The sequence below is a fragment of the Balaenoptera acutorostrata genome, chromosome 16 (genome assembly GCF_949987535.1).
Source record: "Balaenoptera acutorostrata chromosome 16, mBalAcu1.1, whole genome shotgun sequence".
In the NCBI taxonomy this organism is placed as follows: domain Eukaryota; kingdom Metazoa; phylum Chordata; class Mammalia; order Artiodactyla; family Balaenopteridae; genus Balaenoptera; species Balaenoptera acutorostrata.
Genome location: NC_080079.1, coordinates 76199732 through 76472959, shown reverse-complemented (window position 1 = coordinate 76472959; position 273228 = coordinate 76199732). Strand labels below are relative to the sequence as shown.

At 40.4% G+C, this 273228-nt stretch overlaps 5 protein-coding genes, 1 long non-coding RNA gene and 1 other non-coding gene across 29 annotated transcripts in view; 4 read left to right on the top strand and 3 right to left on the bottom strand.

The window, feature by feature from the left end:
• TBCE (tubulin folding cofactor E) overlaps nt 1-24585 on the bottom strand; it is a 121243-nt gene extending 96658 nt beyond the window's left edge. For all 3 annotated transcript variants that reach the window (XR_009005744.1, XM_057531607.1, XM_007170767.2), the window contains exon 1: nt 24510-24585. The gene's annotated coding sequence lies outside the window, so the exon portion shown is untranslated. The remainder of the gene's footprint in view (nt 1-24509) is intronic.
• An 11201-nt stretch (nt 24586-35786) lies between these two features.
• On the bottom strand, nt 35787-49682 carry GGPS1 (geranylgeranyl diphosphate synthase 1). 10 transcript variants are annotated; one of them, XR_009005720.1, is made up of 6 exons: nt 49449-49655; nt 46065-46157; nt 41697-41767; nt 40745-41080; nt 39146-39240; nt 37541-37862 (listed from the first exon to the last, which is right to left on the bottom strand). XR_009005720.1 is itself a non-coding variant. In XM_007170765.2 (5 exons), the coding sequence occupies exons 2-5, from the start codon at nt 46132-46134 to the stop codon at nt 37851-37853; spliced, it is 489 nt and encodes a 162-aa protein (XP_007170827.2). In that variant the 5' UTR covers nt 46135-46157; nt 49449-49655; the 3' UTR covers nt 37541-37850. The 10 variants fall into 10 exon arrangements, 7 of the variants coding, with proteins under 7 accessions (XP_007170827.2, XP_057387359.1, XP_007170826.2 ...); XR_003622339.2 differs by lacking the exon at nt 37541-37862 and adding an exon at nt 35787-36792 and having other exon boundaries at nt 39146-41080; XR_003622340.2 differs by having other exon boundaries at nt 39146-41080.
• Nucleotides 49683-50039: 357 nt separating this feature from the next.
• ARID4B (AT-rich interaction domain 4B) lies at nt 50040-182597 on the top strand. 6 transcript variants are annotated; one of them, XM_057531041.1, is made up of 24 exons: nt 50040-50292; nt 51290-51344; nt 99782-99892; nt 102453-102518; nt 107270-107360; nt 109777-109856; nt 114799-114890; nt 124555-124693; nt 128425-128504; nt 130229-130305; nt 131472-131626; nt 137578-137650; nt 139354-139448; nt 140488-140585; nt 141341-141584; nt 141889-142064; nt 146290-146541; nt 161479-161563; nt 164410-164608; nt 169516-170730; nt 174060-174173; nt 176388-176603; nt 177650-177796; nt 180836-182597. In XM_057531041.1, exons 2-24 carry the CDS (start codon nt 51339-51341, stop codon nt 180961-180963), a joined length of 3939 nt encoding a protein of 1312 aa, XP_057387024.1. In that variant the 5' UTR covers nt 50040-50292; nt 51290-51338; the 3' UTR covers nt 180964-182597. The 6 variants fall into 6 exon arrangements, with proteins under 6 accessions (XP_057387024.1, XP_057387025.1, XP_057387023.1 ...); XM_057531042.1 differs by having other exon boundaries at nt 50040-50458; nt 146290-146433; XM_057531040.1 differs by having other exon boundaries at nt 50040-50458.
• A 3184-nt stretch (nt 182598-185781) lies between these two features.
• RBM34 (RNA binding motif protein 34) lies at nt 185782-199704 on the top strand. 3 transcript variants are annotated; one of them, XM_007170755.3, is made up of 11 exons: nt 185782-185908; nt 186019-186193; nt 186416-186552; nt 189450-189678; nt 191256-191315; nt 194520-194563; nt 195945-196028; nt 196179-196242; nt 197553-197592; nt 197820-197938; nt 199364-199704. In XM_007170755.3, the coding sequence occupies exons 1-11, from the start codon at nt 185790-185792 to the stop codon at nt 199640-199642; spliced, it is 1350 nt and encodes a 449-aa protein (XP_007170817.2). In that variant the 5' UTR covers nt 185782-185789; the 3' UTR covers nt 199643-199704. The 3 variants fall into 3 exon arrangements, with proteins under 3 accessions (XP_007170817.2, XP_057386409.1, XP_007170818.2); XM_057530426.1 differs by lacking the exon at nt 199364-199704 and adding an exon at nt 199134-199356; XM_007170756.2 differs by lacking the exon at nt 191256-191315.
• Nucleotides 194817-204142, bottom strand: LOC130705007 (uncharacterized). Its single transcript, XR_009005596.1, has 3 exons — nt 203951-204142; nt 197739-198043; nt 194817-195105 (listed from the first exon to the last, which is right to left on the bottom strand). It is a non-coding gene; the product is annotated as an uncharacterized LOC130705007 (long non-coding RNA).
• Nucleotides 204143-204155: 13 nt separating this feature from the next.
• TOMM20 (translocase of outer mitochondrial membrane 20) lies at nt 204156-217635 on the top strand. 5 transcript variants are annotated; one of them, XM_057530427.1, is made up of 6 exons: nt 204156-204505; nt 205481-205537; nt 208893-208939; nt 211016-211097; nt 214477-214619; nt 216392-217635. In XM_057530427.1, exons 1-6 carry the CDS (start codon nt 204385-204387, stop codon nt 216434-216436), a joined length of 495 nt encoding a protein of 164 aa, XP_057386410.1. In that variant the 5' UTR covers nt 204156-204384; the 3' UTR covers nt 216437-217635. The 5 variants fall into 5 exon arrangements, 3 of the variants coding, with proteins under 3 accessions (XP_057386410.1, XP_057386411.1, XP_007170816.1); XM_057530428.1 differs by lacking the exon at nt 216392-217635 and adding an exon at nt 212184-212262 and having other exon boundaries at nt 214477-214609; XM_007170754.3 differs by lacking the exon at nt 205481-205537.
• On the top strand, nt 204943-205078 carry LOC114236367 (small nucleolar RNA SNORA14). The gene has a single exon (XR_003622347.1). It is a non-coding gene; the product is annotated as a small nucleolar RNA SNORA14 (small nucleolar RNA).
• Nucleotides 217636-273228: the final 55593 nt, after the last annotated feature.

The following is a 273228-nucleotide window of genomic DNA, read 5'->3' as shown; positions in this document are numbered from 1 at the left end:
CCCCACTTAATAAGGGAAGAAAAAAAAATCATATGCTGAGGTTGCTAAGATCTACAGTAAGAAAAAAACCTATCCGTGAAACTGTGAAGAAGGAAGTAGAAATTCACACTAGTTTTGCTGTCATACTTCAAACTGCAAAAGTTATGGCCACGTGCATAATTGGAAAAGGGATTGAATTTGTACAGTAAGATATTTTAAGACTGAAAAACCACATTCACATAACTTTTATTACTTTTATATGATAATTGTTCTATTTTATTATTAGTTATTGTTAATCTCTTACTGTGCCTAATTTATAATTTATAAAGTTTAGGAAAAAACAGAATAATTAGGGCTTGGTACTATCTGCAGTTTCAGGGATCCACCGGGGGTCTTGGAACATAACCCCCAAAGATAAGGAGGACTACTTATTTTTCTCTCTTTTATGTTTAAAAATGCTTAGGATTTAAAGTTAAAACAAATATATTACTAAAAGATGAAAAAAAGAGAAGAAAAGAAAAGAAAGAGGGGGCTTCCCTGGTGGCGCAGTGGTTGGGAATCCACCTGCCAATGCAGGGGACACGGGTTCCAGCCCTGGTCTGGGAGAGTCCCACATGCTGCGGAGCAACTAGGCCCGTGCGCCACAGCTGCTGAGCCTGTGCTCTAGAGCCCACGTGCTGCGACTGCTGAGGCCCGCACGCCTAGAGCCCGTGCTCTGCAACGGGAGAGGCCACTGTGGGGAAGGGTGGCCTCTGCTCCCCGCAGCTGGAGGGGGCCCGCGCGCAGCAACAAAGACCCAATGCAGCCAAAAATAAATAAATAAAATAAATAAATTTATTTTAAAAAAACAAAAAGAAGGAAGGAAGGGAAGGAAGGAAGAAAGAAGGAAAGACAAGAAAGAAATGTATTATTATACCCAAGGAGTAGGCCTTCTTACACTACTTTTTAGTCTAAATCAATCCTAAAGGCTTTTTTTCCTTGTCTTCACGTTTTTTCACAAGTTGACTTTGAGGTTCAACCTTACTGATATTTTCTTAAGAGGTTTGTTCAAGGGTCTAAAAGTCATTGGTTTGAGACTGTCTTTCCATTTTTAGTAAACCCCTTTGCATTTTTCTATGCATATCTTTTTCACCTAATTTTTGAATGGATGATACTTCAAAGTACAAAAAGGAACACACTGAAAGTCTCCCTTCCACTCCAGCCAGTCATTCTCCCTTCCCACTGACAACAGCTTTATTCGTATCTTATAGATACTTCCATACATATTTTATGCATATACAAGCAAATATATTCTTTTCTTTCTTTACACCAATGATGGCATACTATGTATGTGATTCTACTCCTTATATCTGCATTCAATAATACATGCTAGAAATTTATCCACAGCCATGTCAGGAGCTTTTAAATATTTTATGGCTGCATAAGACTTGTATACACATAACAATTTATATAACTAGTCCTCAAACTGATTGACATTTAGGTTACTCCTAAGTTTTTGCAACTGCAAACAATACTGCAAGGATTAATCCTGCACATTTATCTTTTACACTTGTGCAAAAATATCTGTAGGAAACATTCTCAAAATGGGCATTGCTAAGTCAAAGGGTACATGCATTTCTAATTTTGATGAGTAATGACAAATGCCCCTTTCTAGTGGCTGAACCAATTTACAATTCCATTAGCTGTGTATAAGCCCCCATATCATCACAACCTTGCCCTTCACAGAATATTAACACACTTTTAGTTACCTGTCTGTCTGACAAGTGAAATACGTATTTTATTTGCAGTTCCTTTTATGAGGGAAGCTAAGCATCTATTCACTTTGATCTCCTTTTCTGTGAACTGCCTGTTCAGAATCCTTTGTCCATTTCCTATTGGTTTATTGATTTTTTTCTTAATTTGTTTTTAAAATCTAAACTGTTTCCTGTATGGTCTTAATGATGAGATGCTACATAATTCCTCAAATAAAATAATCTGAAAAGAATTGAAAGGAGGGACTCTAGCAGATATTTGCACACCCACGTTCACGGCAGTATTATTCACAACAGCCAAAAGGTGGGAACAACTCAAATGTCCACTGATGGATGAATGGATAAACCAAATGCAGTATATACACACAATGGATCATTCACCCTTAAAAATGAAGGGAATTCTGCTGCATGATACGTGAATGAATATCAAAAATATTATGCTAAGTGAAATAAGCCAGTCACAAAAGGACAAATATTGGGGAATTCCCTGGTGGTCCAGTGGTTAGGACTCCACGCTTTCACTGCCAAGGGCCAAGGTTCAATCCCCAGTCGGGGAACTAAGATCCCACAAGCCACCTGGCATGGCTCAAAAAAAGAAAAGGACAAATATTGTATGATTCCACTTAAAAGAGGTACCTAGAATAGTCAACTTCAGAGAGAAAGCAGAATGGTGGTTGCCAGTGGCTGCAGCAAGGGGGAAACGGGGAGTTGTTTAATGGTGACAGTTTCAGTTTTGCAAAATTAAGAGAGCTCTGGAGACAGATGGTGCTGATGGTTGACCAATAATATAAATGTACTTAACACTACTAAACTGTACATTTAAAAATGGTTAAGATGGTATATTTTGGACTTCCCTGGTAGCGCAGTGGATAAGACTCTGCACTGCCAATGCAGGGGGCCCAGGTTCCATCCCTGGTCAGGGAACTACATCTCACATGCATGCCACAACTAAGACCCAGAGCAACCAAAACAAAGAACAAAAAACAAACAAAAAAGATGGTAAATTTTATATTACCTGTATTTTACTACAATTTAAAAAATAATTTGAAATTTAATTCCCCAAATTTTAGGTTTCATGTAACTTTGATTCAGCTTTAACTGGGACACTGAATCTTAAAAGTATGGTAATTCTCTATTTTTCAAAACATACTTTCCTGATACCCAAGGAAGCAATTTGATTATATTCAACATTTTATTTGTTTAGGGAGACTCTCAAAAATAGTAGAGTTTCGGGATTCCCTGGTGGCGCAGTGGTTAAGAATCCACCTGCCAACGCAGGGGACCGGGTTCGAGCCCTGGGCCAGGAAGATCCCACATGCCGCGGAGCAACTAAGCCTGTGCACGACAACTACTGAGCCTGAGCTCTAGATACTGGGAGCCACAACTACTGAGCCCCTGTGCCACAACTACTGAAGCCCGCAGGCCTAGAGCCCATGCTCTGAAACAAAAGAAGCCACCACAATGAGAAGCGTGTGCCTGCAACGAAGAGTAGCCCCCACTCGCCACAACTAGAGAAAGCCCATGTGCAGCAACGAAAGACCCAACACAGACAAAAATAAATTAATTAAAAAAAAATAGCAGAGTTTCTTTTCCCACAATATTTCAGGATCTTCTACTTCACCTGTTTCTTCCTCCTTGTTAATGAGATTTCAAACCAAAGTAATCTTTCCTCTCATTTTGTTTCTTCCAAGGAATTTAAATGGTCAGGAAAAAAGAAAATCAGATCTTGTCCCTAGAAAGGAATGGGCCTCTAGCAGAACTTAAGATAGTTGAAATCTTCCATCACAACTCTGTCTTATTTTTGTGCCACTTGTTTGTCTGTTTTAATATTTGTTTATTAGCACAGTAACAAATGCAGACTTAAGTAGTCCACGACACAGAACCAATCCAGTGAGCAGCTCCTATTCCACGCCTTACAGTTAACAGCTTAAGGTATTTTACTACAGGTTTTCACAAGTCCTGATTCAAACCTCTATCTTTTCACAATAAAGTAGATTTGCATATAAAATAAAATACATAAATACTCATTTCCTATATGATGTCTTATAGCCACGTGTCCATTTTAATATATGAGATGAAAGTCTCTAGAAGCGGTTAAGTATTGGGACTTCCCTGGCGGTCCAGTGGTTAATACTCTGCGCTTCCACTGCAGGGGGCACGGGTTCGATCCCTGGTCAGGGAACTAAGATCCCACATGCTGCATGGAGCCAGCCAAAAAAAAGCTGTTAAATATCAATGTTCCCTTCCAAGAAGGGAAAACAAGTTCCAATTTTTTAAAACAAAAAACTGTGTAGTCTTGGAAAGACTTTACGTAAAAGGCCATGTGGGTAACCTATACAAAATTAAGCTGTTTTAAATTTACAGACAAGAAACTGAACCCAAATGTCTATTCTTCTCTGTACTGCATTTCAGCTAATATTGCAGAGCTAATGACAGTTTTAATAGTTATTACCAGTTCTATCTACTGTAGCAAGATACCTTAAGTTACAACAAAATCTTAGGAAATAACACTGAATAATATCTGTTATAGAAATACCCTACTCTTTACCAACTCCCACCCTCCCCCACCCCTTCAAAATCATAAGCAGCTCTGTGACAGACAAATAATGTAAAGAGTTGTGAAAACCGGGACTTCCCTCGTGGTCCAGTGGGTAAGACTCCATGCTCCCAATGCAGGGGGCCCCAGTTCGAACCCAGGTCAGGGAACTACATCCTGCATGCATGCCGCAACTAAAAGTTCGCATGCCACAACTATGAAGTCCGCATGCTGCAACTAAAAGATCCTACATGTTGCAACTAAGAGTCCGCATGCTGCAACTAAAGATCCCGCATGCTGCAACAAAGATCCTAGGTGCCGCAAATAAGACCCAGCACAGCCTAAATAAATAAATAAATATTTTTTTTTAAAAAAGAGTTGTGAAAACCCAATTTATGTAGTGTATCTCTTGGCCCACTGTCTGGCCATTCTTTCATGTTCTGCTCTGTTGGTCATATACTGAGAGGCAATACTTCCCACCAAGGGGTCGGCAGGATTACAGTCTGTAAGAGGTGAGCAGATAGAAAGGACTTCAGAAACAGCTAGTGCTAGACTCCAATTATCTTTCAATATGTCCAAGCAAATAACTCCTTGGCTGTTAATATTACAGTTCTGTGCCACTTTTATAATCTGTATTAGGGGAGCAACAACCTTATTCTCCTTCTTACCAAATGATCTATAGCATGATCCATAGATCTCTTCTACTTCTTTCTCCTTTTGTCATTCATGTTTTCCACTCTAATGCCCAAACTCTTGGCTCCAAACAAGTATATGTATATTCCTGATATCCACTATCATTCTCACAAATCTTACACTGGATTGTTTTGAACAAAGACATATATTTCCATTCAAATAATGAGCCTGTCCCAGCAAATTTTAGTGATATTCACAGTACTGCATATATCTTCCTAGCAAGGACCACTGAAATCACAAGTTCAGTCACTGTGCTTTTGCCACAATATCTCTTCCTAAATAAAAATTTGGGGCTATTTCTTCCAGGGCTTTGGTTATCTATCACACTCTCTCTTCCCAACAGCGTCTAATTCAATGTTTCATGAGCAACTTTTTCCCTCTCCATAAAATGTTAGCATCCATTCTTCTCAATCAAGTTTTCTTGATTCTTATTGAAAACTATTTTTCCCAGTGCCTCTGAGAGGCAGAATGAAGCTGATCATTATCTAGGAAGACAAGAAAGGAGAAGAGAGGTCAGGATCTGAGTTACTATACATGTTTATTAGGAATAAAATGTGGGAGGGAATATATCTCAGTGGTTAAGTCATGACCACCAGAAATTCAGATTGGAGGGGGGTCAAGGTTAATTATCTGGCTTCAATGGATTCAAGAAAACATAGATGACTCTCCCCAAGAGTGGGGAGAGCACAATAATAGACAGTCCAGGTGGATGATTCTCAGAAACCCAAAGCCTGTCTCTAGGAAGGCTGGTCAAAGAAACATAATATAAGTCATGAGACTGGGGATCAGAGGCAACTATTAAGAGCAAAGTGGGACCAGGAAGTTGGAGTGCCAGGCTGATTACGCATACAGAGCCTAAGCAACGTGTTCGCTACCTGAGGTCCATAGACTCTCAAGGTATCTCCAAACTGAAGATTTTTCACTAACTTCTAACTGAAATTTAGCATTTCCTAAATTATAAAAATAAGAAAAAAAAATCAGGTGGATTAGCAGCACCGGTGATCACAAGTATTTATGTAACACTACAGCCGTTACATATATCTCAAAATAAACGTTCCATTCATCACCACTTCAAAATTACAATGTTTATTAGACCTGCCACTCGACTGTTATTCAACATTAATAAAGAAACACACACCATTTAAAAAAAAAAAAAAAGGACTTCCCTGGTAGTCCAATGGTTAAGACTCCATGCTTCTACTGCAGGGGCATGGGTTCAATCCCTGGTTGGGGAACTAAGATCCTGCATGCCATGCAGTGTGGCCAAAAAAAAAAAAGAAGGAAAGAAACTCACATATTATTATATTACAATTTTAAAAGTATTTTGTTAACTTTATTCCACGTAAATGATTTCATTTGAAATCCTGTTTTTCTGTATTTGAAAACATTCTAAGGAGTTCACAGGCTTCATTAGACTGCTAAGAGGTCTCTATTCTAAATAAAGAGTCAATTAAGAAAACTGGAGGACATGAGAGGAATTTAGTGGAGAGTCTCCAGCATCAATAACAAAGCATATGATTGAAAATAAATTACAGCACTGTACAAAGTACTTTCATTTTATCTTAATTGCACAATATTTATTCAAAATTTTAATAATTTCTCAAATATAACTGTGGGGTTTTTTTAAAGGTAAGATTATTTTCTTTTCATAAATTTATTTACTTTATTTTTATTTCTGGCTGTGTTGGGTCTTCGTTGCTGCGCGTGGGCTTTCTCTAGTTGGGGTGAGCGGGCTTCTCATTGCAGTGGCTTCTCTTGTTGCGCAGCACGGGCTCTAGGTGCGCGGGCTTCAGTAGTTGTGGCTCATGGGCTCTAGAGTGCAGGCTCAGTAGTTGTGGCGCACGGGCTTAGCTGCTCCGCGGCATGTGGGATCTTCCAGGACCAGGGCTTGAACCCATGTCCCCTGCATTGGCAGGCGGATTCTTTTTTTTTTTTTTTTAATTTATTTATTTATTTTTATATTTATGGCTGTGTTGGGTCTTCGTTTCTGTGCGAGGGCTTTCTCCAGTTGCAGCAAGTGGGGGCCACTCTTCATCGCGGTGCGCGGGCCTCTCACTGTCGCGGCCTCTCTTGTTGCGGAGCACGGGCTCCAGACGCGCAGGCTCAGTAATTGTGGCTCACGGGCCCAGTTGCTCCGCGGCATGTGGGATCTTCCCAGACCAGGGCTCGAACCCGTGTCCCCTGCATTGGCAGGCGGATTCTTAACCACTGTGCCACCAGGAAAGCCCCTACTGTTTTATTTTTTAAGAGTGGAAGAATCTTAACTTGGGAAAGACAAGTAAACAAAGAGCAAGAGTTGCCCCTATGCTGCCAAAATGCTTCTCCCTACTTTCTGCACCTTTCAGCCCAGCATCATCCCCTTTTGGGAAGTGCACCTTCTCTGTCCAGTGGGCTACCATTCCCCCACTACAGGAGTAGACACATGACCCAGGATGGCCAATGTGATGACTCTTCAACCCCGTTTCCTTGCATCCAGCAACTGGTCCATGTGTGAAGATCCTAACCAGGCCAATCTTTTAGGAAATGACAATGAAAAAACTTAATAAACAGAAACATCAGTTAAATAGTCAGGAGACCAGAAAGGGGGAGCTCTCATGCCCTGCAACCCTAGCAGAGCCCAAGAGGAGGAAAGACTCCTTTCCCTGAAAGTCCGCAGCCAATGGAAAACCATGGACACTTTGTTTACTTAGCCCTCCCAACTTCCTTTTCTCTCTATAAAAGCCTTCTCCTTCCCTTGCCATGTGGAGACTTGCACGTGGCCCACCATGGCTGCAAACCTGAACTGCAATTCTCTGCTGATCCCAAATAAACCCATCTTTGCTGGAGAGATAACTGGCAGTCCACTTGTTTTAGGTCAACAACATGGACCCTTGAAGAGAGGTCTTTCTCTTTCCTGAAATCTTAAAACAAAAGGACCACTTAAACCTAGAATAGCTGAGGAACACCTTTGTCACTATGTGTGTTTTTTATTTTCAGAAAAAACTTGTCAAGGCCAAATAGAAAAGCAGAGTTGACCCAGCTATGCCTAAAGCCTTTCATTAGCCCAGTTAATTGAAACATGAAATTCCTTCTTTTGTTTACATCAGTTTGACCTGGGATTCTTTCAACTGCAACTAAAAGAACTCTGAAAAATAAGTAAGAATTTAGGTCATATTTTTTCCTATTTAATGTTATATGGACATTATATGCAGCCAGTGGTCTGGAGAGAAATTCAACCTCTCCAACTACATGCTAGCTATGGGAGACTGGACAACTTAACCTCTGTCTACGTTTCCCCATCTGTAAAATGTAGATAATATTAAGACCACAGGGCTGTTGTAGGAATTAAATGAGTTACTATACATAGAATTGTTCAACATAGAGTAAACATGTTAGTCATATAAGATCATAACTCAGACTCCACATTTTTTTTATGTTGTTTTATTGTGGTAAAAGTCACATAACATAAAACATACTACTTTAACCATATTTAACTGTACAGTTCAGTGGCACTAAGTACATTCACACTGTTGTGCAACTCTCATCATCATCCATATCCCGAATTCTTCACCTTCCTAAACTGAAACTCTATCCCCATTAAACACTAATTCCCCATTTCCCCTCCCCACCCCCCAGCCTCTGGCATCTACCAGTGTACTTTCTGAGTCTATGAATTTGACTATTCTAGGTACCTCATATAAGTGGTCAGATTCTATATTTAAATAAAGGAAAAGATTCCACAAATCAAAAGAAATACAAGTTCAAAATAACAGTAGCTGAGGTTGAAAACAAGATGGTGGAGTAAAAGAACCTGAGCCCACCTTGTCTCACGAAAACACCAAAATGACAACTAACTGCTGAACAACCACTGACAAAAAAAGACTTGAACCTAACAAAAAAATACTCTACACCCAAGTACAAAGAAGAAGCCACAACGAGACGGTAGAAGGGGCACTTTCAAAATATAATCAAAATCCCATACCTGCCGGGTGGGCGATCCACAGACTGGAAAATAATATATCACAGAAGTTGTCCCACAGGAGTGAGAGTTCTGAACCCCATGTCAAGCTCTCCAGCCTGGGGGTCAGGCATCAAGAGGAGGAGACCCCAGAGCATTTTGCTTTGAAGGCCAGAGGGGCTTTACTGCAGGAGCTCCACAGGACTGGGGGAAACAGAGACTCCACTCTTGTAAGGCACATACAAATTTTCACATGCACTGGGACCCAGGGCAAAGCAGTGACTCCAGAGAAGCTTAGGCCAGACCTACCTCTGGGTCTTGCAGGGCCTCCTGGGGAGGCGAGGGTGGCTGTGGTTCACTGTGGGGGCAAGGGCACTGGCCACTGATGCCCAGGGAATACTCACCAGCCAGCATGAGCTCTCCCAGAGGTCACCATTTTCGCCCTGAGACCTGGCCCCACCCATAAGTCTGCAGGCTCCAGTGCTGGGACACCTCAGGACAAACAACCAACAAGGTGGGAACAAAGCCCCACACATCAGCAGACAGGCTGCCTGAAGTTGACCTGAGCCAACAGCCGCCTATAAACACACCACTTGAGACGGCCCTACCCACCGCAGGGACAAGACCCAGCTCCACCCACCACTGGGCAAACGCAAGTCCCTCCCACCAGGAAGCCTGCACAAGCCCCTGGACCAACTTCACTCACAAGGAGGCAGACACCAGAACCAAGAAGAATTATGATCCTGCAGCCTGAGGAACAGAGACAACAAACACAGAAAGGCAGACAAAATGAGAAAGCAGAGAAATATGTTCCAGACGAAGGAACAAAATAAAACCCCAGAAGAACAACTAAGTGAAGAGGAGAAAGGCAACCTACGTGAAAAAGAATTCAGTGTACTGATAGTAAAGATGATCCAAGATCTCGGAAAAAGACTCGGGGCACAGACTGAGAGGATACAAGAAATGTTTAATAAAGAGCTAAAAACTTTAAAGAACAAACAGAGATGAACAGTAAAATGACTGAAATGAAAAATACACCAGAGGGAATCAATAGCAGAAAAAATGAGACAGAAGAACAAGTAAGTGACCTGGAAGACAGATCGCTGGAAATCACTGCCACGGAACAGAATAAAGAAAAAAGAATAAGGGACTCCCTTGGTGGTCCAGTGGTTAAGACTCCATGCTCCCAATGCAGGGGCCCCAGGTTCAATCCCTGGTCAGGGAACTAGATCCTGCATGCTGCAACGAAGAGCTGGCATGCCACAACTAAAGACCCCGCAAGCAACAATGAAGATCCCACGTGCTGCAACTGAAAAACCAAAAACACTCCACATGCCACAACTAAAAAGATCCCTCATGCCACAACAAAGACCCCACGTGCTACAACTAAGAACCTGCATGCCGCAACTAAGACCCAGCGCAGCCAAATAAATAAATAAATATTTTTTTAAAAAAAGAAAAGGAAAAGGAATGAAAAGAAATGAGGACAGTCTAAGAGACCTCTGGGACAACATTAAATGCACCAACATTCACATCATAGGAGTCCCAGGAGGAGAAGAGAGACAGAAAGGGTCTGAGAAAATATTTGAAGAGGTAATAGCTGAAAAATTCCCTAATGTGGGAAAGGAAACATTCACTCAATTCCAGGAAACATGAAGAGTCCCATACAGGATTAACCCAAGGAGGAACACACTGAGACACGCATTAATCAAATTAACAAAAATTAAAGACAAAGAGAAAATATTAAAAGCAACAAGGGAAAAACAACAAATAACATACAGGGGAATCCCCGTAAGGTTATCAGCTGATTTTTCAGCAGAAACTCTGCATGCCAGAAGGGAGTTGCACAATATATTTAAAGTGATAAAAGGGAAAAACCTACAACCAAGAATACTCTACCCAGCAAGGCTCTTGTTCAGGTTTGACAGAGAAATCAAAAGCTTTACAGACAAGCAAAAGCTAGAGAATTCAGCACAACCAAACCAGCTTTACAACAAACGCTAAAGGAACTTCTCCAGAAGGAAAACAAAATGCCACAACCAGAAACAAGAAAATTACAAATAGGAAAGTTCACCAGTAAAAGCAAACCTACAGAAAATGTAGGAAATCATCCACACACAAACATGATATCAAAACCAGCAACAGTGAGAAGACTACAAATGCATAATACTGGAAACACATTTGAAATTAAGAGACCACAACTTAAAACAATCTTGTATATGTATATACTACTATATCAAAACCTCATGGTGGGAATTCACTGGTGGTCCAGTGGTTAGTACTATGCGCTTCCACTGTAGAGGGCCCAGGTTTGATCCCTGGTCAGGGAACTAAGATCCCACAAGCCATGCGGTGTGGCCAAAGAAAACCAAAACCAAAACAAAAAAACCTCATGGTAACCACAATCTGAAATTTTACAATAAATACACACAAAGAAGAAAAAGGAGGACTTCCCTGATGGTCCAGTGGTTAAGACTCTGTGATCCACTGCAGGGGGTGTGGGTTCGATCCCTGGTCCGGGAACTAAGATCCCACATGCTGCATGGCACAGGCAAAAAAATAAAATAAATAAAATAAAGCTACTGCCAAAATTTAAAAAAAAAACAAAAAGATTAAGAAAAAGGAATCCAAACACAACTCTAAAGTTAGTCATCAAATCACAAAAGAAGAAAAGAGGAAGAAAAAAGACCTACAAAAACAAATCCAAAACAATGAACAAAATGGCAATAAGAATATATGTATCAATAATCAACGAAAATGTAAACGGATTAAATGCTCCAACCAAAAGACATAGAGTGGCTGAATGAATACAAAAACAAGACCCTTATATATGCTGTCTACAAGACACCCACTTCAGACCTAGGGACACATACAAACAAAGTGAGGAGATGGAAAAAGATTTTCCATGTAAATGGAAATCAAAAGAAAGCTGGAGTAGCAATACTCGTATCAGACAAAATAAACTTTAAAATAAAGACTATTACAAGAGACAAAGAAGGACACTACATAATGATCAATGGGTCAATCTAGGAACAAAATATAACAATTATAAGTATATATGCACCCAACACAGGAGCACCTCAATACATAAGGCAAATACTAACAGCCATAAAAGGAGAAATCAACCATAACACAATAATAGTCAGGGACTTTAACACCCCACTTACATCAATAGACAGATCATCCAGACAGAAAAGCAATAAGTAAACACAGGCCTTAAATGACACATCTGACCAGATGGACTTAAATGATATTTATAGAGCATTCCATCCCAAAGCAGCAGAATACACATTCAAGTGCACTCGGAACATTCTCCAGGATTGATCACATGCTGGGCCACAATGCAAGCCTTGGTAAATTTAAGAAAATTGAAATCGTATCAAGCATCTTTTCCAACCACAATGCTATGAGATTAGAAATCAACTACAAGAAAAAAAACAACTGTAAAACACACAAACACATTGAAGCTAAACAATATGCTACTAAACAACCAATGGATCACTGAAGAAATCAAAGAGGAAATCAAAAAATACCTAGAGACACATGAAAACAAAACCCCAATGATCCAAAACCTATGGGATACACCTAAAGCAACTAGAGAAAGAAAAAACAAAACGTAAAATTAGTAGAAGGAAAGAAACCCTAAAGATCTGAGCAGAAATAAATGAAATAGGGATAAGGAAAACAACAGAAAAGATAAATGACACTAAAAGCTAGTTCTTTGAAAAGATAAACAAAATTGAGACCCTTTAGCCAGACTCATCAGGAAAAAAAGAGAGAGGGCTCAAATCAATAAAATTAGAAATGAAAATGGAGAAATAACAGCTGACACCACAGAAATACAAAGGATCATGACAGACTACTACAAGCAACTATATGCCAATAAAATGGACAACTAAGAAGAAATGGACAAAATCTTAGGAAGGTACAATCTTCCAAGACTGAACCAGTAAAAAATAGAAAATATGAACAGACCTATCACAAGTACTGAAATTAAAACTGTGATTTAAAAACTTCCAACAGACAAAAGTCCAGGGCCAGATGGTTTCACAGACAAATTGTATCAAACATTTAGAGAAGAGTTAACACCTATCTTCTGAAATTCTTTCAAAAAACTGCAGAAGAAGGAATACTTCCAAACTCATTCTATGAGGCACCATTACCCTGATACCAAAACCAGACAAAGATACCACAAAAAAAGAAAATTAGAGGCCAACATCACTGATGAACGTAGACGCAAATATCCTCAACAAAATACTGGCAAACTGAACCCAACAATTCATTAAAAGGATCATACACCATGATCAAGTGGGATTTATCCCAGAGGTGCAAGGATTTTTCAACATCCGCAAATCAGGGTAATACACCACATTAACAAATTGAAGAATAAAAAACATACGATAGTCTCAATAGATGCAGAAAAACTTTCTGACAAAATTCAAAACCTATTTATGATGAAAAATCTACAGAAAGTGAACACAGAGGGAAACTACCTCAACATAATAAAGGCCATATATGACAAACCCACAGCAAACATCATTCTCAATGGTGAAAAACTGAAAGCATTTCCTCTAAGATTAGGAACAAGACAAGGATACCCATTCTCTCCACTTTTAGCCAACATAGTTTTCAAAGTCCTAGCCATGGCAATCAGAGAAGAAAAAGAAATAAAAGGAATCCAAATTGGAAAAGAGAAGTAAAACTGTCACTCTTTGCAGATGACATGATACTATACATAGAAAATCCTAAAGATGCTACCAGAAAACTACTAGAGCTAATCAATGAATTTGGTAAAGTTGCAGGATACAAAATTAATACACAAAGGGACTTCCCTGGTGCTCCAGTGGTTAAGATGCCGCACTTCCACTGCTGGGGGCACGGGTTCAATCCCTAGTCAGGGAAGCTAAGATCCTGCAGGGTGTACACCATGCCCCCCCCCCAAAAAAAAAAAAGAAACTAACTTAATACACAGAAATCTGTTGCATTTCTACACACTAACAACGAAAGAGGAGAAAGAGAAATTAAGGAAACCATCCAATTTACCAATGCACCAAAAAGAATAAAATACCTAGGAATAAGCCTACCTGAGGAGACAAAAGACCTGCACTCCAAAAATTACAAGATGGTGATGAAAGAAACTGAAGATGAGGGGGGGGAAAAAAAGAAATTAAAGATGACACAAACAGATAAAAAAATATACCATGTTCTTGGACTGGAAGAATCAATATTGTCAAAATGACTACACTACCCAAGGGAATCTACAGATTCAATGCCATTCCTATCAAATTACCAATGGCACCGTTCACAGAACTAGAACAAAAAATTTTGAAATTCGTATGGAAACACAATAGACTCCGAACAGCCAAAGCAATCCTGAGAAAGAAAAGAGGAGCTGGAAGAATCAGGCTCCCTGACTTCAGACTATGCTACAAAGCTACAGTAATCAAAACAGTATGGTACTGGCACAAAGACAGAAATATAGAACAACAGAACAGCATAGAAAGCCCAGAAATAAACCCACAAACCTATGGTCAATTAATCTATTACGACAATACAACGAAGGAGGCAAGAATATACAATGGAGAAAACACAGTCTCTTCAATAAGTGGTACTGGGAAAACTGTACAGCTACATGCAAAAGAATGAAACTAGAACATTCTCTAACACCATACACAAAAATAAACTCAAAATGGATTAAAGGTCTAAATATAAGACTGGATACTATAAAACTCTTAGAGGAAAACATAGGCAGAACACTGTGACATAAATCACAGAAGTATCTTTTTGGAATCACCTCCTAGAGTAATGAAAATAAAAACAAAAATAAACAAATGGGACCTAATGAAACTTAAAACCTTCTGCACAACAAAGGAAACCATAAACAAAACGAAAAGACAACCCACAGAATGGGAGAAAATATTTGCAAACAAAGCAACCAACAAGGGATTGATCTCCAAAACATACGAACAGTTCATGCAGCTCAGTATCAAAAAAAGGGAACAACCCAATCAAAAACTGGGCAGAAGATCTAAATAGACATTTCTCCAAAGAAGACATACAGATGGCCAAGAAGCACATGAAAAGATGCTCAACATCTCTAATTATTAGAGAAATGCAAATCAAAACTACAATGAGGTTATCACCTCACAGAAATCAGAATGGCCATCAGCAAAAAGTCTACAAACAGTAAATGTTGGACAGGGTGTGAAGAGAAGGGAATACCCCTACACTGTTGGTGGGAATGTAAATTGGTACAGCCACTATAGAGAACAGGATGGAGGTTCCTTAAAAAACTAAAAATAGAGGCATCATACGATGCAGCTATCCTACTCCTGGGCATATACCCGGAGAAGACCATAATTCGAAACGATACATGCACCCCAATGTTCACTGCAGCACTATTTACAACAGCCGAGGCATGGACGCAATCTAAAAATCCATCGACAAAGGAATGGATAAAGAGAATATGGTACATAAAGACAATGGAATATTACTCAGCCACAAAAAAAAATGAAGTAATGCCACTTGCAGCAACATGGATGGACCTAGATATCACCATACTAAGTGAAGTCAGACAGAGAAAGAGAAATATCACATGATATCACTTACATGTGGAATCTAAAAAAATAAAAATGATACAAGTGAACTTATTTACAAAACAGAAACAAACTTACAGACTCTAAAAATAAATTTATGGTTACCAGAGGGGAAGGCAGAGGGAGGGATAAATTGGGAGATCGGGATTAACATATACACACTACTATATATAAAATAGATAAACAACAACGACCTACTGTATAGCATAGAGAACACTACTTAAAATTCTGTAACAGCTATATGGGAAAAGAATCTGAAAAAGAATAGATATATGTATATGTATAACTGAATCACTTTGCTGTACACCTGAAGCTAATACAACATTGTAAATCAACTATAATATAAAATAAAAAATTAAATTAAAAAAAAATGGTAGCTGACATGGGGAAGTTTAAACCCAGTGAGCCTAAACCAACAGTAGGTACAGATTCAGTTACCATGTCTCCTACTTTGTTTAGCCACCAAGGGATCCAAGGGATCAAAAAAGATGTGTGATGCACAACAGAAAAGTTGAAAACACTGGCATTTTGTGAATTAATTTTAGAAAAAAGTCTTCCAGCTTTACAGACAAGCAAAAGCTAAGAGAATTCAGCACCACCAAACCAGCTCTACAACAAATGCTAAAGTAACTTCTCTAAGTCAGAAACACAAGAGAAGAAAAGAACCTACAAACACAAACCCAAAACAATTAAGAAAATGGTAATAGGAACATACATATTGATAATTACCTTAAACGTGAAAGGATTAAATGCTCCAATCAAAAGACATGAGCTCGCTGAATGGATACAAAAACAAGACCCATATATGTGCTGTCTACAAGAGGCCCACTTCAGACCTAGGGACACATACAGACTGAAAGCGAGGGGCTGGAAAAAGATATTCCATGCAAATGGAAATCAAAAGAAAGCTGGAGTACCAATACTCATATCAGATAAAGTAGACTTTAAAATAAAGACTATTACAAGAGACAAGGAAGGACACTACAAAATGATCAAGGGATCAATCCAAGAACAAGATATAACAATTATAAATATATATGCACCCAACATAGGAGCACCTCAATACATAAGGCAACTGCTAACAGCTATAAAAGAGGAAATCGACAGTAACACAATAATAGTGGGGGACTTTAACACCTCACACCAATGGATAGATCACCCAAACAGAATATTAATAAGGAAACATAAGCTTTAAGTGACATAACAGACCAGACAGATTTAATTGATATTTATAGGACATTCCATCCAAAAACAGCAGTTTACACTTTCTTCTCAAGTGCACATGGAACATTCTCCAGGAGAGATCACATCTTGGATCACAAATGAGGCCTCAGTAAATTTAAGAAAGTTGAAGTCATATCAAGCATCTGTTCTGACCACAATGCTATGTGATTAAAATTCAATTACAAGGGAAAAACAAGTAAAAAACACAAATACATGGAGGCTAAACAATACATTACTAAATAACCAAGAGATCACTGAAGAAATCAAAGAGGAAATAAAAAAATACCTAGAGACAAATGATAATGAAAACACGACGATCCAAAACCTATGGGATGCTGCAAAAGCAGTTCTAAGGGGGAAGTTTACAGCAATACAAGCCTACGTCAAGAAACAAGAAAAATCTCAAATAAACAACCTAACCTCACACCTAAAGGAACTAGAGAAAGAAGAACAAACAAAACCCAAAGTTAGCAGAAGGAAAGAAATCATAAAGATCAGAGCAGAAATAAATGAAATGGAAACTAAGAAAACAACAGCAAAGATCAATAGAACTAAAAGCTGGTTCTTTGAAAAGATAAACAAAATTGATAAACCATTAGCCAAACTCATCAAGAAAAAGAGGGAGAGGACTCAAATCAATAAAATTAGAAATGAAAAAGGAGAAGCTACAACACACACCGCAAAAATACAAAGCATCCTAAGAGACTACTACAAGCAACTCTATGCCAATAAAATGGACAACCTGGAAGAAATGGACAAATTCCTAGAAAGGTATAAACTGCCAAGACTGAACCAGGAAGAAACAGAAAATATGAACAGACCAATCACAAGTAATGAAATTGAAACTGTGATTAAAAATCTTCCAACAAACAAGAGTCCAGGACCAGATGGCTTCACAGGTGAATTCTATCAAACATTCAGACAAGAGCTAACACCCATCCTTCTCAAACTCTTCCAAAAAATTGCAGAGGAAGGAACACTCCCAAACTCATTCTATGAGGCCACCATCACCCCGATACCAAAACCAGACAAAGATACTACAAAAAATGAAAATTACAAACCAACATCACTGATGAATATAGATGCAAAAATCCTCAACAAAATACTAGCAAACAGAATCCAACAACACATTAAAAGGATCATACACCACGATCAGGTGGGATTTATCCCAGGGATGCAAGGATTCTTCAATATACGCAAATCAATCAATGTGATACACCATATTAACAAATTGAAGGAGAAAAACCATATGACCATTTCAATAGATGCAGAAAAAGCTTTTGACAAAATTCAACACCCATTTATGATAAAAACCCTCTAGAAGGTGGGCATAGAGGGAACCTACCTCAACATAATAAAGGCCATATATAACAAACCCACAGCAAACATCATTCTCAATGGTGAAAAACTGAAAGCATTTCCTCTAAATCAGGAACAAGACAAGGATGTCCACTCTCACCACTATTATTCAACAAAGTTTGGGAAGTCCTAGCCATGGCAATCAGAGAAGAAAAAGAAATAAAAGAAATATAAATTGGAAAAGAAGAAGTTAAACAGTCATTGTTTGCAGATGACAAGATACTATACATCGAGAATCCTAAGGATGCCACCAGAAAACTACTAGAGCTAATCAAAGAATTTGGTAAAGTTGCAGAATACAAAATTAATGCACAGAAATCTCTTGCATTCCTATACATTAATGATGAAAAATCTGATAGAGAAATTAAGGAAACACTCCTATTTACCACTGCAACAAAAAGAATAAAATACCTAAGAATAAACCTACCTAGGGAGACAAAAGACCTGTAGGCAGAAAACTATAAGACACTGATGAAAGAAATTAAAGATGATACCAACAGATGGAGAGATATACCATGTTCTTGGATTGGAAAAATCAATATTGTGAAAATGACTATATTACCCAAAGTAATCTACAGATTCAGGGCAATCCCTATCAAATTACCAATGGCATTTTTTACAAAACTAGAACAAAAATCTTAAAATTTGTATGGAGACACAAAAGACCCCGAATAGCCAAAGCAGTCTTTAAGGATAAAAACAGAGCTGGAGGAATCAGACTCCATGGCTTCAGACTATACTACAAAGCTACAGTCATCAAGACAATATAGTACTGGCACAAAAACAGAAATACAGATCAATGGAACAGGATAGAAAACCCAGAGATAATCCCACGCTCCTATGGCCAACTAATCTATGACACAGGAGGCAAGGATATACAATGGAGAAAAGACAGTCTCTTCAATAAGTGGTGCTGGGAAAACTGGACAGCTACAAGTAAAAGAATGAAATTAGAACACTCCCTAACATCATAAACAAAAATAAACTTAAAATGGATTAGAGACCTAAATGAAGACCGGACAGTCTAAAACCCTTAGAGGAAAACATAGGAAGAACACTCTTTGACATAAATCAAAGAAAGATCTTTTTTGATCCACCTCTTCGAGTAATGGAAATAAAAACAAAAATAAAGAAATGGGACCTAGGGGCTTCCCTGGTGGCGCAGTGGTTGAGAATCTGCCTGCTAATGCAGGGGACACGGGTTCGAGCCCTGGTCTGGGAAGATCCCACATGCCACGGAGCAACTGGGCCCGTGAGCCACAACTGCTGAGCCTGCGCGTCTGGAGCCTGTGCTCCGCAACAAGAGAGGCCGCGATAGTGAGAGGCCCGCGCACCGCGATGAAGAGTGGCCCCCGCTCGCTGCAACTAGAGAAAGCCCTCGCACGAAACGAAGACCCAACGAAGCTAAAATAAATAAAAATAAATAAATAAATAAAGTAGCTATTAATTTAAAAAAAAAAAAAAAAAAAAAAAGAAATGGGACCTAATGAAACTTAAAAGTTTTTGCAAACAAAGGCAATTACAAACAAGACGAAAAGATAACCTTCAGAATGGGAGAAAATATTTGTAAACGAATCAACGGACAAAGGATTAATCTCCAAAATATATAAACAGCCCATGCAGCTCAATAATAAAAAAACAAACAACCCAATCCAAAAATGGGCAGAAGACCTAAATAGACATTTCTCCAAAGAAGACATACAGATGGCCAACAGGCACATGAAAAGCTGCTCAACATCACTAATTATTAGAGAAATGCAAATCAAAACTACACTGAGGTATCACCTCACACCAGTTAGAATGGGCATCATCAGAAAATTTACAAACAACAAATGCTGGAGAGGGTGTGGAGAAAAGGGAACCCTCTTGCACTGTTGGTGGGAATGTAAACTGATACAGCCACTATGGAGAACAGTATGGAGGTTCCTTAAAAAACTAAAAATAGAATTACCATATGACCCAGCAATCCCACTACTGGGCATATACCCAGAGAAAACCATAATTCAAAAAGAGACATGCACCCCAATGTTCATTGCAGCACTATTTACAATAGCCAGGTCATGGAAGCAACCTAAATGCCTATCGACAGACGAACAGATAAAGAAGATGTGGTACACATATACAATGGAATATTACTAAGCCATAAAAAGGAATGAAATTGGGTCATTTGTAGAGACGTGGATGGATACAGAGACTGTCATACAGAGTGAAGTAAGTCAGAAAGAGAAAAACAAATATTGTATATTAACGCATATATGTGGAACCTGGAAAATGGTACAGATGAACTGGTTTGCAGGGCAGAAATAGAGACACAGTTGTAGAGAACAAACATATGGACACCAAAGCGGGAAAGGGGAGGGTGGGATGAATTGGGAGATTGGGATTGACATACATACACTAATATGTATAAAATGGTTAACTAATAAGAACCTGCTGTATAAAAAAATTAAAATGTATTTTGCTTAATCTTTTCTGATATTTGTTCTAAATTGTACCAAAATAACTGGCATGAGGTCTGAATTGTCATTCACAGACTGACACCTGTCAAGTAGAAAACTCAACATCAACAGGAAACAGGCTTCACTGAGATTAGGAACTGTAGTCAGTAATCCTGGCGCAGGAATTTACAAGCAGTGAATCCTGACATTCGTTAACCTTTCTCTGTCGTGAAGAACATAAGCAAGTAGAAGACATGCACTTATAAGGAAATCAGAGTTTAATTAGAAGAGATAACTAACAGCAAACAATTAAGACCTATAATTAGTAATGTAAGGATCAAATTCAGTGATGAAGAAGAAACAGGTGGGTTAAGAGTGAGGAGGACTCCATGTGGAAACCATTCCCTGGTTAAGCTGATAGAAATGAGCAGCAGAAATTAAGAGAACAAGCTTTCCAGGTAGGGAAATGTAAGAGGGTTTCACTGACGTTTTGGAGGTTCATGATGGGAGACTAAAGAAAGCGAAAATAGGGGCTTCCCTGGTGGCGCAGTGGTTGAGAATCTGCCTGCCAATGCAGGGGACACGGGTTCGAGCCCTGGTCTGGGAAGATCCCACATGCCACGGAGCAACTGGGCCCGTGAGCCACAATTACTGAGCCTGCGTGTCTGGAGCCCGTGCTCCACAACAAGAGAGGCCGCGACAGTGAGAGGCCCGCGCACCGCGATGAAGAGTGGTCCCCACTTGCCGCAACTACAGAAAGCCCTCACACAGAAACGAAGACCCAACACAGCCATAAATAAATAAATAAATAAATAAACATTAAAAAAAAAAAAAGCGAAAATATAAGGGCAAAAAATGTCATTTGCTTTTAAATGACCACCTAAAATGTAACAACTTCTGAGTATTTAATAGCCCAATTTTAAAGAATCCCACCTGCCGTCCTTTTTAAAAAGAAATTTGTCATAAAATACACATTCCATAAAATTTATCACCTTAACCATTTTTAAGTGTACAGTTCAGTGGCATTAGATACATTCACACTGTTGTGCAATCAATCACCAAAACTTTTCCGTCTTGCAAAACTGAAAGTCTCTACCCATGAAACAACTCCTCATAGCCTCCTCTCCCAGACCCCACCCTCCATTTCTATTAACCGGACTGCTCCAAATATCTCACAGAAGTGGAAGCACACAGTATTTCTCTTTGGTGACCGGCTTACTTCACTTAGCATAATATCCTGCTGTCCTCCATGCATGTCATAGCTAATGTCAAAGCCTGTGTCCGAGTTCTACTACATCCTCACAGTAGTTCCTTGGCCCTCACACACTGAATTGTCTCATCATTTTAAGCAGCTCCTCCAAAAAGCCTTAGGCTTTCTGAAGAGGCTGTAGACATGTCTTCTCTCTCAAACACCAATGACTGAAATCCACACCAAACCCACAATTTTTATGATACAACTATATGAAGCAGAAATAATAAAATTAATGAACCAATCAGTGCCTTCTCTCTACACACTTTCAAATACCACCAAATCTTCCCAAATCACTCCTCCACAAATTCATTCCAGCTGCTCCTAATAACCAGCAAACTGTTAAATTCCCTCTTTTCTGGTAGCCTCTACCTATTTTCTGGGCAATATTCATTTCACACTTAATAATGTCTATCATATTATTTTCTAATGGACTCTTTTGCACATTTCCCAGCAAAATGCTAAGGTAGGGAAAGTATCATATACTTTTAAAAAAATAAACTTTGGAGTGCTAAGTATACAGTAAATATTCTATTAAGCTGTATGATAAATTTACTTTAATAAACCAAAAAGGAAAAACATCAACACCACCAGAAAATAGTAACAACTACTAGTTTTATTGTTGAACATTTACATCTTATGAAAATAAGTACTGAGATGATCCAGGAAGCCTGTTACAATCAGTAGCTTACAGGTAAAGACAATATTGTTCTGCAAGGTTAAGATTCTGATTAGATAAATTAAAAGGTTAACCACTATAAGAACAGAAGTAACTTATATAGAGTAACGTATCTTCCAAACAAGTAGAAGGGAAAAAGTGAAGAGAGAAAACAAGACAAAACCTCAATTCAAAAAAAGGCAAGAAAAGAGAAAGAAAAAGCACAGAAAGTACAAACTATCAGATGGCAAAAAAAAAAAAAAAAAAAAGGCCAAATCCATTTTTTCAACAATTATATTATGGAGAGCTCACTAAAAGCCAAATATTGTTTTAGGCACTAGAGATACAGCTGTAAACAAAACACAGAAAAATAGCGGCTCTCATGAAACTTCTATCCCAGTGGGGTAAACAGTAATGGACCAGAAAAAAGAATAAATCACACGGCACGTCATATGGTGATAAGTGCAAGGGCAACGAGTACAGCGGAAATGTGAGGGAAGGCTGTGTCAGGGAAGACCTCACTGAGAAGGTAATATTCAAAAAAAAAAAAAGGAGGGAGGTAAGGGATTAAAACCATGTGGACATTTTGACAAAGGAACTGCAAGTGTAAACATCCTGAGGTCAGGATGTGCCCGAGGCAACAACATAGAGCAAAGGGGGAGAGTAGCCAGAGATGAGATCAGAGGGAAAGCAAGGGCCAGGTCATACAGAACCTTGACGGCCACTCTAAAGAATCTGGATTTTAATCTTAGTCAAATGGGTAGTCCGTGGAGGATTTTTTGAGAGAAGGGAGATAATCTGATTTTTTTTAAAAAAAAGAATCACTCTACATGCGATGGAAAGACTGAAAAAAGAAAAAGCAGACTGTTTTAAGTGGCTACTGCAGAAATCCAGGCGAGAGATGACTGTAATTTGAATAAGGGAAGGTGCTGAGAAGGGCTTAGGAGTCTGGATAGACTCTGAAGGCCGAGTTCTTGGATCTGCTGATAGATTACATGTGTGGTGAGAACGAAATGGGTCAAGGATGACGCCGAAGGTTTTACAGGCCTCAACAAATATCTCAGTAATGACAGTGAATGTAACTGCAATCAGCCTGCCAGTCAAAAGGCAGAGACTGTCCGCTTGGTTTAAAAAAAAAAAAAAATTCCCCATCAATATGCTAGTTACAAAAGCATACGTAAAGAGACTTCCCTGGTGGCGCAGTGGTTAAGAATCCACCTACTAATGCAGGGGACACGGATTCAAGCCCTGGTCCGGGAAGATCCCACATGCCGCGGAGCAACTAAGCCCCGTGCGTCACAACTACTGAGCCTGTGCTCTAGAGCCCGCGAGCCACAACTACTGAGCCCACGTGCCGCAACTACTTAAGCCCGCGCGCCTCGAGCTCGTGCTCCGCAACAAGCCACCGCAATGAGAAGCCCGTGCTCCACAAAGAGTAGCCCCCGCTCGCTGCAACTAGAGAAAGCCCGCGCACAGCAACAAAGACCCAACGCAGCCAAAAAAAAAAAAAAAAAAAAAAATTATTTACAAAAAAAACCTAAAAAGATGAAAACAGTTGAGCCAAGTATCAAATGACAATGGCCATGGATATATTAACTTCAGACAAAAGAGAAGTCTGTTCTCACCCACAACCTAGAACAGTCCCCGGTTGGTAGTGAGTAATATATAAAACCTGTAAACGTTCTCCACCTACTTAACGTTATTTCTCCTGCATCACAAATGTTAAAGGATTTGGACGGTCAGGGCTGTTTCTCTAACCTGACACCAAGTCGTGGGTCGCCTGTGCCAGTTTCACCTCTTGCAGAGTGACAAGTCAGTACGGCTTTTCTGTGAAGTGCAATGCGGGGCTACCACTCCCGCTCGCCCACCGCGGGCCCCGGCCCGGGACACCGCTCGCCCTCACGGACGCCTCCTCTGGACCCGGCACAGCTGGGTTCGCTCAAAGCCCCAGGAAGCAGGCAACGCCCGGCCACCTAGGAAGTTTCTAAAGGCAAAACAGCCCGAGAGCCTCGCAGGCCTGCACCGGTCACGAGCCAGCCAGGAACGCACGGCTCCCTCCGCTCCCCAGACCCCGAAGAAGCTCACCTACCTGCGGTCCGCCAGGGTGGTCTGAGCGGCAGCCCCCGTCTCGCGTCTTGCCCCAGGGCAGCTTCCGGCTCTGGGCGGAAGTGCTTCTTTAGGAAGAGAGGAAGTCCCGCCCCCTCGGGAAGGAGCGGCGGCAGCTGGAGCTCAGTGGTAATTATCAGCTAGGGTCTGGGGAGCGGAAGGTGTGGTCAGAGCGCCCAAACCCAGCGGAGCTCGCCGCTCCTGTGCTGCTCAAGCGATTCCCCGAAACCCGGGATGACAGAACGACGCAAGGGACGCGCAGGTTCCAGTTTACTTGTTATCACGGAAGCGAGTTACAAGTCCTGTATGAGATTCAGTTCCACGTTCATTGAGAATCTACCACGTAGGAAGCCTATGGTGTTCACAGAGAAGAATGTAGGGTTGATTCCACAAAAACTAGGGGAAGAAAATTAACTCGCTGAATCGCAAAGCAGGATGAAAGTAAATGCAGTAATAGAAAAAGCAAATTCCGTAGGCATGTTAATTTCTAAGAGTTTTCTCGTATCTCAAGAGTTGTGAGGATCAAATGAGATGATGCATAAATAAACGTTTAGCTGTGGAGCCTGGTACATGATTAAAGCATATAACACCCATAGTATTGTTATCGTTGGTGAAAATAAAAGAGGCCTTTAACCCAACCAAAGGGAAATTGAATAACACTTCAGGGAGGTAGCCTTCCAGCTGAATGTTAAATTTAATCAGAATTTCAGCACATAGAGATACCAATTATGAAGCTGTAAAAACTGCTTTTGTTGATTAATGAAACGGCATAGGCTAAAAAAACTTGTTCCAAAAAACAAACTTTCAGAAGCTTTATTGTTTGAAATCATATGAGTAATAATGGAACATCCCAAGTCTGCCTGGCAGACCTGAGTCCTGGGGATCATTTTGACACTTTGCCAGCCCAGGCATAGTGCTTCAAATAAGAAATTTTCAGATATAACATTCCACATTTATTTTAACTTTATGGTTTTCAAGGATACATGACCTTGGAGTCGGCTTCACAGCTCAGGCCTGAGCCTGCTTAATTCTTATCTATTAATACACTCCACCAAATCCTATGCTATGTCTCCCTCTTCCTTTTTGTTTTTTTTTTCTTCCAGTTAAACTCCCCCAGTTCCTTTGGTGGGTGGTTTTCCTTGTTTCAGCAACTTAATAAATTTTGTTAGACTACAGGTTTGACTCAGATGGCTTTATCAGATGGGCTTTATCACTATTTATTTTGATCAAGTCTCCTGTACTCATGAAGGTTGGAGGACAACTTTGGCCCCAACTTAGACAAAAACTGAAGCAGAATAAAGGTAAGTTATTTACTGACATTCAGCTGTGTCCTGAGAAGAGCTGTGCACTTTCTAACTGGAGAGTTTTAAATTATCTTCCGGCAGAGAATGGCCACACTTTTTGAAGATTATTGGCATCCACCAAATTCAGACCAGCCCCACAACAGACATAGGACGCATGCACCTTCCTTTTCTTTGTAAAATATTTTCCTGTCTCCACTGAGTTGTGACAGTACTTGCCTGGTTTTGCCTGGAGTGAAAGAATGATCCCTCTGTGCCTTCTGTCCTTTTCTTGAGACATTGATCCTGTGCACTGCTGCCTCAACCATGTTATCTCCTTGAAGTGCTTTCTCTGCTAAAGTTTTTCCCTAAAAGAGATCTACATACCCTGTCTCTCATTCCTCACCCTCCTCTCACTTTAATCTTTTTCAGTCTGGCCTTCTGGCTTCTCTCTTCCCTCCAGTTCTTCCACAATTATCTTTCAAATATCACCACTGACTTCAGATCACCAAGGTGGTTTCTTAGTCCTCATATCCCTTGATTTCTCTATAGCATAGGTTGATAGGGTTACTTATCCGCCTTTGTTGTAAAGATCATATTTAAAGCACTGTCTCAAAAAAGTGCAAACTTGGGGCTTCCCTGGTGGCGCAGTGGTTGAGGATCTGCCTGCCAATGCAGGGGATACGGGTTCGAGCCCTGGTCTGGGAGGATCCCGCATGCCGCGGAGCAACTAGGCCCGTGAGCCACCATTACTGAGCCTGCGCGTCTGAAGCCTGTGCTCCGCAACAAGAGAGGCCGCGATAGTGAGAGGCCCGCGCACCGCGATGAAGAGTGGCCCCTGCTTGCCGCAACTGGAGAAAGCCCTCGCACAGAAACGAAAACCCAACACAGCCATAAATAAATAAATAAATAATTTTTTTAAAAAAAAGTGCAAACTTAAAATATCAAATATTTGCAATGCAATTCATTTTAAGTCTCATCATTCATGCATCAGGTAAATAAGTGCCAGCTCTGCACCAAACACTATTTTTAGGCACTGGAGATCTAGCAGAGAAAAAGAGATGCAATGTTCCAGTTCTAGACAAATGTATATCTTAATGGTATGCGACAGATGATATATAAATAAAATGAATAAGATAATTTCAGATTATGTGAGGTGCACTAAAGGAAACAGATGGTTCTGTGATAATATGTTACAAACTGAAAGTAGGAAGTAAGTAAGGGGAGGATAACTTTCAAGGTGACATTTGAACTGACAGCTGCAAGATAAGAAGGATCAAGCAGTGTAAAAAAAAGAAAAAAAAACTGGAGGAAGATCTTTCTAGTTCTATAGGTAAACAGGAGTGGGAAGCAGGGCTGAGGGAGGATTAAGAGGGTCACTTACAGTGAATTCCCTGGTGGTCTGTGGTTAGGACTTGGCACTTTCACTGCCAAGGGGCCTGGGTTCCATCCCTGGTCGGTGAGCTAAGATCAGCAAGCCGAGTGGCCAAAAAAAAAAAAAAAAAAAAAAGAGGGGTCACTTATGAGCTATTGTAGTCATTTCATCTGGGGCACAAAAGGAAATGGTGGCGGGCTTCCCTGGTGGCGCAGTGGTTGAGAATCTGCCTGCCAATGCAGGGGACACGGGTTCGAGTCCTGGTCTGGGAAGATCCCACATGCCGCAGAGCAACTAAGCCCGTGAGCCACAACTACTGAGCCTGCGCGTCTGGAGCCTGTGCTCCGCAACAAGAGAGGCCGCGATAGTGAGAGACCCGCACACCGCGATGAAGAGTGGCCCCCGCTCGCCGCAACTAGAGAGAGCCCTCGCACAGAAACGAAGACCCAACACAGCCATAAATAAATTAAAAAAAAAAGGTCTGGGTTATTTAAAAAAAAAAAAAAAAAAAAAGGAAATGGTGGCTTAAACCAGAGAGGTTGGAGCAAAACTGGAAGACTGTGGGGTCACCGCTGCTGAGAAGTCAAGCTAGATGAGAAGAGAGAACCATTCGCTAGATTTCACAAAATAAATGTCAGTGTCGCTGACTAGAGCAGTTTTGGTAGAGTAGCAGCCTCAGGAGCCAGACTGCAGTGAGCTGAAGTGGAAAGGAGGTTGAGGGAGCACAGCTAAATGACTCTTCAAAGAAGAGACCTTCTAATTGCCTTACTGATTGAACATTTTTCAGTCAATATTCTATTGGGTATCTCTACTGCATTACACTTGAATGGTTCACTCCTTGAAACCACATGCTTTCTTTCCAGTGATTATTTTTTGGTTTTGCTTTTCTTTTCTTTTTTCTTTGTTGTGGTCGTTGTCATTGACCGGGAGTTAAAAAATAACTTTGGAAATCTGATGACAGCTATCCACATACATGCAAATTTCACAGATAATTTCAAGGAGTTAATTAATCCTTTGAAGACAGTTAATGGGCCCCAGAGATGTCCATGGATCACAGATTAAGAACCTTCTCTCTTTTCAATTAGCTGGTCTCTTCCTTCGTGGTTTCCTTATTCCTTTAATGGTTCCCACCTTGATAACTGTCCTTGATGACTGCTCTTCTTGGGCTACATCCTCTCTCAGTGACTACATCTACTTTCTTGATTTTTGTCACTGGGACCATGACACCTATTTTACTTTTTTTAAAAAATTTGTTTTATTGAAGTAAGGTTGATTTACAATGTTATGTTAATTTCTGCTGTACAGCAAAGTGATTCAGTTATACATATGCATACATTCTTTTTCATATTCTTTTCCATTATGGTTTATCACAGGATATTTAACATAGTTCCCTGTGCTGTAGGACCTTATTGTTTATCCATTCTCTTTTTTTTTTTAATAAATTTATTCATTTATTTATTTATTTTTGGCTGTGTTGGGTCTTCATTGCTGCACGTGGGGTCTTCTTTAGTTGCAGCAAGTGGGGGCTACTCTTCGTTGCGGTGCACGGGTCTCTCATTGTGGTGGCTTCTCTTGCTGCGGAGCACAGGGGCTCTAGGTGTGTGGGCTTCAGTAGCTGTGGCATGCAGGCTCAGTAGTTGTGGCTCGTGGGCTCTAGAGCACAGGCTCAGTAGTTGTGGCGCACAGACTTAGTTGCTCTGCGGCATGTGGGATCTTCCCGGAGCAGGGATCGAACCCGTGTCCCCCGCATTGGCAGGTGGATTCTTAACCACTATGCCACCAGGGAAATCCTGTTTATCCATTCTATATATAATAGTTTGCATGTGCTAATCCCAGACTCCCAATCCAGTCCTCCCCCATCCCCCGCCTTTGGCAACCACAAGTCTGTTCTCTATGTCTGTGAATCTGTTTTGTAGAAAAGTTCATTTGTGTCATTTTATATTCCACATATAAGTGATATCATATGGTATTTGTCTTTCTCTTTCTGACTTACTTCACTTAGTATGATAGTCTCTAGGTCCATTCATGTTGCTGCAAATCCATGTTTCATTCTTTTTATGGCTGAGTAGTATTCCATTGTGTATATATACCACATCTTCTTTGTTCATTCATCTGTTGATTGACATTTAGGTTGCTTCCATGTCTTGGCTATTGTAAATAGTGCTGCTATGAACACTGGGTGCATGTATCTTTTTTGTTTGTTTGTTTTGGGTTTTTTTGGCTGCACTGCATGTCTTACGGGATCTTAGTTCCCTGACCAGGGATTGAACCTGGGCCAAGGCAGTGAAAGTGCTGAGTCTTAACCACTGTTTGCCAGGGAATTCCCAACTATTTTTAGTTTTTTGAGGAACCTCCATACTGTTCTCCATAGTGGCTGCACCAATTTACATTCCCACCAGCAGTGCAGGAGGGTTCCCCTTTCTCCACACCCTCTGCAGCATTTGTTTTTTGTAGACTTTAATGATGGCCGTCCTGACCAGTGTGAGGTGGTACCTGACTGTAGTTTTGATTTGCATTTCTCTAATAATTAGAGATGTTGAACATCTTTTCATGTGCCTGCTGGCCATCTCTGTGCATGATGCCTACTTTAGTACACAAGCCCTTTGGAGTTGTAGGGTAATGTCAAAGAAAATCAAGATCAGTTAAACCCATTCAATTTCCGGAGATTTATTTGATTTCACAGTGTCTTACCAGACACCATAGGAGTTGAGGCTATGAATAATTGTTCATAAGGACATCCTGAAAAAGATTTATATAAGAAAAAAAATCAAAAGCTAATTCTTTTATTGTAACATTTTACAATCTTCTTCCATATCTGTCCTCCTCACAGCTCCATCCCAAGGAGGAGTCAGCCTTCCACAGGGGACTTCACAGTGGCAGAGGTTTATCATACCAAGTTCTCTCCAGCCTTCTTCTAAGGAACTTTTGGTACCTTCTGATGTGCAACTTTTCATCTTGGCATGTGGTTGTGAAGGTTAATTTTATGTGTCAACTTGGCTAGGCCATTGTACCCAGATATTTGGTCAACACCAGTCTCAATGTTGCTGTGAAGGTATGTTTTAGATGAGATCAACATTTAAACCAGCAGACTTTTGGGCTTCCCTGGTGGCGCAGTGGTTAAGAATCCGCCTGCCAATGCAGGGGACACGGGTTCGAGCCCTGGTCTGGGAAGATCCCACATGCCGCGGAGCAACTGGGCCCGTGAGCCACAACTACTGAGCCTGCGCGTCTGGAGCCTGTGCTCCGCAACAAGAGAGGCCGTGATAGTGAAGAGGCCCACGCATCGTGATGAAGAGTGGCCCCCGCTTGCCGCAACTAGAGAAAGCCCTCGCACAGAAATGAAGACCCAACACAGCCATAAATAAAAATAAATAAATAAATAATTTAAAAAAAAAGAGCTACACTTTAAAAAAAAAAAATCAGCAGACTTTGAGTCAAGCAGATTGCCCTCCATTATGTGGGTGAGCCTCACCTAACTGGTTGAAGGCCTTAAGTGACAAAGACTAAGGTCCCCCGAGGAAGAGATAATTCTGTTTTTCCTGAAACACATGGCCATGCAACATGGGGAAAATATCAAGTTTCTTTTCATGAAGTAGAAGTGAGGGATGACTGTTAGGAAGATAAACAACAACAGCTGCCATAGATTCAATTCAATATCTCCTCAGATCTCTCCAGTGATACTACTTACAGATTATGGTTTGTCTTATTTTAAGGTGTTCTCTGTTTTTTCTGTTTCCTCTAATTTGAGTTTTTCTATATTTTTCTTGTTTCATTTTGTTTTTGCTTTTTTCTTTTTACCTTGGTCTTTCTCTGTCATACTGCAGGTATTCTATAAATGTGTGGGAGTTTCTGGTTGTCCATTTGTGTTTAAGACAGAATGAGGCATGAGAAATGCTAAATGTGAGCTAACGGGAGCTCAGCTTATGCAAGCAGGGCTGGCTGGCTGACTGGTAAGTTTCAATGTCATGTGATTGGGAAGGGAGCAGCCATGATGCTCCAGGAAGGCTCCCTGATGCCAGAACAGAAGAATGTAGCTCTTTGACACCAATACCTTTCCTATTTGCTCAAATTCTTCCCAGAAACTCACTTCTACTTCTCTAAAAAGATGTCTTACTCTTTTGCTTGAGGGTAAAATATCTGGCAGTGATGATTTAGTTTGCCCATTGGGGTGTAAGGAAGAGGTAGCGTGGGGAGATGTACCCTTCCATTTACAGACTATCAATTAATTTCTGTTTTCATCCACATTTATCTCTCCAGTCCTCTTTGTTGACAAGTATAGAGCTGTTCCAGTTAGTTTCCTATTACCACAAACTTAGTGGCTTAAACAACATATATTTATTATATAGAGTTCTGTAGAAGTCCAACACTTCTCAAGGTATCAGCAGGGCTGTGTTCCCTTCTGGAGACTCCAGGGGAGAATCTGTTTCCTTGTCTTTATAGTTTCTAGAAGCCACCTGCATTCTGTGGCTTGTGGTCCCCTTCCTCCATGTTCAAAGGCAGAAACGGTGGGTTGAGTCCTTCTCATCACACCACTCTGACTTTGGTTCCAATGTCACATCTCATTCTGACTCTCCCCTTCTGCCTCCTTCTTCTCCTTTGAGGAAGCTTGTAGTTACCGGTGGGTCCACCTGGATAATGCAGGATAATCTCCCTATTCTGAGATCATCGATTAGCAACCATAATTTCTCTTCAACCTTAATTCCCCTTTCCCATGTAATCTAATCTATTCACCAGCTCTGAGGATGAGGACGTGGACATCGCTGGGGGTCCATTATTCTGCCAAGTACTTTCAGTTCTCCTGAGCCTGCTGGGTCCCGTTTCAGCCACAACCCCTTCTCTACATAGCCTTAGCTCTGGCCATATCCCCACTGCTTACATCAATCAGCAGTCTTTCTGCTTTCTGTATTCCAGACATTTTTTGGAATTTCTCATCCACTAATAAAGCCCTTCCAATTCTCAAGGTTATTTTGATATTTTAGCCTTTTTATTCTTTTTCTTTCCTTTCAGTATTCTCTCAAGAGGGAGAAAAGATAAACACGTACTCAGTCCAGCATCTTGAAAAGGACGAATGTTCTTTTTTCACTCCCTTCTTGCAGGGCTAGCAGAAAATTTAATCTCAGTCAGTGTTAGGGCCTCCTTACCTCTCAACTGCAGGCATCAGACTCCATTGACAGGTTTATTATTGAAGCCAACAGTGATCCCTCAAAGCCTGGCACTTTTCTGCTTCCCTGTCTCAGGAAGAGAGCGGGAATGTTACTGTCTAGTCCATCCTCCATGAAGTCTTGCTCGCCTCCTACAGTACTACCAACAACCATGGGAACTTCTGGCTTTTGTTCCCTTCCCAGGAATCTCTCCTCTCTCCTCTGTTCTGTTTGCCCTTAAAGTCACTGCTCCTTTTCTCTGTGTCTCCCTTCCAGTACACCTAGCCTGATCTCTTCAACAGGCTCAGGTTGTAGGAAAATTAATTCAGAAAGGAAGTGTTTTAAAAGAGCCTTCTTTTAGCTTTATCATCATAATACTTCCCTGAGGCAAGAAAGTACAAAATGGACTGGGTACCTTTCTGTAACTAAAGGTGGAAAAAATAGAGGGAAAAGAACACGAATATATAAAAATTATCTTGCTACTATATATTGTACGTATAGTATACAGATAGTTTTGCCGCATTAAATCACTGAACTGTGACTTAATCAATTCATATTGATGAACATTTGTTACTTTTTTTCTATTACAAATAATGCTGCAGGGACTTCCCTGGTGGTTCAGTGGAGATCCCACGTGCCTCCCGGGCAAAAAACCAAAACATAAAACAAAAGCAATATTGTAACAAATTCAATAAAGACTTTAAAAATGGTCCACATCAAAAAAAAAATCTTAGAAAAAAACAAGTACTGCTGCAATGAATATACTTTTATGTACATTTCTGTACAACTAAGGGAGTATATCTTAAGAATATACTCCCTCTTCAAAATGTAAAACAAAGGTACCATATGACTCATCTAGGTATTTAACTTTCTTAGTTGGCTTGGGCTGCTGTAATAAAATACCACAAATCGAGTGGTTTATACAACAGAAATTTATTTGCTCACAGTACTGGAGGCTGGAAGTCCAAGATTAAGGTGCCAGCTGATTTGATTCCTGGTGAGGGCTCTCTTCCTGGTTTGCAGGTGGCCACCTTCTTACTGTGTCCTCACATGGTGTAAAGAGAGAAAAGGGCTCTCTTGGGTCTTTTTTTTTTGGCCCCACGGCATGTGGGATCCTAATCCCCCAACCAGGGATTGAACCTGTGCCCCCTGCATTGGAAGCACAGAGTCTCAACCACTGGACCTCCAGGGAAGTCCCCTTGGGTCTCTTCTTGTAAGGAAATTAATCCTATTGGATCAGATTCCCACCCTTATGACCTCATTTAACCTTAATTACTTCCATAAAGATCCATCTCCAAATACAGAGATACTGGAGCTTGAGGCTTCAACATATAAATTTTGGAGGGACACAAACATTCAGTCCATAATATTACCCAAGAGAAATGAAAATATATAGCCACAGAAAAACCTGGACACAAATGTTCATAGCAGCATTATTCATAAAAGCCAAAAAGTAGGAACAATCCAAATGTCCATCAACCGATGACTGGATAAACAAAATGTGGTATTTTCATATAATGGACTATTATTCAGACTTAAAAATTATTGAAGTTATGATATAAGTAGTATGGATGAACCTCGAAAACATTATGCTAAGTGAAAGAAGCCAGTCACAAAAGACCACGTAGTACATGATTCCACTTATATGAAACAACCAGAATAGGCAAGTCTATAAATACAGAGAGTAGGTTAGTGACTGCCTCGGGTGGGGGTTAGGGGTGGAGTGGGGGAAATGGGAGTCAGTGCTAATAGTGATGGTGGTTTCTTTCAGGGGAAGCAAAAATGTTATCAAATTAGATTGTGGTGATGATTGCATAACCCCATGAATATACTAAAACCCACTGAATTGTATCCTTTAAAAGAATTATGTGGTGTGTGAGTCAATAAAGCTGTTTCTAAAAAATTATATATAAGTATAAATATATATACATATATATGTGTGTATATATAAGATGAGAAGCAGATTACAGGGAGCTTTGACTGTGAAGCTAAAGTGTTTGTCCTAAAAGGAAATGATTTGTGAATAGAGGCTTAAAGTGAAAGCAAATTAATTAAGATTAGTTTGGCAGTTCTGTGCAACATGGGCTGAAGGAAGAGAAGGGATTCCAGTAAAACAAGTTAGGTGACATTAATTATCCATATATGCTATGATGTACTCCAAGGCAGGAGGAAATGATTGGTTTGATCTTTTGTTTGTTGCAGCAGTTACTAGCTAAATGATACTCCTGAGCCATAATGTAACACAGTAAACTGCAATAAATTCTCCCAACAACTTCCTCATTAAAGTGATAGTCATGGGACTTCCCTGGTGGTCCAGTGGTGAAGACTCCGTGCCTCCAATGCAGGCGGCGCAGGTTCGATCCCTGGTTGGGGAACTAAGATCCCACAGGCCGTGCAGCGTGGCCAAAAAAATAAAATGAAATAAATTGATAGTCATAGGTGACTTGTGGTCTCAATGAACTGAAAATTTCTCCTAATATTAATGACATTCTTTTGCTGAATCCTCTCCTGGTTTCCTCTGAACTACCAGGAATTATATTCAAAATTTTTCTAAGCCTTATAATAGTGTCTAAAATTATATATTTTATATCTTTAGTGCTAAGTTATTTAGTGAATGCTGTCATTTTATTTTTGTTCTTCTTCGATCCAGAGCTTGACAAACTTAAATTGGCCAGGTTTCAAGATTCAATAAATTGAACAAACTTAAAAAAAATTATGCTTTCATGTCTGTTATCAAACCACAAATGCACTTTCATAAACCGTATTAGAAAATCTATTAGTTTGCCTCTTAGAATAGCTACTTTGTTTTGTTTCAAAGGGCTTATCATTATTTGTTTGAATAACCTTCTGCTTCATTTTCAGTTTTCTTTAGTTTAATTGACTTTTTGACTTTATCTGTCCACTTTAATAAATCATTTCTTTCTTGTAAAATATGGACAGCTGTTAGAATATAATTTACTAAAGCTAAATCTTTTTAAATTTTTTACTTTTCAAATATTTAACTATTCCCATTTTGCAATTTCTATTATGTGACTTTACAAGTTTTGGTGAGATTTACAAATTACTTTTGTAGCTTACCATTAGTACTGCTTTGCCCATTGAGGTCTAAATAGCTTCCATTATCCACTATACCAATTTTCAATTCTTCAGATATATTTTTCTTTCTGTACAGTAACAAATATAATTCAAAGAAAATAAATGGGTCATTCTCCTTAAGCATAGAGTGCTTTATAAACAACGTGCATGACAAGGCAGGTAGTGCTGCAAATGTTTCCCAGATATCTCTATGACAAGATGCCCATTAAACATTCTACACAATTAACTTTAACTAATGGGTTAATATGAAAATTTGTATTACTGATTTTTGCTTACTGCATGTACTATTATAATCTTTACCAAGAGTATAGTAAAATTATGCCATACAACTGTAAGGTCCAATATAGTCAATCACATAAAAGCTGAGGTTGCATCATTACAAGATTTAATGAAATATCCAAAGCAAGTATGCAGTTAGCCAACTGGAGGTGGTGGGAGGTTGAGGAGCCAAATGCCAATTGCATTCTATCTGAGTTCATATTATTGTAGGGTTCATTATCATGAGTCCTTTTCTGTATTCCATCCACCAAGTATCAGCCCTGCATGTATGGCAATAAAGGCTGTTCTAAGTGCCATAGTGAAAATGAAAAGGAAGTGAAAATGGAAAGTAAGGGACAGATAAGAGACATCTCAAAGGACAAGTCTATAGGACTTGGGAGGACTGGATAGGAGGCAAGGGTAAGAAATAAAGACATTCCTGAATCACTTTAAGAATGACAATGGTGATAGAAGAGGCGGGGGTAGAAGTGGTTTCATTCCATTATTTGGCTTGGTAAAGGGATAGGGAGGGAGGTATAAGTTGGTTTTAAATATGTTGACTTCAAGCTGATAACAGAAAACTCAGATGAACAGTTAAAATATAGGATTTCAATATGAGGAGGTCAGGGTTTTGATACAATGGTAATTATGGACAAAATTGAAAGTAAACAGTCTAAGAATGCTTTCAGAAGGGAAAACATTAAGAATCATTAGAGAAAGAATTAGAGGTAGAAGAACCACATTAACATAAAAGCTAACACTTGAAGTTTATGATATCTTTTCACATACATTATATTTAATGGAACCCCTGAGAGGTGGGAGATTAGTTTCAAGTAGATTTATTCATTCACAAGTATTTATTAAGTGCTACTGAGACGAGGAGGGTAAGTCGCAGTCCTTGCCCTTAATGAGTTTCTAATCCAATCGGAGAAGCAGGCATGTAAACAAGAAATTAGGGGCCCTGATTACAGCACTAACAATACTGTTTAATAATTGGCTACTTACTTCCCAGTCTCCATTACAGGAAAATCACATAAGGCTAAGAGACAGTGTCTATCACTCTTCTATCTCCAAAGCCCAGCAAAGGATTTAGCTTATAGGCACTGAAGAAGTATTCTAAATGAAATGAATGAAAAACAGAATAGTGTCTCAGCAATGACAAACATTATTTTCTGGCAGAGTATAACGTGTGTGGGGAGAGTAAAATATTAGGAAATATGGTTGAAGTCGTTTGGAGATCAGATTTTGGAAAGCCTTATATACTCTGCCAAGGAATTTACAGGTGGCAGTATTGAGGATTCTGAGAATTTAAAACATGGGAATGACATAATCAGATTTGCTCTTTGGAAAGACAACTTTGGTTGGAGTGTGAAGGATAGACTGGAGTGGGTAGAGATTATAGGAGGGAAGCTGCTTAGTACATTATTACAATAGACCAGTGCTTTCTAAACTTTTAAACATATTTAAGTGTGCATTTAGAATGGGAGGCCAACAGTACAGAAGAGCAAAGTGCTCTGACCTGTATTCAAGGTCCTGGCTCTGCTCAGTAAATGCCTGAAGAAAAAAACATAAAACAGGTGGTACCTAATAGGTCCTTCACAAATGTACATTTTCTTCCCTCTTTTCTTCCTCTCAGTGTACTGATTAAAACAGAGCCCATGGATAAATCTTGAGGATATAAGGCAGGGAATGAAATAAGACCCTCAAGAGGCAGAAAGAGAGGGAATCAAAAACAGGCGAGCTTGTTTGGTCTAGGGCAGGAGGACAACTTTTCTTGAGATGAAAGGCAGACCTAAATAAGCATAGGGGAGGAAGGTTAGAAGAGTTTACATTTAACAGGAGAAGAACGGAGGAGGGGTAATGCTAGATTGACAAATTTCATTTATTTTAAATTTTTTTGTAAATTTATTTATTTTTGGCTGTGTCGGGTCTTCGTTGCTGTGCGTGGGCTTTCTCTAGTTGCGGCGAGAGGGGGCTACTCTTTGTCGCGGTGCGCGGGCTTCTCATCGCAGTGGCTTCTCTTGTTGCGGAGCACAGGCTCTAAGCGCACGGGCTTCAGTAGTTGTGGTGCACGGGCTTAGGTGCTCCGCAGCATGTGGGATCTTCCAGGAGCAGAGATTGAGATTGAACCCGTGTCCCCTGCATTGGCAGGCGGAGTGTCAACAACTGCGCCATCAGGGAAGTCCCTAGATTGACACATTTTAAACCTCCATCAGGATTAGATGAAAAATAAAAGGGCTATTGAGGTTTTAATACATTAATTTGCAATGGCTACAGCAGTTGTGAAAACGTTCCCCAGCAGCACTTGGCAACGTGGGAGGAGCAAAGCACGTGGACCCTTGGATTCATGCAGGATTGGGAACTGGCAGGATGAGAGGGGCCTAAGGAAAGGAGGAAAGTGATCTGAGAAAGCTCTTGAAAGGCTCCCTGAAGTGAAAGACTATAGGTTATAGGTTAAGAAGAGAAGGAAGTCAAGTAAGGAAGTTGACAGAGTGGAATAAGAGAAGAGCTGATGTATTTAAAATCTTGCTGAGGTCTGAAAGTCATTTATAGCAACATAACTAGCCTTCATTCTTTTGATTTTGCCAACAAAGAAAATCAATTTGATTTTCTTCTGTATTAACCATCATGACTACGGTTCAAGTGAAAATAGATTTTTGATGATTTAATACATAACTCTTTTTATAAGTCCCCAATTCAATGACAAGCATTTCTGTCACTGAAAGGCAAGATAAAAATGACAAAAGAGGGCTTCCCTGGTGGCACAGTGGATAAGAATCTGCCTGCCAATGCAGGGGGCATGGGTTCGATCCCTGGTCTGGGAAGATCCCACATGCCGCGGAGCAACTAAGCCTGTGTGCCACAACTACTGAGCCTGCGCTCTAGAGCCCGCAAGCCACAACTACTGAAGCCCACGTGTGCCTGGAGCCAGAGGCTACTGCAATGAGAAGCCCGCATACTGCAACGAAGAGTAGCCCCCGCTTGCCGCAACTAGAGAAAGCCCGCATGCAGCAACAAAGACCCAACACAGCCAAAAATAAATTAAAAAAAAATAATAAATGAGAAAAGAATCATGAGTAGCACCAGGCCAAAATTAATTTGATTAGGTAAGAAATAATCTATTTAAGCAATCATTATACTTATAGGTAAATAACTTCATTTCTGTCTATATAGTTAGCATTAGATCTTTTTTAATATCAAGTTTGTTATAGGTTCATAAAAACAAAGTTCAAATATCCATAGTGTAACACAAATATGTATGATTTTCAGAAGAGCTTTCCTTGGATCAATTAAAATGGAAGATTCAAATTATTCTAAAAGTTAGTAAAGGCAATACCCAACTTTTCAAAAAAGATTTAGGTTGAGTGCTTTGGTGAGAATTTCTCATACAAAAATATGGTGGTTTGATCTAAGATAACACACTGTACAACCAATCAAGCAAAATGTAATGCTACTGAGAAGTACATACTTTCATTTTGGGATGTCAGTGACACTTCTCATACAGAAATCAAGGTCTCTTTTTTCATACCTCTTGTGCCGTAAGACCTAAGACAGCTCCAGGGGCTGAGGGTTTAAAATGAAACAAAAGGGATAGTCAGGGTTAAGGCACTATAAAGCTAACTGTGCCTGATAGTGTAGCCTTTGGCTAATTTTCAGTCAGGCACTAGCTCTCAGGTTAACACTTTTCTTTCCTTTAATCATGGAGATTAAAGATGCCTACTTCCTTTTCCATTCAAGCACCAACTGCCTACAGTGGGGTTAACAATGCGGGTGGGAAGGAAAAGGACAGTTCCCCCAGCTTTTGTACTTGTGAGCAAACAGCTCTTTTATGATTTTTACTACTAATGATAAGACAGTATAAAAAGGTTTAAAGGCTCCTTCCTAAAATACTTTTTCCATGTACCTTTTTCCCCCCCACAAATGGAAAGATACTGCTGTACCCAGATACTAATTAGTTTTGAGGCACAAGTTACATTAGAAGGAAAAAGAATTTGGGCTAGTGCGTAAATTTCATCCAGTGGAGACTCCTTGGTTAAATAAACAGCAGAATTTGCTGGGTTGGGAGGAAGGAAAAGAGGCCCAGAATGCTTACTGCTTGTCACTGTCAGCTTTCTCATGGAAGACTTTACTAAGGGAGTTTCCAGGGAGAAGAATGAGCTATTCTAAGCAACGACATTTAGGAAGAAAGAGGAGTTCCTGTGGTCTTTGGGCCAGCTAGCTATAGAAACTGGTCCCAAGTAGTCAATGGCTTGGAAATGGGGTAGATGAATTGTGAACTGCCCGTATAGTACAGTTAGGAAGTACGTGGATAAAAATTCCTGGAGCTGAAGTCTTCTTTATTGACAGAATCAACAGAACATGCATGGCAGAGTTGGCCACAACGTCCCAACACAGCACATTCTGACATTCAAATTAGACTCATTTAAACGTGGCTCCTTTTGATTGCTTCAACTTGGTACTATGATTATCTGTACGCGGGGATTCTATACTGAAACAACCTCACTCACGTCACCACTATCACTCAGTTTTTGGAGACTAACAGCTTGGTCCAAATTCTAAAAAAGGTAATAGGCTAAAAGACAAAAAAAAAAAAAAAAAAAAGTCAACTAGGCTATCAGGCCTAATCAAGAATGGCTTAATATTATTCATTCTCTTCTTTGAACATTTTACTCAAGTGTTTTACTAGAGCTACTAGCTCAGGGTTCCCACCACATGCATCGATTTGTTCATAGGCTTTAGATTCAAGCTCTTTAAGAGTATTCCGAGTGTATTCAAAAGAACCTACGTTCTCAAGATAATGTACACAGTATTTTTTAACATCTACATTTTCGGTTCTCTGGCGCAAGATATTCTGCACCTGGGTGCTTTCAGGCCTTGACCAAATAGCATGAATAGTAGGGAATGAGAACTTTCCCTCTGTTAGATCTTCACAAAAGCTTTTGTTTTCACTATATTCTTTGGAGTGTAGATTAGCATAATCATCCCTGATTTGGAAAAAGAGCCCAAGTGTATTCAGTAGTGGCTTTAAATCTTCTTTGTAATCAGAGAACAACTGCATGAGACCTACTGCTAATCCAAATAGTCCTCCTGTCTTCTGCAGCACCATTGCTTTATATTCTTCTTCAGTGGGGCAAGTGTAATTATCCCTCCAGTAGATATCCAGGCCTTGTCCCTGATGGAGTTCTAAAAGCTGGCGGGTAAAAAGCTTTACTGCATCTGGGTGATCAAGGGTTAAGACTTTCTCTAGGCCAAGAAAATATACATAATTGGCAGAATTGATGACAGACGGAATTCCATAGATGCTGTGTGCCACTGGAAAGCCACGACGGAGTTTTGAGTTGTCTTCAATATCATCGATGAGTAAACTGGCATTATGCAACATTTCCGTCACTTCAATGATAATCTAACAAGAAATACAATTGAAAAATTTCATTTTATTTGAAATTCAAAAGAGCTTATAAATACTTATTGTATATTAACAGATTATCAAAGTGTCAGGTGCCTTAGTTTTTACAACTAATTATTACCTAGCGACCTCAATGTAAGATATTGTATGATCATTAAGCTGAATTAAGAGCTAGGAGTATTTTTATATGATATCTATTAATTTCTTGGAGATTAAGAATAAGGTTAGGACTTCCCTGGTGGCGCAGTGGTTAAGAATCTGCCTGCCAATGCAGGGGACAAGGGTTCGAGCCCTGGTTGGGGAAGATCCCACATGCTGCAGAGGAACTGCACCCGTGCGCCACAACTGCTGAGCCTGTGCTCTAGAGCCCATGAGCCACAACTACTGAGCCCATGTGCCACAACTACTGAAGCCCACAAGCCTGGAGCCTGTGCTCCACAAGACAAGCCACTGCCATGAGAAGATTGCGCACCACAACGAAGAGTAGCCCCCGCTCGCTGCAACTAGAAAAAGCCCGTGCACAGCAACAAAGACCCAACACAGCCAAAAATAAATAAACGTATTTATTAAAAAAAAGAAAAAAAAAAGAATAAGGTTAGAATTGCCTAAATACCTGCAGCTTGTCTTCTGGAACTCTCAGCCAATGATTAAACGCCTGTGAAAGTTTGGTTCTCACTTGTTTACCTGCATTTAAAGAATAAAATTTGTCAATAAATTAATATTTTTAATTACAAGAAACACATTCAGAAACTTCCTGTGAAAGTAGTAAAACTTGACAAATCCAGCCCCACCAATCCATTATCTACTGTAGAGCTTGTCTTCCACTGCTGGGCCCTACTACCTCCCTCCGCCAAAACTCATATCCTAAAATGCACAACCTTTTAAAATTAGGGCAGGCAAAAGAGAGTTCTAGGACTCCAGGGACCCATCAGTAAGCTCACTCCTTTCATCTTAACTTATATCAACAGTTTTGGAATGGAATGTGTTTTTTGTTTTTTTTTAACATCTTTATTGGAGTATAATTGCTTTACAATGTTGTATTAGTTTCTGCTGTATAACAAAGTGAATCAGCTATATGCATACGTATATCCCCATATTCCCTCCCTCTTGCATCTCCCTCCCACCCTCCCTATCCCACCCCTCTAGGTGGTCACAAAGCACCGAGCTGATCTCCCTGTGCTATGCGGCTGCTTCCCACTAGCTATGTTTCACATTAGGTAGTGTATATATGTCAATGCCACTCTCTCACTTCTTCCCACCTTACCCTTCCCCCTCCCCGTGTCCTTTATTCCTGTCCTGCTCCTAGGTTCTTCAGAACCATTTTTTTTTTTTAAGAGTCCATATATATGTGTTAGCATACGGCATTTGTTTTCCTCTTTCTGACTTGCTCCACTCTGTATGACAGACTCTAGGTCCATCCACCTCACTACAAATAACTCAATTTCGTTTCTTTTTATGGCTGAGTAATATGGAATGTGCTTTTAAGGAATTATGATCTAATTCATTCCTTTTTTTGAAAAGGGAGCCAGTCTAGTTAGTGGCAGTTAATTAGCACCATCCACTTCAGAGGCTATAAGTATTTTTTTTTTTATTGACATGTAGTTGATATTCAATGTTGTGTTAATTTCTGCTGTACAGCAAAGTGATTCATATATGTATACATATATATACATTCTCTTTTAAAATATTCTTTTCCATTATGGTTTATCATAGGATACTGAATACTGAATATGGTTCTCTGTGCTATACAGTAGGACCTCGTTGTTTATCCATTCCATATATAACTACAGGTATTTTTAAGTAAATGTACTTCGCTATTGAACTACCTTATAGAATTACCTCTTAAAATTATCTACCATTCCTTTATACTAAGATTTTAGAGACTGGACAGCTCTGCTTCTTTCCTATCAAAAAGTGAATTACCACTCCACGAAGTATTCCCTTTTAACATCCTGAATTTAGTCAAAAGTTAATCTCTTTATTTTGACTAGGGCCCTTAGTTTTTCAATATTATCTTTTTCTTACACAGAAAGCTCAAGAGAGGTCTTTGGGTAGTAGTCACCATTAGAAGTCATTTTAGCCCAAATATAAAGGAATGGTAGATAAAAACCACAACCAGTTCATTTAATAAAAATGTTCTTTCTATGAGCTTCCTGCTAAAGCGAATGCACAGTAACACCCTAATTTCAGATTAGGTTTCAGGAAAATAGTTACATAAAGTTTCAGTAAACAAAAACAGTACTTTCTGAGTCCTGTGTTTTCTCTGCACCAATCAGCCAAACAAATGAATACACACACCATTGTCACATACCCAAATGGAACAAAGTTTCACTTTCTGTGAGAAGTCTAAAAGGGAAGGATCTCTTAGGGTTCTGGAAGCAGTATCCTCTGTCTACTAACCCTTAGAATGTGGTCTGAGTAGCAATTATATCCTTTATCCTTCTGATTTACTTTCCAGTTTGACAAAGGTCAATCTGGGCTATACTGAGAAGGCACAACTGTGCAAAGTAATCCTATCACCTTAAAAAAGAAGTTAAGAAGATGAAGAACAAAGAATCAATGTGCAGGCACGTTTTCCCCTTCACTTCAGAATGTATTTAGAAAACAGTACAATAAATGGCTTAACTTACACGTACTCAGGTATGTATGTATGTATGTATCTATGTATTTATTTATTTATTTATGGCTGCATTGGGTCTTCGTTGCTTCATGGTCTTTCTCTAGTAGCGGTGAGCGGGGGCTACTGTTCATTGCGGTGTGTGGGCTTCTCATTGCGGTGGCTTCTCTTGTTGCGGAGCACGGGCTCTAGGTGCAAGGACTTCAGTAGTTGTGGCTCGCAGGCTCTAGAGTGCCGGCTCAGTAGTTGTGGCGCGTGGGCTTAGTTGCTCCGCGGCATGTGGGATCTTCCCGCACCAGGGCTCGAACCCGTGTCCCCTGCATTAGCAGGCGGATTCTTAACCATTGTGCCACCAGGGAAGTCCCCTCAGGTTTTGTTTTAATATTACAGTAATTACTGTTTCCTCTTTAAGACCTTAACGTTACTGACTCCCTTTCTGCAGTCCCTCTTCTTCCTCCATTTCAAAACCCACCCTCCACCTCCCACTGCAAAGGCCTGGGGACCTACACTTCTACACTAGGGTAAATAAAGAAACATAAATAAAAGTCATTCTACTTCACTAATTTCAGAATATCCTAATATCAACAATTATTATAACCTCTTTTCAGCAAGAGTAACTTTACAACAGAATAAATGGTCTGGCCCATCTTTAAGTCACTTTAGTAACTCTGAAGCTCTCTGTGAAAAGTACTTTATGCATAACACAGTTTCCTCTTTCTTTAGGAAACTCTTTTGAGGTTATATTCTATCATGGGTGCAAGAGTATATTTGATTTGAAAAATAAAAAGATGGGATACCTAATGAGAGTCTTAAATATGTTATCTAATGGCCTAAAACATTACTTCCAAATAATGAGGATTAAAAAAAATGTTACAGAAGTAGTTCATTACACACAGGTAAGCATTACTGTTAAAATGTAACTACAGGCAGTCCTTGCTCTGCACAGTAGCGGAGCAGAGACACTGGGTGGTGCTAGTTGGACACTTGTCATCACTGGTAACTGGCATATTTTATGGTAGCCCAGTTCCAACCAGTGTTTGCCAGCGTGTAACAAAATAAGTCCAGCAATAGGTGGGAAGAGTACAGGAGAAATAGTGCTACCTTTCTCAATGGGAGACTCTAAAATAAGTAAAGTTACTGGCTGCTGAATAAATGTCACTCAAAAGCAGTCTCTTGGCTTTTTCTTAAACAGTAGGCAACTTTTCCCTTGCATCTCTGCTTCTGTCTCTCCTCCATTCTTTTGAAGCATTGACATTAACACGTATGTCTCCATGAGGGTCTGCCAGAATAGAAATGACACTAACCGTGATGGTTTCCAAGGTGCAGGTAGGGAGCTATCACTCTTCCGGCTTCAGACAACAGTACTTATCCTCCCCAGACTCATGAAGAATAGAAATGCCACTGAGGAGTGCTCATCAAGAAAAGTGTGCACTTTAGAACAGAAATGAAAAACTTTTTATTGTGATTGAGTTGAGATCATCACTACAGTTGAGCCACACTATGGGCTAAATAGGTTTCTACGGTTGTCAACTTATCACCTTACTTTTTTTTTTTTTTTTTGGGCCATGCTGCACAGCTTGTGGAATCTTAGTTCCCTGACCAGGGATTGAACCTGGGCCCTCAGCAGTGAAAGTGCAGAGTCCTAACCACCGGACTGCCAGGGAAGTCCCAACTTATCACCTTTTAGTAACTGGTTTATACATGAAGTTGCATTACAAGAAGCCACACTTATCACATGCATGAGTTTTTCCTTGCTACTATCATTTCCCAGAAAAGCTTAAAAAAAAAAAAAAAAGCAAAATAAAACAAGCGCATACATATGATTAGGCAGATGTTTCTTTAGGAAGCCATGTCCAAGTGACTCATCTTTATATAGGAATAATGTGGGCTATGCTTCCAAGTAATGTGCTTTGGATGCTTTACTATTTGTCTCTTAAAGGAACTAGTAGTATAAGAAATGCAGTGTATGTGATAATGGAAAACCTGAACAGGGAAGTTAAGTGAAGCTTCTTCTTATTTCACAAATTGGCAGAACATCCCCTAATATCTAAAGAGTAGGGAATAGGAATGTGTGGCATCCATAAAGAATAAAACTTCTAATGAGATACTCAAATGTTTTAAGTGTTTTTATTTTTTTAGTTATGTTATAAAATTGGATATTTTTAAAGGGGTGCCTCAAAAACGTGCCTTTTAAGAACAAAAAGTTGTAAAAGTTTATTATTATTTTCCTCATATGTATCTTCTTACAAAATAGAAAATAGAAACTCTCAAGAGTTGGCAATTCTAACCTTTTCTGTATGCTAATATTTAAATGACCATTACTTTATATAGATGACCCTATATGTACTATAACTAAACTGTTACCTGGTAACTGAAGTAAGTACTTGTAAGGTTCTAGAAGAATTCTTTGGGCTGTTTCTTGGGTCTTCTCCATTGTTTTTTAATTTCAAAGCTGATCTGTAAAAAAGGAGAAACATAAAGATGATGTAGTTAACTAAATTATCTGAGTATCAAAGTGCAAAGGAATTTGTATTTGTATTTCAAGGTGTTTTAGTAAAGGTAAACTTTCAGTTTGGTTTTAAATGAAAATTCTACACCTATGAAATCTTGAAAACATTATGCTAAGTGAAGGAAGATGGTCACAAAAGGTCACATATTATATGATTCCATTTATATGAAATGTTCAGAACAGGCCAATCTATAGAGACAGAAAGCAGACTAATGATTGCATAGGGCTGGGGACATCAACATCAAGAGAAAACCACAAAATTAGATACTTCTATACTTGACTGATCACATAAATTAATAAACATACTTTTTTTTTCTAAGAGCATTAAAATAAGTATGTTTTATACATTTGACCCTTACAACAACAGTGGGGTTAGGGGCACCAACACCCCCCCTCCGCACACACACACACAGCTGAAAATCTTCTGCAGCCACAGATTCAACCAAGTGCAAATCATGTTAATACTGTAGTATGTATTTATTAAAAAAAAAATCCATGTATAAGTGGAGCCCAGCAGTTCCCACTCACGTTGTTCAGGGTCAACTGTGTATTTAAAATATAAGGAGAAAATCCTATTCTGCATTTTCTTCACAATCAATCCACTTTAGACATTCTGACTAAGATATGCATTTACTTGAGTGCAATTATATTATTAAAAATATTCCCCTGTAGTGAGTTATTATTCTGAATTTTATATTTACTTCAATATTTTCCAGAACATCACTCAGTTTTCCTAGAATCCCCCTTTACTATTGAATCTCTACTATTTCTTTGTAAATATCTATTGCTATTTTTGTTTGTCCTCCTATTAGGAGTCTTCATTTCTGTTTCTGTTGTTTTTTCTCTTTTTTGGGGGATGGGAGGGAGTTTTCATTTCTAATTGGCACATTTTAGAAGGTTTCTCACCTTTGTCTACTTTCTTTTACTTCTTGGGACAATGATTTGGTCTCTAGGATCATGAGCCTAAAAGATTGAAAAGTGTATTTTCTGTAGTCTACTCTTGAGTATCTAGGTGAAACAATCATAAAAAATCAGCACTTCCCAAAGGAAATCTTTTCAGCAATACGAATCCTAAGAGAAACCTTTCATATAGGAAACTTCTACATCTGCCTTGACCAACAATTAATGTTAAGTATGTTGCAAGGGAAAAAAGTTCAGAAAATATTTCGAAATAATCCAAATACCAGTTTAGTAACCTATTACCTATACTGTTTAAAGTTTGACACAGATTATCTTATTCTTAAGAGATTAAAGAAAGAAAAGAAGATGATGCGCAGGAAGAATAATCACTTAGGTTAAAAGATTATTGAACAGAATTAAAAGTAGAATTTTAAAAAAGTATCTCTTATATACTATTCTATTTAAACCAGTTAGTAGCCATCTCTTCCCAACTAGGTTGAGAACAAAAATTATGTTTATCTTTTTCACAGCCTCCAGAACACATCTGACTTAATTTAAAAATCAGTAAGACCAACTTTCAATAATTCTCTTTTGTGTCTGTATCAGTAACAACAATACGCTGCTGGACAGATTTTCAGCGCTATTCTGTTTCAATTCTTAGGGCTTAGCTGGTTGATGTTTTGTTCGACTGAAAATATTAGTTACGAACTTTAAAAAATCATTCTTTCCTTTGCTCACTCCGATAAGTTTAAGAATACTCACTTAACAAATAAGTCAATTAATGTTCCTTCCCCAGAGAATGTTTGTATGCAAGTATTCTCAGCAGTGGGAAAACACAGAAGCATCAATTTTGCTAGGTACTGAAAACTAAAGTTTCCTGTCTTCTAAAGAGTCTAAGGGTTTCTACATTACCGTGGCATATACTCTGATTTGGCTCTTTTTCTTTTCTTCTTTTTTAACCCAAAAGACTCCAATTTGTAACACCTAGAAATTTCAGCTATCACATACTGGACCCGAGTATAAAGAGGCATTAATGTGTTACATGAACTCTACTAATTTACTTTTTTAAAAGTAATTAATTTTTAAACTATTTTACCGAAGTATAGTTGATTTACAATGTTGTGTCTAATCTACTTTTAGAACGAACCACCACAGGATGCCTCTGTGAGTCTGAAACTACTCATTTTCAAAACTGGGAAACTGCCTTACATTTGTTCAAACAACGGATGATGAATATTAATTAACACAAAATCAGATTCTCTCCTCCGTGTGGACTACTGAAGCAATATCCCCCTGGTCCTCTACTCTTCAGCCAGTGACCTTTTCGAAATTCAAATCTGGTCCTATCTCCCTTCTGATTGGCAACCCTACGAAGTTATCCCATGGCTCTTAGATAAGAACAAAACTCCCTAACATAGCGTATCAGGTTAGGACAGCCAAGCGCCCGCCCAGCCGCTCCTCATGCTTTAAAAAGCTCCCTCCTGGAAGAAGGCTTTCCAACGTGATGTTCTTTCTCTCTGGAATGTTCTTTCCGTAGTTAACTCCCGCTAACCCTTCCACTCTCGGCTCGATCCTCACTGCCTCGGGAAAGCCTTCCCTCATCTCCCTAAGGTAAACTCCCTATTTCCAATTCTCTTATCACCACGAAACTCTCCTTCGTGGCACTCACACCTGTTGCAATATCACACTGATTTGTGTGACCACCCTGCCTGTCTCACTAGGCTCAGGCTCACGAAGGCAGGGACCACACCAGGCGGTGGCGTTCAAATGTGGGAAAGACGAAATGAACGAAGGGACGTACGGCGAGTACCTTCCAATGCGTTAGAGGACGAAATCCGGGCACACGCACAGAAAAAGTGAAAATATCGTGCGAAGTAATTTTTTAAAAAGGGATGGGTCTGGTTTCAGAATTGCTAAATCGACAAAGTGTAAGCGCGGCTGTGAAGCGCGGAATGCATCCTTCCACTCGAACTCCGGGAGACGATGGATGGGTGTGAAGAAAATTGCCAGAGAGGTACATGAAGGGAATTTAAATAACTTCGAGGCATATTTTCCACAGAGTCTTGGCAAAAGGGCTTCCAACGCCGACTCCGTCTAGCAGAGCCCGCAGGGTCGGTGAGTTTCCTGCTTCCTCTCCGCCCCGAGGCCCCCTTCCGCTCCGCGGGGTCCCCTACCGCTCCTCCCCTTCTCCAGCGAGAGGATGGAAAATTCGGACACAATCCGGTTCAGCATCCGGGTCCTCACCCTCCTTTCTTTCTTTCCTCTCAGCTCCGCCTCCCAACCTCCCCCACCCTCACTTCCCATCCGGGTTCCCCCCAGCCGCCACCACAGCCACTCACGGTTCAAGGATGATATCACAACTTTCACGCCGGGGGTCCGGGAGTAGCAGTACCCAGCATCAACTTCCTACCTTATAGTTCAGAACAAGGCTCCCCCGGATGCCTACATGAATCCCTCCCCTCACTTCACGATAGCACTCTCCACCCTCCTCACCCGCCAGCGACACCGCATTGCTCAGTGCAAGAAAATGCGCCATCCCGCTCACACTGCGCAGGCGTCGTTGCCACCTCCCCTTTGCTTTGTCGCCCCGCCCCCTTTCCCTCCCCCCACCTCCTCGTCTTACGTAGGCGCGGGGCGTTGCGGGTCTTGCAGTTCTCAGGGGCAAGGCCTCGCGCATTGGCCCCAGAGGCTGGACTACATTTCCCGGGGAGCTTTGAGGCGTAACTTTCTGTTTCCATAGAACTGGTGGGAAAATGGCGTCGTTGTTTGTATCGCGGGGACCAATAGGAACAGGGTGTGGGCGGGTTCTAAAGAAGTCTAACCAATCCGAGGTCGTCTAAGAGGCCATCCGGGAAAGAGGTAGGGGTGGGGAAAAAAGTCTAGGGGAGGGGAGAAAGGAGGGAAAGGGGGGGAATTGGGGTGGGGGGGGGGAAGCGATGTTTGCCCGTCAGTCGAGTCCGGAGTGAGGAGCTTAGGCGCCGGAGCGGAGGGAGACTCTTGCGCTTAAGCTTGCAGCCGCCACGGCCACCGCCTGGACCTTTGCCCGGAGGGAGTCGCAGAGGGTCTGTCGCCGCCGTCCTCTACAGGGCAGCGCGACTGGGGGCCCGGACCTCCAGTCCAGGAGGGATTTTTCGTCGTCCCCCCTCCCCCCAGCGAGGGAGCCCGAGCGGCCGCCAAACAAAGGTACCAGTCGCCGCCGCGGGAGGAGGAGGAGCCGGAGCTTCAGCTTCAGCAACCGCTGGACCCGCCGCCCTTCTTCCCCCATCTCTCCCCCGGGCCTGCTGGTTTTGGGGGGGAGCAGGGGAGGGGACTCTGGACGTGCCAGGGTCGGAGCTTGCCTCCGAGGAAGGTAGGGGCATTTTCTGGGGCTTTCGCGGTCTCGTATGGGGGTCTTCGGGGGAGTCACTGGGCCCGGCCGGGGAGCCGGGGAAGATCGCTGGGATGGTGTCCCCCGGCGCCCCAATTCGGGGCCTCGGCCTCCGAGGAACTCGCGCCGCCCCCCTCCCCCCCGCAGTTGCCGAGTCCGAGTCGCCCCCCACCCTGGCGGCCGCACACTTGGCGCTTTAGTGCCCCTCGGCCGCGGTGGGGGGCCCCGACCGGTGGGGGGGCTCTGCCGCCGCCCGGCCCCTCGGCGCTCTCGCCGTCCCCGCGGCCGGCAGACGTGGATCCCGCTCGCACTTGTCGGTGTCCGCCCCGGAGCGGGACGTGGGCTGAGGCTCTGCGGCGGGTCGGTGTAGCCCGCGGCCCTCCGGCCGGTCCGCCGCCCCCGCCGTGCTCCCCGAGGCCCGGCCCGCGCCCGCTCGGACGCGGGGTGCGCAGCCTTTCCGAGGGGGAGCGGCCGGGCCGGCGCGCAGGCCCGCGGGCAGGAGGGCGGCCGACCCCGCGCCGGCCCCCGGGCTTGTAGTGAGTTTCTTCTCTGACAGAAATGGCGTCATTGTCGGAGACGGGAAACTCCGTCGGGTCCCGACAATGGGGACGGGAAGCTGTCGAGCTGTGTAGGTGGTCGGGTTTGCGGGGATGGCGGGTACAGAGGGGGCCCCGGCTCGGCGTTTGGTGGTTCGGGGAGTGACGCCTCCTTCGGCTCCTTGTCGGGGTGCAGGCTTCGCACGGTTCCCTCCGCCTCCGCCGGTGCAGAGGGGTGCCCGTGGTGTTGACGGGGTGTCTTTTGTTTCGCCTCCAGGTGCAGGTGAATCTGGTGTTTTCGAGGGGATCGCGGCCCCAGGATCATCATGAAGGTAAGATCGCCTCCAGAAAGCCAGCCTCGGGGGCTAGAGGATCCAGGAAGTGGGGGGGTTTGATCGGGGTCGGGTGAGCGACCCCCGAGTTTTGCCGAGGAAGGTGTGTGGGGTGGCTTGGGGCCCGAGCTCGTCCCCAGGGACGACGGGGGTCAGCTGCTATGGATCTCGGTGGGCTTTGCTGTGGACTTGGAGCCGGTTATAGGATATCTCGCTGAGGATGATTTTTTTCCCCCGTATAGATCCTCTCTTTTTGCAGGGCATGAATGATAGGAATAACTGCGTGAATTTAAGTGTTTTAAAAGCAGGTCAAGTAATCTGACTCTAGAAACTGGACCGTACTGTGGTTCTATCGGTTACGCCGATGAAAGAACATCTCATTTATTGTGCGAACAGTACTGTGAATTTTTAGTAGAAGACCTATTAGATTAGCGAAATCAAATATAATCTTAATCGAAAGATTTTTCAGGAAAATGTTTGTGATCTTTAGAAAACTCAGAGATAGCAGTTGTTCCTCGGATTTCCGGGGATTTAGGATTATATGGTATGTTTTCCTCTACTGATCCATTTGGTCTCTAAATTATCAGATGCTCTGTTGCATTGTGATAAAACCGATGGGGAAAACCGATGGTCAGGTTTCTTTTAAATGTAAACATGTTAACTGAATGTAGGATGTTGTCTAAAAAGTACAATCTACTTAAATGCTGGAAGAAATTATAAAAGGACAAGGTTTTTTTTCACTTTAGAGAATATGTAATTGAATGCTGTCATATTTTTTTAACGCACTTGAGGATGAAAAGCCTTAGATATCTGAAATGTCTAGATTCAACTGGTGGAACTTAGAGACTAGCAGATATTTTTCATCCATTACAAATTCACAAGTGCTTGAAAGGAGTACAGGGTTTTCACAAGGATAGAAATGCAACAGTTAGTATGTTAAAATGTGGATGTCATCTACTTTTGATAGTTCCTTTGAATTTTTTTTTTAAAATTTATTTCTCTTCAGAATCAGGACCGCTTTCATAGTACTGCATTCAGATTAAGATTTGCAATACTTGTGTTTATGGTAGAAAGTGAAAGCTGTGGCCAGTTAAATATTTATCAGTTACACAAAGTAATTAAATTTCATCCAGTTTTTTTGTTTTTTTTGTTTTTTTTTTTTAGGTTTTTTTATTCTTGAGTTTGGGGTGCTGTAAACTCCTACCTGAAACAGTTTATATCTGCTGAATTACTATTTCACCTTCATGTAAATGAAAAAACAGTGATGTTTCAGACATGAATCCCTTTTGTTAATCACAGATGCTAGCTACACCTTCTGTGACCTGTATAAATCAGTGACGAGTAAATTTATCAGGGAAAACTATGTATCTTCCTTGGTGTTGGACAACAATTTCTTAAGAAAAGTGTTGGGTTGAATAATATGTAATAAGTTCAGAAGCTGATTAATACAGGATGTAGTTTGGAATAAGTGTCGTAATCTGTCACAGTTTCCAGTGTAGTGCCTGGCACGTCTCGAGCCCTCTGTTAATGTTTGGTTAACAGAAATGTAGTAAGTTGAAGGTCTTTTAGATTTTAGATTTTCTTACCTTTTCTTTCTTCCTTTCATTTCCTTTTTTTTTTTTTTTTTTCTTCAACTTATCTGTTTAAAAAAATGAAAGTACGTTGGAAGCTTCAGCCCTGAAAGTTTCACGGTATTAGGCAAATGCAAATATTTTGGTATCATTTCAGAACTACTCATTTTAAGGGCTCAGCATTTCCATTATTACTGGCTTATAAAAAAAGTTACTAGTAATGTTAAAAGGAAAGAATTGTTAAAGTAATCTTGTAATTTTATGAAAGAAGAACTTCTGTTATTGTCAGTATAGTAAGTCCTCTCTTTGGGAATCTGCTAGTAATCAGAAGTCCTACAGATGTAGCTTATTTCTTTCAACTTAATTTTTTATGTTGTGAAAGCTGAGAGGCTGCCCATGATTGGTATTTTGCTTTAACAAAATTGCAATTCAAAAAGTATGTAGTATTGATTATATTAGGCTTAGATTTTCTTGTTTGTGTGTTCCCAGTTTCTATATTGTAATGACAACTGAGCTGTAGAAGGATTTATGCCAATTATCGGATCTTCTCTAACAGATTTGTACTTGTAGCAAGCTTTTAAATTTGTAGTATGTGTCCTACTAGTCACAGAATTAAATTTTATTAAGTGATAGTGTATTGAGGTAATTGAAAGTGTGTAGGAGTACACTTTTTTGGTTGTTGCTTTAAAGTCCCAAAACAAGGAAAAATATATGTAGCATTTTTTTTTTTTAGAGACTTTTTTTTTTTTAATTAATTAATTTATTTATTTATTTTTGGCTGTGTTGGGTCTTCGTTTCTGTGCGAGGGCTTTCTCTAGTTGCGGCAAGCGGGGGCACTCTTCATCGCGGTGCGCGGGCCCCTCACCATCGCGGCCTCTCCCGTTGCGGAACACAGGCTCCAGACGCGCAGGCTCAGTAGTCGTGGCCCACGGGCCCAGCCGCTCCGCGGCATGTGGGATCTTCCCAGACCAGGGCTCGAACCCGTGTCCCCTGCATTAGCAGGCAGACTCCCAACCACCGCGCCACCAGGGAAGCCCATATGTAGCATTTTAAGTGCTATATGTTTTAGAAGCAATTTTCCTGTCAGAATTTACTTAAATAAATAAATAAATAAGGCCTCTTTACTGACGAATATACTGTTATCTCATGGTATTTTTGCCCAGTGTGTTTTTGAGACATATGACTATAACGTAAAAGCAATTTTGTGCTTTAACATAGATCATGATGTTGGTGTTATGTTCAGTTTATTTTTCATCTTTTTGGTAAACCTTTCAATGTCACTGATAGCACATTATCAGGAAATGATAGATTACTGAAGTTTATAAATAATTCTAAGACTTAATTATGTCAGATACATTTCCTACTTTTTTCTAAAACTTTTTTTTTTTTTTTTTGCTTTTCTGTTGCGCAGGTTATTAACATCTCTCATTACACTGCAGTAAATTTTGAAGTGGAAATGGGCTGGATAGAGTAGACATTTCAGAATCTTTAGGGGATACGTGATTTAGGTGGTTGTACTTAGGATCTGGGGAGATGGGCTTTTTCAGATATACCATTCTCTCCTCAGTAATCACTGCCTGAGACCCCATAAAAATAATGGATTGATTACAAGTGCCTTTTTTAATGTCCTTTGCTTGTGTGAGTATTCTCAGTCCCTTTCCCCTTCCTCCCCCCCCCCTTCCTTTTCCCTTTCCTCTCTCTGGATCCCTCTCTCCCTCCCTCTTTCTCTTCTACCTTTCCTTCCTCTCTTCCTCCTTATTCTTTCCTCCCTCCCTCTCTCCATCTCCCTTCCTTTCTCCCTCCCCCTTTTATAAATCATTCATTTAACAACAACCCCTTCCATGTGTCAGGCAGTGTGGCATGAAGGTAAATATGCTCTCAGACCTGCTGTCAAGGAGCTCACAATTTAGTTGAAGACGCAGAAAAATAAAGCAAACAGTGCATGTTGAATTATAAGAGTATTTTTTGCAATATACAGTATTTGTGATAAGTGCAATGGGAGGACATAAGAGGACACTTAAAGCAGAGAGCCATTGAAAGTTCTCTGGTGGAACTGGCATCTAAGCTGAGGGTTAAAGCTTTTGCTAGGCAAGAAGAGTAGAAGACAGTGTTTCAGATAGGGAACAACATATTGGAAAATAAAGGAAAGAACAAGATGAGGTATCTGGAAACTGTAAGTAGTTCACTATGGCTGGATTAACTTAAAGCGTGATGTATTTGGGGTGGGAATAGGAGGGCAGTGATGGGAGACGAAGTTAAGTTAGGGAGTTGAAAATTTTCTGGAAAGCTACATGGAACCGCTGAAGGTAAAGACACTGGTTTGTACTGTAGAGAGATCACTTTGGTAGTACTGTAGTGAATACGTCAGAAGGGAGATCTGAATGGAAAGTCTGGAGATTCCAGGTGATAAGTCAAAGTGAGAAGTGAATGAGGACCTGAACTCATGTGGTGGGAGTGGAACAGAGGGAATAGATCTGAAATACCTAGGACGTAGAATTCAGGACTAATAACTCACCCTGGGGTGGGAGAAGATGGAGGTTTCTCTCTTGGGGCATGAGATAGATGTTACCGTCATTTGAATCATGCTGTCACTGGAGTAAACATGAATAAGGTTCTGAGTATTTAAGGGACTTGTAGGAGGTCCACATCCAGGTGGACTTACTAATTAAGATGTTAACGGTAAGAGCAGGTCGAGTGAAGAGAAAGGAGAGGCTTGCTTAATTCAGTGTGAATGTTAACCTGTAGTTAATATTCATAATATTTCAAGGGATTTAGACCCATAATATGGCAAATGTATTTTGTGCTGTAAATTTGTGGTCATTTTGATGAACAGGTAATTTTATGAAATACTGACTTGTTTTCTGTCCAAATTTCTAATCCTTTGCTTATTGTAATTTTAAAAAGTATGCTAGACGAGTACACATTACACTGAAGAGTGTGATTTTGCTAACTTAGCTTGTAAATTCAGTCACTGAAGAGGTATCGTGTGCCTTCTTTGTACCAGACATGGTTGTAGGTATTGAGGATACAGCGGTAAACAAAATATGAATTCTTGTGGAGTTTACTGTCTACAGTCGACCCTAGAACTGCACTTATATGTGGATTTTTGATAAATACAAATATGCAGTGTAAATGTATTTTCTCTTTCTTACGATCTTAATATTTTCTTTTCTCTAGCTTACTTTACTGTAAAATACATATAACACTCAAAATATGTGTTAATCGACTTTATATTTTACTGGTAAGGCTTTAGTTAACACTGGATTAGTAATAGTTCAGTTTGGGGGAAGTCAGAAGTTATACATGGATTTTCCACTGCATGGGGGTAGTGGCGCCCCTAACTCTTACATTGTTCAAGGGTCGACTGTATTAGGGTAGACAGACACCAAACCAGAAAAAAAGAAGTGATAAGTGGTATGAAGGGAAGTGATGCAGAATCAGGATAAGAGGGTAGAGTGACCAAGAGTGTTGCTTTAGATTAGATTGTTTGACCTTGAGATGTTTAAGGAACAGGAAGGTGGCCTTTAGGGCTGGAGTGGGAGGAGATGAGGCTTGAGAGGTCACAAGGGCCAGAACAATGTAGGCCACAGTAAGGACTTCGAGTAAAATCTGAGTGTGCTAGGAAGTCACTGCAGAGTCTGGAGCAAGAGAGTGAAGCGGTTGTGTAGAGAATAGGCTGTAGGGAGCAAGAGCGGAAGCAGGGAGATGAGTTGCATGTCAGTTCTGGTGAGTTGCACGTCAGTTCTGGTGAGAGAGATGGTGGTGGACCAGGTGTGGGAAATGGTTGTATTGAAGGTGGGGACATAGAGTTCTAATGGATTGGGTGTGAGGGAAAGGTTCTGCTTGCTGCTACTTACACATGACTAACCCTCCCATCCCTGGCCCCTTTAAATAATCAAGAAAATCTTTTTGCTGTGATTAGGTGGTGGATGGGATTCTTGGAACTGAGTATAGCCAAGAAGCCGTTGCCAACTGTTAGCCTTCCCTTACTGGTGAGCAGTGAACACTGAGCTGAGCAGTCCTTTGTTTTTGTTTTTTTGTTTTTGTTTTGAATTTTAGGAATTGAGGTAAAATTCACCCTTTAAAGTGTGCAATTCAGTTATTTCTTAGTCTTTTCACAAGATCGTGTATCCATCACTACTGTCTGACTCCAGAACATTCTCACCTTCCCCCAAAGAGTTCTCTCTTCCCTTTACCCCTCCCCTGGCGATCACTAATCTACTTTCTGTCTCCAAGAATTTGCCTATTCTGGACATTTCCTAGCAGCGGAATCATACAGTATTCCTTTTGTGTCTGACTTCTTTCACGTAGCATAATATTTTTAAGGTTCATTCATTTTTGTAGCATATGTCAGTATTTCATTCTTTTTTATTGCTGAATAATATTCCATTTTCTGGATGTACCACATTTTGTTAATCTGTTTATTAGTTGTTGAACATGTGGATTATTTCTCCTTTTTGCCTATTATGAATAATGCTGCTGTGAACATTATTTACAAGCTTTTGTGTGGACATGTATTTTCAGTTTTGGGGGGCATCCTAGGAGTGGACGTCTCAGTTTTCAGGGTGGTGATACTACCTGTGGTAACCCTGTTGAGAGCTGAGTGTTGGACTTCAGATGTTTTGTGTTGCTGTGGCAAATGGCCACCAAGAAGTTGGACATTTAAAAAATTCACTTGGGGCTTCCCTGGCGGTCCAGTGTTTAAGACTCCGCACTTCAACTGCCAGGGGCACGGGTTCATCCCCACTGCTTCTTAGTGTGGCAAAAGAAAAAATTCGCTCAGCATTTACTGAACGCTTACGTGCGAGTCTCTGATCTAGCCATTTAGGATATATCAGGGAACAGGACAGGTAGAAAGTCCTGGCCCTGTGGATGTTACCTTTTAAGGTGGGGAGGTGGGCAGACAAATCAGAATAAACATAGTAAGTAGATTATCTAATCCGTTAGGCGGTCAGCAGTAGGGAAGTAAGCGGGGAGCTCGGTAAGGAGGATTGGGACTGTGGAGTGGGCAGGTTGTACCACTAAGTGAGGTGGTCAGGTAGGGTTCACTGAGAAGACATTTGTGCAGATGCGTGACGGAAGGATGTAAGGGAGCGAGTCATGTGGCTTCAGAGGCATCTGGACGTGTTCAGTGAAGTGCACAGAGGCCAGGGTGGCTGGAGTGGAGGAAGGAAGGAAGGAAGGAAGAGATCGGGAGTGGATGGGGTCAGACAGGTAAGGGGGATGCAGGCTGGGGGTGGAGCAGATCAGATCACATCACCTGGGACCTTGCAGGCTTTTGTGAGGATTTTGGCTTTCACTCTGATAGAAATGGGGAACAGTTGTGGGTTTGGAACAGAGGAGTGATGCAGTCTCATTACAGAGTGGCAGATTTTCATTATATTTTTAAAGGATCACTGACTGCTGTGTTACAAACAGGCTGTAGGCAAGTCTACAGGATAGAACCTGACCAGTTAAGAAGGTGTAGTTATAAGGGATGGTGGCTGGCTGCCACCGTGAGGGAGGTGTGGAATGGTCAGATTCTAGATGTGGTTTGAGGGTAGAGCCAAAAGGAGTTCTTGTCAGATTGAATGCAGAGGAAAGGCAAGGAGAATACCAAGATGTTTTGGCTGAATAACTGGAAAATTGGGATTTTATGACGAAGTTAAGGCTGCGTAATTTTTGGAAGTAAACATTTATATTTAATAAATTTATAAGTATATTTTATATTTGTGAAGCATGCTGACTGGTATATTGCTCTGTGAAATGTGGCTGTAAACAAAATGTAGATATGCTATACAGTGGACCCTTGAACAGCATGGGTTTCAACCGCTTGGGTCCACTTGGACGAGAATTCTTTGCAGTGAATACTACAGTCGTACTACACAGTGTGTGGCTGGCTGAATCTGAGAATGTGGAACTGCAGATACGGAAGGCCAGCTGTAAAGTTACAGCGGGATTTTCAGCTGCGCCCCTAACCCCGGTGTTGTTCAACAGTCAGCTGTGTTAGCTTTTTAGTAACAGACGTTTAGAGGCATTGGAGCCTTTCATTCTTGTTGAATTGTTTAAAAGCAGGACTGCTACTGCCGCCTTCATTTTGGTGTCACAGAACAAGGATGTTTCTACATTCATGAGACGCATGCACTAGTATTTTGTGTAAGATGACACCCACAGTCATCTGTGGGTCAAAAAGGATCAAAATCTTTTTGATATTTAAATGTTGCAGATTCTAGAAGGTGTGGATTTTGATAAGGCATATACTGCAAGTAGAATTATTTAAAATTTGTATTGATTACCTAAGTGCAAAGCATCACTTTTAGCTTGTAACTTAATTTGAATATGAAAGACAAAATATTAAAAAAACAAACGTCACTATTTTTCAGTTGGGCCTTCTTTAAACCTAGTGGACATTGAATGAAACATGAGCTATAAATAATGAGCTTTTGTTCCCAAGATGATTGAACTTTTTCATTTATTTACTTTACATCAAAATAAGGCAGTATATTTGTTACCTCTTAAACTGCTAATCATTATGTTTAACTTAATTTTAAGAAAGAGCTTTTGTTATAAAAATTATTACATTTCTCTTCTTTTAGGAGTGCAGAAAATCTTGACATTCGAGTTTTCCATGGAAGATAATGTGTTTTTAGAAATCTGATAATTTTCATACTAAGATTGGAGACAGCATTCAAGTTTGGGGAGGAAAAATGAGTTTTAAAAAGTATGTAAACAGTTTCCCAGAAGATAAAAGGATCTGCTAGGGTCAGTTTACAAAGACAGAGAAACCAAACTTCATGTTCACCTTGTATACCAACAGTCATGTTTTAGGCTGGTTAATAGGACTAAAGGGACAAAATAAAAGAGGCAGTAAAGCAAGTTTTAAAACAACACTTGTCTTACTCTGAGGATAATATCCAACTGTGAATAACTAGATGTACTGAGCTTTAGGGCAGTTGGAGATAAGTATACAATTCTACTGACTGCCTGGTGTGTCTTCCCAGCTTAACATTGGTGCTGGCAGTCAGGTGGTAGACAGCCTGATTCTCTGGGCCATTATTATGATTTGAAGGAAGAAAATCTTTACAGAAAGTAATGTATCACCTTTAAGTTATAAATTTAGCTATTAATTAAGAGAATAATAATTCTGTACGTAGTCTTTTACTATTCAAATGTGTCAGATTACAGTCCATATGGGACAATGGAATGGATACTTTACCTAGACTTTCCTTATTTAAGCCATTTTTTCTAATTAATAGATGAATTTTTGGCAGTGTGACTTAACTCTAGGATATCTAAAGTCCTATGTCAAGGTTTTGACAAGTAACAGACTGCTGTCTCCTAATTTGATAATCTTGCAGGGCGTAATTGCTTATGAGAGTATAGTCATTGATAACTGTTTAATAAGTTTCATTTAAAGTCACACTAATTTTTTATCATTTTCTTTAATAGCAGAAATGAAGATAATAAACTGCCAAACCTTTGATCAAATGGTACTTAAAGAAAAAACTCATACTGATGGTCAAAGTTATACTTGAAAATGGCTATAAAAACCACTTTGTTTAGTTAAAGTACTCAGTAAATAGTGTAGCTTAGTGATTAAGAGCACATGGTTGGGAAAGAGAGAGGTCTTGTCGCCACTCCTGTCTTTCTGTGTTCTTTACTTGGCTGTTGACGTTTAGGTAAAGTTATTTATTTTTGAATTGAACGTAAACATCAGTTTCATTTTTTGCAAAGTGGGGTAATAATAGTTACATCACAGGGCTGTGTAAGTACTAAATGAAATTACATTTGACGTACGCTGTGCTCGGCATTGTTCTGAGCGGTCAGTACATGGTAGCTGCATTATTCTGGTAAAAGCCTGTCGTTTCTGTTTTAAATGGATAGAGTGAGGATTCTTTCATCAAGACTGCTTGGGATTGAATTGGGACTCTTGTGCTACCAAGTTGTGGGCAGTTTTCTTAAACTCTTTAGGAGGGCTGGTGTCCTTGTCTAAGATGAGGAATGGTGGTAGCACTTACCTCATGGGGCTGTTGGGATGACTAAGTGTAATAACAAGACCTACTCCATGATAAGTTATTACTTATTATGTAAAATTGTAGCTATTATTATTAGTTCATGGAAAGAATGTGTAAACTCTTGTGAATTTAAATAGGCTTTTGGGGTGATGCAGTGACTCCAGTCTCTTAAAGTTTGATTTGGAAGTTGGGGGAAGAAGTTGCAATTTTGCGATTGAGATTAAAGCCTGTTATTGCTGTCTTTATGAAATCCTTAAAAACAGAGTGTTCAGTGGAAGGTGAAAACCAGATTTCTTTATTCTAAGAACTCTTTGCTCCCATTTCAGACCTTTATTTATTCTAGCCCTTCCTGATGCAGAAGCTTCTCTTAGTAAATACAATACTTGTTCTCTCTTCTCATTTGCTGCTGGCTTGCCTAGATGGGATTCTTTGAAGGGAAAAGTAAATTTTACTTCCAAGCCTAGAGGGTGGTTATTGCATTAAGTGAGCTGCAGGAGATCTTCACTTTCTAAGTGGGCATCGACCCCCAGACTTGCTTGTGTGGGGACATTTTTTTTCTTCTCAGGGTCAGATCACTGTTGTGATGTGGCAGTTAGTCACCTGAAGCTGCTCTAGCGTGGCGAGCCTGTGGGGATGGGGCGAACGCGTGCTGGGGCCCTGCCAAGCCTGCGTCTCTACTCGAGAGTAAAAGGAAAACCGAACAGGCTTGACGACAGACAGCTACTGTCGCTGTCAAAATTTAAATGAGGCAGCTTGGCTTACACCTATTTGGGAGTTTTTAAAACATTTAGCTTTTTATATTTTCAGTTTTATCTTGGTAAGTATAGCTCATCCGAGGTCCCATTTCAATTTTTTATCTGAATATCCTTGTTGAAAGTTGTTCATTGATTTTTTTTTTTTTTTGGCTGCACCCCACGGCTTGTGGGATCTTAGTTCCCCGACCAGGGATCGAACCTGGGCCCCCTGCAGTGGAGGCATGGAGTCCTAGCCACTGGACCACCAGGAAAGTCCCATGTTCAGTGATTTTTACAAAAAAGTGGTTCAGTGTCGGAGGGCTCTTGACACTCAGTAAGTCACCTAATTTTGCTTTGCCCCAACTTGGAGAAATACTTTTCTAAACTAGTTCTATTCCTAGCAAAATTAAAGTTTTCTTTTTTTAATTATAAAAGCAATACAGTTTGCTGTAAATATTGAAAATTACAGAAATGTAATGTATACAGTGAATAGTAAAAGTCATTACCTTCCCCGGTCTCACTTCCTGTTGGCAGTTTGATTTGAAAGTTTGGGGTGTATTCTTCCATACGTTTTTCCTTGCACATATAAACGGACATCTGAGTATTTTTTGATATGCTTGGTTTTACAAAAATGGGCTTATACTATGCATATTGTTCTGTGGCTGTTTTTACATCTTTCTATATCAGTATATAACAGATATGTGTCATTCTTTTTTGATGCCTTCAGCAAGGTTTTATTTGCATTTAGTGTGCTATCTTCTCTACCACCAAATGATTTATTTAAGGCACCACTGTGTTTCTTTAGCTTTACGTTATGGCAGATATGTATAGGGCTCACTTAGCAGTGTTTAGCATTCAGTAGATATTCAGTAAGTATTATTAATGTATTTGAATATCTAGTATACTAGGTGGTGAATAGTCCCAGTCATCTGTAACATTTATAATCGTCTCTCATAACCCTATAGATTATTATTACAGCTACTATTAATTAAATCTGATTGCATGAGATTGCTTTTTAAAAATGTTTATTTATTTATTTATTTATTTATTTATTTATTTATTTATTTATGGCTGCATTGGGTCTTCGTTGCTGCGCATGGGTTTTCTCTAGTTGCGGCGAGCGGGAGCTACTCTTCGTTGCGGTGCGCGGGCTTCTCATTGCGGTGGCTTCTCTTGTTGCAGAGCACGGGCTCTAGGTGCGCGGGCTTCAGTAGTTGCGGCACACGGGCTCTAGAGCGCAGGCTCAGTAGTTGTGGCTCGCAGGCTCTAGAGTGCACGCTCAGTAGTTGTGGCGCACGGCCGTAGTTGCTCCACGGCATGTGGGATCTTCCCGAACCAGGGCTCGAACCCGTGTCCCCTGCATTGGCAGGTGGATTCTTAACCACTGCGCCACCAGGGAAGTCCCGAGATTGCTTTTAAAAGGTAAGCTGTGAGAGGTAGTGAGGGAACATCCCATGCTGTATGGCTGCTTCTAAAGAAGCTAATGTTGTTCTTGGGCTCTTATTAGAAAGGTTAATTTGGGACAGACCACTGTAGGCAGTGACCCCAGCAGATGTTTAGAGTCAGAATATGTGGTTTGTAAGGATTTTGTAACACTACAGTTAGGTTTTTAAATGGCACATTATGTTTGTAAAGTTTTGTAATCATTAATTATTTCTTATAACATCCCTTTGAGGCAGGTCAGCAGCATTTTTCCTCTTTTATGGTTGAAGAAGCAGATGCAAAGATGTTGAGTGATTTGCCCACAGGCACACATTAAACTGATGGCAGCATCTGTTCTCCTGTTAGTAAACTGAACCATGCTGCCTCTGCTAGTTATAAGAGAGTAATAAAGGTGTTGCCATTTAGTGACCTTTTGATGGCTTTATGGAATAGTTTAGAAACCTTTTACCTACTTTTATTGAAAGGAACAGTTTTAAAGCTAGGATTTATTTGCATTATAGTATTAAATATTTTAGGGAAATCTGTCCTATTCTCTTATAAAACAGAAAAAATTATATGAAAATATATTAAAATGAACTGCAGTGGACTTAGTTTTCCTGGGAGAACCTATACTGGCTTGAAAATTAGTATCGTAAATTAGAGGAAAACAGTACAAGGCTTTGAAGATATTTTAAATAGGAGAAAAATGAATTGTCAGGGTATATTTCCGCAAGTAATTTTGAGTTGAAACACTGTGGCTCATAGAGCCAGAAGAGACTTGCAAAGAATATTTGAACCTGTGGATTTAGACCCCAACTGTTCCGCCATGTAACAACATGGAAGGTTATCTAGACTAAAAAACTTCCTACAATCTTGGTGACATTCCTTAAGTTATAAGTTTAGTTGTGTGAATCATTCTCTATTTACTTGTTAGGACTTGATTCTATTATTCCATAAATTGCTGTCATATTTTAAAAGAATATTTTAAAATTCAGGGTTAATTCCTGTGTAATTGTTTTTTAGAAGTCAGGAAACTATTATGTCAGTATGCAAGTTGAATTTTGAGGCATTGAATGGGACAGAGGTTTCTTTTTTTTTTTTAATTTTATTTATTTATTTATTTATTTTTTGGGCTGTGTTGGGTCTTCATTTCTGTGCGAGGGCTTTCTCTAGTTGCGGTGAGCGGGGGCCACTCTTCATCGCGGTGCGCGGGCCTCTCATTGTCGCGGCCTCTCTTGTTGTGGAGCACAGGCTCCAGACGCGCAGGCTCAGTAATTGTGGCTCACGGGCTCAGTTGCTCCGCGGCATGTGGGATCTTCCCAGACCAGGGCTCGAACCCATGTCCCCTGCATTGGCAGGCAGATTCTCAACCACTGCGCCACCAGGGAAGCCGGGACAGAGGTTTTTATAAGCAAATCATGGCTAAATTTTACTGCTTACTACCTATGTTCTTCACAAAACTGTTTAGCAAATTCTTGTAGAATGGTGACAGATTTAGGCTTTATTTGTTTCATATTGCTGCTGTAACAAGTTGCCACATATTTAGTGGCTTAAAACAACACAAACTTTTTATTTTACAGTTCTGGATGTCAGAAGTCTGAAATGGGTCTCACTGAACTGAATTCCTTGTGTGGGCTCTAGAGGAGATTGTTCCTTGCCTTTTCCAGCCTCCAGAGGCTGTGCACATTCCGTTGCTTGTGTTCTCACCTCTGTCTTCAAAGCCAGCAGCTTAGTATCTTCAGATCTCTCTGGCTTTGACACTACCTCTTCTGCCTCCCTCTTTCACTTATGTTAGGACCCTTGTGATTTCTTTGGGCCCATCCAAATAATCCAGGATAATCTTCCCATTTCAACGTCAGTTGACTAGTAACCTTAATTCCATGTACAATCTTAATTCCCCCTTGCTGTTTAACAACAATTTCACAGATTCTGGGAATTAGGATACAGATATCTTTGGGGAGGCCATTATTATGCCTACCACAGACTCTTTAGTTCAGCAAAATCTATTTAACCTTTCAGGCTTTTCTGTAAAATGAGATTAATATTACTGTTTACTACAAAGGAATTTAATGAAAATGGCAATTATATGCCCATGCAGACAGACCATGCATAGAATACGCTCAGAAATATTAACTGATGCTTTCTGAGTTAGGTGGATGCTTGCGGATAGGTAGTCTCCAAGGTAACCAGTGAGTGGGCTTGGTAAACTCCAGTCTGAATATCTGGAGTTAAGCTTGGCCTCTGGAAGCAGAACAAGATGTCAGTGAATCAAACGCTTTCCAGAGAATGAGGCTTCACTACTGTTGATTACTCTTCATTTGACTCTTATAAAGGCAGGTTTTTGTTTTAGTATTCAGCTTTTCCAGACCTTTGCGTGTTGAGGACAGTGATAATTTATAGCATAGTGTTGAAAAAAATAGACCAATGCTTAACCGTAATTTGTTTTATGGTTGGAATCTGTTTTAGTCTCAAAGATACAACACATTTTTTAAGCAGTAGGCTTTTCTACTTGCTAGGATTTTTCAAAGAACTACTATGACAATAATTAATGGAGAGGCCTTGAGTAAGTGAAGTTTTAAATCTCAATTGCTTATGATTGATTGTTTTGTATGTGCCAAGTTGGTATTCCTTTTTGAAGTTAAACTTGGAGACTTGCTGTGTTTAATGTGATTTCCTAATTTTTCTTTGTGAGTCTTTCAACTCTCACAACTGTGGTGTTGTGAGGCAAGATTCACAGGGTGAAGCAGTAGATAGTGAAAATGGCTGTTAGAAAACCCTGCCGAAGCGAATTGTAGGGGTAGATATGTCTTCTTTGTTACTTCTATATCCACGTTAAAATTTGAGTTACGTAGCTCTAGAATAAATTTAGCAGAACATTTCCGTGTGGTCATTCACTGGGTTACCTTGTAAATAGTATAGATGGAAAGAAATCCACTAATTCTGTTTTATTACAGACCTGTTTCAAGTAAGTGATTGAAATTTTCTCAGTTCTGTGGTTGGAAAAAGTTGTTTTTTTCTATGTTGCATTATCATGTATTTCTTTGCACACATAACTGCTGATTGAATATGGTTTAAGTTAGAATGTGTCTAAAGATTGAGTTGTAACCAGTCATTTGGTTCTTGTAGCATGACAGGGTCCTTTGACTCTGATTCTAACCCTTCTCTCCTTTGTCCTATCACTATACACATATTTCTAGCAGTGCCTCCATAACACTCTAATGACAGGCAGTAAATACTGGACAACTGTTTATTTGCATCCATGCATCAGTACACAAAATAAGTTTCACAAAGTTCTGTCTGCCTGAGTTGTAAATTTATGCTCTCAAAGTTTCTGTTTTACATATATCAAATATTTTGTCTAGTGTTTCTTAGAATATATATATATGAATGATTTGAGTTTGATAGTACATATGGTACTCTCTTCAAATTATCTAACTTTTTAAAAATTAGATCTCAGTACCTCATTTTAATGGAGGTGATAAATTCAAGCACCACCCTTCATTGTCAGACTTCATCACAGGTGTATTAGAAGCAAAAGAGCCTGTGTTTCAGGATGTGCTGTTGCTTGCCTCATCACCCTGATGGTAGAGAAATAGTGGATTGAAGTTGTTAGGTTTAAATCCTGCTCTGCCCCTTAACTAGTTGCAGACCCTTAGGCAGTTATGGAAAATGGGGAGAATAATATTTATTCTGGATACGTCATACATTTAAAAAGACTGTCAGGGACTCTAAAGGCTTCTGCTGCTCCTAAAAGAAGCATTAGAATCCTTTGCAAACTAATGCTTTAGGCAGCTGCCACCCATGGATAAGAACTATGAATTCAAACTGGTGTGGGCCAGCCTCTTTGCTTGGATCTCTTGACTCATAATCCAGTGTTCCTGTCCATCATACCGCAGAGAACTGCTCTACTTCTAAACCAGCGCCAGGATTCAGATCTCTTCAGATGGCAAGGTTCAATAGTGATAGGCAGGAAGTGTTTTTGTTTTTGTTCTTGTTTTGTATGAGAAAATAACTCCTTGATGTATTAGTGTCTGGTGTTAATTTTTTGACCGAGGCTGAACTCTCAGGATTTGTTATTGTTATTAGGATATTAAGCTTTTGGATAATTTTAAAAACACAGTTTATCCCCTAGAAAAACACTAAAAGCTTCTTACGTATATGAGCTTGGATTAGGTTCAGACTTTAAGATGGCTCTAGAAAGTACAGTGAGAGACTTATAAGACTGCAGTTTTTAATGAATGAAATGCCTCTGTGTATGGATCGAAGCCGGCTTTTATGGCAAGCATTAACAATGTGGTTTAGTTCCCCATCTCCATGTCCCTCCAGTTATAACTTAAATTGCCTTGATTGCATATTAGCTGTGATTAAGTGTTAATGAAACAAATATAGGGTCCTAATTAAGCACAATGAAGATCTCAAATAAAGTGAAGCAGTATTTAACTAAGCACCAATCTGCTAAACAAATATTTAACCAGTCTAGTGGATAGGCACAGTGACTGTTTATAATACAGGTAGTAATTTATATATGTGTTTAATATGATGTAGTAATTGGCTTTAGATTAATATAAACATATTAATTGAAACAAAGTTTTTTTAATTTTTGGGAAATTCAATGATATTCAAATCTGGGGACTCAAAGTAATAAAAATAGATGGTCAGAGATGAATACACTGGAGGGTAACAAACATGCTGGTGATACACAGCTTTAAAACTTTATTATGGAAATTTAAAACATACTAAAATGAAGTTCAGCTAATTTTCCCATACTTATCACCTAGCTTTAGCCGTTGTCCACATTTTGCCATTCTTGTTTTATCCGTTTCACTCTGCTGCTCCTTGTCTCCCCTCCCCGCTCACCATGTAGCATTTTAAAGCAAATTCCAAGTATCATTTCATTGATATCTTTATCTAAAACATAAGCACAATGCTATTGTCTCAGCTAATAATATTAACAATTCCCGAATGCTATCCTATAGTTAGAAATTTTCAAATTTCTCTGTCTCAAAAATACTGATTGGATTATTTACATCAGGATCCAAATAAAGTCCTCGTGTTGCAACTGAAGGATATGTCTCTTAAGCTGAGTCTTTTATTCTGTAAAGTCTCCTCCCTTTTCATGCTATTTATTTGATGAAGGAACCATGTCATTTAACCCATAGAATTTCCCACATTCTGTGTTTGGCTCATTGCATGTTTTTGATTTTGTTTAACCCCTGAATTTCCTGTAAGCTGGTAATTCTAAAGGCTTTGGTTTTATAATTATATCACTCCTACTATATTTGTTCGCTGAAATTCTTCTATGTTTGATAACTCTACAATACAGAAATGCAGGATGAATGATCGATTATTTTCCCCCTCACTTTGCTGGTTTTTAGATTATGTAATGGGTTGGTGCTCTAGGAACCTCCTAAAACGACCAATGAAGTGTTTTTGCTTTTAGTTGTTTTAGTATCATGGATTTTTATGTACTCTTTGTGTCTTAATCCATTGTGGTTGCTGTTTTTGATATTTTAATTGCCTCATCTTTGGCCATTTGGAGTCCCTTCAAATGGATTCCTGTATTCTTTTGAGTATGATCTGCTTAGTTTTTGATAACTTCCTTACTTTCTGGCACAAGAAATCTCAGGTTCATCTTGTACATTTCTTGCCCCAGACCTGGAATCAGATATTTCTTCAAGGAGCCCTGGTTTCCTCAAGAGGGAAATGGTTTTTAGAAATCACAATCAGGGTATTAGGGGTATTAATTGCTACTGGTTTCGTTATTGCTTCTAGGTTTTTTTTCAGTGTGTAGACCGAGGAAATAAGATTGTTTTTTGTTTGTTTGTTTTTATAGGTTTTTTTTTAAATTTTTAAATTTATTTTTGGCTGTGTTGGGTCTGTTGCTGTGCGTGGGCTTTCTCTAGTTGCGGCGAGCGGGGGCTACTCTTCGTTGCGGTGTGTGGGCTTCTCATTGCGGTGGCCTCTCGTTGCAGAGCATGGGCTCTAGGCGCATGGGCTTCAGTAGTTGTGGCACACGGGCTCAGTAGTTGTGGCTCGCAGGCTCTAGAGCACAGGCTCAGTCGTTGTGGTGCACGGGCTTAGTTGCTCCGCGGCACGTGGGATCTTCCCGTACCAGGGCTCAAACCCATGTCCCCTGCATTGGCAGGCGGATTTTTAACCACTGCGCCACCAGGGAAGCCCCCAAATATCTGTTTTTTAATTTAATTTTTCAAATGGTTAAAACACTTATATGGCTGAAAAGATTTTACAAAAATACATAAAGTAATATAGTAAAAAAAACCTTTCATCCCACCTTTTTCCTCCATTTGTTGCATTTCCTTCTTTCTGCACAGATAACCACCACTGTTTCTCGTGTATCATTCCTGTGTTACTTATGTGTAGAAAAGCAAACGCAAATTTTCCTTCTTATTCCTCTTTTTTACCTTCAGTTTTTAAATCATACATACTATTTTGCACTTTTCAGTTTTGTCACTTAGCACATCTGGGAAATGTTTCTATACCAGTGCATGGAGAGTGCCCTCATTTGTGTGTTCTTTTAACAGCTTTTTTGAGGCGTAATTTTTGACAGCAAAAAATTAAACCATTATAAGTATAAAAGCCAGTGTTTTTAAAATAAATGTGTAGGGTTGCACATTCATCACCACAATCCAGTTTTGGAAATTTTTATCCCCCCTAGAAAGTTACCTCCTGCCCATCTGCAGTCAATGCTCACTCCCATCTTTAGCCCCACGCAACCCTAGATCTCCTCATTTGTTTCTGCAGTTCTGTGCTAGTCAGTTTTATGGATGTAATGTAGTTTATTTAACTACTCCCCTATTTTTGGATGTTTGTGTTGTCGTTGACCTTTGGCTTTTACCAACAGTTCTGAGATGAGGTAACTTTGTACATATATTATTTCATACCTATGCAAGAGTATAGGATAAATTTGCAGGAGTAGGGTTACTTGTTTAAAGGGTATATATACCTTTTAGATTTTGATAATTATTGCCAGTTTTTCCCCATGTAGGTTATACAATTTACATTCTCCCCAGCAGCATGATTGCTTATTTTCCCAAACCTTACCAGCCAAGTATGTTACCAGATTTCTGAACTTCTGCCAGTCTGCTAGTGGAAAATGGTATCTTGGAGTAGTTTTATTTGCATGTCTCTTATGAGTGAGTTGAACATCTTTTTATATGTTTAAGAGTCACTCGTATTTATTTTTATGTCAACTGCGTCTTATAATATGTTCATTTTTCTGTTAAGTGGTTAGTCTTTTTAAAAATTATTAATTTCTAGGTGTTCTTTATATATGGGAGGTTAGCTCTTTGTAGCGATATGGATTACAATCCTTTTAGATTACAGTTTGTCATTTGTGTTTCAATTTGCTTGCTTTGTATAGTTTTTGTTTGCTGTGTAGAGTTCTTTATTGCTAAATTTATCAATATTTCCTTTTATAACTTCTGAACTTTGAGTTTCTTTACTATTTAAAGTAAGGCCTGTGTTGAATATCCTTTCTGAGTTTATCTACTATTTAAAGTAAGGCCTATGTTAAATATCCTTCCAAGGTCATTAACTCATCATCACTTTGAATTAAGTTAGAGATTTAGCCGGATCTACTGACTTGCATCTGTGATGAATACCTTTGAACATATGTTATCTCACACATATACAAGCATATCTGTTAGATAAATGTTGGTATATATTCTTGGGGCTGTGGATATATGTGTTTTAAAAATTTTGACAGTTACCATCACACTGAATACATCTTTTTTCCAAGACTATTAAGATATTGCATTGTTAATAACTGGTGAGGAAATTAATGGTGATTTGTGTTCAAGGTGCCAGATTGTTAAACTCCTCCAGTACTACTAGAAAAACTTTGGTTGAAAATAGAATACTTAGCTGTAAATAAGAATCTTCTTTTTTCATTTTGTGTTGGTCTTCAAGGCACCAGAATTATATTTTAGAAATTCTTGAAATTTTTCCATTATCTCTTAAAATAAAAAAAGTGCCTATTATGCATTCTCCTTCTTGACATCTGCCCTAGAGCAACACTTGTACATGTGCACAAGGAAGCATGTACTAATATGTTTATTGCAGCCTGTTTGTAGTAGTGAAAAACTGGACGCCACTTATTAGTAGAGGAGATGTTAAACCGTGGTAAATTCCTACAATGATTGTTATCACAAAAGTAATTTGACAGTGTTTAGTGATCAGAAAGATCTCCGAAACATTTTTTCCGTGAAAAAGCAAAGTTGAAAGGCAGTGTGTTAAAATAGTACCAAGTATGAAAAATGTATTCACAGAAATACTATATCTGGACACATATACGTGTATATAAATGGAAAAGTCTGGAAAAAAATCTAGAAGGACATATCCCGAAATGATAAAAGTGATTACCAATGGGAAGTGGTTGGGATTGGGTATGGTAATTTAGGACTAACTTTAATGTTTTATTATTTATACAGGGATAAGATATTCATAGATTGTGTAACTAAAAGCTAATTTTACACATACTTTGGCAGTAAAAGTATGCTGTTTGTGCATATGTCCCTATAAATGCAGAGAAAGAAGACTGGAAGGATATCCTGAAGAGGTGACAGTAGTTGTATTGATGAGGGATGTGAGAAGAGAAGATGAAGAGAGACAACGCGTACTTTTGTATACATCTGTATTTCTCTATTTTCATAAAGCAAATGAATTCATTAGTAATGTGTATGATGCAAAAAAGACTAAAATCTTTGAGACCAAGAAGTCATATGAGGATATGATCTCATTTTGTCAGGCTCATTTAACAGTTCTTAATGAAAATACTAGCTGCCAGTTGAATCACTAGGTAGAGAATTAAGATATATTTTACTGATTTGCTGATTAATTTACTTGATGTGATGCATTTTCATCACTTTAGGGCAAATACAAGAATAAAAATAAGTAGATCTTTTCCCGTATACCATCATGAATACTAGTCGTTTCTAAAATCATGCAAGATGGTAAACATAGAGCTGTTCTCTTCCCCTGTATCCTCATCTGGAATTTTCTCTTGTTCTCCCCTTTGCTTCTACAACCTCTCCTGCAGTCTGGATCTCTCTCTAGTTCAGTTTTCTTAGTTTACCGGCCCAGGATCAGATCTGCTCTTATGAAATGGGAATCGGCAGTGAGAGAAAAAAAAGATAAAATTCTTCTTCATCCCTTTGTTCAGTGAGTCACTGCACATAAAGATGTTTCCGGTCAGTCCTTCTGTCTCTATCCCTACCTTATATCTCGTTCTAGATTATGGCAAGAGATTCCTAACTGGTCTCTCTGATTCTGCCTTGTATTCTTCTAGTCTGTTTTTCACATGGCAGCCACAGTGATCTAAGACATACATCGGATTATGTCACTCCTCTGCATAAAATGTTGTAATGGTTCTCCTGTTGCTGTCAGGCCCTGCTTCCCCCTTGGCCATCAGAATGCTTCTCGATATGATCATGAATAATTACAGCCTTCTGTGTTGCCACCTTCCCCGTGCACTCCAGTTCTCCAGACTGTATTTCTCATTGCAGGTCGTTAAACATCTTGATTGTTTTTCCTTGACTACCAGCTGTCCTTCCCTGATACCCTGAGACTGATTTATGTCCCCCTTTGTGCTCCCCGTATACAGAACTTGATCACAGTAGTGACCTCTGTGTTGCAATTGCTCACTTGTTTAACTGACTCCTCCACTAGACTTCTTGGAAACAAAGACTAGGCCTTAGGCTATATCCCCATTTCCTAACTAGTCCCTGTATGTTCTAGGCTTTAGGTCAGATGTGCGAATCAGTGAATGGTTAATCTTATCATGCGCCCAACCTCTCAGCTGTTTTCCTCTCTTACCCTTCTTTCTCATGTTCTTTCTCCACCTAATGATAGAGGGAGTGGAAGAAATAGGGAAAAGGGTAGAGGAAAAAGGAGACTGAAGAAGAATGCAAGGAAAGTTTGCTGCTCGGTTCTTAGTATTCTATGTCTAATTCCCTTTTTCCCCCCCCTCATACTCCAAGGATAAAGTAATTTATTATCATTATTACAAAGAACGGACAGATGCTCTTTCAATTTCAGATTTTTGGGCAAGTGATACGGTTTTTAGTTTAAAAACTAAAAAGACAATATGCTGAAGTATTAAGGGAAAGTGTACAGATGTCTGCCATTTACTTGAGATTCCCTGTCTGAGAGTTCCAGCATCTGCCATAGCTGAGTCTGGTCCTGATACATGGTCTCCTTCTTCCAACCGTGTTAGCATGCCTTGTAATTTTTTATTGAAGGCTGGACATGTACTGGGTAAAAGGAACTGAGGCCTTTAATATGAGGGTTTATGTTTATCGTCTAGGAGTTAGGCTGTGTTTACTGTTTGTTGTAGCTGTAGGTGTCAGAGGCTAAAATTTCCTTTGGTGTCCTTGTTTTGTCTTTGCGTTTTCCTAGAGATTTCTTAAGTAAGGTCTGGTATATGCAGTTCTTTCACTTGTAATCCGCTGTTACTCTGCAGGAGTTCTATGGATATGATGTCAAGGTGTGGGGGGATGCGAACCACCCTGTAGTCCTATGATCAGGTCTCATTCTTGAGTGCGCTGGTGTCCCTGGGATGTGACCCTCGCAGGTGCTTCTCCTCTTTAGATGAGACGGGAAGGCTTGAGGGGGCTGGCGTTGGGTATTGTACTTCCCCAGGTCAGTTAGGCTCTGGAAAAACCCCAGTAGGTTAGGCTCTGATAGCATAATTTCTCTTGAGGGCAGGCCTTGTTAAGGAAAACAGAATGCTCCGGGCATATTTCAAAATGGTGAAAAGGTTCTCTCTCTCGCTGCCAGAGCCTGAGGGGGATTTTGCCCCTATCTTCTCTGTGAGAACCTGTGTTCCCATTTCACGAGGGTGGAGACTGCCTTACTACTGAGTCCCCTTGGCGTTTTTAACTCTCAAGCTGTCCACGCAGAGGCTCCAGCACGTCATCCCCTACACCTGACCGGCTCCGGCAGAGGTTTCTGCTCCTGCACTGCTGCTTCTCTGATAAACTGTGGTTTTCCGTATTCGCCTGTTCCTCTCTCCAGTTTGGGGGGCAGTGGTTTGTTCTGTGACCTTAGTTCTGTGCTGGATCTAAGAAGAGTTATTGATGTTCAGTTTGGTTTTTTTTTCTTGTTGTGGGGCTGGGAGTGATGACTTCCCATCTCCTTACAGGTTAGGTGGGAAACTGGAAGTCTCTGGCCATTTACTTTAAATATGAATGGTTCACAGCTCGGTAGAGGGGTGGTGGAAAGATGTGTCGTGAAGTAAGTAGAGTGTGGTAGAATGTGTGTGCTCTGACCAACAAAAGGTAAGACAAACAGAGACGTTGTCTGGAAACTGAGGAAGGGCTTTATATTTAAGCAGAACTTTGGCGAATGGAAAAACTTGGGGGAGGGACAGATGGCACTGTGGCCGAAGGCCCTCTGTGCTGGGAGAATTTAAAGTGGTGAAAGCCTGGCATGGCTGGAGCATAGAGCCTGTTCCTGCCCGATTCTCACCTCTGAATATTTGACTAGAATGACACTTTACAATGCCCGTACCTCTCTCGTTCCGTGCTTCAGGGCCAGTGCTTGGAGTTAGAGGGCTCATCTGTTACTTTGGCCTTAACCCTCATTTAAAAAAAAAAAAAAAAAAAAAGGCACTCCAGGGGTAATATAATACAGTATAAAAAGTCTTTCTTTCAAACTTTTTTTGAGCACAGATTTTGTTTAACAACCCAATATGTGTACACCCACAGACAACGGAAACACAAATTTCCCAAAATAATAATTCTGCCATGTTCATTTCACTCTGATATTTTCTGATCTTTTCTATTTCATTTTTTAAAATGCTGGTCAGGACCCATCAAATTACATTTACAATCCGTTAAGAGGTTGTGACTCACAGTTTGAAAACCACTTGTGTAAGGGAAACTTGGTATCAGTTAGTACTCTCAGAATGAGAGAGAGTACTTTCATCTTCTGCCAGAATTATCCCCAAGTATTTAGTAATTTTTTATTCTATTGTAAATGGTATTGTTTTAAATTTTCAATTTCTCATCGTTCTGTGTATAGGAAAACAATTGATTTACCTATATTGATTATGAATCCTGTGATCTTGCTAAAACCACTTATTATTAGTTCCACAGGTTTTTTTGTAGATTATTATTACTGCTTTAAATGTTTCATAGAATTCACCAGTGAAGCTCTTTGGGCCTCGTTTTCTTTGTGGGAAAGTTTTAAACTGCAGATTCGATTTTTAAAATAGATAGAGGTCTGTTCTCAGTTATCGTTTCTTGTTGAATGTGCTGTTGTAGTTTCTGTCTTTCAAGAGAGTTGTCCATTTTATCTTATTCGTTGAATTTATTGGCATGGAGTTGTTCATAATACTCCCTTGTTATCCTTTTAATATTTGTATACTCTGTAGTGATATCACTTCCTTCATTCCTGATAATGATAACTTGAACCTTTCCTCTCTTTTTCATGATCTGTCTAGATTAGCAATTTTATTGATCTCAGCAAGTCAGATTTTGTTTATTGATTTTTCTCTATTTTTGTTTTCTATTTCATTGATATTCATGTTAATTTTTATTATTTCCTGTCTTCTACTTACTTCAGGTTTCATTTGTTTTTCCTAGTTTCTTTTTTTTTAAAAACATTTTAAAAATTTAATTATTTATTTAAGATTTTTATTTTGGCTGTGTCGGGTCTTAGTTGCAGCATGTGGGATCTTTGTTGAGGCATGCAGGATCTTTCCTTGCAGCACACAGGCTCTTTGTTGCAGCGCGCAGGCTTCTCTCTAGTTGTGGCCTGCGGGGTTTTTCTCTTCTTTAGTTGTGGCGCGCAGGCTCCAGGGTGCGTGGGCTCCGTAGTTGTGGTGCGCAGGCTTAGCTGCCCCATGGCATGTGAGAACATAGTTCTCCAACCAGGGATCGAACCTGTGTCCCCCGCATTGGAAGGCAGATTCTTTACCACTGGACCACCAGGGAAGTCCTTCTTCCTAGTTTCTTAAGGTGCAGGTTGAGGTCATTGATTTGAGAACTTCCTTCTTTTTTTATGTACATGTTTAGTGCAATAAGTATATGCCTAAGTACTGCTTTAACAACATCCCACACATTCTGATATGTTGTATTTTTGTTTTCATTCTTTTCAGAATACTTTTTAATTTTCCTTCTGATTTCTTCTTTTACCCTTGGGTTATTTTGACATGTGTTACTAAACTTCCAAATATTTGTAGACTTTTCAGAGATCTTTCTGTTACTGATTTCTACATTAATTCCATTGTGGTCATACTTTGTGTAATTTAAATGCTTTCAAACTTATAGATACTTGATTTGCGGCTCAGAATATGTTCTTGGTAAATGTTTTGTGTGCGTTTGAAGAGAATGTATATTCTGTTCGTGTTGGGTGGACTGTTATAGATGTAAATCAGGTTGCGTTTGTTGATAGTGTTATTTACCGTCAGTGGTTGGGATTTGTTGAACTTCTTGGATCCCTAGGTTTATAGTTTTCATCTAGTTTGGAAACAATTTGGCTATAATTTCTTCAAAAATTTTATAGTTTTTTCTTCTTCTTCTTTGGGGACTCCAACTGCATGTATGTTAGGCTATTGAAAGTTGTGCCGAACCTTCCTCATGCTCTTCTCATTTTTTGCCGGGGGCGGGGGTTCTTTTTCTTCTTGTTTTATTTTGGATAGTTTCTATTACTGTGTCTTCAAGTTCACTAATCTTTTCCTCATCTAGTGGGTTTTCATCTCAGACATCGTAGTTTTTTTTCTTACTGATTTTTTAAAAGTAATTTTATTTATTTATTTATTTATTTATTGGCTGCGTTGGGTCTTCTTTGCTGCATGTGGGCTTTCTCTCTAGTTGTGATAAGTAGGGGCTACTCTTCGTTGCGGTGCGGGGGCTTCTCATTGCGGTGGCTTCTGTTGTTGCAGAGCACGGGCTTTAGGCACGCAGGCTTCGGTAGTTGTGGTGCACGGGCTCAGTAGTTGTGGCTCACAGGCTCTAGAGCACAGGCTCGGCAGTTGTGGTGCACGGGCTTAGCTGCTCCACAGCATGTGGGATCTTCCCGGACCAGGGCTCGAACCCGTGTCCCCTGCATTGGCAGGCGGTTTCTTAACCACTGCACCACCAGGCAAGTCCCGTAGTTTTCATATCTAGAAGTTTGAGTCCTTTAAAAATATTTTCCATGTCTCTATTTGACTTTCTGAACATATGGAATACACTTACAAGTAATTGATGTCCTTAGGTGCTAATTCTAACATTTGTGACAGTTCTGGATCAGTTTTGAGTGATCGATTATTCTCATTATGGATCATATTTTCCTACCTCTTTGCATGCCTTTTTTTTTTTTTTTCCACTTCTTAAAACTTCATTTTGGAAAAAAAAAGACAATAAAAGTGACCTCAGAAAAGATAATTTTTAAAAAGTGGCTGCAGATCCAGTGCAGCTAAGTAGTTTGATATATGAATTGTTACCCCTCCTCTTCACTCCAACCCCACCAAAAATCTGGAAATAAATTCAGAGGGATAATGGCTTAACACTAAATCATTCAAATTCAGCCTTTTTCACCTGAAAGTCACAAAATTTTAAATCTGTTCATCAAATAATTTAATCTTTTAATCTTTGATTGGATGCCAGACATTGTGAATTTTGCCATGTTGGGTGCTGGATATTTCTGTAGTCCTATAAATCTTCCTGGGCTTTTTCTTAGTATGTAGTTAAGTTACTTGGAAACAGTTTGATCTTATCAGGTCTTGCTTTTAAAATTTGTTAGACAGGTCAGGAGCTTAGACAAGGGCTAATTATTCTCCACTACTAAGACAAGACCTTCCTGAGTACACTACCCAATGTCCCATAAATTATGAGTCTTTCTAGTCTGGCTGGCGGGAACAAACGCTTTTTTTTTTGGCTCCATGTGAACACCAGGCACTGTTTCCTCTAATCCTTTCTGATGGTTCTTTCCATGGCCTTGGTTGGTTTCCTCACATGCATGTGCTGGTAAGTCCTCTGCTGAATTCTTGAAGGGGACCCTTTGCCCATCTCCAGAGTTCTCTTTCTCTGCAGCCTTCTCCTCCCTGGTAGTCTGTTGTATGAATTCTGGCTACTTTGGCCTCTCGAGACTCTTACCCCTGCTTCTTCAAAGGAGTCTTACGGATTTTGCCTCAGTTCCCTCTTATTGTTCCATGGCCTGATAACGCTCAAGGCAGTAAACTTGGGCAATTCTAGGACTCACCTCATTTGTTTTGTTTTTAGGAGAATCTGTCCTGTTTTGCATGGTGTTCAGTGACTTGAAAACCATTGTTTAAAGAATTTTATCTGTTTTTTGTTTTAGGCTGGATAGTGAGTCTGGTTGCTTGTTACTCCATTTTGGCTGAAGGAGGAGACTAATCATTTCTTTAGAAGAAAATATCGTACACATTTAAAAAAAAAATCAATAAGTCATGATTCCAGAAACACAGAAATGGTGCATCAAAATTTATGCCTAGTGTCTGGTGAACAAATGATCAGTTTAGTTCACTATATTCATGGGATTTGGGCTGATAATATTTAAGTTTGTGAATTAGACAGAAGGTCAGGTTGTCATTAAGAGTTTCATTCCTTTATCAATCTATTTATTCCTCTGTTTACTTGTACCTTCTTTTACATTATCTCACTGAGACTGTGGAAGCATTTTGGTTAGTGTCATAAATGTTACTTTAAGATTTCATGCTGATTATAGTTAATAGAAGGTTTGCATTTTTTTGGTAATATTTGAATAGTTATATTACTTGAGGATGCTATAAAACTTAGGTTTGGGGGAACCTTCGGGAAAAAGTGAGTCACTTCTAGATACTGAGTACAATTTATACCTTTTTCTAACGTTAAGCCTTAAAATTTTTGAATGGAATTCTTATAAAATGTCTTGGTATTTCATATTGTCTAAAAGGTTGTTTTAAACTTAATTTAACCCTATTCTTGATGGTAGTGACTGTATTATTGATAAACCTTAGTGCCCCCTTAAATCTGAGGTATAAAATAGAGTAAATACCGTAGTATTTATATGTTGTGTTCTCTGGTTAACCAAATATAATATTTTAACCTTGTGGAAGAAGCATAATTACTTCTTTTTGAAAACCATGGAAATGACAATAGGGCCAGTTATGCAGAAAATAGGGAAATTTTGGCAAAGTTAAAATAAAAACCAAGCTGAGGTGAAAATGTATATCATTTACAATTAAATCACTTAATATTTAGTTGAAATAATAGGCCATAATCACATTGTATTTTAAAGGTATGCTTATCATATAAGTACAAACAGATGAAAGCCAGTGAAATAAATGTAATGAAATTTCTCTATCAGATCAGTTTATCACATGGCATCTTAAGATGACTTTACAGTGTACTTGGAGAGCAGGCAATGTTAGGCCTTATAGAATTAATGGAGATTCATTTAAAATATAGGATGGATTTCATTTCCTTAGAATCTAAGTTAATTTTTTTTTAAGTAATTTATTTATTTTTGGCTGTGTTGGGTCTTCATTGCTGCGCGCGGGCTTTCTCTAGTTGCGGCGAGCGGGGGCTCCTCTTTGTTGCGGTGTGCGGGGGCTTCTCACTGCGGTGGCTTCTCTTGTTGCAGAGCACCGGCTCTAGGCATGCGGGCTTCAGAAGTTGCAGCACACGGGCTCAGTAGGTGTGGCTCTCAGGCTCTAGGGTGCAGGCTCAGTAGTTGTGGCTCGTGGGCTCTAGAGCGCAGGCTCAGCAGTTGTGGCTCACGGGCTTAGTTGCTCCAAGGCATGTGGGATTTTCCCGGACCAAGGCTCGGATTCTTAACCAGTGCGCCACCAGAGAAGTCCCGTGAGTTAATTTCTTTTTTTTTAGAAAGAAAAGTACAGTCTTGGCAAGAAACCTCATAACTGACAGCCTTTAAGTAAATATTAAATACTAATGTTTCATATTAATAACTTCATAATAAAAATAAGCATTTTATTTGGTTTCTGGTTATAAAAAACTCATAGAAAATATGGAAAAAATAGAAAAGTAGACAGGAAAAAGATTACCCATAATTCAGTCATTGCAGAGATAACTGCTGTTAACATTTATTATATCCTTTTACGTCTTTACCTCTGTGTGTGAGTGTGTGTGTGCGTGTGTGTGTGTGTGTGTGTATTTAGAGTAGTTGTTAATAATAATTTTTCTTTTAACCATTTTTAACATTGGCTCCTAAATGGGTAGATCAGTTTAATTTATATATTCGTTATAGATAAATTTTAAAATGTTGATAGGTTGTTACTACCTGATAGGCAGCATGGAATAACATTGAGCAGAAATCTGGGTTTCAGCTCTTTTCCTGCCTCTGATTAGTTGTGACCTTAAAACCACTTAAAGTTCTGTCTCTCTTTGTAAAATAAATTACCAGTGGGCAATAATAGTACCTTTCCTATTGCCTACAGAGGTTTTGTTTTTGTTTTTTTGGATAGAAATGATTGTGCCTTGTTTTTCTCTTTCTGACTTAGGACTTCACTCTGTATGATAGTCTCTAGGTCCATCCACGTCTCTACAAATGACCCAAAACAAATATTGTATATTAATGCATATATGTGGAATCTAGAAAAATGGTACAGATGAACTGGTTTGCAAGGCAGAAATAGAGACACAGATGTAGAGAACAAACGTATGGACACCAAGGGGAGAAAGCGCCGTGTGGGGTGGTGGTGGTGGGATGAATTGGGAGATTGAGATTGACATGTATACACTAATATGTATAAAGTAGATAACTAATAAGAACCTGCTGGATAAATAATAAAAAAATGAAATTAAATTAAAAAAAAAAATGGGCTTCCCTGGTGGTGCAGTGGTTGAGCTTCTGCCTGCCAGTGCAGGGGACACGGGTTCGAGCCCTGGTCTGGGAGGATCCCACATGCCGCGGAGCAACTGGGCCCGTGAGCCACAACTGCTGAGCCTGCGCGTCTAGAGCCTGTGCTCCCAACAAGAGAGGCCACGATAGTGAGAGGCCCGCGCACCGCGATGAAGTGGCCCCTGCTCACCACAACTAGAGAAAGCCCTCGCACAGAAACAAAGACCCAACACGGCCAAAAATAAATAAATAAATAAATAAATTAAAAAAAAAAAATGACTATATTACCCCAAAAAACCCAAAACAAGAACAGCAACAAAAAAGAAATGAATGTGCCTTGAAAGATGTGGTGTCAAATGTATTATTTTGTAATAATATTAAATAATATCTAAGGTAGTAAATATTTCCATGTCTGGTTAAATCTGATTAATTTCAAAGCTTTCTTGTTCTCTCCCTTTTTCCCATTTTAATTAGGTAACCTTTATGAAAAGCCATTCTGCAGTAGAAATTCTTAGACTTTTTTGGGTCTGTTGAAAGCACAAGCTTTATTGTATTTGTACATATAATCTTTAAAAATTCTGTCTTTAATGGCCGGGTCTTCAGAGACCTACAGAAACACTTTTATGACTTACAGGATGACTATGCCTGTATATAAAGTAGTCTTCATCCATTGTTCACAGCACCTTAGTTCACCTACTTGTGCTTCCAAAGTCTGACACACCCATGGAACTAATTTTTGTTTTGACTAAATTTACAAACTGTTATCCCAAAGTCTACCAAACAGAAGGTTGCCTTTAGCTGGTTGTGTTCTCTGGAGTAATCTAGAGGAAAATATTACCTTCTATGAATTAGAGGCAGCAGTGAGGGATAAAATCAGTGCAGTGCTAAAGTAAGGTCTTGGGTTTACTAGACCATGTAAAAAACTTCGCCTGTTGAGGATATGAGTAGGTAAAGTCAAGGCTGTAAACAGTTTCATATGATGTCGCAGTGTTAAGGGCCGACCATTATTAGGCACCATTATGCTTTATGTAGTGATTGCATTTTTGATGATTTTAATTCCTCCAAATATGCCACTAAATTCTAGTATTTCAGTGTTTGTCTTTATTCCATACTAGATTCCCCCGTTTCCTGAATCATGGTATATATCCCTAGGCCAATATTTTACCCCAAATAGGAAAGTTTTAAAGACCATTTTGGTGCCTGAAAATTATTCCATTATTGATAATATTGATATCTAACAAGATTAGTAATACATTACTTTCTCTTCGTTTGTCTATCTCTAATATTTCTAGCATTTCTCTTTGGTCTTTTAAATGGTGTAAAGAATAGAGTTTTGTTAGATATTACCCAGCCTCCCTAGAGTTGCCGACCACTGAGTTAAATAATAATAACTCCTGCTTACCTGGCGGCATGCTGTGTAGAGATGCCTTGGTGAGAAGTAGTATGATGGCAAGTCATCCCTTCAATCTGTAGAGTCTGTGACTTTATTTTGGGCTCACGTTTGAAACCACTTTGTTTTTTTTCTGTTTTTATGTCTTAACATATAAACTAACAACTAGAAGTTACTCAGGGCTTTTTGTAACTTAGTTTGAACTTTGAGAGGTCATAACTGTCCTCCTTGAGGTGCTTTCCCAATATCCTTGAAGTAAATTTTGTGTTTGCCAAGGAGCCTGATTTCAGTGGTCATCCTTCATTTGGTAACAGCATGCCACTTTCCCTTAATGGACTGTCAGTGTAGATGCCCTGCCCTTCACTGGCCAAGGACTGAGCATGTAATTCAAGGTACACTTACTAGATATGTTAAAAAGAATAAGAAAATGAACGGATCAAGTAAGAATAGTATAAACGTCAGATTTGGTGGGCTTGTCAGTGTTTTTAACCCTGTTATGTGACTGTCAAAGAGCTCATGATTGAAGTAAGACAGTGTGTCAGGAGTCCTCAAGGCCCCTCCCACCCCCCAGGTTTGGTAATTGGCTGAGAGAACAAACAGGACTCGGTGTATAGTTGCACTTAGGCTGTGACTTTTTACAACAAAAAGGATACCAAGCGTAATCAGCAAAAGGAAAAGATGCTTGGGGTGAAGTCTTGGGGAAACCAGGTGCAAGCTTCCAGAGTCTTTGCTCAGTAGTTACACAGGGCATGCTTAATTCTTCTAGAAATGAATTGTGACAACATTTCGCAACTGTTGCCAACAGGAAAGCATGTTAGAGACACAGCACCCAGGGTTTTTACTTGGGGCTAGTCACATAGAAGCCCCACACCGGGCACATATCCAAATTCTGCACTCTGGGAATCAAAGCGGATGTTCAGCATAAACTGTATTATTTGTATATACAGTTAAGGCGCAGTGAGCCACTCTTATCAATTAATTGTGGGAACCCTCCCGAAATTCAAGTTCCCATAACTTCCCAGATGCCATCCAAGGGCCAATCTTGCAAGTAGGCCAAAAATAGCAGTCAGGCCTGCTGTGTTAACTCTTTTCTGTAGAGAAGTTTTAGCTTTCACTTTTCTTAGTTTTTACTTTTTGCATTGATAGTTTAATCTCAGATTCTGATTTATTTGCTAGAACCTTCTTAAGCCACTTTATTATATTATTTTTATTTATTTATTTATTTTTATTTTTAAATTTTTTGGCTGCGCCACGTGGCATATAGAATCTTAGTTCCCTGACCAGGATCGAACCCGCACCCCCTGCATTGGAAGTGTGGAGTCTTAACCTCTGGACCGCCAGGGAAGTCCCGATATTATACTATTTTAAATGAGTCTGCTTTCATTGTATTATTTCATTCTGTGTGTATGTTATCTGTTTTTTTCATAATCACCATCCTGGCATCTCTCAAGTCTTTAAATGGTAGCCATAATTCCCCAAATTGCTTTTACTTTGGCCGTTCCTACCATAATACCCCATACTATATTGGTCAGGAAACCAAGCAGAGAGTCTGTTAGTTGCTGAATATATCTATTACAAGTTCCTAGAGAAGTAACCTCTAGGTCATTGGTTTTCAAACTGTGGGGTGCATCAGAGTTCTCTGGAAGACTTGTTAAAACACAGATTGCTGATTCCCTCCCCCGGAGTTTATAATTCAAGATGCCTGGAGTGGGGCCTGAGAATTTGAATTTCTAACAAGTTCCCAGGTGACGTTGATGCCGTTGTTCCTGGGGACACACTTTAAAAACCTCTTTTCTAGTTTATAACATAATCCACAAATTCATGTAAACAAGCATAATGTAATCTGTAGAATTTACATGTGTGAGCATACCTAACACAATATGCTGAAAGTGAGTGAACAGGTGATGGCACTATTGTCAACTCCTGTGTGTTGTGCACCTGCTACTTTTCTCTCAGGACGTTCATAGGACACACAGGCTCATGTATATCAACATAAGAAATGGTATTAGAAAAGCCTACTTTATTATCTTTTTTTAAAAATTAATTAATTAAATTTGTTTTTGGCTGCGTTGGGTCTTCGTTGCTGCACGCAGGCTTTCTCTAGTTGCGGCGAGCGGGGGCTACTCTTTGTTGTGGTGCGCGGGCTTTTCATTGCGGTGGCTTCTCTTGTTGTGGAGCACGGGCTCTAGGCATGCGGGCTTCAGTAGTTGTGGCACGCGGGCTCAGTAGTTGTGGCTCGCAGGCTCCAGAGCGCAGGCTCAGTAGTTGTGGCGCACGGGCTTAGTTGCTCCGCGGCATGTGGGATCTTCCCAGACCAGGGCTCGAACCCATGTCCCCTGCATTGGCAGGCGGATTCTTAACCACTGCGCCACCAGGGAAGTCCATCTTTTTAAGGGAAATAAAAGATTTCTTATGTTTTGTGTGCTCAGTGAATCTTCCCCACACCACTTGGAATTTATCATGTCACCGGGGTAATCACAGTCCAGTGGATTCTCTCTTTAATATTTTCTTGGGGAAAATGGATTAGCAAGCGAAATGCTAGAATTTAAGGTCTTTATTGGCTTTTCTTTCCAGCTGGGACTGCTTTATGGAAGGGAATGCCATTGAAATATGTTTCATGACTTCAGTGGAGTCAGAGAATCATAAGTTGGCAGAGTTTATAGCTGGTGGCAAGGTGGGCATGGTCATCACACAAGATGGCAGGGCGGGTTTGATAATGAAATTCTGAGAATGTTCTCATCTACCTGGGATCCCTAGGTTGATAAGCAACCTAGTAACTCGCTTGGTATAGTTTTTTTTAAAATCCAGGTTTAATAATGAAAATCTGATGTAAGCTATCCTGTTATAGTGCCTTGAGATTGAGTCTGTTGAAAGAAGGCAAGAGCCTCAGAGCCCATTGAAAAAAGGCAAGATTGAGTACCCTGGAGGGCCTGTTGTATATCCCTGTATGTAGTGTGACCCCCTCCTACCTTCCTTCACTAATGATACCTTGTGTTCATTTACTTTCAATAGCTGTGCTGTGGGGAAGGGGAAATACTCAGTTCTTAAAATGTGGGAGGAACTATTGGATATTGGCTCTAGTGGAATGATAATTTCTGGTGACCCAGAAGACTGCCAGTGTGATCTAGCAGTAAGACTAGGTGCCTGTGGAGAGTCAGGAGATAGAGTTTTGACCTAAGTATATGTCTCTACACCTATTTCTCTACACCTAGAGAAAATTGTTTCTCTAGGTGCTAAGTGAATAGATATCCTCAGCAACTAACAGAATCTCCGTTTAGCGTGATAGAGTATGGCAGAAGTAGCTAACCAAGTAAAGCCATTTGATGCCGCCATTAAAAACTTGAAAGATGCTGGGATGATGATCAGGAGAAAAACCCAAAACAAAACAAAACAAATCTCTAAAATATTCACACATTAAATATAAGGTATTTAAAAAGTCTCACTTATGTTAGTATCACTGTTTATCTTGTGTTGTAGACTAATAACCTGTAATAAAAGAATTCTTTTGATGAGATGTATTGGAAAGTTCTTTCCAGTTTTAGTGATAGTTTTAATACAAATTGAGACTCGGTGCTCAGTATAAGGAATTATTAGCCACATGCAAATTCAAATTCAAAAAGGTTTCAGCTCACACCAGTCATGACCATCAGCAAAAAGTCTACAAACTATCAATGCTGAAGGGGTTTTAGAGAACTGTGTACCTTCTAGCTGCTGGTGGGATGGAAAGTGGTAACAGCACTAACGCAAACTGAATGGAGCTGCTTGAAAAGGTAAAAATTGAGCTACCATATGATGCGGCAGGGCACCTTTCGGGCCTATAACCTGAGACCACCAGAATCGGAAAGACAGAGGCAGGCAAATGTGCACTGCAGCAATACTGAAATAGCCAAGACATGGAAGCAAACAAAAGGTCCATAAACGGACGAGTGGACAAAGAAGAAGTTATATATGGACAGAATGGAATAGTAGACTCCATAGGAGGCAAGGACCATAATATATATCATATATTATGATTTCATTCTTTAAATAAATGTACTGTTTTCCTAGAGCAGTTTCAAGTATCTAACTTTGTATTATAATGAAATATATACACTATGGTTAACAAGAACTTAGATAAATTATTCAATAAGTATTCAGTTCAGTAAGAAAAGAATAGTTAGTAGATTAATAGACTAGGAATTAATTTTTTCGTATTGCAATCTTTCAGAATTGTGGATCAAATTAGTTTTGTGGTTTCTGAGATTTTTTTTTTTTACCATCTTTATTGGAGTATAATTGCTTTACAATGGTGTGTTAGTTTCTGCTTTATAACAAAGTGAATCAGTTATACATATACATATGTTCCCATTTCTCTTCCCTCTTGCGTCTCCCACCCTCCCACCCTCCCTATTCCACCCCTCTAGGTGGTCACAAAGCACCGAGCTGATCTCCCTGTGCTATGCTGCTGCTTCCCACTAGCTATCTATTTTACGTTTGGTAGTGTATATATGTCCATGCCACTCTCTCACCCTGTCACATCTTACCCCTCCCCCTCCCCATATCCTCAAGTCCATTCTCTAGTAAGTCTGTGTCTTTATTCTCGTCTTGCCACTAGGTTCTTCATGACCTTTTTTTTTTTTTTCCCTTAGATTCCATATATATGTGTTAGCATACTGTATTTGTTTTTCTCTTTCTGACTTACTTCACTCTGTATGACAGACTCTAACTCCATCCACCTCACTACAAATACCTCCATTTCATTTCTTTTTATGGCTGAGTAATATTCTATTGTATATATGTGCCACATCTTCTTTATCCATTCATCTGATGATGGACACTTAGGTTGCTGAGATTTTAATTTCAAAGGCTTTGGCAACTCCCCAGCCCCAATCCAAATCATGCTAGCTGGAATATACAGTATTAAATGTGTCCAATTAAGTGTCCTCAGTGTCGCAGACCTTGAAGAATTACTTAAAAAAAAATTCTTTTTGACAGTATGGCTGAACTTGTAGGGCATTATGCTAAATCAAATAAACCAGACAAAGACAAATACTGCATATTATCACTTATAAATGGAATATAAAAAAACAAGTGAATAAATAAATAGATTAATTTGAACTTGTAGGGGGAAAATTCTTTTATCTTTAAACATTGATTTGGTTTTTTTTGCTCATTTTCTTCAACTAGATAATGACTTTTTGAAGACAGGAAAACTTTTGTTTTTTGTATATTCTGGAGACCTAGCCAGGAACTGCCTACTGGCAGTTCAGTTTTGATTTGGTTTGATTGATTGATTCATTCGTTCGTTCATTCACTTAGTATTTTCTTGAGCAATTATTATTCCTGCCTTTTTTTTTTTCTTTTGGGCTGTGCCTCCAGGCTTGCGGGAACTTAGCTCCCCGACCAGGGATAAAACCGGGGCGCCGACAGTGAAAGCACCGAGTCCTAACTGTTGGACTGCCAGGGAATTCCCTATTCCTGCTTTCTTCCTGGTTAATGCTCTGTTTTTTTCTTCTGATTTGGTAAGATACTTCTAAGTTTTGAAAAATATGTGTGGAAAAAGGAGAAGAGTCTGTTGAAAACAGAAACTTAAGTATAAATATATTTTTAATAAGCTGATAAGAGTGTAGGGCCAGACCTATATAGAAAAGGCTTATAAGTTGATTTTTAAAAATTGAGAACCAGAGGTTGTTTTTTTACTGCTGTCTTTTGATGCTACTAATGCTGTAATAGTGACCTGATGACCTTGAATAGCTTTTTTAAAAATCTGGTTTTTCCATGGGAAGGGTAACCAAAATGTACAGAATAATGGTTTCCTCTGTGGAGGAAGCAGGGTCAGTGGTGTTGGGAGTTTTACAGTTGGCAGTAATCTCAAGAATGCTTTATTATGATGTTTCTTTCACATCTTAAACATTCATTACAAATACTTCTGTATTAAATAATAAAGTTTGAATTGCCATAAGAAATCTCTTTTTACTTTGTAGGTCCATATTTCATTATTCCTTATTGATCTTCTAGGATTTTGTATATTGTGACAATTTAGCTTAAAATTTTAAACTGGAATTGGTTTAATATTTGTATGAATAGGATCTAAGTCCTAAATATCCCAGGACATTGTGGATGTTCAGTAAATGTTTGTAGAATTGCAATTACATTTTATGTCTTCTTAGATACGTTTCTGATGGATTTTAATTAAGGCTCTTTTGGTTACAGGTAATAGCAACCACCTCAGATTATCGAAAGCAGAAAAGAGAATTTATTTTATGGATACTGAATACCCACAAGCAGAAAGTCCAGTCAGGTTTGAGGAGAGATTTAAGTTTTGGAAAGCTAACAGGAGCTAAGGCTAGCGGTTCTCTCAGTCACTCAAAGGACACAGTCTCGCATGTGTCCCTTTTTTTCTCTGCATGTTTGTTTGTTCTTTTTATCGCTCTTCCTCTCTCTCGTTACAGACCGGTTTTCTCTCCTTCTCCCTACGCATGCCAGAAAATGGCTAACACAGGCTGTATCACCTTGCTCTACTAACAATTTGATTAGCATTTCAGCTTTGAATTTTTAGGAGAGAGAACTGCTTTGGCACAGTTTGGATCAGATAGATGGCTGGCGATCTGTATAGTCCACTTCTTGTCAGCAAAGTGTATTGCCGGAACATAGCTCTTTGTTAAGAGAAATAATCTAGTAGTGGGGGCTTGTCACAACTTATTCTTTATGAGACTATATGGACTTTTTTTCACTGTAAAAATTTGGTCATCTGATAAGTTATAAAGCGCATTTTAGATATATCAGCATATGACATTTTATGTATAACAAGGTCACAACTTTATTATATGTTTATATTATATAATTTATTTATGATATATATAAATACATATTATATGTTTATTATATTACTGTTATCAACCCCACTTTACAAATGTGAAGCTAGGCTCAGAGAAGTTAAAGACCATGTCCCAAAGGTCACCTAGCTAGTACATCACAGATGTGGAGTTTGAACCCAGATACTCTGATTCCAGAGCTCATGCTTTTGAATTCTCAATATATAAGATGCCTCCCAATATAAGGTGTTTTTGAAATATAAATAATTTTTACCTTAAGAGAAATCTCATTTAGCAGGGCTTAACTAATGCCTGACTTTTTCAGTTCAGTAAATGATTCCTGAATTCCTCCTATATGTAGGTGCAATTCTAAGACCAGGACATCCAAAGATAAATAAGGATGCTATTTCTGCCTTAAGTTGCTCAATCCAGGAGAGACGACAGATAGAAATCACTGAAATGCCGTGTGAAACTTTTACCTTTACAGAATGTTTGTATCCATTTGGGACAAGCAAAGCCAGTATATAGCATGGCAATGAGTATTGTAGCATTGGTTACTAAAGGGGTTAATACATGAGGGCTCTGAAATTAGAGTGAATTCTGTGACTTAGAATATTTATTACCTACATACTCCACAGGTCAATTTCTTTTGGTCACTAGACAAAGAATGGATAGATTTTCAAACAATTGGAGGTTACTGTTTCCTTTTGATGGCTTCTTTCAAGGTCATACTCTTTTTTTTTCTTTTTGGCGGCATGGCTTGTGAAAGCATGGAGCCCCAACCACTGGACTGCCAGGGAATTCCCAAGGTCATATTCTTGAGAATATAAAACTGAACAAAAGCTTGGTTGGTGGACCACACAGCCATCAAGTGGGAAAATAGCCATAGCTCCATTAGTGGTATAAGGGGTCCAGATCTCTGTGTGAGGCCTAGTCCTCTGGCCACAGGAGGAAATATACATAGGTGGAGTCCTGTGAGCTACAGAGTGATTGGTGGTGCAAAGCTGTGTCTTGCTCATGGGCAGTAGAGCAGGAGCAGAGTCTGAGCAGATTGTGGAACAGGACTTTTATGTTTCTTGGGTGTTGGTCTGTCGTTTCCCACCTGCTTGAAAGAAATGGAGAAAATCAGTATGAGATTGAACCGAATATAAAATTGCCAATATTTGACCTTTTTTTGATTCATGAAAAATAGCAATTTCATGTGGTTTAATCTAATGTTTGCCGAGTGTTTACTCAGGACCTGTCAGTCTCCTAAAGATTCTAAATATGCTACCTAATTTAATTTAAAACTTGCAAGCACCTTGCAAGATCAGTCTACAGAGAAGAAGCCAAAAACCAAACTGGTGGGGTGACATACCCAAAGACAGATAGTTATTAAGTACATGAATTGCAGTCTCTCTGGTTCCAAGGTCTCCAAATTTGCCAGGGTCTCTGGTTCCAAATTTGCCAGGGTCTCAATCTGTACCTTGAGCAGTTCAAGTAGACAGCAACCATTCTGAAATCATGTAACAAATAGGAGATGGCTTGTATCCGGAGAGCCAGTGAACCAAGACCCAAACCGCAAGTCCACATGGCCAGATATAAATCATAACAGTGCCAGTTTATGGTTTTTCTTTGTGCTTCTGATTTTTGAACTGGCTGCACCACTAATTTCCAGATTATTAAAGTTTAAATATTATAAATAAGCAAGGTAGGTTCTGAGAATGATGTTATGCTAATGCAGATTCATTTGAATAAGGTTTTTTTTTTAAATAAATTTATTTATTTATTTAGTTTTGGCTGTGTTGGGTCTTCGTTGCTGCACGCGGGTTTTCTCTAGTTGCGGCGAGCGGGGGCTACTCTTCATTGCGGTGCGCGGGCTTCTCATTGCAGTGGCTTCTCTTGTTGCGGAGCACGGGCTCTAGGCGCGCGGGCTTCAGTAGTTATGGCGCACGGGCTTCAGTAGTTGTGGCGCACGGGCTTAGTTGCTCCGTGGCATGTGGGATCTTCCCGGACCAGGGCTCAAACCCGGGTCCCCTGCATTGGCAGGCGGGTTCTTAACCACTGCGCCACCAGGGAAGTCCCTTGAATAAGGTTTTCTGATCTCACTAGCAAGATTACAAATAAGTTTAACCTCTTTTGAGGACAAAATAAATTGACTACCTTTGTGTTAAAAGTGCCTTTGCTTTTTTGGCACATAGAAAAATGTTTTAAATACAAGAGGCACTTAATAAATGTCTTTCCCAATATACTTCTCTCTTACCTCTTTGCTGATGATGAACATTCTAGTTAAAATGTCTTTTGTGAGTTATTTAAGTTTCCAGGAATATGCAGCCACTCCTCTGTTAATATCTGTGAATATGTAGGTATCTCTCTGGTTAATAGATGTGGGTCTAAAATTTACTTATAAATAATTAGTAGTTGCATCCCCCAAAGTGACTTAAATTTTAGGAAGAAAACTAAGAAATATGTGTACCATCCAGAGAAGATTTTTGTGTTTAGGGGAAAGGGTTGATTTTTTTTTTTTTTTAATATGCAAGAGCTTTTATAATCCAGTTTAAAAAAAATTAGTAACTCAGACAGGTAAAGAACATAAATGAGCAATTCATAGAAAAAATATGCACATGCCTAATAAATATACACTATTTAAAAATTATTTTCATGTAATTTCAAATTTACAGTACAAAGAATTCATATAATCTATGTATGTATACAGATATATGTACCTGTTCTTATTATCTTCAGACTTTTTTAAGAGCAAGCTGAAGACATGATGTCCTGTCATCCCTAAATACTCCAGAATGTAATCCCCAACAAAAAGGACACTATTCTACCTATTCTGCATTCACCCGTCTAAATCAGGAAATCAGCATTGGTATGACACTACCATCCTATTCTCAGGCCCCTTTTAAATTTCACCAACTCTCCTAATGTCTCTTTTTCCTTTCTGACCTATGCTCAATCCAGGAATACACGTTGCATTTGATTATCACGTCTCTTCAGACTGCTTCAGTTTGAAACTCCCAGTTTTCCCTATATTTCATGTCCTTTGGAGTTTTAAGGAATACAGACCTTACATTCTGTAGATCTAATTTTTCTCATTGTCAAAGTTATTCTTGCCAGGTATACCACAAAAACGATGTGCTTTTGTCCTCAGTGCATCACATCATTCCATCACTGATAATTGAATAGTATTCCAGGAATATGCCAGTATCCTGTTCTTCATCAAACCTTCACTCATCAGTTTAGGATCTGTTGAGAACTCCGTGAAATCAGTCACCTTCATGATGGCTGCCGAAAAGATGATTCTCTGTTTCCATCATTCCTGCTATATTTATTAACATTTTACTGTAAGGAAGAGCTTTCTTCCTTCTGCATTTTCCTTTTTCTGCATTTATTTATTTATTCATCATTCATTCATGTGTTTGTCAATATGGACTCAGATGCGAGTTTTACTGAATGGGTTATAATTTATTATATAAATTATATAATTTATTATATAAATTACAGTAGAATACACACATCTTGAGTCATTCAGTTGTTTTTTTTTAAAATTCATTTATTTATTTTTGGCTGTGTTGGGTGTTCGTTTCTGTGCAAGGGCTTTCTCCAGTTGCGGCGAGCGGGGGCCACTCTTCATCGCGGTGCGCGGGCCTCTCACTGTCACGGCCTCTCCCGTTGCGGAGCACAGGCTCCAGACGCGCAGGCTCAGTAGTTGTGGCTCACGGGCCTAGCTGCTCCGCGGCATGTGGGATCTTCCCGGACCGGGGCACGAACCCGTGTCCCCTGCATTGGCAGGCGGATTCCCAACCACTGCGCCACCAGGGAAGCCCCGAGTCATTCAGTTTTGACATACACATACATCCCTAACAGGATATCAGGACAACCAATATTTTTTTTTTGATGCTCAAACTTTCCCCCCTTTTGGCCAGTAGTAGCCCTTCAAGGTGGCTCCTGTGTCCCTTTGAAATGTCTGCATTATTTTTTGAGCATTTCCTTACTTTCTGGCACAAGATATTTTACATTCTTCTTGTACTTTCCCTGCCCAACTTTGAAATTAGCCATTTCTCCAAGGATTCCTGGTTCCTTTTAATGTAGGATGGGTTTTAGAAATCAGGATATACGCCACTGATAATGCTTTTTGTTTTTTTTGTTTTTCAACTTCTGACATTTTCATTTAACACATTGATTCTGTTTCCATGTCAGAGGAATCAAATGCCGCCAGGGAAGTGGTAGAGTGGCTCTTGTTTCCCACTTGGGGAGCCTGAAAATCAAAGAAGTAAGAGTAGTCAGAGTTGAGCTGTCAGTTGTTCTTAGTGGAGAGAGTTAGGAAAATATATGGATGTATATATGCACACACACAGACATACAAATATATATGCACATACACATATACATCTATAACTACGTGTTCATTTTTGTGTGTGTATATAATACATATGTATATATATAATATCTATGTTGTATATATGTAATACAGCCATGAATTCATATTTCTAATTCCATTCCAATACCTTAGACTTCTTTTTAGCCTTGCCCCTGCCTTTTAAATTTCTTTGTCAGTGAGAAAAATGGCCCCAACTATCCTCAATATATTTACTTACTTGATCATTCAGTTTACTTACTTGGCCACTGTAACAAATCTTCCAACCCTGCTGCTCATTTCCTCCGTCCCTGCTTAGCTCCCAGAATGTTCTCAGCCACAGAGCCTGCCTGTGCTTCCACGTGGCTCCCCCAGCCTCCTCCTCACCACCTTGTATACTCAGCATCTGTCCCTTAGCTCCTGTCCCCAGTACTCACCCCTCACTACCCCATGTCCTTAAAGCGACATGAAAAGGAGGAGAGGGAATGGCTCCAGAGAAGATTTTAAAGTTAGATTGCACAGTTTTCTTATTTTCCTCAATGTACTCGTTTTTTGGTATGTCCTAAAAAATTACGTGTTTTAGTTTTAAGCGTAGTTTTAAAATGATGTACCCTTTGGTATATACATGCGTTTTTCATTCATTCATCTGTTGGAATTATCTGCATGATTGTTTTAATGCCTCCTTGGGATTGTCATAAACAAAAAGATTGTTTTCATAGCTTTGTTGTCACACTGTGAGTTTAAATACATTTATTTAGTGAGGATTTTAGCATCAAATTTAATATCTTGCGTTCTGATTCTCTTGGCTGCATTGGCACTGCCTTAGTAACCAATTTGAATGCTTACTGTTTTTAAAAACCTACCTCAATAAAATGTCATCTAGCATGTTTTGCTTTTTAAAAAATAGATCTTGAATAACTGAATATTTCTTAGGCAGTGTCAACATTAGCCATTTGAAGCATTCATTCAACTGTTATCTTTCTGAAACTTGTATATTTGGTGTACTGTAGCCCAAGGCACATTAGAGATTACTGTTGATTCATTTGGGTACTTATATATTTCCATGGCATTTTGGCTTCTTGAAGGATTATTATCCATCAATATCTAATTTAAAAATTGCTTACACTTTTAGTGTTTCCATGGAATTCAATGGTTTTTAGGTGCCAGTTAGGACATTTGGTAGATTGACTAGAAAAATAATTGTTTAAGCAATGCTGGGATAAGTATGAGGTAATTGTTGCCTTGACAACTGGAAAACTGTTATGTTTGCTAAACAAAGGGATGGTAATATAGTAGTTTAATTTCTTTTTTGGCATGGAGGTGCTATATAAAAACATTTTATTTTAGCCTCTGAGATGGTCTGTATTTTTGACCAAAATCAGAAAAGCAGAACAAAGAGAAGGTAAGAGTTTTGTTTTATTTTTTTTCCCCTGGTGATATACATGTACATACACCTAACAGGGTTGGTGTTGGTCAAAGCAATCTTGGTAAACCTGCTGGCATGATTCTTTGTATATCTCTGCACTGGCTCACAGTACAGTAGCCTCAGAATAGGTGTGTATAGTCTTGACTTTGTCTTTCTGCCACACTAAAAGACTGTGATAGACTTTGTGGAGCAGCCCCACAAACACTTCACCTCTCTTGCTACTAGAATTCAACTTGATTACTTTATTTCGGAATTGAATAGGGGGATAATATTTTAAACACCCGTCCCCCCATATACACAATTATACTGGCATCTGTTCTGTTTATGTGGGATCTCTTTGGTGTAGGACTCAAATTTTTTTTAAACTCACAATTGTACCCCAGATTATTGAGTAATAATAACAGCCTTTATTTGGTATTGTATGCTGGGGTCTGTTCTAATAAGCACTTTACATGTAGCAAGCATTTCAGTCTTCATCCCTGTGAGATAGTCACTATTTATTATATCTAGAGGCAAGGTCATCTGGCTACTAAGTGGTAGATTTGAACCTAAGCATCTAATTCAAGAACCTGTGCTCTTAATTACTGTATTATACTGACTCTCATTAATAGAGTCATTCCAAGTGCACTGGAGAATATAGACAAGTATTAATACGAACGTTCAAAAAAACCCATAATCCCATACTTTGAGTATTATAATTGAGTTGATAATTGTGGGAGTCACATTATGAGTATATAGGGGAGTTACTGTACAGTTCTGTCTTCTTTTTTATAAGTTTGAAATGTTTCTTAGTATACATTTTAAAAAGCAAAGGCTACATGCCAATTGTAAAAAACAAAAAGGAACCTTTTTTTTTTAGAAAAAAACAGGAAGACATACTTCAGATAAAATGTTTTTATATACATACCCCTCCTTTCCACTCCCTTTCTCATAGGTTAATCCCCCTTTAACAGTTGTTTTTATCTTTAATATGTATGTTTTTTCTATATGTATAGTATAATGTATATATTTTTATTTCTGCATTTCTAGAAGTAGAAAAAGTATAATACTTTAAAGACATATACATAGTACCAATTATCCTGTATTATGTTCTCATTAGATTTAATGCTAAAAAATATTGTATTCTGAGGAGTATTGACATTAGTTGAAAAAGTGAGAAAAGTGGTTTAACTTTCTTTTTACACTGACTTATGGTGAGCAATCATTTAAAATGAGGTTTTGCCTTTCCCATTTTAAAAAGGAAAAAAGGAGGAGGTGCCAATTCTGAATTTACATTGGTTTAATGACTTATTTGCCCACATTCAGTGTTTCATAATAGTAATTGTGAATAGTTAAATACTTCTGTACTTTCTAATACTGGCCCCATTTTCCTGTTGTGGAAACTGAAGTTTAGGGAGGTTCAGTAGCCTATGAAGACTCATGTAGTTAGCATAAGTAATAGAGCTGGGATTAGGACCTTGTCTTTTGCTTTGAAAAACTGTGCTATATTAGTCTCACATTACACTAATGATAGAGTGATAATTTATGGTCTGCTAAAATTACATATACAAATATGACCATGTAGGTTGTGAGTTTCATTTGTTTTTTCTGTAGAAATTCATACTTTGGTTAGCATAGTTTCACTTCTAGACAATTACGTGTCTCAGAGTATCCTATTCTGACCATCTTTGTAATAACCTTAGTCCTTTGACATAGGCATGTTAAACAAATGTATACAGAGTTCAGATTATTTTATTCATCTAATGATGAGAAATTAGGGACAGAAAAGTAACTTACCTAAGATGATACCAAAAAAAAAATACAGGCAGAAATTAAGATCAGAACATAGACCTTTGCTTTTCCTATGCTCTTTTTGAGAAATTAACCCTGCTCTAACAATGTATTTAGCAGGTTTTTGTTAGACTTTGGCTTCCCTTTGCAAGTATTTTTGTAACAGACACTTTCTTTATATACCTTGCTGATTCCTTTTCATGTGTTCTAGCTTGAAGGAAGGAAAATATTACCCTTCAAAAATAATAATTTGCCCTCATGATATTTGAGCTAATTATTACTCTTTTCTGTCAACATGGATTTTCATGTTAGTAAGGATGTAGGATGGGGCTTAGTTTTGGAGGAAAAGTTCCCTTTCTCAAATTCAAGATGAATAAGTCTGTTCGTTAAGCATGTTTATAGTTTGCTAGGGTTGGAATGTTGCCAGTGTTTGTTGAATATTAAATGAAAAGAAAACATAAATGGGTTTCTGTATACTAGTAGTCTAAATATATTACTATCCTATTCCCCCCGCCCCTTTTTGGTTCAAAATTCTTTATAATAAAAGTACCTAAAAAGCTTATCACTTCTTTTTTTTTTTTTTTTTAATCACTTCTTAAATATTTATTTGTTCCTGAGTAGGCACAAACATGCACTTTTAGATGATCTCTTTTTCTCTTCTACATTTCAGAATTTCTGGTTCTACATTTCAGAATTTTACTGGCTAATAAGACAGGAAGTGTTAATGGGAGAGGTTGCAAGTTGTGGAGGGTAATGAACCTTATGGTCATGATGAGTGCCCCTCCATTTGGGCTTGTCTAGCAGTAACACACAATACCAATTGAACCACAAAGTGGATTGGTATCTTTTGGAAATTTTCCTAAAATTTCTGGGTGAAGTGCTGTGAGTCCCTTTCATATTCTTGCTAAAATAAAGCCACTAGCTTGTCTGGAATTTATTCAAAATTTTGACCTGGGAAGATGATATTTTAAGAGGGCTAATCTGTAAAGTAGAAATGCATTTATTAACTTTAGGTGCAAGAGCAGTACAAAGTTATCAAATCGTAGTTAATTAATGATATCAACAGATTTTAAAAGTAATAATGCAGAAATGATTACCTTTCTATGAGGGTACACTTCTGTTATGGCATAAATAAATTGAAATATAGGCATTTTCCTAAGTAGATTTAAGAAATCATATACTTGATATGTTCTGAGGTTTTTTTTTTTTTTTAAATACTGTTCATGAAATACATAGAATGTGAGGCAAATGGCCATTAAGGAGGGTGACCTGATACTTCTAGTTGTTGCACCCTTGTTTTGGTTTGTGATACCTCCCCACCTTTCAAAAAGTTATTAAAATTGTTTGATATATTTATGGTCACTTTTGTTATAGCATTAGAATTCTTTTTTTGAGATAAATCTCTTCTAGGTGTATTAACCACAACTATTAGGGATGAATTTATTTTAAGATCCAAATGAAATTGATGTATTCATTATTTATTGCTGTATAACAGCATTTTCCACCTTACGGTCTGTGGAATTTCTGCAGGATGTTAATAGATGTTAATTTAAGAAAGGTTCTTTGGGGGCTTCCCTGGTGGCGCAGGGGTTAGGAGTCTGCCTGCTGATGCAGGGGACACGGGTTTGATTCCTGGTCCGGGAGGATTCCACATGCCACGGAGCAACTAAGCCTGTGCGCCACAACTACTGAGCCTGTGCTCTAGAGCCTGCGAGCCACAACTGCTGAAGCCCACATGCCACAACTACTGAAGCCCGTGCACCTAGAGCCGTGCTCCGCAACAGGAGAAGCCATCACAATGAGAGGCCCGTGCACCACAGCGAAGAGTAGCCCCCGCTAGCTGCAACTAGAGAAAGCCTGCATGCAGCAACGAAGACCCAATGCAGCCATAAATAAATAAATAAAATCTATTAAAAAAATTTTAAAAATTAAAACGGTTCTTTGGACAAATAGATTGGGAAATGATGAGGCAGAGTAGGAATTCATTCAATGAACTGATTTTCCCAAACTCCCAACTCTGTTTCTTTCTGGTGGAGCATCTTGGAATATTAATATTTCTTGTAAAACACTTTGGGAAAAGTTACTTACATAATCTTTCTTTGGCTGTAGAATTGATTAATATAAGTAGAACTCTTTAGAAATAGATCCTGTGCAGAAAAGTACCTGATTATAAAAAGAGCAGCTAGATTAGGACTATTAAAAATTAAATCACAAGTGAGGAAACTTAAAATAATATTTATTGTAGACAGGAAGTGAACAGTGAACTCATGCCAAAGCAGTTGAGACATTTTGGCTGATTTTTTACTTCAGATTTTTCAGACTGGATTTCTTCATGTCGTTTTCATCAGTAGTTTGAATGCATATGGGTTTCCCCCACCCCTTTTATGCTGTTCTACCTTAGCATTGTCTAGATAGGTATATAACAAAGCTATTCTGAATTTGGGTGGCTGCCAAGATATAGCCTAAATATTAAAAGAAATTTTCTTAGACTGTGTTTTAAGGATCTGCCTTTTCTTTCAGTGGTCATTTAATAAAAAGTTTTGAATGAATGGGTGGTTGGAGGGGTGGATGGAATGATATACTTGGACCATATGTATTTTATATAGAGAAAAAAGGTGGCTTTATCTTTTATAGATGTACATTTTAGTACATTTAAATAGGCTTTATGATATGTATTTTACTTTTTTTTTTTAAAGGAACCATTTTGAGATATGTCAGAGCACACGTTCCTTTTTTTTTTTTTAATTTTATTTATTTATGGCTGTGTTGGGTCTTCATTTCTGTTCGAAGGCTTTCTCTAGTTGTGGCAAGCAGGGGCCACTCTTCTTTGCAGTGCACGGGCCTCTCACTATTGCGGCCTCTCTTGTTGCGGAGCACAGGCTCCAGACACGCAGGCTCAGTAATTGTGGCTCACGGGCCCAGTTGCTCCGTGGCATGTGGGATCTTCCCGGACCAGGGCTCAAACCCGTGTCCCCTGCATTGGCAGGCAGATTCGCAACCACTGCGCCACCAGGGAAGCCCTTACTTATTTTTAAGTTAGAGTATTTTATAGATTGTTTTTGTTAACAATACATTCATTTATTACAACTTTTATAGCTGGAACAGGATTAGATCTGCCATTCTGAGGTCTGATTTTGGGAAAGAACTAGGAAGTTTAAATCTAATTATATTTGTTTGCATTTTTAGGCCCTTGATGAACCTCCCTACTTGACAGTGGGCACTGATGTGAGTGCTAAATACAGAGGAGCCTTTTGTGAAGCCAAGATCAAGACAGCAAAAAGACTTGTCAAAGTCAAGGTACAGTATATGTAGATTTTCTAAATTATATGTTTAGTATTTGATGCTTAAACTTTTACTGGTAAGTATATTTAAGAATTTTTTTTTTCTGCAAGATGAGTTTTTAGTTTCTAGGAGTAATGATTGTAAAAATACCTGAAAACAAAGCATTACTTGTGATTTTATTCCAATTGGAATGAAGTTAGATGATCACAGTTGGTATTTTGAACGCCATTTCGCTACAGACTTGGTATTGTTTGTATTGTTAGCCTTTCAGAACTGGAAAGGACCTTAGAAGTCATGTAGTTTAATTCCTTAATTTTATTGTAAGAAAAATGAGGCTCAGTAAAGGGTTAGTGATTTCTCCAAGGCCATTATGGCAAGTTAGTGGCAGAATGGGAATTACCATAGTACATCAGTTTTAAGACTCGCTCCCCATTTTAACCATGAAATTGAGATGTGATTTATAATTGATGATGGTAGATCTAGTTGTTGGTTCCTTATCCTCTACTTTTCTTGAAAAATCTTCCTAATAATTGTTAATTATTTATTGAGTGGCAAACTGCAGGAGGGAAGGAGGATGGGGATATGAGAATAACCCGATCTCTATTTTCAAGGGGTTTATAATCCACATTAGCAGATACCCCATAAAATACTGGTTTGAACATCACTGGTTAAACCGGCCGTAGAGATTTTGTACCTCAGGGGAGCGTGTCAGAGTCTCTTCGGGAGCTTCTTCCATGCTTGTATGCTTAGGTTCCTTCCTTATGCATGGACATGTTGAAAAAAGCTTCCTGGGTGGTTCTAATTTACACTGCCAGTTAAGAACCATTGTGATAAGGCCTTTAAATTAAACATAAGCCTGTAGGATGCTATTCTTAGCCCCCCACCCTGTCTTTAGTTTTCGCATGCTTGGTGCGCATGAGCTCTTACAGTGGCCTTTCCTATTCCCGACTTCGTATAGTGGTGTTCCCTGAGCACTCATTTTTTGCCATTACTATCTTAGAGATGAAGAGAAAGCTTTTTATCAGTTTTCTCACTCTTTCAGACAGAGCTACTGCTAGCACATGTAACACCTTAACATGAATTAGACAAAAATCTCTCCCTGCTGGTAGAGACCCTCCTTAGCAGAGCTTGGCCTACAGATGACACTTTTGTGCTGGTTAGAAATGGTGTTCCTTTGGGCAGGAGCAGTCTTACTCCAGGACCCATGCTTCACTGGATTTTAGCTGCGATTTATAATCTCAGCTGGGTGTCTCTGTAATGAATGAACCAGCAAAATGACACATAGCAGTCCTGCCATTTCTTGCTGTCATTGAAAGGAAGAAAACAGTCTATACTGCTTCTGCTGATCGCACAGAGTGCCAGCCAGTACCTTGTGCCTTGTGTCTTGTAAGTAGTGGCTATGTAAAATTTGTTGTTAGTTTTTTGGGCTGCTCTAAAAATCTGTTTATAATTCAAAGCTAATGATTTTCTCAACAGATAAGGTAGTGTATTTCTATATCAGTTTAGTTAGTTTATGATTCAGAGTTAATACATTTTTCTGGGGAAGAAGAACAACACTTCTTCCCCATCAGTTTTCATTTATTGAGCGTTTACTACATGCCAAGCACTATATCAGGTATTGAAACTCTAATATTAAGACTTGGTCTCCATTCTTAAGTGGCTTACAGCCTAGTGAATGACGCAGATACCTAAACACATAATTTAAATAAAGTGTAGTAGTGTGTTGTGTGAGACAGAAATACCTGGGATGCTGTGAGTACAGGACATCTCCTTTCATAGCTGGTTTTTGACCCTGTTACCTAAATTGATCACCACACATATCAGATAAGACCACATTAATGGTTCAATCCCTGTAAGAACTCTTGCTTCGTATAAGGAAAACAACCTTTTCTATACAGAGTACTGGAAGCTATTTTGTTTTTTACCAACTAATTAAATATTTAAACTTGATCCCTTTATTTTAACTTACCTCACATCTGGTTTCCCATTCTCTGATTTCTGTGCTGATACAGAGGGAGAGTACAGTAAAGTTCTGGATCTAGTTGGCCTGAGTTTGCATCTCAGCTCCACCATGGTACTAGTTCTGTGATCTTGGACCAGTTACTTACACTTTCTGTTCCTCAGTTTTCTTATCAACAAAATGGGAATAATCATACCTACCTAATATGGTTGTTGTGAAGATTATATGTTTGATGCTTGAGCCTGATACTTGGCTGTCAGTAAGTGTTTTTTGCTACTGCTTATTATTAAGCAAGGCCTTCACAAAATGGTAGAGTACCTAATAGTCTAAGATCACCACCTCTTTTTTCCTTATTTTTAGGAAAAGAAATTATACAATTAAACTCACAACTAATAGTATTGAATAAAATATGATATGTAAATCGTCAAGTAAATTAGTCTGGGAAGTTTCTGTTAAATAATAAATTTTTCAGTTAATCTATGCAGGGACTGAAATATTGTATAAACTAGGCAGCCGTTTGTTTAGATTAGTCATAATAAAAATGAATTCATGCATTAACGAGCTTGTGTTGCTTTTTTTTCTTTTTTGGTGGCTAATTAAATTTATAATCTTTAGGTAACATTTAGACATGATTCTTCAACAGTGGAAGTTCAGGATGACCACATAAAGGGCCCACTAAAGGTAATTCATTTATTCATTATTATTTCTAATGCTTCAGTGGGAAACAGTAATTATCTCAGTCTTTTAAAAAATTCATTGGTTACTCTGTTACTGGGTTGATAAATATGTAATTCTCTCTGAATAGACTAATAGAAAAAAAGTAGACTTAGTGTTCAATAAAACCTATATGACGGTAAAACCTGTGTTCAGAAGTGAAATGAACATCAAGGAAAAACTGATTGCTTTTTATTTACTCATCTGTTTTGATCTCACCATGTTTCATTTATTAAAAGGGTACAATTTCCAGAAGTAATAGGTGGTGAACTAGGGATCAAGTGATGTAAGTTCCATGATGATGTGAAAATTGAGAAAACAAAACAAATCCTCAGAGCTTTTAATTCTTTGAAGCAACTACTGGCATATGACATTGTTAAAGGGTCATCAGGCAGTTATAAGTGATAAATATGTTCATATATACAGATAGTTTCATTTCTTTGCATTAGTTTTTCTTCATTGGCCAGTGAAATTAGTGCTGCTTTACTTTCCACTAGTGAGCAAGCTAAAGGGAATGTGCGGGTAGCCACTGTGTGCTGTTTGGTCCTATAGAATGTCTGAAATGGACATTGGCCTAGCTGGGTGAATTTTAAGAAATGCTAACAGAATTGAAGAGACATTTGTAGATGCAAGAAAAATCCTTTCATAATGAAGCTGTACTTTTCAGAGAACTAGATAGATGTGTGTATCCGCCAGTTTTTGCTGGTGGTTGATTTAAAAACTTTTAATTGGATCCCCAGGGCATTAGTACCTTGCATATATAGTAGGCACTATGGAGGACTAAAACTTGTAATTTTTTTTGATCTTGCCTTGTGAAAATTATTTTCCACCCTTTCTGTTTTATAGGTGCCATTTTTTTCAAATTTATTTATTTTATTTTCGGCTGCGTTGGGTCTTCGTTGCTGCGTGCAGGCTTTCTCTAATTGCGGCGAGCGGGGGCTACTCCTCATTGCAGTGCGCGGGCTTCTCTTTGCGGTGGCTTCTTTTGTTGCGGAGCATGGGCTCTAGGCATGCAGGCTTCAGTAGTTGTGGCTTATGAGCTCTAGAGCGCGGGCTCAGTAGTTGTGGCACCCGGGCTTAGTTGCTCCGCGGCATGTGGGATCTTCCCGGACCAGGGCTCGAACCCGTGTCCCCTGCATTGGCAGGCAGATTCTTGACCACTGCGCCACCAGGGAAGTCCCTATAGGTGCCATCTTTAATTTTACGTGCACGTGTATATCACTTGTAGGGACAAAAGGACAAAAACATGCACATGTATAATTTGATGTTAACCGCCATTTATTTAGCACTTATTAGTACATGCTATGCTAGTACTGTGCCAAGTCCTCTGCACATATTATCTTATGTAATCTTCATAAATAACTCTTTACAGAAGAGGAAACTGTGAAGGGAGGTGGGAGGTAAAGTACTCTGGCCAAAGTCTTACAGCCAGTACTGGCAGCCCAAGTTCTGATGGCCTCACAGCCTGTCACTGAAGCGTTGTGCCCCCTGGATGATCAGAACACACACATCTCCATGCCTTATTTGTGTTTTGCCTCATAAGCATACCAGCGTAGCTCTTTGCTGCCTGACTACCCGGTTCACCTGGCACAGGCTAGCTGGTGCCAACTACAAAAAATGTTCAGTGTTGCTGCAAGGGATAGGAGAGACAATTACTTTGTATCCTCAAGCCATCTTTCTCTCCTATTGCTCCAGCCTCTCTGATTGTGGCATAGTTGGTTTATTTTGCTTGTTTGGTTTTTCTTATTTATTAAAATTTTCTTTGTTTTTGATTAGGGCTTAGGACCATTTTGATTTTGATGTATGTAAGTGTATTAAATTTCGGTCTCAAAATTGTTAAAATATTTCTCTTGCCTATGGAGTTTTTTTTTGTATATAGATTTTGAATTGTTCCCTAATGTACTTTGTGGCTTTCCATCAGCTGATAGAAAGTATTAGCATTTATGTTTCTCCTAGAGGAAATAAACTTCCCATAGTGATGGTCATTTGATCTCAATATATCTTCAGTGAGTTCACATGAAAATAATACTAGACCACTTGAGTATTAAATTTAAAAAAATGTACTATGTATTTATTGACAGTAGTCCCTGGTGGTCCAGTTGTTCAGACTCTGCGCTTCCACTGCAGGGGTCCTGGGTTCGATCCCTGGTCGGGGAACTAGGATCCCGCATGCTGCACGACACGGCCAAGAAAAAAAAAAAAAAAGAAAGTTCTGTTAATTCTTCAGCATTTCCTTCCCTCTTTTGGGCATTGTGTGGGGCTGACAGTCTCTTCTGTGAACAAGTTTATTTTTGTTATCACTGCAAAGACCATATACATTTTATTTTATTTTATTTTATTTTATTTTTTTTAAACTTTGGGTTTATTTATTTATTTATTTATTTATTTATTTATTTATTTATTTTTGGCTGTGTTAGGTCTTCGTTTCTGTGCGAGGGCTTTCTCTAGTTGCAGCAAGTGGGGGCCGCTCTTCATCGCGGTGCGCGGGCCTCTCATTATCGCGGCCTCTCTTGTTGCGGAGCACAGGCTCCAGAAGCGCAGGCTCAGTAATTGTGGCTCACGGGCCCAATTGCTCCGCGGCATGTGGGATCTTCCCAGGCCAGGGCTTGAACCCGTGTCCCCTGCATTGGCAGGCAGATTCTCAACCACTGCGCCACCAGGGAAGCCCACATTTTATTTTTAATTGAGGTGTAATTGACATATAACTTTATTATTAGTTTCAGGTATACAACGTAATAGTTCAATATTTGTATGCATTGCAGAAGGATCACCACATTAAGTCTAGTTAACATCCATCACCATACATGGTTGTAAACAAATTTTTTTTCTTGTGACGAGGATTTTAAGACTTACCCTGTACTTTCAGACATGCAATACAGTGTTCTTGACTATAGTCACCATGCTGTACATTACATCTCCATGACTTATTTATTTTATAACTGGAAGTTTGTAGCTTTTGACCCCCTTCATCCCTTTTGTCCACCTGCACTTCCTTCCCAGCTCTGGCAACCACCAATCTGTTCTCTGTGTCTATGAGCTTGGTTTTTTGTTTGTTTTGTTTTTTAGATCCATGTATATGTGATATTGTATGGTATTTGTCTTTTTCTTACTGATTTATTTCACTGAGCATAATGCCCTCAAGGTCCACCCATGTTGTTGCAAATGGCAAGATTTCATTCTTCTTTATGGCTGAATTATACGCACGTGCACTTGCATGCACACACACACACATATCTTTATCCATTCACCCATCGATGGATACTTAGATTGTTTTCATATCTTTGCTATTGTAAATAATGCTGCAGTGAACTTGGGGGTGCATATATCCTTTCAAATCAGTGTTTTCATTTCCTTTGGATAAATACCCAGAAGTGAAATTGCTGGATCATACGGTAGTTCTATTTTTAATTTTTTGAAGACCTTCCATACTGTTTTCCATAGTGGCTGCACCAATTTACATTCCCGCCAGCAGTGCACGAGGGTTTCCTTTTCTCCAGCATCCTGACCAACACTTTTACTTCTTGTCTTTTTGATAATAAGCCATTCTCATTAGGTGTCAGGAGATATCTCATTGTGGGTTTGATTTGCATTTCTCTGATGATTAGTGATATTGAGCATTTTTCCATGTACCTGTTTGCCGTCTGTATGATTTCTTTGGAAAAATGTCTATTCAGGTCTTCTGCCCATTTTTTAAATTGGACTTTTTGCTTTTTTGATATTAATTTTGGAGCTGTTAATATATTTTGGATATTAACACCTTGTCAGTCGCATCATTTGCAAATATTTCTTCCATTCGGTAGGTTCTCTTTTCGTTTTGTTGATGGTTTCCTTTGCTGTGCAAAAGCTTTTAAGTTTAGTTAATTAAGTCCCATTTGTTTATTTTTGCTTTTGTTTCCTTTGCCTTAGGAGACAGATCCAAAAAAACATTGCTGCGATTTATGTCAAAGAGTGTTCTGCCTGTGTTTTCTTCTAGGAGTTTTACGGTTTCTGGTTTTTAATCCATTTTGAGTTTATTTTTGTATATGGTGTGAGAACCTCTGCCCGTTTCTCAATTGGATTGTTTGATTCTTTTCTAGCTGTTGCATTGTATGAGTTCTTTATATCTTTTGGTTTTTAACCCCTTATCAGATATGTGATTTGTGGATACATTTTCTCCCATTCGTTAGGTTGCTTTTTCAAATTTTTGATGATTTCCTTTGCTGTACAGAAGCGTTTTAGTTTGATGTACTTATAAAAACCATATAAATTTATAAGCTATATAAATTATCAGCATTTTCTTGATGAGATGAAAATATTTCAGATGATTGTCACTATTGGTACATTATAACTCATAAGGAGAACCTCAAAGTTATTTGTTAATTTTTCCCCAGCCTTCTTCAAAGAAGAGTCGTAATATGGGGCAAAGATAGTCAGTTTCACAGACAGGGACCCCCAGACCTGTGAGGGTTCCCAAGACCCTTTCAGGGAGATTGTAAGGGCAAAACTATTTTCATAGTAATACTTAGATATTATTTACCTTTTTCACTATGTTGACATTTTCACTGATGGTGCAGAAACAGTGGTGAGTAAAATTGCTGGCACCTTAACACAAATCAAATCAGTAGTGATTTTATTCTTCACCATCATGCACTCAATTAGTTTAAAAAAAGAAAGCCAGTTTTTAGTTTGTTCATTTATCTTCTTAAAGTTTTCCTAACTTTTTTTTTTTAATACTTTAGGTCGGAGCTATTGTAGAAGTGAAGAATCTTGATGGTGCATATCAAGAAGCTGTAATCAATAAATTAACAGATGCGAGTTGGTACACTGTAGGTAAGGGAATACATCTTCTTTTTAAAATATATTTTCAATGATAGTACAAATAAAGCAGATTTTTCTTGATTTACTTCCTCCCCTAGTTGCCGTACATGTTATTACTGTTAATGTTTTTTTATCTTTCCAGATCTTTAAAAAATTTATTTCATAAATATGTACATAACATATAGTTTGAAATTAGTGTATATATTATACAATTGGATTTCTAGCTTTTTTCACTTCAGAGTATATCTTACAGAAATTTTTTTTCATCTTAACCATTTTTAAGTGTGCATTTCAGTAGTGTTCAGTATATTCATGTTGTTGTGCAACAGATAAATTTTTTAAACTGCAATATTATGTTTCATAGCATTGGATGTACCATAGTTTATTTTCTCTTACTGATGATGTTGCCAGTTTTCTTGCTGTTGTAATAAATGCTGGATTGAATGTCTTTTGTACATGGACATTATTCTAATATTTCCCTAGTGTGTACATTGAGAACTAGGCATAGATTGAAGGGAAATGTCCTTTTAAAGCTGTAGTAGGTTATGAAAACTGCTTTTCTAAAAGACTGTTAATTTACACTTCCATAAACAGTATATAAGTGTGGTTGTCGTCCTAACCCTTGTCAAATGTGATGGTAGTAGTATTTTAAAATTAGTGCCCATCTGGACACAAAATAGTATCTCAGTTTTGTTTTAATATGCTCCTCCCATGATTAGTAATGAGATTGGACATATTTTCATATGTTTATTGAAAGGAACATTATTTCATTTGTATTTTCTCTCGTTTGAATTGCCAATTTATATAGTGTCTTCCCAGTCCGCTCCTTTTCTTCTTGGGAAAGTTATTGTTTTCTTATTTTCAGGGTATGAGTTTATATATTTAAATGTATAAAGGGAATGTTAACCTTTGCCACTTCAGTTGCCAGTGTTCTTCTGTTGCTTTACTCTTATCTCTGCTATCAGTTTTCAAATCATAGTCAATTTTCCTGTGGTCACCTTTTCCTTTGTCATTTTAGTTTGAGTCTTGTTTAAGAAGGCTTTCCTTCCATCAGTGTTGTAAATTTGTTTTCCAATGTATTCTTCAATTTAAAGTTCTATTTTTTGTTTTACAAAGAGCTTTTTATTTCACCCACAGTTTTTTTGAACATTCTGAAATATGATCAAATACTATTTTTTTCCAAATTGATGACAGAGTAATTATCCCAGTATTATTTATTGAATGGTAAAAATTCTTACTGTGTAATGATCTCAGAGATGAGAGTAAACATCTAGTAAAATGTCTTTGGTGATGTCAGAATTTGATGGAGCTTTCAAATAGTACTGATGAGTTTTGTGGTATGAGAAAAAAAACCTAGTGGAGAGGGAAAATTTGATTTTGAAGCGTAAGGATATATTTGCATTTGTGTAGGTTACAAGACTGAGCAGTTCTGTGTAGTTAAGTCTGTTTGATAATTAGGCGTGATAGTCTTATAAATGTGGCACTTTTATCATTGACTATTTTAGTTACTACATTTTAAAAAAGTACGAAGCGTTATTTATCCAGTCTCATGTGATGTAAAAGCTCACATTATATATAAGAACTTAATTTTGTTTTTTTTGGCAAAAACCTCTGTTTATAAAATCAAGGCCTGGTAACTTTATTTAAAATAGAGGTACTCTCTTCCCGTGATTTGTGAGGAATGTAGTATATGCTAAAATTATATCATAAAGTATACATCTATTCTGTGTATATATAAACTTACAACAAATTTGCTGGGACATTTTAGTACTTTAAATAAGTAGTTTTCAAGTGAGAGCAAATTGGCCACCCAGGGAACATTTGACGATATCTGGAGACGTTTTTGGTTGTCACAACTGGGAAGGGGGTGCTGCTGGCATCTCGTGGCTGGAGGCCAGGGATGCTGTTAAATATCTCACAGTGCACAGGTCCCCATGACAGGCCCCGTCTGGTCCAAAATGTTAGTAGTGCTGAGGTTGAGAAACACTGCTTTAAATAATAAAAATAGGGTAAGTTTTGGGGGCAGTCTGAATATATAAACTTGTACTGTTATTTTTTGTTTCTTAGGTAGATTTGTCAGTATTTACCAATAGGAAAATTTGCTTTTTCTTTACCATATTGAGAAGGATTAATCAGCATTTAAAAGGTTTCTTTCTGAAATGCTAACTTCTTATTTTCATTTGATGTTTTCTGTTCCAGGGAAGGTGTTTTCATTACAGGTATATTATTTTTTTTCCCCTAGAAATTGGAAAACATACTCTACACTTGAAGTTGTTTGTTACAAAACTTAAAATGTGTACTGAATTTCAGATCTAATCTTTTAAAACAATAGCTCTGTTTGCACTGATAAAGTTAAATGATAATTTATGTCATTTTGTTAATCTTTGAAAAACCCTTCAGTAGTTGCCATTTCTACCTCTTCTCACAGTTTTTGATGATGGAGATGAGAAGACACTGAGACGGTCTTCACTGTGCCTGAAGGGAGAGAGGCATTTTGCCGAAAGTGAAGTAAGTAATCACTTAACGAATGAACACGTCCTAGTATTTAGTATCGGGGGCAGTAAAGTTTTGCTTTCTCAACTCAAGCAGCTTACTTGTTAATCAAGAAAATTCGTTAATACATAACAGCATGAGAGTGTAGTCTGTGAAACCTGTTTAAGGCCTTGTGTTTGAGTACCAGGTTCTCTGTGGGTTTTTTTGTCTAAAAAAAAATGTATTTTAACATTTGTCCATGAAGAAAGAAACAACGGGATTGTTTATTACCCTTAGGCAACTTTTTTATAGAGTCCTTTAATTTGTAAATAATTGTAGAAAAGAGATGTCTCATTTGTAATCTACTTGAACCCCATCATCATTAAAGGCTATGTAGATACTGCAAGCCATCCCTAACTACTACTGCTGCCAGCCACTGACATTTACTATAGCCTCTCCTTGAAGAAGGCTTGCCTGACTGCCCTTTCTAAAATACTCCCTTCCATTCCTCATAACTCTTTAAGGTTGGTTTAGTTTTCTTTATAGCCCAGATCATTCTCACCACCAAAATATGTATATGTGCTTAATTATTTATTGTCTGACTTCCTCACTAGAATGTGTCTCAGTGGCAGAGATTTTGTGTGTCTTCTTCACCACTTTGTTCCCAGTTCCTAGAACAGTGCCTGGCACAGAGTAGGAACTGAATAAACATTAGCTGGATGAATAAATGAAGTGTTCATATTTGCCAGGGACTTTGCTTAGTGCTTTACGTACATCCTTGCATTTACAACATTATGAGGGAGATACAATGCTTATCTCCAACTCAGAGTTGATGAAAGTGATGCTCAGAACTGGTTCTCAAACCAGCACTTTCTAGCACCAAAATCATGCTCTAAAATTGAAAGATGTTATTAAGTTACTAAGAGTGGAGGGTTCACAAAGTTTTGTAAATCAGTAACTTGCAATTCCGAATTTTAAAAATGGACATATTTGTTGCAAATAGTGTTATGTTCTCTAGTCCAGCCTGTGAATATTAATTAATGCACAGTGTGGCCAAACCAAGATTTCTTTTTTCTAGTAACTATTTAGAACAGTGTTTTTGTGGGGAATTTTAATATTTCTTTTAAATTATTAGACTTTCTTTGTTATTTTCCCTTTTTTGTTTTTTTGTTATTTTCCCTTCCTGTAAATGATTGAATTCCCATTTCAACTCAGAATTTGGGACAGATTCTCTGTATTATGATTCTGGCCTATCTTTTCAGTCTCATACTCTGCTATTTCCCTGTGTACTTCTGACTTATAAGACTACTTCGTGTTTCCAGATTATGGCTCATACTTTCTTTTCTTGGTTTCTGCTGAGCCCTGCTCTTTTCAAGGCCATGAAAAATGCTTCCTCCTTCATGACTGTCTTTCATGAGCTCTCTAACCAAATTTGATCTCTATATCCTTTGATGCTTTTCCACTTCTCTTATTTTTATTTTATGGTCTTTTTGGTTACTTTTATCATTTTTTCTATAAAATTGTAAGCTGTTTTGGCGGAATAGCCACGTTTTTGTCATCTTGATGGGCTTTCCTTTTCCCAGTAGTGTTTTCTACACAAAAGCCTTCAGTAAATATTTAATGAATTAATTGTGAAAGTTTAAATATAGGAAATAGATATAGCTTTGGACAAGTACAGTGAATTTGGCTTCTTACACTGATGAAGTAACAGAATTCTTTCTGAGTTTATGTAATTCTTAGAAATAATTTCATTTCCCTTAGTTAGAACATGTGATAATTATGGTAGGTTAATGAATATGGGGACTTGAAGACTTGATTTTTTTTCACCTAAGTGAAGGTATATGTCTTATGTATTTAATCCAGAGAAATATCGAAGATACTAATTTTGTATTTGCCAGGAGAATTGTAAGTTGGAATTGTTCATAAGACAGTTGTAGTATAAAGGCTGAAGCAATAAGAGCAAGTAGCTCAATGTATCCTTTTTAACTTCAGGAAGGATCGGTTTTACTGTGTGTGGCTGTATGTGTTGAACTTCATGTTTTGCTAGAGGGTATTGGAATACTGGTGTATTATTCCTTACCCATTGCCATATGCCACATGCTATGCTAGGTACTGGGGGTACATGGGTAAGCTAAGTAGATGTGGAATTTTTCCTTGGGTAACTTATTTTTGCTTCTGAAGGAGACAAAGCATTAATTAATCAAAAATATAAAATTAATCAAAAATATAAAAATATAAAAATTTAAGGGTACTAGGCGCTCTGGAGACTTGGCGGTAGTTAATCTACCATCTATGTACATTCTTTCCCTTATTTGATATTTCTGCTATTTTCAAAAAACAGTTTCAATTTTTTGGAAGTTTGCTCAGAGAATTGTTATTATTACTAATAACTTTGGCCTTTGAGTGAAAAGCCACGTCACACTTGGCAGTATTTGGGGTCACTAATCCCATTAATAAGCTGCATACCTAAACAAAGACTTAAATTCAAGATTTTCACAGTAAGAGATCACAATAAGCGGGTCAGTCAGTTTGAATTCCCACACCAAAATCACTGGTCCTAGCAATAACCAGCTTAGTGAGGGTGTTGCCTATTTCCTGACATCTGTTGGAGTGTTTGGGTATTTCTATAGAGCATTCATAATTTGAATATTATCCAAAAGTAGTTTTATCAGCTGATATTCTCTCTGTGCGTTTACTACATGCAGTTGAAAACTCTGAAGAAAATTTAGATGAACTCCCAGCTCCATATTTCCTGCAGCCCATTTTAGGTAACAGGGCTATCGGCGTGTTTCCACCAGGCCTGTGGAATTTTCTTTGAGCCTTTGATATAGCCAGGAGTCTCTGGCTTTGCTTTGTTGGTTTGAGACAAGACAAAGTCTACCCTTACTCTTTTCTTACCTACCTTACCTACTCTTACTCTTTTCTGTCATGTGTAATAAAGGTGTTCCTGCTTTCCAGGATTGGGGCCAGGGACAGGGATATTGCTTCCTATTGTTCTAATTCTTTTTTACATACTAGGGAGAGATTGTAGTTTATTTGAGAATTCCTATATGTGATTCCTAGGTAACTCTTCAGAAATCCTGGATATTTTCTTTCCTAAATCAAGTGAAATGACTAGCAGATACTGAAAATAGAAATCACAGTACTTAATAGAAATCTCTGCTTTCAAGAGAGCAGCCTTAATTTTAGGGGAGGGGCATTTAATTCTTTTGTTAGCTTTACAGAAAGTGAAGCCAAATTAATTTATTTTTCCTGTTTACCAAATACAGTACTTTGAAATTTTCACCCTTGGGAAGCATAATTAGGAGTTAATGACAGGTCATTTCTGAAGAGGTTTTGTCTGGCATATTATTGTATTTGGGCCAGCTTTTGCCTCCACATATTTTTTAAATGCCCGACTTACAAACTAAATTTGAAAGGTTAGATTTTCAGCCCTATAAAAGTTACGATTTTTGTCTGTCATTACTGCCTTTTTCTTATACTGTATTCTTTGTTGTTGGATATCTATATGTACCTTAAATATATTTACATATATTCTAACAAATTATGCAAAATAGATTAATATGCTTCCCCCTTTCATGTTTTAGTTCATTGTTGTTTCAACAAAATTATCTCAGTTTTAAAAATAAAAGTTAAAATTTTTCTTTTAAATATTAACATTAGTTTGTATTTAGATATTTGATCTTTAAGTTGATGGACACCCTTTTATATAACATTCTTGTTTGTAACTTTGAGAAGTCTTTGTCCTAAGTAGTTCCTCACCCTCACTTCCACTCTGACAGTTTTCCTGGGCTCTTTAGTTCCCCTTGTGTTCATAAAAGTATCTGCAATAGCAAAGGTTCTGATGGAGGGATAAAAGGAATAGTAACTGTGGAAAATCATTAAGATGCAGAAAAAGTAAGAATATTACCAACATTGATATTCAGAGAATTAGTTGGGATAGCATCTTCAGATTGATACCTTAACTTTTTAGATATATAAACCTTTTCAGGAAATAGTGGCACAAAAAATCCAAGAAGTCTCTGATATGGAGAAATGAAGGGATTTCAGAATCCCTTTTTCTTCCTTCTGCTTTTAACCAACAACCAATTCCTTCCCTGGAAATCATTATTTTTGAATGGGGTGAGGGACAAAAGGGTTGACATGAATTACCAGTTGATAGCAAGAAAGAAGTGTTCATTTGTTGATTATTATCTTCATACCAAGCACAGTATTGGATGTTGCAGATTAAAAAGGAAGGGAAAATAAAATATTAACTGTAGAAAAACTGATTTTTACATTTTCTTCAAAGAAGGTTTCTTACAGGAAATTCCCAGGCTGTCTAGTGGTTAGGTGCTTTCACTGCTGGGGCCCGGGTTTGATCCCTGGTTGGGGAGCTAAGATCCCGCAAGCCACAAGGGGTGGGGGTGGCAGGGTCAGGGGTTGGGGGAGAAAGGTTTACTGCAGAAAATGTTTGCAAAGTCATAATATAGGGTATCTGAAGCCCTTTTTTCAAGCAGTTGATGCTTATCCTGGTAATTTCGTTTCTGTTACTTATTAAGAATTCTGTCTTGTGGATTGGGATTCCCTATATGCAAAGAAAAATTTGAGCTGCAGTTGGCCCAACCTAGGGGTTAGGTACTTGCACATAGGTTTCCTATCTCCCAAATCTGTTGTTTCCACTGAGTTTTATTTGTTTTGTTTTATATTTTAATCATTCTTAGAAGTCTGTCAATCCTCCAATAGATAATGAAATTATCTGGAGAGAACAACTAAATTTCTTTTCACTTTTTTTTTTCCAGCCATGGGCTCATTCATCTTTATTCTAATATCTTTGAAATGAGAGTTTTCTATCTTTAGGAAAGTTGTATTTTTGTCTCCCTCAGGGGAAGTTTTAAATCTCAAAATCTAAGCATATTCTTAAACTGATTTGGTTTAAAAAGAAAAAAAATAACTTGCAACGTAATAACTTTTGATGGGTTTATGTTCCTACCCACAGACATTAGACCAGCTCCCACTCACCAACCCTGAACATTTTGGCACTCCAGTCATAGGAAAGAAAACAAATAGAGGAAGAAGATCTAATCATATGTAAGTCCATTTTCATAACTGTTAGTTGAACCTGAATTCATTTCTCCTTCCAGTATTGTTTTAGTAGTTATTAATTTTAAATTGTAACTTGCAAAATGCTAACTGAATGGAAGAGTACTTTCAGACTCTTTGGCATGGGTGCTTGAGGTTCTCCATGCTCAGTCAACTTTAACAGCTATATTATTTATCTGCCTGCCATTTCTCCTTACATGTATCTTGATGTCATTGTCAAAATGGAATTAGTCAATATTTCCTGAATGATACATCCTCTGTTTTCCTGATACCATGTTTTTTATTCATGCTGTTTTTTTCTGTCTTAAATGCCACCCTTCCATGCCACCAGCTCACTCATTATTCAGTTCTTAACCAGAAATGCTCCCACATTTATGTGAGCCATTTTATGCCTCCCCACTCTTTCCTTAAAAACAGACATGTTTTTTTCTCCTCTGAGCCCTCTAAATCCTTTGCATTTATCTAATGTCATAGACAATATTTCACCTGTTACTATCATTGTCGTGTTTGTTTTCCCTTCCTAGTAATTTAAATCTTCCTGACAGCTGAACTATCTTATTTTTATGTCTTCTTACAGTTGTGACACATGTTCTACATGTTTAACAAATTACTGTCAATGAAATGTGCTTAGGCTCCAAAAGGCTTTAAATTAAAAAGGATTACAGGATCAAAGAGTCATGAAATTTCAGGTCATCAGAGAGAAAGAAACAATCTTCAAACAGTTCCAGGAAGAAAAAATAATTTATTGCAAAGGAGTGAGAAGCAGAATGGCATCAGACTTCTCAATAGTAACACTAGATGCTAGTGGTCAGTAGAATGCAGAATGGAGGAATGGAAGTTTCTATTAAAGGGAGGACTTGTTATCTAGTATGATGGAACATTGGGGGGAAATTAAAGATATGATGATAACAAATAGAGAAAAAAACAGTAAAGGCATTTAGTTACTCCCCTCAAAATTATATAAGAAAAGAACACTATATTAGTAGGATGGAGGATAGAGAGGTTGCTTAAATGTAAAAGTTAAGTCCTTAAAACAACAGGAAGTCAATACAGTAACGTCTAAAATGTATAAATATAGAAATAGCGGTGTAGGAATATTACTTAGAGATAAGGTATTAACTGTCAGAGCTGAAAAAGTTAAAAGCAGTTGCCTCCACAGAGCAGAAGAAAATGGGAGAGGATGGGGCAAGAGAATGTAGTTTTTTTTTTTTTAAAGATTACTCTTTTTTTTAAATTTTTAATTAATTAATTTATTTATTTATGGCTGTGTTGGGTCTTCGTTTCTGTGCGAGGGCTTTCTCTAGTTGCGGCAAGCGGGGGCCACTCTTCATCGCGGTGCGCGGGCCTCTCACTATCGCGGCCTCTCTTGTTGCGGAGCACAGGCTCCAGATGCGCAGGCTCAGTAATTGTGGCTCACAGGCCTAGTTGCTCCGCGGTATGTGGGATCTTCCCAGACCAGGGCCCGAACCCGTGTCCAAGAATGTAGTTTTTAATTTATTCTGTTGGAGGATAAATTGTTTAAAAACGATTTTGAATATTTTACTCAGATAAAATTTTTAAAAATTTAATGTGCCTGAGCCAAATATTGTCAGAGTAGCTATTAAAAATATTGAATTGAATTATTGAAACTTGTAATATAAGTGAATGTTTTCATTCAAAGTAATAGAGTCAGGTATTAAATCTAATAGGGGCTAAGCTTTGGAGATAAAAATTGGGTAAGCTCTATCTCTCATATAGCTTAGTTTCAGCCTTACAGCGAACTCATGAAGGTAGGTATTATTTTTATCCCTATTAAAAATTGGGGAAATTGGCCTCAGAGACAGCAACTAATCCAAGGAACACAGGAAGGAAGCGACCAGGACTTGAACTCACCCATGTTCCATAGGCCTTTTCCCATTCAATTGATTGACTCTGTTTTGTTTAGAGTACTACAGTTACTTTCCAAATGAGTTTTAACAGGAAATAAATAATGACTCATTTGAGGGAGGAAATTAAAAGACTAATCCTTGCATTGAAAAAATATTTAATATTACTTATTTCCCTACTAGTGATTTGGGCCATGCATTTCTTTTTCTCACATAACTCCGAATATTTTAGAAAATGTTTTTCTCAATTAATAGGTGAAAAATGTCTCTCACTTGCAGTGTAACTTGCTGGTGACTTGATTATTTTTAGGATACTGAGGTTGTAACTATTATTTACTCTTCTTCGTATAACTTTGAAAATATGAGTCTTCTAGCCAGAAAGGAAAATAAATGAAAAATGTGTAATGGCATTCTTAGTATGAAAGAGTCCTCTTGTGATTACTAGATGTTATTGTGATCTAATATTGTTTTCAGTTTTTTCAGAGGGCTATTATATTGCCATAAAATACTCACTGAAGCACTTATAGGTTAAATCTTTTGACATCTCTTTGAAAATTAATAACTTCAATTGTGAATTAAAATTTTATCTACCGTTGATCATTAGGGTCTTCCTGTAGCTTTATAGTCAACTCTTTTTTTTTATAAATTTATTTATAAATAAATTTATTTATTTACTGTTTTTGGCTGCATTGAGTCTTTGTCTCTGCGCGTGGGCTTTCTCTGGTTGCGGCGAGCGGGGGCTACTCTTCGTTGCGGTGCGCGGGCTTCTCACTGTGGTGGCTTCTCGTTGTGGAGCATGGGCTCTAGGTGTGCGGGCTTCAGTAATTGTGGCAGGCGGGCTCAGTAGTTGTGGCTCACGGGCTCTAGAGTGCAGGCTCAGTAGTTGTGGTGCACGGGCTTAGTTGCTCCGCGGCATGTGGGATCTTCCCGGACCAGGGCTTGAACCCGTGTCCCCTGCCTTGGCAGGCAGAGTCTTAACCACTGAGCCACCAGGGAAGCCCCTAGTCAACTTAATTAACTATGATTGATGATGTCAGAACAGTGAGGTGTGGGTGTATTTAATGTAAAATTATTTCATTGGCAAAGATTTTCCATTTCTCTAGCTCTTGAGAGCGGAAGTGTGGCTGAGTTAAGAGTGTGCACAGTAGGGACTTCCCTGGTGGTCCAGTGGTTAAGACTCTGTGCTTCCGCTGCAGGGGGCATGGGTTCGATCCCTGGTCGGGGAACTAAGGTCCAGAATGCCGCATGACCCCCCGCCCCCCGAAATAAAAGAGTGTGAACAGTGGAGCAAGATGGCATGGGTTTGACGCCTGCCTCTGCCACTTCTTTGCTGTGTAACCTTGGGCAGGATGCTTAGTCTTTTCATGCCTCAATTTTCTCATCTGTAAAATTGAGATAATAGTATTCCCTGTCTCTCAGAGTTGTTGCAAAGGTGAAATGAATTCTGTCCTTTAAAGGGTTTAAGTAGTAATCACTATGCAAGTACTGGATATCATCATCATGTATTGAATGAAAAAACTTTAATGAAATACTAGTATGTAACATGATTTCGTTTACATGTAAAAATGTGTTTATATGTGAGTATGTAAAAATTCTGCTTACTAGTGCTTATGTCCAACAGGAAGGACTGTTTTTGGCTATATTTTATGAATTTAAAAACAGTATTCCTGTATTGTGTATTATATACATATTATAGGGAAAACAGTTTTTGAATCAAGAATTCTTTTAATTTTGAAAAAAATTGCATCTAATATTTAGACATATTTTCCCTTTCTACAAATGTCATCCAGAAGTGTAAAAAAATTTTTTAAATAAGATAATTTATGGAATATCACATAGAATGGTCTACAAAAAGGACCAAACGGGAATTCCCTGGCGGTCCAGTGGTTAGGACTCCGTGCTTTCAATGCCAAGGGCCCAGGTTCAGTTCCTCGTCGGGAAACTAAGATCCCACAAGCCGTGCAGTGTGGCTCCCCAAAAAAAAGACCAAAAATTATAGTCTATTAAAATGTCTGCTATGTTCCTTAGCTGAGGTCTCCCTGTCTTGTATATGAGAAGAAAGCATGCATTTGTCACTGAGCAAGTTTATCTTTGCTTTCTAAAGACTCTAGCATTCTGAGTTAGTGATTTTCCTGTTGAGAATCTGTGTGTAATGAAAGATTTGCTGTTGGGATCGTGCTGTACATGTGCAAAGTATGAAGGCAGGCAAAAGGTTGAGAATTACTAGTGTTGGAAATGAAGCGCAGCCCATGTGCAATCTTACTTTGCTTGCTGTTCCTTCCGCCTCACTACTGTGGTCTTTCGCACTGCCAAGAGACGTCATGATGTTCATGCTTAGTGCTTTAAGCCTTGGTGTGTAAGTGCCACAGGCAAGTACCACAGTTTAAAGTGCCCATCTCCTTAAATTACGCTTCCTCAAAGTTCTTTCTCCCCTTTCTTCAGAGTGATTTTCTGCAACAAAGTCTGGAACCTGGATCTTAAGGTCATTTATCTGACCTTCATTTCCTCTTCCATTACTCAACTCAAAAAGGTCTTCATTATGGTTCTCTGATTGCCATTTAAAATTTGTACAAAGATAAATAAGGTTATCTCTTCCCAGGATTCCCCGGACTCCACTGTTGCAATGCTTTATCACTACCTCTGTTTTCTTTTAAGAACTGTTAATCCACATACCAGTTAATCTGCCTCCAGCTATTCCAAAATTATTTTTGATACCTTCCTTTAATTGTTTTATTTATACTCTGCTTTTAATCCTAATATATTCAGATATTTTATTTTTTAAAGATTATCATCCTCTAGCTTAATATTTTAAAGCAAGTTATTGATCCTTTTGATTATGTATAACTTGAGTGAATTTTGCCCTTATAATTTACATTGTATGCAGAGGTTTTCTTTGATTCTACCTAAAGAATAGAATTCTGAAATTATAGAAGTTTTTTCCAATAACCTGGCAAAAGTATATATGCAACTGCTATTGTAGGAAAGCAGTCTACTTGCTGTTATCCTTCAGAAAAAGGATAAAGCATAATAAGGCTTATAATGATATTTGTTAGAGATTATTTGTGGGTACAGGTTCTACCCAGTGACAGTGCTAAGATTTACCCAATAGACTAGTGATTTGTACCTGCAGACCTTTAAAAAAAATTTTTTTTGAGATATAATTCACATGTAAAATTCACCCTTTTAAAGTATTCACTGGTCAGTGTTTTTTAGTATATTCACAACATTTTTACAACCAGCACCACTATCTAAGTCCAGAAGTTCTTTTTATTATTCACTGCTTTATTCTGATATGAGAATTTGATTCTAGTTTCCTTCTTGATAAAAATTGGGAAAAAATTAAAACCCTTTTAGTAAGTCTGTACATGTTCTTATGTTCTATATGTTTTAATCTCTAAGAAGCTACACATTTTCAGTCTTCCTGATACTGACTAATACAGATTTTTTTTTAATATATTTACTTTATTTATTTATTGTTTTTGGCTACATTGGGTCTTCGTTGCTGTGCATGGGCTTTTCTCTGATTGTGGAGAGTGGGCGCTACTCTTCATTGCGTTGCGCGGGCTTCTCATTGCGGTGGCTTCTCTTGTTGCGGAGCACGGGCTCTAGGCACGTGGGCTTCAGTAGTTGTGGCACGTGGGCTCAGTAGTTGTGGGTCGCGGGCTCTAGAGCGCAGGCTCAGTAGTTGTGGTGCACGGGCTTAGTTGCTCCGCGGCATGTGAGATCTTCCCAGACCAGGGCTCGAACCCGTGTCCCCTGCATTGGCAGGCGGATTCTTAACCCCTGCGCCACCAGGGAAGCCCCTACTAATACAGATTTTTAGTTTACGGTACAAAATTTGAAACTGAGTTAGTTGTTTGAAAGAATAAGGATCATTAAAGTCCGAATTGCATTTCAGAGATTGAGCCTCTGCAGTTTCTGGCTCAATTTTATATTTGTACCTCATCATTTGATATTCTTTGGCAAGTGTCTTGTCTAAAGTTCTTCTTACTTGATTTACAATTAATTTACAGTTAATAGTGATGTGTGATCAGCTTTAAGTGTCTAGCTGTTAGTTTGTTTGGTAAACATTATCATGTAATTAGCTTTGTTTCCAGTGGCATAATCAGACGTTATTTCAGAGACAGTATGTTATTTTGTTGTGGCTCTATAAACACATACCTGGTACCAGAGAAGCAACAGTGTCAGAGGGGAATAAACACCAAGCAGACTCTCTGCTTGTTCTATCTTTGCTCCCTTAACATATTTCTGATGCTCATTTATTTTAGTATATCAGTTTATTGAGTACTAGTCTTATGTAAACAATTTCCTGGCTAAACTCCGCTAAAAGGTAAAGTTAAAAGGAGCCTTAGGTATAATGGTATGGTTAATACTGGTTGTATACATTATACTGATTGTATACATTTTGCGATTTCAGGAGAAATAGAAATCAGAAGTACCACAGTAAAAAGAAATAAACCTATTCAGTTCATTTACTTAGTCAACAAATATTTATTGAGCATCTGCACTGTGCCGAGCACTGTTCAGGTACTTGGGATATATCAGTGAACAAAACAGGCATTTATAAAATCTCCGGGGCACTTCCCTGGCGGTCTAGGAGTTAAGACTCTGCGCTTCCACTGCAGGGGGCATGGGTTTGATATCTGGTTGGGGAACTAAGATCCCACATGCCCTGCAGTGTGGCCAAAAAAACCCCTCTGCCTTTAGAGCTTACATTCTCTCGTATGCGGGGAGATGGACAATACAGAAGAAAACAGAAGAATTAAGTAAATTATGTAGTATGATAGATTTGTAAGTGCTGTGGAAATAATAAGAGTAAGGTTGGGCGGGGGGATTGGGATGGGCAGGTTATAAATTTGAATAAGGTGATCAGAGTAACGTAATTGAGGTGACATTTGAACAGACACTTAGAGGAGGTGAAAAAGTTTCCACATGTCTGGGGATAAAGCATTCTAGGCTGTTTTCTCTGCCAAGGGGAGGAGTAGTTGGTGGAGAAAGTGGGGTCAGGGGATCTTCTGTTTTTTTTTTTTTTTTTTTTTAATTTTTTTTTTTTTTAATTTTATAGCTACTTTATTTATTTATTTATTTATTTTTTTGGCTGTGTTGGGTCTTCAGTTCGTGCGAGGGCTTTCTCTGGTTACGGCAAGTGGGGGCCACTCTTCATCGCGGTGCGGGGACCGCTCTTCATCGCGGTGCGCGGGCCTTTCACTATCGCGGCCCCTCCCGTTGCGGGGCACAGGCTCCAGACGCGCAGGCTCAGTAGCTGTGGCTCACGGGCCCAGCTGCTCCGTGGCATGTGGGATCTTCCCAGACCAGGGCTCGAACCCGTGTCCCCTGCATTAGCAGGCAGATTCTCAACCACTGCGCCACCAGGGAAGCCCGATCTTCTGTTTTTTTAAGTGGGAGAAGTAACAGCATTTTCTTAGAAATAACTATACTGGTAGGACTCAATCTAGTAGAGGCAGAAAAATTGATACAGGAGAGAGAAGCGAGCATTGCTGGAATAAAGGCTTGAGTAGGTGAGAGGGAGGAGGAAATCTAGTCCACGAGCGGGGAATGGTTTTGGAGTGGAGTCTGGACATGATGTGAGGCGGATGGATGTTTTATGTAGCCGGTCAGTTTACATTTATATATATATAACTTTCTCGTGTCTGGAGTCTTCACATTTGTGAAGTCTTACGAAAGAAATTAGAATTTTCTTTACTGTTGCAGATGACTTTGTTAGCCAAGTAAAGCCCAGTTTTCTCTTTCTATGTTTTACAGATTTGATTAATGTTATTTGTGACTTTGTGGCTTTCTGTCTTGCTAATGATAATGGCATAAAGGGTGTCCATAAAACCCCAGCTGAATGAGTCTTCTGTGACTCCTTTGAAAAAAGCAGTAATTATGGTTTTAAGTTTGGTTGTGTTGTCCTTGAGAAGTTCTTCTAATCAAGTAGAAATCAGACTTGTGAAGTCTGTCATTATTATCCCAAGCTTTGTGCCAATTTGTAAGGTTTTATGCTCTGCTAATATGAAGGTATGTTGGTTTTTCCTGCTACCTATTACCTACTTTCTAAGTAAGGGTTAAACTGCTTTAAGTGCCATTTGAAGTACAGTAGTTCTACTCAGTAGCAAATTTTGAAGATTTGCTTTTTTTTTTTTTTAAATTTATTTATTTTATTCATTGTTTTTGGCTGCGTTGGGTCTTCGTTGCTGTGCGTGGTCTTTCTCTAGTTGCGGTGAGCGGGGGCTGCTCTTCGTTGCAGTGCACGGGCTTCTCATTGTGGTGGCTTCTCTTGTTGTGGAGCACGGGCTCTAGGCACACGGGCTTCAGTAGTTGTGGCACGTGGGCTCAGTAGTTGTGGCGCACAGGCTTAGTTGCTCCGCGGCATGTGGGATCTTCCCAGACCAGGGCTCGAACCCGTGTCCCCTGCGTTGGAAGGTGACCACTGCACCACCAGGGAAGCCCTGCTTTGTTTTTTTATCAGGGGACAATTTTTGGGTTAATTGAGTGATCACTGAAATTAGATAGTGATATTCCCCCATCACTCTAAAATGTTTAATAGTATTATAATAGGTTTTGCTTCCTTTATATTTACGTTGGAATATATAAATATAAAAGGATGACATTTATATTGTTATCCTGTTTTATTTTATAAAAATATCATTTTTATTTTATTATATTTCTAATTCTCTTGCAGTCTATTTATTCAGCATTCTTAGTATCATTACTTATTCTGGGCTTTTTTTTTTGATTCATAAAGCTCATTTAATTTTTATTGGAGTATAGTTGCTTTACAGTGTTGTGTTTCTACTGTACAGCAAAGTGAATCAGCTATACGTATACATATGTCCCCTCTTTTTTGGATTTCCTTCCCATTTAGGTCACTACAGTTAGGTCACTGGGCATTTTGAGCACAGTTATTAGAATCTGTTTTCTTTACCACTAATTGTGGGCTTTCTGGGAACCAGATTCAGAATTTGTTTTTGTTTTTGTTTTCCTTTTTACTATACTTTCCTCTAACATCAAATGGATGGTTTTGGATAGTTCCTTTTTCTTTTTTCTAACTTACTAGTCCAGTATACAATGTAACTGAAAGGAATTTTTAGCATAATACAAAAGAACCATATTGTGCATCTTATGAATATGTAGTTTGTGTATATTTGTTATTAAAGACAGCAGTGGTGATCTCTTACCAGAGTGTTTCCTCTCCCCAGCCTGACCCCCATTAATAAAGATCTGCCTTCCCCTTTTTAAAATTAGCTTTGGAGGAATTCCCTGGCGGTCCAGTGGTTCGGACTCCAGTGCTCTCACTGTGGTGGCCTGGGTTCAATTCCCTGGTTGGGGAACTGAAGATCCCATAAGCCGTGTGGTGTGGCCAAAATAAATAAATAAATAAAATTAGCTTTGTACTGGGAGTGTAAAACTACCACCTCCAGAATTCCTTTAATCTGAGAGGAGGATCTAGGATATTTTAGTGCAGTACCGGGATGCTTCATATAGAGCCTTTAGCTTTTTGATAATTTGGGGACCAGTGTTATTCTGTTCTGATTTTTCCCTTAATCTTTTAAAATAGCACTAAATAAATCCAGAAGATTTTTAGGAAAATGGATTGCTTTCCTCTAATGATAACCTTTTTAAAATTGTTCTTTAGAAATTTAGAAAATTATTTAAAAATTTAAATTAGCCATTCTGTAGGTTGTAGGAAACGGGGTAAGATTTCTAGAATACCTGTATTCATCAGCTTGGTGTGCTTATTCTTTGTGAAGATAAATAGAAATATTTCATTTTTTTTCTTTCCCTAGACCAGAGGAAGAGTCTTCTTCATCCTCCAGTGATGAAGATGAGGATGATAGGAAACAGATTGATGAGCTGCTAGGAAAAGTTGTATGTGTAGATTACGTTAGTTTGGATAAAAAGAAAGCACTATGGTTTCCTGCATTGGTGAGTAACTTCAGTATGAAAGAGTTTAACTTTCAACTATATAAGTTCATGAAGAAAACAGTTGATTTTCTTACTAGTGTTTTTTCATAGGTACAAAATGGGGAAATGGTTTTAGCATCATTCAGGTCACACAAAATTACTTTGAAAGTTATTTCTGAGTACAAAGAACTCCTGCAGTCATCCGAGAAAGGATGAAAATCATGATAATTTTAGAGGCTAGGTATGTTACACTGCTCAATTTTGGGTGAAAAATTCCTCATGCAAACTTTTAAAACTTCTAAATCTACCATGCAAAAGGCTGCAAAAGAAGAACAGAATCTTGTTTTCTACTGTTGTCTACAAATGATATCAATTTTTCATCCTTTTTGGTAAACACTTTGTATTCTTTATCCCGAGTGTTAAGTGTTTTGCACAAAATAAGTGCCCAATAATTGTCAACTCTTACAGTTACAATTAAAACTGATGAGGGCAATTATTTTAATAAATTTAAATACTTTATGATACGTTTGTACTTCTGCATATATCCATCTATCCATTACACATTTATTGGATGCCTGTTATGTGTAAGGATTGTGCTAAGGTCTTTATGCTGATTATGAGGTATGTATTATTTATCCTCATTTAGAGATAAGGAAACTGAGTGTTAGAAGGGTTAAGTAACTTGTCAAGCTTTGGGTTAATGGCAAGCTAAAAACTTAAGTGTCAGTGTATGTGATCATTTCTTTTTTCCTAAAGCACTAAGATTCTTTGAAAGAATTTCTTTTGAAAACATGTTTTAAAAGAGCTTTGTGTGTCTTTTTCTAAAACAAAAGGAACATTAAAATTTGCACTTTAGTATTTTCAGTATTAATTTAAGATTCTCTCATCATAATTTCTAAATAGCTTCCTTGATGATGAGAAAAATATTTAAAGATATACAATACTGAAAGGTTAGTAATCTGCTTAGTCAACGATTTTATCATTATTTTAAAAATCTTAGCATTAGTGATACATATTATCCTCCCCACAAATTTGAGATCTTTTGGAAAGTGATAAATAATTTTTGTCAACTAGAGTGTGAAATTGTGTTTTGAATCAAACAATCTTGACATAATCACATAAACAGTATTTGCATTTCTATTTTTAAAATTAGTGTTTATAAATTGAGTAAATTTTAACAAGTGCTTGGTAACATCATGTTAGAGAACAATTGCATACTTCTAGGAACTATTAATAGCCACCATGTTTTGAGCACTTACCCTGGCCAGGCACTGTGCTAGCTTGTTCATGTAAGCACATGGTCTCATTTAATCCTAATTGAGGCTGAGACATAAGTGGTATTTACCCCCATTTTAAGGGGAGGAAATCTTAGCTTCCCTGACTCACGCAGTCCTCTTTTTTAGTTTCCTTCACTGTTTCTCCTCTAACCAAGCTTTAAATGTTGTTGTTCAAGGTTCAGAATATATCACATTGTATTCTCTTTAGGGTGATCTCATCCCCTTTTATAGCATTGGTTGCAGAGATAATAAACTGAAATGTCTTAGGGACCAAAGAAAATCACATGCATGGGTGAATGGGATAAAATGTGGATTGTAGTTCCTGTAACAGAATGGAGAGTGAACCCACTTACACGCCATCGTCAGCACTGGCCAAAGCTGTCACGTGTATGGTTTTCAAAATCCTAAGCTCGTGAGAAAGAAAAAAATGTGTGATTTTGGCTCACAGTTTTAGAGCCCTGATATTTAGACTGTTTACTCCCAAGTTTACAGCTTAGAGTTCAGACCCCTACTCTGAGCTCTGGACCTGGGTATCTATCTATCATTATCTCCACTTGGCTGCCCTTTAGTCACCTCAAAATTTAATAAGACTAAAGCTATATTTATTCTCTCCTCCCTTATTCCCAAACATGACCCTTCTCCGTTGTTTCCTCTCCCTGTGAATGACACCATTTGCACGAGGCAGAAGTGTAAGCATCCTCTTCTCTGTCATCTCTCCACTTCCCTAATTATCTCTAAAATTTCTTGTTCCTCTAATTTGCCATCAGCACCAGTTTACATCCAGGTCACCATCTCTCACCTGGAAGATTTGCAGTAGCTTCATCTCTTCCAACTCTTGTCCTTCTCTGGTCCGTTTTCTTTATGACAGTCAAAGTAATCTTTTAAAAGGCAATTCTATTATGACATTATCTTGCTTTGGATCCTTCCCTTGAAGAGTTTAGATTTTATCCTCAGAATTAACATGGCCTACAAGATTGACAAATCTGAACTCTGCTTACCTCACTTATTTAGCCCAGGCAGAAAGTTAGCTACATTGACCTTTTGCTTCCTAGAATGGGCTCCACTGCTTGCTGTGTTAGGCCCTTCGCATAATCTGTTTCCTCTGCTTGCAGCGCAGCCCTGTGGTACACGCGTGTACACACATACATCCTTCGTCAAGCCAGTTCCTACTCAGCTTTCAAAGCTGAGCTTAAATGTTGTGTCCTCAAGAAACTGGTCCCTGACCACCTAGATAAGGACTTATCACAATAGCAGTTAAATAAATGTGCACTTACTTGTTTAGTGCTTGTCTTTCCAGCTAGACTACAAGCTCATTGTGGGGAGGAACGGTGACTGATTAGGCCTCTGTGGTCCAGTACGGTACTTTGATGAAATAGTTAATATTTGTAGAGTGGCTGGATGAATGAATGAACAGGTATTAAGTACTTACTTCTGGACTTTTTTGAAATGATAGGAAAGTTTTCGTAGATGCTAATGCATGTAAAAGACTTTCATGAGTGAATTATTTCATAATGCCATCAACATTTAAGCAACGCTTAATGCAGTGCAGTTACAATTATGGAAATTGTTAACCTTTTAAAGACTGAACTAGAACTTACCTGTTTCTCACTCCTCTCAAACCTGTGGTGAGAATACATGCCTTTATGAACTATTGTGTCATTTTTCAGAGCTAATGAGACAGTCCTTAAAACAAATCTGTCATATTTAGCCCATTTTTCATTAAAAACTATAACTATACTGTTGTTCTTGGTATATATAGTGGGCTATCTCGGGATTAAAATAATAAAAATTTATAGGTGTCTTAACGTTAGTATTACCTTTGGGAAGGCATGCTTTATCCTTACTTTAAATAATAGTTGAGATGACTTCAAATAAAATAAATCTTTTATTTTGTTCATAATAAATCTTATACAGACTCCAGGAAGGTACCCAGCTTAAAATGCTTACTTTTTAGAGTGGGTAGTATTATGGAGAAATTTTAGCATGTGTTAACGTGTATATTTAAATGTAAATAATCAGTAGAACGTCGTCTCTGTCTTTTTTAAGATAGAGAGTGCTCTGATTAAGGTTCTGATATCTGATCCCATTTTGGTCCCTGCTGTTCTCTTAGCCCTGCTGCAGATCCTTTGTTAGGACTAGCTCTCCCTCTTTTTCCACCCCTGAGCTACTCTCATTCCAGCTTTCTATTTCTGCCTAGACTTGGTCCACAGCTTCAGTCTAGTCATAGCCACAGTTCTGCTCTCAACACCGTGCCTGTGTCAGAAAACAATGTGGATAATCCAGAGAGCTGGAAGGATAAACTTAAAATTACTTGTGTGTGTTCCCACATGTGTGTGTAGCTGTTTACCCTCAAACTAAAATTAGTTTTTAAATTTTAAGCTGAAACTATTTTGAAAAAGATTTAAATAATTGATACTTATATAACTATCTATAAATGTGCTTTTAGTTATAATAGTTTCACACTTTTTTTAAAAGGTGGTTTGTCCTGATTGTAGTGATGAAATTGCTGTGAAAAAAGATAATATTCTTGTTCGATCTTTCAAAGATGGCAAATTGTAAGTATAATTCACTTGGTATGAAAAATATGCTGTTTTTCCAGATTGGGATGGTAAATTATAAGTTAGTTATTTCCAATGACCTTATGCTTTTCCTTCTCATCATACAGAATGTTTCAGAGTATGATCATTTTTCGTATTATCATTAAGTATAGTAGTCTTATGATATGTCTTTTCTTGTTCATTTGGTCTTTTCTAAACTAGACTCTAAGTGCTGTCTAATTTGTCAGTATTTGCCTGTGTAATAGCTGATGATTTATTGAGGAAAATTCGATATATCTACCACATCTAATACTTGATTGATATTGATATATTTATTGTTTTTGAATGTCTAATTAGGATCTTCTCTCATTTTTAATTATGTCTACACGGGTTAGTGTTACCCTGTTGTGTAACATGTGACTTCTGCAGTAGGGCTGAGGATTAAAGTGAGTTACTATAAATGTATGTTAAGTATTAAGAAAGTGACCTTTCATGTAGAACTTTTCTGGAACTGAAAAACTATGTTTTTTTCTTTCTTGAAGAATTGTGTGACTAGAAAATCCATGTATTTTATATTTTGCCTTATTGGGTGACTATACTTTAAAAGAATCATCATGCTTTAAGATTGGTGGTCGGGTTTTCAAGTTCTGAAATGTGATTTTTAAAAACAATCTATATGAAACTCACTTTCACAAAATGGAGATAATCAGAGAAATTTGAACATTGAAATTGAATACTGGTTTGATGATATTAAGAAATTACTGTGAATTTTTAAATGTGTGATAGTGATATGGTTATATTTTTAAAAGAATTTTCTTTTAAAGCTCCGTAATGAAATAGTATAAATTAAATTATATAATGTATGTCTGGGATTTGCTTCAAAATAATCCAGCTGGGGTGGGAGGTGATAGGTAGGGGTATAAATGAAACAGTGACTCTGAATTAATGATTATTGTAGTTGGGTAATGGATATGTGGGAGTTCATTGTACTGTTCTGTCTACTTTTGTATATATTTGAAATTTTTAAATAAAAAGTTCAAAAAAGCAGGCTGAAAAATGTATTTGGAATAATTTTTAGGCTTTTGTGGGTTGGTTGAGACAAACCAAGTGCAGAAAAGATGAATGATGATTTATTAGTGTAAAACAGGAAATATATATGATGTATATGATAGAATGAACCTCTCCCAGTTGCTTGCATCCAACCCCTCCTTATGGTTGCTAAGTTCCGTGAAAAACCTTAAATTATATATTAGAAGTTTGCTTGTGAACCTAGAATTCAGTTTAAGAAAAAATTGTTATATTTTACATTATAAAATAGTACATGTTCTTCCAGTCTTAAATTTAGTAATTTCTTGTGCTTATCCTAAGATGATGGCCAATTCTTGCTATTTAACTTATTTTTTATTGGATTGATGCATTCTGCTATCCAAACATTTTAATTTATTATTTTCAGTGTTTCAGTATTTTTAGTATTGCATTTAGCTAAGTCCTCTGATATTTGAGAATACCTTGTTGTTTATAAAACATCTCTTAAGGTGGGGTCCTTCTGTAGATGATTACATATTTTAACATCCTGCCTAGCATTTTATTTGGGACTTGCAACCCTGTATGCAATCATTTTCATTGTAAATGTCAGTATTCCCATGTTTTCAGTATCTTTCTGTGGTAGGTAATTGGACTCTTAATTAATCTCTGTTGTATTTTTGTGGGTTTTTTCCTTTAAAATTAAAAAAATAATATAGTACTTCAGTACCAAGAAAGGATGTCCATGAAATTACTAGCGACACTGCACCAAAGCCTGATGCTGTATTAAAACAAGGTAAGGATAATCTTGGAACAAATTATAGTTAATTTAAAAACTGATGGGGAATTCCCTGGTGGTCCAGTGGTTAGGACTCTGGAGCTTTCACTGCTGGGGCCCGGGTTCGATCCCTGGTTGGGGAACTAAGATCCTGCAAGTTGCGTGGCATGGGCAAAAAAAAAAAAGTAAAAAGTATTTCTGAAGATTAAATATTCTTTTGGTCTTAAAATTGTTTTTAAGTCTTTGAAGTTACATTTGGTTCTTTGTGACATACTTTTGTAAACCCACGTGCCTTTTGTTATCATAGGTATTCTTTTTCTTTTTTTTAGCTTATAATTGGGACAATAATCTAAAAATGGGAAAGAAAAATATCATCAGCTGTTACTGTAGTCTGGCTTTTGCCTAGTAAATAAAATATTAGTTCCTGAGGATGGTAGAAACAGGAATCAAAGTAATTTTGATTTGGCATTTCTTATAACCGTAGTTCTATTTTATTAAGGAATACGTGATAATTGCATCTCTTACTTGATTTTTGGCATTATAAATAGCTGTTTATTTTTTCTTTGACGGTGTTCACTGAATCAAATAATATGCTATGTAGACTGGTTAAAAATCATCAAGAATTTATGGTTTAGAATTTATTTCCATGTATTATAAAGTGAGAATAACTGTCTAGCTAATTTTGGTTTAAGCTAATTGTTAATATAATTTTAATTCAGGCTTAACGAAAAATGTAGAGGACATATTTATAGTATATTTTCAGGTATTGTGTGTTATTACAATGACTCTGTGCCTGGTATATAATACTGTTTAATAATCTCTTTTTTTTTGATAAAACGATTAAAGATTTACCTATCTTAAAGTGTTTTTTACTAGACACTCTTAATTTTCATTTAAAAGAAGAAAACTGCCCCTTTTCTCTTGTCTTTGTTTGAACCTAAGTCACCTTCAAATGGTAGCAGTTTTGCCATCTATAAAATGGGTGCCTAATGCCTAAGATTGTTAAGATTAAATGAGTTGCTGCATGGGAAAACAGTTAGCACAGTGCCTAGCTCATAGCAAACACTTCATAAATGCCAGTGGTGGCAGCACAGTAGTTTTTTATTTCTCTATCCTGTTAGTAGTTTTAGACAAATCAGTTGTCTTAATTTCTCCAGTTGATACAGTTTATGGTCTCTTTCCAGCCTTTGATCAGGCACTTGAATTTCACAAAAGTAGAACTATTCCTGCTAACTGGAAGACTGAATTGAAAGAAGATAGTTCTAGCAGTGAAGCAGAGGAAGAAGAGGAGGAGGAAGATGATGAAAAAGCAAAGGAGGACAACAGCAGTGAAGAGGAGGTGAGTAAACATGGTTCACGCCTTTTCAAGTGAAGGACGCGTGCTTCCTTTGTGCGTTGGGATTTGGCTAAAGTCATCAATCGCTTAAATATTTTTAGCATTAGAAGTATTTCATAATACAGTTGTGCTTGTGATATTCATCGTAATCAGGTAGTTTGCTTGCTTACCTTAAAACAGAAATATGGTCTTGTGAAATTAAAAATATTAAGTATAGTTATCTCAGTAACCTCAAAAATATTTCTTAATCTTCAGTCCATAATGTATGTGTCGAATCAATGTTATACACCTGAAATTAATATAATATTGTGTCGTCTATACTTCACTTAAAAAAATAAAAAGGGAAAAAAGTGTTTCCTAATCTTACTGTGCTTTTTGTTTATCAGATGGTTAAGGAAATCCCTACCTAATATAGGAAAACTCTACTTTCATATGCTTTTTACCATCATGTAGACAGCTGTCACCTCATAGTATGTTTACATCTGCATATTTTATTAAAATACCTAGTAAAGTGTAAAATATGTCTTCCATCTAGTATTAAAGGAATAAATAGCAAAGAAAGTAAAGATTAATATCTCTTTGATTCAGAGAATCTTAAATGACTTTATCTAATACAAGTGATAGTTCTAATTAGATCATAAATAAGACATCTGTCAATTTATATGGATCAAGGAGCTAAATTTAGATTTTATTGTAGCTGTTACTTTAGGTCTAGCAATGACAAGTACTGGGAAAAGATGCTCATAATATTACTAGTGACATTACACCACTGTGCTCTTTAATGGTTTGTTGGACAACTTTATCACAGTTATTGGGGGAATGGTGCAGATAGTGAAGCTGCAGTACGTGGCCATGAAGTGAATTGTATTTAATGTTTCTAGGAAACAAAGATAAGTTAATGTCAATATGTAATATTTTAGGTAAGTTATGAAATTCTGCCATTTAACTGTAGTAAGCAACTAGTAATGAAATAAGATTGTTTTAGAGTTTATGTTTTATAATATAGTGATCTATGACAGTGTGTAGTGTAAAAGTTTCCCAGGCTTCAGTCTTCTTCCCCACTGCCTTTTATTTAAAGTGCTCGGAGCCATCAGTTCCTTGCTTAAAACCTCTGCAGTTGCTTCTTATCACTCTGAAAATCAAGCTTCACTTTTAGAACCTCCCTTTGTAGTCCCACCCCTGCCTTTTTTTATATTACTTCCCTTGGTATACCCTCCTACTTTTTGGGGGGAGGTGGGGGCGTTGCTGTGTGGTGCATCTTGCAGGATCTTAGTTCCCTGACCAGGGATTGAACCCAGGCCACAGAAGTGAATGTGCTGAGTCCTAATCACTGGACCGCCAGGGAACTAACTCCCTACGCTTCTACTTATGAATATTATGTTGCAGCAACATCAAATTATATAGCTCGTTTCTACTCACCTCTGCACAAACCAATACCTCTGCCTACAGTGCCCTCCCCCATCAGCCTGACACAGTCCTGTTCGGTTTTTTAAATCCTACTGACATGTCCCCTCTGTAAAGGGAAACTTTCTGAGAACTATCACCTTCCTCACCTTAGGAAAAGTTAATCACTTGATTTGCTAATCTAAACTACTACTATTCCTTGTAGAAATTTTTGCCTACATATATACGTGTACATACATTTATTTTCTTTTTTTTTTTTTTTTTTTTATCCTTTTAATGTGTTGTTGGATTCTGTTTGCTAGTATTTTGTTGAGGATTTTTGCATCTATATTCATCAGTGATATTGGTCTGTAATTTTCTTTTTTTGTAGTGTCTTTGTCTGGTTTTGGTATCAGGGTGATGGTGGCCTCATAGAATGAGTTTGGGAGAGTTCCTTCCTCTGCAATTTTTTGGAAGAGTTTGAGAAGGATGGGTGTTAGCTCTTCTCTAAATGTTTGATAGAATTCACCTGTGAAGCCATCTGGTCCTGGACTTTTGTTTGTTGGAAGATTTTTAATCACAGTTTCAATTTCATTACTTGTGATTGGTCTGTTCATATTTTCTGTTTCTTCCTGATTCAGTCTTGGAAGGTTATACCTTTCTAAGAATTTGTCCATTTCTTCCAGGTTGTCCATTTTATTGGCATAAAGTTGCTTGTGGTAGTCTCTTAGGATGTTTTGTATTTCTGTGGTGTCTGTTGTAACTTCTCCTTTTTCATTTCTGATTTTATTGATTTGAGTCCTCTACCTCTTTTTCTTGATGAGTCTGGCTAATGGCTTATCAATTTTGTTTATCTTCTCAAAAAACCAACTTTTAGTTTTATTGATCTTTGCTATTGTTTTCTTTGTTTCTATTTCATTTATTTCCGCTCTGATCTTTATGATTTCTTTCCTTCTGCTAACTTTGGGTTTTGTTTGTTCTTCTTTCTCTAGTTTCTTTAGGTGTAAGGTTAGATTGTTTACTTGAGATTTTTCTTGTTTCTTTTGGTAGGCTTGTATAGCTATAAACTTCCCTCTTAGAACCGCTTTTGCTGCATACCATAGGTTTTGGGTCGTCGTGTTTTCATTGTCATTTGTCTCTAGGTATTTTTTTATTTCCTGTTTGATTTCTTCAGTGATCTCTTGGTTATTTAGTAACGTATTGTTTAGCCTCCATGTGTTTGTCTTTTTTACGTTTTTTTCCCTGTAATTCATTTCTAATCTCATAGCGTTGTGGTCAGAAAAGATGCTTGATATGATTTCAATTTTCTTAAATTTACTGAGGCTTGATTTGTGACCCAAGATGTGATCTATCCTGGAGAATGTTCCGTGCGCACTTGAGAAGAACATGTAATCTGCAGTTTTTGGATGGAATGTCCTATATATATCAATTAAATCTATCTGGTCTATTGTGTCATTTAAAGCTTCTGTTTCCTTATTTATTTTCATTTTGGATGATCTGTCCATTGGTGTAAGTGAGGTGTTTAAGTCCCCCACTATTATTGTGTTACTGTCGATTTCCTCTTTTATAGCTGTTAGCAGTTGCCTTATGTATTGAGGTGCTCCTATGTTGGGTGCATATATATTTATAATTGTTATATCTTCTTCTTGGATTGATCCCTGGATCATTATGTAGTGTCCTTCCTTGTCTCTTGTAACATTCTTTATTTTAAAGTCTATTTTATCTGATATGAGTATAGCTACTCCAGCTTTCTTTTGATTTCCATTTGCATGGAATATCTTTTTCCATCCCCTCACTTTCAGTCTGTATGTGTCCCTAGGTCTGAAGTGGGTCTCTTGTAGACAGCATATATATGGGTCTTGTTTTTGTATCCATTCAGCCAGTCTATGTCTTTTGGTTGGGGCATTTAATCCATTCACGTTTAAGGTAATTATCGATATGTATGTTCCTATGACCATTTTCTTAATTGTTTTGGGTTTGTTTTGGTAGGTCCTTTTCTTCTCTTGTGTTTCCCACTTAGAGAAGTTCCTTTAGCATTTGTTGTAGAGCTGGTTTGGTGGTGCTGAATTCTCTTAGCTTTTGCTTGTCTGTAAAGCTTTTGATTTCTCCATCAAATCTAAATGAGATCCTTGCCGGGTAGAGTAATCTTGGTTGTAAGTTCTTCCCTTTCATCACTTTAAGTATATCATGCCACTCCCTTCTGGCTTGCAGAGTTTCTGCTGAGAAATCAGCTGTTAACCTTATGGGAGTTCCCTTGTATGTTATTTGTCGTTTTTCCCTTGCTGCTTTCAGTAATTTTTCTTTGTCTTTAATTTTTGCCTCTTTGATTACTATGTGTCTCGGCTTGTTTCTCCTTGGGTTTATTCTGTATGGGACTCTCTGCGCTTCCTGGACTTGGGTGGCTATTTCCTTTCCCATGTTAGGGAAGTTTTCGACTATAATCTCTTCAAATATTTTCTCTGGTCCTTTCTCTCTCTCTTCTCCTTCTGGGACCCCTATAATGCGAATGTTGTTGCGTTTAATGTTGTCCCAGAGGTCTCTTAGGCTGTCTTCATTTCTTTTCATTCTTTTTTCTTTAGTCTGTTCCGCAGCAGTGAATTCCACCATTGTGTCTTCCAGGTCACTTATCCTTTCTTCTGCCTCAGTTATTCTGCTATTGATTCCTTCTAGTGTAGTTTTCATTTCAGTTATTGTATTGGTCATCTCTGTTTGTTTGTTCTTTAATTCTTCTAGGTCTTTGTTAATCATTTCTTGCATCTTCTCAATCTTTGCCTCCATTCTTATTCCAAGGTCCTGGATCATCTTCACTATCATTATTCTGAATTCTTTTTCTGGAAGGTTGCCTATCTCCACTTCATTTAGTTGTTTTTCTGGGGTTTTTTCTTGTTCCTTCATCTGGTACATAGCCCTCTGCCTTTTCATCTTCTCTGTCTTTCTGTAACTGTGGTTTTTGGTCCACAGGCTGCAGGATTGTAGTTTTTCTTGCTTCTGTTGTCTGCCCTCTGGTGGTTGAGGCTATCTAAGAGGCTTGATGGGAGGCTCTCCATACATTTATTTTCTATTTGTTTTCTCTCCTACTAATCTGTAAGCTCCTCAACGGTAGGGACTCTGTCTTACTTTTACTCTGTCGTAGTGTGTAATGTGTAACAGATGATCAATAAGTATTAGTTATCAAAACTTCTGTCACTTAGATTTATGTTTTACCAATGTTTTTGTATAAGCAGATCTGGTTTCCAGTTTAAACATTTTTTTTTAAGTTAAATAGAAACTTCACTTAAATTTTGTTGCAACAGGAATACATTTGACAGTTTATGTAAGTCAAATATTGTACCTTGGGGGCATTTAAGATAATATCTAGAAAACAGATTTCCTTAGACTTACATCTGACTACCTTACCACAATCCAGTGTATGTGGACCATGTTTAAGTTGAGAAATACAGATTTATCCTGAGCAAACTAATAATTGTCGTTGATTCTTCTCTTCCAATTAGCAAGCATAATAGTTTATCAACATGAGTTTTTGTTGTTTTAACTTCCTTCCTTTTTTCTGCTAGCTTATAAAATAAAGAGGCAAATCTCACTCAAACAGTGGCTTTAGGCTCATGATTTTTAAAACTAAAATGATTTATTTAGACTACCAGTTGAAAAGTATGCTCCTGACTTTTACTATTAGGACTACATTTGTTTCAGCCAGAGTAACTGTAAAGCCTAGGTGTATGTTTTGAATCACTTCCTCTGCGGTTACTCCTGATCATGTTCTGTAATGGCAGGTGCCATCACTTTTTTCTCTTCGATTTGACTCAGCACCTGGCGTAGCGCCTACACTTACCGGTGCTCATTAAATGTTTGTTGAATGGCTTGACAGTCACTGAATTGATGAGTTCTTCCATCTCACCTGCTACCCTGCTCCTTGCAGGTTGCTTCAGGACCAGCTCCCTACTGCCACAGCCCCTGGCCACAGCAGCAAGAAGCTAGTCCCTCCCTTGTAATTGATAAATCGGGGAACTATTTTATTACTTGAAGATTTCCCTAAGTCTGAATCTTCAGGTATTGTAGATCAAGTTTGTTCCCCACTTTACTGATTTTATAAGCTCGAAGCACTATACAGTGGGGCCGTATATAATGAAGGATAATTGTAGTTGCAGTTAATGGGACCCACACTTGTTTAGTTCCTTGAGGAGCAATAATAGAGTTAGTTTTGATGGTGAACCCTGACCCAATTTAATATAAGTGAGAGTAGGTCTTCTTGAGCCTATGACCCTGATGAAAGACTAGATCTCTGATCTGGTAAAAAGTTCGTGAATCATTTTGCTGGTCTCATTTCTTACATGAGCATTTACATTCACTATTGTCACTATTGAGATACCTTTTAGGACATATTTCTCTGTAAAGCATAAAATGTTCAGGCTTTCTGGTTTTGAATAGCTTAGTGTTAAGAAATAATTTTAATTTGGTAAAAAGCCTTTGAAATATTCTAGTATTAGTCTTTGCTGTTGGTAGGAAATCTACTTGTGTTAGTAAAATGCTTAACTGAGGAAAATAATATTCTGTTCTTCTGTGACTAAAATTAGGAAGAAATAGAACCATTTCCAGAGGAAAGGGAGAACTTTCTTCAACAGTTGTACAAATTTATGGAAGATAGAGGTGAGTGTTTTTTCTTTTATTCATCATGAATGTAGGTATCAGATAATTAATATCTTAAAGTAAGAATTCTGTTTCTTAAGCTGCATGTCACTGGTAATCATGGCTATCTTTTTGATTTCCAATCACCAGCATCCTAGTATAGTGTCTGTCACATAGGAAGTGGAATATGGAATTTGACAGTATTTTGATGGATATTATGGCCATGGACCCATAAATTACTGTATTCTGTCCTGTCTGTCCCCCCACTCATTTATGGAAACCCCCCCACCCAAAGAACTCTTACACTAGGAAACAGTAGCAGAATGGGAATCAGAGTACCATTTTACTTGAGCCTACATACATGCCTGTAGAAAAGCCTCTTCTCTAAAATCACTGTTTGCTATTCCCAGCATGTGTGTGTGTTTGTGTATGTGAGTGAGCGAGAGAGAGAGAGAGAGAGAGAGAGAGAGAGTGAGCACACATTCTAAGATGGGCCTTATAAGTCTTCTTACAACCTAGCCACATAGAACTAAGAACAGAATTAAACCATCCATAGAGAAAGGTGACCAAGTCTCAAGGTGAGCCTGGGCTTAACTTATCGAATCTGCTTTTGTGGTTTAAGAAATAAGAGCATTGGGGGAAAGAGGAATGGGTACCTAGCAATAACTTTTAATTTGCAGTGATGATGTAGTCCACCGGTAACTATGGCCCTGTTACTCTCTTTCTTATCTGCTGTTCAGAGTATAGTTTCTCCTTTCCTGGGAAGATGCTAGAAAAGGAGTGGTGAGAGGCAGAAAGCTTTCTAGCTTAAGGAGAAGGACAAAATGAATGAATAATACTTGAAAGTGCTACTGTGCTCTGTGAATTAATGTTTTTTTAATCCAGTTTTGTATTGTTGATGAGTAGAAACTGGCTTGGTCTTCTTTTTGCTCTCATAAATCATAGTGGCTACTACAATGTGGGTATCTTTTTATTCTTCAATATAAAATGTCCTTGATTCCTATATTATTTATTTGTATGAATGGAGGCTTGGCCTAAGAAGGCAGGCTATTTCTTAAGCTTTTTTGTGTAAGATAAATAAAAAAGTGAAGAAAATGAATAAAATCCAATACTAGAAAAGAGTGAAAAATGTGATTATGCCAGTCGTATGTTTTTTGGAAAGGGCAGTAAGTTTTGTATCTCTATCCTGTTGTTTTCTCTACCACATCCTAACAGTTTGATAGTTTTAGTGTCCTTCTACATTTTCATTTTTCACATGTTAGAATAAACAACACCATAGCTTTATTCTAGAATTATTCTTTAGAATAGTAGAAAATTAGTAAAATACAAAGGAAGTATCATAAAGATAACTCTCATTGTGACGCAGTTGCCCATCAATTATCTCAAAACTTTTTTCAGTTCTACCAAACCTTGTTACTCTGATTTTTAAAAATTTTTGTTGGTATTCTATTTTGCTTCATTTAATTTATTCTTTTGCTCATCAGGGGAATGAAAGTTGAATGAAATCATATAAATAAGGTTTCAAAAATCTGATATAGGAAAAAAAAATTTTTAATGAAATGGGTTTAAGTACTAGATATCATGTTTTTGATTAACAAGGGATTTTTTTTCCTCATATATACACACTTTGCACTATGTATATTTGGTGGTAATGTTTGAATCTTTTCAAAGTTTAAGTTAAAAATATAGCATGGTTCTAATATATTTCGTGTTTCCTTTAATAGGCACACCCATTAACAAGCGACCTGTACTTGGATATCGAAATTTGAATCTCTTTAAGTTATTCAGACTTGTACACAAACTTGGAGGATTTGATAGTGTAAGTATTACGATCAAAAGTGAAACATGTTTTTCATACATGTTTTCTCATCTAAAAATTATCTAAAATTGTCTATTAATAAAAACCTAAGAATAAAAGGAAAAGAAAATGGAGAGTACAAGTTAGAAACAGCTAGCTTCCTCAGTCCAAATTTAAATTTAATTAAAGATTTTAAAAAATGAGCTTTCTGATTTACTGTTAAATTTGTCAAACTTTCATAAACTACCTGAGTTATAACACAACCATATTAGTGGAAATTCTTTCTTTCTCTGTCTCTTTTCCATTAGACTATAAGGGGTCTGTCTTAATATTCTTTATATCCTTAATCTCTACCACTGTGCCTTATATATGTAGAAAACATTATTTGCATATATATGCAGAAGATCTTTGTTGAACTGAAGAAATTATCTTAAGGTTGCCATGATGTATGGTGCCCATCCAGTTAAGACTATTCTGGAGGAAAAAAAAGTATTCTGCATTACTAAGATTCATCAAATTGCTTTGATTTATTAGCTTATATATTTTATGGGAAATCATACATCATTAAAAAATTTTTATCTCTGTCTTTTCATTAAGATTTTGATTTAGGAATATGGATGTTTTCTTATTTATTATATATAGCAGGGTTTCTTTAAAAGTCAAGTGGGGACTGCTTGGCAGTCCAGTGGTTAAGACTCCGTGCTTCCACTGCAGGGGGCGCCGGTTCAATCCCTCGTTGGGAAAGTGGGATCCTGCATGCTGTGCTGCGCGGCCAAAAAAAAAGAAAAGTCAGATGGCCTAGTATTTCAACATTTGTAATTCTCTGAGATTTGTTAGAGTACCGAAACTTACTTTAAAACATTGTTGTAAACCAGAGTTTTGATTTAGAATTTATCAAGATTGATATTTTTCATTCCTTGAGACTGGAACCAACAAATATAGGAATATTTGTGTGTATACACACACACACACACACACACACACATATATAGTATTTATCAAACTTTTATCACATTCCCACCTTTTAATTTGGGAGTTTTCATTTCACTTTGTCTGTTAGATTGAAAGCGGAGCTGTTTGGAAACAAGTCTACCAAGATCTTGGAATCCCTGTCTTAAATTCAGCAGCAGGATACAATGTTAAATGTGCTTATAAAAAGTAAGTAGGTGTACTTGATATAGCTATATTCAATATTTTACCTAGAAAGCAGGATGGAATTTACCATATAACTGAGGCTAGTAATTTCTTCTAAGAAGAAATCCAGAGTTTTACTAGAGTAATCACTCTATAATAGCGTTTTCTAGAGTGTATTCCATGAATACTAGATCTGTGAGAGTGTCTGTGAAGAAAGTTTTTGTGGCCAAGTAAATTTGGAAAGTATGTGTAGAAGTTAAAATGCCGAAGTTTTAAAGTCAAATAAACCCAGGTTCGAGTCCTGGTTCTGCCGGTTATTTGCTTTTTGTGCCCTTGGACCATTTATTTGTTCTCTCAAGCCTCAATTTCCTCTTTTTTTAAAGGAGATGATACTGTTTGCCTCATAGGATTACTCTGATGAGTTAATGAAATTTTACATGCACTCAGAGGTCCAGTGCCTGGCATATAAGAAGTGCTCAACAAATAGATGCTATTACTAATTCTTCTAATAGCTACTGTTGTTACAATTACTACATTTAAGAGGATGACTGTCTTTTCACTTTTAGCATCTTTTTTTAATGAATTTATTTTTCTTTGAAAAATGTTTCTGTTTGAGTAAAAAAGATTGGGAAGAACTAAACTAGAATAAATTTGAATATTAACATAGCTCAATATCTGAGCACTTAAACAGGAGAAATGAACACATATTTTAAGAACTACAACTCTACAATAACATTTCAAAATGTTTTCCCAAATGTAACTTCTTTTCATATTTCCAGATACTTATATGGTTTTGAGGAGTACTGTAGGTCGGCCAATATTGAATTTCAGATGGCATTGCCAGAGAAAGTTGTTAACAAGCCTTGTAAGGAGTGTGAAAATGTAAAAGACATAAAAGTTAAGGAAGAAAATGAACCAGAAATCAAAGAAATAAAGATTGAAGAGGAGGAGAATGTAATACCAAAAGAAGAAAAGCCTACCGAAGAGGGTATTGAAAGAAAGGAAAATATTCAGCCCTCTCTGGTAAATAGGATACTGTTGATAGTCCTTTGCCTTCTTTGGTGCATTTTCTACATCCTCTGTAAAGATTACATAGTTAATTTATTATATAATTTTATACTTTATTGTTCATGCACTTTCTTCATTAAGTGCTATTTTTGTGTTTAAAATAGCTGTTAACTATTTTTGCCTAGTGTTTTAGGAGTTTCTTAAAATAACTTTCTCAATATTAGTATTCGTTGGTACCTTTTTTTGCTAACAATTAGATAATGGAATTAGGTTGACAATTTTTACTTTTGTTGGTATAGTTCCTCTGATCTTTTTCTAGGGAAGTAAAAAGAATGTATCAGAATCTATACCTACACAGTCTGATCAGGAAAAAGAGGTTAATGTGAAAAAAACAGAAGAAAATGAAAATCTGGAAGATAAAGATGATGAGACAACTGGGATAGATGAATCCCTCAGCATAAAGGTAGAAGCTGAAGAAGAAAAAGCAAAATCTGGGTAAGAAATTTGTTTTTGGTTAAGATGCATTTTGGCTGAATGAATTCTTATAATTTGCTCTTTGTATGTGTGTGTGTATGTATGAATCTAAATTTGACAAAATAAATGAGTGATTTAAATTTGCATTTATTATGTAAATAGTATTTGCCTCCTTCAGAGACCCTACTAATGCAAATTGATAGCAAAAGATCATATTTTTGATCCATTATTCTTGCTCTCATCATGGAAATTTATGAAATTTCGAGCTAGAGAAGCGCAATTCTTACTGCCTTAACCTCTGCTGGATAACCAGATAATATAAATTTGGGAAGATGGCCTTCTCCGGTGTTTTGTAGATGGTATGTTGGCTCTAGATTTTGAGAATTGTAACCATTTTTTTTTTTTTAATTTATTTATTTATGGCTGTGTTGGGTCTTCGTTTCTGTGCGAGGGCTTTCTCTAGTTGTGGCAAGCGGGGGCCACTCTTCATCGCGGTGCGCGGGCCTCTCACTATCGCGGCCTCTCTTGTTGCGGAGCACAGGCTCCAGACGCGCAGGCTCAGTAGTTGTGGCTCACGGGCCTAGTTGCTCCATGGCATGTGGGATCTTCCCAGACCAGGGCTCGAACCCGTGTCCCCTGCATTGGCAGGCAGATTCTCAACCACTGCGCCACCGGGGAAGCCCCTGTAACCATTTTTTAAGCAAAAAATAAGAATGGAAAAGTGCTAGTAATTAGTTTTTAAAAAGCCAGAATTGTTTTGTTGTGTTTTATGTGATAGTAGCATTTACTTGTTTTGGTCAGTTTGGGATAATGAATTATTTAGCAGTGTAATCTCTGTACTGACAGTGGACCCCTGGATTTTATAGGTGATCTTTGGCATCTGATTTTGTGTCTGAGGTTTAAAAAACCTAAATATTCCCATTGTTAGTGGTTCTTTTAAATAAGTACAACCAAATATTTTTTTGATCATTTTCATATTTTTCTGAAATTTGGCCACAGCATGCAGACAAGCAGGGAAGAGAAAAAACCATGCTTAGATAAATATAGTAAAAGGTGTTTATTATACTTTGTAATATATATATCTGTGTGTACAAATGTGTATTTCAAGTACTCCTTACTGATATTGGAAATTATTTCAACTATTAAGAAACTTAGTAAGTATTCAGCTCTTTGCCTAAAATCTCTGCTCATTTTAGTGTTCTTCTGAAATTTTGGCCACAACATGCAAATATACATGAAAAAACGAAACAAAACTGGGTTTAGATGAATATAGTATAAGTGTTTGTTCATTTTACGTGGCTATATTTCCGTGTGTGTTAAATGTATATTTGAAGTACTCTTGCTGCTACTTGGAGACTGTTTTAACTATTAAGAAATTTAGTAAGGATTCAGCTTTTTGCTGAATTTTTAAATACGTAGACATTTCCAGAGCATCTACCGTGTGGAAAGCCCTGTGATTAGCCTGTATTTTCTCTTTGTTACTAATAGTTATCTTAAATTTTCAAGGTGGAACTTCAGCTTATTTTATGGTATAAACTATATTTTGCAGAGTTTTAAAAAATCTTTCAACTATATGGCCTTTTTATTTACCACAGATATTTATAAATGTATCATACAACAAACTGAAATTTTCCTGTTGTGACTGCTTTAGAAGCGTTATGGGTTCTTCAGAAGATTTACAGGTTAGAAATGTCCAAAACTGATCTCTGAATTTTATTAGATAAGTGCAATAGAAACTTTTATAATTATAAAGAATTAATGTATAAGTATTTTTCTAGTATATAAACTTTCTCTAAGTAATTAGCTGCTACCAAGAACTTTCAGTGTCCTTCCCTCATAGTCCGGGTATGGGAGAGTGAATCATTTAATTTATGTAAAATGTCTGGTTCAGTGCCTGGCCCATAATAGGTACTAATAAACTGAAGTAGTTTTTTTGTTTTTAATTTGTTCCATTGTAAATAAGGAATATGACATCAAACTTGGGAAATTTGATATTTCTTTGTGAGTTCGGATGAAAAGTTCCTGGTCGATACATTTGGTTTCCCAAACTGTAGTTCTCTAAAAGCTAACTAATGGGGCGTGCGTGCGTGTGTGTGTGTGTGTGTGTTTTGTGTTTGTGTGTATGTGTGTGTGTGTAATATGTACATCAACTTAATTTTTTTAGCTTGTGTACTGGCTACATTTTATACTTTGAAAGGCTCTTTCTTGGCATTCTGTGTTCTGTTTAGTTTAGTGCATTTACCTCTGATTTTGCCACTAAGAGGAGGAGGAGGAGAATATTTGCTTTGGCTGATAACCAGTAATTGTGTTGTTTGCTTCTCTATAATTCAGTGTGTTATTTGAGTGATTCCTATTTGCTTTGCGTCTGAGGTTGACATTAAATGAGAATTTTTAATTTTTAATTTTTGACTGCTTTTTAAAATTAATACAGAATATTAGGTTTTTATTCCAGATTAAATAAAAGATTGTCCTGGCTGCCACTTTAAGTCAGGTTGTGCTTGCTATCATTGGCATTTACCAGTTGTGCTCAGTGCGTTATATCACGTAAGATACAGTTTAGAGTTAGTTTTCGTTTTAACAATTTTAGACTTTTAATCTCTCATATATCTTTTATCTCTTTTATGATGATTCTGAGGTGCATGACAAATCTCTTTGGTACATAATCAATCTCTGTTGTAGCCACCAGAATACACTTCCTTTTCTCCCTGATGTGCAGGGATATACTTTTATGATTTAAACAAGTAGTGTTCTTTCAAAAAAAAGTCTTAACTGTTTTAATTTTATATATGTATATTACATATATAGTACATATAAATCATTTACTTAAAGTTGTTAATAATAGTTTATCATCCGTAACGCCCTTTCTGATAATTTCTTAGATATTTTAGCCTTACTAATGAGTTTTTCTTCATAATAGAAATGTTAATATATTTTCAGTAACAGAGTTCATATTTTTTATCTCAGATTACAGCTGGATTCATTTAATTTTTTAAGTACCTATTTATTTGACTGTAAATGAGTCTTTAAAATCGGAATAATTCTCAAGGATCTTTGTAGACTTTGTGATGTATTTCAGAGAAAATTGGCTCATTTGGTACTTTAGCATATAAGAATATAAAACTCAAGTTACCAGTGGAGGAAGACTTTTTATATAAATATTAATAGCCATTAACTTTTAAAGCTTAATTACTTAAGTTGTCTTGTGGTTCTGTTTTATGACATTTATTCATTTGTCAGCTGTAAAGTGATGGATTCTTTTTGAGAGAAAACTGTTGTAATAAGTATAGACATATTGCAGAGCAAATTAAAACTAAATATAGTCCAGAATTTCCTATTGAAATTTATTTATTTTTTTGTAAATCTAGTGCCTGGAAGGATTTATAATTTAAGATTTTCTCCAATTTGTTGAATACAGATTTGTGGCTAATATAAAATGAATGCTCAGCTTTAGAAGGTGCATGATATTGAGAAGACCAGAATGGTTTGCATTGCTGCTTCTAGAATGCAAATGACTTTTAGTTTCATATTATTTGGAATTGGCCTCTCATATACCTATTTCTTCAGAACTTTAAAGTTGAGAGAATTGGTAGAAGAGGACTTGCAGTAAATATGTGTTAGAGAGAGCAGAAATTGTGTTGAAGTTTAGAAGAATAGAAAGAAAAAACCTGATGTGATAGTAATATTAAGTTAGTAGGATATTCCTGTGAAAGGTAAAGTAATATTTCATTTAGTATAACTTTTGAAAATTTAGTTGGAATTATTTTAAAGTTATTAAGACTAGCCATTTGGCTAGTAAAAAGTTTTGTTTAAACATCCTGAGGTTGGAAATATTTGAATGAAAAATAATTTTTAGTCAGAAAATGGCTATAAGGTGTGATGATTTTTGTTTTTGTCAACTGAGATGTAAAACACTTTTACAATAAAACATGAGAAAAATGTTACATTCGACCTTACTAGTTTCTTGCTATTCAACACAACTTCTATTCTTCTGGCTGTTGGACATTTTCTTTTAATGCACTTACTTTTCCGTTTTCATTTTCTCTGAATGTATCTTTCTATAACCATCCATGGTCATCCTACACAGTTTTAGTTTTTAATATTAAATTGAAACTCAGAGAATATCATACACTTGGAACCTGCTGTTCCCGGAACAATCACAGCCACGATTTTTATCATTTTATGTGGTTTGGAACTGAAAAGCTTATGAAGTGTCTTTTATTAACTGCAATTTTTTAAACCTTTCAAGAGATGAAACGAATAAAGAGGAAGATGAAGATGATGAAGAAGCAGAAGAGGAGGAGGAGGAGGAGGAAGAGGATGAAGAGGATGACGACAACAATGAAGAAGAGGAGTTTGAGTGCTATCCACCAGGCATGAAAGTCCAAGTGCGGTATGGACGAGGGAAAAATCAAAAAATGTATGAAGCTAGTATTAAAGATTCTGATGTCGAAGGTGGAGAGGTCCTTTACTTGGTGCATTACTGCGGATGGAATGTGAGGTAACTTGAGTTTTAGCTAGTGATTACTACCTAAAAACACTTGTAAAATAATTTCCTATTTTAATATTTAACGAATTACAGATATATTAGTATTCTAATTGAGGGCACAGTATACCACACAAAAAACATGTAGTTTTGGCAAGTAAGTGCCTCGCTCAGTGACTTCTTACTTGTTGTTTTCAGTAGTTCAAAAGTATCCTTAGTGTCTGGAAAACTGAAGTCTATGTAGCTGATTTTTATGTTATGCATGTAGATTAATAGAGGCAACATTATTAGTGAAATGATAGAAAAATTTCTTTAAAAGGTAAAAGGGCTTTGAGCTTCTTGATGTCTACAAGCCAGTTATCAGGCTTCTTGCTCTCTTGCATTTTCAGCCACCTTGCTGCAGTAACCTCTTCTTTGTAATCTTCGTAGATCATGTTTCTTTCCTTTAGTAGGCAGGGATTTTAGAGTTGTGATTTCTTAGGAAGCTTTAGCTACTTCAAGAAAGCCTTATCTCCTCATTAACAGCTCTTGCATTACAGCCTTGTTCACAAGCCTCCGAAATTAATTTTTATGTTTGAAACAGTATCGTTGAAATGTTATGAGCAAGTCCGCTTGACTGAAATAGAGTGCACGATCCGACTGCTACTCACCTAGGGAACTGAAAGGCGAGACTGAATTTTCTTCTTGTACAAGTTTGCTTTGGTTTATCCAAAGAAATTTTATGTTTGAATTTTATCCAAAGTTGGCAAGCCAGTTTTGGGATCTGAGCATTTTGATATCTTTTAAGAAAAACCTTGTTTATTTTGGAATGTTTGATATATTTGAAGTAGCCTGTGATAGAGTTGTAGCCCTTGAAAAGGTAACCATCGAAGTTTTCAGTGGTAGTTTCACGGTGTGCCTAGTGTCTTCTTCAAGGAGGAATACAGTTCTCATGCTTTATATTTAAATTGTATTCTGTGGTTTGGGAAGTTTTTAAGAAAACATCATCGCAAATTCTCTGTTTCTTAAAAAAAATACGCTCTCTGTTTCTTAAAAGTACAATTTTTGTTGTCCTTCTGCAGCAATAGGAAGCTCTAGAAGCATTATCTTCTGATTACGTTTCTTAATTTGAGAGAAGTACAATTCTGATCCATTCTGAAGCTTGGAAGAAAATAGCAACTTAAGTCATAAGGAAATGTTTAGGAGTTTTGTTTGGGACTTTTTCTTTATTATTTCTACCAAGAAGGTTAACAAAGTTTTGGATTTTAAGAATGCCTATCATCAGTATTGTCCTGATGAAACATAAGCTTTCCAGATACCTCTTTCAACATCGTGTGTAATTTATCCTTTTGGCTGTTGGTTCTTGCGCTGCCCCTGTGGTGCATGATTTTCCTCACCTGAAGGGCTGACTATTAATGATCATGTTCAAAGGAAGATACTTGAGATCTCAGATAGAGCTGTTATCAGAATATTTTCCTGTTTTTGATGTTTAATCATTTTGATTTTACTAAATGATCTTCCTGAATATAAATGTAGAGGGAGTTCCACTTTGGCGTAGGATGTAAATGTAAATGTTGAATATGTTAGTTTAAAGTTAGGAAGGAAAAACTGAATCAGCAAAAATTAATAATTACTAAGTAATGCCCACAAGATGGATAATCTGAGCTACATCATCTTTTACCTCTTTTTTCCAGTTCTTTTCTTCTAGTTATTTTGCTAGTTTATATAATGAGGCAGTTTTCCTAGTGGCCTTTATAAAATGCTTTAAATTCTGTGACGAATGGATAGAATTTAGGCGTTCTCAAGTTTCACTGTAATGAGGGCTTGATTATTTTCTGTTAATTATCTCATTAAACAGAAGGGGCTTTGTAGATATAAGAATTGAGACATTCATAAAATTATTCTACAATTAAGATGCAACTTCGTTTTGTTAAGAAAAGATTTACTAAAGGACAGCGTAATCCTATCCTAGGAGCACTTGGATTTTAGAGGGTAAAAAGAATGTTCAGTACTTGAGCTTTGAAATTGATAGGGGGTTGGGTAGGGTAAGGGAGGATTTTAAATTGAGGCATTCAAGTTTTTAATAATATAGAAAAGAAAAACAAGACCTAGTTCAACAAGACATGCTTGTGTTAACGAGAAGGATGCCATCTACTTCTGACGACTCACACGTTTGTATGGTATGAACGTTCAAAAGAAGAAAACTTACCATCTTGATGAAGACCTGTAGGGTGGATCTCTACAGACTCCAGCATCATAGAGAAAACAATTGTACTTCAGTAGATGAAGCAGTTAATTTTCTTGTAGTCAACATAACAGTATTCCTATTTCTCTCTGGATTAATAACCAAAGAGTCTGTCTTATTGATGAATAAGCAATAATTATGATTTTTTGCTGTTCCTTCATGTCTGAAGCTAATCTAATGAGGACCTCAACAAATCCTCATCAGCTCTACAACTGTTTTCCTATTATTTTGGGGATCTTCAGCTTGATCTCTGAATTTACACTTGAGATGTGCAATTAGAAATGAAGATTTATTCATGAAGTTTCATAAAAATAGTTTTATCTTCATTGGCAGTCGTTTATTACAACAGCATTTTGGAAATTTTGTATGGAGATGTTTGAGTTTTGTTTGATCTGAAACATTTTCCATCAAGCAGGTTTTTCTTAAAGAAAATAAGAATATCTTTCTTAGTTAGAAGAATACTGTTTTTCTTGTAATTTCTACATTTTTCGTTTTTTTCTAAAGTGCTGTCTAAACTTTTACATTTTCATTTATACCCCTATTTCACAACTGAAAATCTTAATTTTTTTGTTACACAAGATAACATTTGGGCCAATTTTGTTTTACTACTACAATGAGAAAAAAAGACATTTTTACATACTTACATCACATTTATGGGAAATAGCCAGAATTCTGGATCCTAAACCACATAATGACTTATAAATGGTACAGTATTGCTACAGAATTTTTCAGATATGGTGGCCATATGTAAAACTATTGTCCAGTGCTATAGCATTTACTAGTTCACCACATGCTTTTTTACAGAATTTTTAAAAACTCATCTAAAAATAGCATTCAATATAGAAAAATGAGAAAGTACATAAAAGAAAGGATCACTACTAATACTGCTGTGTGTTCTCTTTTAGTCTTTTAAAAAATATATCTCCATACATTTAAAAAATTATAGTCATACTTCAGTAATTTTTAATTGTAGGCTCTCTGTTATATTTGTTTTAATTTCTCTTAGTGATGTTAATATTTTATAGATGTTTTTAGTATCATTAGCTAATTGATCCTTTTCACTCTCAAGTTTCTAGGTCATGCCATAAAACATGAGATTGATGTTTGAAAATGAAGTTACACTTTGAAATTCACTGGCCATAAACTTGAGTGTGTTGGATTTATCCTTGTTCAGTAAAACAACCAAGTGTGTTGGAACTATCCAGGCTACTTGGCATGGGATTTAAAATACATCAGTATTTTATTATGTATCGATGCTGATTTATTTTTCTCCATTCATTTCTACTTTGGCTTTCCATAATCAAGGAGTTGGGAGTTTGATTAGAGAATTTTTTTTTTTTTTGAGAATTTTTTTTAATATTGATGATTCCCAACTGCATTAAATGATACCCTTACGTAAAAGAAAAAGAAAAGAGACACTAAAATTTCAACTGTAAAGCTCTGAAGTAACTAACAGCAGTTAGTCCTAGTCCATATTACAAGTTATAGAAAACTGAAAGTAAGATGAATTATACTTAAGTATATTATATGAAGTGAAAATGTATTTCATTTTAAAAATACCTTATTTTTCTAAGCAAATTGGCTCCTCCTTGGAGGGAGTGGGTGGAGTGGGAACTAGTAAAAAGCTTTCACAAACAAATGGGTTTAATCCCATTTTTTATGAACATGCAGCTGCTTTTTATCAAATATCTTCCTTTATTTGGCAAACATAAGTTCAACCGCTAGAAGCCAAATACTGTGCTTGGCACTAAAGGTACAAAGAAATAGTCCCTAGCAAGGAATTCATTGTCCAGGTGAGGGGAGAGCCTCTCCAGCATGTACAGCCCCCATCTCCCCGCTGCCCTCATCCTCTCCTCGTGTTGCTCACATTCTTCAGTCATTTGTCAGAATCTTTTTTTTTTCACCCCCATGTTCTCTGTTGCTCTTGTGTTGTTGCGTTGTAGTACCTGCTTGACAAAAACCACAAGAACGCTGATGAAATCTAACACTCCTCCTACTCGCTGCCTGCACCTGGGCAGCTGATCCTGTCTGGAGGAAAGCAGACAACCACAATGAGTGGTCGTATTTTAAATTCGTAACTGTGAACCTCAAGTGGGCGCTGTATGTCCTCCTTCCATGCCCTTTCTACTTTCTCAGACTATTTCATTTTTTAAGGGAGTAATTTTTAATTATTAGTACAGTTTTTATTGGTATAATTCACATGCATTATTATATTAGTTTCAGGTGTGCAACATAATGATTTGATATTTGTATGTATTGCAGAATGATCACCACAATAAATCTAATTAACATCCATCACCATACATAGTTACAGAAAAAATTTTTTTCATACTGTTTCCTATCTCCTCAAATCCCCAGCAACTCTTCCCCCATCTTCACTTTCAGCTGGTGACCTCATTGAAAAATTGAAATAAGAGAATTTCTACAGAATTCCACTACATCACCTTCTTACCTACATCTGCTGCCATGTTTTCTGCCTTCTCATCTTTAGCCTTAGGTGAACAAGCATGCTACTACTATCTAAAACCCATCTTCCAACTGCCATACCTTCTTGTCTAAATCAGAGATATGGTCCCAGAAATTCTCCCGTTTTTTCTCATTTTCTCGCTCTGTTCTAAACCATTCCCATCCATATATAGACCTGCAGTTATTTCTCTCATCTCAAAGAAAACTCATTTGAGCTTCCCCCTACTTTCCCTACTGTGCTGTTTCTTTGCTCCACTTCCTTCCAGCAAAAACAATTAGAGTTATTTACACTTGTGATCCAGTTTGTCTCCTGTTGTTTTTGTGTAAACCCAACCCAGTAAGGCTTTCGCCTCCACCACACCTCCAGAACGGTCACTAGGGACCCCATCTAGCCGAATTCCATACCTTATTTCTTGACCTCTTGTTACTTGCCTTACCTTAGTGCCTGACCCAGCTGATCGCTCCTTTTGTGGTACTTTTCACGTGGGTTCCGGCTGCTGCAGCTGCAACTACTTTTCTGGTTTATTTTCCTTTTCTACTTTTCCCAACTTGAAAACCACCCCTCAGTCATTCTGTCATTTCTTATCTTTATGTGTTTTCTCCCTTTTAATTGTTCCCTTCTTTTATTCTTCTGGTATCCATTTTAACTTATTTTACATTCTGTTCCTGATTTTCCAGTCCTGATTTGAGTCACTTTTTCTGATATTGAATTTTTCTGAATTATTTTTTGGAGCCAAAGTGATTTGACCTCCTGGAATATAACTTCCATGTAAGACTGTGGGTAAATTTTTTTCCATTGTTTAAACTTTTTATATTGGGACCACATTACATTATGGAAGTGCATTTAATTTTAAAACATGAAAAAAAACCCCTCAATTTTCATATTCGTTCCATTAATATCCCTTACCACATCTAGAATGTTCTGTACATGCCTGGCATATGGTAACTATTAAACAAATATTGAACTAGATTGGACCTCCTGGCAACAAAATGGACGAAGAGCAGAAATTAAAATTTAAACAAAGGGGACTTGTATATAAAAGTGATACCTATGGAATACAGAGACTAGTGGGGAATTGGGACAGATGTGGCTTAGTTTTCTCACTGGAACCTCTTCTGTATTATTTTACATATGGTAACTCTTTGCTTAACTTTTTGAGGAACAAACTTTTTCACAGAGGCTACACCATTTTACATTCTTACCAGCATTGTATTAGGGTTCCAATTTCTCCATATCCTTGCCAACACTTGTCATTTTCTGTTTGTTTTTTTTTAATTAATTAATTAATTTAATTTATTTATTTTTGGCTGCGTTGGGTCTTCGTTGCTGTGCGCGGCTTTCTCTAGCTGAGGTGAGCGGGGGTTACTCTTCGTTGTGGTGCGCAGGCTTTTTGTTGCGGTGGCTTCTCTTGTTGCGGAGCATGGGCTCTAGGGCATGCAGGCTTCAGTAGTTGTGGCACGTGGGCTCAGTAGTTGTGGCTCCTGGGCTCTAGAGCGCAGGCTCAGTAGTTGTGGCGCACGGGCTTAGTTGCTCCGTGGCATGTGGGATCTTCCCGGATCAGGGCTCGAACCCGTGTCCCCTGCATTGGCAGGCAGATTCTTAACCACTGCGCCACCAGGGAAGCCCCTCATTCTCTGTTTTTAAAAAAGTGTTTATTTATAGCTAATCTAGTGGGTATCTCATTGTTGTTTTGATTTGCATTTCCTTAATAACTAGTGATGTTGAACATCTTTTCATGTACTTAATTGTATATGATCATTTGTATATCTTTTTTGGGGAAATGTCTATTCACGCCCTTTGCCCATTTTTGAATTGGTTGTTTTTTGTTGTTGTTAAAGAGTTGTAGGAGTTCTTCATATATTCTGTATACTAATCCCTTATCAGAGATGTCATTTGCAAATATTTTCTCCCATTCTGTGAACCCACAGAATTGTCTTTTCACCCTTAATATTGTCTTTTTAATTTTGATAAAGTCCAGTTTATCTATTTTTTTCTTTGTTCCTCATGCTTTTTGTGTTGTATCCTAGAAAACATTGCCAAATCCAGTGTTATGAAAATTTCCCCATTTTCTTATAAGAATTTTATAGTTTTAACTCTAATACTTAGGGTTTTGGTCCATCTTGAGTTAATTTTTGTATATGATTATGGTAGTCAATTTTTAAAATGACCTCTTTGGGTAATATACAGAGCCCAACTCCTAATTAGCAGCCAAAATGGGATGGAGAGTAAGAGACTTGAATGAATGTGATTGGAAGTGCTCGTGTCCTGTGACCTTTCTTCCAGTCCCTGTCTCCTTTTGTTCCTTTGAAGAATTTTATGTCACTTTTTCAGCTTAATTTCCCTGTTCCTTCCCTGCCATACTTTCATTGTACATGCCTTTGGATTTAGGAATATTGATAAGAGTACAAAGTTGTTCTACTCAGATGCTTTGAAATAATTATTCTGGTAATGATAGAAAGGAAAGCAAGGTACTCTATCTAGGAAATTGTCTGCTTTATTTTTATAGTTGAAAGTTAAAGAACTATAAATGAAGGCCATTTGACAATGGTTTCCAAGGAAATATCTGTCAGCCTGTTTTAAGGGGAGAAAGGGAACATTGCCCATATCTCTTTCACCAAGTCTTCCTATTCTCTTTGCGCACTCCGTCTCCTCCTGTGTGCCACTCTTCTTTTCTTGATACCTCACTGCCATCTCCAAACTCTTGTCTCCATAAACCCTTATGTCACAGTCTCCTAGCCTGTTTACTTCTGTTCATGCTATAAAGCATTAAAATTAAAAACTACTTGGGAAGTCAAAGGACTGTATGTTACTGCTCATGTGAAAAATTCTTTTTCAGCATGAAAATGCTTGGTATCAGGCAGTCCTACATGTAGAGAAATTTAAACGGAAGCTTATAAACAATGAATAAGGTGAACATAAAAATAAATTTTTACTTAAAAAATGACTTTCGAGTTGATTAGTTTTTCAGTACAAGTGAAAATAAAAATTTCCTTTGTGAAAAAGATGAATAAACTCATATATTTTTACACTCAAATGGCCTCTCTCTCTTTCCTTCTTCCTTTTTTCCTTTCTCTCTCTCTTGCTCTCTCTCTGAGTGTTTACTTAACTGGGCCTGTTCCATTCAATATTTTTTGTAGATTGACAGGTACATTTAATGTAAAGCATTAACTTGGACCTATTCCATTTCATAGTTTTGTAGATTGGCAGTTGCATCAGTATGTTTGTCTAAATGTGCACAAACATACTAATCCCCTAAGCTTATCAAATATTAATGAAACAAACTTTGAGGATACTTTTAGAAGTCAGTATCTACATCACAAAATACAGTGAGTGCCAGAGTTGTTAACCATTTGCAGTGGTCTTTATAAGCCTGGTACAACGCTCTGTGATGTGTTCTTAACATTATATATTGATAGTACCTCTGCCTGAAGACCTATACCTTTGTTTCATTTTACAGAGTTAAATTCTCTAGGAAAACAGATCTATATAATTACAGTACATTTCTCTTGGGCTATTTGTGTCAAATCTTTAATATGATGGTGCTATAATATTCATGTTTTTATCATTCTACTATTATATTCTTTATTACAATGAACACCATTCCTGTTTCTTTGCTGTGGATTTAACAGTGTTGTATGGAGTAGAAATATGAAATGTTAATAGCATGCTTAGAATTCTATTTTTTCAATAATATGATGCTTTTATCTTTATCTTTGTTTTATCCTAAGTACATGACTAAAAGCGTTAAATTGTAGTCAGTAGGTCTCTATAAATTTTGCTTTAGATATTCTCTCACATTAAAAATAAATATGTAAATTGAGATTATTATAGAAAATTCATAAAGTAGGTAAATATTGATTAAATTGCTTATAAAGTTTATAATTGATAATAACTAGTGCTGCTCTTCATCATGACTTGGTCTTTTTTTCTATTACAATGTCCTATTTTTTCCCTCATATTTTCTTACTGAATTAAGGGGGAAAGAATTCCTTTCCATGCTAAAGAGGGCCTAACTTTCCACTTTAGATGTGAGGTTTTTAAAAGCTAAGTTAGTTTTATGACATATATTAAGTTTTTTGCCTATAGATAGGCAGGATATAAAATACGTATTGTTCAGCAATTATGAAATGAGTCTCTCCATTACAGAAAACAAAATACAAATGATGTTAATATTTCACTTATATTAACGGTTAGTTATTAGATTTTATCTTTTATAATCTGTATGCATATTTTAAATAATGAGTTTTTAAGTATTTTGTCAGTTCGGTTTTGCTGATGAAGTTATTTGTACAGTATCCTTATTCTGCATGTAATTATTGTGTGGGTTTATATTAATACATGGCTGATAATATTTCTTTGAAAGTGGTTTAGTTAGGTTTAAGCAGAACCAAAATCTGAACTGGTGTGGGCACAGTAACTATTTTGGTATCTTATGTCTGGTTGACTAATGTTCTTTTCCATTTTTATTGTTGCTAAATGATTTCTTAGAGAATTTGCCAACACATCCAAAAAAAAAGTCAAAACGTTTTCTTTTTAGAACTCTGTTTTTCTCTGGTGAGAGCAAGTATGCTATGGTCTCTGAATGGTTCCTTTTAGCTTTGTATAAATATTTTAATTCAACACATTAAAATTTCAGATATTGATGTAGCTACTTTTTTCGAATGGTTCAGAAGGTTGGTACTATTACTTATGTAATGACTGATTAGTGTTGTCCTCTCTGTTACATTGTGAACTCCTTGATAAGGAGCTGTGGTGCGTTTATTACCCAGTGCCTAGCGCAGAGCCTGTCACATGATAGGTACCTCAGAAGTATTTGTCGAATGAATAAGCCCTTGTGTAGACTTTTAGTCTGGGAGTTTCATATAATTTTTTAATTTGGGGGATCATCTGTTCTACCTTCTTCATTTTATGTAGGTCAGGGAACAGACCGCTAGAAGTTAAATGAGTTGCTCATGCATCTGTTCATTCATGTTTATTCCGTTAGTTGAATGTTAGATGATCTCAATAGACTATTCTCAAATAAGTCAGTATATTCTTTGAAAACATTTTCCTTAGTACTTTAAATATCAGATAAGATACTTGTCTAGACTCCATGCATCAATTACAATGAATTTATTGATAACTGAATTGAAAAAGTATGGTCTAATCATTAACAGACTTAGTCTTCATTTTCAAATTCAGTGTTTGTTAATATTTGTTCCAATATTTGTTTTTCTTTGTTTTTTGATGTTTGTTTTTAAATGGAAGCATTTAGTAATCTTCTTTTCCTTGTGCCCTGGCAAACTATATTTCCTTTTGTCACAAACAGGCCAATTACTCTCTTCTGTTCGTAATTTCTAAATTTAAAGTCCAACTGAAGGTAGTATAGTTTATATCAATAATCCAAACTTCCTTGTTTTCCTCAGACATTCTCATAAAACTCTATTGCTTGGATTAAAGTTGCAGGTCATTTTGTTTGTAGGCCAACCACTTAGCTTAAATTTCTCTCCTAGTTCTCAAGCTACATTATCACAGAACATGAGAGCTGACAGCAACAGGCTTGCTAGCCTTGGGGAGAAATCTAGGTATTTAACAATAATGTGGTTTCTTTGAATACCTGTTGCCCTAAATAGCTGTTCGTAGTTCCTGCACGGTAGAGAGACCCCATCAGAATATGCGTTCTAATGTCTTGATTCCCTTTGTGGTACTTAAAGCTGAATCAAGAATATTGGAGAGCCACTGTGAGGGAAGTACAGCATGTCTATGTATTTGGGAATGTTTGAGAAAAGGATGGAAGCATTTTAAAACCAAAAAATTTATATTTGACTTAGTTTTTTAAATTCTTGTATTCTTTAAGAATATATTTTGAGGGATGAATGGATACCGTACTTGGTATGGTGCCCCAAGGAGAAATGAGAAATATTTCATGGTCTTCTATTTCTTAGCTGCAATTTTCTGCTGTTTGCCACTTCCCTGTAATTTCAATTTCTATGATGTCCAAGATATTTGAATTTGAACTAAATTTTCCCATTTTCTATCTTCTTTGATTATTTTCTTATGCCTAAAGTAAATGTGCTGTAATCTCTTTTTAATGTACATTAAATAGACTATATAAAAAGTTTAAGTTTATATAGAATAAACAGAATCAGTGGCAGCTTTTTCTGTAGTTCTGAACTAAATTCCCTTCATTCAAGTCTTTATTCTTGGCATTTGATAGGGAATCAGAGATCTTAACCCACTAATATTACTTAATTTAAATTAACAAGCACTAGTAAAATAAAAATTATATTGGCCTAACTCTTTCTTATATAATTTAGTGTCAGTAGGAAATGTTGCCTTTCAGGGTGTATCGTTTTGCTTTTTTCCCACATGAATTTATGTTCATCTCCTTCCTGGTCTTTGAAAGTATTCTGTAAAGAAAATAGAACTCGTGGACTTCCTTGGTGGCCCAGTGGTTAAGACTCCAGGCTTCTAGTGCAGGGGGCGCGTGTTGGATCCCTGGTCGGGGAACTAGAATCCCACATGCCTTGCAGCGAAAAAAAAAAAAAGAAAAGAGAATAGAATTCCTGATTAATACTCTAATCACTAATTACATAAAGGGAAAGAACATTTCCTGTTTTTAAAATATATACAAGGATCAGTTATAGCTATCAGTTTATTTTCTGATCATCGTTTTTTTTTTTTCCTTGTAAGATTAATCAGGCAACTAAAGTGCTACTTGGAACCTCATTACATTTTGAAATATTTCTGTTAATGTTTACATCACTGGTCTCAACCTCTGTTTGGTTAAAGGCATTTGTAATTTGAAAAAGCTACCTTAACCAAAATTCTCACACATTGTTTTCACCCGTTCTCCCACCTTGTGGATTGGTTCATACTGTGCATTCTTTTTTTTTTTTTTTAGAGAAAGGTAATTTTAAATTTATTTATTTATTTATTTATTTATTTATGGCTGTGTTGGGTCTCCGTTTCTCTGCGAGGGCTTTCTCTAGTTGCAGCGAGCGGGGGCCACTCTTCATCGCGGTGCGCGGGCCTCTCACTATCGCGGCCTCTCTTGTTGCCGAGCACAGGCTCCAGACGCGCAGGCTCAGTAGTTGTGGCTCACGGGCCCAGTTTCTCCGCGGCATGTGGGATCTTCCCAGGCCAGGGCTCTAACCCGTGTCCCCTGCATTGGCAGGCAGATTCTCAACCACTGCACCACCAGGGAAGCCCCATACTGTGCATTATTAATGAGGCTTTTTCAGTTGCTGGTCTGGACTCTTCTGTATGCTTACTCTGAGCAGGACCTGGCCTGCCTAGTAGTAATCATTCTAGTATTACACTGTTGAACAGGCAGTCCATTCCCGGTTCTTCTCCAACTCCTCACATAGTGGTTTTTTTTTTTAAAGATTTTTTATTGATTGATTGATTGATTGCTATGTTGGGTCTTCGTTTCTGTGCGAGGGCTTTCTTTAGTTGCAGCGAGCGGGGGCCACTCTTCATCGCGGTGCGCGGGCCTCTCACTATCGCGGGCTCTCTTGTTGCGGAGCACAGGCTCCAGACGCGCAGACTCAGTAGTTGTGGCTCACGGGCCTAGTTGCTCCGCGGCATGTGGGATCTTCCCAGACCAGGGCTCGAACCCGTGTCCCCTGCATTAGCAGGCAGACTCTTAACCACTGCGCCACCGGGGAAGCCCCACATAGTGGTCTTTGGCAAGCCTGTAGCTTGCAAGGTGAGTTTGCTTCCATGGTTTGAGTTTCTCAATCTGTGAAATAAATTCTTGATAGATTTTTAAGGCATGTTCTAGTTCTGAAGGATATTAATTATAATAACAACAACGTTGTGTTATTACCTTTTATGAAAAGACAGCATAAATCTAGCTGAAAAAAGAAAAAAAATCTAAAAGAATAGTGTTAGAACAAGGGAATGCCTGAACAAACAGAAACACTGAGAAAGGAGAATAGAAAGAGGCAAATAATAAAGGAGTCACAATATAATATTAGCTAATACTTACAGAACCATACATTACCGTGTAATTGCTCTAGTAGGAAACATATCCAAAGAATTTCCCAAGGAATCTCCTAAAACCATACAGAATATTCAGTAGTTTTCAAACAAGATTGTTATGTAGAATAGTAAGACCCTCGTGTTTAATTACTGCTGTTCAAGTATTTTAGAAGCGTATATAGTTTGTTTCATCTAATTCCAGAATCTTTCTTTCTTGTTTCCTGCCTGGCTCAACACTCTTTCCACCCGCAAACTCACTAAAGTTCTTCTGATAACCAGTCCTCTTATATACCATCCTTAGTTTATGTTTGGGTGGAGGAGAAAATGATTATCATATAGTGTCTGTACTCTAGTGGAGCTTAGGCAGTGAGCATCAGCCTGTACCATGTGGAGTAACCATTATTTTATTTAGGTATATGTTCCTTATACCTTGTTCCTAAGAGAATTTAAACAAAATACATTACCTCTAACTCATAAAGAAATCTTTCTCTGTCACAGTGAACATTGTAACTATGGAGACAGTAACTATGTTTTGCTTGTTTGATGTGTTTGGTGCTCCATCAAAGCTACAATATCTTGGTGATATTCTTGCATTGAAAGCTACTGTTTCAACCGAATTTGAAATATAATAATTCATGTCAAAAATCCAAGTGGAATTGAATAGTAATCTTACTGGTAGTCAAAATGTCTGGTATTACAAAATTAATTGTAGTCTTTGGTTAAGAAAGGTAAAAAACTCATATCTTCGTTTAGCTTATGCTGATGTTATGTGTAACCATCATGAACTGTTTTTAGTTTATCTCATAGGAAGATAGAAAGCTTGTTTTGTTTTTTCTTAAAGTACATAACATTGATTTCCATAACTATATTCAAGTAAGAGTAACTTCTAGAAGTTCATATTCAACTTTGTAGAATATGCATATATATTTGCATATATATTTTCTGTTCATTCTTCACCTTCACTCTAATTTTGGAAGGAATTAAATTGCTTTCTTGTCAAGCGTCATGCAATTTTGAGTATTAATGGGAAAATTAAAATTACTATAAATGTACAGGTAGGTGCTAGCGTTGCCAGTATAAACACCAGAGGAGTGTGTTTAGTAGGAGAATAATATTTGACTTAAACTGTTTCATATATTTGATCCTCCATATGTGAGGTGCAGTCTTATTTTTTATTTTATCTTTTTAATGTGGTCTTTATACAGAACGAACGAAGTCTGAGGTTGAGAACGTCTTGACCAGGGCCACATAACTAGTCAGCAAGGATGTGTAAAGACTTTTCTAGAACTCATTCCATTCTTTCCTCGTCCTCTCCAGTCATCACTGTGGCCCTCAGCAGCTTCCAGCAGACGCTGCTGTAACCACTGTGGGGCTGAGCCCTCAGCTTTGCCGCAGCCCGTGGTTTGCACCAGCAGTTTAGCTCTGCCTGGGACTTGCTACAGATACAACTAGGCCTAGCTAGAGCAAGAATGTAATTTATTAGTAAGCTAATGACCCAGGTCATTTGCTTCCTGACTTAAGGTCTTTATTACTTCACTTAATACCTCTGGTAATGAGGACATTTTAATTTAAAAGCTCATTTTCAGTTGTTCATTTTCTTGAGTTAAAAATGTCAGTGAGTTTTCCCATTTTCCAGAATAAATGTAGATAACTTTCAAACATAAAAAAAGGTTAATTTGTTTTTAATGTTTCTTCTTTCTGGCTGAGTTTTTACAAAAATAAACTGTCTTTTTTTCCCCCCCTTTAAACAAATAGATTTATTGCAGTCAGTAGTGACTTGCACTCTGTAAAATTATGCAGACTGCCAGCACTGAGTGGAGAGGCCATCACGACTGTTGGCCCTCGGCTGCCTGCACACGTAGGAAGTGTCTCAGCACTGGAGGCTTGGCAGAGCTGCGCTTCCCCTTATAGCTTCCTGACACGGTTAGGAAAAATGGGCTACTTGCTGCTTCTGAACACAACAAAGTATACAAAAAAAGTACAGGAAATACTGGGATTTCTCTTAATAGCTATTGCACAGATTTGGTTTCTCACGGGGGCAGCAGAGCAAGGAGTGCTAGTCCAGGAGTCAAGAGGTCAGCCAATAGCTGACATTGTGTCCTTGGATAGGTTACTTCATCTCTCTCTTTGAGCCGTGGTGACTTTATTTCTTGAACCAGGAAGTTGAACTAGATGGCCTCCAAGGCCCTTTGCAGTTCTGAAATGTTCTGATTCTATTTACGAGTTTCTCTTTAATATGGCATGGTTCCTTCTGTGGTATGTGTTTTATATTTATGTTAATTTCCTTCAATTTTAGATATGATGAATGGATTAAAGCAGATAAAATAGTACGACCTGCTGATAAAAATGTGCCAAAGATAAAACATCGCAAGAAAATAAAGGTAAGTGCTTATTTTGCTGTATTATAGATCTTAATTAAGGAACTTTGCCTCCAAAATGAGTATTAAGTGTGTGTGCATTAGTGTTAGTAGAGTTGGAAATACTCTCCTGAAATAGCAGATTTATCAAATGCTAGATTTGCGTACAATTAAGATTGTCAGCTTATGGAAAGGCATTTTGAAAACAGTACTAAATGATCTTTGAGGCTTTTTCAGTTCCAACATTGTATAAGTCCACTCAGCCAGATTTCACTTACCCATTTCAACTGTTTCCTCCACCTCTGGTCTCCAACTAGGAGTCATTAAGTTGTGTGGCTGGGATCCCTGGGGTTACTGTAATAGCTGTAAACCATTAGAGGAAGAGAAGGTGTCTGAAGGCAGAGGAGAGCCTATCTGAAGCTCTTCTTTTTTCTTCATCTTTCTCTGACTATATAGGTAGTGCCTTAGAATGTGTTCACAAGACCCTATTAGGCAAACTCTACATAGATACCGTGGGGATCTATTAATGAGCTTGTATGGAAATTAAGGTTACTTTTATGTATGATAGAATTACGCTTATTCATTCTAAGACTAAATCTTTCTAATGTTTTATTAGAAAGTAGAACCATTAACTAGGTTTTAGAATATTTTTTAATCTTTGTAATGGCTCTTTAATACTTTGAATGGTATATATAGTTGAAGTGTTTAATAGTTCTCCTGAAATTCAATTTTCATATTAAAAGTGAGGAGCTATTTACTTTCTGGCTAAATGATACCCTAGTGGCCCTAAATACTGAAAGGTTTCCCCTAGAGTGATTATTCTTTTCTCACTGTGAAATTGGGTCCGTATTTTTAAAGTTTTGGTATAGCAACTCAGTAGCTACAACTAAGGACACTCTTGGCCTTTATTGGAAGTCATGCTACATTTAGCATTGCTCTAAGCTACTAGAAGAGCTCTGTGTGTGTGGCACTAAAAAGCCAGTTTCCTTACACAGAGCAAGTTTTAGAAGTAGTATTTCTCAGGTAGAAGATAGGGTAGGGGTAGGAGAAGCAATGTTAGAATATTACACTTGGGGAATTTTTTCTAAATATTTATTTAGTTCTCAATTTAGTTCTCGGCCCCTTCCAGGCATTTAAAATTCTTGGTCATAAGGGAAGAGGCATGTGAATTTTGAAAAAGCTTCCTAGAAAATATTTAATATTGTATACCCATCACTCGATCTCATCTGACTGTGAGAACCACTATTTTCAAGGCTGTCCTCTGATAGGCGTTAAAAGCCATATTTGAAATTTGCATGGGGTAGACTATTTCTGCCTTCATAATGCATGGTGTATTATGATCTCTGGTATAAAGTGATGAAAAGGCTGGCAAGAATAGGAAAATGAGGACAGCACTAATCATTGAGAGGTTTTGGTAGTCTTCCTACACAAAAGCCACCTCAGTGCATCCAGAGAATTCAACCCAGGTGCTCTAAGTCAGTGGATCTCACACTTGAGCATGTGTTACAGTCACCTGAAGGACTTGTTGAAACTCAGATTGCTTGGCCCCATCCCCAGCGTTTCTGATTCACTAGATCTGAGTCTGGTTCAAGGAGTTTTCACTTCTAACAAATTCCCAGAAGATGCTAATGTCGCTGGGCCAGAGTCCACACTTAGAGAACCACTACCCTAAACAGAATAACTTCTCCTCTGTGTATCCAGAATGATACTAATTATGTACCATCTTTGGGAGAATTGTGAAAATAGCCACTCACGTTCTGTATTCTCACTATATAACAGGACTTCAGAATTGTTTACTTCTACGTAGTGCTCTACATTATCATTTAGAAGCTTGTCTAAATTATTTTTCCTATAAATTTTTTTAAAAGAATTAATTAATTAATTAATTAATTTATCTTTGGTTGCGTTGGGTCTTCTTTGCTGTGCGTGGGCTTTCTCTAGTTGCCGTGAGTGGGGGCTACTCTTGGTTGCGGTGCGTGGGCTTCTCATTGCGGTGGCTTCTCTTGTTGTGGAACACCGACTCTAGGCCCACGGGCTTCAGTAGTTGTGGCACAAGAGCTCAGTAGTTGTGGCTCACGGGCTCTAGAGCGCAGGCTCAGTAGTTGTGGTGCACGGGTTTAGTTGCTCCGCGACATGTGGGATCTTCCCGGACCAGGGCTCAAACCCATGTCCCCTGCATTGGCAGGTGGGTTCTTAACCACTGTGCCACCAGGGAAGTCCTATAAATTATTTTTTAAACAAATTTAAAAAATAGTTTCCAAGAAATATATTAACCTCTGCTCATCTATTCGTAAATAGAGAATTTCAGAAAATTTCTCATTTTTTCCTGAAACATTATCAGTGATACAGGAAGGTTGCCCCACTGACTTGACTTTATAGCAAGTCATTTGTTTGTTACTCCCAGCTATCAACTGAATGAAGATATTTGAAGTTGTGTCATTCCCAACTCTCATTTTATATTGAGAATCTTACAGGTTTTAGAACTACCAGCTTGAAATTATGTTTCTGTTTTTTTTTAGTGAATATTTCATTTAAGCCTATTTTGATTTAATTTTTACAGAATTTGTAACAGCAATTTTTAGCAGTATGGAAGTTTGCTAGTCTTAATTGCCTATCTGATTGCTAATTTATTTCCACTATTAAAATACAAATATTAGACAGAAACTTATTTCTCATCCTGTAGTATTTGTTAAATAACTTTGAAAAAACATTTCTGACTGTTTTGTGGGCCTTTTTGTATTCTTTCTTTTTATGTTTTTTAATAATAGTCTGTAACGTTGAGTTAAAAATGAGTTTTAACATTGTTACTAATAAATGCCTCATGATGTATTATGGCTAACATGGAATACCTTTTTTTTTTCTTAACCTAGAATAAATTAGACAAAGAAAAAGACAAAGATGAAAAGTATTCTCCTAAGAACTGTAAACTTCGGCGCTTGTCAAAACCACCATTTCAGACAAATCCATCTCCTGAAATGGTATCCAAATTGGATCTTACTGATGCCAAAAACTCTGATACAGCTCATATTAAATCCATAGAAATCACTTCTATCCTTAATGGACTTCAAGGTAAGCATAACAAACATCCTGTTGCATGCAAGTATTTGTTTTAATTTTTGTTTGTGTTAATTTTTATAAACCAAATTCTATAAAGGTAATTCAGTGACAGTATCAAATTCTCTTTTTTTAATTGAACCAGAATTTTGTTGACTCTCTTCTTACTTGAAATAAAATCAGCCATTGATTGAGGCTTGGAAATATTTCTGTTATTAGTAGATCTGAGGGCACCATTAGATTTTAGTTAAAATTTAATATTCAACCTCTAGTACTATTACTGTGTTTTTTTCAGGTACCATCCTTTCTGTAGCCATGTAAAACATAGTTTGTATTATGCAATATCAGACTATAAAATTATACTGAACTTTTTGTAAAGAATACCAAACTTTGCTTATCTTGATTATATTTATTATGATCTCTTTTATGATGTCCTGAGTGCTTAATGTTTAAGGCAGAATGAAGTTTAACAAATAATAGAAGTGATGAGTACTGGAGGGGAAGATTTTTGTAAATCTGACTGGTAGGGAAGAGAGAATCTGATCTATCAAATGAAGTAAAAGAATGTATCTCCATAAAACTACTTTACATTTCTTAAAAAAAAAAAACTTTACATTTCTTATAACTTAAGAGAGTTTGGATTTTTATTGATTTTGAATATAATGGAAATTGTTTTTGTCTCTTATTTCAGATGGATATTTATATTTATTATTTGTAAATATCTAAATATTCTAAAGTTCATTTTTCATAATTTTCTACTATATCAGATATACAGAACAGTATATGGAAATATATGTATAATTTAAAGAATAATGATATTGTATGTCTACCACAGTGGTGAACAAGTAGTATTTACTTAAAATAGTTATGTCTCCCTGAAAAGTAATTAATATTCTGACTTAATCATTCTTTTACTTTTCTTTAGAATTATATTAAACCTATATATATTCCTAAAGAGGATATTATTTAGTTTTCTTAAAACCGTGGCGAGCGTAAACCTAGCTATGTAAAAAAGGCAGTATTTCCACTTAGATGAAGGCTCCCTGAGAATGTTATCTGAATAGACTCTCTAGGTCATATTAAGCTTCTTTGTGAGTCTACAAAAGCCTCTGGAAGGGAATTCAGTGGGGCAAGGTAATGAGGCCTTTCTGGGAGACATCGGGGCTCCCCACAAGAATATCTGACGTAGTCTCAGAGGATGACCAAAAGGAATAAGTTCAATGGGAGTAGGAAGGTCCTCTGTATCTTCTGATTCCAGCCTTCCCAAATATACCCCTAGCTTTCAGGTGTAGGTCAAAACAAAATGTTTCTGCCGGGTAAAATGACGTCATTATCCGTCATTATCCGATTCAGGTAATGGCACACAAGACATTGAGGGGAGAGCTGGAATTTCATCACCAAATGGTGGAAACAAGCTAAAATACATACAAAGAGTCTAGTTGATGGCAGGAGGCATCTTGGTGATGATAGCCCTCCATATGACTTCCTTTGGAAATACACTGCATGGTCTGGACTGGTTTCCTTCTACATCTGATGCACAGTTCTCTTCCTGGGAACTTTTTAGAGCTCTCTCTTCAAAGTGGTCCCTAGAATTTCTTTGTTTTGGATATCTGATGGTTTTTTTTAACCTTCTTTGGTATACTCATTGTGGTGGAGCACATTCTCTAGTAAATTTTAAGAACAAGTGACTAAGAGGGAAGGTACATTTTTAGAGACTGTCCATATCTGAAAATATCTTTATTCATGGTTTAACGGGGTTGGACGTTTTTCCTTAATTATTTTATTGACATTGTTCCACTGTTTTTTTGCTTACAGTGTTATTTCTGTGAAGTCCAGAGCTCCTCTAGTTTCTGATTCTTTGTATGTGACTTGTTTTATTGCTTGTTTTTGCCTTTCCCTTTTTCTGGAATCTTGAATCTTTGTTTCTAATGTCCTAAGATTTCACAGAGATTATACCTTGTGTGGATGTATTTTTATCCGCTGTGGTGTGTACTAAGTTGTTTCATTCTAGAAACTTGTGTCTTTCTGTTCCAGATAGTTTTTATGAATTATTTTGTTGATTTCCTCCTCTGCATTTCACTGTTCTCTCTCTCTCTCTCTCTGTCTCTCGACCTGCCATTATATTGCTATTGAACCTTCTGCAGTATACCCTAATATTCTTATCTTTTGGTGGGGACATATTACTTATTCTTTTGTCTTTTTCCTCTAATTTCTTAGAAATTTTCTCGAATTTTCTTTATCTTTTAATCCTTTTACTGTTTAATTTACTGCTATAATGCTTATTGGCAGCTGTAATGTTTTTAATTTGCAAGAACTCTGTTTTCTGCATGCTTTATACAATTCTGTTCTTGTACAATATCTTATGTTTCTGATTTTATTCTTTTTTTTTTTTTTTTTTTTTTAACTGAAGTATAGTTGATTTACAATGTTGTGTTAGTTTCCGAGTACAACAAAGTGGTTCAGTTATACATATATATACATATTCTTTTCCATTATGGTTTATTACAGGATTTTGAATATAGTTCCCTGTGCTATACAGGACCTTGTTGTCTATTTTATATATAGTAGTTTGTATCTGCTAATCCCAAACTCCTAACTTATCCCTCCCCACCCCCTTTCCCCTTTGGTAATCATAAGCTTATTTTCTATGTCTGTGAAATCTGTTTCTGTTTCATAAATAAATTTATTTGTGTAATATTTTAGATTCCACATATAAGTGATATCATATGATATCAATATCTGTCTTTCTCTTTCTGACTTACTTTGCTTAGTATGATAATCTCTAGGTCTCTCCATGTTGCCGCAAATGGCATTATTTCATTCTTTTTTTATGGCTGGGTAGCATTCCATTGTATGTATGTACCACATCTTCTTAATCCAGTCACTGTCAGTGGACATTTAGGTTGCTTCCATGTCTTGGCTGGTATAAATAGTGCTGCTATGAACATTGGGGTGCATGTATCTTTTCAAATTATAGTTTTCTCTGGATATATTCTCAGGAGTGGGACTGCTGGATCATATGGCAACTCTGTTTTTAGTCGTTTTAAGGAACCTCCATACTGTTTTCCACAGTGGCTGGACCAAGTTACATTCCCACTAACAGTGTAGGAGGAGGGTTCCCTTTTCTCCACACCCTTTCCAGCATTTGTTATTTGTAGACTTTTTAATGATGGCCATTCTGACTGCTGTGAGGTGGTACCACATTGTAGTTTTGATTTGCATTTCTCTAATAATTAGTGATGTTGAGCATCTTTTCGTGTGCCTATTGGCCATCTGTATGTCTTTTTTGGAGAAATGTCTGTTTAGGTCTTCTGCCCATTTTTCAGTAGGGTTTTTTTTTTATTTTTATTTTTTTATTGAGTTGTATATTTTGGAAATTGAGCCCTCGTCCGTTGCATCATTTGCAGATACTTTCTCCCAGTCCATAGGTTGTCTTTTCGTTTTGTTTGTGGTTTCCTTTGCTGTGCAAAAGCTTGTAAGTTTGCTTAGGTCCATTTGTTTATTTTTGCTTTTATTTCTGTTGCCTTGGGAGATGAACCTAAGAAAACACTGGTACAATTTATGTCAGCGAATGTTTTGCCTATGTTCTCTTCTAGCAGTTTTATGGTGTCATGTCTTATACTTAGGTCTTTAAGCCGTTTTGAGTTTACTTTTGTGTATGGAGTGAGGGTGTGTTCTAACTTCATTGATTCACATGCAGCTGTCCAACTTCCCAACACCACTTATATAGAAAGTGTGGCAGAAGGGAGTAGAGGTATTAATAAGAGAGAAAATCCTCACTGCTTATACGTATCAACAAATGGTATATTATTAAGAGGTAACGATAGTAACTGTCAGAGGAAATAGTTACAACATTTTGGAGGCTGGGGAGGGAAGAAAAGAGCTTTTGGTGTTTTATTATGAGTCTAAATTTGTTTTAACCATGTATATGTATTGCTTGAATAATTTTAAAAATTCAGTTATTTAGGAACACATTGAAAAGATTAAATGTTTTTAACCATCTTAACTGTATCAATTATTTTTTACTTTTAGCAAATTTAGCTAAAGAATATACATGGACTTCTCAGTAGAGTGTAGCGTAGTGAAGATTCTAAATTCTGGAGTCAGACGACTTAGATTTAGATTTGATCTTGACTTATTTTAGCTCTTTGGGGTGGTTTACTTAGCCTCTCTAAATCCTAGTCTCCGAAACTATAAAATGGGGCTAATGACACGTTCATAGGGTTATGGTGAGATTGAGTGAGATGATCTGTGCAGAGCATTTCAAGGTACCTGACATGTAACAGTTTCTCAATAAATGGTATGTTAAAATCGTAATAAAAGCTATCATTTTTTAATGGTTAATTGAATTTATTTACTAAAATGAACATTTAAGAAATAAATTCTGTAGATACGTTTATATAAAGTCTAAGTTACTTTATTGTGTTGTTCTTTGAAGCATCTACCATGGAAATACATTGTTCACAAAATCTTGGAATGATCATTGCTACGTTAAAAATGAAGGCTACACTTTTATAAGAATATAGACTTTGGAGTTAGAACAACCTGGGACTACATCCTAACTCCCCTATTTTGTGCTCATAAATTTGTAGAAAATTCTTCCTTTTTTATAATCAGCTTTATTGAGGTATAATTTAAAACAATAAAAGTCACGACTTTTATGTTTAGAATTTGATGAGTTTTGGCAGAAGTATTCAGTAGTGTCACTACCAGTATAGTCATGATATGGAACATTTCCATCATTGGGTGAATGAATGTCTTCACTTTCTGAAGCTCAGTTTCCTCACTTGTAAAATGAGGATAAAACCTAGCAGCCTGGGGTAGTTATAAACGTAGGAGCTAATCCATGTTTATATTTGCTGGCACAGAGAAGACGTTGCTGGTGTTCTGATCACACTCATTGTCTTCTCTTTCTTTTCTAGCTTCTGAAAGTTCTGCTGAAGACAGTGAGCAGGAGGATGAGACAGGCGTTCAAGACTTAGATAACAACGGCAAAGCAGAATCTAAGGTTGATCATTTGACCCACACCAGAAATGATCTTATTTCAAAGGAGGAACAGAACAATTCATCTTTGCTAGAAGAAAACAAAGTCCATGCAGATTTGGTAATAGCCAAATCCACGTCGAAATCTCCAGAAAGATTAAGAAAAGATATAGAAGGATTATCCGAAGATACTGATTATGAGGAAGAAGATGAAGTCACAAAAAAGAGGAAGGATGTCAAGAAGGACACTGCAGATAAATCTTCAAAACCACCGGTAAAACGTGGTAAGAGGAGGTATTGCAATACCGAGGAGTGTTTAAAAACCGGGTCACCTGGCAAAAAGGAAGAGAAGGCCAAGAACAAAGACTCCCTCTGCATGGAAAACAGTAGCAGCAGCACTTCAGATGAAGATGAAGAGGAAAAATCAAAAGCAAAGATGACACCAACTAAGAAATACAACGGTTTGGAGGAGAAAAGAAAGTCTCTGCGGACAACTGGTTTCTATTCAGGATTTTCAGAAGTTGCCGAAAAAAGGATAAAACTTTTAAATAACTCTGATGAAAGACTTCAGAACAGCAGAGCTAAAGATCGAAAAGATGTCTGGTCAAGTATTCAGGGACAGTGGCCTAAGAAAACGCTGAAGGAGCTCTTCTCCGACTCCGACACCGAGGCTGCGGCCTCCCCGCCGCATCCTGCCCCGGAGGAGGGGCCGGTGGAGGGGTCCCTGCAGACCGTGGCCGAGGAGGAGAGCTGCTCCCCCGGCGCGGAGCTGGCCGCCCCACCGCCGCCCGGTGCCGACGGCAAGCCCGCCGAGGAAAAGCCGGCGGAGGTCAGTGACAAAAAATCGGAATTTCCCAGTAGTGGCAGTAACTCAGTGCTCAACACCCCTCCCACGACACCCGAGTCGCCTTCCTCAGTCACCGTGACGGAGGCCAGTCGGCAGCCGTCTTCCGTAACCGTGTCGGAGCCGCTGGCCCCAAACCAAGAAGAAGTCCGCAGTATCAAGAGTGAGACTGATAGTACGATCGAAGTGGACAGCGTGGCCGGGGAGCTCCAGGACCTGCAGTCGGAAGGGAACGGCTCGCCCGCGGGCTTCGACGCCAGCGTGAGCTCCAGCAGCAGTAATCAGCCCGACGCGGAGCAGCCCGAGAAAGGTGAGGCGCAGGGCTCCGCTGCCTTACGGGTTTATCGCATCTCGCGTTACGAGCGTGAGGTGTTCACACGGAGTACTTGTGTGAACGTGGCAGGAACGGAAATTTGGGAGGCAATTTGTGGTGAGGAAGAGTGGAGCGTGTTTAAAAGCTTGGGAAGACTTGAGTGTCCTCTGCTTCAGCCGCCCGTGCCGCTTCACAGCGGACCAGACACGTGCTAGAAACTGCACCCGGGCCCACACCCAGACCTCCCTGAGAACTCACGATGCACTGAGTGACTGCATGGCGTGAGCGGCTTAAGTATGCTTGTGTAACATTGTTTTTGCACGTGCCGTGTGCAGTTTCTCACAAACATTTTGATGTACTGACAGACCCCTCCACCCCTAACCAAACGCTGCGTGCGGGGGGTTGGAGCAGCCAGCTCTGCAGGCACTGCTTTCCTCAGACAACCGCGCCAAACTGGTTTTCAAGCCTTTGCAAAGGAGTTGATGCTTTCTTAGATGCAGAGCTTCCAAATTGAAGGACCAGTGTCTCTGTTAATACCCTATAGTAATACTCTTGATTTTTCCGTGAAGTTGAAATTAGTACTTCCCGAAAGTATTAGTGCCTTCGTGATGGTGCCGTAGCTGTGCTTTTGTCATCATTTTTCTTAGGCACCACTTCACTCAGGCGTCTTTAAATTAATATGCTCTAGGCTGACACTTGGCTTTGAAACACACTTTTCCAGTATGAAGATACAGCACTCGGGTATGTATTTTATATAACATACCAGATTTTATTATGCTAACTTCAGGTTTTTAGCTAAACTTAAAAAAGAGATATGATCCAGACCAAATTAGTTAGTTCCAAGTTTTCTCACACAAACCTTTCTTTTTCCTTTTTCTAGTTTCCTTGAGATATAATTGACATAACATTATCACACAAATCTTGACTTAAAACATTTAAAAAAATTAAGTAAAAAATATAGTTGCAATAATTTTTTTTTTGTACACTCACACACACAGCTACTGTGATTGTGTTTGTGTGCCGTACTATCTCAGGGAACTGAATCATCCAGGCGTAAGTAGAGTGACCCTCAAAATGAAAGAGGCATTTGTCACAGATGATTAGCGAGGCTTTCAACTACAATAGGATACACTTTTTTTTTCTTATAAATTTATTTATTTATTTTTGGCTGTGTTGGGTCTTCGTTGCTGCGCACGGGCCTTCTCTAGTTCCGGCGAGCGGGGGCTACTCTTCGTTGCGGTGCGCGGGCTTCTCATTGCGGTGGCTTCTCTTGTTACGGAGCACAGTCTCCAGGTGTGCAGGCTTCAGTAGTTGTGACACTCAGGCTTCTCTCTACTTGTGGCAGGCGGGCTCCAGAGTGCTCATGCTCATTGGTTGCAACTCACAGGCTCTCTAGTTGTGGCACGTGGGCTCCAGGGCGCATGGGCTCTGTAGCTGTGGTGCACCGGCTTAGTTGCCCTGCGGCATGTGGGATCTTAGTTCCCTTACCAGGGATTGAACCCGCGTCCCCTGCATTGGAAGGTGGATTCTTTTTTTTTTTTTTTTTTTTAAATTTATTTATTTATTTATTTATTTTTGGCTGTGTTGGGTCTGCGTTTCTGTGCGAGGGCTCTCTCCAGTTGCGGCGAGCGGGGGCCACTCTTCATCGCAGTGCGCGGGCCTATCACTGTCACGGCCTCTCCCGTTGCGGAGCACAGGCTCCAGACGCACAGGCTCAGTAGTTGTGGCTCACGGGCTTAGTCGCTCCGCGGCACGTGGGATCCTCCCGGACCAGGGCTCGAACCCGTGTCCCCTGCATTGGCAGGCGGATTCTTAACCACTGCACCACCAGGGAAGCCCTGGAAGGCGGATTCTTAACCACTGGACCGCCAGGGAAGTCCCAGAATTCACTTGATTTTAAAAGTAAAAATGTAAGGGACTTCCCTGGCGGTCCAGTGGTTAAGCCTCTGTGCTTCCACCGCAGGGGGCATGGGTTCGATCCCTGGTCAGGGAATTAAGATCCTGCATGCCTCCCGGCACGGCCATTAAAAAAAAAAAAGTAAAAACGTAAGTTTTACAATTTAGATTTAGGATTGCCTTCCAGTTTAGCCTACAGTAAGCTTTTTATTTCTTGTAGCTGAAAGTTTCAGAATTAAACTCTTGGAGAGAAATCTGGCAATTGTTTTTAAGATTCTGTACTTATAATATAGATAATATCTAAATCACTTCCTTTATGTTTCGCTTTGTTATATTAAAAGAGCATTAGGAAAAGTTATCTATTAGATGTAACCCATAAAAAAAAAGAAAACTGAGAAGTTGCAAACAAAACATTTAATAGCCTGTTCCATTTTTTACCAACGAAGCCATGTCTTGTATATTCATGGTTGATTTTACCATTGTAACAGGACTAAGAAACATTTTGTTTTTAAAACAAACATGGCATAATTTTATCATGGTATTAATTATATTGTATCATTATAGTATCTGACTTTGGAATGGAATAGAGATAAGACTTTATTAATCTCAGGAAAAAGATTACTGTATAGTCTGAGAAACAATGCATATAATTAGGAAGATACAGAAACACAGCAGATGCTGAGGATCAGATTAGTAGCTGAGAAACTATAGTTTGGAGTAGTGATTGATCATTGAAGACTGGGCATCGGGGAAGGTAGGACTTGGGCTCGTCCTTGAAGAACGGGAGACATTTATAATATTTTGGAATAACTTCCTGCCAAGAAGATGGAACGTTTCTTAGAACTACTATGGTAGATCTGTAAATGGTATACGTGTTAACCATTGCCCTGGGAGCTAAGTTATTGTTGTTGTAAATTTATAATAAATTGTCTTTATAATAAATTTGTTATTATAATTAAGTGTGATTACTACTAAAATGTATTCCATTAATATTATATCATTAAAATTTTCATTAATATCATTATAATACATATAATTACTATTTTAACCTGTAATTAAATCTTAATATTTTGGTTTTATTGAATTTTAACAAATTTCAGCTTTTGTTTTCAGCATATACCTTTTTTTGAATTACTAGACTCATAAACTCCCAGTACTATATTGAGAACTATATTCAGTTTATATCTGATTTTTCTAAGAAGGATGTGCATACTTGGCTTTTTAAAAAACTCTAATTATGTGTAATAATTCAGCTCATTAATGACGATTTACTTTAAAAATTGTAGTAATTTCTATGACAAATTATAAATCTCATAAAGAACATGTATAGTCTCAGAATTGGTCTATTCTTCTAGAATGTGGAATTAATTTATACCTGGGGCAAGCTTGATTTTATTTTGTGTTACTTAATAATTTCTTTCCCATCAAAGCCTGTACAGGTCAGAAAAGAGTGAAAGAAGCTCAGGGAGGAGGAAGTTCATCAAAAAAGCAGAAACGAAGCCATAAAGCAACAGTGGTAAACAACAAAAAGAAAGGCAAAGGCAGTAAGTGTGAAATCTCTAAATTTTTTAAATATAAAGATAATGGTGGATATGTTTTTTCCCCATTAAGAAAAGAGTATTCAGGATACGGGACAGTTAATATTTTGATTTCGTCTCTAACCACCCCCCCACCCCCCACCCCCCCAAATCACACAGAAGTCTTTTGATCCTAGGTAAATTCTAGGATTGAGCAGTTTATTATTCAGCAGTGGTACTGATTGCTGATGAATAATCAGGTAATCTTTGAAAAAATAGTAGCCAATATAATATAAACATCAACATCTTCGTTAGTTTTATGTTCAACAGTTCTTTTGCCATTATATATATTACATATTATGAAATGCTTGAATTATATATTATTTTTATTACAAGGAAATTGATTGCTTTGTAGTTCTTCCAGGCAAAATCAGCCTGGAAGAGAACAATCAAGATAGCTTTAGAGCTGTAAATCCAGTAACTCCCGTGCACTACCTTTATCTTCGGTATCCTAAACTATGTATCTAAGAGCAGCTGTAAGACTACTCTGGTTAAATATGTTGTAACTCATGACTTTAGCAATGATTCTGTTTATCAACCTACAGGAATATATATACTGTATTTCTCCTGAGAGCTGCACATTTTATCTCTCTTTTGTAGACAAAGTAAGAAGCAGAAAATATGTAAAGAATTTCTTTTCAGGTGTCCCACACTGACCTCCTGCTGCTCTTCCAGGAGACTCCTGCCACCTCCACTGCCTGACCTTTGCTATCGGCCGGCTTGGCTGCACTTCAGTGCAGAAAAGGGTTATGCGGCCAGTTCCCCGAGGTTCTGCTGAGCCCATATGACTTCCAGGCGGTGAATATGGCATCCTTTGGGGCCCCGGGCGGCTGTGTTCAGCAAGGCCATGAAAGCCAAGCTGAGGCAGACCACTGCATCAGAGTGGGCCCAAGCCTTGGGTGGCTTAGCTAGGAGTTGCCAGGGGTTCCAGAGCAGCAGTGGGAGGACTGGGAAGGGATTCTTTCAACGTATGTATAAAAGAGTGGTGGAGATTCTTTATTCCCAAAACACCACAGTGGGAGGAGTTGCTGTGTGTCTTTCCTATCTGGAACACTTCTCAGGCTTTTAGAGCTTAACTATACTTTTTTTTTTGGTTGTTAAATGAAGAATCAGGAAATGAAAATCGATAAATTTGATGCCAAATTGATCACTTATTTGGAGTAACTGACAGGATATTCAGAGTGTTTTTTATTACACTCTGATGTTTTTATCTTCAAGACTTTTAAATGACATTCTCTAAGAGGGCTAATCTTCAGTAAGTCAATTAACATTCATATAATTGAGAGATAATAGCAGTTGACCGCATATTCTCCCATTTTAATTATTGGGCTTACATCTTGTTAAATCAGAATGAGGAAACAGTTCTCTGAGAATAATTTAGTAAAGTGAATTAACTCTCATAGAATCTACAATAATGCTTTGTATTCAGAAAGAGGTAATTTATGGAAATACCAGTCCCATAACCTGTTCACATGTCAAGGTGTTAAGCATTTCCATTCTAGTCCTGAGGCTTTCATCAGCAATGGCAGATGTAACATAATTATTACATAGACTTCTGAATTTTTTTTATAAATTACTGAATATATTTACCAGGGTAAAACTGATGGTTTATTTTAGTCAACAAGCTATGATGTAGGAGTTTCTTAAGGAATCATTGTATGTATCAAAGTTCAGAGTTTATTCCCAAAGAATTCTTTATTAAATATGATGATTGTGATCACTGTTTGTGGCCAAAGGAGTAGGAAAGTGTGACATGTACACAATCTGTACATAGTTTAAAATATGAAAGTTAAGAGGTTTCCATTATGAGTCGTTTTAAAAGATGCTGTATTCTACTTTATATATATTAACATAATAGAGTTAAAAGCCATTTAAATAATTACTGTATATTTGATAGTCTACCAGGTATAATGAAAGATTAGTTTGAGTGTTTTTTAAAAATATGTTATTGGCAATTCAGGTAAGAAGAGTTTTTGGTTTTGTTTTCCTTAACTGAGATACTGCTGTGTTTATACTTAATGGTTTTCCAGGTTTTTAGGCAGGGTCTGTAAAGCAAGTTGTTTACTGTAGTAATAAATTCAAATGGTTAACTTTAAATTGTCCACTAAAATCTGTGACAGATTCTTTGTTACTTTTCTATTTACTAATGCTTTTCTTTTTCTTTTTTTTTTTTGTTTTCAGCAAATAGTAGTGATAGTGAAGAGCTTTCTGCTGGTGAAAGTGTAACTAAGGCTCAGCCCGTCAAATCTGTTTCCAGTGGAATGAAGGCTCATGGTACCAAATCTCCTGCCAGGACGCAGTCTCCAGGAAAATGTGGAAAGAATGGTGATAAGGATCCTGACCTCAAGGAACCTAGTAATCGATTACCCAAAGTTTACAAATGGAGTTTTCAGATGTGTAAGTGACATACATTAAATCAGCAGTTAAGCGGCAGAAACTGCATCCTAGTAATTCCTGACGCCAGTAATTCTGGAAGAGTGGCTGTAACCAGACTGAGAGACATAATAACCATTCACTGCAGTATAGCTTATTTGGATCTTGATTTGAACAGAAAATTGCTGAAAGATAACTTGTAAGGCATTTGAGGCACACGTCAGCGTTGATGAGGTATTTCTGCTGTGTCAGCAGTTTGCTGTAAAAGCCTGGTGTTGAGATGGGGAGTGGGTGGAGGCATAAGTGAGGCGGCGTCTGCCACGAATCGCTGGTCACTGCAGCTGCGTGACGGGCGCGCGCCGCTCCGTTATCCTGCTCCTCACCCTTCTGTATCCATGAGAACTAGCTGTGAAAGATGTTTTCTGAAAAAGAGACTACCGCAGTTTCTCACGCAGGGAGTCTTAGGGGACTGAAAGTGCTTTAGAGCGTGTGAAAGCTTTCCTCCAACCTAAAAGTATTAGAAGAATCTAAAAAAGAACAAAAAGAGGGGACTTCCCTGGCGGTCCAGTGGTGGAGACCCCGCGCTTCCCCTGCAGGGGGCGTGGGTTCCATCCCTGGCCGGGGAAGTTCCACGCACCATGCACTGCGGCCAAAAAAAGTTGATGGGACATGCATTAAGAGATAAACTTTAAAAAAAGAACAAAAAGCGGACGAAAGACAAAAATGTATCCACAGTCCTAACGTTCAAAAAAAATGCAAATTAATGTACTGTGGTGATACTGTACATGAATGCGGGATTTTTCTTTTTTGGTAAGTGTGGAATTTTTAACCTCTGTGTTTAGGTCATAAGATCTTTAATTCTACACACTCATTCATTCAAAAAATACCGTGCATGTGTTAGTGCCGAGCATTGCTCTAGGCTAGGGAAAAAAAATCTTCAGCAAACAAATGTTTACAAGCCTATTTGTAGTTTATCTGTCTTCCTCATTTTACAGCCACACTATATGTTCTCTCTTATATATTAAAATTGTGTTCACAAATGCATATTAATGAAAGTGTTAAATTCACAGCGGACCTGGAGAATATGACAAGTGCTGAGCGTATCACAATTCTTCAAGAAAAACTGCAAGAAATCAGAAAACATTATCTGTCATTAAAATCTGAAGTAGCTTCCATTGATCGGAGGAGAAAGCGTTTAAAGAAGAAAGAGAGAGAAAGTAAGTGTTTTTACCTTACTTTACTTAAACCTAAAGCAGTTTGCCACTGTGCAGTTGGGCTCACGTGAGTTGTGTTTGTGTATCTTCAGGCAAGCTCTTTAATCCCTCTAGCTTATTTTCCTCATCTATAAAGTGGGAAAATTTATCTAAAGAAACAGTTATCTCAAACCATAATATTCACTTTCACGGAGCTTACAGTCTGCTTCTCCGCCAAAACTAATAATATTTCAGACTGTGAAGAGACTAGAGCAATGTTAAGGCAGTGATTGGGTGGGTTGCATTAGATTACCAATGGCTGGGACATTTTCTTTGAGACCCAAATGACCAGAGGAAGTGAGGGAGGTTAAAATCTGAGGGAAGGGCGTTGTGTTAGTTTTCCGGGGCTGCCGAAACAAAGCTCAGGTCTACCTCGGAGATGCTGTGGGTTCTTTTCCAGACTACCACAATAAAGCAAATATCACAATAAAATGAGTCACATGAATGTTTTGGTTTCCCAGTGCATATGAAGGTTATGTTTACACTATACTGTAGTCTGTTAAGTGTGCAACAGCATCATGTCGAAAAAAAGAAACGATGTACGTACCTCAGTTAAAAATACTTTATTGTTAAAAATGCTAACCATGATCTGAGCCGTCATTGTGATCTTTTTGCTGGTGGAGGGTCCTGCCTCGATGTTGATGCTGCTGACGGATCCGGGTGGTGGTTGCTGAAGCCTGGGGTGGCCGTGGCAGTTTCTTAAAATAAGACAACAAGGAAGTTTGCTGCATCAAGTGACTCTTCCTTCCATAAGCAATTTCTCTGCAATGCAGTTTGAAAGCATTTTACCCACAGTGGAACTTCTTTCCAGATTTGAGTCAGTGCTCTCAAACCCTGGTGCTGCTCCGTTAACTAAGTTTATGTAATATTCTGATTCTTTGTTGTCATTTCAACAGTCAGATAAGTTCACTGTCTTATATGGGCATGGTTCATGGCATCCCAAAGCAATTACGATAGTAACATCAAAGATCTGTGCTCATGGACTTGAGGATATGGGGAGGGGGTGGGGTGAGATGTGACAGGGTAAGAGAGTGTCATGGACATATATACACTACCAAATGTAAAATAGATAACTAGTGGGAAGCAGCCGCATAGCACAGGGAGATCAGCTCGGTGCTTTGTGCCACCTAGAGGGGTGGGATGGGGAGGGTGGGAGGGAGGGAGATGCAAGAGGGAAGAGAAATGGGAACATACTGTATATGTATGGGTGATTCACTTTGTTTTAAAGCAGAAGCTGACACACCATTGTAAGGCAATTATACTTCAATAAAGATGTTTAAAAAAAAAAAAAAAGATCTGTGCTCACAGATCACCATAACAAATGTAACATAATAATAATGAAAAAGTTTGAAATACTGTGAGAATTACCAAAATGTGACACAGAGACACAAAGTGAGCAAATACTGTTGGAAAAAATGCTGCAGTAGACTTCTGGATGCAGGGTTGCCACAAACCTTCAATTTGTAAAAAACACAGTATCTTTGAAGGGCAATAAAGCAAAGCATAATACAATGAAGTAGCCTGTATCACAGGCACAGTTATCTTGCGAAACTCTTTGACTGTGTGTTTGGAGAACTAGCTACTTTTAGTTCTGAGAATAGGTCCCAAGGAAGAATATGTGGTCGCAAAGAAGTTTGTTATGGTAATATTTATAATAGCAGATAGAAATCATTAACTTGTATTCTCCAGTAATATATGGCATTGGTGAAAAATAAGTAGACGTTTAAATTTTTATTTATAATGCTCAAAGTATTCATTCGATGTCGGTAACAGCAAAAGACTAGGAATTAGATTAGTTACAATTCATAAATATAGTGGAACACTATTCAGCTTTGAAAAGAAAAAGAGGTAAATCTATATATGTACTGATAAGGAAACATCTCCTCAAATTGTTAAGTGTAAAAACCAAGAGTCAGACTCTATACTGTACTTCCACTTGTGTTTTTAAAAGCGAAGTTACTAGTGTTTTCATTTTAAATGTGCATATGATATCTCTAGATTCTACGGAAAAAATTCCTCTAGAGCCGGGGTTGCAAACATTTTCTGTAGAGACAGATAGTAAATATTTTGGGCTTTGTGGGCCTTATAGTCTCTTTAGAACTACTTGACCTTATGAAATCTGCCATAGGCAAGATGTAAAGAAACGGGCATAGCTGTGTTCCAATAAAATTTTCTTAACAAAAACAGGCAGGCCAGATTTGGCCGTGGGGCAATAATTTGCCAGTTCCTGTTGTGGAGTTTTAAAGATTGTGAAGCAGCTGGTAACAGTGGGGAGGGGAATTTGGAGGGTTAGGAGGGTCCTGGATGAGAGGGAGATGAGCTTTTCCACCTTATATCCCAGCACTGAATGATTTCGTTTACTTTGTGCATGTATTCCTTAAAAAATAAGTTTTCAAACACTGATTTATAACAATGAGAGAATTTCTTTGAGGAAAATAACTGATGTGTCATTTGCTTTATAAACCAAGTGGAGGAAAATGCAGTAGTTATGATGTGATGTGTGGTAGTAGTTACTTTTCCCAACTTTAAGAAGCAATTAGCTTTCCCTTCTCATCACCATTTAATTTCATAAGGAACTCCAGAAGCAGAAACATACGGGAATTGGGAGGGGGAACAAGATGTGGGATGGATTACAGATTTTTCCTGTTGAATTCAAAGATCTTTTTGACATTTGTTTCATTATTACGGAAGTCTGTCTTCTGTCTTATTTCCATGTCTCTGTAGACTGAGAGCACCGTTCATTCTCCTCTTTGATTCATGCAAGAGCGTTCCCTGGCCTGTCCTTTGTCGTTGCTTCTCCTGTGATTTGGCAGTGCCTCGTTACTTGAGATGCACTAGGTTTTCCTTTCTTTACATTATGGTCTTGTAAGAAGTGACTGCTCTCGTAGTGAGCTAAATGATTTTGGAGAACACAGCAGAATTTTAGTTTAGAGGACGAGTGCTTTACTTCCTTCTGCTGTTGTATATGCGTGTTATTAAGCTGTTGGTTTCCCTTTGCCTTAGGTGCTGCTACATCCTCGTCATCGTCTTCACCTTCGTCCAGCTCCATAACGGCTGCTGTTATGTTAACATTAGCTGAACCGTCAATGTCCAGCACGTCACAGAATGGAATGTCCGTTGAGTGCAGGTGACAGCAGGACTTGCTAGAGCACTTTGCACTTAATGGCTGTTGAGAGCCACGTCTTTTTTTATACTGCACAGTGGCACAAAAAAAAAAAATCAGACAAGCACTATTTTATATTTAAAAATTGTTTCTTGACAAGCTGACTTGGCACTTAAGTGCACTTTTTTTATGAAGAAAAAGTACAATGAACTGCTTTTCCTCAAGCAATAATTGTTTCCAACTTGTCTGGGAATTGTGTGTCTGGTAACTTGAAGGCCTTCCACTGTGGCAAATGGAGGCTTTTCACTGCCTGTAGAGACAATACAGTAAGCGTAGTCATTGGGCGGCCACAACATGTTAAGATAACTTACTGTATATGTATTCCCTTGTATTTTGTTAAAGCTGGAACATTTGATATTTTTCCATTTATTTATGAAAAAATATGAACCTATTTTCATTTGTACAAGCTAATTGTTTTTTAAAGCAAGTCACCTTAGGGTGGCTTTAATTGTATAACTCAAGCACATGTAATAAATTCAGAACCTGCAGTTAACAGGATATTAGACATCAGTCCTGATAACCAAATATTAAAGATTCTCTTTAAAAAAGACTGAACATGTTTACAGGTTTGAATTAGGCTAAAAGGTCTTGCAGTGGCTTTTCACGCCCCTTCAAATTGGAATGGAACTACTGTACTTTGCCATTTTTCTATAAATCAGTATTTTTTTTTAATTTTGATATAATACATTGTGTGAAAAAAGAAAATGGCTAATAAACTGTATTAAATCTTAATGTGTAAAGATTGTACTTAGCCAGTTCAAAGTGTATATTTATTCATAATGAATTATAACAGTTATATTTTTGTGTTTTCTTGTAAATGTTTCTTTTTCCTTAAATACAGATAATTCATTTGTATTGCTTATTTTATTATGAGCTACAACAAGAGGACTTCAGGAACAAGTAAACTTTATCGGTATGGTTCAAGGCTGTTGCTATGAACTGTCTCAAAAGGATGGCTGTTATTTTAAGTATAAATAGCTAATTGGGGTGGTAGGCCTATAAAAATTAAATGCCTTGTATAAAATCCAAAATGAATGCAAAATTGTTTTCACCTGTATTGACTTTATGTTGTATGGTTCCAATCTCTGTTCTGTTTGGCACTTGTATTTAATTCTACACCTTTGTAAGACATTTGTATATTGCGGATGTGTTCATTCAAGCTATTTAATACCTGGCACTGTTAATACACAGTACTTTACTGTACAGACTGTTTTACTGTTTTAATTGTAGTTCTGTGTACTTTTTTTGGACGGGGCTGGCATGTTTTATTTGTTTTCTGGCAATACGACGTGAGAATTTCGAAGCGTTTTGTTGTAGATGCTAACGTGTCAGAATCCTTTACATTCAACTTTTCTAAGAAAAGCATTTTCAGTCTTGCAGTGTGTACTTACAGTAACTAATTTTGTTGAAAATGGTTTCAAGTTATTCAGATTTGTACAGGACTGTAAAGATTTGTTGACAGCAAAACATTGAAGAAAAGCTTATAGAATAAAAGCTATAAAGTATATATTAGGATCTGCAAACAATGAAGAATTATGTAATATATTGTACAAATGTAAGCAAAGGCTCTGAAATAAAATGCCATAGTTTGTGAATCCTTGATTTTGTTTCTAAAAGATTAAGTAATTTTAGTTCATTTCTGTCTCTGATGCCTGACCGAAACACATATCTCCAGCATGTATTATCAGAAAGGGTAAAATTGACATCCAAAAAAGGGAATATTCTGCCTATAGGAATTAAAAGTCCATTAGCCAGATTTATGTACAGGATTTGTTAGGCATTCTTATATCTTTGCATACACAATTTAGCTTGAGTCTGAAGATGAATACTTCTGACTTGGAGGTTTGTCTAAAGAAGAAAACCAAGATTTTTTTCTTTAATGCTTGAAACCATTACTAGCGGCTTTTTTTTTTTTTTCCTTTTATTTCTTTTCTTTTTTTTTTTTTTTTTTTTGGTCTTTTAATGTAATTGGACCTTTGTGGCTCTCTTACACTTTCAGTGCACTCTACCCCATTGCACTGTGGAATCATCTGGGTATTGTTAAAACAGTAGTCAGTACTCCAGCCCCACCCTCAGTCATATTTAATTGGTCTGGGATGGTACCTGGATGCTGGTCTTTTTTTAAAGGTGGCCAGTGATCTTAATACTCATCTGGGTTGAGAACCAACCACTCCATCACTCCAAACCTTTAAAATCAATAATTAGGTTTTCTGCCCCGTTTAATGAACTTCCCACCAAGAGAAAATTTTTTCTTTAAAACAAAAAGGAAACTTTTTAAGGCCTAAAAAAGCCCAAATGTGTATTTTTGATGCACCTTTTTGATGACCCTTTATTTTCACAGAAATCAGTTTAACGTTTAAGGGATGAGTTTTAAAATCTATAGAACAGTGCTTCTCAAAATGAGGTCCTAGAATACTGGTCCCTGGAAATGCTCTGGGAATTTATTACCAAACATATTTTGGAAATGCTATATATAGCACATCCCCTTCTTAGAGTTTCAGTGTTCGCATGTTAAAAACTTTTAAGAAGTTTTTTTAAGGAAGGTTTTTCATTTAACCTACTGCTTTTAGACTTACCTGATCATGAAACCCTGTTTTTCAAGGAACTCCCAATATCACCTACTTGATAGGTGGATTGGATTCTCACAAACAGTGCTCTAAAGGAGAGTGATTCCAAACTTTGTTGGAGTTGAGGTTTATACCCTTGGGCTTTTCTGCCTATTTCTCCCTTCCTCCCAGCTTCTCCGGAGAGTTTGAGAATTTCATGGCATTATAGAATTTGACTTAAGTCTTTCCCTGGTCCCCTAAACTACATTTTATCAAACTAGTTTACAATCTCTGATAAAATTAAGATGGTACGTTTTTTTACAGTTCTCCAAAGCCTTTTTTTTTATTCCTACTGAAATAACCTGAGGGTGAGGTCTTGTTAATTTTAATAACCTGGGGAGGTTGGGGACGGTGGACCAGATTCCAGAAACCCCTAACATTTTTTACAAAATGTATTTGTATTTTTTTTAATGAAAAGAGCCCCTATAAGTTTAAGAAACTCTTCAAAGGGGTTAGTGATCTCTAAATGGTTGGAAAGCAGTTCTTAAGAACAGTGGGAATCATTTTTAAACTATCTCCAACCACAGTCTCTTTCATACTTACCACCTTTTCTTCTAGAAGTTGTGTGCTGCCTTTCATTCTTTGTGAGTCCATTTCTTCACCTTTCGTTTTAATTTTAACCTGCTATTTAGGGATTTTTGTCTAATGTCATATGATGGGTTTTGTATGTGTAAGACGTAAACCCCACGGAGGAATAGTTTCATGGTTTAGTTGTGGAAGTAATAGATATATAAGAGATCATAAAATTAAGCACTAAATTGTATGGGCAGGGAAAACACATGCATTAGAGTTTAAAGAGGGCAGTGTATGAGCACACAAGGAATGTGATGACTGATGTGATGGTGACATAGAGATGGCAAACCTAAGCATTTAACTGAGATTCATCTGGAAATGGAATGCATAGGCTAGAGTGGAGAAAGGCCAGATTCAATGACATTGCGGTGTTCCAGAGAGGAAGTGATTCTTGGAATAATGGTAGGGAGAGTGAGGAAGGAATCTGATTGGAAGACATGCTGAAAGAAAAATGAGTAGAATGTCTTCATTGGACGGTATAGGATAGATGGAGATGCTAGAGTTGCAAACATGGACAGTTGAGTTTTTCTCATCTTTGTGTGATACACAAGCCAAAATAAGGGACTCAAATCAAAACCAGTGCCAAGCAGTTGAATATTGTTTTTCCATCACATTATCTGATGTGGACTGTAAAAAAGATCACATATATTCCCAGTGACTTCTATTAAGCAGCTCTCCAAAATTAGCAAATCTGTTCCCATAGATTCAAAGTCAAGTTTGATTTTTACCACCAAAAGTACTGATTCAGTGATTTATCTAATGATAATCTAGTATTTTTTATTGCTTAAAAGTCAATTTACCACATATTCACTAGGTACGGTGAATGGGGATACAGAGCACAGACTGAATAAGACAACCATTTACATCTAGAGAGACTGTTATATCTCTACTGTAAATAGCTGGGAAATTTTCCTAAGTGAGCTGGGCCTTGAATCAAGGATGGGTACAATTTTGCAGGTGAAAATGAGGGGTAAAGAGGGGGGCGACTGTGGGGGAAGGAATAACAAGAATACGAAGGAATGACAAAAGGTGAAGGAATAAAGAGGTGGTGGGAAAAAGCGGGCTTTGGGAAGGTAGGCCAAGAAAACAGCATAGTTTTGAAAGCCGAGAGCCCCTTTTCTTGGTAGAATAGAGCGGAGCAGGTTACAGCTGTGGTCTCTATTTGTTTTTAACTTTATTTTGAAATAATGTCAAATTTCAGAAAAGTTGCAAGATCAGTACAAAGGAGTCCCATGTATCCTTCAACCGGTTCACCAGTTGTTAATACCGTGTGACATACATCCCTGTAACTTCATTTCCCGCCAAACCTCCCTCCTTCCTCTTTGACAACTCAGGGGTTTTCCTAAGTGTTTTCCCTTTGCTTGGACTGACACCCCAGTCCCAGCCTGGCTGATTCTTATTCGTACTTAAGGCCTCAACTACCCTCGGAACACTTTCCCCCCAAGACTAGGTCTCAGACAGAGGTACAAACTGGTCCGGAAGCCTGGGCCCGGCTCCTCCGCCCGCTGTCTCGCCCCCCCCACCCCGCTCGCCGTCTCCGCCCCCATGCCCGCTGTCTCCGCCCCCCAGGGCGTCCACCGAGACTCCCGGGGCGGAAGGGGCGTGGCTCCGAGAGATGAGTGGCCGGGACCCGGAAGTGCGGGCTCACGTGCTGCCGCCCTCTCGGAGGCCTCGGATAAGAATGGCCCTGGAAGAGAAGAACAAACGGAAGAAAAAGCGGAGTGCGCGGGAGGGGTGAGTGGCGCGTGGCTCGTCTGCCTGGGCCGGAGTATGCGTTCGGGAGCTCGGGGCGCGACGGGTGGGGCGTGGCGTCGTGTCGCTGAGTCTCTGACGTCCGTGTCTAGAGAGAACCCGGAGGACGGCGCTCGTGGGAATCTGGCAGGAGACTATGAGGTTGGACAAGTCGCCAGTAGTTTATTCCGCGGCAAGCGGCCCTCCAGAGGCAGCACGGGTCGGCTGGCTTCCCTCTTCGGCTCTTTGGAGCCTCAGCTTCAACCCATGTATGTGCCTGTGCCTGAAGTAAGTCACTGCGTCCTACCCCGAATGGCCCATTAGAACAACTTTAGAAGCAAGCAACCTACCTTGCCGGGCATGTTTTCTAAAGTGGGGCAGATAAGGATCAATTTTAAGTAACCTTTCATTACTGGACATACCAGTGAGAGAGAAAAGATGCTACTTTAGAAAGACCACTAAATTATTAAGAAGGATGCGGTCTGAAACATACCTTCAAACTTTTAAAAGGAAACCACCAAAAAAAGGAAACGGGATGAGGAGGAAGAAAGTTCATCCCAAATCCAAAGACCGCTTTTGCAAGAACCTGCGAAAAAAATGAAACTGAAGAAGAAACTTACTGATGCAGACCGAAAGTTGGCAAACAGGTTGGTAAAATTTCTCTCCTAGTTGATGTTAAAGAAATTAGATGGTAAAGAAATAAACATTCTTATACCAGCAATGTTCATTTTAATTTTTTTTCTCACTTCATGGTTATAATTTTAAAATTTTTATTATGGAAAGTCACATACATATTGAAAAGTTGAAAAGGATAAGGAACCCCATGTACCCAGCATCAGCAGTTATTAATACTTGGCAAATCTTGTTTCATCTTTACCCTATTCATTTCCCCCTCATTATTTGGAAGCAAACCTAAGACTTAGGTTTCATCTATAAATATTTCAGCATGTATGGAAAAGATGAGTTTGGTTTTCTTAAACTTATTCAGTCAGAGATCATATTTCCCCCATTAGTTTATTTTTTATTAAAAAACAGTTTATTTGAATTGAGATCCATATAGAAGTACCATTATAGGTTCCTAGTTTAACTTTCCTCAGCCTGTCAGGCCACTCTCTTCATGCCCTTTATCTCTCTTTTCTCTCTTGGCAGGTGATCTTGTTACCTATTCTGAGAATTTTTTTTTTTTTTTTTGGCTGTGCCAGGGAGCTTGCGGGATCTTAGTTCCCTGACCAGGGATTGAACCTGGGCCCCCAGCAGTGAAAGCCTGGAATCCTAACCACTGGACCGCCAGGGAATTCCCCTGAGAGTTATTTTTTTAAATTGCTAACAGTTGTGAGCTACTACTTCTGGTTCTCTTACTGCCTGTAACTATGCACATCTTTAATTTCTTCCCCTTTCAGAGAAGGGTGTCTTCCTCCTCGTCCAAGATTAATTCAGTCACCTGTGCTGTTTATATGTACCACATACCTCTTCTGCCTCCTTAGGGTTTATGTCATCAGATAGATAGATAGATAGATAGATAGATCCTTTTTTTTTTCTTTCCTGTATCTTTGATCTGTCCTCTCAAGATTCTCATCTTCAGAAAAGAAATCCAGCAAAACCCCATCTGCAGTCATGTGTCCCTGTTTGCTCCATCCCCTCAAACCTTCCCTTCATCGTCAAGCTTTTAGAAAAAGATGTCTGTACTTGCGCTCTCTTCCTTTTCTTGATCTGTTTTCTCTTCCACGAACTTGCACTCTGGTTGCTTGTTTGTTGTGTTTGTTTTTATGTGATATGACCGTACTTCTGAAACAGTGCTCAGGGAAGCCATCCTGACCTAGGTGCCACATTTAGTAGGCGGTACAGCCTTTGTCTGAGTCCTCGCTTTTACGTGTCACGTGGTTGCCTTTCTTCTCGAAGCTGTTGGATTCTTCGATAGCAGTCTCTTCTCATCCTCCTCTTGTCTTCCTGCTCCTTCTCAGTGGTATTGTGGGCACTTTCCTTCTGACTGTTCCTTAAATGTTGATTTCCCTCGGGATTCTGTTCCTGGTCATCTTCTCATGACCTTTTCCACACGCTTCATTCCGGGCAGTCTCCCCGTGCTCGTGATGCCACCATTCTCATCTCTCCTTCTTGGTCTATAAACCTGTATGTCTGTTTGTCCACTGGCATCTCTAGCTCTGTATTCATATACACCTCAAGTTCAGGGTGCTTCAGACCGAGCTCATTATCCTCCTCAGACCTGTTCCTCTGCACGAGTGGTACCATCAGCCTTCCTGTTGCCTGAGCCTGTGACTTGGGAGTCATCTTAGACTCTTTCTTTTCCCTGCATATCTAATCACTTGCCAAGTCCTAATGATGCTGTCTTTTCATCTGCTTCCCCTTTCCACCCTCTCCCTTGCTCTGGTGGGTCTGTTGTCTTCTGAGATGCCTGCAGTTGTAACTGTCTCCTTACTGGTCTCCCTTATCCAGCCTTGTCCCTTTCATAACTGTCTTCTGCTCTGCTGCCCAAATGATCTCTTTCAGGCACTTTCAAAGTCTTCAGGGGCTCCCCATCCTCTGTGGGATAAAAATCTAAGCACTTTTGCATAACAGGCATGGTCCTCCTTGACATACTGTCTCATTTCCTTTCACTCCTACTAGGTACTTTACATACCATAGTAAACAAAAAACTAGGCATTGACCCTCTCCTTACTGGAGCTTGTGGTCTAGTGGAGGGATGAAACGGTCAACATTTACTGAGGACTGACTATGTGCTATACACTGCCTTTCCTCCTCTGAGAGCCTTTCTTGTTTCTTTTATGTTTCTACACCATGTATTATACATGTTACCATTTTATGGTGAACCTTGCCTATCGCTCCAGAGACTGGACTACTGAAAGGCCTCTAATAGTCTCTTTTATCTTTGTATCCCCAGAGGCTAGAACTGAGTAGTAAATATTTATTGAATGAATGAATGAATGAGTTTTATGACTCCTACTACCCATTCTCTCCCCTCACTCCTAAGTTCCTGTTCCATTTCTCTTTTTGGACTGGTGCACTTACCCAAGTGCGCCAGTACTTTACAATATTGGCGGAATTTACTTTTGACAAGCAGTCCTTTAAATATTGCAGTAGGAAATCTGATTTCTCCTCTTCGCCAGATTGCTTTTACAAAGTTAAGTACTTTGCTGGTATAGTAATCTTCATAGACCCCCTGGGAGTGCTGCAGTAACCCTAGAATTCTAGAGTAGAGAATAGAATTTGGCATTGGTAGAGTGTAAACTAAATCCCCAAGAGCTTTAAGTGAGCCAACTTCTGTTTAAATGAACTTTTGTTGCTCTGCTTATTACCTGGCAGTTTTAACCTATCTTCAGAAATTGACCTTAACTTTTTCTAACTCTTGAGTTTCCTAAAGATACCAGTCACTTTTTGATAATGCTGTTTAAATGTAGATGTATTTGTGAATGGTAAGTTGATATGTAGGAAGGCCAGAAGTAGATGGGAAGTGTTTCTAATCAATGTGCTTTGTCAAATACTAGACCTGACTTCCATGACTTTTTTTTTTTTTTTTTGACTTAAAAAGAGAAAATGCTTTAGCAAGTGCTGATTTAGAAGAAGAAATTCACCAGAAACAAGGGAAGAAAAGGAAAAATTCTCAATCTGGTGTTAAAATTGCCGAAAAAGAAGTACTTGATGATGTAGATCAGAGAGTTGTAAATCAAAGAAAGAAAATTCAAACCAACCAAGAAGAGAGATTAAAGAATGAGAGAACTGTGTTTGTTGGGAATTTGCCTGTCACCTGTAATAAGAAGGTGAGTGTGTAGTCTGTATACTGTTAACATGCAGAGAAATTAGTAATTCATGATTTTGTTTACTGTCACTTTATTAAATAAGTCATTAATATATAACTTCATTATACATGACTACATATATCATTCTGTAGATTGATTCCAGTATCCCCCTGCTCCTTTCCATTGCCGAAGTCACTGCCCTAATTCAGGCTTTTGCAGATCTTGTCTGAACTACTGCAGTGGTCTCCTATCTGGTTTTTTCCTCCAGCTCTATCGTCTCTTCCCTGCCGCTAGAACGGAAGCGCCGTACGTGCAGGGATGTTTACCTCTTTTCTTCACTGCTCTATCCCTAGCACTTGAAACAGCGCCTGGTGTGTAGTGGAGGCTTGTTGAATATTTGTCGTGTAAACGAATGCATACATCCTAAGTTTCTTCCGTTATGCGGGGTTCACTAAACCAAGACGTGCCCTTTACTTTCTGTGTGTTTACGTGGTGGTCACCCTGGTGGCAATCCCTTCGGTCAAAATCCCGCTTATCTTTTGAAGAACAATTTCAGTTCCACTTTCTTTTTTTTTTTTTTTTTTTTAATTTATTTACGTTTGTGTTGGGTCTTCATTTCTGTGCGAGGGCTTTCTCTAGTTGCAGCGAGCGGGGGCCACTCTTCATCGCGGTGCGCGGGCCTCTCACTATCGCGGCCTCTCTTGTTGCGGAGCACAGGCTCCAGACGCGCAGGCTCAGTAATTGTGGCTCACGGACCCAGTTGCTCCGCAGCATGTGGGATCTTCCCAGACCAGGGCTGGAACCCGTGTCCCCTGCATTAGCAGGCAGACTCTCAACCACTGCGCCACCAGGGAAGCCCAGTTCCACTTTCTTAAAAACAAAACAGTACTAGAAAGTTACTTCCTGGTTTTTCCCTTTCCCCCTTGCCCTTTTGTCCCCTAGCATTTGATGTGTGATTATTTTGTAGAACATAACCCATTTTACTTTCTAGCGTAGTTTTGGTTACTTATCTTCCTCAAGGGAAGGGAGTGTTTGTGGTGCTTTACACATTTAATAAGTTATTTTTGGATTAAAATTGCTTATAGAAATTATTGTGCAAGCTGTAAAACATATACATTCTTCACATCCTGAGCCAGTCATAAGAATAATGTGTAAAATTCATCCTAAGACTTTTCTTCAGTCTGATGGTCTTAATTCCAGACAGTTGGGGAATTTCCCATGGTGACATAAGGATCCTTAAAATCCATTTCTGGTTTAAATAAGCCAGTGTGAAAAGATGAGAGAATTTATGGAATATATAATCTTAGTTTACCTGTAGTAAAGATTATAAAAGATTGAAAGAAAAAATGTTGTGTACCTTATAGATACTAACATGAACTTGAATTGTGTTTTCTTTTTATATAAGTTTCAGTAAAAGTTTTTTGTCTTCTAACTGAATAGTTACCTAGTTTTCCTGAAATATTCTGAAAACATGGCAGGAAAAAGATTATCAGACTGTTTTACTTAATTCCTTTTTGTGGTATTTATTTGATGTTCTGAAAGTGGACTGAAATACATATATATGTGTGTATATATATATATATTTTTTTTTATTTTAGAAGCTGAAGTCATTTTTTAAAGAGTACGGACAGATAGAATCTGTACGATTTCGTTCTCTGGTATGTGTTCTGCCCCCTTAAAATTGCATAATCTTAAAATGTTTTGCATTTAAATCCGACTTATTCATGTGTTGGTTTTAGTGACATGGAGGAGCCCTTGACTTTAACCTTTAGAATCCACAGGCTCAAATCTAGCCCCAAAGAAGAATCACGCTTAGTATCGATTGCTGACTCTTGGACTTTGTTAGCTAATTTAATGAGTTCAAATAGTAAAATGCTGTCCTTACTAAGTGTGCTTTGGAGGGTGGATGGGTGACTTTTGTTTGTGTGTCAATTGAGTAGGTGGAAACGTTCACACCTGTTGAGTAGCATTTCTGGAATCATAGGTGTTCATATGAGGGGTTTGCATGACGCTGCAGAGCAGTACTTACGCTCTGACATAGAAAGATAAAGTATGTTTTAATCAATTTAATGTTAAAACTTTATGGCAATAAATGGTATCTGATTTCACCAACTGAGCACTCTGTAGACCAGTTATAGCCATGTTCCTTGGCGCATGAATAAGCATCATTCATATGTGTTTTAATGTAATTAATATGTATCAGTATAGTATAGGAGATGTTTGTTCCTTGTTTCCAACTGCTCTTTCTCAACGTGATTGTCTAAAATGGGGTTTCTCAACCTTGATACTGTTGACATTTGGTGCTGGTTAGTTCTTAGCTGTTGGGGGCTGCCCTGTGCGACGTAGGGTCCCCGGCCTCCGCCTGCTAGGTGCCGGTAGCCTCCTCGCCACCCCAGCTGTAACAGCCAGATATATTCCCAGACATTGCCACGTGTCCCCAGCGGGCAAAACCGCCCACTTCTCTGAAAGTAGGCATTTCCCAAGGCTTTGGTGCAGTCTCCATAATTCCTATCATGGTGTTTGTTCCTCACGCTTATCACGTGTGTATTTTGTGTGCCCTTCTGAGTCCCGTTTCCTCATACCAGATCCTTGCCTGACACGTCCACTTGGGTGTCCTGCCCATTTTCAGAGCGTCTGTGCTTTACCTCCGTCAGTCCCACACCCCAGCCTATGCCACCTGCTGATTTTCTGTGATGTTTAGTGCCTGTTTTTCAGCTGTGGTTTCTTCCCAAGAGGAGTCATTCCTTTCTTTTTCCATCGTCCCACCTGAGTGTTCACTAGCTCTTGCAGAAGAGTTGCAGAGGCCTTTTACGGGTCCTGCTTTCAGTCCGCCTCCGATGCGTCCATCGCACCACCGTCAGCTTAGTCTTCCGAAAGCACTTCCTCCTGGACCTCCTGCCCAGAATTCCTCCCCTCCACCTCCCCTCCCGTGAATATTACACACACCGCCACCCCTGCCTTGGCCTGGCGTTCCCTCTGGGGGGCCTGCCCTGATTCTTCCCTGTCCCTGGATTATCGGTACGTCAGGTGACCCTGCTGTGCGCCCTCCAGCACCGCGTGCTTCACTGTAGTCCCTACGACACCGCTCTCTCACTGTTACGCTGCTCCTGTCCCACCAGCCTGTGGGCTGTGACTACGAACACCCTGTCTGCGTGGCTCCTCCTTGGGTCACTAGCACCTGCGCCTGGTGCACATCAAGTATGTATGGCGTCCCCAGACGCTTTCCGTTTTTCTCGCTGTCGGTGTCCTTGGTTCTTTGCCTGACAGCCTGCACAGAGTGGCCCTGGGGCCCCGTGTTCTTCTACGTGGGACTGTCCTGCAACCCGGGAGCTGCCCTCACTGCCGATCACATGCTTGCGCTTTCCCACCCTTGTCCTTTTGCTCAGTTCATTTGTTTTTTTTTTTAATTGAGGTCAGATTGGTATATAACATTATGTTAGTTTCAGGTGTTCAACATAACAGTTCAGTCTTTGTTTACCATGCAGTTGACCCCCTTCACCCATTTCACCCACTTTCAACCCCCTTCTCCTCTGGTAACCACCAGTCTGTTCTCCGTATCTCTGAGTTTTGTTTTGTTTGTTTGTTTTCGGCTGCACCGCTTGCGGGGTCTTAGTTCCCCGACCAGGGATCGAACCCAGGCGCTCGGTGGTGAGAGCCCGGAGTCCTAACCACTGGACCACCAGGGAATTCCCTGCTGTGTTTTTTTTGATTGCACATATAAGTGACATCATACAGCACCTGTTGTTGACTTACTTCACTTAGCATAATACCCTCAGCATCTATCCATGTTGCCGCAAATGGCAAGATTTCCTTCTTTCTTATGGCTGAGTAGTATTTCACTGTATATACTTTTTGTACTTCATTGCCTTATATTTATTAATTCGTATCTTTAATAACAGAACACAGGTCCTTGAGAGCTCCTAGAAGGCATCCAATAGATGTGTCTTGATGACCAGCATTCCCATGTCAGTTATTCACATGGGCATTTCTCATGTGTCGTACTGTTTTCCGGTCTATATTTTGAGAGTTTGACCGTATGTTAGTTTGAGCAGGACAGACTGAGAAGAAATAGTTCAAGTTTCTTAGTTTTACTATATAAACTATTGAATGACTAAAAGAAAAAAGTCTTCCAGAGGAGATTTATAGTAACTGCCCTAAATGGGGTTGGCATTTATAGACACCGCTGGACTTGTGAACTTGCAGTCTGTATCCTTTTACCTTTGTGTTCTCTGTACCTGGTGGTATTTGCCACACATTGCTGACAGTCACAGTTGCTGACTTGAATTTCCACCTCTCTGTAAAGTTTTCCCTACCTGCCCCCTTCACTCTTAGGTATGACCCTTATATGACTGACAGTAACGTGACTCTGACTATAAAGGAGATTCCCTTATTTGTCCAATTACAGATACTGAAGTAGTATCTTCTTATATTATTTATCAACTTAGTTAGACATATTTAAAATCATATAGCATACACAATATTAATTTAGAAGTGTCCCTTTTTTCCATGCTGATTTTATGAAACAATTTTCCTTAACACTCTTCACGTGTGTCTTCAACATCATTGTGTGCTTACGACCAGAGACCCCTTCAAGTCATTTGTAACTTCTGCCTGGTTTGAGAGTCACTGCCTGTGAAATCTGAATGTGGCACTATCATTGGAAATGTTTGTCCTCAGCCACCAGGTCCTGTTCATACAACATTAGGACAGTTGTTTCTGATTCAGTGTTTCCTTAGAATGTTTTTAATCACATCATATCAGACTTAGATATTTAGAGTTCAATTAATTAAAATATAGTTATTTTGAAATAATATTTCAAACAATGATTTTTCTTTAATCCTTTTTTTTTTTTCTCTTAAAAGATTCCAGCAGAGGGAATTTTGTCCAAAAAGTTGGCAGCAATAAAGTAAGTTTATAATTAGAGAAAGGGAGTAGTCATAAATTCTCTTCCATTTTGGTTAAAATTGAGATCATTTCTTAACCTCATAGATGTTTATATTTGGATAAAACATCATGTTTTATTGTTTTCTTATGTCTGTAATAACATATACATTTGTCAGATGTTCGTCTTCAAGCCTCAACGTAAATTGTAGAGTCAAGGATAAGAATTGCAAAATAACTTAAAATGTGCCATGAGAAATGAGAAATTTCAAGGACGTTTTAATATTTATTTATTTATTTATTTTTGGCTGTGTTGGGTCTTCGTTTCTGTGCGAGGGCTTTCTCTAGTTGCGGCAAGTGGGGGCCACTCTTCATCGCGGTGTGCGGGCCTCTCACTATCGCGGCCTCTCTTGTTGCGGAGCACAGGCTCCAGACGCGCAGGCTCAGTACTTGTGGCTCACGGGCCCAGCTGCTCCGTGGCATGTGGGATCTTCCCAGACCAGGGCTCGAACCCGTGTCCCCTGCATTGGCAGGCAGACTCTCAACCACTGCACCACCAGGGAAGCCCTTCAAGGATGTTTAATCAGGCATAGTGTTTGAAGAGAATAAGAAAGTTTTGCCCGTAAAAATTCTATTGTAAATCATAAGTATCATATTTCATCAATTCTAAGGTGACATTTCCCATACCTTAACATTTTTAAAATCAAAATGCATCTTAAAATCAGAGGTGCCTCATGGTTGCTATGGCTGGCCAGGTTTTTCCGGGGAAATTGTATAGGTCACACTATAAGGTGGAGAGATAAATGGGGAAACCTACAGATTAAACAGGAGTCAGAAGACTTTTCAAGTTGAAAACTGGACAAGACCAAAGTATGTCTAGGAGTAGACACTTGGGTGATAAAACCACATAGACGCGCAGGGAAGTGGTTCCTATAATAATTCCCTAAGCTGTACATGTCTGTGTAGTTTTTATTTTACAGTAAAAATGAAAAAGCATGTTGTCTTTCCCATCTGTGTGTGCCTTAGATACAGAGCTGCAGCTAAGGTGATGTTGGGTTGGCCAAAAGGTTCATTCGAGTTTTCCCGTAAGGTGTCACTTGAAGGAACTGTTTGGCCAGCCCAGTAGTTGTAGTGTGGTGGGTTGCCCGGGGGCGGCTGTTGGTCTCTCAGTGATGACTGGTAAGGAGGCCTGGGTCACGTGTATCAGCCCATATCTGTGTAAGTTGTGTGTTATTTTTTTGAGTTATTACTAAATATTTATTAAAAGAGATGAAACTCCCCCCAGAAATTCTTGTCATATGTGTTGAGAGTGGAAAACAAGCTATATTTATTTCAGTGACTTTGAGATTAACAAATTTTACATTGTCTTTTTTTTCTTCTTTTCTTTTTTTTTTTTTTTGGTGTAGACGTAAAATTCATCCTGATCAGAAAAATATTAATGCTTATGTTGTGTTTAAGGACGAGAGTGCTGCTACAAAAGCACTGGAAAGGTAATTTCACCTCTTTGAGGTTTGGACAGAATTATTGTAATTTAAGTGTGTATGAGTCCATGCTTTATTCTTTGGTTTCACTTCAGAGCAAATATCCCAGGAACTCAACACTTGTTTTTAACAACAATTTTCCCTTCGTATTTATACCAGAAATGGGGCCCAAATTGCAGATGGATTTCGTGTTAGAGTGGATCTTGCATCTGAGACCTCATCTGTGAGTAGTTCTTCTGAGCTTGTGCTGGGAGAGCAGTGGGGTCAGCAGGGAGCATACGGGAAGCACAGAGGAGTCTTTGCCCTCTGTGGTCTCAGCTAATGCCCTCTAAGTCGGCATCGGCTTCAAGAAAGTGGTTCCCACCCGTACGTTAGATCCAGTAGTCCTAGAGAGGCCAGAAGTTACGATAGAGGGCATCGGGGCCAGCACCTGAATTTACAGACTGAGGTCTAAAGTTAAATCAGTCATTAAACAGTTTTTGAGTCCGTCCTCTGTGTCAGGCATTCGGTGCTGAGATACAGTCTCAGTTCTCTAGGAGTTCACAGGATAAAGGTAAAGAAGAGCAGACGGTTTTATGATAAATACTGTCGTAAACGCACAGGATGCTTTGTCAGCTCAGGAATGGAGCACTTGATTTGGGGGGTTGCCAGCAAGAAGGGGCCAAGGAGGGTCTCCAGGAGAACAGGTGTTCTGTCAGTCTTGCAAGATAAGTCTGTTATCCAGGCAGAAACATGTTGAACAGTGTGAATGGTGGGGACCAAAACCTAATTTGTGGAGGGAGTGGCGAGAGCCTGATGCGGTTACTAGTGGCTGGAGCGTGAGGAGGGGCGGGGTAAGAGTAGCTGTTGGAGAAGTAGGTGGAGGCCAGTCTTGAAGACCCTGGCCTGCCATGGGGAGGAGTCTGGGTTTTGTCCAAAGCTGTTCCTCAAGGTCTCTCGAAACGGATGAAGCGTGAGTTGCAAGAACTCACCGCAGAAACAGGGTGCGTTACTGTCGGTGTCAGGGTGACTCGTTGAGAAATGACAGAGGCCTGGCTGACAGCCCTGGCTTTGATTGTGGACCTGGCACGGGGTCCGCAAACTGGCCTGAGGGCCCAATCTGTTTGCGGCCCGTTTCTGTTAATAAAGCGTCACTGTCACCCAACGACACCCACTAGTTATGTGTTATTTTGCTGAAACAGTAGAGGCAAGTAGGTACAGCAGAAACCACATGGCCCACAAAGCCTAAAATATTTGCTTTCTGGCCCTTTCCAGAAAAAGTTTGCCCACCCTTAGTAGAGCAGGCCTTCCTTGAGCACTGCCGTGGGTCAGTGCCAGCTGCGAACAGAAGCACTTCCTGCTCCGGGGCTCGCTCACACTCCAGCGGGGAAGGCGGGGAAGGCGGAAGAAACGGCATCAAACAGGGGCCGGGAGGGTGGGAAATCAGGAGACGGAGCCCCGTCAGATGTGTGGGGTGAGGACACGGGTGGACTTTAGGGTGACTTCCGCTTTCTGCTCCATGAGTGATTTTTATTAACCCTCTTTGTGTTTCAGAGGGACAAGAGATCTGTATTTGTGGGGAATCTCCCATACAGTAAGTTTGTTTAAACAAATAAAGTACCTGTTTATCACTGAAGTAATGCAAATAACATCTGAGTTGGTAACATAATGTTTCCCTTTAAGACTACCTTTAAGAAGTGCGGGGTGTAACTTGACTAATTACCTTGAGGCTATGCTTACCCTTGGTATATTAGGAAACATCGCCAGCTTCCTAAGGCGATTCCAAGTCCTCACTTCCACTGGGGTTGAATCTGTCTTTAGAAGCTGAAGAATCTGCGGTTGAGAAGCACTTTCTGGACTGTGGGAACACTGTGGCTGTAAGGGTCGTGCGGGATCCGGATACAGGAGCCAGCAGAGGCTTCGGCTACGTGCTCTTTGAGGTAGGGAGGCTGACGTATCGTCACTGTCCGTGACGTGTGCCCGGAGAGGCTGTCACTGCTGTCCCGTCCTTCAGACGTAACTCACTGTCGCCCTCAAAATTCCACCTTAAGAAAACGACATTCATAACCCGCCACAGTATAACAGACTCCTGTTCCTATAATTGCATCCAACCAAGAGATGTTCTAGTTATTTCTCCACATTAATGTTATTAAATAATGTTTTAGATACTGGATAGTAAAGGTATTAAATCTCTGAATCTCCACCTTCTGTAAAATGGAGAGAAGAACTGATCGTTCACTCAGGTAGAAGAGAATGTTAGTCTCTGTACAAAATTGATTATATTTAGTTCACTAAATATTAGCCAGTGTCTCATGCCTAAAATTATTAGAATACACATATGGCCCTACGGCCCTTATGTTTTCTTCCCTTCACAACAGCCCATCCATGTACTTCCTTTCAGTTTTTACCTGCGCCGCCTTTTTTATGGTCAAGCTTAATATTTGTGAACATAAGATTCTGCAATCTGCTTTATGTTGTTTTCTGTCGTGTAAGTATGTTCCACTGAGCGTGTATACTGTCTTTTCCCTAGTGTGTCCCAAATGTTGCATGTTTGCAGTGTTCTCTCTTTTTCTCTAGTAATGAGATTAGAGTGGTTATGTTTTTTCCTTCAAATGTTTGCCTCCATTTTTGGATTACTTCTTTAGGAAAGCTCCCCAATGGGTTACCACTAACCAGGTCAAGACGTCTGACCATCTTTAAGGCTCTTAGTATGTATGACCAGACGGCTTTGAAGAAACGTCACAGCCTGCCATCATGACTGTGATGTAGTTATCTCACTGTTTCTCTGCTCTGTCTTCTGACTATTGATAAGTTTGTAAAGTCCTTTAACAAACATGTCATGAATATTCAGGGTGGTTAGCATTTAGTGTCTCTCTATTAGAATAAAAGAATAATAGAATTTTGGACCTAAAGGGAACCCTACAAGGCATGTAGTCCAACATCTCAAGGACTGTAATAGAGAGTTCTCTGCTCTCAAGTCAACTAATACAGCAGGGCTTTTTCAGGAAGAGCCTTGTGAAGAGGAGGTTTATTGGTTTAAAAGACACTATAGGACTGACCTCATTAATTGCAACTTCATTTTACATTGAGAAAAATGAAGCCTCTTGGATTGTGACTTATCTGATTATTTGACAGGGCAGCTTGAGCGCTTCCTGGGGAGAAACTCATGAGAGGGAGCATGATTAAAACCACAAGAACAGCTGCTTGTAGTTCAATACTTCGGATTGGACTTCGTGGCTGTGGAAATGAGAGGGGTTTCTACATGCAAGCTTGAAAGTTGTTCTAATCCAGAAAAGTCACCATTTTACTCGTTTCTTTGCACATGAGTTTCTGGTGAAAATTTAATATTTTGATTTTTATTGCAGAATACAGATGCTGTTCATCTTGCTCTGAAATTAAATAACTCTGAACTGATGGGAAGAAAACTCAGAGTCATGCGTTGTGTCCATAAAGAAAAATTAAAACAAAATTCAAATCCTAGTTTGAAGAATGTCAGTAAACCTAAGCAGGGACTTAATTTTACTTCAAAAAATGCACAACATTCTAAAAGTTTGTTTATCGGAGAAAAAGCTGTTGTCATGAAGAAGAAAAAGAAAGGACAGAAGAAAAGTGGACGAACTAAAAAACAGAAAAAACAGAAGTAGCTATCCGATGCCTTTTTTTTGTTTTCCCCACTGACTACTGGTAATAAAATGTGGTAAATCCATGTATTGAATTTCAGGATTTTTTTACATATTGTGAAACATGGACACTTTTTCAGTTATTCACATTGTAATAGTACCTTTGAATCATTTGTTTTAAGGTGTAGGCAGATCACTCACCATGTTAATACTGCTGATGGTATGAGAGATGATTTTAGATGTAGGGTGAACATTTAGAATTTTAGTGGTTATTATTTTACCATATGTTGGAAATACATAATTAACACTTCAGAGAGTTATTTTAAGAATTACTTGGGATGAGACTAAATTTAAAAGTGAGTAAATTTTTTTTTTCTTTTTTTTTTAAAGTGAGTAAATTTAAAGAAAAATGAAGTAACCTTAATACTGATTGTATCTAGACAAAGTATCTAAATAAAGTGGGAATACTGATTGATCTAAGGTCAAATCATAATCCCTAAGAAGTAAGGTTTTGAGGTCTGGTATATAATAGCCACTCATTTTTCTTCCTTCCTCTTGCACTTAGGATAAGTGGAGTTCTGGGTTTTAATTTTATTTCATCAACCTAATAACTACCCAACAGGGATTTTGTGTAAAATGTTGCTCTGATTTCTTATTCTTAATTGGTGATTAGACTGGTTATTAAAGTTCTTGGTAAATTGGCTATAAAGCAGATTTTTACTTCTATTTTTTAATTTGAAAAATATTCTCCCAGGAAAACTTGTGATTCTTTTTTTTTTTAATATAAATTTATTTATTTATTATTTTTGGCTGCGTTGGGTCTTCATTGCTGTGCGCGGGCTTTCTCTAGTTGTGGCGAGGAGGGGCTACTCTTGTAGTGTGCGGGCTTCTCATTGCGGTGGCTTCTCTTGTTGCGGAGCACGGGCTCTAGGCGTGTGGGCTTCAGTCGTTGTGGCTCGCAGGCTCTACAGCGCAGACTCAGTAGTTGTGGCACACGGGCCTCAGTAGTTGTGGCTCGTGGGCTCTAGAGCGCAGGCTCAGTAGTTGTGGCACACGGGCTTCAGTAATTGTGGCTTGCGGGCTGTAGAGCACAGGCTCAGTAGTTGTGGCGCACGGGCTTAGTTGCTCCACAGCATGTGGGATCTTCCCGGACCAGGGCTCGAACCCGTGTCCCCCGAATTGGCAGGCAGATTCTTAACCACTACGCCACCAGGGAAACCAAAACTTGTGATTGTTAACGTCACTCAGTAGAATGAAACAATATTTTTAAAAAATCGTGTTTAAAGGAAACATTTGCTGAAAAAGTATGGTAATGAAGTCACCAAGTGTAAAGTTCAACAAAGGAAAGGAATACCACTGCATTTCCTTGGGAACTTAACCTCGTGGTATATAGCTGGTGCCCCCTCCCACAAACCTTGCCGAGCTGGGCCTGTACCCAGGAGGGAGGAGTGGTGGTAAACCAGGGGCCTGATCTGAGGTAGGCAGATCTGTGATACACGCATCTTATGACTTAAGAGAACAGGGGGATACTGAGTTATTGGTGATTATTTTGAAAATCCTGTCTTTTGGGCGTAGCACAGGGAAAACCTACTGGAGCTTTAAAATGTAGCTCTGTGGAAAGCAGAAAGAGCTCCATTTTCCTGTATCCAAGGACTGGATATTTTATGCTTAGTATCTTCTATGGTGCTTAGAATCTTGTTTTTCATAAGTAGGGTTCAGTAAATACTTGTCACTTGATAGCTCTTGAACGTTTTTGCATATATTTCCAGTTAAATTTATATAAAGATGCTTTATCTGTAGACTACATAGACTATCTCTATAGACTATAATTTCACTGTATGTATTTTCTTTATAGTGTATATTTTCTTTATATGCTTTTTAGTGTATATAAATAGATATAATTTTAGTGTCCTTAACATAGAGTGTTGGTCTTCAGGTTTTCATGTAAAGAGCCCTGGAGTGGGGTGTAAGGACATCTGATTCTTGACCCATCTCTGGCTGTGCATGCATGACCTTGGACAAGCCTCTCAACCTCTTTATCTAAATATCCTGATTGGTGAAATAAGGGGCTTGGACTAGATCCGTGGTTTCCCTCTTTTTTGACTGTGATCTGCAGTAGCTTTAATTTTACACTGTGATCAGTACAAACATTGGTATATTTAACTGACACCCAAGTTTCACAAGACAGTACCGGTCCTTACTACATGTGTTGCCATCTGATATTTTTTATCCTATTTTATTTAAAACACTGGTGATGGTCCACTAAGGTCATTCCACAACCCATTAATGATTCCACTCACAAGCAACATGCCTCAGGGATTTCCAGGCTGTTTCTGTTTCAGGATTCTATGCTTATAGGTATTTTACAAATGTAAAAAAAAAAAGTATTAAAAACTGTAGGGTGGTTGAGAGATTCAAAGGCACGGGTGTTGCACTAACTGTGCTTTGTATAAATGTGTTGCCTGGTTTATTGGACTCATAGCAGTGACCTCACATCTACATGGCATTTACTCTGTACAACACAGGGATACAGAAGAACAGCATGTTCTTTGTTCAGAGTCATAATTTAATGGACACAGTCTCAAATTTCCAAGAGGCCTCATGTCATCTGTGTGGCCTTGTGAGGGTCTGTCCCAACACCCTTGAGGCTGAGGACATACCTGTATCAGTTGAGGTGCACTTTTTGGGATAGGAAGAATCTGTATGTGTGCAGGATATAAGGAAAAGCTTTTTTTTTCCTGTTGTGTGCAATCCTCTGATTTCAATCATTTGCTTTGCTTTGGTGCATATGCCCCTTTACACCCCACCGCAGTCCTGGCAACGCACATGTACCTTTGATCTAATTTCCAGTCTTTTATAGGGTCTCAGGTCCAGGCAGAAGGGCTCTCCTAGGCTTTTGGACTAGGTTAGGAGCTCCAGCTACATGTTTCCATAAGTACCCTTGCAATAACTTCTGACACCAACTACCCCAGAGTTGAGCCAAACTAAATAGGTTAAGTGGACAGTCCCATACAAGACTGCCCTCATGCATCAGTCACACATGTGGGGGAGGGGTGGTGTCTCCAGGCCACTCTTCTGACCAGCCAGCTACTAATTTGGAGGTTCCTACTACCCTCTCAGGTTCAATAACTCACTGTAAGGACTCAGAACTCAAGAACATGCTATACTTACGATTACAGTTTTATTATAGCAAAAGGATATAAATCCAAACCAGCCAGGGGGCTTCCCGGGTGGCACGGTGGTTAAGAATCCGCCTGCCAATGCAGGGGACACGGTTCGAGCCCTGGTCCGGGAAGATCCCACATGCTGCAGAGCAACTAAGCCCGTGCGCCACAACTACTGAGCCTGCACTCTAGAGCCCCCAAGCCACAACTACTGAAGCCCGCACGCCTAGAGCCCGTGCTCCCCAACAAGAGAAGCCACCGCAGTGAGAAGCCCACACACCGCAACTAGAGAAAGCCTGCGCACACCAACGAAGACCCAACACAGCCAAAAATAAAAACAAAAAAACAAAAAACCCAGCCAGGGACTTCCTTGGCGGTCCAGTGTTTAGGACTCAGTGCGTTCACTGCCAAGGGCCTGGGTTCCATCCCTGATCGGGGAACTGAGATCCTACAAGTCCCGTGGGGCAAAAAACAAAAAACAACCAGCCAAAGGGAAAGACGAGGGGCACAGGGAGAGGTCTGGGAGAGTCCCAAATTCAAAGCTTCTGTTCCCTCCCTGTGGAGACCGAAACTTCCCCCTCCTAGCGCACGGCACAGTGATGTGTAACTACACAGAGCAGTGCCAACCTGGGAAGCTTACATGCTTCTGTGTTCAGAGCTTTTATTTGGGCTTCACTGTGTAGGTCATGAAGTTGAACTCCCTGAAGTTGATCTCCAGCCTCCTTTCCCTCTTATCCCAAGAAATGGGGCTGATAGAACCTGGATAAAGTCCCAACCCTCTAATCACAACCCTGGTTCTTCAGGTCTGGCCAGACCCCATCATGAACCATCTCCTTAGCCTAAACTGTCAGGATCCACTATGAATAACACATGCCTATCACTCCAAGGTTTTAAGAGGATCCCGCCTCTGCCTCTTTAAACTACATACATAATGTTTTCAGTGGCTATGACAACTTGACAACTCAACGTTTTCTATTTTTTTCCTTCAATCTCTTACCCGTTACACTTTTCCAGGAATCGCTCCATTTAATTTTCTTCCACTCCTGAGGCTATACTGTAACATCATTTTGAAATCGTATCACTACATTATGGTCCTTGGGGCACAATGGATTGTCATCTGAACTTGAAAAGCAAATTCAATAAAAATCAAACAAGAGACACGGGTTACCTGCATTCTATAAAAAGATGAAGCATTTGTGGTCAGCGACCTTCTTTGACACGGGGAGGTCAGCTACACACGCTTTGGAGTGTGCGCACGACCGCCACGTGCCGCCCTGATTACATCACGCTCAGCGACTCTTAAGGGAGTGCGCGGCCTCCCGCAAAATCCCGACTCCTACGCGAACAACGGCAGCGGCGGCGGCGTCGGCGCCCAAGCCCCTGCGCAGGCGCAGAAGCAGCGCGGGAGCCTCCTCTCAGGCACTGCCGCGGACATCCCCGAGGGCCTCGGCCACAGGGGCCGGAAGTGACGCATGCCCCGCCTTTCCGCGTCCCTCGCGGCGGGCTTCGGGACTGAGCGGCGCAGTCCGCTCCGAGGGTTTTGAGGCAACGGCTGCTTTGCGGGCCCCGCCGCCGCCGACCCCACTCCTCGTTGGAGAGAAGATGGTGGGCCGGAACAGCGCCATCGCCGCCGGCGTGTGCGGGGCCCTTTTCATCGGGTACTGCATTTACTTTGACCGCAAGAGACGGAGTGACCCCAACTTCAAGAACAGGCTGCGGGAACGTGAGTGGGTCCCCTGGGCCTGATGCCTCCCCACCCCACCCCGGCGTCCCCATCCCCTCCTGCTCCTCACCGGGCCGCCGCGTGCTGGGCGACCGCGTGGTGCTGCCGGGTCTGGGGCGGCGAGCGAACAAGCCAGAGAAAGGTGATGGCGCTGGCCGCGCGCTCCCAGGGCTGCTCCCGGCCCTTGTGCCCCGCACAAGTCCCTCCATTTTGGAGGAGCGAGCTTTCCCATTTTGTTTTCCCCAAACACTTTCGCGGTGTAGATGCATATTCGTTTGTATTATGATTTAGGGCGAGGGGTTGTGGTCCTTTTTGCTGTTGATCTTTCTAAACCTCTATTTCTAGCTCGAAAGTCGCGGGGTTTTTTTGTATTTTACGAATTTGCGCTTGAGACCGAATCTGCAAATCTAGCTCGGTATCGTTCTCAAACGATAAGGTTGCATTCTTAAACCCTCTTGGTTAGCTTCGTTCTAAAGGCTTCCAAGATATGAGTGAATGCTATAGAGATTGCAGGGGAGTCCAAAGGGCTTTGCTTCTTCTGTGGCTCAGTCTTATTTCATACCTGCGACATCTTTTAAGAGAGATGTACAAGAGGGGAATCGTGTCACCAAAACCTTTGTGATCTTTGAATTTCGGAGGTATGCTCGTTTGCAGCAATAGAAGGGCAAATTTGTTGCATTAAAAAATAACTTTTGTAACTTACCTAGATCGCTCAGTCAAAACAGTTCCTAAAATTAGAATTTATATGTAAGTTATTAAAGCCCAGGAAGTACGAAGAAGTGATTATCCTATTTAATGATTTATCGCTTAATTAAGCTAAAATAAGGCATTTCACGTGTTCTGTAGTCACACGTGGATAGCGACTACCTTACTGGAAAAAGTGCTCTTATATCATCTACAATATGATATCTGATTTTAGCTCTCATGTCTCAGGAAGAAAGGGATATGGAGATAATTTATTTTATTTATGGTTAGGTGGAGTAATGGAAATAGTGCTGTTTTGGATTCAGACACTGAGTTTTCCTGGCCAAGGTTAGTCACAGATTAGCAGCATAATCTTGGGCTGAGTCTTAATTTTCTTAGCTTGCAGAATCAGGTAATGCCTCTAGTTGGTTTTGTGAAGATTAAAATGTTTGAGGTGCCTACCACCATTCCTGACATGGAGAAGGCCCTGTAAATGCTGGCTGTAAGTGTAACTGTTGGAATTTAGATAATTTTCCTGTAGTTTCAAAAATAGCTGGAGGGTGATGGCGTGGATGCAGAGCTCTGTAAAGAATGGATTAACCTTTTTTCCCTCTGGAAACACTACAGTCCTATTGTTAAACCTTGAGAAAATGAATTTTTGGTTGAAGAAATCATGAAACTATCGTTTTGAACAAATTGAGAAATCTGTTATTTTCAGAATTTCTTTTCCATCATTCTCAATTCATAAATTTTTTTTCTAGTTTCAGCAGTATCCTGGTGACTTAAGTGGTCAGGCTTGAATTAGTAGCTGAATAACCCTTGGGCAACGGATTTCAACCTTTAGTTTTCCTCTGTTGTAAAATAGTATAATGTAGAGTTTAGTACAGTACCCCTGGCACATGGTAATGGATGAACACTAAAGATTGTGTATGAATATAATTATTTGATATTTTCTTTACCAAGTAAACTTTATTCAGAGTAATTTTGCAGTCTGTTTAAAGTCTGTATGGTTGACCGATTTTAAGAACTTGAGGGGGTTTTGTATTTGTGGAGCGAAATTGATTTCAGTTTAGTTTAATTTTGTGTTTTTCTAGCCTAATTCCTAATAGAATATTTACATCTGTAATAAAAGGGCAGCGTTTTTCAAATCAGTGTTTCTGGGGTTTTGTTTTGTGTTTTTTTTTTTTTTTTTTTTAAGGAAAAGAGACTTAAAATGTTTAAAATAGGTTTGAGGTTAGATCTGGGATTCTAATTTATTCAGTTTTTTTTAAACCTTCCATTAGTAAGAGCAGCAGATGACCAGAACTCCTACAGCATAATTTATATCTAAATAATCACTAATAAATGAAAATTAATCTACCAATTATAGTGCCAGCTACAGATGTTTTTCATTATACAGCACAGTGTAAAATGATTCATCATTTTAAGATATATTGAGTAATCTTCTCATTTAAATGAATGCTTTAAGAATTATTTAGATTTGGGGCTTTTTGTAAGTTCATATCTTGTGTTTTTTTTTAGTCTGTTTTAACTTGTTAGGTTTACACAGTAGCACTTTGGACGGATTTCTAGCAAATATTGAGTCGATTTGCTGATTGAATGTGTGACTCCTTGGTTTTTCAGTGTGTTCTGTGTCCTCTTGTCACACAGATCCTATTTGGTACTGTCCCTGAAAATAAGTTAATGTAACAAGTTAATTGTCTTATAAAAGTAAAGCCAGAATTTTAATCTTATAGCTGGAAATTTATACAAGTTAATTGTCTTATAAATTAAAGCCACAATTTTAATCTCAACAGCTGTAAATTTAAAGCAACTAAGCGATCTTAAAATTTGGTAATTATCAAACATTCAACAACAATCATGCGTTCTTCTCCACTCCATTTTTTTAAAAAAACTTATAAGATTGGAAACTAAGTTTCCTTCTACTGTTTCATTATCATTTTTGTCATTTTCCATAATTCTGACTTAGCATATTGTATTTTTCTCTGTTTATTCCACAAACTTTCCAGGTTTACTTCTGAGGTGCTGTAACATGGTGATGATAATAGGGTTACTATGAGGATAAAATTAATTAATAACATTTAGAATAGTGTCTGGCATGTAGCATCTAAAACAAGTGCTTACCCTTAACATCCAAGTGTTCCAGGTCCAGTTCCTCTGTGAAGTCTTTCTTTTCTAGTTGTAGTGCCCTCTCAGCACTGGGCTGTACCGTGATACTTAGTCATTAGTTACTATAGTCTAGTTATCAGTCATTATTTTCTGCCTAAAGAGGGCTGAACGAAACCCTTAGTTAAGCAAATTAGGGGTAGAATATGTTATGCATTCTGTTTCCCCACAGTTGCCCAGTGATGAACACCTAGCAAAGGTAGCTGGTGGGGAAAATAGGCAGTCTTCAAATTAATATGTAAGATAGCTTTAACCTATATTTTTTTGTTGAAAGTGCTAAGACAGTTTTTAAGCCTTAGAGTTGTAGCACTTTATGTAATCTGGAGGCTAGAGTTGGCCAGAGACACTGGTGTGGTTAAACCTAGTAAGTGTAGATAAGAAAAGGTTCCCTGACCGAAGTAAATTAACCATCTGTCTGCACTTAGGCAAACAGGTCACTGTCTTTTTAGTCATGTATTGAAATTTGGATTTATAGAATGCTTTAAAGTTTTAAGAGGACATTTACACTGTCTCAATACACTGAATGCTTATATCTCAGGATACCAACCAGGCACTGTTTAAAAATACATTAACTCATTTAATCCTCATATCAACTCTGAAGCAGGTATTGTTCATAAACCAGTTGTTACATACAGAGGAGAGACACCGGTTAACTGTAACTTGCCCAAGGTCACACTGCTAGTCAGTGGAAGATCTGGGATATAAAGGAAGCCCGAGCTTCCTTGTGCCAACACTCTTTCACACGGTGTACAATTAAACAACAACTTAAAATACTTTTAGTGTCCTATTATTGATTCGGTCTTAAGGGTTGACTAACAGATTTAAACAACATCACTTACTCCTAAGATGTGTAGTATTGCTATTTCATATCAAAAAACAAACAAACCAAAACAACTTACAGACTTTAGGCAGAGGGTTTTTTTTTCTTAACTAGATGGTAGTAGTTGAATTAAGAATCATTTCTGAGTGCTACCCTTCTTCCATCTTATTTTTGCCAAATGCATAAAAGCTATGCTTTTTTTTTTTTTTTTTTAAAGAAAACTGTCAAATGCTGGGGGTTTTGTTGGTTTTGTTTTTTGTTTTTGTTGTTGTTTTGGTTTTTTCCCTATTTAAGAATGCCAGGTAGTTTTCAAAAGTCAGTAAAGACAGAATCTGTTATATTTCAGCAATAAAGCTCCGAAACAACAGTGGCTTGAGTCTTGTTCATGTTTCATGCCCTGTGTAGGTTGAAGGTGGGAGGAGAGGCTTGCTTTGCTTATGATAATTACTCAAGAGACCCAGCTGCTGGAACTGTCTCCATCTTGTAAGCTGCTGACTGATCCTGGTGCCCGAGAGGGAAGGAAAGCGCTCCTGCCCAGAAATGTCCTATTGTCCATAGCTCATTGACCAGAACTATTTTTATGACCCTGACCAATCACAAGAAGAGAGCTTGAGTCAGGCATGTTTTGCAAATAGAATGAATGACTGCCACAGCATTTAGACTTCCTTTGATTCCCATTTTAATAATGATGAAATGAAAATATTACCTTTCTTGCAGGAAGAAAGAAACAGAAGCTTGCCAAGGAGAGAGCTGGACTTTCCAAGGTAATAATCTCTTTTAGAGAAACAATTATTTTATAGTCTACTTCAAATGTGTATTTTGAGAATGCTAATTGGTATCAGACATTGATTTTCTGTTTTAAAATATAATTTGTTGTTTTTAAGAGTACTTATTAACTCTGTTCAACTGCAGATTTTCCAGTCCTTCCTTATTTTCCCTTTGTCGGCCATCATAGCTCATAACTTACTTTGCGAGCAATATTTAAGGGGTGGTAAGATGATAGGCCCCAGAAGATATTTATACTAAAAAGTTCAAACTTTCTCACTTAGCTGCTCCAAAATAATAAAATAAAACATTTATTATTAATTTAATTTTCCTTCCTACAAACTTTCTTTAAAAGAGCCACGTTATTCATTTTGAAAATTACATAAGATTATTCACACCCACTGATCCAGAATCCCACCACCTGTCAAATTTTTACTTTGTAATACGTAAATGTAGACATAAATCTTCTTATTCATTTTTTCTTTTCATAGATCTTGTGTTCATGATTATTTTTAATGACTACATAGGTTTATCTGCTTTATAAAAAAATGTGTGACATGTGTAAGTAAATTAAGAAAGTAAATATTAATCATTGTGCATACAGCTTTTCTTTTTCATTGAAATTAGTTCCATTGTCTGCATGCCCAGCACTTGGACCTACTGGATCAGTAGTGGTTCTTTTTAAAGCAAGTTGAAGCAATGAAAAAATTAAATCAATAAATGTTACATTTGAGTAATTTAACACAGCTAGCTGACTGGATGTGATAATAGTGAGGCGAAACTTGGAGGTGACCACTTTGTTTTCCCATTATCTCCAGACTACCTTTCTGAAATACGTAATATCTTCATTATGTTTTCAGTAGCCTTTTCTTTCTAAGGATATAGGAAAATGGATATATTGCAGGCATACCTCAGAGATACTGCAGGTTTGGTTCCAGACCACTGCAGTAAAGGGACGTCAGTAAAGCGAGTCACATGAATTTTTTTTTTTTTTTTGGTTTCCCGGTGCATATAAAAGTTGTGTTTACATTATACTGTATTAAGTGTGCATAGCATCATGTCTAAAATAACTGTACATACCTTAATTAAAAAATAATGCTGTTGGAAAAATGGCAATGATAGACTCGCTTGACACAGGGAACAGCACAGTATATGAGAAGTGTAATGAAGTGAAGCACAATAAAATGAGATATGCCTGTATAGCCATGTGCATCAGTGTGTGTGTTTAGATTCAGGTATAATCATATTCTTGCCATGTGCTGGGGTGGTCAATGAAAGATGCCTCCACTTTTAGAAATTTAAATTTTTTCACCTATGTTGGTAATAAGAGCATATATAATAATAATCAAGAACTAAAAACTTCCATTAATCGAAGTCTAGGTTTTTAAATCAAAAGGGACTTTTTAAATACTTGTTTTACATTTTTAAAAAAGATAATGCATATAGCTGGTGGCTATAATCACCATACCATAATCATTACCATGATCATTCAATCTGCTAATATGTAACAAACTATAAAACAAAAATGCAGAAATGCAAAATTATTTAAATAAGGCTGTTTGTTTGTAATAGCAAAAAAATCAGCAGCAGCTCACATGCCCAATATATAGATAATTATTATGCAGTCATATATTCCTCAATGGTATGTTCTATTACTATTTAACAATAGCTAATCTTATAGATGCGTGTAAAATCTGTACAAGACAGTGCTGGATGAAGAGAAAAATTGATTATAGTTATATAAAAATCTATAATAATGACCATCAAAAAATAGTGTAAATTGTAAAGTGCATATTTTATGGTAAAGATAAGTGTACTCTCTACTTTTTACTTTGGGTTTGATTCACAGTTTTCTAAGAACAAATACCAGTTTGATGAAAAAGTATTTTTTCTTGCATTTATTTGAATGTAGATACTAACCTCTAATCCTTGCGAGTGTTGTTGAAGAGTGAATTTCTTTTTGTCAGTTTTCATAATGAGCTATTCTTTTTTTTTTTAGTGGCATGATTTTTTGTATTGTTTATATCCCTGGAGTAATTTTGGTATCAGTTAATAGATATTCTATTTCTAAACAGTTACCTGACCTTAAAGATGCTGAAGCCGTTCAGAAATTCTTCCTCGAAGAAATACAGCTTGGTGAAGAGTTACTAGCTCAAGGTAATTAATATTCATTAAAAGACTAGGAAACAAGATAAAATTCTTCACACTAATATAAACTTATGGTGATGAGGGGCTTTTTTAATGTAGTGTGACTATTTTTTTAGACAATACTGTAAATATTTCAAGACAAGTTTTTAGGCATTTAATAATATGAGACATTTGATTTAATAATATGAGGACAATAAGTAATCTTTACAGATGAGGTTGCTTTTAAGTACTTTAGAGAATACAGTCATAGTGTAATATATAAATAGTAACTGAAAGAATATCTGGGAGTATAATTCCCTCAACTCCATCTAATCTTCAGGTCTTTTCTAGTACTTATAGGAAGGAATGGCTAATATAATAAGTCCCAGAGAAGGTTAATTTACCTGATCAGAAGTATTTATAAATATTTCTACTGTCAAGTTAACTTTTATCTCAAAGTAGCTTTCAAGTAGTTGCTGTCATTAATAAAAATAGTATCAAGTGTCAACTTGTTTTTCTTATTCTCACTGTTCTAATAGATTTAGATAGTATTGAACTACATGATGCAGGTCATTTGTGGGGGTTTTTTTTTTCTTTTTTTTTATGGGGAGAGATTAAAGGTTTACGATGGTGATATCATTACTTTTTATCATGTCTCCTGTTTCATAAGAAATAATTCTTGAGGGAGGTAAGGGAGGCAGTAATTGTTTTTTATTTGAATGGTATAGTAAGCTGCTAATATTTATAAATTAAAATGGAAATGTCTTGTTAAGAAATAATTGACTTTTTTCACAATATAAGAAAAATATGAAGTTTAATCATAGGGCAAGGTAAAGCACTTAAATCCTCATAAGGATCATTTGAGAGGCTATGATTATATTACTTTAATATCTGAAAAGAAAAATAAGCATGTATAATGATATGTGTCTAAGGATAGAGCGTATCTTTGGGTTATATTGGAGATCCATGTACTGTGGGCATCTGCTTATTTGTTTTGAGCCTTTAGATCCAGATGGAAAAGAAACGTTAACTCATGGTGGTGGGGGGATGGGGGGTGTCAAGGAAGGATAGGGAAGAGTTGTTCTTTTTCCCAAGCTTGTGTTGTTCCCGTTTCAGCCCAGCACACCCAGAGGGGTACTTCACTCAGCTGCCAAGCTGCCTTTTCTTCTGGTGGAATCTACCAACCCAGTCCGAGGTAGAAGACTCGGGTGGTTAGAATTTGGGAAAAGTAAGCCATGAGAAAGCATAGCAGCTTAGGCAGTGAGCTTCATTGCTTGGCAAGGCCTCCTTCGTCCAGGGCTCTTCAGTAAGCATAGTCGATTAGCTGAGCAAGATCTCATCTCAGGATATGTCAGTGGGATCGAAGCTGCAAGGGCAGAGAAGAAACGGTTTGTTTCTCTTGTGCTGAATTGCTGTGGTTCATGAGTGGTTTCCAGTGTGTTTAGAAGTTTTAGGAGGTGTCTCAGAGGATCCCCTGTGTTCTACACATGCCACTCTGGTATAGCCACTCTATTTCCGTTTAATAATCAGAATTCATATCCTCAGACAACAGTGTGATCCCATCTATTGCCTGTAAGTTCAGTGGCATGAGGATTCAGTGGAGCCATTGTGTTCCCGATGGAAGTCCCGTCCTATGTGGAAGACCTAAGTCTTATATTTTCCATTTTTAATGCTTCTTTGTAGAGTTAATGCTTTCTTCAGTTTGAATACTTCAAGTGAAAATGCTAGGTAGCAGGCAGTTCTTTCTCATTTACCAGTCTTTAGTCCCTTATTTGGTCACATTCTTACTCGGGTTGGAAAACTTCGTTTACTGGTTTATTATATTTGTTTTTTTTTTTTAAGTTTAATTTAATTTTTATTTTTTTGGTTTATTATAAATGATACTACTCAGCAGCAGCCAGATGGAAGAGATGCATAGGGTTAAGGGGTGGGGAACTTTCATGCCTTCTCTGGAGGTGCCACCCTCCTAGTACTTTAATTTTATTTATTTATTTATTTATTTATTTTAATGCTATTCTTCTCTGCTTACATTCTTTTTATTTATGTATGTATGTATGTATGGCTTTGTTGGGTCTTCGTTTCTGTGCGAGGGCTTTCTCTAGTTGTGGCAAGCGGGGACCACTCTTCATCGCGGTGCGGGGGCCACTCTTCATTGCGGTGCGCGGGCCTCTCACTATCGCGGCCTCTCGTTGCCGAGCACAGGCTCCAGACGCGCAGGCTCAGTAGTTGTGGCTCACGGGCCCAGCTGCTCCGCGGCATGTGGGATCTTCCCAGACCAGGGCTCGAACCCGCGTCCCCTGCATTGGCAGGCAGATTCTCAACCACTGCGCCACCAGGGAAGCCCCCTCCTAGTACTTTGATGTATTCACCAACCCAGAAACTCAGGAAATAATTTCTTGACATAATCAGAATTTGTTCAGTTTCACAGAAAGAGTTACAAATGGCACAGTCCCTACATTAAATTGCTAACAAACTAAGATTAAAAATGAGTGAGTAGGAGAACCAATGAAAAAGTCTACAACAGAAAATGAGTTAGCTACCAATCAGGGAAACGTTTTCACGTCTCCTTCAGGCTGCAGCTTGAACTCCCTGAGAGGGGGCCTAGGCACTGGGGAGGGGAGAGCATTCTGCTCGACACAGCGGTGTTTCATGCCAAATGGCGACTTCCATCTTGTAACACTTGGCTTGTTCTTCCTCTGCTGTGTCATAAAGGGGTTATATGATGCTTTCAGTGCTGTTGGTATTATAAAACATACCACTTGATATCTGGCTGTCAGGTCAGCAAAAGTTGTAGCAGCATCACCTGTGAAGGAAGCTCAAGATGGCAAGTTGACTGCGATTGAGGTCCTATAAACGTATAAATGTAACCAGGCTTGTTTGGCATTGTTTGCTGTTGGATCCGCAGAGAGGATGACTGCCAGTGATGACTAGGTTCAGAAGAGATTAAAGGCCTTTAGGGTGTCTGCTTATATGTGATATTCATCTAGGATAAGGGATTCGTTTAAAGTGAAATTGGGCCTGTCTGCCTCAGTCCCCCAATCTTCCAGTTCTCTTTTCTCATAGAAAATATTGTTTCATTGTTAGCAATTTCTTATGTATTCTTAGTATATAAATAGTAATAAACTTGGACATTTCTTTTTTTTTTTTTTTAACTTGGACATTTCTGTACCTTATTTTCCCCCCTTTGTATGTGTGTTGGAGTCCCTTCAATATCAGTACATATAATCTGACTCATTCTTGGTAATGGCTTCTTAATCAGTTATACGAGTGTACTATATTTTCTAGGTTTTACTTGCACAATGTTTTTGGTCATTATCACTTGGAGATACAGTGAAGACTTTAGGGTTGAGTTTTGGGACAGAGGCAAAGGCTTTTCCAGTCTCATGTTATGTTTACGTAAATCTTCCAGGTGAATATGAGAAGGGTGTGGACCATCTGACAAACGCAATTGCTGTGTGTGGACAGCCACAGCAGCTACTACAAGTGTTGCAGCAGACTCTTCCGCCACCGGTGTTCCAGATGCTTCTGACTAAGCTCCCAACAATTAGTCAGGTAAAGATTTGAAATGTTATGAAATAAGTGAGTAGAATCTGAGCATTAAATGTTTAGGGACATTGGCATTTTACAAAGGAGCCTAGCGAACATGATGACAACATGAAACTCTGCTCCATGTAATGAAAATAGTACAGGAGATGTCAGTGCTTGACATTTTCTTCCCTAAGAGAAAAGCATCCAAATGAGGGGGCATAAAATCTAGTGAATGTGCCCAAGAGGTCGATTAGGAAATATGTCTCTTAGTGTTAAATCTCAGACCTTAGTATTCAAATCATCAAATTCAGGCCACTCCCAGCTACTTTCTGAACCTAGCTTTCTGCCTCTTGTGTGAAACCACGCATTCAGTTAAGGGGCCTGGCAGAGGGCAGAGGAGCCAAGATGGCATAGCTTGGAAATCAGATCAAAAAGGGCTATGGGTTCCCTCTGATCTCACTTGTCTGAAGGCCCCAGTGTCTCTGCTTCTACTGAGGTGGGCTTCAAGTTTGGAGCTATTCAATTACATCCCATTTAAATAAGAGATTAAGCATAACTTAAGAGTTTATTAAAATGCATTCCATTCACTTTAAATCCTTCTCAAGGAGCCTGAATGAATCTACTTTTTGGAATATCATGTCTATTAAATGAATTTTCATCGTTGATATAATTAAAAATTAGTAAAATGACTGGTTAATTCTTTAAACTCATCTTTACAATTCTTTAAACTCACCTTAACTCATCTAGATTGGAAAGGGACTGAAAAGAAGGAGGTCCTAAAGATTTAAGGGAATGGACCTAGAGTCTGTCATACAGAGTGTAGTAAGTAGGAACGAGAAAACCAAATACCGTATACTAACACATATATATGGAATCTTAAGAAAAAAAATGGTTCTGAAGAACCTAGGGGCAGAACAGGAATAAAGACACAGATGTAGAGAATGGACTTGAGGACACGGGAGGGGGAAGGGTAAGCTGGGACGAAGTGAGAGAGTAACATTGACATATATACACTACCAAATGTAAAATAGATAGCTAGTGGGAAGTAGCTGCATAGCACAGGGAGATCAGCTCATTGCTTTGTGATGACCTAGAGGGTGGGAGGGAGGCTCAAGAGGGAGGAGATATGGGGATATATGTGATACATGTATACGTATGGCTGATTCACTTTGTTATACAGCAGAAACTAACAAAACATTGTAAAGCAGTTATACTCCATTGAAGATGTTTAAAAAAAAAAAAGGATTTAAGGGAAAGAGTTGGAAAACCAAGGAGTTTTAATCTTTTTTATTTTAGACTAATGTGGTTCCCAGTCAATTGTCAGAATCCTCTGTCTAAGATTATCTGTCTTTTGAAAGACAGCATAGCATAGTGCTTTTGGAAAATTGACCTGAGTGTGATGTCTTTGTATGATGACTGTGACCATTTACAGGCAGAAAAGGGAAATGTTTGGAGGATAGAATGACCACTACAGCACTAATTGGTATTTGTTCCTGTGGGAGTGAAAAGAAATCTTAAATCCTTTTTGGTTTTAGTTACAAAATTGACTAACATGTAACACGATATAATGTTATGGTTCCTTTGTTGACTTGAATTTTGAGATGGGACTGACAATGATCATTATTTTCTCAGATAAAAACAACATATGAAGTGTTAAATGTTGATATCTCAGTATGGGTAAACCTCAGCAAGATTTGATTCAGAGATTTAATACAAAGAGCATTTTATGTTGAACTTAGAATCCTGATTAAATGCTTATCATACTTCTAAAAATTAAAAATTCTTTTCTCTTTCAGAGAATTGTAAGTGCTCAGAGCTTGGCTGAAGATGATGTGGAATGAGAAATAAATGTCAACATAATAATCTCAATTAAAAAATATTTTTAAAATCTTAACTTGGAAGATGATCAGCTCTGGGGGCGTAAGGGCAAATAAGCTTGTTATGGACTGTCCTACACTGAAATCTACCAAAGTTAATTTTTACTTTGTGTAGATCCATTTGTCTGTTTTATTTATTTTTCTCAGTGAAAAGTGTATTTTGATAGGTTTTCATTTTATAAATACACTCAGTTACCGAAATATGGATTTTGTTTATTCCTAAAATGTGCAATTAGAATGTACATATATAATATCACATTACTTACATTAAAAATACCCAATGCTCAGTTTTGAAAGATAGGCCAAAAAAAAGTATAGAAGAAAACTGAAGAATGCACTTTTTTCTTTTAAGCTAGTGCAGTTCGCTGTACATCAGATGATTGGATGGAAACTTGATTGTGTATTAAAACTGAGCATTAAAATCTTTAAGAGATTCTTTCCATTTAATCTCTTAATATGTCTAATGTGCTGCTGTGCTATAATAACTTCACTCCCACTGTTGATTAAATCAGTGGGCCTAATGTGTTCTGGATATTTATCTCCTTGTATTTTAGATATGTGTAGTTGCAAATAGCACCAGGAATTAGATCTGTGTACACCCTTAATCTAGCTGAGTAAGCTTCGCCAGTTAATGTCTGCCCGCATTTATAAAATGAGGGAATTGGTCTGCTGATTCAGCTTCTAATTCCTTTGGTTCTGTTTAGCATTTTCAAATCCCTTTTTCTGAGGGATATATCTGTTTGGGCAACTAGCCCTTGCATTTTTTTAATATTCTGAATTTTGCATGCTTGCCTGACTTAGTATTTCTGAATTGATTTTTTTTTTTTAAGGTATAACTTGTGTTGATTTTCACTGAAATCATGGTTCTGTCACTACTTTTGTAAATTAATCTGAAATTTAACCTTCAAGGTAACTGGGACAATATGCTTGTAAAAGTGTGTGTTCCCCTTTGCTTTTATTGTCAGTGTACCTCCTGAATCCCCTTCCAGCCTGATTCACTTATCTTGCTATGGGAATAAGGTATAACTTTGTGGCTGAAGACTTGCAAAGAATGAAGATAATGGGACCTTTTATTCTCAAAATAGTGACATTATCTGCAGCCACAGATTCAGTATCAGACCTGAGAATAAAGATCCTTGGTACTTAGCGGTGTCTGTTGAGCATTTCTCGTTGTACCGGTTGACTTTATTCTGTCTGAATGTAGAGAGACCTTTTCTGTGTATTGGACATTGTATTTTGTTTTTCTTAAAAACTTTAACTGCAGGGTTTTGTGGTGGTTGAGATGTAGTGGGAAGAGTTTGGAGTGTGGTTCTAGTTTCTGCCTCTTGGATAGCTGCCAGCCTTGGGCAAGTCCACATGACATCTCAACTCCAGTATTCTAATCTATAAAATAAGAACATCAGACTAGGTCCCTTGCACATTAAAGGACTCTTCCTCAGGAACCTTCCAGGTGTGTGATCCTGAACCATAAACTGTGCTTTTTTCAGTGACAAGCCTGCATGCTTTATGGGGGGTGAGGTGGAGTGGGTTGACCAGTTCAAACATGTGTTGGTAGGTTCATTTTCCTAGTAGGATCCCAAATCCAAAATAGTATAATGGTGATTGGTCAGTGATTGACCGTGCAGCTAGGAAACACTCTTCTGTCCTGCATCTTCCCAGACAGGATGGACTTGGGGCAGTCAGAGGGACTGTAGGTGGGGAAAGAGCAAGGGGCAGACAGCTTGGCAAGAGAGGAATGGACCCAGGAGAACTTAAGGACTGGCTGGAGGAGTGTGAGGGGTCAACTTAGGTTTATTTTAGGAGGGAATGAAGACTATGTGCCCTTGTGAACTGTAGTGCAGCCCAAGCTGGGTATCACTTGGCTTTCTGATAAATAATCAGCGTTAATGCTTATTGAAGGTAGTGATATCCTTACTTTAGAGCTGATTATGCCAGGTACATCTTATTTGAGTGACGGCTTTGGTGCTTTAAAATTAGGTACCACTTTTGAAAGCTAGCTATGTCGTGTTAAAAACAACAACCAATACCAAAAAAGTTTTTTCCGTCTAGACACGTAATTGCTGAACACTGTTTACTATCTAAAGTTTCACACGGTGATGGAACCAGGCGGTGGGGATGCTGGCCGAATGGTGCTCAACCCAAGATTTAAGTAGAGTGATAATAGCTTGGTTGTTCCCATGTGCTAATGTTGCAGCACACTTAGGTCTTTGGAAATGGAAATGTTATTGCACATTGGCATGCTTCCTTGGGCAGAGATCTATTGTTTTGGTTCTACAATTTGTGCTTAAATTCTTCAACTCTTATTTGGTTGGTCTTTATGTTTACTAACTCTGCTAAAAACTTCTTGGAACTTCTCGCACTGTGCATCCATTCTTTTCCTGAGTTCTTGGATCATCTTTACAGTCGTTACTTGAGCTCCTACCAGTAGATTGGCTATCTCCACTTTACTACTAAATTTATATCTAAATTCACCATATCTGTATCTAAATTCACCAGTTCCACAGCTGTGAAAACTCCAGGCCTTGCCTTCCTTTCTGCTGATTCTCGGAGTCGCTGGCACCCTCATGGTCCCTCGTGCCTCTGGCTTCCGGGTCTGCGTGTGCTGTCTCCGCATCAGCCTCTGTCAACCCATACGTAGTAGCTTAGTTACCTTTCTCGACCTGGGAGAAGTGGCTCTCTGTGGGAGATGTCCTGTGTGTCCCAGTACGGGACCAGGGTAGGTTCTGAGCTGTGTTCGCAATCAGTAGTTCCCGGCCGCTGCGGTCTGCCCCCTGGTGGCCGAGGTTGGTCTAGAGGTTTGTGCGCGCTTCCTGCCGGCGCCCGGAAGGGGAGGGGCTGGTGCCCGCCCGCTGCTGGGCGGGCCGGGCCTGGGCTTAGGCCTAGGGGCGTGTGTGGAGGTGGCCCTGGGCTCCAGTTCAGTTGGCTTGTCAGCTCATGGGTGGGGCTGGGTGCCCGCCCTGTGGGTGGTTTGGCCTGAGGCGCCCCGGCGCTGGAGTCTGCAGGCTATTGGGTGGGACCAGGTCTCCGGGACCAAGGACCCAAAATGTCTGCCAGCAGCATTTATGACCCCAGAGAGAGCCGCAGACGCCCGCCGCCTCCCCAGGAGACCCTCCAAGACCCGCAGGTAGGTCGGGCTCAGGCTGCTCTGCAGTCATGCCGTTGTCACGCGAGGGAGGTTGCGTGCGCCCTCCCGGAGCGGAGTCTCCTCTTCCTTCCCCCTGTCCTGTGGGGCTCCTGCGACCGAGCCGCACCGGTCTTCACCGCCAAATGCCGGGGGCTCCTCCCGATGCCAGACCCTTTGGCTGCGGAGCCTGGCGTGGGGCTCCGCGCTCACGCCGGGGCGAGGCTCTGCGATGTAAGTGTCCTCTAGCTGGGGGTCGCGCGCTCAGGTGGTGTGGGGCTTGATGGTGGCGAGAGGGCGCCCCTCCGACCTTCTCGTGCTTTCTTCTTTATGTCTTTGGGTGTAGAATGTCTTCTGGTAGCTGCCAGTCGTTTTAATCGACGGTTGTTCAGCAGTTGGTTGTCATTTTGTTGTGCTCGTGAGAGAAGGGGAGCTCAGGTTCTCCGCCGTCGTCTCCACAGTTTGTACTTCAAGAGCACTTAAAATGGGGGCTTACTTGGCAGTATCAGTGCTGTTCTGTTAGATAAATAGAACTTAGGTTCACACCTCACTTTTGTAAAGTGTGTAAAACCTGGCACAGTGTGTGTGGTGGGCAGTCGGTAAACATTTGAGTCCTCTTCCTCAGTAAACTTGGTGGTTTCTCATGTTGCCTGCCTTTCTGACCTTGTTGACTCAGCCTATGGACCAGAGTGTGTGTGAATGTCAACGCAGAAGAGATTTTTCAGAAAATTGGTATATCATGCAGATACACAAAATTTCCTTTCTTGTAACGTAAAAAATGCAGTTTTATTATTGCTTGTGCCTCAGCTGCTTAAGTGATATTAAAGGGCTTGGTGTATGTTTGCAGAAGTGAATTCTGCTGAATTTGATGATTCAACGTAGAATCAAGTTTCTTGGTTACCATCCCTTTGAGAAAGTTGACAGCTCTACAGCTTCTCCCCAGGAAAATGCACACTTGCCTTTGACTTAAGGGGGATTACAGATCCCAGGTTAAGAACCCCTGCTTTAGTGTCAACAGGTGAGGATTCTGTAGTAGTGTTTTCCCAGCCTTAGATGTATCAGAATCATCTGATTCCGATGGAAGCCTTGTTAAAGCAGATTGCTGGGCCTGACACGTTGCTGGCCGGCAGGTCTGGGCCAGGAACACGTATCAGTCAGCATTTCTAGCAAGTTCCCTGGTTTTGGGGATGTTGCTGGTCTTGGGTCATGAATGTGACGCAGACGGTGACGCTCAGTGGTGAAGTGGAAAATGTGAATAGGAAATCCTTATTAGAGAACACCAGCTGTGATAAGGTCACAGATGATGTACTGTATGTAGCATTCTAAAAGTGAGACATGTGCTTAAAAAAACCTGCCGACTGTAGTGGAATGTAATTATTTGGGAGCTCCCAGTACAGACCATCAGTTATCAGACTTTATGTTCAAGATAGGCCAGGCCATTAAAAAAAATGTATTTTAGGAATTTTATTCAGAAAATAACCCATCGACTAGACAGGTCAACTAAACAGAAATCTCATTCCCTAAGCGTGTAAGTTGTGAGTTTTTAAGTTTTTACTCCACATTTATGTCTTTGAGTGAATCAAATAGATTTTCTCCCTTTTTAGATTAAGGTTTTCTGGAACATTATATATATATATATATATATATATATATATATATATATATATACACACACACACACACACACACACAAATATATATATATATAATGTTTATATGTATATAAAATGTTTATATATATAGATTGTTTAAATACTAATTATACTATGTATTTAAATTACATAATAATTTGTATAATATAATTTTGGGGGTGCTAAATCCTTGTTTAATTTCCACTAATATTGATAAGGGAGTCAAGTACTTTGACATAATACTGACAAAGAAGCTAGAGGTGGGGAGTGAAGGGGAGAAAACGGGGACGAGAGGCTGTGGTGAAGCTGGAGCTGGATCTGAGAAATGGAGTGGTGCCTGGCACTCAGCACGCGTCTCCGTGTGTCGTGTGCCCGCGTGTGCTCTGCACATTCAGAGAGAGAGCCAGAACAACTGCATCCCCCTGGAAGTTCACCGAAGTCCTCAAATCCAGGTCCCCCTGCCTTTTATCACATAAGAAAGTAGACTGAGCTGGCCTTTCAGTTTGTTCCTTGGTTGAGTGGGCATCTTTGAAGTTATAAAACCAGCGCCTGTCTCAGTTGAGCCAGAGTAATACACCAGACTAGTCCCCAGAGAGGCTGAACATACTGACTCAGTGACCTCTGGACGGTGTTCATGTCACACATGCAATTGCTCCGCCTACTTACCATTTGAAGAAGACAACTTTGGTTGTCAGCAGAGACTGATTCTTTTCTAGACCTCTTTTTTTTTTTGGCCACAGTGCTTGGCTTGTGGGATCTTAGTTTCCTGACCAAGGATTGAACTTGCACCCTCGGCAGTGAAAGTGTGGAATCCTAACCACTGGACTGCTATGGAATTCCTTATTGACCAATTTTATCCATACCCCATTCCCAGAGAGCACTGCGGCGGTTTATAAAAGCTTCCTTTGCAATTCCCTGTATTAATTAGGACCCTAGTAGCAAGTATAGACACCCAACTTGAATAAGCTTGAGAAATAGTGGCATTTGTTAGCTCCTCAGGAAAGCCTTTATGATTAGCACGAGGATCTCCACACCAGGACAGCTCCTTCCATCTCTGCTTCTCACTGGGCTTGTGTCATTTCTACAAACGGACTTAAAGAGGAGGCTGGAGCTCTGGGCCCTGGCCGCTCCAAGCACATGTGCATGATGACAGTCACACTTCCTGAGCTCTAGAGTGTATTAACTCGCGTCTCCTTGCAGTCTTACAGGTGTGCCCAGTGTTGCATGGTAAGTGGAAGATTCAGGATTTATTGAAGTAAAAACTGTGTATGTATATTAAATGTATAAGATGCACAGCGTGACATTTGATGTCTATAGCCCTTGTGAAATAGTTAACCACTGTCCAGCTAGTTAACATCTCCCATCACCTCACATAGTTCCCTTTTCTTGTGTGAGTGGTGAGAATCCTTAAGACCTACCCCCTGCAAATTTCAGGTGAATATTAACTACAGTCACCATGAGATATGTTAGATCTCTGGAACTTATTCATCTTATAACTGAAAGTTTGTACCCTTTGACCAACACCTCCCCTTTTCCCCTGTCCCCCAGCCCCTGGTAACCACCATTCTATTCTGTGTTTCTATGAGTTTTGATTTTGTCAGATTCCACATATAAGTGAGATCATGCAGTATTTGTCTTTCTGTGTCTGGCTTATTTCTCTTAGTCTAATGTTCCAAGTTCATCCATGTTGTTGGAAATGGCAGAATTTCCTTTTATAAAGGTGTGTATCACATTTATCCATTCATCCACTGACAGACACTTAGGTTATTCCCATGTCTTGGTTCTTGTGAATAATGCGGCAATGAACATGAGGGTGCAGATACCTTTTTAAGATAGTGATTTCATTTCCTTTGGGCTTAATACCTAGAAGTGGGACTGCTTGATCATGTAGTACTATTTTTAATTTTTTGAGGCATTTCCATACTGTTTTCCATGTGGCTGCACCAGTTTACATTCCCACTAACGGTGCACGAGGTTTCGTTCCCCTTTCTTCATGTCCTCGCCAACACTTAACTCTTGTCTTCTTGATGAAAGCCATTCTAACAGGTGTGATACTCATTGTGGCTTTGATTCACATTTCCCAGGTAACTAGTGATGTTGAGCGCTTTTTCATATACTTGTTGGCCATTTAGTTATCTTTCTTAGAAAAAAATGTCTGTCTAAGCCCTTTGCCTATTTTTAAGCTGGGTTATTGTTATTTTGCTATTGAATTGTATGAATTTCCTTATATTTTGGGGGTATTAACCCCATATGAGATATACGGTTTGCAAATATTTTCTTCCATTCCGTTGGTTGCCTTTTTCATTTTGTTCCGTTGCTATGCAGAAGCTTTTGGTTTGATGTAGTCCCAGTTATTTATTTTTTTTATTTTGTTGTTTGTACATTTGGTTCAAATTAAAAAAAAAAAATCATCACCAAGACTGATGTTGAGGGGCTTCTCCCCTAATTTTACTTCTAGGAGTTTTACAGTTTCCAGTCTACATTTAAGTCTTTAATCCATTTTGAGTTGATTTTTTGCATATGGTATAAGGTAAGGGTCCAGTTTCATTCTTTACACGTAGATATCCAGTTTTCCTCACACCATTTATTGGAGAGACTGATCCCGTGTATTCTCAGCACCTTTGTTGAAGATCAGTTCACTGTAAGATTCAGAACTTGAATTAGGAAGGGCGACTTGCACTGTACTTGGCTACCTTACCTATTTGATAGGGTAAAGGAGGAAGACTGGGGTGTTTCTGTTTTTTTTTATGTTTTTAAAGAATGGGGGTACTTTTCACCAAAGGTGAGAGACATGATGAGCAAACAGGACCAAATGGCCACTATATCACTGAAGTTGCGCATGGAATGGATGCCTGTTTCTTGTGAGAATACAGAGCCTGAGGAATTGAAAGCACAAAACACTGGAATCTTACATCTTTTTTAAAACGAGAGGTTTTTTGGTGTGCTTTCTGCTTTATAATTTTGCAGTGTCTAAGATAAAAATCTCTGCCGTCTCCCAAGTTACTGACATAAACGTAATGCTTCGGGAAGGTTGCCATGACTTCTGAGCTCCTGTCACAGACTGGACCAGATAAGTGGGAGCAGAGTTTGGCGAGCAGATCATCTTGGGGGTGTGGGATGAAGCTGCGCGAGAGCCAGAGGCCGTGGGGACTGGGGCTCAGGGCTGGGAGTGAGCCTCTGCCGGGACTTGCTCCTTTCTTGGCGTCTCTTTCCTGGGATTCTCCCCAGTTTCTCCCTCCTTCCTGGGCGACTTTGTTCTGTATGGCTGAGTGGCGCCTGTACCCGATGACCCCCTCCTGAGCTCAGGCGGGTATGGCTGCCTGCTTGCTCAGCATCATGTGGATGTCCACAGTCACCTCAGATGATATGTGCAGAGCTGACTTCATTCCACTGAACCTGCTCCTGCTGCACTGCCCTCTGCCTGGCTGTTTCCTGCTCACCACATTCCATCAGTGACCAAACCTGCCCCTCCTCTTCTTTTTTTTTTTTTTAAACTTATTTATTTATTTTTGGCTGTGTTGGGTCTTGGTTGCTGCGCACGGGCTTTCTCTAGTTGCGGAGATCGGGGGCTACTCTTCGTTGCGGTGCGCGGGCTTCTCATTGCAGTGGCTTCTCTTGTTGCGTAGCACGGGCTCTAGGTGCGCGGGCTTCAGTAGTTGTGGCACATGGGCTCAGTAGTTGTGACTCGCAGGCTTTAGACCGCAGACTCAGTAGTTGTGGCGCACGGGGCTTAGTTGCTCAGCGGCATGTGGGATCTTCCCGGACCAGGGATCGAACCCGTGTCCTCTGCACTGGCAGGGGGATTCTTAACCACTGTGCCACCAGGGAAGTCTTGCCCCTCCTCTTCTTACTATGTCCCTAATCCATTCACTTCTCTTGACCTCACTGTCACTCTCTTGAGTCGTTTATCTATATAGTTACTGTACAGCCTCATCCCCTCTGATCCATCCTGCTGCCTAAGGAATTATTGGGAAACATTTTGTCCCTCATGTAGCATCCAAGCCCCTTATAATCTGACCTGAGTAATTAACTCTCTAACGTCATTCATCACATGTCCTCCTCCCCTCCCAAACACACAGAAACAAGTTCTGGTCGAACTGAACTAACTTCCCCCAGAAGTACCTTCCTCTACAGCTAGGATCCTATCTATTGCCTCAGGGCTTTTGCGCATGATATGTGCCCTGTGCTAACCGCCAAGGATCTCTGGATAAACAAAATAGTCCCTGCCCTCACTGACTTTACCATCAGGTTGAGAGAGAATTAGTGAAGGCTTCCTAGGTGCAGGGGTAGGTGCCCTTTGTTGGAGATTCTGTAGAACCCTGGGATGTTCTTAACCATGGCATTTACCAAGATTACTGTAATTTCTTGGTAACTTGGCCCTCTTTCCCACTAGACCACTCCTAATCCTAAGGACGTATGTCTTACCGACCATTGGATTTCCCAGCATAAAGCATACTTAAATGCTTAGTAAATATTTAATGGATGAATGGAGATTCAAATGGGCAGAAGTTGGTTGGGAATTTTTCACAATGAAATTAATATAAAAGATTCTTTGACATTACACATGCAGGGTAAGTGGAAGGAAAAAAGCATATGATTGTGAGGAGTGATGAGGTCTATTTTAAAAGCTGCTTACTAAGTCACTGGGTTAGAAATAACACAGTTTGAGAATAGAAGGGAACATATCTATTTAGTTTTCCTCATATTTCTTGACAGCCTCCTGGCTTAACAAAAGGCCAAAAAAATTTTTTAAAGCAAATCTGGCAGCCATTGAAGTAGCATTTATAAGATTTAAAAAAGCAACTCAGAGTCATTCCAAACTGTTCATCCTTTCATTGAAAGCTTGTCATATGTGGGGTGAATTATGTGTAGTTATCACTTAAATCTTTTATTCTGTGGGCAGTCCATACTCTGCCCAATGCCTTTGAAAGGACAGGAGTGTTTCGTTTTGTTTTTTACCTATCCTTCGAGCAAGAAGAACTTTACACAGCAGTCCAGGGAACTTGGAAGACTGGGAATCTAACCTGTATACTTTCACAGATGACTCATTTTGAAATTCACTTTATATTCAGGAGAAATGCTAGCTAAAATGACCATGCCCTCACTAAACGTTTGTGATGAAAGACAAGACTTTCCAAATTTTCTTTAACTTCATAGGTACTACATTAGACATTCAGCAAGCTCCATTTAAATAATATTACTACTTATAGTAATATTTTGAGTGACTGTAGTCTCAGTCATAGGTATTGTGGTTTGTCATGTACTGGCTGTCTGATGGTAGGTCCTTTAATTTTTTGGGTACTTCATTACTTAGGAATACTTTCTGAGTCTTGGGTCCTCATCAGTAAAATGGACAAAAAGTGAAATGACATATTGTAATCATTTGCTTAGATGCTGTCTTCCCTGATAGACCAGGAGTTTTCTTGACATAAGAGCTAGATCTCATTTTCATTTGGATCCTGAGTATCTACTCTGGCTTGTCAATAGGCAGAGAGTAAATATTTATTGAACTGAAATCAAAGAGGATGGACTTGTTAATTTGACCTGAATTAAAATATTCTAGCACCTGACAAAATTAGAGATGGCTTTCCTTTCTGGGCTAGGCCTTGCACTGATTCTTTTAATTAAATAGAAGTTTCAGGATGGGATGAGAGGTCAGCCTAAATGTTTTTACTACCCTTTTATTTTATCAAAGACAATGCCAAGCAAAATTCAGATATTTCTGTTAATGCTTTCAGGTCTCGGTTAAACTTGAAATTTCTTCCTAATGCTCTTACACCCAAATATTCCTTGATTTTGAGAATAGGCACAGGTATTTATCTGAGGCTCACACTAAATTTGCATGGAGTGGAAGAGGTGGAAGGGGAGGTGTCCTGACGCTTACTTTCCTCGCAGAGAAATTGTTGGCCCATAGTCCTTACATTTGGGCCGCTGAGAGGGGGTGTATTTCTCTTGATGGTCAGTAGAAACACAAATTGCCCAGCCAGTATGCTTTCTAAATAAAGAACTTTGGAAATTTGCAGGATTTACGTGCTCTTTCTTTTGCCACATGCAACTTCTCTCCTGCAAAAGGGCATACAGATCTTACTGTACTTGCTTAAGAAAATAGACAGAATTAATATTCTACCTGTTTCCTATGAAAAAGGAAAGATCATTCCCTGTGAAGCCTCGAGGTGATGGGGTTAGCTGTCAGGATGCACGCAGGGAGGTGGGGAAGCTGAGCGCACCAAGTCATCTCAGGGGGCGGGGGGCAGGGAGGTGCGCGGCGGGGTTGTCACTCAGTTCCATTGATTCCTCCTCATCTGGGATGCACCACAGGCCTCGGCAGCCTAGACAGCGCATCTTCAGGACACGTCTTATGTCTCGTCTTCTCTGTGCGTCTCACGTTCATCCTACCTCCTGAGAGAGGCTCTGGATTGTCCTATATTGGAGAGTCACACAGAGACATCTCAGAGGCCGTTGACCTCTCGTGTTGCCTCTTCCACGGTGGCCTTGAGCTTGGTCAAATCAGAACAGCTTGGGCTGGCAAGGCTGGTTTCCATTCTACATTTTTGGGCAAGCCAGTCCTTTTATGCAGAAGATCTGCCTAAAGCTACTCTCCAAGGGAGGCTATCTGCTAGGAGGACACCTAAAGCTCATGGGTTCCTTTTCAGGGCTGACAACGTGCCTCAAGTCTGACCTCCTTTAAGAGATATTTAGAATATTCTGCCTTCCTAAGATTTTGCTTCAGAGAAGTAAATAATGGCTGAGAGTAAATGGTACTCCAACCTCTGTTGGAGTTCTGGCCTAATCTTACAAGTCTTTTGACTGATTTTAAGAATCATCAGTAATCAAGTGTTCCCTTATTTTAGCTTATCTAATGCTCTCTTTAAATACTAAGTTTTGTAACATAAAAAATATAAACCTGCATTTGTGTAATGTTCTTAACGCTCTAGATGTTTTATCATTGAATTCTCAAAGCTATGAGGAAGGTAGGATATTACCAGAGGATATTAACTGAGGCATGGAACTGTGACAGGAGTTGTTCTGAATCACCCGAATTAATGATAGAAATGAGTTCAGGCTCATCTTCCTGGTTTGTACCCGAGCCATCTCAACCATAGGTCATGCTACATCATGATGCTTTGAGGACAATAAGTTAATAAATATCCTATCTTAACAGGGTGCACAGTTAAAAACTTACTTGGCGGTTTCCTCTGGTAGGATGTAAGCTTTAGGACAGCAGTGTTTTTGTTTTTTGTTTTGTTTGTTTTTTACGATTTTTGTTCATTGCTGTATCCCCAGTGCCTAGAATGGTTTCTGGCACAAGATGGACACCTCTTTAAAAGCTAAATGAATTAATTAAAAAGACAGTTTACACATACAAAAAAATTTATGGAGTCTGACAGAAAAGGCTGTTATTAGTATTAAAAAAAAAAAGAGAGACTGAAAGAGAAAAGGACATGGGTTCCCAGGGGTACTAACCAATATGAAATAGTTCTCATAGTCAAGGTGAGATCTCCTCAATTATACTTTACCCTGTTACCTCAGCTATCATCTCCCAAAGCCAAGATATTCAAGTTAACTTCAGCATGAGTTAAGATATGTGATAAAAATAATTCCAGGAAGGACTTCCCTGGTGGCGCATTGGTTAAGAATCCGCCTGCCAATGCAGGGGACACGGGTTCGAGCCCTGGTCCGGGAAGATCCCACATGCCGCAGAGCAACTAGGCCCGTGCGCCACAACTACTGAGCCCATGTGCCACAACTACTGAAGCCCACGCGCCTAGAGACCATGCTCCGCAACAAAGAGAAGCCACCCCTCACTGCAACTACAGAAAGCCTGCGCGAAGCAACAAAGACCCAACTACAGCCAAAAGTAAATAAATAAATACATTTATTAAAAAAAAAAGATTCCAGGAAACACCTAAGCCAGCCCTGCAAACATCAGCTCTAGAGCCACGGTATGCCTGGAAGATTCCTATCGTAAACAATGTTTACTCTGACTTGTTTAAAATAGTTTATGATTAAAAGTTTTTAGTTTATTCCATGCTGAATAGCATTTTCCAGATACCCTACAGTGAAAAGAATGAGCTCTCAAGTCTAGAAAAAGCATCTCCCTTAACCAATTGTCAAAGGGGTCTGGGGTGCTTTAATTATAGATAGTATTCTTCATATACGGAGCTATTGCACCTTGCTGTCCCAGCGGCACGCACGAGTTTTTCTCAAGGATGGACTTGTCAACCACAGATTACTCTTTCAAGCATCTGTAAGCTGGTCATGTTCTGTGCCACGGTGGTGTGTCACCGTGGAACAGAAGAAGTAACAGGTGACCTCATCTGAAGATGATTTAACGCCACCCGCTGCTCCACGGGGGAAATTCCGTCTCCATCGCATAGGGGTCAAGGCAGCTGAGTTATTGGACACTGGACCAGTCTTTGTGAGAAGCAAATATCAGCAAAATGTGTGTCCAGTAGTATTTGTACAAAAGCTGCTTCCTGCCTTCTCCCTACACCCACTGAGTCCTGCACTGCCATTGGCTGAGTGATCCCGGCCGCTCACGGGCTCATCTGTCAGGCAGAGGAAGACGCCCGCTCCATCAAGTCAGGAGGAAGACGGAGAGGACCACGGGCGGTGTGCTCTCCCCGCTGTTCTGCTTCCCAGCTGGGGCGGGGGCGTTGGACACGTGATAGAACGCATCCTGTGAGACGTGCGGGTGCTGAGCCACGCTGGACCGGACCGCAGCCCCGTGAGAATCCCGTCAGGTTAGAAGCGGAGGCGAAGGAGAGCTCTGGTGCCACCTGGTGGCCGCGTCCCCGCTAGCGGCCCGAGCGCCTGGCCGCGCCCTGTCCCCGGCCTCCGTGGTCCCCCGGGGGCACTCGCCACCCGCTAGCCGGCGACCTAGAACAGACAGCCCGCAGCCTCCGGGCTCCGGCCCTCGGTTTCCCCTTGCAGGGAAATGTGATTCTGTAATGTATACCGATCACTATTAGCGAAGTGAAAATGCTAGGACACAGAGAGGGAAAAAAAAGTTCAGCCTGGAAAATGTACCAGCATGGCAATTTGTCAAGTCTTGTTTTAGGTCCCCATAAATTAAAATTTTATATGGGAACATGCCAAGTGAGAGAATGTAATTCAGAAAAATAGTTGGAAGGACTGATGACTTGTCAAAGAGGAGGCATAATTCCAGGTTAATCTTGCTTCAAAGCAGCATATGGATCTTTTATAATAAAGGCAAAGAATAAAATTAATGCATATATGGGGAATCTAGAAAAATGGTACAGATGAACCTATTTGCAGGGCAGGAATAGAAACGCAGACGTAGAGAATGGATGTGTGGTCACGGGGGGAAGGGGAGGGTGGGATGAACTGGGAGATTAGGTTTGACATAAATACACTACCATGTGTAAAATAGATTGCTAGTGGGAACCTGCTGTAGAGCACAGGGAGCTCAGCTCGGTGCTCTGTGATGACCGAGATGGGGGTGGGGTGGGAGGGAGGTCCAAGAGGGAGGGGATATATGTATACATATAGGTGATTCACTTCATTGTTCAGCAGAAACTAACGCAACATTGTACAGCAATTATACTCCAATTTAAAAAAAAAGGAGAAAAATGAGGCAGAGGGTTTCTTTAACTCCTTAACCTCCCAATTCTGTATGATCACCATGCAAAAAACAAACAAAAACTTTAGAATCAGAGTCCTGGGCTTGAATCCCAGATCTGCCACTTACCAGGGACCTTACCTTCTTTGAGGCTCAGTTGCAAAGAGAAGATAGTATCTTCTCAAAAGGAGAATTAAAACTCCGGCCACACCTACCGTCTACTGTGCCCATACTGTTACCTTTCCCCCTATTCCTATGGATTAGCTGTCCATGCTTCTCTCTGATATCCATCCCCTTTGGACCACTCATGGACATTGCCCAGCAGTTCTTCCTCCCTTCTGCATCCTCAGTTTCCCCCTCTCTACCAGATAACTTGATTGGCACACAGACATGGTATAATTTCTCCCATGTTAAAAAGATCCACTGGCTCCTCATCCCTGCAGCTAGCTCCCCATTTCTCTTCTCACATTTATATCATAGAAAAATGTCTCTGAAGTGCTGTCCATACTCACTGTCTCTGCTTCTCCCATTCTGTCGTGACCCACCCTATCAGACTTTTTGCTGCTTTTGCCAAGGAAACCAGTGGCCTCCTCATGCTGAATTCTGGTGTCAGTTCTCAGTCTTTATCTTCTGCGGTTTATCAGCAGTATTTGACATGATCATTCCCTTCTCCTGGAAACCCTCTGTCCTCTTGGCTTCAGGACACTACACTCTCTTAAGTTTTTTCCTGCACTGGCCATTTCCCAGTCTCTGGGGCTCAGTCCTTGTGTGTCTTTTCCAGCTATGCTCACCCCTAACTGACCTCATCCAGTCGCAAGGCTGAAAATACTATCTGTATATTCTGAATGCTCCCAAGTAGCATCACCAGTCTGGACTTGACCCCTGAGCTTCTGGCTTCCGACTTGACATCGATGCTTGCTTGTCTCAGAGACCTCTTAAACGTAACATGTCCACATTGAACTTCTGACCCTCCCTTCCAGGCCTGTTCTCTTTGGGGTCATCTGCATCCTTGTCAATAGTTTCTTCAGCCTTCTGGATGCTCAGGCCAAACATCTTGGAGCCATGCTTGACCCCTCTGTTTCTCTCACACCCCGTCTCTTTCTTCCTAGTGTATCCTGAATCCATCATTTCTCACCCCGTCTGCTATCACTGTGGTCCTGCCCTACTGTATTTTTCTCCAAAGCCCATATGTATACTATATATTTTGTTCTTATTTATCTATTTAATGCCAGTCTCCTCCACAAAAATGCAAGCTCCATGAGGACTGCTTCCCCTCTCACCCTAGTTTTGTTCATTGTTGTATCCCCAGGGCTTCAAATTGTGTCCTAATTGGTCCTCAACAAATACTGCAAATGAATGAATGAATGAATGAATGAAGCAATTGGCAAATAGCAGGTGTTTAATAAATGGATAAATGGTAGCTATTATTTTACATTATCCTTCTTAGGTATCTAATATGAATAGGAAATTAAAAGAACAAAATGCACTGTGAAGGAGCCATCAGACACATCCAGAGATGGGATATTGTACTGGACCAGTTTCTTTCAAATAGTCAGTATCTTTAAGAAGGGGGCTGGTGGGGCAGGGGACTGTCCTGGATGAAAATACATTTAAGAGATGGAATTCCCTGGTGGTCCAGTAGTCAGGACTCTGTGCTTTCACTGCCGAGGGCCCAGGTTCAATCCCTGGTCGGGGAACTAGGATCCCACAAGCCTTGCATTTGTAGCACAACCAAAAAAAAAAGAAAGAAAAAATACATTTAAGAGATAAAACACCAAATATATTGTGTGGTCCTTGATTGAGCAAAAGAACTTTAAAAGAAAATTTTGTACTATTTGGGGACGATGTTGAAAATTACATTAATTGTATTAGCTGGTTTAATACATAGTTGTGATTATGTATTATAAGCATTTCATTTTTATATAAATATATCCATATATATGAAATTTAGTTTTTAGGGGTGAAATGTGATGTTTATCATTTACTTTAAAATACAAGAAGATAAATACATGAAGCAAAGCTGGCAAAATGTTAATTGTGAAATCGAAGCAATGCACATGTGGGTGTTTGTTATACTATTCTTTCTGTATGTTTGAAAATTTTAATAGAAAAGTTACACAAAGCATGCTATGAGCTTTAGTGGGAAACTGGTTGCAGCAGACTTCGATGGTGCTATTGCTTCAAAGCGATCCGGGGGCTGGGAACTGCTGGCAAGAGACCCACAGCTCTGGAGGACTCGTCTTACCTCCCAGGGCCGTGCAAGGAGCGTCCCAGCAGCTTGGCAGGCTCCGCCCCGCCTCCACGCGGCTTCCAAAGTCGAAGGGCCGGCCTGAAAAGTCAGCTGCTGCTCCGAGACAGGCAGCTCTCAGTCAGCTCAGCTGTTGTAGCAAAAGGCCTTTGGTGCCGGGCCAAGCCCAGATCGGGAGCAACTCCGACACCGTGTCTCTGGTTTCTAGTAGCGCAGATTTATGACTTTTGGATTTGGAAGGGGAAAAGATTCCTTAAATCCAAGTCAAAAGCTTGCTAGAACCACCCTCCTAAGCTAAACAGAAACAGACGAAAAACTTTGCCTCCGTGCAGTTTTTTTTTTTTTTTTTTTTTTTAGCCCCGAGGCTTGAGGGATCTTAGTGCCCCCAGCAGGGTTAGAACCCATGACCCCTGCAGTGGAAGCACAGAGCCCTAACCACTGGACCGCCAGGGAATTTCAATCCTTCTGTGCAGCTTAAATGGGATAACTCCAGGTGGTGTCGGGTTTTGTGTGACCGTACATTTGAAGGTGCTCTGGGATGGTGTCTTTCCCTGTCTTCAAAGTAAACTTGGGGTCCATTGTCTCATCATCTCTAGGTTATGGGATTTGGGGGTCATATTTTTTTCTTATTTATACTTTGCTGTATTTTTCAAAATTTCTGCCATCACCACATACTCTTCTCCCAGTAAGCTTTTTGGTCTCTACCTGCAGTATCTGCTGGACCCGTTCTCCTGTGACTAACAAATCCAGATCAAACTGAAGCACACTGGGAATTTGTGGCTTCACAGGCAGGGGCGGGTCTTGGGTACCGCTGGGCCTGGGTGGGGGTCTTTCTCTCTCTTCATCCTGCAGGTCTCCCTCTCGAGTTGGCTCCAAATTCAGGCAGATGCTTCCCTTGTGGTCACAACACAGCTTTAGACTTGCCTCTTTCCAGCGTCAAGTCTAGTGGGAAAAATTTCTGGCCCATGCATGATTCCTGGCAAAATGTTCTTTGCGTCTCCTTGGCTCATGTACCCACCTAAAAACCAATGCTGGGGCAAGAAGGATAGAGCAACTGATCAGTTCCTGTCCCCTGAGATGGAGGTGGGACCACGCACATGGGCTAGGAGAAGGAAAGGTCATTTCCTAGAGGCAATGTGGTGTCCAGTTAGCAAAATGAGGGAATAAATGAAACATAACCAGAAAATCACACATACTTCGTCTTCCTACTCCCAGAAAGGATTTACAATAATGCAGGAAGGAGGATACTTAGGCTAAGGAAAGCTGCTCTAATTGAACCCAAAATTTAGCTCTGAGGTTCCTGGCAACCAAGGCAAAAGGGAAAGGCTAACTCATCAGAATGAAAGAGTAAGTTAGGATCAACAACGCCAATGATAAAACTTTCCTAAGAGTCCAATGCTCAGTTAAGCTGTCCTCTTCCGCTGTCTTCTCTCTCCATTTCCAGTGTTTCTTACTGTTTCACTTTTTGTCTCTCTTGGGCAATCTCCACCTTTTTTCTCATGCCGCTGAGTCCTTGTCCCCTGTCTCTGCCTAGAGCCACCATATGGTCTGTTGACCTTTCTTCATATGTCTGTTGAGTTGGAAACCATAAGGACCTCCAGGGACTTAGACTAGTGCTGTGATAACATTTCCTTATGCTCCTGAAGGGAGGGGTTAACCTTAAAACTAAAGGCTAAAAATCCACTGCCCTCGGAGAGTCAGCCTGGAGTTTAGTCCAGTTTCTCTTTTCGAGTCATCTACCCTCCCTGGACTCTTGGAAAAGGGATACACTGGATCAGATGCCAACATCCCCGTGTAACTCTGCATAGTGCTTTACGCGGTGGGAAAGTAGAATTCTCCTACTGAACCCCATTTCACTATGTCTTCTGCATCAAAATGGTTTTCAGAGATTTTCTGCCCAGACCACGCAGTTTCTCACAGATCCTAAGCGTTTCACACTCCATTCTTCTTCCTGTGTTGACAGCCGGAGGAAGCACATCTGCTACGGGGCGGGCGTGGTGCTGGCGTCCCCTGCCCTGTTCTCTCAGGGCAGCCAGCAGCTGCAGATGTGCAGAGGGGCCGGCCCTGTGGGAGCCTTGCTGACAAACACCGCAGGTGCTCTGGGGAAAGAAAAGGTTGACCCCTGTTTCCCACTCCTAGGCTTCAAGTTTACAGAGTAGCTACAGGCGACTGAGGGATCCCAAATATGGGGGAGAGAGGGGCACCTTTTGGCCTTACTCCTGCTTGGGGTCTTTTCTTTCCTAGATTTGTTCTATTTGCACCTTTTTAATTACCAGCATTTTTTTCTCCCCCCTGGAAAAGGTAGACAGGAGAACAATTTGACTGCGGCAAGGGAATGATTTGTAACCGTTCCTCTATAATCTGTCAAGTCTCTCTTTTGTGTTATTCTTTTTTTCTTAATTAATTAATTAATTTATTATTTATTTATTTTTGGCTCGTTGGGTCTTCATTGCTGCGCGCGGGCTTTCTCTAGTTGCAGCGAGCGGGGGCTACTCTTTGTTGCGGTGCGCCGGCTTCTCATTGCGGTGGCTTCTCTTGTTGCAGAGCACGGGCTCTAGGTGCGTGGGCTTCAGTAGTTGTGGCTCGCGAGTTCTAGAGCACAGGCTCAGTAGTTGTGGTGCACGGGCTTAGTTGCTCCGCACCAGGGCTCAAACCCATGTCCCTTGCACTGGCAGGCGGATTCTCAACCAGTGCGCCACCAGGGAAGTCCCTGAGTTATGGTCTGGATTTAGTATTTAACTTGGACTTGTATGGTCTGTGGAGCATCTGTTCATTTTACTTCACAGAACGTATGTGACGGGGCAACAGCCACGTTCATCTCCAAGGGGAGAACCATTGCTCAGAATTGGTCATAATTATTTCAGCTTTTTTTTTTTGTTTTTTTCAACCCCAAACTCCCAATCCATCCCTCTCCCTCCCCACCCCCCTTGGCAACCACAAGTCTGTTCTCTGTGTCTGTGAGTCTGTTTCTGTTTTGTATATAAGTTCATTTGTGTCATATTTTAGATTCCACATGTAAGTGATATCATATGGTATTTGTCTTTCTCTTTCTGACTTACTTCACTTAGTATGATAATCTCTAGTTGTATCCATGTTGCTGCAAATGGCATTATTTCATTCTTTTTTATGGCTGAGTAATATTCCATTGTATATATGTACCACATCTTCTTTATCCATTCATCTGTCAATGGACATTTAGGTTGCTTCCATGTCTTGGCTATTGTGAATAGTGCTGCTTTGAACACTTGGGTGCATGTACCTTTCTGAATCATAGCTTTGTCCAGGCATATGCCCAGGGGTGGGATTGCTGGGTTATATGGGAACTTTATTTTTAGTTTTCTGAGGAACCTCCATACTGTTTTCTGCAGTGTATTTCAGCCTTTTGTTGGGGACAGGATATGACCTAATAAGGCTATGCCTAGGTTGCGTGTTGTGGTAGAAGGACATCCCTACCATACAGAACTTTTTCTCCGCTGCTCTGTCCCTTCATCCTCTCCCAGGTGGACCAAGGGGCAGGCCACAATGGCTTTCTTTCAAGACAGAAGCCCCACTAAGTCACTAATGTTCTCTAGTTAGAAGCCTTATTTTAAAAATTGGATTGCAAAGTAGAGTGTATCTCGTATGATTAAACATGGTTTTTTCCTCCCAGTGGTTTTTATGAGTCTATTACAAATGGACAGATTTCGCTTTAAACAAAAGGTCTTTTATTACACTGACCATGTATAAACACCGATTAAAGGTTTTTTCCTGAGAAGGGTTGTTTAGAAACACCAACACGGAAGAATCCTGAGTGATTTTACTGATGGCGGAACCATTGGCAGTTTTATGGTGAAAGAAAATAATTTAGCAGCTAAAGCAAGTTTGTGCCTCGCCCAACAAGGGGTCATTTATGAAACTGCTGCATCTGTGTCTCCACCCTGGACTTTCTGTCAGTAGGGAGGTTGTAACAATTACACTGAATTCAGTAGACTTCCTTTAAACAAGCAAAGGTTTCTAGTTGACAACAGGAGTGTAAACGTGACTCCAGTTAGTGAATTTGCTAACAGAGCTTTCCTAGCTGTGATTTTAGCTGTGAGCAGCTGAGAGAGTGAAATGTCTCCTTTGTCTTCCCACTTACTCATCTCCAGTTAAATTTCTTACAATCAATTCACAGGCATTTAGGGATTATCAGCTAATTTTTAAACCTTGACTAAAATTCTTCAAGCAGTATACTTAAGCCCCACAGGTTAGGATGGTGCCCCAGAAAGTTAGTTTATAACCACGATCATGGGTCATGTTCCCTGCACTGCCTTCTGGGGGTGGTGCATGTGGGAAAAACACACTGATAGTCTAAACTTTGGATTTTTGAGGGGAGGAAACAGGGTTCTGTTCTAGCACTTTGCATTCATTACAGGGCTACTAGGAGAGGACAAGAGAGAGGCAGGTCTCTGTGCAAGGTCACGGCCACTCTGGACCAAGAGCTCAAAGGGTGTGTGTGGTGATTAATTTTATGTGTCGGTTGGAAGGTGTTTTTGGATGAGATTAGCATTTAAATTGGTGAACTTTGAGTAAAGCAGATTGCCCTCCCTAATGTGGGTGGGCCTCATCCAATCAGTTGAAGGCCTGGATAGAACAAAAAGACCTGATTCCCTAAGCTGGAGGAAATGTCCAGCTGATGGCCTTTGAAATTCATCTGCACCATTAGCTCTCTTGGGTCTTCAGCCTGTCAGCCCACACTGCAGATTTGGGACTTGCCGGCCTCCATAATTGCAGGAGCCAATTTCTTATAATAAATTTATTTCTATACATATCCCATTGGTTCTGTTTCTCTGGAGAACCCTGATTAATACAGTAGGTCCTGCTGAGGCTGGCTCATTTGTGTAAGATTGCAGACTTCCTGTCAATGGGATCTGTGGCAATCTACCTTAAAACCCCGAGACCAAAAAACACACACCTCCTGCCTGGCTCAGAAGCATCTTCGTGGTGTGCTTGGGTGCCATCTAGTGCCCAATTTAGGTACTGCAAAGTCTAGCCTTCCCTCTACTCACTGTTTCCATCCCCATCATCACAGATTTAATTCCCCAAGCACATATTAGTAGACCTCCATACTCATGTACATCTTTCCCTCTTTTATTTACTCAACAAACACTTAGTGAAGGCTTCCTTGTGCACAAGGCTTTGCAGCAAGTGGTCTCTCTCCTTCACGGAGCTCACAGCTAAGCTGGAGACATGGAATAAAAGCAGATGATTGTAATCACGTATGCTCAGGGCCAAGCAAGAAACATGAACAAGGAGCTAAGGGATGAACAAGGAAGATTTGAGGGTGAGCACTATGGGATGGAGTGTTTTCCTCTGCTCCAGGCACAGTGTTGGCTGTGGACAGAGGGGGTCACGGCCACTTCCCTCCAGCAGCTTTGGGCCTCCTGGGCCCATTCACCTCCCCTGCTTGCTTCCTTCCCAACGCATGCATCCTACAGTGAGCATAGCTGTGCCGGCCAATGGCAGGAACTCAGCTACACTGTCTCCTTCAGTCTCCTTACTCTATGCTTGAGGCACGGCGGCCGCAGAGAGGCACGTAGCCCCGAAGTGAGGACAGTGGGCTTTGGAGATAGACTGTCTAGGAGCAGACCCAAGCTCTGGAGAGCTTGCCTTCATTTGCTCGTCGGTTAAATGCAAAGAATAGTATTGCCTGTGTAGGGTTATGTTAGGGGAATTCAATGTGATAACATGCATGACTAGTCTGAGTTTTTTGTTGCAAACACCAAAAATCAAACCTGGCCAACTTAAGTAGAAAATGTGGTTTCTTGGGGAAATGTCAGATAGCTCACAGAAATGGAAGTGGACTTAGAAGTGTTTCTGTTAAGTTCTAGTCTCTCTCTCTCTTGGCTCTTTTTGTTTCTTTTTTAATTGAAGTATAGTTGATTTACAATGTTGTGTTAGTTTCAGGTGTATAGTAAAGTGATTCAGTTATACATATATATATATGCACACACATATATGTGTATATATATGTGTGTGCATATATATATATATTCTTTTTCAGATTCTTTTCCATTAAAAGTTTTTACAAGATACTGAGTAGAGTTCCCTGTGCTATATAGTAGGTCCTTGTTGGTTATCTATTTTAAATATAGTCGTGTGCATATGTTATAATCCCAAACTCCTAATTTACTGACCCCCCTCCCTGCCCCCTCACTCGCTATCCCCTTTGGTAACCATAAGTTTGCTTTCTATGTCCGAGTCTATTTCTGTTTTGTGACTAAGTTCATTTGTATCATTTTTTTAGATCCCACATGTAAGTGATATCATATGATATTTGTCCTTCCTTGCCTGACTCACTTCACTTAGTATGATCATCTCCAGGTCCATCCGTGTTGCTGCAAACGGCATTATGTCATTCATATTTTTGGCTGAGTAATATTCCATCTCTCAGCTCTTACACTTGTACCAGCTTTGTTCCGGCCTCTCTCTGCAGAAAGACTGTCTGTTCCACAGTCTCCGTGGAGGATGGCAGGGCTGCTCACAGCTCCAAGTTCACACACTGTACGTTGGTCCTCTAGGGAGAGACCACACCTCTCAGCAAATCAGATTCGTGGGCAGGGATCCTGAGCAGCCCGGCTCAGATCAGGTGTGGGTTCCGGGTGCACCCGGACGCTCCCTCCTGTGAGGCTGGGCAGAAGGCAGGGCCAGCGAGGAGAGTCCACAGGGGCTGCCCTGGTGCCGGTCAGTGCTGCGGGAGTGTGGAGCCCCCCTCGGTGCCGGTGCCGGTCCCCTTGGACTGGCTCTGGGAGTCCATCCTGAGATGAGGGAGCTGAGAGTCGCAGAGGGTCCACTCTGCTTCCCGGGGTGGGTGGTGGGGAATCAGTGGACCTGAGTCTTCCTGCAAGTCCCCCCTTTGCCCATCAGGACCTTCTGCTGGGCCACACGGTCCTGCCCTCATGTCATCTTCCTCAGCGCCTGGCCTCAGAGCCCTGGCCCCCCAGGGAGCTGCTCTGCCTCGCCCCTCACGGTGACCTTCCTGCTGATGTGCGACTCTTGTTACAGGCAGGCCTGGCCTCAGCGCTGTTTGGATTTGGTGTCTCATAAACAAAGCACACTTGGACACTGTCCTTCAGGCACCAGGGTGATTTCCTTACTTCTGCCAGAGTGTGGCAGTGGTTCTTTAAAGATCAGGGCCCTGTACTCCTAAGCACCCTGCAATGCCAGTGGGGGAGCTCTTGGGAAGGGGGGGGATGTCCCTCAGGAACCAGGCTGTGGGGCTGGGGTGAGGGCTGCACCCAGGGTGGGCGACCCCTCTCTCCTCTCCCTGGCGGGGTTTCTGCCTCCTGCCCCTACTCAGACCCCCCGAGGTCACCCTCGCTCCCTCACATGGCCCCTTCCTGCTCCCGTGTGGAGCTCACATGTGCTGAGTGAGTGTCCTGAGGCTGGAGCGGTGCTCCTTCAGGCCAGACATGTTGGCACTGCTTTATTGGAGAAGCCATCTTAAGCCCATGGTAAGGACCATGTACTGAGCACCAACTATATGCTGGGTGCTGTGCTGGGTGCTTTCCATACGATTACATTCCCTCCAATATCCTGGGCACTTGGTGGGTGCTTTTGTCTCCATTTTACAGATGGGACGATTGTCGCAGAGTATGGGGGTCATTGAGGCCAGACAAGCGTGAGCAGCAGATCGAGGTCCACCTGGCCCCGGGCTCTTCCCACTCCTTGACCTGCTGCTGGAGAATCCCAGATAAATTCAGGCATCATTGGACGGCCCCCCGCAGGGGCTTATGGTGGGTGGGGTATGGTCACCTCTTCTGAGATCCGCCCCCCACCCCACGGGCGGGAGGGCTTGCCTGCCGCCTCCAGAGTCTCAGGCCTAACGAGGGGCCGGAACCCGCCTCACCCATCCCTTCCCTACGCAGTCTGCTCTGTGCTAGACGCTGAGACCCCCGCCAGGAAGATGCTGCCGTGTGATGACCTCCGGTCGGGGGCGGCCGGGGGACGTGGTCGGTGTCCACACACTCAGGCTCGTCCTGGGGATGGGCCCGTCTCCTGCAGGCAGCTGAGAGCTGGAGCTGACTGCCAGCCTGCCAGCCGCTAGTGACTGCCAGAAACCAGATGCTTTAGAGTGGGATATATCTTTGTCTCACTCTTCATTTTATTCCATGATAAGATGACTTATCAGTGAATTCATTGGGAACCCTGACTTTGGGAGAGCCAGGTTCCTGGACAGGATCTGGGCTTGGCCCCGGGTGGGTCTGGGCCACGGAGAGAAGGGCCAGTACGCCTCACCCAGGGCAGGCAGCTGAACCAAGCTCTGCTTATACGCAGCAAAAAGAGCGAGCGCTCAACCCCTCTTCCTTTTAAACCGGTCCCCGGGCCACATGCATTGGAATGCTTCGGTTGCCACATTGCTCTTCCTAGACGGGGACCCGTGATTTCCCAAGAGCCAGGAGGAGGTGGCCCTGCTCACTGCAGCTTTGCTCCGGAGGGTCTGCCCTGCTGCGTGTGGTTGCTTCTGTGTGGGAGGATTGCGGCTGCGTGGTCTCCACCTGCACATTCCACTTAGGAAGGTCAGGGTGCCTCAGTCGGCCCGCCCTGCTGGCTTCTGGTCAAGGAGGAGCCGTGTGGCTGTGGTGACAACCACAGCCAGTGGGACTGGTTCTGCTGAGCTCCCCCTCTGCTCAGCTGAGCGGAAGTGATGCACCAGTTGCCCAGGGTCACTACCATTACGGCTGCTGTAGGCATTTGGACCAGTGGGCTGAATACCCTGCAGGGGCCCAAGCCGGCACCGTGCGAGGGAGTTGAAGGTGGCTGCGGGTTTTGCCTGCAAGTCATGGATCATTTGGGAGCCTCAGGTAAGAGTGCCAGCCGGCTGCCCGGTGACACAGAGCCTGCCTCACACTCCCCTTCCTGCTGAGAGGCAGGGGCTGCTGTGGGATCAGGACGGAGTGTGGTACCTCGTCCTGCTCTCTGCTTGGAGGGACCTTGGTCTCAGTGTTCTGGGGGCTGGGGGTGGGCGGTGGTTATGAGGGAGTGGAGGATTTTTTTAAAATCTATTTTTTAATGGCAGATGACCAAGCGAAGGTGCTTTCCCATTGAGAGGCTGGGTCGATGGGGGGTGGGAGGTGCAGTGGAGGCCTTGGGGTGAATTCTCAGAGCTCAGCCACTGTTCCTGGTTATCTGAGTGGTCCGTGTGAGTGAGGGATGGAGGCAGAGAGAGGCAGGGTGACAGCATCAGGGACCCGGGCTCTGGTCTCCATAGCAACTGCTTCTGAGGAGGTGAGCCTGCTGCATCCTGGTTCCCAGTCTTGACCTGGAAACCTAGCTGTGCTTTGGTGACACGTGATAGAGGGCGAGGGGCCCCAAGGGTCTATTCTCCCTCCTCCTCCCTGTGATCATCAAGGTGGGCACCTGGGCTCTGGGTGAGGTGTGTGGGTGATCCGTGGGGATGGTGGGGGAGTCCCAGTCCCAACAGGGGTGAAGCTGGCCACCAGCTCTGGGACCAGGGTGGGAATGAGCTGGGGCCGGGCAGGGTTTGTGGGAACAGCAGGAATTAGGATAGGAATCCTGATGGAAGGGCCAGGCACGGAACATCGGGTGAGGGGATGTGTTCAGATTTTTTTTTTTAATTAATTAATTAATTAATTAATTTTTGGCTGTGTTGGGTTTTCTGTGCGAGGGCTTTCTCTAGTTGTGGCGAGCGGGGGCCACTCTTCATCACGGTGCGCGGGCCTTTCACTGTCGCAGCCTCTCTTGTTGTGGAGCACAGCCTCCAGACGCGCAGGCTCAGTAGTTGTGGCTCACGGGCTCAGTTGCTCCGCGGCATGTGGGATCTTCCCATACCGGGGCTCGAACCCGTGTCCCCTGCATTGGCAGGCAGATTCTCAACCACTGTGCCACCAGGGAAGCCCCCAGATTTTTATTAACACTAAACCAGTTCCTCTTCTCTTGGGGCTCACAGGTCAGTAAAGCTGAGGGACATTCCCAGAGGGCGAGGCAAAGGGGAGCTTTTGCAGGGGAGCATAGTTGAGCTCGGAGGCATGGGAAAGCTGTCCCACGAGGAAGTGGCCAGATGCCCACTGCTTTTGGTCCTCAGCCCTGGCTCGGGCCACCCGTGTGGACCCATCCTGGAAATCACCCAGGACCTCCTACCTGGACGACATTTCCTACAGGCAGCAGAGGTTAGAGAGGGAGCTCTGACCGGCTCTGAAGACCTTGGTTCTGTGGAACCTTGTATCTCACTCTTGACCTCAGTTTCCTCATCTGTGAAACGGGACTTTGTAATTCGCAGGGTTGTTATGAGGTTTCAACAATATATATTAGGGACTTCCCTGGTGGTCCAATGGTTAAGACTCTACGCTTGCACTGTAGGGGCACGGGTTCAATCCCTGGTCAGGGAACTAAGATCCCGCAAGCCGCGCGGCCCCCCAAAAAACAAACAAACCAACAAACAAAAAACCAAACAATGTATATGAAAGTACTCCAGATGTTGGAACACATTGTGGAAATATAAGGGCTGACTTCCCATTCAACAGGTTAAACTTTACACTGTTTTTTTTTGATCTCCCCATCCAAGGGGGACGTCACCACGCCCCAGCCCAGGCCTGTTACCCGCAGATGACAAGACTGAGGTCAGGGAGGTAGCTGTCCTCCCCGAGAGCCCCCAGCAGCAGGCAGAGTGGGGCTGGAGGCCTGGCTTCCTGCCTGTGGTGCACGGGGCATCTCCACCCAGGTGATGATGGGCTTTGAGAGGCCAGAGCGTCCCTTGTCCTGTCAAGGGGCCAGCGTGGGTGGTGGAATCGAATGACAAATCCGGCCTTCGATGTGGGAAACTTCCAGGTCATGGGACACCCCCCCCCCCCACCGCCCTTAGCAAGGTTGCGTGTGTCCTCATCCAGAGCCTGGGTCTGGGGCGGCTGGGGTGACAGCCCTGCCACCTCCTCGTGCAAATCAGAGGCTTGCTCCCTCAGACAGCGGATCCTCTATAACTGAATAACATGCACCCAGCTTTCCCCGCCGGGACCACATAAATCTTCTCATTCTTGCCGTATCACTGGCTCTCGCGACAGCTCAAGACGTTTCTCTGCTTCGGAGTATCCCTTTCGTTAAAAGACGCTGGAGCCCTACAGACGTGTTAACCGGCGGCCCCGCTAGCACCCCCGGCCTCTCCGTTTCCCCAGCTCAGCTTCTGCCTCTTCGCTGCTCCCACGAGTCTTTCCACATCATTCATTTTGACATTTAAAAGTTTCCAAGCTTGTTCTGAAATGGCACAAACACTGCCTTTGTTATTTGCCGGGCTCTGGAATGCTGAGAATCCCAGGACTGGGGGAAGGGCGGGCCTGCCTGCCAGGTCAGGACGCAGGGGGCCCGGAGCCTTTGCTGGGAGGTGGGCTTCGGGGTCCAAGAATGTGGGGCAGGGTCGTGGCTGCTCCCGCCTTCTGCAGGGTCCCACCGGCCGGATGCTGCTTGCCTTTCAGGTTTCTTTCCTTCTCACCATGCCAGGCCCTCGTTTTTTGCTTCCGGAGGATCCCAGAATCACTCCCAGTGTTCCATTTCTTCAGGAAAGTCACTCCTATTTACCGGGTGGCATGATGTCCTCACCTTCTACCTGGTTCCTGCTCATAACAGGCCCTCCAGTTTTCAGGAGAGGACGTCAGAGGAAACAAACCCAGGCGTGTTTGGGTTTCCAGTCATGCAGGTGTTTTCTGATGGTTCTTAAGCAGGTCTGAATGCGAGGGCCATGTTTATAAGACTTCACGTCCAGTTTGCTTTGGCCAGAGGGGCTCATTTCCCAAGCACATGGCCTCTTACACCGATCGGCTAGTTTGTGGACGTCCGGGGGTTCCCGGGGTGCACGAGGGGGTGGGCGAGCCTGGGCTCCGATGGGATCTGGAATCTGGAAGGCCACGTGCAAGCCGGCCTGCTGCCTTCCCGGGTCTATGTGCGAGCAGCACACGATGCTCCTTATAGAAGGGGCACCCCTTGGAGCTTCCAAGACTATGAACGAAAGGCAAGCACTGCTGTACCTTTCATCTTCACGTGGAACAAATAGTGCTTTCCAGTTCTGCTTTAGACGGCGCAGAAATCAGCAAGACACACTTCTGGCTTTTACTAGTTGTTCCCAGGCTTTTGGGTCCCTGGGCTAGAAAAAATGATGACAACATGGAAGGCATAGGTAACCAAGTTTTATTTTTGACTGCTGAACGCATGAAACAAAACAAGACAGAAGTACATCCACAATCACAATCAGTCTCACTTCCTAAAGCACACTTTATGCCTAAAAAGTAGTAGGAAGGGAATACAATCAGAATGGAAGACAGCTCTTGCCAAGAAAGGACAAATTTCACACTGACATTTTCATGTGGACCAATGAAAACTCTACCGAAGCTGGGTGTCAGTTAGTGGACCAGCATTTCTGAATCGGAGCTCCTCAAACTTTAAATGCATGCACCGATCTCTGGGCCCTTGTTAAAATGCACATTCTTATTCATTTAAGTCAGGATGGGGCTTGGGAGTCTCCTTCTGATGAGTTCCCAGGCGAGGCCAAGCTCCGAGTTGCAGGTTTTGAGTAGCAAGATTCTGCCCTGTACTGTGCTCCGAGTAACCTTGAGGTTCTGCCGTGCCTGCAAAGGGCAAAATCGGGGGATATGGTTATTTTGTGTCATGTAAATAAAAACGTCACTTAACTAGATTCTCTGCTATTGCGTGGCCTTGGCCATGGCTGTCACAGACCACTGACCGCTGTCCTGCCAGGGGTTCAGTGCAGTGATGGGCCAGGACCTTTGTAGCCCTCACACCTGTGAGAATAACGGCTACTGGACTGTGCTCATCGTCCAGGCCCAGCACCAGCGCCACCACAAGTGACCGGGGGTTTCAAGCCTGGCTTCCTGGGCTCCGCTGATCCCACCAGCCACCTGCCCCTCGCCGCCCCCCAACCCACAGTGAGACATGCATTTGACATTGTCACCCTGCACATCCGTTTATATGGCTGAAATCAGGTTTTAACGTAACAATACTTAGCCTTGTTGCATGTGACACACTCTAATTTAAAAGAAAAAATCTAATCGGTAATATGTGGAATCTAAAAAAAGGATATAAATGAACTTATTTACAAAAACATAGAAAACAAACTTATGGTTACCAAAGGGGAGGCGGGAGAGGGATAAATTAGGAATTTGGAATTAACATATACACACTATATAAAATAGATAACCAACAAGGACCTACTGTATAGCACAGGGAACCATACTCAGTATCTTGTAATAACCTATAATGGAAAAGAATCTAAAAAAAGAATGGATATATGTATATATGTAACTGAGTCATTTTGTTATACACCTGAAACTAATACAACATTGTAAATCAACTGTATTTCAAATTTGTTTATTTATTTGTTTTTGGCTGTGTCGGGTCTTGGTTGCTGTGTGTGGGCTTTCTGTAGTTGTGGCGAGCAGGGGCTACTCTCTGTTGTGGTGTGCGGGCTTCTCATTGCGGTGGCTTCTCTTGTTGTGGAGCACGGGCTCTAGGCACGCAGGCTTCAATAGTTGTGGCTTGTGGGCTCAGTAGTTGTGGCTCGCGGGCTCTAGAGCGCAGGCTCAGCAGTTGTGGCGCACGGGCTTAGTTGCTCCGCGGCATGTGGGATCTTCCTCGACCAGGGCTCGAACCCGTGTCCCCTGCATTGGCAGGCGGATTCTTAACCACTGCACCACCAGGGAAGTCCAAATCAACTGTATTTCAATAAAAAATTTTTTGAAAATCTAAAATGCTGGTTCTGATCCACTAAATTGATTTCAGGGTCCACCATTAGGTCGTGACCCAGGGTTTGACAAATACACGGGCGCCTTGAAAGCCTTTTCTCAAATTGACAATCTGTGACTCTTTGATCTGTTGTGGAGTAAGGCACAGGTCTTCTCTAATGTAAGAAAACCTAATTTAGGAAATACCCACTTAAACTTATGATTTCTTCAAATTCTACCCTGTAAGCTCTTTTAAAAATTTGTTTCTTATTCCTTTTTTTAATTTAATTTTTATTTTATATTGGAGTATAGTTGATTTACAGTGTTGTGTTAGTTTCAGATGTACAGCAAAGTGATTCAGTTATACATATACACATATCCATTCTTTTTCAGATCCTCTTCCCATACAGGTTATTGCAGAGTATCGAGTAGAGCTCCCTGTGCTATACAGCAGGTCCTTGTGATTGTCTATGTCATGTATAGTAGTGTGTGTATGTTAATCCCAACCTCCTAATTTATCACCCACTCCCCCACTGCTGCATTCCTCCTTTGGTAACCATAAATTTGTTTTCAAAGTCTCCCAGTCTGTTTCTGTTTTGTAAATAAGTTCATTTGTATCATTTTTTTTTTAGATTCCCCATATAAGTGATATCATATGATATTTGTCTTTCTCTGTCTGACTTACTTTGCTTAATATGATAATCTCTGGGTCCATCCATGTTACTGCAAATGGCGTTATTTCATTCCTACCCTGTAAGCTCTTAGTGAAGGGATTTTTGTCATCTATTTCTTTGGTAGATCTCAGAGCATCTAAGAAAATAGATGAATGAAAGAACTAGCATATTTACAGATACTTAAGTCCTCGGATGGAAGATTTCAGGACTAATAGATTTTAAAAAGTGTTATCGGTAGGTGTGGTCCGAGGAGATATGAACAACAAAATGTTTTTGAAATTAAAATGTATAGCAACGGAACAATATGATCGATTTGTAAAGGACTTTTGAATATATCAATAATAGAGGTAATGATAATGTTGATACTTACTGAGTCATTATATGCCTGCTCTGGTAAACATTTTTGTTCATAAGATTACATAGTCTATTTAGAAACTGCCCTTAAAAAAAAAAAAAAACAGAATGTGGCTCTGGGGAGATGAGGTTTATCGCACTGGGCTGGGTGATCTTGCTGTTTCCTAGGGACGGAAAGAAGCTTTCAGAGGGTCTTGTTTAGAGATTTGGAAGCTTTTAACCGGGGAAGTTTATGCAGGGGAACGTAGGGCGGGGCACTGTAGGGAGTGGAAAGCTGGGGCTGCTGTCAGGCCTCCTCCATCCCATGATCCCAGACGGCCACCCCCAGTGGCCACTTCAGCTGTAACAGAGACTGACTTGGACCCAGTCTGACCCAGTTTCACATTCTGGGGAGGGGAATCAGGTTGGCTCACCAGGAGCAGGTGTCCGTCTCTGTGCAGTCAATCATCATCCAGGTCTGCAGTCATGAAGTACAGAGTGTTAGGGCCTCAGCTCTGCTGGCGGGGTGGGCCATCCTGAGAGTCGTGGTCTGGGCAGGTGCCTCAAAAGTGGCTATGACGGGGACTTCCCTGGCGGGCCAGTGGCTAAGACTCCGTGCTGCCAGTGCAGGGGGCGCGCGTTCGATCCCTGGTCAGGGAACTAAGATCCCACAGGCTGTGTGGCGTGGCTAAAAGATAAAAAAAAAGAAAAAAGTCGTCATGACACTGTGGAACCCTTTGTTCACGTAAGGTCTTACCTAACAGCCAACTATGAAAGATGGATAAAGGCTGAGTTGCTCTGGTAAAGGAGATGGTGGCCAAAGTCCCACCAAACTGGCATCCCTCCCCTGGGGCTGAGGAGTGGAGTTTTGAGAACCGTGGCTCTAGCTCTGTCCCCTGTTTTTACAGAAGCGTGAGGCTAGAGCATGAGGTTACCTCCTCAGAGGTACACAGCAGCCTAGTGGTAGGGCTTGACCAGCATCCGGCGCCTGGACCCCTGGGGGAATGTGCTCCCTGAGCCTGGCTCCTTGCGCTCCTCGGTTCCGGTACCAAATACACAACTGCCGGCAAAGTCTCCTGTTTCAGTAAAATGTCTCCCTTTAGAAAGAAAACCACTTGTGGAGTTCCAAGGCGAATTGATTTTGATTTGCAGAGTTAAAAAAAAAGAACGCAACTACGGTTAAGTGAAATGCCAGAAGACTTGTGTCCCTGGCCGGAAGTTAGCTTGAGGGATGCTGGCCAGGCTTCCCCAGGTGCGCTCGCCTTGCCTAGTCTCGCCCAGCACCCTTCGGCCCTCAGCTCTCCTTTGAACATAGACAAGGGTCTGATGGCCCAGACAGGCTTGCTCTGGTCACTGACCACTTCTCTGGTTGGACGTGTACTTCTGTGCCTCCCGTGGGACCATGACTTTTGTCCTGATGCCTCCCAGTGATGCAAGTGTGTGTGGGCAGAGGCTAAATGAAACAGGAACCTGGTGAACTTGGTCGCCGTCTCCATTGGGGTGATTAAGGGTACACTTGGGTGGCTATCTCCCCCACCTCCTTGCAGGCCGATCTAGGGAAAGGTGTTTGGCTATGCGGCTGAGAGGCGAGAGGCTGGCCCCTGGCAGTCAGCAGGGCGCCCTTTGCAGAGCCCCATTGCTCCTCTCTCCACGGGGTCAGCGCGGGCTGCCCAGAGGCTCTGCCCTGCGCCTGCTCACACAAGCCACTTGATGGCACTGTTAGAACTGGAGAAGAGAGGCTGCTTCCCCTGAAACCGTTTTCCCTCATTCTAATCCTCTCCAAACTGTCATTTCCACCCACCCCTTCCAAACAGAACAGAAGACAATCATTTCATAGCCTGTTCCCTCTGCTGTGCACCGCCCCCCCTGCACCCCATCCATCCCTGACTGCCTGCAAAGATGAGTAGTCCCTTGCGCTCTTCCCCGCCCTCAGGGTCCCGTCCTTCCATCCTCTTTTCGGACCTTTGTCATTCTGTGTGTTGTGGAGGCCTCTAGGGTTCCAGGCAGTCTACGGAAGGAGAAGGGGCCATGAAAAACTTACAAGGACCTGGGGAACTAAAAGAGAAAGCAGAAGTGCCTGCAGTCCTTCTGGCCGCATGACCTGTGTTCTAGGAGAAAGAAGAAACTCGTGCTGCGTGCACAGAGGCTGCGTGGAGAGGGGTCACTGGGAGAAGGTGCTGGGGAGGGACAGAGGGAGAGGGGAGGAATGTGTGGAGTGCAGGCAACGGGCTCTGGGCGGCGGAATCTTGGCATCAGGTTGCGCCGCTTAAAGGCTTTCTGTTCTTGGCTTCCCAGCTGCCGCTGCGTCAGAATCCCCCTCCACCGTGTGGTCCTGAGCGACCCTCGCCTTCCCCCACTGGTTTTGGCCTCTGGTTCCCAGTTCTTGCTGCCACTTCCTCTTCCTGGGAGGTGTGAGCGGGGAGCAGGCCAGGAGCTGGAGACCAGACAGCATAGCCGTCACCGGCCCTGGCACCCTGACCTCGGGTCTCCTAGGCTGCCCGACACCACCCCAGCCCGCCTTCCTCCAGAGGAAGGAGAAAGACGGCATCGCTTGGCAGAAATTTGCCGTGAGAAAAGCATTTTCCCCTAACAATGACCAGGAAATACTGTCTCGACTGATATTCTGGAGGTAACGCTGCCCTTTTGGCGGAGTCATTTGGAGGCTTATTCAACCACGCAAACGCCCATGACACATGGTTCCCAAACTCCGGGCCCACATGGCACAGGCCATGGAGGCGTGCTGGCCACACCCCTCCCCTTGGCCAACCCTGACCTTGAGCAGGGACTCGGGCCAGCGCGCCCAGTCTGCCTTCAGGTGGGAGGTCTCTCTGCTGACTCAGGCCCAGACTGGGGCAGGTGCCTGCCTTCAAGCCCATGAGTAATACCCTGCTTGCCATCTTCAAAGGGCCTTCCCAGGATTAACCAATTAGTCACCCCCAGGAAAGCCACAGAGCAAGGTATTATCGTCCTCATTAAGGCCGGGGTGGCGGAGGGAGGCAAGTGGACGCCCCGCCCCCGGGCCAGTGAGAGTCTGGATTTGGGTGCAGGCGGGCAGTGGCTCAGGGTGTCCCAGGGTGATGTCCCTCCACGGTGCAGGGGAGGCTGGAGCTTCTCACGGGGCAGCTTCACCCACGCAGGGGCGAGGGGAGGGGTTGGCGTCTCAGGCCAACGCGAGTAGGTGCGACAGTTTGACACGGGCTCAGCCACGCGGCTCCACCGTCTGCTCTGAGCGATTCAGAAAGTGCTGCTGATGGGCCCGCCCCCCCGAGCCATCCAGATATTTGTGAAACGTGCCTCCGAACGCTTTCCTTTCTGTGTCTGCGTGGGGATTTCGAATGACTAAAAATGATAAAGCACAGGTCACTAAAGCACCTTGCAAATCAAAAGTGGGATGTGAACGCCTAGAACAGCAGGGGCCCCATGTCCCTCCAGGTCACGCCGCCCCGTGGGTTTGTCCTCTTTCAGGTGCACGACGCAGAAGGTGAGTTTTAGGCGGTAAGTCTGTGTCCTGGTGACAGACTGAGGACCTGAGCACCTTCTGGAAGCCAGACAGCAGAGCAATCCTTTCGGTCAACCCTGTCTGCAGCTGCTTTTTATAAACTTGGCATAAATACGTGCTTGGGAAAGCCAGGGCAGCGTATCTGGAAAATATTTTCTACCATTTGAAACACACACACACACACACACACACACACACACACACACACACACACTTGGAAAGGAAAAAAAAAAAACAACAGAAATTGTGCATAATACAGAGTGGCTTCACTTGTGGTTTTTTCCATTACTTCCTCAGTTCATTTTTCTGCTGCCAATTTTAGAAGGCCATAAGTCATAGTTGTTGTTAAACTTTGTCAGTTAAAATGTAACTCTAAGAACAAGTCATATGATACATTGGAGCCAAATGGCCTTTTGGAGAGCATGGTGGTGGGATGCAGCCCACACGAGCCCGTCCTGGCATCTCGGGTCTTCTCTGCTGTGTTATGCTTCGTCACGCCCACAAGGCAGCAGAGTAACTTCTGCCTTGGCTCCAGAGGGCCACCTGTAAGAGGGAAGGAGGCTTTTCAACGCTTACTTTGTGTGACCTGGGAACAGAATGTGGTCATATTGAAGGGTGATTCGTTACCAGTTCCTCACTTTTCTTTCCCCTAGAAATGGCTGGATCCATTTTCTCATAAACTTCAACCCAGCAGACTCAGAAAGTTAGAGGCAAAGGAGAGGAATTGGCCATTGGAGGCTGGGACTGCCCAGTGCCCCCTCCCATCTCCTTGGAGGAGCTGCAGACCCCGGGGTGGTGATAGTCCGGTGGGTGCCTCTGTGCCACACAGAGGTGGGTTGTGCTGGGGTTTTCCCACCTGGCATCACCGCTGGGCTGGGAGCCCTGTGTTTCCCCAGAAGTTCTGGTTTGAAGGCAAAGCCAGGGATGCAAACAGCACTTACAGATGCTTGTGTGTAGAACCAGGATAAAAGACACAGCAGCGGATCAGCCTTCAGAGGTCCCTTGCCTCACGCGGTCCCCATTTTTTGCATGTCCTTCTGTCCCTTTTCCTTTCCCTCAGTCAGTCTCACCGTCACTGAATCCGCCTTGGGGTCTCGGAGGAGAGCAGGGGAAGCGGGCTGCAGAGCGGGGAGGCTTTCTCAGTGGCCAGGCCCCGAAACTTTGAGCCTGTGGGTCATCTTTGTGGGGCTCAACCGGAACTGGGACCATTGCTCTGAAAACCAGATTATTGCTTTCATCCATGAGCCCATCAGGGACTTTACGGGCAGGACTGACGGGTCTGATTCCAGGCTCTGCCCCTGAATTGCCAGGACGCCTTTAGGATAAAGTGTAGCTCTCCCGGGTCCTGAGTGTCCATCCGTCCCAAGGGTGTTGGCCCCCATCTGCTGCCCGGGGGTCCATGCCCTGCCCACGCTGCAGAGAACCTTGACAGGAAGGGCAGAGCTGCCCCAGGCCCGGCAGCCGGGCCCCCTGGCCGTGGAGGCTCAGTGTGGGCTGGCTGGTGCCGCTGGTTTCAAAATGAACCCAGCTGTGTCACAGCTGGCGCGCTCGGAGTTGCCGTGCGTCTCTCCTGGGCCTTCTCTCCTCCTTTCAGGCGGGAGTTTTTGGTTCATTCATTCATTCCTTCACTCATCCGACAAATACGGCAAGGCTGCTGTGCTCGCGGCTCTGTGCTGGTCCCACACACGCCGGTGAGAAGGCGCGTCCTTGTCCTCGTGGAGTTTTTATCCTAGTGGGGCAGATAGACAGACAGACAGACACAGGCCAGCTCGCCCTGCAGTGCCATTTGCGCATGATGCCAGCTACAGCCCTGAAGGAAGGGGACAGAGGGCTAAGAGAGCCACCCGGGAAAGATGGCTTAGTCTGGGGCAGAGGGTGGGATGCCCTCGGATCCGCTGCGTGCCCGCCAGAGCCTCCCCTGTGGAACGGGCGCAGTGCCACCGCTCGTGGGGTAAAATAGCGTGTGTGAAAAGCACTCCGACACGCGCTGGCTGCTCCCGTAACTCCCTCCTGGGTCCCTAAGTTATCAGTCACCGGATCCATTTTCTGCCTCCTCCTTCAGATAAACTGAGTTAATCATCCAACCTGGCCTGGACAAACAGGCAGACCCATTCCAAGAGCAGCTTGCCTTCATGACATTTCTGGGGACCTGCCCCCCAGGTCCTTCTACACACCCTGTCGCTGAATCTGGTTTCCCCGCTGACGGCCCGTAAAGAGCATGGGTGGGGACCAAGTTCCGCTCTGCACCCCAGGTGTACTGCCGCCCAGAGCCCGCCTTGCCCTCTGGTCCCGGCTTCTCAATGCTCTGTCTATGGAGAAATATTTAAAAGACTCAGGAAATGAACTTACATTTTTTTTTTGTCCTCCCCCTCCTTTTCCAAAACAGTGCAGCCTTCCTGGAAGAAAGCAAACAAAACAATGTGACTATTTTAAAAATTGTTGGAAACCCCGTTCTGAACGCTATGGCTTTGAATGGCTCCCCTGGGCGGATGTGTCGCCTTGGGTTCCCTTTGCTCCTCACCCCACCGTGTGTATGTGGCGAGAAGGTAGGGCAGCCGAGCGCCTTAAAGGAGGAGGAGCTGATGGGGCCCGAGGAACACCCCTGCCCCGAACGACCATGTGCGCCTCACACACACAGACGCGGAGGGGAGCGCACACGTGTGTGTGGCCCGCGTGCGCTGGCCGGACGGCCCAGTGGTCTGACCGCCTCCACAGTGTGGACGGCTTCTGCCAGGCATGGGGGTGACTATCCTGGGTTTCTAGGTGTTCACGGTGTTGTTAGAAATAACATCGTGGGCTGTGTGGGGATTGCAGTTGAAGTCTTTTCATTTTGGCCATCTGGGCAGAATGCTTTTCCTTTGATGAGGAAAAAAGTCTTTCCTGTGTTTCAGCTGGCACGCTGCCTCCCAGTTGAGGTGACGGCAGACGCCGCACCGCCCTGTCTTTGCAGGAGGAGGAGGCTCTGCCAGGCTGTCAGGCTCTCCGGCGGAGAGAAGGCCTTTCAGCTGCTCAGGTGCCCACTTGAGGGGCCCCGGGGCCAGCCACCTCGCCGTGGTCAGCGGTGTAGCTGGCTCAGCTCAGGTTTCCCGTTGTCAGGCGGTGACAGCCATGTGTTACAGACACCCTTGGGAGACATGGCTCTGCTTTCATAACACCGAAGGGTTTTTTTTCTGACTCATCTTCAGAAGATCCCCCTCCCCGCCGCCCCCCTCATTTGAAAATAAATATAATTAGTAACAGGCAGACATACTGTATATAGCCAGCCCTTCCTATCCGGGAGAGTTATAATTAAATGTACATGCTGTCTGTTGTTCACCGTCTGCTAAATGCCTTGCCACCCGCTTTAGGGAAGCAGCAGCCCCTGGGTGGAGGCTGCAGGGAGAGAGATCTGGGGGCGCTGAGTCCAACGTCCAGTCGGATGTGAAGGCCGGACTGTTGGCTGAACAGCAGGTGTGTTCCTTGTCCCCTCGTACTGCCCACCCCTTGGCCTTTCTCCATCATCAACCTCAAGCTGCTCTGGGAAATGCCTGGTCAGTGCTGGGGGCCGTCCCCTCCGGGGGCGGGGGACAGAGAGATGGTTGCCAAGTATGGTTGTCATGGCAACGTGGTGGCCGCTGCATCTGCAGCCGATGAGGGGCACCTGAGTGCCTGCAGGTTGAGATCTGTCCTCCCCAGGCCAGGGGCCAAGACCGAGTTCCTCTGTTCCCGGCTCCTGGCCCGAGAGGCTGGCACCGAGGCCTCCGCCCCACCCCACGTGGCCAGAGCTCGGGCAGGTTATCCCCAGGTAACCCTTGGCTCTCCTTCCTGACAACAGGGCAGGCTGGGCACTCGGTGGCCAATGTCCAGGCCCATGGAGAGCTCATATTCTGCTGAAATCAGTGGGTCAGGCGGCCCCAGGAATGCACACGCACCTCGTGGGCTTATTCTGGGACCACAGTGTGGCCAGTAGGCTTGGTGACACAGGCCTGGTGACACAGGAGAGGCTGCGCACCTCCCATCCCTCAGGCAGGCAAGGCGGTGACCGGATGAGTTGGCAGCGGCCCTCCCGGGCCTGGACCGAATACAGCAACGTCATCTGAACCACAGGCACCTTTACCCAAGTTGCTCAGAGTGTTTTCCAAGCAAACAGTAGTTTCACAACACCGTGAGAAGTAGGTGGGGTGACAGAGCATTCTTTGTCCCTGTCTTGTAGATGGGGAAATGGCGAGGCTTGCCTGGCCGGGTGGTGAGGCCAAGAAGGGGAGAAGGGTGCTATCCTCCCTAGGGCTCTGGGGCGTGGGCGGCCTGGAGGGAGGGGGCCGCCCCTCAGAGGAGGAGGCCGGGGGTGGAGGAGCCTCAGGGCTTCTCCTCAGCACTGACGGGCCTTGGCGGCCACACCGGGATCCCGGTCGCAGCCCTGTGGTCTGAGGTGTTGACACTGGCCGTTGGTGACCCCAGGAAGTGTCAGTGTGCTGTACCAAGCCCAGTCTGCTCGAAGTTACTGGGCTCTCAGAGGTGGTGATTAAGTACTTTTTGAGCAGCCTGTGCTGGCTCAGGAATGGCTCCAGGTGCCAGGGATACGGTGGTGAATGAGGCAGACATGGCCCCTGGCTTATGGGGCTCACAGGAGACAGCTAATCAACACATCAGATGAAAAGGAAAATAAAAATGCATGACGTAACAGAGATGGGCTGGAGGGGAGGCTGGGAGGGGAGGACCGACTTTAGATAGGGGAGCAGAGAAGTCTACATGAGCTAATCCCAAATGATGGGGAAGAGCCAGACCTGGGACAAGCATTCCAGAGGGGGGGGGCAGCCGGGCAGAGGCCCCGACAGGGAAATGAGGGTGGCCCGTTCAAAGGTTAGGGAGAAAGACACTGCAAGAGGCGATGCTGGGAGTAAGCAGGCCGTTGACCAGGGGACCGGGCAAGGGGAAGGAGTACGTGAGCCCGGATTTCTTGGAGAGGCAGTGCTGACGTACGATTCTGATGGACAGGGCACGGGGCATGAAGGAGGGAGGAATTAAGGATGACTTCTGGGTGTTTGCTGGAGCTGGAGCATGGAGCCGTGCATTGAGATGGGGAGGACTTAGGAAGAGCACACAGAGAGGGGAAACGAAGAGGATGGTCTTGGACGTGGGGCGTTTGAGATGCCACCTTCTAGCTGGCTGCAAGTGGGGCTTGGGTATTGGCGTTTCTAAACTCTCCCTCTGAGATCATGGAGAAGAAAGATGGACAGTTCTTCTGCAGCTGGTTTTGAATTTACTGGAGGCTTCCAGTGCCCACGCACCACATATATATATATATATTTTTTGGGGGGGGCCCACACTGCACGTGGCATGCGGGATCTTAGTTCCCCGACCAGGGATCGAACCCAGGCCCCCTGCAGTGGAAGCATGGAGTCTTAACCACTGGACCGCCAGGGAAGTCCCTCACACCCCGTATTTTTCAAGGAGGATCAGATTCCTACTTTCTGAGCTGGGGGAGGCCTCTCCTACTGCTGGGGAAGGAGACCAGCCAAGACGGGTGTGTGTGATGTGGTGAACAGCCTTCTGCAGACCCAGCCTGCTTGTCCCTTCCTGTCTAGCCCACCTCTGTTCACGGCCATATCCTTGGTCATTTGTCCTTGGGCATCATAATTAGGCTGATGTTATTACCTGTGGGTGAGGAAGGACCCGAGTCTTGCCTCTCTTTTGGTTGATAAAATGGAATGGTGAAAGGCTAGCAATTTCTTCTAAGAAGAGGCATTTGAAGAACATGGACCCATGTGAGCAGCAAGGGTCATTGACCAGGAGGGCAGGATTCTTTGTGCAACTTCAAAGCATGTAGCTTCGAAGAACGTGTTCATTCTTCTCTCATAGTATAAATTGTAAGCTACAAAAAGACTTGTTTCAGAGAAAACAGCCTAAGGCCCTGTTGGGCCCCAATACTGTATCTCATGGCAGGGTCAACTCATAGCCAGTAGTGCCATGGAAGTTCCAATTCTGGGTCTGCAAGGAATTATTTTGGAGCAAAGAATATATTATGATGTTTACATCTATGGGGATCTCCTGGCATCTTATCATAATGCTCTACAGTGTGGCATGGAGTTTATATTTTGGATTTTACCCCGGAGATTTACTTGCTGATATACTAAAAACATTGAAGTGGATTCAGGGATATCAGTTCTCATATCCCAAGAGCTCCTTACGTAAAAACTCAAAAGTTCACCCATTAGGATCAATTTTTCAACCTGACAGAAGGACTGCCACTGGTGTGGTGCTTTCAAACTAACGAAGTGCTTTCACGGCCATTTTCTCACTCGATTCTCCCCACAACTCACATGCGGATACAGATGCAGCAGCTCAGAGAGGTTGAGTTATTCGTCTAAAGTCACACAGCAAAGGGAGAGCTGGGAATCAGCCCCAGTCCTCTGGCATCTACCTCCCCAAGGCCCTGCCATTGCACCTTTTGTGGCAGCGGGCCAGGGCGGTTCTGGCACCTGGACCCATCGTGTGACAGTGAGTTTGGTAAGCCCAGACTGGGAGGTGTTTGAAATTCCCTGAGCTGGCCCTGGCAACTAGTTCTTCCTTCCAGAGGGCTGTGTTGCAACGTGACCAAGAAGGTTGAGACTGAAGGCCATTATTTCACCCACGTGAGTCAAGGTCACTCATCACCACAGGAAGCACGTGGACCTGCGATGTTCAGGAGGGAGACGCCCTGCTCCTGTGCGAAGGCATGGTGTGGCCTGGCACCTTTCCATGTGGCGGGGAGAAGGGGAGCTTCGAGAAGGGAGTGTGTGCAAGGCAGCCAGGCCCAGGAGCCCAGAGCCCCGAGCCCCGAGGACCCTGGCCGTACCTGAACCAGCCCCTCTTCCGGGAAAGGGACTGGATACTAAGTGGGGTTCACACCCAAGAGCTGGGGCAGGGGTGCCAGTTACAGGAGCTGGCTGACTGCCACCATTGGCTGAGGTCTTTTGGATCCTGTGATGGATGTGACTGGAGGGTCCCCTGGGGAAATCGGACCAACTGTGAGCTACCGGAGTGTCCTCGCAGGGATGATTTCTCTTCCCAATTGAGCAGGCCGTGCTTGCTTTCCTTTTGTGAGGGAGTCCACAGCGTGCCACCTATGCTGGCGTCCATGAAAGCCCTGTGCCTCAGGGGTCGGGGGGTGGGGACAGAGGCCCGTACACTGTGGCAAATGTTCCGGGCAGTGGGCGTCTGTATCTATTTTTGGCCAAGGGATCTTAGCTCCCCGACCAGGAATCGAACCCACGCCCCCTGCCGTGGAAGCTCGGAGTCCAAACCACTGGACCGCCAGGGAAGTCGCGGGCGCCTGTATTTGATGAGCTGGGACAGTGCCGGGGCCTTCTGCCTCACGCCTGTGACCTGGCCCTCCGTCATGGCTTCCTTTGGGGCTCTCCTGCTCAGGGACCAGAGCTGAAACATCCTTGCAGGTCATCACTCAGGCCTCGGCTCGGTGTCCCTTCTTCAGAGAGGCTTCCCTGATATGAACACCCCATGCCCCCAACGATCTCGATGCTCTCCATGGCACTTACCACCACCAGAACCTGGTTTCTCTGTTTGCTTCTGACATCTCTTCTCACCAAAAGGTGAGCTCCATCAGGGATGGGACTGTGTCTGGTTTACCTCCCATCACATCCCCTACACCTGGCAAAACCTGGCACTGGGAACGTACGGTACCTATCCCCCGAATGAATGAATGAATGAATGCAACCAGGTCGCTGACACGGAGGTAGGTGGTCGGAGGCGGGGTGGGTTCATACGATCAGGTGCCCAGCAAGCGCCCTCGAGGATGCTCTGGGCACCAGCACCGAGCAACCTGTGCGCTCCTAGACCCCTGCAAGGCTGCCCCTGGGGCTGAGCTGGAGGTGCCTCCCAAGGGCACGGCCACTCCCTGATGGATGAGTGGATTGTGCTGAGGAGTAAACAGGGACTGGCCAGAGGTCAGGGGTCATTCAGCCTCAGAAACTGCATGTGTCAAAGAATCAAGGCGCCCAGGAATGTGATTTTCGTTGATGTAAACCTGCCGCAATGGACCACACCTGCTTCTTAGCCGAGGGACGTGGGAAGGAGCAAGACACGGTGCTGGAGGAGCTGGTCATAGTAGGAGCATGCCCTTCCTCTGACTCAGAGCGGGTGCCCTGCTATTGCCTCAGGACTTTGGGGACATCGGTCCAGGGCTCCTTGCCCTTCCTCGTCGGCACTCGGCAAATCACATGTTCCAACAAGTACCCGCTTTGGGGATGGGACAGCCTCTCTTTTGCCCAAAACTTTCCTTTGAACTCAAGATGTACAAAAAAACCTTTCCAAGAGGAAAATAATGCGATCAGAACTGAGGAGACTATCTCGTTTGGACACCCAAGTCCTCAGCTCTGCCCGGAGGCTTTCTGTCATCTGCTCCTCTGGTGCCTGCATCACACCCAGCCTTTGGGCTCCCAGCCCGGCGCTCCCGGCCTGGCTCCCAGCATCCAGGGTCTGCTCCTCCCCAGGACGCAAGCACATTTCCCGAATCTTCTTCCTTTCCTCTCCCTGCCCCCAGTTATCCTGCTAAGAGGATGTGGCACTTGAACAGTGAGCTTCTGGAGCCAGAAGCCTGCCTGAAGACCCTGATTTGATCCCCCAAACTCTTGAGGCAGAGAAAGCAGGACTCCTGAGAAGCACAGCCAGAGAGTGACTCGCTGAAGGGCTGGGATCCGCCTGATGCCAGGGGACACGCTCAGCCCCTCCCTCCAAGTCCTTTCTCGTGCCCAAGTGCTGCTGGTGGGGAGCTGTGAGCTCCTCTTCTCAGGCAGTGGGGGGGGCTACCTTGCTCCACGCTGGACCACATCCCTTATCTCTCACAGCGCCCCTGTCTGGCAGGTGCTGTACTTGCTCCTGTCCTCAGCCAGTGATGGTTTAAAAGCCCGTAGCCAGGGCTTCCCTGGTGGCGCAGTGGTTGAGAATCTGCCTGCTAATGCAGGAGACACGGGTTCGAGCCCTGGTCTGGGAGGATCCCACATGCCGCGGAGCAGCTGGGCCCGTGAGCCACAGCTGCTGAGCCTGCGCGTCTGGAGCCTGTGCCCCGCAACGGGAGGGGCCGCGATAGTGAGAGGCCCGCGCACCGCGATGAAGAGCGGTCCCCGCACCGCGATGAGGGGTGGCCCCCACTTGCCGCAACTAGAGAAAGCCCTCGCACGAACCGAGGACCCAGCACAGCCAAAAATAGATAAATAAATAAATAAAATCTAAAAAAAAAAAAAAGGACTCAGAAGCCAACATGAATAAGTTTTAAAAAAAGCCCGTAGCCATGGCGATCCACTTTGGATTCAACCTACATACCAAGGCTTTTGTAAGTCTCCCCTTGGTCAGATGAGCAGTTTGATGCCTTCGTTCTTTAAAATACTGGGAATGTTTATTTCGCCTTGCTTCTTGTTCTTTCAAGCTTGAGATGTCTCTGCACATCAGAGTCTTCAAAATGCCTTCAAATTTGTCTCCAGAGGCATTTTTACTTTGCTCTGCGCGATGGGAGATGCTTCTCCTTTGGGAGGTTGAAGCTTGTGTTCTGCTCTCGAGTTTGGTGATGTTTGGAAGAATAGATACCAAGACAGCCTTTTTCTCAGATGAGCAGACATTTATGTTATATTTTCATGGATTTTGATTATTCTAAGTAGGGGTAGCCGAAGTCTACGTGGTGTTCAACATGTAGTGGTTTTAAAACCCACTGGAACCTATTGTCTTTATGGTTTTAAAGAATCTTAGTGAAATAATTCAGTGCTGCCAGATCCAAGAGGAGTTTTACCCTATGGCATCTGGTGTATCATGAATGTATGGGCATACGCCATGGAGAGGTATGAGCGTATTATACTTAGAATTAGCTTATCTTTCTAAAGATTCTCTTACCTGGTCACTTTAAAGTGTAACCTCATTACCTAGATAACTTTTTCATTAAGCCCATTTTTTATAAAGAAGAACAACATATAGTTCTCGATTTCTTGTCCCCCTTTGTTTCAACTTACCAAGTGATGTCTGCCCTCATGCATCTGTCTCGTGTTCTCTCCAGGAACTGAGAACAAGCTGCCCTTTCCTATTCCTGGCCGCCCATCTGCATGTATGCCTGCATCCCGGCCCCAAGGCCACCCCTCACTCCCTCCGGCTCTCTCGTGTCCCAGGGAAGTCAGTTCCGTGGCCCTGCAGGACTTTGATTTTCCTTCTCTTCACCCTTAGCTGCACTAACTCAGGACTCGTCTACACTCTTTGTTTTCACTTTCTCACAACTCCCCTACCAGCCCATGGAAAACACGCTTGCTAAGGTCACTCGTCTGTGCTCTCTTCCACACTCACATTTCCAGGTGCACGAGGGGCACCTGGACAGGACAGTCCCACGGACATCTCAAATCCCAGGTGGCCAGGAATGAACGCACCATCCTCCTAAGTCTGCTTGTCTCCCGGTATTTCCCACGTCAGTCAGGGACGCTACAACTCATCCAGGGGCGCAAGGCAGGAAACCCGGACGTCATCCTCGACTCTGCCGCACCTCCCCTATTCTAGTCTCTTGGTTGAGTTTACTTTCTAACTCGTGTCACCTGAGTCAGTCCTCCCTTCAGCAGCTCGGCAGCCCCACCTGGGTCCACATCTCTCTTGCCTGGACTATGGCAATAGCTGATCTATTAGTCTCTTTGCTTCTCCTTTGAAACTCTCTCCAGACTGTGAGTAGAGTGACCATCGACAGTGGGAATCTGACCATGCGCTCCTGTTCCTGTTTTCTTTTCCCCCATTATAGTTTATTACGGGATATTGAATATAGTTCCCTGTGGCTATACAGTAGGACCTTGTTGTTTATCCATTATATATAACAGTTTGCATCTGCTAATACCAAACTCCCAATCGAACCCTCCCCCACCCCCCTCCTCCTTGGCAACCACAAGTCTGTTCTTTATGTCTGTGAATCTGTTTCTGTTGCATGGATAAGTTCATTTGTGTCATATTTTAGATTCCACATATAAGTGATATCGTATGCTATTTGTCTTTCTCTTTCTGACTTACTTCGCTTAGTATGATAATCTCTAGGTCTATCCATGTTGCTGCAAATGGCAGTATTTCATCCTTTTTTATGGCTGAGTAATATTCCATTGTACATATGTACCACATCTTCTTTATGCACTCCTGTTGAAATGCTTCCATGACTGCTGATGAGTTGTGGGTCACATCCAAGCTCTTAGCCTAGCATGCAAAGCTGATGCCATGACCTGGACCCTGTTTATATCTCTGGCCTCATTTCCTGTCACTCTGTGACCTAGAAGTACTGAGCAACTTGTGTTCTCTGGCATCTGCGTGCTGGTCATGCCCATGGCCTTGATAGGTATGGTTGCCTTTGCCAGGGATAACTCCCAATTTCTCAACTGCCTGGCAGACTACTATTCATCCTGCAGAATCCTCACTCAGTGTCACCACAGCTTCCTCCAAGGACAGCTTCCTCCCTAAGGCAGAATCAGTCACACTCCTCTGAACTGCACAGAGACCTCTCTCATTTTCCCCGTGACTCTATTGTCATTATCCCCTTTCTTGCTGCTCTCATCTCTGGGGCTGTAACCATCCTGAGGGCAGGAACTGTTTCTGTACACCCCAGTTTCTAGCACGACGTATAGCATGTAGATTCTCAATAAACGTGTTGAATTGAGACCTCAACTATTCTAGGAAATTACAAAGAAAAATCCTTGGTCCTGGTCCTTAGACCTCTTTTCGGCTAATAATATTCAAAGAGAAACACCTTGCAGGGCCCCAAGAGACATTACAGAGCTCTTCTCCCCCTTTCTGGGGTGGTGGACTGCTCTCACATTTCCTTTTTCAGTCAGAAGACCTGAGCTTGATTTGGCTTTTTCATTCTCTGACTCTGAACCTCTCTGAGCTTCAGTTTGCTGAAGGAGACAAGGATTTGATAGGATAATGCAGCCAAGAGCCTTCTGTGAACCTCGGGGGCCGCTGCAGAGTTCTCTTCCTGCCATCAGCACCTGGGCCCATATCTTAGCTGGGAGCACAGGGGTGTTGTGTGCCCCTGGCCTGTGGGCAGGGCTGTTTATAAAGGCCGGTGCACTGGCCAGGATGTGGCTTCAGCTGGCAATGGCTAAGGACATTAGCAGCTGTGTTTCTTTATGGGGGCGATGGCTGAGGAAGGTAATAGCGCTGTTTCGGGTCGTCTAAGGTTAGACAGTACGATGGAGCCGCAAAGTGGAGGCCGTGGAGTGGACTCTCTTTTGACTCAGTGCGTTTGTCAGCAACTCCTGGGTGAGAGTGGAAGGTGGGGCCTGGGTGGGAGCGGCTGGTGGGGGTTTGGTGGGAGTAGGTGGGGATGGGGGTTGGAGGATGGGTGGGAGGTAGGGACTGGGTGGGGCCCCTGTAGGGCAGGCAGGTGTCCTTTCCGTGCTGCTCCAGGTGCAGGTGGGCGTCACACACGTGGGGAAGTCCAGTCACCGGTCACGGCCGTCAGCCGTGACACAAGCCCACCCTGAGATGGCATGGCGCCTAGGTGTGCAGCTCCGATCGTACCTGGGCAGCGTTTGAAGGACATGCCCATCGGTGAGGGGACTCGGGCCCAGCTGTTGGCCTCCATAGTACCTGTCAGGGCTGGGGGTGATCCTGAGTAACACCTGGATGGACTTGATCTTGATCAGTGTGTGTAATCCTGGCATTAGCCACCAGGTCGGCCATTGCTGCACTTCCTTAGTCCTCCATATTTTCGCCCCCAGGAAGATCCCTAGAAACTAGTCATACAAGATGCCATGTATTTCGTGCCAGATTCCTCGGCAGATACTTGCCTCTTGCGCATTAGGCAACCACAGGCAGCAGCCCCCTTCTGCCCCTCATCCTCACCTAGTGGGGTTTCTCTGGTGGCCACATCCTTCCTCCCCGACCGGCTCTCTCTCCACGAGCTAGACTTTGCTTTTCTGCCCATCCCTACGCACCTTCACCCACTCACTCCTGCCCCAGTGCTACTGAGCACCCACTAAGCCAGCTGCCCTGCTCAGCCCAGGTAGAGAAGCAGGACGGGCTCAGTCCTGCCCTCCAGAGCTTGTGAGAACCAGCCGCAGGGAGTGAGCTAAGCGCTCTGAGAGCAGCTCCTGGGGCCCGCGGTTATCAGTACAGGGTTGCTCAGTGCCTTTCAGGGACAAAATGCAGCAGCGTCTATAAATATGAAATACTTGTTATACTTAGGAACATACTTAGCACCGTCGAGAGTGTTCCAGGACAGGTGCTATCTTGATGTGAAACTCTTGGTGCCCTTAGGTGCCTCATCACCTAATGACAGTCCACACATGCGAATGCAAACATATTAGTTTTTTTGGTTAAAACGTGGCTCAGTGAAAAATTTTTGTAGATGAGCTGTGTGTACAAGCAGAACTTTCTTTCGAAACCCTCTTTGGGCAGCCGTGTGACACAGGAATCCCAGGATAAAGGTGAAATGCAGAATGGGAACCTACTCCAGGTGCACCTCTCACAATGCACCTCACCTTTGCATATCAATGCATGGATTACAGACGCTTCCTTTTCTCAGAACTAGTCGGTGCCCTGTTACACACTCTGGTGGACAAACAGCCAGTGAGCTTTCAAATTCCCTGCAATATGAGAGCAGAGGACTCAGGCCTTCAGAATGCCAGAGGCCAGTCCTATGTAGCGATTTCTTTACGCTTTCCCTGAACGCAAGTGATTCTGTTTGGTAACTGGCCCTGCCTTCAGAAGGGGGCCTGGCCTGCACTAGCCAGCCAAATTTTGAAATTCTACTGGGAGCCAGTCATTATAAAAAGCCTGGCACTTGGAGAGGAAGGAAGGTGGCTTTGATGGTTATTGATGAGCTCACCAGGTATGGATGGAACTTTCAAACAGGCCAAATGAAATACTAGGCCCTGAGCTTAGGGCCTCACGCTGTTGCTGCCACGAGGAGCAGGTGGGAAAGCTCCGGGAGTATCAGATGTGTCAAGCACAGGTGAGCAGGTAACCGGATCGCCGCAGGGGCCCCAGGCGGCAGGGGCACCGTGTGTGATTCGTCGAGGGAAGCGGTGTCGTGGGTCAAAGCTGCATCGCTCTTACCTGTAAGCAGTGGGGCTCATAGGTTAACCCAAGCCTGTTCCTGCAGGACTGACATTGCCTGGTTCCAGTAGATGGAAGTTGATGCAAATCACTGCCATTTCTTCTGCAGCAATAATTAACCCGCAGGAACCTTGCAGGAGTAGGTAGTTTCAGGAGAATGGTGTGGAGATGTTGGAGGGAGATTAGCATTTTTCAGCTCTCACAGTGGTTTGCGCCACATTTCAGTGTGTGTGTTCGCGGTTCCAACTCATTACCATAAAAGAACCTCATAAATTAAATCGCTAGGCAGGGAAAATCGACTTTGTTTACACAGAAGGCCTGGGATGCTAGTCTGTTTTGAGGAACTGTGGGAGGCTTGGTCCCCACCTGTGTGTCCTCAGTTTCCGGATCTGTTGGGGAGAGCTTTGGCCTCCCTGACCTCTAGAATTTGTCCAGCCCAGGGACCTACGATCCTATTCACTTTAATGAATCAGAGGCCTGTCTGGAGCCTGAGGAAGCATCTAGCCCACCTGCCTGAGCTGCAGCCAACGGATGACCTGTGACCTTCATTTCCAATTGCTTGGAGGACAGCACTGCTTCCTCAGGCCCTGTTCACGTGAGCAAGCTGCCCCATGATTACAGGTGGTGGGATTATTTTGGGGGGTTGTGTGGCCCAGTGAACTGACTACTTGCAGAGAGTGGACCTTCTGTTTTGGTCATTTTGATCACAGCACTTAGCACAAGGTACTCCAGACCCAAGAACCATTTGTGGAAAGAGAGAGGAAAGAACCGAGGGAAGAAAACTTCCCCAGAAATCCTGCCGCCTTCAGCTCAAGTCACGTTCTCTGTAGCTTACTCTTATTTCCATCAAGCATTTAGACACATCTTTAATTGGTTCTTAACACTTCTCAAGAATTTCAATGAGAGAAATCAAGTCCGTTATCCTCATTTCATTGATCAGGCCGTGCAGGCACAGAACAGGGACGGCTGGTCTCCCATGGCAGTGGTGTCTGGATGAGAGCTTGGTTTACCCACGTGCCCTTCCCCTTCCTGGAGGGTGTGCTTGGAAGGGGTCAGTTAGGCCAATCCTCAGTGCCCAGAGTCCCTGGTCAGGCTTCTAGAAATCTAGCATTGACTCTGGTTTCCAGAATGATGAAGTTTGAGTTTCCTTTTGGGGGTCCTGTTGGTGTGAGTGTGGTGAGCATACATCAAAGTGTCTAAAAACACAAAGACAGATGCCAGGCATAATTATTATCTTTTTAGCTACTTTGAAGTTGAGTTTCATAGGAAAAGAGTATTAAGTTATTTCATTTGCATTTAAGCCTATGTTTAACCATGGAATGAAAGGCTGGCTTCCCTTTATAGGGATTTCAAGTTGTAGAGGTCAGCTGGTGCTATGGACTGCATGTATGTGTCCTCCAAAATTCATATATTGAAACCTAACCCCCCAATGTGAGGGTAGTAGGAGGTGCGGCCTTTGGGAAGTGATTAGGTCAAGAGGGTGGAGCCCCCATGAATGATATTAGTGCCCTTATAAAAGAGACCCCAGAAGCTCCCTCATCCCTTCTCACTGTGAGGACACAGTGAGAAGGTTGCTCTCTGTGAACATGGAAGCGGGCCCTTACCAGACACTGAACCTGCTGGTGCCTTGATCTTGGACTTCCAGCCTCTAGTACTGTGAGAAATAAATGTTTGTTGTTAATAAACCACAGAGTTTATGGTGCTTTTTTTATAGTAGCATGAATAGACTAAGACACACCCCTAGGAAACTGATACAGTATTCCCAAGGGACGTAGTTTAAACAAATTCTCACAGAGACCTTTAATGTGTGTGTGTGTGTGTGTATCAGATAAGTGTGTGGCAGTGGCATCTCTGTGTTTAAGTGAAGACATCCTTTGTCATCCTCTAAGCAGTCTGAGGAAGGAATCAGATAGAGAACTTCAAGCTCCTGGTTCTATTTTGTGCCTCAGAATGCTTGAAGGCCTTCCCAGCTGTTCTGTGTTTGGGTTTGGCTTTCAGGCCTGAACATGGAGGTGGGGAGGGTGGCTGGAGCTAGTCCTGGGTTTCTTTGAGCCTCTCAAAAAACATTCTGAGTGCATAAGAAACCATCTCTGTACTACCTGCAAGAGTAGCCATGCTGCTGAAGAACAGTGGCAAACCATGAATTAAGAAGGAGGATTCTGAGCTCAAAATTACATCCCCCACCAGCATATACAGTTAACTAATATTTGACAAGAAAACCAAGAACACCCAATGGAGAAAGGATAGTCTCTTCCACAATGATGTTGAGAAAACTGGATAAACACATGTAGAAAAATGAAATTGGACCCCTATGTTATACCATTTACAAAAATTTACTCAAAATGGATCAAAAAGACTTAAATGTAACCTGATACTATAAAACTCCTAAAAGAAAACGTAGAGAAGAAGCTCCTTGAACTTGGCATTGGCAGTGATATTTTTGGATATGACACCAAAGCACAAGAAACAAAAGCAAAAATCAACAAGTGGGACTACATCAAACTTAAAAGCGTCTGCACAGCAAAAGAAAAAAATCAACAAAATGAAAAGGCAACATATAGAATGGGAGAAATATTTGCAAACCCTGTACCTGATAAAAGGTTAATTTCCAAAATAACAAAAACTCCCAAACAATTCGATTAAAAATGGGCAGAGGAACTAAATAGACAGTTTTCCAAAGAAGACATCCAAATGGCCAACAGGTACCGGAAAAGATGCTCAACATCACTAATCATTGGGGAAATGCAAATCAAAACCACAGTGAGCTATCACCTCACACTGTTAGAATGGCTTTCATCAAGAAGACAAGAGATAACAAGCGTTGGTGAGGGTGTGGAGAAATGGGAACCCCTGTGCACTGTTGGTGGGGATGTAAATTGCTTTAGCCACAATGGAAAACTATAGAAGTTCCTCAAAAAGTTAAAAAATAGAACTACCATATGACCCAGCAAATTCATTTCTGGGTATATACCCAAGGGAAATGAAATGAAAACAGGATATTGAAGAGAGATGTGCACTCCCATGGGTATTGCAGCATTATTCACAATAGTTAAGATATGGAAACAACCTAAGTGTCCACCAACAGGTGAATGGGTAAGAAGATGTGGTGTATAAAAAAAAAAAAAAAAAAAAAAAAAGATGTGGTGTATATATACAGAATGGAATATTATTCAGCTATGAGAAAGAAGGACATCCTGCCACTTGGGACAATGTGGATGGACCTTGAGGACATTAGGCTGAGTGAGTCAGACAGAGAGAAACAAATATTATGTATCACTTTAGATTATGTGGAATCTAAAAAAACCAAATGCATACAAATAGTAAAACGGTGGTTTCCAGGGGTTGGGGTGTGGGGAATTGGAGAGTTATTTAAGGGTACAAACTTGCAGCTAGCAGATAAATGAGTTCTGGAGATCTAACGCACAGTATAGTGAATATAGACAGCAATATCGGGTGTATTATATTCATCAAACTCGCTAAGAGACTAGATCTTAATTATTCCCATCACAAAAAAGCAGTGATAATTATGGGACAAGACAGAAGTGCTAACTATGGGTACAGTGGCAATCATGTTACAATATATAAACATCTCAAGTCAACATATTATACACCTTTTGTATCCATCTTTTTCAGATTCAGCACATAAGGGAGACTTCGTGATATTTGTCTTTCTCTATCTGATTTACTTAGAATGATAATCTCCAGGTCCATCCATGTTGCTGCAAATGGCATTAAAAAATGTTACAAATGAACTTATTTACAAGACAGAAACAGACTCACAGATTTAGAGAATGAATTTGTGGTTACCAGAGGGGAAGGGTCGGGGGGAGGGATAGACTGGGAGTTTGGGATTGACATGTACACACTGCTATATTTAAAATAGAAAACCAGCAAGGACCCACTGTAAAACAAAACAAAACATGTTGTACACCTTAAACTTACAGTGTTATATTTCAAATATATTTCAAACAAACAAACAAATAAATGGAGGCGTCCGCACACTTGACTTCCAGCCTTGAAAGTGTAGGAAGCCAGGGTCTCATTCTCCCCCTGAACTGTGATCCTGGTGGTTCACCAGGAGCTCAGCTCCCTGGCTGTCCCCCTGTCCCCAGAGACGTCGCCTGACATGGTGGGCTTCTCATATTGCCCTGCCTCAGCCTTCTGGGACCCTCAGTAGACAGGTCTTGGCTTGGTGACAGGAGCAGTAGGAAGACAATCATTCTAAGGTGGAAGAATTTCATTGAACACACAACAAATGTTTGTTCTGCGTCTGCCCAGTGCCAGACACAGTGTGATAATGCTTTTACATCTATTCCATTTCATCCTTTTGACAATCCTGTGGGATGGGAGTTCCCGTCTCCATTTACGAGATGAGGAAACCGAGGCTCAGAGGGCCAAAGGACACACAACTGGAGAGGGGCTGAGGTGGCTCCAGGATATCCATCCTTTGACGCCAAGGGTAGTTAATACAGATCACCTGAAGTTACGGCCACGTTCAGGTCCTCAAACGTGTGATCTGCTTCCCTTTCCTTTGAAGTCTGCATCGTGGACTATATCCCTGTGTCCTCGAGGGTGGAGTCTGCTGCTCTGAGAGGAGTTGGGAGGCTCTGACCCCCATTGGAGCCTGGGGTGGGGTTCCAGGGACAGCTGCCAGGTTTAGCAAATAAAAATGCAAGATGCTCGGTTACATTTGAATTGAATTTCAGATAAACTGAATACTTTTTTAGTCTAATGTCCCATGAAATATTTGGGATATACTTATGCTAAAAAAGTATTCTGGTTATCTAAAATTCAGATTTACCTGGGGGTCCTGTAACTAGCTAATCCTAGTTTCAGGTGAAGCTTGTAGCTGATGTAATGCTGAAGGAGGCCTCCGTCTGCAGAGGCTGGGACTGGATTCAGCGTCGCTCTTTAGCTTTGCTGGTTCTCCAGAGCTCATTCTGAAATCAGCCTCACCATCTACAGCTGAAGTTTCAAACTGGCAACTTGGGCAGAATCTAACCAGCCGTGTTTTGTTTGGCTGGCATGATGTTAATAAAAACAATTAGTCAATTTTTTAAATCAGGAGCTCTCACATACAAATCTAAATTTCCAACATTTAAAAAAAAAATCAGATCAGCCACGCTGAGCCACGAAGACCACATGGCGGCAGTCATCTGGAGCTAAGTGCCAGCACCTCTCCTAGGCAGGGCTTGCACTCTCCAGTTTGTCCTGTTCTCATCGTTCCCTGTGGTTATATCCATCCCACGTACTCACTCCTACCTGTCTAGCCCCTGCACGCATTGCGTTTTTGATTCCTGATCTATACTATACACCAGAAAGTCTCCTTCTTCTTGCAATGACAGCAGAAAACACCAAGAGTCTTCAATGCACTGGCTCCACCCATTTCTCCCATTTTATTGCATCTCCCTCCCTGAACCCTTCCTCGATGAAGGAAGGCTCATGCACTGGTTGCCGGTTACCTCCTCTCCCCATGGCTCATGCTTTCCCTTCCCCCAAAGAATGCCAGCCTGACCCCTCAAGGCCAACCCCTGGGCATGGCTTCCTTCAAGATGGAGCCAGAAAGCCCTCCCCCACCCCTGAAGCCCTCTGAAGCAAACTCTGAATCCCATTGCCATTTGGCTGAATTTCTTTTTTTTTCTCTTCCATTATGGTTTATTACACGATATTGAATATGGTTACCTGTGCTATACAGTAGGACCTTGTTGTTTATCCATTCTATATATAACAGTTTGCATCTGCTAATCCCAAACTCCCAATCCTTCCCTCCCCCCACCCCCTTGGCAACCACAAGTCTGTTCTCTATGTCTGCGAGTCTGTTTCTGTTTCGTAGGTAATGAACTTTCATAGGTAATGAACACTTGTATCATATGTTAGATTCCACATATAAGTGATATCATATGGTCTTTGTCTGACTTACTTCACTTGGTATGATAAGCTCTAGGTCCAACCATGTTGCTGCAAATGGCATTATGTCATTCTTTTTTCTTATGGCTGAGTAGTATTCCATTGTATATATGTACCACATCTTTTTTTTTTAACATCTTTATTGGAACATAATTGCTTTACAGTGGTGTGTTAGTTTCTGCTATATAACAAAGTGAATCAGCTATACATATACATATATCCCCATATCTCCTCCCTCTTGCATCTCCCTCCCACCCTCCCTATCCCACCCCTCTAGGTGGTCACAAAGCACTGAGCTGATCTCCCTGTGCTATGTGGCTGCTTCCCACTAGCTATCTGTTTTACATTTGGTAGTGTATATATGTCAGTGCTACTCTCTCACTTCGTCCCAGCTTATCCTTCCCCCTCCCCATGTCCTCAAGTCCATTCTCTACATCTGCATCTTTATTCCTGTCCTGCCCCTAGGTTCTTCAGAAGCATTTTTTTTTTTTAGATTCCATATATATGTGTTAGCTTACGGTATTTGTTTTTCTCTTTCTGACTTACTTCACTCTGTATGACAGACTCTAGGTCCATCCACCTCACTACAAATAACTCAATTTTGTTTCTTTTTATGGCTGAGTAATATTCCATTGTATATATGTGCCACATCTTCTTTATCCATTCATCTGTCCATGGAAACTTAGGTTGCTTCCATGTCCTGGCTATTGTAAATAGAGCTGCAATGAACATTTTGGTACATGACTCTTTTTGAATTATGGTTTTCTCAGGGTATATGCCCAGTAGTGGGATTGCTGGGTCGTATGGTAGTTCTATTTTTAGCTTTTTAAGGAACCTCCATACTGTTCTCCATAGTGGCTGTATCAATTTACATTCCAACCAACAGTGCAAGAGGGTTCCCTTTTCTCCACACCCTCTCCAGCATTTATTGTTTGTAGATTTTTTGATGATGGCCATTCTGACTGGTGTGAGGTGATACTTCACTGTAGTTTTGATTTGCATTTCTCTAATGATTTGTGATGTTGAGCATCCTTTCATGTGTTTGTTGGCAATCTGTATTTCTTCTTTGGAGGAATGTCTATTTAGATCTTTTGCCCATTTTTGGATTGGGTTGTTTGTTTTTTTAATATGGAGCTGCATGAGCTGCTTGTAAATTTTGGAGATTATTCCTTTGTCAGTTGCTTCGTTTGCAAATATTTTCTCCCATTCTGAAGGTTGTCTTTTCATCTTGTTTATGTTTTCCTTTGCTGTGCAAAAGCTTTTAAGTTTCATTAGGTCCCATTTGTTTATTTTTTGTTTTTATTTCCATTTCTCTAGGAGGTGGGTCAAAAAGGATCTTGCTGTGATTTATGTCATAGAGCGTTCTGCCTATGTTTTCCTCTAAGAGTTTGATAGTGTCTGGCCTTACATTTAGTTCTGTAATCCATTTTGAGTTTATTTTTGTGTATGGTGTTAGGGAGTGTTCTAATTTCATTCTTCTACATGTAGCTGTCCAGTTTCCCCAGCACCAGTTATTGAAGAGGCTGTCTTTTCTCCATTGTATACTCTTGCCTCCTTTATCAAAGATAAGGTGACCATATGTGCGTGGGTTTACCTCTGGGTTTTCTATCCTGTTCCATTGATCTATATTTCTGTTTTTGTGCCAGCACCGTACTGTCTTGATGAGTGTAGCTTTGTAGTATAGTCTGAAGTCTGGGATCCTGATTCCTCCAGCTCCGTTTTTCTTTCTCATGATTGCTTTGGCTATTCGGGGGTCTTTTGTGTTTCCATACACATTGTGAAATTTTTTGTTCTAGTTCTGTGAAAAATGCCATTGGTAGTTTGATAGGGATTGCATTGAATCTGTAGATTGCTTTGGGTAGTAGAGTCATTTTCACAGTGTTGATTCATCCAGTCCAAGAACATGGTATATCTCTCCATCTGTTTGTATCATCTTTAATTTCTTTCATCAGTGTCTTATAGTTTTCTGCATACAGGTCTTTTGTCTCCTTAGGTAGGTTTATTCCTAGGTATTTTA

Excerpts from the sequence above, each read along its gene's own strand:
- GGPS1 (XM_057531374.1), bottom strand. The coding sequence starts at position 46,134 with ATGGAGAAGACCCAAGAAACAGCCCAAAGAATTCTTCTAGAACCTTAC. Across the intron at positions 41,768-46,064 it reads GTACTTACTTCAGTTACCAG|GTAAACAAGTGAGAACCAAA; the intron begins GTAACAGTTTAG and ends CTTTAAATGCAG. Across the intron at positions 41,081-41,696 it reads TTCCAGAAGACAAGCTGCAG|ATTATCATTGAAGTGACGGA; the intron begins GTATTTAGGCAA and ends ATTTCTTGTTAG.
- ARID4B (XM_057531041.1), top strand. Across the intron at positions 128,505-130,228 it reads TCTTTCAAAGATGGCAAATT|TACTTCAGTACCAAGAAAGG; the intron begins GTAAGTATAATT and ends AAAATAATATAG. Across the intron at positions 140,586-141,340 it reads GTTAAATGTGCTTATAAAAA|ATACTTATATGGTTTTGAGG; the intron begins GTAAGTAGGTGT and ends TCATATTTCCAG.
- RBM34 (XM_007170755.3), top strand. The coding sequence starts at position 185,790 with ATGAGTGGCCGGGACCCGGAAGTGCGGGCTCACGTGCTGCCGCCCTCT. Across the intron at positions 186,553-189,449 it reads GACCGAAAGTTGGCAAACAG|AGAAAATGCTTTAGCAAGTG; the intron begins GTTGGTAAAATT and ends TGACTTAAAAAG. Across the intron at positions 196,243-197,552 it reads TTGCATCTGAGACCTCATCT|AGGGACAAGAGATCTGTATT; the intron begins GTGAGTAGTTCT and ends TTTGTGTTTCAG.
- TOMM20 (XM_057530427.1), top strand. The coding sequence starts at position 204,385 with ATGGTGGGCCGGAACAGCGCCATCGCCGCCGGCGTGTGCGGGGCCCTT. Across the intron at positions 204,506-205,480 it reads CAAGAACAGGCTGCGGGAAC|GTGGAGTAATGGAAATAGTG; the intron begins GTGAGTGGGTCC and ends ATTTATGGTTAG. Across the intron at positions 208,940-211,015 it reads AGAGAGCTGGACTTTCCAAG|TTACCTGACCTTAAAGATGC; the intron begins GTAATAATCTCT and ends ATTTCTAAACAG.